The 254,583-nt window shown below is 39.7% G+C and overlaps 10 protein-coding genes across 14 annotated transcripts in view; 8 read left to right on the top strand and 2 right to left on the bottom strand.

The window, feature by feature from the left end:
• stx8 (syntaxin 8) overlaps positions 1–26,987 on the bottom strand; it is a 41,907-nt gene extending 14,920 nt beyond the window's left edge. The window contains exons 1-6 of the mRNA XM_040146637.1: positions 26,803–26,987; positions 25,875–25,974; positions 25,676–25,770; positions 25,346–25,456; positions 21,769–21,902; positions 20,425–20,517 (exon numbers count right to left, since the gene is read on the bottom strand). Coding sequence (XP_040002571.1) covers positions 20,425–20,517; positions 21,769–21,902; positions 25,346–25,456; positions 25,676–25,770; positions 25,875–25,974; positions 26,803–26,819 — 550 coding nt within the window. The 5' untranslated portion in view covers positions 26,820–26,987. The remainder of the gene's footprint in view (positions 1–20,424; positions 20,518–21,768; positions 21,903–25,345; positions 25,457–25,675; positions 25,771–25,874; positions 25,975–26,802) is intronic.
• Positions 26,988–30,155: 3,168 nt separating this feature from the next.
• Positions 30,156–34,988, top strand: LOC120800950 (TBC1 domain family member 24-like). Its single transcript, XM_040147452.1, has 11 exons — positions 30,156–30,361; positions 30,632–30,837; positions 30,972–31,233; positions 31,429–31,542; positions 32,078–32,494; positions 32,618–32,857; positions 33,080–33,235; positions 33,928–33,991; positions 34,148–34,246; positions 34,375–34,684; positions 34,813–34,988. Exons 1-11 carry the CDS (start codon positions 30,156–30,158, stop codon positions 34,986–34,988), a joined length of 2,250 nt encoding a protein of 749 aa, XP_040003386.1.
• Positions 34,989–36,248: 1,260 nt separating this feature from the next.
• LOC120800951 (zinc finger protein 501-like) lies at positions 36,249–40,549 on the top strand. The gene is made up of 3 exons (XM_040147453.1): positions 36,249–36,323; positions 37,765–37,822; positions 37,951–40,549. The coding sequence occupies exons 2-3, from the start codon at positions 37,774–37,776 to the stop codon at positions 39,069–39,071; spliced, it is 1,170 nt and encodes a 389-aa protein (XP_040003387.1). The 5' UTR covers positions 36,249–36,323; positions 37,765–37,773; the 3' UTR covers positions 39,072–40,549.
• A 403-nt stretch (positions 40,550–40,952) lies between these two features.
• On the top strand, positions 40,953–52,007 carry cfap52 (cilia and flagella associated protein 52). 2 transcript variants are annotated; one of them, XM_040146615.1, is made up of 14 exons: positions 40,953–41,144; positions 41,603–41,802; positions 42,060–42,196; positions 42,335–42,463; positions 42,728–42,827; positions 43,111–43,227; positions 43,673–43,773; positions 43,956–44,126; positions 45,363–45,511; positions 45,762–45,907; positions 46,444–46,595; positions 47,681–47,783; positions 51,113–51,224; positions 51,674–52,007. In XM_040146615.1, the coding sequence occupies exons 1-14, from the start codon at positions 41,084–41,086 to the stop codon at positions 51,847–51,849; spliced, it is 1,854 nt and encodes a 617-aa protein (XP_040002549.1). In that variant the 5' UTR covers positions 40,953–41,083; the 3' UTR covers positions 51,850–52,007. The 2 variants fall into 2 exon arrangements, with proteins under 2 accessions (XP_040002549.1, XP_040002550.1); XM_040146616.1 differs by lacking the exons at positions 51,113–51,224; positions 51,674–52,007 and adding an exon at positions 48,377–48,470.
• A 2,021-nt stretch (positions 52,008–54,028) lies between these two features.
• usp43a (ubiquitin specific peptidase 43a) lies at positions 54,029–165,758 on the top strand. 2 transcript variants are annotated; one of them, XM_040146554.1, is made up of 16 exons: positions 54,029–55,035; positions 63,260–63,421; positions 92,112–92,215; positions 108,089–108,181; positions 111,859–111,994; positions 115,107–115,251; positions 126,281–126,449; positions 129,604–129,715; positions 133,979–134,082; positions 137,167–137,244; positions 137,579–137,708; positions 144,359–144,478; positions 149,031–149,280; positions 150,421–150,579; positions 157,899–158,060; positions 158,197–165,758. In XM_040146554.1, exons 1-16 carry the CDS (start codon positions 54,421–54,423, stop codon positions 159,363–159,365), a joined length of 3,708 nt encoding a protein of 1,235 aa, XP_040002488.1. In that variant the 5' UTR covers positions 54,029–54,420; the 3' UTR covers positions 159,366–165,758. The 2 variants fall into 2 exon arrangements, with proteins under 2 accessions (XP_040002488.1, XP_040002489.1); XM_040146555.1 differs by lacking the exon at positions 63,260–63,421.
• Positions 165,759–175,054: 9,296 nt separating this feature from the next.
• mchr1a (melanin-concentrating hormone receptor 1a) lies at positions 175,055–177,103 on the bottom strand. Its single transcript, XM_040147009.1, has 2 exons — positions 177,046–177,103; positions 175,055–176,076 (listed from the first exon to the last, which is right to left on the bottom strand). The coding sequence occupies exons 1-2, from the start codon at positions 177,101–177,103 to the stop codon at positions 175,055–175,057; spliced, it is 1,080 nt and encodes a 359-aa protein (XP_040002943.1).
• Positions 177,104–207,596: 30,493 nt separating this feature from the next.
• On the top strand, positions 207,597–218,394 carry gga3a (golgi associated, gamma adaptin ear containing, ARF binding protein 3a). The gene is made up of 17 exons (XM_040147003.1): positions 207,597–207,700; positions 208,373–208,457; positions 208,649–208,724; positions 208,827–208,925; positions 209,023–209,146; positions 209,373–209,476; positions 210,555–210,635; positions 210,863–211,000; positions 211,409–211,490; positions 211,751–211,867; positions 212,992–213,204; positions 213,360–213,442; positions 213,521–213,939; positions 214,507–214,793; positions 215,957–216,126; positions 216,317–216,427; positions 216,692–218,394. Exons 1-17 carry the CDS (start codon positions 207,664–207,666, stop codon positions 216,800–216,802), a joined length of 2,337 nt encoding a protein of 778 aa, XP_040002937.1. The 5' UTR covers positions 207,597–207,663; the 3' UTR covers positions 216,803–218,394.
• Positions 218,395–218,996: 602 nt separating this feature from the next.
• On the top strand, positions 218,997–222,688 carry sumo2a (small ubiquitin like modifier 2a). The gene is made up of 4 exons (XM_040144822.1): positions 218,997–219,146; positions 220,140–220,271; positions 220,485–220,556; positions 221,407–222,688. Exons 1-4 carry the CDS (start codon positions 219,126–219,128, stop codon positions 221,470–221,472), a joined length of 291 nt encoding a protein of 96 aa, XP_040000756.1. The 5' UTR covers positions 218,997–219,125; the 3' UTR covers positions 221,473–222,688.
• Positions 222,689–222,869: 181 nt separating this feature from the next.
• jpt1a (Jupiter microtubule associated homolog 1a) lies at positions 222,870–235,737 on the top strand. The gene is made up of 5 exons (XM_040146216.1): positions 222,870–223,118; positions 225,345–225,487; positions 232,472–232,569; positions 232,895–232,922; positions 234,205–235,737. The coding sequence occupies exons 1-5, from the start codon at positions 223,063–223,065 to the stop codon at positions 234,336–234,338; spliced, it is 459 nt and encodes a 152-aa protein (XP_040002150.1). The 5' UTR covers positions 222,870–223,062; the 3' UTR covers positions 234,339–235,737.
• A 1,467-nt stretch (positions 235,738–237,204) lies between these two features.
• On the top strand, positions 237,205–245,275 carry zgc:174863 (uncharacterized protein LOC100136852 homolog). Of its 3 annotated transcripts, XM_040146799.1 has the most exons (10): positions 237,210–237,307; positions 238,575–238,983; positions 240,308–240,387; positions 240,472–240,810; positions 241,341–241,655; positions 242,685–242,804; positions 243,498–243,530; positions 244,178–244,222; positions 244,344–244,391; positions 244,534–245,275. In XM_040146799.1, the coding sequence occupies exons 3-9, from the start codon at positions 240,312–240,314 to the stop codon at positions 244,388–244,390; spliced, it is 975 nt and encodes a 324-aa protein (XP_040002733.1). In that variant the 5' UTR covers positions 237,210–237,307; positions 238,575–238,983; positions 240,308–240,311; the 3' UTR covers position 244,391; positions 244,534–245,275. The 3 variants fall into 3 exon arrangements, with proteins under 3 accessions (XP_040002732.1, XP_040002734.1, XP_040002733.1); XM_040146798.1 differs by lacking the exon at positions 238,575–238,983 and having other exon boundaries at positions 237,205–237,307; XM_040146800.1 differs by lacking the exons at positions 238,575–238,983; positions 243,498–243,530 and having other exon boundaries at positions 237,205–237,307.
• The last annotated feature ends 9,308 nt before the right edge of the window (positions 245,276–254,583 follow it).

Here is a 254,583-nt window from a genome sequence, read left to right as displayed (position 1 = left end):
TTCTGGCTGAATAACATGACCCTACTTGGAGGTGCTGACCTTTGTTCCCCCTGCTTCATATTCAGTACATTCAGTATACAATGAAGGTCATGGTCTAAAGCAGCCAGCAGGATCATGTCACCTGCCAAAAGCAGAGATGGAATCCTAAGGCTACCATACTGGACAACCTCCACATCTCAGCTTAGCCTAGAGATTCTGTTCCTGAAAATCACAAACAGAATATGTGACAAGGTGCAGCCCAACATCCACTGAGAGCATGCCTTATTTCCTACAAAGGATGTGACTACAGCTCTCACTCTGGTTATACAAGGACCAAATGACTCATAGCAATGGCCCCAGTTCTCCATACTCAGTAAACCCCAAAAGATACCCTGAGAGAAAGGGTCAAGGGTCAAGGGTCTTCAAGTCCACCCACTGACTGGTTGGGTCAACTCTAATAACCCCTCCTGTATCCTTGCAAGGTTACACAGCTGGCTAAACTGTTCCCTGAACAAGATGGAATGTGCACTACACCTCCTGAATCAGAGGTAAGACAGTTGGCTCGGGTCCTCTTAAAAATGGGTACCACCACCCCAGTCTGCAAGTCCACAGGCATTATCCTGACCTACATGCGACACTGAAGAGAAAATATACTGGCTACTAATACAATTTGTGGCTAGCTATTTGAAGAAATTACCCTCATCTTGCAAAAAACATGCTATCCTTTGGTAATGTTTAAGTTTAATAGGTCATCGTAGTCATACGCAACAGTTAAGGTCCTTTGCCAGTGAATACACAAATGCCATGAAACAATGTCATAAGTGCCGTCGTTTGTCATCTTAGTTCAAACATTATTTCAGTTACTTTTTGCCACCATATGCGAAAAGTTGATTTCAACCTTAAAGTGTGAAGTATTACAGTTTATGAACTATATAGGGGAAAATGTCGTCTGAAGACATTGATAACACCAAAATACCATGGTCATAGTAATAACATTTTCTTTTTCCTTCCAAGCTCAATGTTCTATATAGATTTTCTGACAAGTCAAAATCCCTTGCAGGAGAGCGCCTATATCAGACCTTATAATGAAGATAACGCATCTCATTGAGCAATTACTGGACTTTCTGATTCAATTTAAGAAACAACAAAACAAGCCAGATCAAAGATCATTAAAGAACTGTAAAACTGTGATACATTGTCCAGACCTACAAAGGCAAGTGGGGGACAAGGCCAATGGAAAAAACAAATTGTCAGGTGAAAGCACGGACAACAAGCAGGCCCAGATAACACTTGTGAATGTATGTTGCTCATTGGGTTTAAATGATTGTTCACTGACTAGAGAGAGGGGACAGTTGCAGAGAATGAGATACGGGAAAAAACAAATCAGAGAGAGAAATATAGTACTTGTGTGTGAGTACACGTTAAATGTTGAGGTTCAGGGATTTGGGAATTTAGGGAAGTCAGACAGCAAATATGAAGCTTGGGAAGTTTGGGAGCTGGTCTCTATTTTAATGATTAAATTCCCGCATCCCAGATCTATATCTGCCTCAAGTCTCTGATTTGCTGACTCATATTTGCAGAGGCTTTAGCAGTGGTGGTTTTGGTTCGTGTGTGTGCATGTGGTAGAGGCACTACCATAAACAGTGACACCCCACCGTGGCTCCAGGATGTGCTGTATTAACTCTGTGTGTTATTGTAGGACTCATTCCCAGAGCGGGCACAGCGCACAGAGAAAATGCTTGTTTTCTCTCACCGATTTAAATGCAATCTGACTCAGTGGGGCTAATTCTGTTGTGCTTATTCAGGACATGATTTCTCCTGAGGATATGTAGAGAGAGGAAAGTAAAGACAGTTTTTTCACTCAACCCTGCTCTTGTATCCCTTGTTGTAGTGCAAGGAAGGGCTGACCACAACTGTTACCAATTGGCCCTGGTGTGACTGACTGTGTATAGAGGGTAGTGCTCTGTTGCCAACCAAAACACACACATTTCTGGATGTAACTGGAACTTCACTTGGCACACACGGAGGCACTCAGCATGATGATACAACTCAGGGCAATTATGGTATTTATAAGAAGTTGCACAGTCTTGGAAGAGTTTCTTTCAACTTATTTCTTTTTTTTTATTATTCAGTTCTGGGCTGCTTATTGTAAACAAACTCACCCTGAGGGTCTGTGGGAAGTAAGGATTAGGGGTAGTTTCAGTCAAAACCTCAGAGTTTCACCAGTTTTTAAACTGAGTGCAAAACCCAACAAATCATTTGAGTGTCTGCCAAAAAAAAGAACTGAAATGAAGACAAAAAAGGAAATGTGCAATCTCTGCCCACGGAAGACGAGCCTCAGTAGAGAAATAATCCTAAAAATGTGTTTGGCCAATCTGACATGTTAGGAGCGAGGACACGTATACACAGCCACTTTCTTCTCCTAACAATCCTCTAGCATGACAATAAAAACGTCAGTTTATTTAGTCATAATGGGCTTTCTTTTTTTGTTTAAATATTCACACTGGTGATGGATAGTTCATGACTTGATTTCTGCTCTGGTGTCCAACACCAATAGTTCAAGAAAAGCCACTATAATTTCACCTAGGGGCCGACCAGTCCTAATGTGATACATGGTAAATCAGTGAATTAAGTAACATTTCTCTGAAATGCAATAGGAATATGATGCAAAGAACTGGCCACTGAAGCAAACAAGATGGGAAATGGGCCTGAGTGATATTACTGTTGTGGAAAACCCACAAGGCTTTCAAGGAACATATTATAAATGTATTAAAAATGTTATTTAAAACATTAACCACATTTTTTTGCCTGTCTGTATCAAATCCCCTAGAAATGGAAGAGGTAATATCCTGAGATCAGAACAGACAGGCAGCGCATATGTAAACATGGACTCCCATCATATAATTCATTGATCTGTGCTTTATGTGAGCAACGTTTAGACCTCAAGCTGTAAGTAAATTCATCTCCATGCAGCGTGTCTTAGCATCCACCCTGTTTTTGTGTTTATTTTGTACACTCATTTGCTGGTGGGGTTTGTGAGGATATCGCCATACACGCAATTGACCCTCCCAACATCTGGCTTTCTGAAGTGCCGGGCCACATATGTACAGATTAGTCTCACTGCTGGACATCACCCCCCACCCCCCCACATCCACTAAAGCATTTATGCAGATATACATTTTATTGTAAGACATGCTTTTGAAGATCTATATCCCGACAGCCGGGGATTCAAACATGGTGCTGGCACTTGAAATAGGCTCGACAGGATCATCTCATAAAAATTCAGCGCATATAATAACGTTATCTCTATTCTTTCAACCTGAAATGGTGCTCGTACGTTTTTCACCACTGCACGTTTTACATAGTAATTATGGGGTCACTGAAAAATGTAGACATTTGACAAAATTCGTTTTTCGATATTTCTTTTCTATATTCTTTTCTCTCTATAGTTGTCCATCCTATGATGCTCCAAAGTGGACAGAATAATTCAATTTAACCTTGAACAGAGGAAATCTGGGCCTTTTCAAGAGCCCTGCATGGCTAGAATACCACCTAAGGTTTTTTAAACAACATGTGCTTTAAGTCTGCAAATACTGGAAATGATACGTACTGTGCACATAAACAAAAAAACAAAAAAAAACAAACAAAAAACAAAAAAACAAGTAAGTCACACTGTCATCTTATTATATCAGATGAATAAAAACAAAACCTCATCAGCAGTTTTAGACATGTTGTCAAGACTGTTAGGCATGTGTTGACCGTAATAGGGTTTAGCAATTTTGAGCTCGGGCTGTTCAAGACAGCTGGAAACCATCAATATAATGCACACAATTTATTACAATCAAACCCATAATGTGATCCACAGATAAATTAATTCAAACCCTTGAAGAAAAAAAAAAAAAGGAGTAAAAGCAATGACGAGAACTCATACTACTTTATCCGCTTTTCAGACTGAATGCAGCTATTTCTGGGTGGGGCTGCCAAGATCACCAGCATCCCTCATCCTATATGGCCAGGCATCACTGAACAGTGACTGCAATGAACATGAATTGAAGTTACCAGTGCACGACATACAATTAATACACAAATGATCGGTTATGTCATTTTAGGATAAATGAAAACAAGGGTTTAAAAATATAAAAACTCAGTGCAAAGACCAACAGCAGTGAGGAGAAGTTTGATCATTACTAGGCTTTCTGCCATTACCCCTCTTATGGCCAGGTGCCACCGAACAATGTGTGCGTGATGAGCATGAGGGTGCCAGCAGCAGCAGCAGCAGCGGCAGTGTGAGGCAGGGACCACCCTGTCACTGGCACGGCACCTCCAAACCAGCCGCTGTTACACTTCATCACTACCATCACACTTCATTAGCAAGGACACCCAAGAGGGGGTGGCATATTGAGATGCTAGGAACTAATGAAAAAACTGAAACAGAATAGGTTTGATTGGATTAGATTCATAGGACGTGAGAATGGTCAAGTTCCTACAGGGTTCGAGCACATTTATCAGTGCATCTACTGTGCAATCTGGTAACTATGCTGTCCTTTAAATGATAACACTATACATGAATACCGATACAAAGGCTTTAAAAAAGTAACTTAAGACATTCATGTGATAAGAAAAGACAATTATTTTGGTACTTTCCTTTTATAACAGTTCATTTCATGACTGTGAGTGATTTTCTGGTTGTAAATATAAATTCTAGTTGCTTATAATACATTTTACCTTCAACAGCACTTACCTAAAACAAACCAGTAGATTTCCGGCAAATGAAAAAAAAACTGGTATACTTATACATTACCACAGTGACAATCATTGTTTTTTTTAGGGTTTGCATTTGATTGATAAACTATATAATAATTTAAGTTTGTTGTCAATTACATTTGGATTATTTTGTTTTGTAAATCAAAATTGAATAAGTTGAAATGACAAAAATAATAATATAAGCTCCTACAGTCTGTGAAGCAGGTAGTGGTGACCATTGCTTGAACATTGCAATGATCTAAAACTTGTACTGCTGTTTGTTCTTAAGCATCTACAGGCATATTTCAATAATATTACGTTAGTTTTTTAAATTAAGACCGTGCTGTAGACAGATTTTTAAAAACATAAAGAAAGAGAGAGGAATCACTACCTGAACAACTGTATTTTAATTGAAGTGATCTGAGTCTAATAACTCAACATCCCCCGTGCTGAGTGGAGCTTCCCGGCAATATGCTTGCTGGCCTGCCAACTGACTGACTGACTGAAGAGTTATGGAGGGACTTTGATCTTCGTGCCAGACCCTGTTGCACTCATAATGCACTCACACGCATGGAGACACGTATGCTCTCACGCACAGACACTGACACAAACACATATGCATACGCGCTCTGGTCTAAGAGCACCATACAGACAGACACAACCAAACTAGAGGAAGGCACACACACGCGCATGCACACACGCACGCACACGCACACGCACACACACACAGACAGACACACAGACAGACACACACACACACACACTTCCTGGATGTGGCATGCTTCCGACAAGCATTTGTGTCCCAGGCTGAAGAGGATTCATCTCCACAGTGTTAACCCACAGTGCTGTTCAAAGGGAGAACAGGAGCAGTAACAAATACAGAGCTGTATCACCCCTGATAGAGACGTTTATTGTGGAAAAGAGAGTTCAGGGACAGCTGGTATTTATCTGCTGAAGATCAGTGGGGATGCAGAACATGAAACATCACCATGTTGTTGTTCAGCCTGGAAAATTCTCAGATAAGGTGGGATCAAATCTGGACTTTAGTTTGGATCATGCACTGTGCATGAGCGTCCTTTTGAGAACTCTTTCAATATGGATCTTAAGTTCAAAGTCCTAATTAGTGGCACCTCTGATAGAGAAGTCTATTAGTGGCTTGAACACAATAAGAAGTAAACTATAGAAAGATAACAAGCAGGTCAAGCAAACCTTCTAAAGCTTACGTCAAACTAAATTCAAGTGCTATGTCTTTGAACATCATCACATTCCGCAACATGTAATGAGAAAGTATGAGTGAAGACTATCGGTGAGAATTATTCTTATACTATGAGTGAGGGCGAGAGAAATAAACTGGTGGGAAATGTGATGAAGCACATAGTTTGGTCAATCAGGGAACATGGCAATAAATACAAATCCAAGCTCTACTTGCCCTGAGATTACATTACATATGCATCCCACAATCTGTTTTGACCATAGTATCAATTATCTATATCAGTTGTGCTCAATTTTCTGTACCTAGTGCTGATTATATTTTTTCTCTTTCCAATACAAGAACCGTAATATGCTTGAATACAGTGATGCCAGTGACACATATTTGAATTACAAATGGACAGAGACAGAGGTGAGAACACTTGGCATACCAGGGTGCCACATGAGATGCAAATAATTGCTGAAAATATTAGTGCGTATGTGTTAGATTTAGGGTAATTGCGCTTTACACATGGAGGCCAGAAAACAATGTTTGCCCAATAGCACGGCTGAAACAACTTCCCATCTTGAGAGGAAACAGCCTCCAGCATAGCTTGTGGACAGCTAAGAGTGGTGCCGGGCACTAAGCAAACTGCGAAAATATGATGCAGAGACCACATGCTCCACTTTGGGCCACATGTACTGAAAAACATGGCTGGATGTACAGACACTGAGACACAGAGAGTAAAACCACATGCATACGCACAAGACCCATGAATGAATGACACACACTAACAATACAGTACGAGTCTCATATACTGTATCTATTAAGACTGTCAGTGCACTACATGCTGCAGCCTTTAAACAGCTGCATCTACAGCTGTCGTATAATTCCCAGCTCCTCCAGCTGATGAACGAAAAGGAGGAGACGCTGAATACTGGAGGTAAGAAAGAAGAAACCTCGTCCGAAGAATTGAACAAATTTACAAATCTTGTGTGAGATCCTATGACACGTTCTTCCTCCAACACAACAACACATCTATCCCGCAGACGAGAACGCACAAAGCCATGAATCAGTTCATTTGGAAGGTGTAAACACAGAGTTTCAATGAGGAACTCGTGCGCTGCCAGTGCCTCTACTGCCCACTAGTGGGTTCACTTGACGGCTGCATGAGGGAGCAGTGACAGATAGCTCTGGTTTTTGACTTATGTTTCTTCCAATATGAATTTAATTTAAAAGTCTGTGAAATAGAATGACTCGCATGTTTAACTACAGCAACAGTAACAACTTTTATTATCAATTTTCTAATCATTACAAACAGACTTTATTAGGTATAAAAATAAATCTCTTGCAGGACATCCTCACTGTGTTACTGCTGAAGAATTCATAGCATGAGTGGATATACTGCTTTGTGATTATGCCTTGTCAGTAAAGAGATTGTTAGTTTATGTAGATAACCTAGGAACACAAACAAAAAATGGCAGAATATTACAAAACCTCCCACAAAATTATATTGAAAAAAAACTATATCAGTCTCATCTCTCATCTCTGTATAATTGCAGTGTGTTTGTGAGACTGAGTGTGTGTGTGTGTGTGTGTGTGTGTGTGTGTGTGTGTGTGTGTGTGTGTGTGCGTGTGTGCGCGCATACGTGCGTGTGTTCATCCTCTTGATTCTGGACAGTGAAGATCTATGCCCACACTAAAACACTTAGAGCAGAGCCTGTCTCGAATGTGTAACAATATCAACATGGAAACAAAATGGGAGACTGGTATTAAGCCAAGAGTGAAACAGATGAGAATGATTAGATAAGAGATCAAAAGCCTTTTTTTTTTTTTTTTTTTAAGGGGCACGTGTTTGTTCAAGCAGCCCAGATCTGTGCTTATAACACATAAAACAGATGTCAACATTTTACACAATAAAAGGCCAATAAAGGGCCTCTTATTTTTTTGTGTGAGGAAAACCTAGATTTGAAAGAGTTTTTTGCCTTTGGTCTAGGGAGATTCTCATCCTTAGGTTGGTCTGTAGATGGTGTCTGATTGCACACATGCAGGGTTATCAGATAGTGGATTAAATGGATGAGGCATAAAGTATTTCCCACTTGAAAGGTGACACATTTTTACAGCATGATTAAAGACTTGTAACAATTTCCAGTGGGATAAATATGTTTAGTATTGCTTTGCTGTGTTAGTTGGGTTAGGATAAGCTTTTCTTAAAGACCCGTTTCATAACAATATATATGTTATGTCTACATTTACTTGTACAAAGATTTTAGTACAAACCCACAGTTTAAAAAATCTACATATATAAAAGTTGAGTGGACAGTAATCACAAAAGAAGCTCTTTAAAAGTGTTATATGAGATTAGCTTGTGCTAAGCACACAAACCAAAACAGTCCTTAGAAACTTTGTGGCAAATAAACAGAAAAAAAAAAAAGCATGTATGTAGGTAAACACAGACTGCACAAGCTGTTGAAGTTTTTTTGGACAATTATGACAACTGTTATTGCCTGCCTTGTCCAAAGCATTTTGTTTCCTTGATGTTGAAGACTGCTCTATAAATAATTAATATTTTCTCCTTTAAAAACCTTTTTCAAAATATTTTTTCCTTCTACCCCTATCCATTCCTGTCTTTGCAATTCAATTAAAAGTCTATAATTGAGCTCCTCACAAGTGAGTTGAGTGAATTCACTTACATCATTTCTTTTACTCTCCTTCTCAGTCTCTCAAACCTTGCTTCTCTCCCTTGTCCTCCTCCCATCTCGATCCCTCATTCACAGTAAGAAATCTTAGACTCCCCTGACTTACTGTATTTGCACAGTGCATCTGTAAGATTAGCCCACCCTGCTCTCTACCACACTACGTGTGTGTGCGTGTGTGTCAGTGTGTTTGTGTCTATGTGTGTGTGTGAGGTCCTGCACTGACATCTACCTTGAACTCCATTCCATCTCAGACTGGCCAGTGGCCTCTGAGCTCCTCATGCACATATAAATATGGTCTATGTGCCAATCACAACCAGACAACATGTGCTGGACATGTGGTGTAAGCTTTCAGTACAAACACAATGATCTCACACTCAAACAAGGCACTTACACTCTCAAATATACACACTCATCTTAGTGAACACAGACACAAACTGAGTTGTGCATGTCTGTGTGCACTAGATGAGTGCTTAGGCTAGTCTGCTAAAGAACAGATGTATATATGTGCACTTGCGCACACACAAACACATAAAAATGCCCAGCAGATGAAGGTGCAATCTTTCCCCTGTGCTTAAATGGGAACCACGTGCTGGCAGACTTAGTAAAGTAAGTCCTTCCACTCATTATTTGGGATGACCCATGCTACCCTGAGGCTGAGGGGAACGCAAGGCAGCTCTCTGCTCGTCGGTCCTTTGAACATGGCCTCCAAACTGGAGCGGTTAGCAATTAAATAAACAGAGGGGGAGATTTGTTCCCGCTGTCACTTGCGTTAGCCAAAAGGAACCTGCCGGGCCAAGCCTGAGTCAGTTTAAGGTACCGTTAAATGGCAGGGAATCCTTCGCCCAGGGCCAAAGAAACTGGCAGCTGAAATTGCAGAGGTTCCCAACCACCAATACCACCAACACATACGGCTAATGTGCTTCCCCTGGACAATCTACCCACAAAAGCTCTCCGGGGAAAAATTACAGCACAGTATCAACATCAGTTTGCCGTTAAATTGTACACATACCACATGCACTAGGCAATTCCTCCAAAAAGAAAGAAAAAAAAAAAAAAAAACAGCAGGGGCTTGGCTGTGCAAACAAAATATAGTCAAATCATAACATCCTCCTTTTGAGCAGGGAATCCAGTGAGGTAATGCTGAAATTTGACACTGTGATCTCCGTGTAACGGGCGATTGTTCATATTCTTCATTTGACTGATGTATTTCTACACACTGTCAAATAGTAATGGCCAATAGAAAAGTTTTTGTTCCTATATACCTTTTACAGTAATAACGTAGGACTTTCCAAATTATTCCTACGAGGACAGTAGCAACGGTGCAGCAGTAATACAATCAGGCAAGTTATGTAAAAGGCTGCTTTCAATGACTATAATTGTATGGAATATCAGTCATTTTAATATGGAGAAGCTGCAGAGCAGAACATTTAATATATGAAAAGATTTGGATAAAACAAAACAAAAATCTGTTGTTACACAATATTAAAGTTTATAATTATTTCTGAGGTGTACAATTATGTTTTCAACATAGTGTAAATAATAACATATGTTTCATTGTATTAAATAAGGTTCTGGCTAAAATTATGTATCACCCTGCAAAGTACTACTAAAGTACTACTACAAATGACCAGAGCATGAAGAAAATGTATGAATATTTGATGAATGTTTCTTTTTATGTTTCATGACTCCCAAACAAGTTTACTGTAATGCTGGCGAAGGTTAAGTGAGTTAGTGGTCTGCAGTACCAGACTGCACTAGCTTCTGTTGATCTATGCGTAAAACTAAATAAATGACCTGTTAAATGCCAATATAAAGCATTAAAATCACCGCCATATTAACAATACCTTGCTTGCATCTCCAATAAAAATATGATGTGCATGTTGTAAATATTTTCTACCTTGCCCAACCCAAGTATGTGGTATGCTATGCTCAAATAAGTTACTGAACCTAAGCTTTTTAGGATGACTGAAATCATGAATCTTTGGCTTCATCTAATAGCTGAAGTATGGATGGTTGCTAGATCAATATAACAGATATACAATTAGGTAATAACAGATTGTATGGCTGTGCAGAAACTGTAGTCAGACAGCACAACAAGAAAATCCGTAATGCCAGCTAAACCCCCTTTAATGTCTACAAAAATGGTATTAAAAAAAGACCGATTACTCAAAGACACAGTAATAAGACCAAACCCTTCAAAGAACACACACAGTCTATATAGTTTATGTTTCCAAGTGTTGTGTCATCCTGCTTTAAAAACAGTGGTGGGAAAGAACCGGTGATATCATACCTCCCCAGTTTTTTTTTTCTTCCTCATTAGCGTATGTGTTTTAAGGGATGATGCACAATTGATAGTTTGTGAAAAACCTTGCGACTGCCAGCATGGTGGCCGTGCGTGTTGTGGAGGGCGGATGGCGTAGGGAGTGGAAGGGAAACAACCTCGCCCAGTCTCTACACAGGCCTGTCGGTGGACATCTGGATGTGATCCGGGTCTGCAGATGAGCTGAGCAGAACTGATCACACCTCACTCTTGCATCATATTGTATACTGGCCTTCTCTAGGTGCCTGTCTCTATCATACACAGAATGTTTGTGGTAATGTGGATATGTGTATGTCTGTGCATATGAGAAAGAGATTGAAGGTAAAAGCATGAGAGAATTCAGGGTTTAAAGAGGGTCTGACCAATCACTCACCTCCGTTAGTACCTTTAAACCATAAAATGGGTTGTCACTGCAAAGCTGGAAGTAAAGTCAGCTGGCCACATTCTTTAACATTTCAGCAGACAAGTGTCATTAGTGATGACTCTTTTCCTGAACTATATAATTCTCTTTTTAGAATTATATAGTTCAGTACTTCTCTATTGAGAGGGTCAAGACGCAATAACCATTTTAAATATGGGGATAACATGGGAGTAACAATGGGAGTACATATTTTCAGACAGTCTCTCCTGGAAGGCATTCATAGCACTGCACTCACTTGTACACCCAAAAAGTGACAAATAGTTGTGTAAAGAATGAAAAAAAAAGAGAGCTTGAGAGAGAAGTTCAAACCCTGAGTCTGAGTCAGGATCTTTCCACATATCCTTCAAAAATCAAATTCAAAGCTAGCCTGTACCTGCAATTAAAAACAACGTACCCGTCTACTGCTATCATTTGTCTAATTTATTTGATGAAAAAAAGAAGTAAACAAAATAACTGCTTTCTAAATTGTTTTTAGGGGAGTGTGTTGGCACCAGACTTAGACCAGACTTAATTAAAAGATCTATCCTTAGCCATTTCAAGCTAAAATCACCCCAAAGAAACATTAGCTCCCACAAGCATGCAGAGTCAGGATCATTTGATCCAGAGAGCTGTGGGGTGTATGGTTATTAATGCACTGTAATATCGCTTACACAACAGGACAGAAATACATCCAGAAACTAGTCACCATGGCCCATGAACTTGTGATTACCCTTGTTGCATTATTCTAAAATGCAATGGCGTGAACTTCATTCCATTACAGCTCTGTATATTCTAAATATTTTCAACACAATTTACTTTAATCTGTCATCTTTTGAGCAAAGCCAGGATTTACAAAAAAAAAGGACCACTTTCAACCTCAGATCTCAAGGTGCAGTCACCTGCTCCTCTGTCAGTGTTGGACTGTGCATATTATTGGTGCCATAAAATTAATAATTCAATAAATAAGACCTGATAGATGCAAACTGCTTATGAGAATATGCTTCCTGTTTTTATAGACAGTTGGAAGAATCTTCCTTATTGCTTTGCTTTTCAATACACAGAGGCTCGGCATCAATAGTGTGGCACAGACGTTTTTAAAATGTGCCCTGTAAATTTCTGTTGTGAATTCAGCCGTGAATTCTTGCTGAGCACAGTTCACATGAGTATGGAATGGCTAACCTTGATAACATTAAACATTTGTTTTATTGTAACACTGACAAGTGATAGTGCTAAATCAGGCGAAAAAGTTGTACAGGGCATCATCATCATTCTCCTCTACCACTGCCACACCTCAGTTCTCTAGCCTACTCGGAGAATATCTGCCACTGGCTTTTTAATGTGGGGCCTTTCCTGCTAACAACTGTCACAGGCACACATTTGTTCCAGATGGATCAAAATAAATCAAAACCATGATCTGGCAAGAAAGACTGCAGCTTGTACAGCAGAGACCATGACAGAGGGAAACCTCTAAGGGTGAAAGTCTCCTACATGTTGGTATCTATTAACTGTAAAAAACTAAAAAAAAAAAAAAAACTTTAAGTAGACACTTATTGTATATGTTAGTATAGCATAAAATAAATCTGAAATCTAAATCTATAAATTAAATCCTTATATTTATCTTTGATAACCTATGTTTATACTCTTGAATGACACAGAGGTCTCGTAAATTGCTACTGTTTCCTGAGCAAGCATAATATTCAAGCTTTCCCTAAGATACTAGCAACACAGAATATCAATGATATTTTCAAAGAAAATGGAGTCCTAATTCTTATAGCATATGGGGTTACCTTAATAATCAATGCCAGGTATGACCACTTTCTCTCCAGTGACACTGAATAACATTTCTTTTAAATAAGAATTGAGTGTGTGATGGGAATCAGCCACTGGCATTGAGCCGCTCAGTCTGAAAAACCACATAAGGAAACGTTCAGAAAACCTTTTTGTGTATGGATTTTTCATGCAATCCACCACAAATGACTCCCAAAGACTTTCACATTCAGATCAGCCACTGATTATGGTGCCATTACATGACCATTAAGAAATTCTACACAAGTGAAAGTCACTAAAATCTCTTAAGAATCAATTCTGCACAGTGCCCCAACCAGGGGCATAAAAAAAAAAAAAAAAAAACTCTGTTAAAAAGGTAAAACAGGTTGCATTTCAAGACAGCAAAGGAAACCAAAGTCTATTCCATGCTTTCTGAGTGAGAAGAGGGGCATGAATCCACTGAGGGAAACTAAAGATGACAGGATTGATGAAATGTCTTCATATGTTTTTCTTTAGTGTCCCAAAATGTTAATTAAATTATTGCGCCTAAACTGGATTATGCATCACTTGGTGTTGGTCGATGTGACCCAAGTCCCTCATGTCATTGTTAGCCCCCTCTTCTCCATGACTCAATCAGTGTGACCCCAACAAGGTTTAGACAGAGATGGATGCCGGGATGGATAAATGGAGAAATAAGAAGGACTCCTTGTTGATTGTACCCTGGTTAAGATGCTTGGCAAGGGTGTTCAGCCTGGTTTCTGGTGGTGCATATTCGTTTGGCTACCTTTTGTGATTTCATCACATGGTCAATGTATTCAATGTCTTTCCGGAAAATTTATTTAAGCTTTCCAAAACAATTTTAATCTTCCTTCATCGAGTACAAATATAAAAAGTCTGTCTTTAAATATTTTGCCTGTTGTAGGTGGCTATAGTTTGTAGGAAGCATATAAAAGAATCTGGAGCCACAGTTTGGCCACTTAATCAGTTGTTCCAATTTACATGCTCATAAAATCTCTGAGAACTGAATTGGTGGTTTTATAATATTAATATCAGTTATTAGGTCTAAGGAAGTGGCCAAATATAGGCTCTGGCTTTGAAGACTATATGGAGGGAAATTAAAAAATAAAATAAAAATGTATCCTACACACCAGGACTTATGAACATGATGAAGGGACTTGAGTCTGAAAATGTTGCTCAACTTGACCACTGTCATTTGTTTGGTAAATGAAAAAGAACACTACAAAGATTAAAAGGGACAGCATCAAGTAAATGTTCATATCTATATATTTACACTTATATAACTATATTTGGAAGATTTGCTTGTGTTATATTCATAACACAGATATGTTTTGGTTTCTGAACTCTTGGTTGGACAAAATAAGCCATTGTAATATGTCATGTATTGACAGGATGAAACACAATTAATCCTTAGTTTCAGCCCTACTTGTCATAATAATGCACATAAACTAAAAGATGAAGAAATTTGGCATATGTGTCTAAGATGAGAGATTAAGGGGAAAAAAATAATTGCGGTTATTCTACATCGCATTTGAAGAGCAGCCTAACGTTGGCATTTTTCCAAAGAAGATGCGACCAAAAAATGAGACCAAAGGACATTATAATGTGGGTGTCCAACATTATCCCTCCATCATTTATAGTTCTCAGTGGTTCACCAAGTCAAACACCAGTCACCCAATCTGGTGGTCACACAAGATGATGCTCTCTCATTTCTCTGATGACAACCCTCGTGAACGTCACATCACGACTCTGGAAAACACTACTCACTACTACCAGCCTCATTTTCAAACAAACATTATATCAATCTACAACTGTAACCATACTGACTCTCTGCAGAGTGTCATCATTAGTATGGTTTATTTGCTCACCGAGCGTTTTCTAAAAGCAAGCGGAGGGCTGTGCTCTCTGGGGTAGCTGCTGATGTCACTGTGCTGCAGCAGTAAGTGCCTCTCTCCTCTCACTGCTGTTTATTTGGAAGTCATTACTGCTGCCCAACTTGGCCCCCGCTGACGCTAAATCAAATCAGTGATCTAATTATTAGCCAGAAATGAAGTCCATCATAGGAGCAAAGCCTATTCTGTGTTCTCAGCGGGTGGCTTACTAACTGAGGGAACACTTGGCAACTAACACACATTTACCTTAAGAATAATCAGGCTGGTGACAAAGTGCTTTAAAAACACTCCCATTACCACACAGGTCACAAACTGAGTCAATGCAACAGCCATGTGTTCTATTAAAGGGTGCAAAGATTACTTAAATCCCTAACTGCAAAATGGAATAATGGAAACAACACATAAAAAATGAATAAATCATTTTTACAAAGATAGGCAGAAAAATGAGTCTTAAAGTAACAGCTTTTGCTTTGTACTTTTTTGCAACAGAAGTTCCCCCTCTGGCAGTGCCAGAGCGGTAGCAAATATTTTGAATAAATTGTAAAGAAGACGATGAACAGATGATGGTGTATGTGTGTGTTACATAGAGGAATTAAAATTATACCAATGGAAAACAATGCAATAAAGTGGTCATAGATGCTTTATGCTGATACTACTTAGCAATATAAAGGCAAGTATCGTCCTCTGACAATCAACACTTTGATAAGCAATAATGTAAAATATCAGGTTGCAAATGACAAATGCAAAATTGCTTGCATGAGGCAGTAACCTTTGGTTAAAGAACTGTTACTGCATTATATTCTCATATACCAAAACGTGATAATATAGCCATTCATCCATATGTATTTTGAATTTTTTGGAATTAACATCCCAGAATTCGGGATTTATATGAAAGCATTCCCAGGAGGACAGTAGTATTTATATTTTGTTTGGTATTTACAATATATGTCTTCTTATGCCAAAAGAGCACAAGTTCACTCAATGCTATATTACGCTGGATAACAGTAAAGGAGAAGTTTGTTAAATACTAGACAAAACAACACAAGATTCAACCTGGACCAAGCCGCTACTATGTCATGCAAAAAAGAGATTCTCTTTTCCTTACCTCCAAGTCTCAGACAAAACTAGGGTGCACATGTGGTCAGACCTGTGGCAGTGCCTGAAAGAAAATATCTCTTGGATCCATCTAAAATTTGTTCCAGACCCTCATTTCAATCCAAATGAAGGTCTGTTTCTCTCCAGGCCCGGATATACACATTTTGTTGCTATAACTGTGTTCTCAGTGAAGATGGGAGCAATACCAAGCAGCCCAAAGCATTTTTTTCTTTCAAAGATTGGAAAAGAAAAGGGGTCAGGACATGGAAAGGCCATGGCTGTGATTGTTAATGTGAGAACACATCTGCTAGAGCTTTCAGAGGTCTGTTAAAATTAGGTCTGGATGTGGAGACAAATATATGGAACAAATGGCAGTGACTTGATTCATTTGAATCATTTGTGTGTGGGGAAGTCTTGAGGAGCAGATTTAGTTAAGCTAGAAACTCCTGTTTAACTTCCAACATGCAGAGAACCCATCGTTCATTCATTTCATTGGTCTAGCCTAAGTACATAACACCTGATCCTGTAGAGGCTATGAGCACACCGATACAGTTGAGTGATTTGTTGTATGTTATTGTGTCTCTATGTCTGTCGCAGTTACATGGTTTTCAATCGCACATTCTGTATATACATAAGATACACCAGCAAATGCGAGCGCAAGAGCTTTTACAGTACATGGCATATGTCACAGCAACAGTATTCCACAACCAGTCAAATCCAATTCAGAAGAAGCCCCTAAAAATCTCTAAAATCAGACAGCCTCAAACTCTTGCGACCCCTTTCAAAAGAAGCCATTTTTAAAGCTAGCCACTGTCTGTTACTCACAAGTACAAGACATGTTTCAGGCCATGATCTGAGAAATATCAACACTTATAAGATGTTGATCTTTCTCTGTGGAAAGGCAGACTACTGCCGATGCAAGTCATTTCAGTTGGTATGTGCTGGACTATTTTCAGCAACATTTAATGTGGAAATGAAAATATACTAATCTTTGGTAACATCATGTAAGAAAAATGAAAAAACCTGATGACAGCACATCATCCAACTAATTTTAACACACCAACAACCATGATTGAATTTGTCCTTTTGCCATGACTGGCAAGTAAGATGGGAAAATCTTCAGTATGCAATGGATTAATGTTATGTGCCATAAAGCAGAGACTGAAATTGAGGTAATAAGCCTGCTTACTCATTTCTACATTCTACGATGAAGAGGGGAGTAACTGAGGGCTTTGGGTTCGTCTCTAAACCTCTGAAAAGGGTCATCTTCCTTGGTGACCTCAGCCGGAATTGTTTCCCGAAAAGGAAATGACTGCAACCTCCACTGCACTTGGGTCATGAGCTAGACTTGAGCAGCCAAACTACAAAGAGCTTAAACTATTTATAGGAAAACACTGCTACAGTACAGTGATCAGGGGGAAAAGGAACCCTACAAGACGGAAAGACAGTCGGACGCCAAGGTTATACACCAACTGTCAAAAACCTCAAGGAGCCAAGCCTTTTCCCTGCTTTATTGTTTAAATCCATTTTCCCCGCCTCTCTGAAAACATTAAACTATCCTCTTACTTTTTACATTGTCAATTTTGACATTAAAAACAAGCAAGAATTAGCGCACCTACAAAGCTTTCTGAAGCAATAATCCAAGTAATTTAAGTACAAGACTAGAAAAAAAACATTCCAGTATTTAATTTTTTGACTCTGAAGAGATGAGTGTTTATGTTAATATTTTTTCAAAAATGTAAACTAACACAGAAATACTTAAAAATACTACCTCTCTTTTTGATAAAATTGAAAACACTCTTTCGTAATGGTTCAAAATTAATTTGTGATTGGCCCCTATAAGAAGGAACAGGAAACGGAAAAGCTCTTACTTTTGATAGCTGAGAGCTGATTAAAAGCTTGCTTACTTCTGTTTAGGGAAGAACCCTAAATCAGGCTTAAAGAACTTGGAGACTACACCAGTAGTCATTAGGTCAATTCTTCTGCAGAGTATATCTGCAGTTTAAGAATCTTTATCTAAACATGTGATATATCCCTATTTTCTACCTTTTTCAACACTAAGGATCCAAAATCTCTCCCATAAGTCAGCATGAGAGGGTACGGGAGAGACACAGAGAGAGACGACAGTAGGGGGAGAAAAAAAAAAAGAGAAAGAGGTTATAAAATAAAGGACTGTTCAAGAGAGGCAAAGGAGAACAGGGAGTGAGATGAGAGATGGAAGAGCAGCAAAGGTCTCACTAAGGAAAAAAAAAAGAAAAACATGGGGAGGAAAAGAAAAGCTGTGGAAGGCCAGAGACCTGTAGGCCTTGTGAATCATTGCCTAGTGTCAGAGGGCCTCATGAACCTGAAGCTCACTCGTAAATTGTGGAGAGAGATCCAGGAGAGACTGTGAGGAGCTTAGACTGGTCCGTGAAGATATTCATTGTCTACATTTTAGCTACCATCTGCATGACCCCAGGAACTGGTTACCTTGCATACTCAATGATTATCTTCTGTAAGAAACTATAGCCAGTATATACAGGTATATATTATTACAACATTATCTCATTGGTAACCATACCAATACATGCTTGGGGAAAAAAAATAGGTGGAAATGTGTGCAGACTTCTATAAATTTGCACGGTTTGGGTTTCAACATATGGAGCCGATTACAATACCAACAGGTGGCATAGATATTTCGGGCCATTACAGAAATAAAGAGTTAAGTTCCCATCAAATTTATACTTAAGAGTCATGTGGGGTCTAAACACAGGAGTAGTGACAGGCAATTGTTTCCAAGGCCAAAATCATTTGCTTTCTTGCTTACTTGCAGTGGAGCTGGTCTAATTCTCAGTTACAGCTCTCCCATCAACCATTAAGGTTAATATTATTGGAAATACTGACATCAAGCTGAAAAAACGAGAAGAAAAACACGCCTGTCCAAGCATTAGAGCAATGATCCGTCTCTAGTTCAATACGGTAACAGGAGAGCGGGCTAAAACAATCAGCTTTCCTTTCTTTCTCTTCCCTTCTCCCATTGGTGTCAACCAAAATCAGCCAAACATCTGCCATTCCTTCCCAGCAGAAGGGAAGGTTGTTTGTTTCCAAGCCAAGATCACTCGGTTATACAACCTCTGGACTTGTTTTGGTACAACTTCTCAGACAGGATATTACAGGAGAGTACAACGCCTTTTTTTCCCAACTGGAACCTCGTCGTCAGGGTAGAAACAGACAATAACTGGTGTACGAGACAAATGTAGATTGCATTACAAAGTCAATCAGACAATCCATAAAATTTCAGAACATTGTTAGCATACACATGCTAGACTCTGACAGTTCGGGAGTCTAACGAGTCTAACAATCCCACAGTTGAGATTTGGGCCTTATCACCTTGTTCCTCTTTAAGTGTTCAACTCAGTATAGTAGATTTAACTGGCCCACTAATTACTGAAGCCCTGAGCTGTGTATTCTAAGTCTTAGTTGGCTAGCCATGGAGACAGAAATATCAAGTCTAGAGTCTACCCAGTCCTCCTTAAGTGTCTGTGAGAAAGATACCAGTCCCCTATCCACAGTGTCACTCTGCCTCACCACTTCTTTATTATTGTTGTGGGCAAAATGATCAACTCCCTTCTTTTATCGACCCGCAGTTTCTTGTGTTTCTTTCCCTGCTTGTCAGAAGAGAACCTGATAGACTAATGAAAAGAAAGGAATACATGTGTACATCCTCTCTGTAAAATAAGACTCACAGGCCTTGGCCGATAACTGCTAAAATCTTCTGAGAGCAATGCATTAAAGGATCTAATTGTTCACTGGTTGACAGATGATCGTACCCAGGTCTTATGTCTCAAGTACCAACGGTATGGGCAGAAAAACAGTCTGGAATGATGGACATTCTGTGTAGCACGTCCTATCTGTGATGGAAGCTATTTATGGACTGATGAGAGGCAGTTCGCCAGAAATAACTCAAAAGCACCATTAGCCCTGAGCAGATCTGTTTCCAGAACACAAAAATCTTAAATTTTTTAATGTATTTTAGTAGCATGAAGAGAGAGGTCACTTTGCCTTATGGGATGTATGACAAAGGATCACTAGGTAGACATGGTCGTGAAATGAATGTGAGGTCACTTGCTCTGACAATGGTAGTTTGGGGGCGTGTGCGTGCTTGGTACTAACTGTGTCAGTGCTGTGGTGGTGTGAAGGAGTATCACTGTCCAGCAAGTTACATGAGGCAAGTCGTTCCATTGCAGAACAAGTATGTCTGATTGCTTTCACACTGCGGTGTGTAATGTGTCTGGAATTTTTTTGACGAATATGTACAGACGCACATGCACATTAAACTTTACCATTCTGTTCATCCAGCTCATTGCCAATCTCCTGGCCCATTATCTTCTGTCGGGTGATGACAGCTGCTAGTGCGTCCAAGCCTGCATCCTGGGCTGAGAAGAGAGGGGAAAGAAATCTGAAATATTATACATTTGAATAGGAGACAGAGAGAAAGATTATGCCATGCCAGAAAACAATACTCAAGCAAAATAGTCAACGTGACTACCAAAAGACTTATATGCACAAGAATCAATTTGTGACTTAGAAGGGGGGGGGGTACGAAAAATCACTATAAAGTTATACTGCAAACCTTTTTTTTTTTTAAAGTCAACCGTAAGAAGGGAGCAATTACAGTATACTGTACTGGTGATATAATGAGTCAACTATTTGGGAAATAGGAATGACAGACTGTTGGGGTCCAGCTCAGCTCATTGTGCCACATGTGAGTCATTCAGTACTTTACCCCACTCAGGCTAACTCCTGTTATTATAACTGTGGCAGGCCAAGGTGGAAAAGAAAAACTGTGAAGCTGAAGAGGAGAAGAAAAGAGAAGAGAAGAGAAGGCAAAGTGAAGAAAAGAAAAAAAGAAAAGAATAGAAAAGAAAAGAAAAAAGAAATGATTTGGCCTCTGTAGGTTTCCAAGTTTGACACACTCTCTACCACAGGAATTTTTTATGACCACAGGTTCAGGCGCTCATCATTACCCAACTCCACCAGAAATCCCACAGGGGACTAGAAACCTCCATGTGGTTTGGTTTCACTGTCTTAACAGGAATCTCTGATCCCAAATCGACAATAACCAGAGCCATAATGGAGACAGCAATGAAGTGTCACATGGAGTCAGGTGAACGAACGTCTGGGTGTTCAAGTCATGTCAGAGCCAGGAAACAGGAAAAAGCAGGCAATGGCGTACAATATGTCTTCCACATGATCACCTTTTATATGTTAGCATAGATCAGCATGACAAATACATTTCAGTTCATATCCTGTGTAGAATACTCTTTTATATATCACTTTTCTCTTCTCCCCATGTCCCAACTGTGTTATCTCGTTTGTGTCCTAGATAGACGAAAGGTAATGTACATTAAGAGATGTTATATATATTTATGATGGGGTTATCATACTGTATATGTTGGTGAGGTACATATTAAGGCAAATATGAGTTACAAATATTATCCCAGTGATGCAGAATAATGTTAAAACTATGGATGGTTGCTATAACCATATTTGTTAAAACAGCATACTTGAAAACATGTTTGCACGATCACACAATGGAACATACTGTCAGTAGAAGATTTTAGAAAGACAAGCGGTTTATCCGAAAATATTATCAGTCTCCCTGTTATTCAATCATGTGTCATTACCTTCAATGATTCGATGTTGCTGCTGTTTGATCTCCCCAAAGGTAAGCCCTCTGGTCTCCTCCGATTCGTTGACCAGCCAAGGGTTGGCCGCAAAGCCTCCACTTGCTCCTGCCCCTCCAGCCATCAACGTCGACCTACGAAACATCGTCATAACAAAATTTAGTTTCCAAAATGTTTCATGCAGCTCTTCAAGCTTTTTTTATTTTAAACAAGAGGACTGTCGTAAAAAATAAAAATATGTTTTAGAGACTATGAAATTACTATTCCTACCCAAAAAGCAGAGCAACCACTGTTAAAGTATCAAAGACAAATCCCCCATAAGTGCACTACAACTGAAACAGATTTCAAAAGTACTCTTGTTGTCTGTCAATCACCATTCCAGCACGCAAGTCCAAAACACTCATGTATCAGTGAGCTTTGGCTATATAAGTAAACACAGTCAATGTGCCAGGTTGGGATAGGGGTACAATACACATCTATATAACTCTTACACCAAACACATCTGAACAGAGAGTGTTCCCTTTTTCAATACTGTACTCTTTAGAACATTTTATGACAATAAAACCCTTCAGATCACCAAAAAAAAAATGTTGTTTGCTCATTTTGTCTTTTAAGTTTTTTAAATGATTGAAAAATACCAGGTTAGCTTGTGCAGTATGTAAACAGTGCATGTTAATCTGTCACAGGACTGTAGTCTGCTGGGGAGGTTTTGCTCTGACAAAGTGACAGACCAGAGAACTCTCTGCACTGTATAATGCAGTGCTAAACGCCACTGTGTGCTTTGAAAACTATTCTTCTGCTAATAGCTTAAAGCTGTGTTTCAGACCCCCCTCGTGGCTGTCTTGCGGTGATGGGTTCAGAGTCTCTGTGTGAGGCTGGATTTAACCACGTCTGCTGAGAGCAAGTCATCTGCTGGTCAATCCCATGAAAAGTGACCTGAGTCACATGTAGGGTTATCGGTTACTATTGACATAATAATAATACTACAATAAACTAAATGTGTTTGCTGTGGTTTTGATGTTTAGCTAGCATAATTCAGTCTTTCACTGGTACATTTAAACCCAATCTTTCAAATTCAAAAGTGAAAGCTTTTGAACGTCCTTCTTTTGCTTGGTTAAACCCCTTTTTATCTCGAGCAATGCATAAAACTGCTTTTATCTCACCCTAAATCATGCATCTCATAGTGCGATGACTACTTCAAGCTGCTTTTGAAGTGTTCAGTAAAGCGTTGTGAGACCATTCACAAAGCTGGCTGGCTGAGCCTGATACCATCAGAGGAGTAGGTGAAACATGGCATTCGGTGTAATCTCTCTGACACGTTTGATTATTATGACGCTGTGTGCCAGCCCTCCACTTCCTCCATGCAAGTGCCCAGTGTGTGAAGATCCAATTAACCAGTCAGTGGGGAGCACCAAACTCAGTCAGGCTCATCTCTTGGCAGCCACAAAGTACTAGACTGCCGCCATCGAGGCCTGAGTACCCGGGTCCTGACTGAGTGACTTGGACAGGCGAGATTTAACTAATTACAACTAATTCCAGCGCAATCAAACACAAAGGAAAGGTTAGTGAATAATGGAGGAAAGGTGGGTCTCAGGGGTGACGGGGTGAACTGAGCCTTCAAATCCAGGCGCCATGTCCTTCTTTTGCTTAGTCTGAAATGGAGATACTTAGAATGTATTGTTTCCAGGATAGATTAAAGTCCCCTCGGCAACCTCCATCTCTTTTCGTCTACCCAAAATGCACAATTTAAATTAAAAAAAGAAGAAGAAAAAGGAGCGGCTTAGATTATCCAAGCATGGCCAATCCACCCCCTCCCACATTTATTCCTCAGAGACCACACAGTGGGAATGGGTTCTACCCACAAATCCAAATTACCCACCACATATCACTATTAAATTTAGGTCACACTGAGCGAACTGAAAACCATATGACCACATGATTACAGTTTGCCAAGCTCATTTATTAGCAAATATCATTTGAGATTTTTTTTTTTTACAGAGCCTTTTATGTAATGGGGTGTGTGGTCTGTAAAAAGATGAAAGCCTGTGCAAAGCACCGCTAAGCAGATCAATCCCAAAACCAAAGCTTGTGAAAGATATCAGAGAAAGGCAGTCTCATATCAAGACATCAGTAAAGGTGGTCCTCTAAAATCTGCTGATCTGATGAAACTGTAATAATGGGTCTCATTCCACTGTCATTTCAGTTACTCCTAAAAAAAAAAAAAAATTAAAAACAAACAAACATCTATGGTCACGAACCAAAGTTTTTCTATAAATGTTGAGCCTCTGTAATGTAAAAACAACAAAACACTAATTCATAAAACAGATATGAGGAGCCAGAGGAAGTTAACAACATGACACCATTTCCTCTTCCTGTCCAAACAAAAATCACCGGGCTGGCACTAGGTCAAACCTTACACAAAGTAATGACTGCCTGCTGCCCAAGGTTCTTCAGAGCTGTCACATCAACATGGTATCAGATGATGAGGAGGATATCAGTGGTGGCATTCAGCTCCTTGATTAGCCCTACAAGTATTATAATAAATGCTCAGTGGAGAGTTAGAAACTGTAAACTCACTCCTACACACACACACACACACACACACACACACACACACACACACGTTTACATTCATATGAATGAATGTGTGTGCGTCGATTTCAGGAGGTGCCAAATGTGTGATCAACAGTGCAAAACGAGCAAATCTCTTAATGAAAAGAATTGGCTATGAAGTTAAGCACCTTGTCAGAATGGCAGACAGACAGACTTCCTTCCGAGTGATAGCACAGGGAGAGGTCACGGCACATGGGTCATACCAGATGTACAAAGACTTTCACAGAAAGTTAGTGACCGGTGACATATCATCAAAGCAGAGAACAGAGCCTATGACCTCTCTGGTCAAGGACATAGACAAGAGAATGAGGATTCATTATTTTTAATTGGGCAACCAGTGCTAGATTTTGTACATATTTAAAAAAAAAGATCTCAGACATGAAAATCACAAAATGAGAGGTGGCGTGTTCTGAGCACCTTGCCCCTCGAAGCACTATGCGGTGATGCTTGGTTTGGCCTTTCTGATACTGTTTAACAGTAACAGACAGAGCTGAGGGTAGACAAACATTCCAGGATTTTCTTGCACTACTTAAGCAACAAGCTGGCTATCCCAGCACTTTTTTTTTTTTTTCAAAAACAAAGTGCTTTCCATGTTGACTATTTCAGACAGCTTTGTAGTTTAAGAAATTGCCTTACATACGTATAATGAAAGTTCACAATCTACATTAATGAGCATTTGTTGGTGGTTTCTGTGGATAACTTACTGCATTCCTACCAGCTAGAGGGGGTTAAAGAAGAGGCACAAGTGAACTACTAGTATGAATTTAAGTGAAGTACTATATTGATAAATATGTTGAGATTCACATAAACCTTTAAAATTTGGATCTAATGGTTTAACTGTCAAAACATAATCCTAGTGTGATCCCACTCATAACAGCTGGGAATGCTTAGTAAGATTTTTAAATACTTTTTTCTTAAATTTTCCTCTCATTTAGGATAAAATAGTCTGCTTATATTTGAATACCTGGAAGGTTCTGGTTCTGTGATGTCTCCCTTGAAGGTGGCATTGAGCTGCTTCTCTCTGGTTAGCAGGTCATCAATGAGGTTCTGCCTCCTGTCAGCTTCCGACTGCATTCTGATGAGGCCACATTAAGGTCATGCAAAAGGTCAACATTACATTTAACACCTTTCTAATAGAAAACACTTCAGTTGTTAGGGTAGACCTTTTCAAAAACACTCTGATGCCCTCTATAGGAGCACAAATGCTACTGCAAGCAAAGGAAACCTCTATACCAAAACGTAATCTTGGTCTCATTATATCCACCACTTGGAACATTGTCAGAAGAAAGGATACATGCGCCGAGATGATGAAGCTCGCAACAAACCGTCTTTGAGTTGGTAAATATTCTGTTTCAGCTTCTGCAGGGATGCCCGTAGTGTCATGTTGATCTGGAAGACACAAGATATTCACACCAACCACTACTACTGAAACCTGACTATTTCAGGAGAAATTTCTAGGCAATGCCGCTTTAGTTGTGAATGTAACACCTTACCTTTGCAGGGTTCCCCCCTGTCCTCTGCTGCCTGTTCCGTTCATGAATGTTTTCTGCTATCTCCTGTGCCAGGCGACAAGTGGCATCATAGTTCTGTAACCTATAGTTCAATGAATGGAACCGTCATTATTGACTCATGACAAACAAGCAGACATGCATAAATGTACGTGGTTAATGTGGTAATGAAGAAAACAAAAGAAGACAGCTGACTTTTGCGTTTCCTAATTTTGCGCAACCTATGAAAATATAAGAATTGTATAAATACCTCACAGGTCAATGCAGTAAATGCAGGGTAGTCGGACTGACTAGCTCATAATGTCCAGTGTTCAATATTCAGACTGTCAGAGGGGTTTAATTATCTCGTTGGTCGTTTTTGATGCTGGAGTTTACTGTTGTTAAGCAAATATTTCATTAAGTGTCTGAAAAAGCTGAAGGAGCGCAACTGACAGCCTCAAAAGCTCTAGCTACCCTTTATTAGCATTTAATACAGTGCTAATGTATTGAATCGTAGGGTGTTGTTGTTGTTGGAGCTTTGTTTAGTTAGGTAGAGCGTCAGAGACTGAGCACAACAGTTACGTTAATCATCTGACATTTTAACACTGCCTTTTTCCTCTTTCGACTCTTCAAACGTTACCAAGTACTAACCTAAATATATAAATTCCTAGAAAATACGATTTCCCTCATCCTGGTCCATGACAGCCGTGCTAGATTCTCCAGCACATAAAAACATGATTATGTAATGGCTTGTTGAAGCCTTAAATAATTTCATTTGGCTAACATTAACGTTATAGCGAGGAGCTAGCTACCACTTTAGCTAGCAGGATACAAAAAGAGTAGCTATCAGGGTTAGTAATGTCCTTAGTAGTAGTTAATACATAAATCCATATAATTGAGCCAATGTATAGCAGCCTTTGAATGCATTACTTACCAAAGATCCTGAGACATTATGATAAATGATGACTATAAAGAGAAAATCAACTTAGTTTGAACCATCCGGCAGTAATCGGCAGCAAACTGTTGCTTGTTTGGGTGTGACGTCACTACGGAAACCTGCGAGGAACAGTTCTTCTTCCGCTTCTTTGAGGGTTTGAAGGCAGTTGTCATGCACGGTGGCATTACGACCCCTCGCAGTTTTATTCTCCTTCAGTGTCCACTCATTTTAAAGCCGTCTCTCCAGCCTAGTCGTCCTTAAAAAGCTGTATAACCATTTCCTTCCCTCGAACACTGTCTCAAAAATCTAATATACTCTTAACGTTGTCCTCCACCCGCCCTAGCTTCCGTAATTGTGTCATTATGTCCTGTTTTTAATTTATAAATTTCCTGCGTGATATAAGAATATGATCAGCTGTCTCAGCCAGTTGTCATGGATCACAAAGTTTTGTTTTCCTATGATGTAAAGTGAACTGTTAAGTTGCTGTGCCTAATTCTCAGCCTGCTTATTAGCCTATTATTCCCTCTTTCCGTGTTGTTCCCCTACTTCTTACCTACTCTGTTTTGGAGTGTTTTATCACATTTTCCCAATGCTGTTACCACTGTTGATTTACCACATTTACCATTTTTCCACACTATGCCTTTCCTCTTCATTTTTTAAATTTTAATACTATCTTCAACAATTTCTTTTTTGACTGCCTCTTTTGCCAATTTGTCTGTTCTCTAATTTCCCAGGAAACCATAAATGTGCCGGGACCTACATGAATGTGATATTTTTCCCTTGCTATTCTTGAGTTAGCAAACAAGATTTCATAAAGCAGATCCAGATGCCTTCTGGCTGCACTTGTCTTAATGCTTGCAAGGGCTGATACAGAATCACTACATTTTAATATATTGCTGGAATTAACTTGTTCAGTCCATTCTAATGCCACGAGCATAGCATACAATTCAGCAGCATACGCATTCAACTAATCAGTTGTTCTCTTGCTAAATCCGTCTTGGTAACTCGGCACGGCAGACCTTGTGTTATCTTTTTCCAGATCCTTTGATCCATCTGTAAAAATCTGATCACTGTCTTTGTATTTACAGTCTCTAAAACTACAGTAGGCTATTCACTGGTTAAATCGACTGTCTTATTACTGTGTTTAATCCTAAGTAGTTGCAGATCCACACAAGGATTTGCCCAGACTGGTTGCGCCAAACTCTTTATCATTTACTCCCATATCTTTTGCCCTTTGATCTCCTGTCCAGCCAAAACTTTGTTTTTGTGTCCTCTCCTTCTCCCAGCATGTCCGCAGCACCCTTTTTGTTGGATGACTATCTCCATTCCCTCTTAGGTTGACCCAGTAATTGGCCACCAGCTGTTCCGACCTAACCACAATAGCATTTCACCTGCTTCAACTTGGAGTGCACACACTGGGGAAGTTCTGGCAGCTCCCAAACACACTCTTAGAGCTCGAGCTTTCATAATATCCAGGTCTGCTAGCACAGATTTTGCTGCTGATCCATTTACAATACCTCCATTGTCTAATCTTGATTTTATTAAGGCTTCATAAAAATATTTCAGAGATTCAATACTTGCTCCCAAGACACCTCATGACATCTATCAGTTTTTTTTTAATTTTGTAACTACGTATTTAATATGTGCAAGCCAAGGAAAAGTTGACTCCAGGGTCGTGGTTTACAGTTTCAGAGAAATATAAAAAGGAGCATTTCATGCAAGGTTACAGATAAATTAGTATTTTATTGTTTTTATATCCTAAATTATGTAGGACATTTGCTTATGTCGATGGTTGTTTACCAAATGATATCCACAAAAGGGAGGCAAGAAAGTCCTGCATTCAAATATAAACAGCTTTCAAAGATAAAAACAGTTTAGCAATACCTGTACAACAGCATACATTCTCTAAACATGATTATGTTTGATGCTTTATGGAAGCAATTAACACACCAAACAAAATTAAACCTTTGACATACAGATAAAAAGAGGAAATCATCTCTTTAATACTTCACTTAATGAGCCTATTGTCTACCTCGCAAAAGAATACAGTCAACTTCAAGATCCAAGTCCAAAGAGTTGCAACTGATATACTATCATAGAAATGATGATGAATAATAAAAGTGTAAATCATTTCTGTGGAGACTCGAACTCAATCATTTCCTTGACAGGACAGTTCTTACTGCAAGACAGTCGAAACGAGTAATATGTTTGCTGTGGGTATTTACAACTCGATGCGGCTACATTTTCCACTCTTCAGGAAAATTCCTTTTCCTTGGATGAAGAGAGGTGGAAGACATGCTTACTTGGTTGGTATATAAGAGTGAGCACCTAAAGCGATGTCATGCAAACAGAACATTTTTCAGATTATTGGTCATTTTTGTTAAAAGCCTCTGAGCAGCATGACAGGATACACAGAAGGTAAGAATAACTTGGTAAATTTCCCATAGTCCACTGAGACTTTGTCACAATATGGGTCTCCGCAGACTGAACTGAATTTAGACGGAATGATATAGCATGTAAGTATGAATTCATATTGTCCCAGCCTCCATGGAAACTGACGTGGCGGAATGACAGCATGCATTCTTCACTCCTGGGGCTTGAGAGTTTGTTTTTCAACTCAATTACATGTGGAGCCCACATATGAGATGAGTACTTGTAGAGGTGTTATGTTTCATAACCAAACAGTGGTTGTGTTTGGATCAAAACATATATCTGTTGTGTAGAATAATAACCTGAAGAAGACTTCTTGGAATAGATTCATTTGGCATTTCGATGCTACACATGAAGTAGTTTCAGAGAAAGACCAGAACGATTACCCTCCTCTTTCTGATGATCTTATTCTAAACAATGAACGTTTTGATAGGTGTCTGTGTAAAAATAAACATTTAAATATTTAGCAATTTGTTAATTGCAATAGCAATGAACCGTCCGTTGTGGAGAGTCGATGCATGTAAGATAAAAATAACAGTTATGCACCCTGCAGTGAGTAAGGTTATTTGAAGGACACCTGGTCAAATCATTTGTTTAAAAAACTGCCTGTTTTTTGTCATGTGATCTGGAAATTTTTATTCCTTGTATTTTGGTTTTGGTTATGGTGGCATTGTGGATGCTGTCCAGAGACTGATGACTTACTTCTCAGAAAGAGACACCGTATGTTTTATGAAAGTTAAAACAGGAAAATCAGTGGAACTTTTCACTTCCAGTGACTGCAACACCACAAACAAACCATGCTTGGCTCACATGGCCACAGCCCACTGGCTTATATAAAGCCCTGATCCTCAGAATGTGCAGTTACTAACAGGGGACACATTACCTCCTAACCTGCATTTCTTTGAATAACAAGACTGGACATGATCCATGTTTCAAGAACGCCGGAGTTCTCCAATTGTGGAAATATGAATTCAATCTCAGTCCTCACATCCTCTGAACTAGACCTGGACTCTATGGTAGGAGGCACAAGCAGGCAAAGATCTCACTCCTATTACAGCCCAGAGGACAATAAGAACTATGGTGTGCAGACACACATAGACAAAACCTGTCTAAGACCTCGCTCCAGGTATGTTTTCACATTCTACTCCAAAACCTGTGCTGTTTTTGGTCGTTGTTGTTGTTGTTGTTGTTGTTGTTGTTTAAAAAAATCCAGATTTTGTTAGTGATCAGAGCAGGGAGCAACAGGCATGTTTACTTACATTTATGTGAATTTGTGTTTTAATGTTTTGGCAAGATAGCACAACAGACAGACCATGGCCAAAACAAAGAAACAAGACAGAAAAGAGGCATACCTATTACTAAATACATAATTAATACTGAATCAATTGCTCCCCAGGTCCTTTTACAGTTATGAGACATCAGAGCTTTACTCCGACCATGACGCGGGAAACTTTAACAGGTCCAGTCCACTGAGGCAGAGAGCACGCTCTCTACACCAGCAACAAGTGACCAAAAAGGAGAATAGAGAGGGGGATGGGGCTGGTGTTCGAGTCACCTCTAAGAAGTCCAAGTCTAAGCATTCTACCTCTAGAGAACTTAATGGTACTGAAATGATTTTTTTATAAAATGGCATGTAGATTTGACTCCCAAAATGAGAATATTTTTTAAAAATTGGAGTCTTTTTACACTGTTAAGGAAAATAAAAAAATAAAGGTATGTGTGCATATTTTGCTCAGGCAGTAAAGGCAGTCTCAAGTCAGTGTCCATGATGACCATCTCTGAGTCCGACAACTGGGAGATTTGCTGCAGCTCGGGGATGAAGTATGGACAGTTTGTGGACTGGGAGAAGATTGATCCCGAAGCAGCAAAAAGATATCAGCAGATCCTGCAGAGTGAGCACCAGCAGCTGAAAACCATGGGCCGCGAAGGATTCTGGGCCATGCCGCACACACTGAGGGCCAAAGCTTACTATCACATCATCCACAGCCTCAATTCCAGGTTAAGACGGTCACATTGAATATACATACACATATACATACATTCAGAGACTTAAAATGTCTTTTGTGTCATGAAAACAAGCATATATGCATTAGGGGGAACTCATATGACCTTTGCAAAATCAGTATGTAGATTTTAATTTAAATTCACCAACCCAAATGATTTGAATGTGGGTTGATGTGCTATCTGCAATAGGTCTGTCACTTCAGACAGAGATGTCTTCTATGAACTGGCCAAGAAGCTCTTTGGAGAACAGAAAATCAGCACCCACCCAGTCCCAGAGTACATGGAGGCAGGAGAAATACCCAGGTACTTTTATGGGACAATGTTGGTTAGCGTATCATAGACATGTTACTATACTACATGTATATAAAAAATTTAAAAACATGTTGTATACAGTAGCTGTTCCTTAAGAAAAAAACATTTTTTCAGTGAATGTGACAACATATTCTGTGAAATGATTCTAATAAACCCATGAACCTTAAACTAACAACATTTATTTGGTCAATTTTTACATTTGTGGCCCTGATTGCTATTAAAAAAAACATAATTCAAGATGCCACTGGTCACTGCTGAAATTTTGGTCTGAAAAGATTAGTGATGACTAAACATTATGGGATAAAAGATCCCGTGAAAAAAATGCCAGAGATATGTTTGAAGTGTATAATTGTCACTCAAGTGGTGAGATTGCCCATGGGATGCTCTTCTTTGTGTTACTCCTAATTTGTGACAGTGATCACACATTTACATGTATACTTCTACATAAAAGTCTCACCAAGTGGAGCTTTAAAAATAGAAAATGTATTATTACTGTGGATACACTTACTGCTCTTTTCTTATACAGATACTGTCTCAACGAAGCAGGCCTCAACTCTGTTAAAAAGATCCTTCTTTGCCTGAGCAATTACTTCCCAGACATGAACTTTTGCCCCATCCTGCCTGCCTTGGTCTCCCTCATCCTCCACTTCAGCCAGGATGAAGCTGAGTGTTTCCACAGTGTGTCCCGGCTTATCTGCTACAATGACCCCAACAAGCGTTACATCGACCAGACCTTCCTCACCTACCGCGCTTCCTGTATGACCTTTGGAGACCTTGCTAACAGGTGTTGCAGAGGCATCCGTAAGCTTATTGCCAGCTCTCACCAAAACCTCTTTGAGTTCTACTCTGACTGGATCATGTGGATCTTTGCCGACCTTCCGTTCACATATGCCATCAAAGTGCTGGATGTCTACCTATTGGAGGGCTACAAGGTCCTCTACAGGTTTGCTGCTGCCACATTCCTTAGATCTGAATATGTGATTTCTCATGACATAACCATTACTTCTCAAAAATTTGCCAAAAGACAAACAGTACAATTAAAAATTTTCGCAATCATTCTTTGAAGGGTGGCTTTGACTTTGCTCAGCCTCTACAAAGCATCTGTGTCGTCTCGTGTGGCAGACGTGGAGGACTTCAGAACAGATATGAAAAGGTTTGTGCAGAATGTACCTCGCCACTGCACAGCTGAGAAGCTTCTGGAGGGGGCCTTCATGATTCCAATGGCCACACGCAGGGAGCTCAACCTCCTGTTCAATGCCAATAAGGACTCTCTCATGCAAAAAGGTGTCAGCACCCACCAGAAGAGGTGGGTTAATAATACAGAAATTGATATAGAACAGCCAGTGTGTAGCATATTTGTGAGAGGAACTGATGAAATAGAAGATGAAGGATCTTTAATATAAAGAACTTTTTATGGGGAATGGCATATTTGTAAAAATATACTAGCTATGTGTAATTTTAAATGTTCAGAATTATATCATTTGTATCCCATTTACACATTTCATTGCTATTTTTAATGTTCCTAAAGGCAGTCAGTCGAGACAGTGGACTTCACCAGCTTCAGTTCCAGTGTTGTGACAGGGACTGAGATGAGAGTCGTCTGGGCCTGGATACCTGAGCGCTTTGCCCTTTTCAGTCCAATTAAGCTGTTTAGCACAGCTGAGCATGGAAGAAGTCTTGCTTCGTAAGTTACCTTTGTTCAATACTCTAATCCCGCAAAACCATCTCTGACACTAAGAGCTAATGTTACTTTACAGGCATGAATTATGACATTAAATTCATATAATGTATCAAACCCTTTATATCTTTCAATTTTGTCTGTTCATACTGTATTATTAAATGAGGCCAGGTCATTATGGATCAGTAACTTCTGAACACCAGGTCCCAGCTGAGAAAAACACTTTCCCAGGTCTAGTAGTGCAACAGGAGGAGGCAGTGTGTTTTCACTATCAACATGTTTGCTTTGAGTGTGAATGTCAAGTGACTTACAGTTCAATGGAGGCAAATGTTGTTTATGTACAAAATTATCTCAAGTTGAAACTAATAATTCCTATATGAATGTTTAGCTGATTTTTACACGGTCAAAAAAAATCCAATACTCCATATAGAAAATGAACATTTCTAAAATAAACAACAGCTTTTGAGTGAGTCCTGGCTATATACAAGTTTGACATGGAAAGATATTTTAACTGTCAAAGTTGTGATCTTGTCCTGCATTTGAACCTTCAACCTCCTCTTAACAATTTTCTCCTGAAATAACATACAGTGAAGATAGACTGTCAATGGAATATTTGTTTATGAGCTTGGTTTCGTTATGAATGACAATGCACTTTATGGGATATTAAAAACAAAACGTTTCTGTTTTCTCCCATATAGATTCTATTCTAATGTGGAGGGACACGAACCAGTGGTCTTAATGATCAAAACTGCGCATGAAGAGGTAACATACTGAATATTGGTACACATCTGATATTTTCGCTACATGTGCCTTTCCTCTTCGTTTAATTTTAGATTTGACTCTAAGATGTTGTAATGCAAATAATGATGACAATAAATTTTGTCTGGGACTGAAATATGAGTATTTCTCATTCTTCAGGTCTTTGGTGCCTTCCTGTCAACAGATATCACGGAAAGAAGAAAGCATGGCTCTGAGGGACTTACATATTTTGGAACTGGGGAATGTTTTGTTTTTACGGTGAGACATATTCCTGCAAGTCAGAGGATTTTTGTGTCAACTTCATATAGAGTATCTGCATGGTCGTTCACTGGAATGCCTCTTAAACTGCAATGAGTGTCACATAAGAAACGTGATTACTCTTTCAGCTTCGTCCCAGCATGGAGCGCTACCAGCAGGCTATGGTCAACATTATGACCAGAAGAGCTTCCCCTCAGCAGGTTAAAATCAGAAACGGTGCCTCCTCCCAGGTGTCCAATAGTGGCAGCTCCCACATCACCTCAACCACAGCCGCCGCAACTCTGACCTGTCCTGCTGGGACGCCCCAGGACCCCAGCTACCTGACCATCCCCTTCACTGCCCTATCAGAGGAACCCACAACTGCCAAAGAGCCGAAGAGACCCAAGGAACAAGAAGCCTCCATGTTTATAGCAGGCAACGACAGTCAACTCATTATAGGTATGTCACTTGACTATATAATCAGAATAACACAACAGATAGGTCTCTAATAAAAACAGCAACACCAAGTCAACAGTAATGACAGCTTGCAACGTGCATGCAGTGCTGATGTGTGTATCTTCTCTTAGGTGGTGATGGGGGGCATGCGCTCAGCCTACAGGAAGACCTAAAGGGAGGATACACAGAGCCTTGTGACACATTCAAGAGCATCCCACTCTGCAAGGGACATTTCAAGATTCAGTCCCTGGAAGTGTGGGGCATCCAGAACTGTATTTCCTTTTCTCACTATTTGCCCTCTCAGTAAAATAATGAGTGGGCAGCCTTGTAACTTTTGGATCTCAATGCTGAACCAGTTTTTCTTGATGCTTTTTCATCGGACTTGATTTTTATATGTAAATTTCAAATATTTATTTTGTGAAATGCGCATCCACGTGCATATTGTGAGTCGACTGGGTGAGATTTTACTTGCCTTGATGTCTACAGGTCAAGTCAAGTTTATTTGTATATCTCTCTATCATATTCAATTTATTACTGAACTTTACAAGCCTGCATAAACAATGGTTCTCATCTCAGGAAATCTCTCTAAAAACACAAGCCAAAAAGAAGAAAAAAACGTGTAAGGAATGAAAGCAACTCCACCAAAAAACAAAAAACAAACACACACACACACACACACACACACACACACACACACACACACACACACACACACACACACACACACACACACAAACTCAGCATCTTATCACAAAAGGAAGGATGAAACATGCCAGCTGTAAAGGCTAGCATGTTGTACAATGTGATTTGCACTGATGAATCACGGAGAATCAGTGGGAAGTTGCTGTGTGAGCAGTGAACCCCCTTGAGACTTATAAATTTGAATCAAAAGGTCACCTTTAACCATCTGGGCTGACTGTAACCTGTAACCACATTGCAGCATTAGATAAATTACAACTCTGACTGGTTTTACCTGCCATTTAGTCAGAATACCTGATTACAAGTATTCTGCCATGTAGACATAAACTGATGGAAAAACAGTACCTTCTTGAATTAATGTATATGCCTACTTCTACATGTTTTTCCCCCCATTATTTTGCAGTCTATCAGCATTTGATACAAATTTAAACACTATGCATTTTTTTATCATGTGATGACCAGTTTTCTTCTCAGTGTCTAATAACCTATGAATCTATGTGACATATGACAACATTATATTTTTACTGCATAATGGGGTCAAAAGCAAATGAGTTTCAGACTGAAAAATATTTTTACTCAACTCTCTCTTAATTAAAAATTTTGAAATAGTCAACACGTGTATTACTAATAAATTGTATGAAAACTTTTGCTGCCTTCTACTTGCTGTTGCAAGTTTTCAAAGTGTTTCCTCTTGAATAAAATAATGACATGGTACATAATGCGTACTTTCTTCTCCTCTTTTTAATACCACAGCTATGAGCAGGCATGCGCTGCATAAACAGTAAAATAAAATTGTAGTCAGTAACAACTTTCTGTCTAAAGATTTTTAACTACCGAATTTACGTAGGGTATTTGAAGGTATCATGCAGGGGAGAGAGCATCAACCCCACAGAGCTGCAGCTTGTTTAGCGAGCTGCTGCGACTAGTTATATTTACCTGTGAAGTAGGTTAAATTTGAAACGTTGCGGGGAAAAACCATGACAACCTTTGCTTTTAAGGATTTTTAGAGAGGTGGGACTCAATATTATACGCCCTGCTGAATCTTAAAACGTCTTAGTTAGCTAGCGCGACAACGTTAGCTTCAGCTAAGTTAGCCTACGTTACCTAGCTCTTTTTGTGTGCATGCGTGTCCCAGATAAACACTCGCTTGCCCTCCGTTGTAAAGCCACCTCAGCGATAAAATAGCTAACCTTAACCAGGGAGTGGTCGGGTGTTTGTCTGTCACGAGATGGGGTCATGCCGAACTCAGTTGAAAGACATGTCAGCGTAGTTGCACTGCCTATGTGCAGATGTTACATACATCGTAATTAACACGTGATCTTGTCTGAATCAGCACCGGTTATTTCGCAGTTCAAGGTGCACTCTATAACACTAGGTCGTCAAAGGGTCGCCAGTTGAAATTCATTTTCCGCGTTAAGCATTCATTCGTCGCTTCTACCCTAAAACGTTGCTGTGATCCCTCAAAAGTCAGCAGTAAAAATAGCTCAGCTAAATAGCTCTGTGGTGGATCATATTATTAGTATCTGTCTCATCAGGTGATGCTGCAATTTAAACCCCCTGCAGCGGGCCTTTATGACTGCTTAATCCTGCTTTAGAGATGACGGGTATCTGTTAAGGAAGGCCATTGGCCGGAGGAACATCCCCGCATTCTCTCATACCTGGTTTATTCTCTGGGTAGTACCTCATTTAGATATTTAACGTGGCAGACTTCACTGAACGTGAGAAATAAATAAACCAGAAGACTTGCAGGTAGGACTGGCTGATAGGATGAGGGAAGATTCGGATTGCTCTGCTGCATCTGCTCCTCTGTGGTGTCCTCATTATCCAGCACACCACATTTAAAGTTGTCAGCTAGCAGTAAGAAAGAAAAAAACATATGATACATTATAAATATTCTGAATAGCAAAGCTATGTGTGAATGATAAAAATCACTGCTTTAAACAAACAGCCGAACCTAGCCTTGCCAAACAAGCTGCAGACTAAGGGGACCTTGCTGAAATCATCTTAATCATGTTATTTCTCTCTGTTTCATCACATTGTCGTCATGTTTTTTACAACTGCACTGACAAGTCGGTCTTTCAACTGTAAAATGTCCCACTAACTATGTATCTTGGTCACAAAAAATTGTTTTTTGATGGATCTGTATCAGTATTTTTTACATTATGTGTTTATGTTGAAAAAAAAAAAAAACTCTCTGGATACATTGTTATCAGATTTTTTAAAATCCCTAATATTGACATGAGTATCAGCCTAAAAAATCTAGCATTGCTGAGGCTATATTACACATATCTGAAAAGACCAGCACAAAATCACTGCTTTACAAGGCTGATATAATTTTTCCCACTGTCTCTGTTTGTGATTGTTTTTGTGTTGTGCATAAATAGGCTGCAGTCATGGGCCCAGATACTGCATCCGTCCCTAAAACTGAATCTCAAGAGGAAAGTAAGTGTTGATGCTTCTTTGTATTTTCAGGTGTCTTTGGTCAACACTACAAATAACAAATCAGACAATTCAGTCAGTTAATTGAGTAACGTGTTCAGACGATATTCTTTGATGTGATTGTTCCTCAGGTCCTGGAGAAGTTGTTGTGAAGGTAATCTCAGAATTAGATTCAACTGATGCTTCAGCTGCCACAGAGCCAGATGACTCCAAACAGCTAGAGAGCAACACATCAGACAAGTGTTACCCTTGTTCCATCTGTGGTAAGGTATTTGACAGACCATCAAAGCTAGAGAGGCATAAACCTGTGCACACGAGGAAGCCTAAGACTCTTCATCAGTGTCAGCATTGTGATAAGAGTTTCACACAACAAGAGAAGCTAATCCGACATCAGAATTGCCACAATAGGACTAACAAGCACCCCTGTCCTGACTGTGGAAAAGTGTTCAACAGGCCTTCAAAGTTAGAGAGGCATAAGCGCACACACTCAAAGAAACCGAAGGTGCCTCATCAGTGTTCATACTGCATGAAGACGTTCAGTAAATTGAACAAACTTGTCCGCCACAAGCGAATGCACACTGGGGAGAAGCCTTTCACCTGCTCGGTCTGTGGGAAAGGATTTTCTGAGTCAGGTCACTGCAGAGCACATGAAAAGACACACGAGGAGCAGCCAGAAAAACCTCACTGCTGCCCCGACTGCGGCATGTGTTTCTTCAAGGCCTCAGAGCTCCGTCGGCACTTCCGCTCCCACACAGGAGAGAAACCTTTCAGATGCACTTTGTGTGAGAGCTGCTTCTCCCGTTCAGAGGGGCTTAAAAGACACATGAGGAGCCACACCGGGGAAAGACCGTACAAATGCCTTATCTGCGGAAAGGGATTTTATTCTCGTCAGGATTTGAATATTCATGGGTTGACCCACTCAGGAGAGAAACCGCATCTTTGCCCTGTGTGTGGTAAAGGTTTCTCGCAGCTGGGCAACATGAAAGAACATGAACAAAATGTTCATATTAAATCAGAGAAATATATTTGTAATGAATGCGGGGCAACCTTCACACGGTACAAGTCACTGACAAAACATCAGCGGACACACACAGGAGAAAGACCCTATCTGTGCCTCACCTGTGGTCGCAAGTTTTCATGGAGCCATTCTCTAAGCAGACACCGGAGGACACACATACACAGACAAATGTCTATGGACACATCAAAAGACATGCTAAGTTTGGAAGGACCCTCTGAGAATCCCAGCAGTTGAAAGGACATTTCATCTTCAAGCAATTTTCCTGGAGCGCAGTCAAGCTAAAATTTACTAATTTGTGGTGCACTGAGAACTAATTTTGAAGCTTTGTAATGATTCACCTTGATGCTCACTTTAATTGTCTGCAATATATTAGTCAGAAATTCTTAGTACAGGGCTTCCGATTAGCTTCTCCCAGTATTTTTATTGATCCAAGCCAGATGGTACATTTCTGGCATTGGTCTTTATTGAACTATATTGGCAGTTAAAATTAATTTGTGCCTAGAATATGCAGTGAATATGCCATAGATATGTTCTCTGAATTGGGTGAACACAAATCATGTGGCTGTTTTAGTACGCTGCTGTATGTGGGGCAGCTCTGTTCACATATCACTTTTATGACAGATTTGGACTTGCCTTCAGATAGTGTGGAAGAATATCTCGCACAATATCATGGGAAGAATTCCTGTTGGCTATTAACTTAAAGATCAATCACAACCAAAGTAGAGTTGCCTTGCCAAAAGACCTGAAACTCTTAGACAGAATATTGACCAAGTCTCTGCAACTGAATGATTAATGGAGATGCCAGAACATAGTCTCGACTAAATCTGAGTAAATGTCTGCTTTCCATAGTGATTAACTTATTCTGATGTATTCTTCTACCTCAACACTACCACAGAAGGCACGCAAACAAGATTTGTGCATGTTGCAGGACAGCGATTTTCTTACTTCAGTTCTTAAAACAAAATTTTGCCCTTTTTTGAATTTTGTTAGTCAGTTGCCCAGAATAAACAAACAAATGCCAAAAAAATTTTGTACTGGGATATTAAATTATTATTATTTTAATTAAACCTTTACAGAATGGTTCATCCCATGCTGAATCAGAGCAGAAATGTCCTGTTTCACTGTTCTATATGCAGGTATATTACCTCACACTACTAATGGGGAAACACCTACTGTGAGACCAGTGATTGCTGTCTGGCCAGAAGTGCAAGAGCTTCAGAGCCTAAACGGTGATAAGTGGTGTGAACTGTAGAGTGCAGCAGCAGTTTACCTCTGGTATGAATTGCGTACAATTGAAATGAGCACAAAACTTTGTCCTTTTCAGACTTCTTAAAAATGTCACTTTGATCATATATTGAGGTGTAAAGCATATATAATGTGTAGTTGATGATTTTCTGTGTGATACTATCTACATACATAGTAGCTTACTGTCAAACAGATACACCGTATTGTGCTATAGCTTGCTGCATAGTAACGAGAAACACAATGGGCCCACTACATTCTTAAATACACATTCAGGCAGTGTGTTCAGATGTATTTTCAGTTGTGCTGAATAAGACGTGAACTGAACCTTGGCCTACAAAAGTCTCTCTGGAAAGTTATTTCATAGAAAATACAGCCATCAATAAACATGATAATCATATAATAGCTATCACACGTAGAGCGATTTTTTTTTGATTGTGTATGATGTCTTTTATTGTGTCCTGAACTATTCTGCTGTACGTTGCCTACTTGTAAAAAGATAGTTTTCCCTTTAAGGTTTTTAGTTTGACTTTAGTTTTTTTTTTTTTTTTACTTTTCACGTTTCTAATGCAATGTCAGGTAACGGATTAAACCGTAGATCAGTCTCTACCAGTAGCACAGGCAGAGTAATTATGTGTCTCAGGCATGTTGTTGTTCTTTGCTTTTAAAGAAACCTCTTAGTATCGCCCTAATAGCTATTTTAACATTGCAGGCGGTATACCTATTTATCTTTAGGTGTTTATATGCATCTTGTTTTAAGCTAAGAAATTCCCGAGAGCACGTGAAGGCAGCGAGGGGCGTTTCGCCGACCAATGACAGTGGACGGTAGAACCCCAGCTGTTGCTAGGTACCGTCTGTTGGGTGTAGTTAAGGGACTACCGGGCCCGTTTGAGAAAATAACCGTAGCGTTTGTTTTCCTGGCAAAAATTACCTTTAGTGATGAAAGAAGGCCTTGTTGTTACACCCAACAGGAGATAGAGATAATAGATTTGTTTTTTTCAGCCATGGCTCTTGAAACACACGGCGTGTCTCAACTTGAACTCGAGGCTGTTATTGGATTCAACGGTAAGTTTTCCTGCAAACCCAACGGTTCTAAGTTAATAACTGTTGTTTGACAACAAATCAAACTTAAAGGAATACAGCTAGCCACACGGCATGCTAATTTGTGTTCATGAAACACGTTGGACTTTCTTTTCAGTTACTGTGTATAGTGCTTTATAGGTTTATAGTAGGTTTAGTGATATATTAAATGTCCCAGCTACGTTATTACAATGAGCATACAAGGAGGTGGTAGGATAAAGTGTTGAGACTGTTTTACTAACTATCTTAAGGTATGGAAAGGCCCTATAGTGTACTTGGTTGGATTACTTGTTAAGCTGGGAAACACTTCACATCAGGACTGCCGTCTGCTCATCCACATTTTAAAAGGAGACCATCCATCATGATCATAAACCATTTATCCTTTTCCTTTTCTGTATTAAATCATGTTAGATCTTAGGGTATGCTACACTTTGTTTCACCAGGGCATGTGTTTTCTGGCTTGAGAGTCCACCCAGACGGAGAGCACCTCATCTATCCCCTGGGATGTACAGTCATTCTGAAGAGAATAAAAGATGACAAGCAGGAGTTCCTACATGGACACACAAACAATGTATCATGTATTTCAGTGTCCAAAAGTGGATTATATATTGCCTCTGGACAGGTCAACTTCATGGGCTTTAAGGTAGCGGTAGTTAAGATACATTCTCCATTTGTAAAGTTTCTGATTATACTGTAATACACTGTTAATACACTAAATCCCCATTATTATTACCTGTTTAGTTTGTCCTCTTTTGATGTTGTGTGGTACATTAGGAAGCAGTCATTGTTTTTGGCATTAAGAATATGTGGGCTTGAATCCATTTCAAGTAAGGGATGGCAAAACAAATGTTTAGCACTCATAACATTTTGAATAAATATGTACTGAACATATTTTCCTAGGCTACAATAATTATCTGGGACTATGCACAGCGAGCAATTTATGCCCAACTGCAGCTCCACAAGGCTAAAGTAGAGGCACTGGCCTTCTCTCCCAATGACAAGTACTTGGTGTCTCTTGGGGGTCAGGATGATGGCAGGTAAATATCTAAGTTTGGTTGTTGCAGTCTGGAATAAGTTTTGCTTGAATTCAGAGGGATCAGACATTATGTTAATTCATTCAGCTGTGCATATTCTCTACTTGTTGAGTGTGTGAGGTGTTTTCTGTGTGTTTGCAGTATAGTCGTATGGAATATTGAGACCAAGCAAGCCATCTGTGGAAGCCCAGCTTCAGCACACAGTGCCGGTCACTGCCTCACTGTGCAGTACTCAAACACAGATGACAATATCTTTGTTTCTGCTGGGAGGTGAGTGAAAGGTGTTTACTGGTATTCTGTTAACCAAGTTTCAGCCTGGTGCAACTCATGAATAGAGATTTTAAATTATTTGGAGGATTTTCTCAACAAATTAAATCTTAAATCACCTGCTTACAAAATTGCAAGATATCTATTGATTGCTTTTTTCCAGGATACCTACATTCAAAATGTGTCTCTATCATCTTCCCTGTAGTTTATATGGAATTCATATTATTCTCTTAAACTATTTTAATATCATTGGACTTTTTTGGGCAGTGGAACATTGCGAGTCTGGAAGCTGGACCTTCCCAACAGGAAGATCAGGCCCACAGAGTGTCAGAGAGGAAAGCTGAAGAGGATTGTGAAATGTATAGAGGTACAATGCCAAGGGAGTGTTTCTTTCACACCACTTTGTTTGCCCATATTATTTAACTAGTTTGCCATTTTGAGGTTCATCTGAGTTTTGCAAAGGACTATTGCAGAAAGTCAGTAAAAGGAAGAGTACTAGCAAATGTGTGCTTGTAGGCACACAAGCACACCATAGAATTTAATATCACACAGTGATTCATTCATTTTGAAAAAAACAAAAACTTATAGTACACTAGATATTGTGATATTAGATAGTATTGATCAGGTTTACTTGTTTATATATTACACAGATCCAAGAGGATGATCAGTTCATTTTCTGTGGCACCACCAGTGGAGACATAATGAAAATCAACCTGAAGACAGCGCTTCTGAGTGACTGTGGTCCAGTTAAAACAAAATACAGCCTGGTAGGTCAACCTAATTGGACACGGTGAAGGTAATGTCAGCCGTTGCTCACTCGTACGCTCTCTCTTTCTCATGTCCTGCAGTGTATATATAGGGATAATTGAACTGTTTTCTTGATGGAATGCTCCTTTGAAAATTTATGCAGTGGCTCATGTCATTTTATGCATTTTATTTGATCTGCAACTGTAATTTCTCCTTTTGTGCGTATGTTCCTTTACTACTCTTATCCAGAGTCTGTTATTTATAGTGTGGGAGCTTTCAGCTTATACTTTCTGTAAGTAATTCAGAAAGCTCTTCAATATTTGACAAAACTCAACAGATATTTGTAGATAGATGGTTCAGCTTGCATCAAAAAGCGAGGGATTTGAGAAGTGATATATTCTTGTGTACATAATATCTTTATAGGACCATATCTTAAAACTCAGTTCTCATGCCTTTTCTGTGCAGGGTGTCAGTGTCCTAAGGATACTGAAGTCTGGGGACCTGCTTGTAGGCTCTGGATCTGGCACCTTCACTCTGTGTTCCAGGTCTAACTTCAAAACTCTTAAGTGAGTCCTACAACTGAATCATTTGTATATCCCCATAAAAAAATCATTTTGGTAACAATACATGGTGTGCACGATTCACAACTTTTTTTCACAATTTTTTGGACATTAGAACAAATATCCAGGGTGCCATTGTAATGTAAATGCCCATTATCTACTCCATTTGTTCTCTTTTCCCACATTAGGAAAGTCCAGCTGGAAAAGGGAGTGACCTCCATTGCTATGAGAGGAGAGGGCCAGCAGTTCTATGTTGGGACAGAGGCTGCTCAGATATACCGCTTCAGTTATGTGGACTTCAAACCTCAACTCATTTCCACCAGCCACAACAATGCTGTCAAGGATGTAGCATTTTCTTTGTAAGTCGGTGACAAAACACTTCAGAGAGAAGGAGTCAAAGAACATCAATCAGTAATGACAAATCATTTACCATCTGTTCATTTTTTTTATGGTTTGGATCTGGGAGCCACCAGAGAGAGTAAAATGGTAAATGTCCTTGTGTCAGCTTTTAAATTTGACAAAAATTGATTTGAAATTAAGAAATTAAACTCCATCGTCGTGTGAAAGAATCAAGTTGCCCTAGAAGTTGAAAAGATAAAAGTATTCATGATGCACTGTTTAAAATCAGTCTTGTTTATGCTACATTTTGGAGATCAATATTCAGTTAAATCATAAGCCTACAATGCCTATACAACTTCCAATAAACACCAAGAAACACAACATCAAACAGTATCAGGCAAGCTGCCCCTTCAAATGTGTAAAGGGCTGTTTGAGGTTGTATGGGCATGTGTTGTTTGATTCAGCATTTTCAATCTGTCATTACATTTATCCAGCAAAAACAGTGCTTTTCCAGTTTTCCCAAGTTTGACATGAGGCTAAGGTGGTACTTGCAAGCAGGCAATGGCATACCAAATGTGGTACTTACCTTGATTCTGTGTATTGGATCGCCTTAAATTTAGATTTAGACAGAGAAAAGGACCTGGTTCTATATTTCAATAACAAAAATTACAACAAGTTATTCAGCCAGTCAGCATATTGTGATGCCATTTTTGCTCCCTGGCTTTTTCTACAATGTGTCCCTCCCAATCACAAATCTGTCATCTTGTAAAGAAATTATTATACATACAAGAAAAAGAGTATCCCCTGTGTCATCTGTAGTACAACAAAACAAACAAAGCCATGGGATTGTACGAGTTGTGTGTTTTTGCAGATGGGCGTTCCTAATATTATATGTACATTGCAAGTGATAATTCCTAAACCACTAGTATGAGTAGTTGTATGTGTTTTTTCTGCAAATCGTTTAAACTCCATGTATTTCTCAAAAGGCATAACTTCAGTACCCCATTGTGCTCACTAGAGGGTGACATCTGCATGCCTCATCCACGTCACCCCCATTATAAGCTTAGAAAAAAATTGTTAGTTTCAGGTGTGTTGTACAGCGACCTGGATAATGTATTGAACCCAAACTCATAATGTCAATAATTATATGGATGCTTGGTTGCCTTTATCTCAATTAGCGTTATTTTATAAAAGGTTGTTATACCCACAGTCACTTAACTATAATTCTACATCTCTCTTTTTTTCTTTTCTGCTAGTGGGACATCAGAAATATTTGCAACCTGCTCTGAGGAGGACATCAGGTTGTGGCACATAGACAAGTCCACAGAGCTGCTGCGCATAACCGTACCGAACATGACCTGCAATTCCCTGGACTTCATGGCTGATGGACATAGCATCATCAGTGGTGGGAATCAGGAAGAAATATCTGCAGACAAAACTTTTGAAGCTTATTACTACAAGGAATATTCAGTTCTTGTTTGTTAGCGTGAGCTGTAGTTCAGCCATAATATGTTCATCGGTTGCTGTAGGGCATGAACCACCAAAATTTGTTCTTAAATTACCCACTTCTACAGAAATTGTACTATTTTAATCACTGAGTCAAATTAATCTTCTTGATAGCTGACTGTTTTTGAATTGATTTCTCTGTCTTCCAGCATGGAATGATGGTAAGATTCGTGTGTTTGCGCCAGAAAGCGGTCGGCTCATGCTCATCATTCACAATGCACACAGAATGGGTGTGACAGCCATCGCTGGCACCAGGGACTGCAAGAGGATCATCAGTGGGGGTGGAGAGGGACAGGTCAGCTGACATCACAGTGATACACCTCGAACCTATAATTGTTTAAAAAATGGTGTAACGTTCAGCGTCCTTGTTACCCAGTCTACCTATTTCAAAACTAACAATATAAAAAGACCAAACTGATCAGAGGAAAACAGATATCCTGTTTTATAATATTGTGCAGACACGTTCCTCTCACAGCTATGTCTAGACTTTTCTAAAGGAGCAGCTTAATGCAAATGGTCAGAGGATTTAATCCGTTATAATTCCATGGTACAGATGCAAGACGATACTGCACACACTGTGTCACAAATTTTAACGTGTGTTTAAGCAATATGGCCTACAGTATGACTGCAGTTTGACAGATTAAAAAAAGAAAAAAGGCATACTGTGAAAGATTTTTTTTCAATAAGTATTTATTTGTATCCATATTTATGCAGATGCATTAAAAATCAATGAAAGAAACACAAGGAAGTATTTTAATGAGCCATCATATCTGATGTAAAAAAAAAAGGATATCCTGTGAGGTTGAGTGGACTCGGGTTCATCTATTGCAGATGCGTGTGTGGGAGCTGCAGCCATGTGGCCATCGGCTGTTGGAGACCATGAAAAAGCACAAAGCCACTGTCACTTGTATCAAAATCAAGAGTGACGACAAAGAGTGTGTCACTGCCAGCTCTGATGGTGCCTGCATAATCTGGGACATAGTGTGAGTAGCCCATCTGCATACCCAAACACTTGTGTGAACTCCGGAGCACAAGGCCAGAACATAAACACACACATTTCACGCATACAGTATTTAAGCTCTTTATTCTTATACAATTAGTGAATAAAATGCTCTTATGAGGATCTCTTATTCATTTCAGGGATCGTATGAAATACCATACAACCCTGGAGAGCTAGACCTATCTCCACTAACTGAAAACTGTGATTAATTAATAAATTTTTAATTCAACCCACAACCTCTAAGTGGATGAATCATAAATTATATTTTCTGACACTCAGCTAGGTCTATTTTGCTGAGAGCAGGTGAATTTAAAGGCATGTTGTTGGACTTAAAACATCAAATAATTACATTATCCATTAGAAAAATAATGTACATAATTGCTAATGATATACATAGCTACCAGAAAGAAAATGACAGTGGAATATAGAGAGCGCTGCCTTAAGGTCTGAGTTGTAATAAAAAAGAAATGCCCATTGGTGTCTGGCTGATACAGTGGGAATAAAAAGAAATCCTGTGCATTCTTTATAAAGAAAGCTTAAAATCCTTTAATCCATCGGTTTCTTCTGTGAGGAGAATAAAACCTTTAAAAACTCTGACAGTGGTTGTATTTTTTCACTGTCTATCCTCTTCAGTGAACAAGCCTGTGGATTAAAGGGCAGCATGGGTTTCCTTTTTTTTTGCAATGATTACTAACAAGCTGATATTGATAAGAATATTAGACAGACAAGATTCTAACTGAATCTAGATTGGCACCGTGTCTATCCAGACACACGATACTTTCTGTGTCCACAGAAGAAATTTTGTGGGAGGATGTGCATGTTTTTTTTGCATGTGATTGCACAATACATTTAGCAGTTTTCATATTTTTTTCGTATTTTGTATTTTAGATTGGGTTGTGAGACTTTATTTAGTTTGAAAATGAAAAAAGTTATCAAGGTAAACTGCACTGCGCAGCTCATAGAGTGAGCACACCTCCCACACATATGGTTTTTCAAGACCATTGCTACACCTGTGAAGCGCACCCTCCTCTCTCGTTTCTTATATCTCATCTTCTTGCTCTTCTGTAGGAGATTTGTGAGTCTTCAAATGGTGATCGCCAACACACTGTTCAGGACAGTGTGCTACCACCCAGAGGAATACCAGATCATCACCAGTGCCACTGACAGAAAGGTGTGTTTTTGGACCGCCAATTTTTTCACCTTGAGATTTGTCTTGGTTGGTTTTATGCACTGGCATGTAAGAGGTGGTTAGTAAAGAATTCCCCTGGACTCATAACTCAGCAAGTCATGCCTCCAAGGATTGAAAATCTCTCTGGTTGCAAAGAGACGGACACTCAACAGTCACAATCTAGATATCTCATTATGCTATTATTGTTATTATAATCTCCACTCAGTGAGCATAAGTGAAAAGCCCGTCGCTGTGGTACGATCAGCACAGAGGAGCACAGTGAAGACTTGCACAATCCCACACACTTGCATGTCCATAGATTAAATTAGTTTGAAAAGCTTGTAATTTGTTTCCCAGCTCATGATAATTAAGCCATTGTATTGGCTGCTAGTCACTGTGGTAAAAACACTCAGCCCTTTAAGTCTGTTATTTTGTGACTAATTGTGATTAACTCAGCACCACTTATTTACATAAGGTCACAAGTTCACAGTGGCAGAATGAAATGCCTGTTAACCTTGATTGTGCACTTCATCCACACCCCTTGAACCCGGCCACACGCTAGAGCCACATTGTTGCCTCCCCCGCATGCTGAAAAGTGAGGACAAGTTGTGTTGATTAACACAGCGTCGTGGATATGTTGATTGAGCGGAGAGAGAGTGAGAAGGAGGGATTCATCGAAGGGGAGAGAGAAAAGAGATAGAGGGGAGTGCTGTGGTGTTCGTGCCTTCCTGCTGATGTGCCCATGCCACCCAAGTGCCAGCCAAATCCACCATCTGCTCATCCCAGGACACAGGCGCTCTGTCTGGGAGAACAAATAGCAATGCTCTCTTTCGCTCTCTCTCTCTGCTCTCCTCACTCCAAACCTTCATCACACCCCATCATGTCTCCGTGAGTAAATTCACAGTGAGTAAACCAACAGGGCTGAGAGAAAGAGTGAAGAGAAAGAGAAAAAGTAGAAAAGGGGAATGAAGGGTCAGGGAGAAGTTGTATTAATGAGACAGAATTTGTGAAAGATGACGATGATGGTGATGATTCATGTTTTGATGGTGCACTGAGTGGAGACAATATGGGGCTGACTTGCTCCCTATTTTTAAGGTATGTTTTTTCAGAAGGTCAAGACTTATAGGTTTTCCAGTTAATGTTTGATTTGCTAAAGAAGAATGTAGCCTTGATAGCTAACGTAGTTAAAATGTAAATTAGTACTCCTGCAGCACAGTGTGAACTACATCATTAAGGCCTTATCCATTTTCATATGGCCTAATAAATGTAGTTTCTCTAGCTGAGGCGACACAGGTCTTTCCTGGTTATAAGGTGAGCAGTACCAACAGTAGGCCTGACGGTCCAAACCTGCTCTTGCTTGCTGCATGTAATAAATTTACTTGGTGGCCCAGTGTCATGGCCGTTGGCCAGTTTCCCAGGCTGAGGTGGAGGGAACACATATGGGCCAAGACAACTCACACAGGTGGGAGTCTCTAATAAGCTGCTGAAAGTAGATGAAGGGGGGAGAGGTTGTGACTGTGGCATGGAGGAAAAGATGCAAGATGACATGGGGAAGAATAAGGAGGAGTATTATATTAAATTTTGTCATACTCCGAAATACAGAATACTGTATATAAACAGAATTTTAATTTCTAATTCACAAAGAGAAGAAATTTACTTGTATTTTTAGAAGGTACTTCTTTATTTGCTGTTTGTTGAAAACACTGTTTCATTGTTTCATGTTGGTAAACACAACACACACCTCAACCTGAAAGAATTTGCATAATCTATACAGCTGTAACTCTTACATTCTTATTTGAATTGAATAAGCAAGATTTAAAAATGATTCCACAACTTTCTATTTGCTGTTCATAATGAACCGTTTCCCCCTCTGGTGGTGGCTGTGTTTTCCTCATTTATCTCTTGCAAAGTTATTTTGTGGAAATAGTAATATCAGCAAGCCCTTCCATCTGAATAAGCCAAACTGCAGCAGAGTAGACTAGACTCAAACGGCCCCCACAGAAATGTTCCTGTGGCTTAAAAGGGCAGTTTATTACTTTGAGAATCACTCTGCAGTTCTGAAACTATAAATAACATTCTTTTTTACTGAGCCTTTTGTTCCTCTTTCATTCCAAAATAACCGACAATATTTGATACATCTGTGTGAGATTACACTTTCCCTCCTGTAATGCATTATAGGCATGGTCCTGTGCTAAGAAATGAAATCCTGTCTAAGAGGCTATTCTCGTAAACGTTGGGCTTATTCTGGGCAGTCCTGTGTAACATGGACCTTTCCTTTTACACATAACCAACCTATATATGTTGCATATGCTTTCATTTAGTTAAGTCAAATAGTAAACTAATGTATACTGTTAATTGGCATCATCACAGTTAGGCTATAGATAGATTTTTCACTAATTAGGTTTTTAAATTTGGTGTGTAATGCTTTTAACATGTGACAGACTTTTTGCAATCTGTTTAGCCTGTGTTTTACTTTAAAATGGCTTCTGGCCTATAAAACATATAGACTGAAGCAGTGATAAGGTGTTCATCAAAATCTTCTACTAGAGATGCATTCATACAAGATGCCTCAGAAGACAGATTTTAATGATCGGCTCCATCTGGCCCCTCATTTACCTTCCTTTTAAGATAGAATTAGCTTGGTCATATAAATAACAAGAAAGAACCCTTGTTGGCGTGTGCTACTGTGATTTTTCTGCTTCCTGCGCTATAAATAATTTCAGCTAACAAGTTCCTTTTTGTGAGACTTGATACTTGGGCAGGTGTTAAGCCCAAGGTATGATTGAATCTCATTTAAATCAGAAAACATTGTTTCAGTAGTGGTGTGAGGTTGATAGAAGCTAATCATAGACCTGCTCATTTCCTTACAGAATAAGAATAATAAAGCAGTAAAGGTAATAGTTTAAGGGTCCCATACAGTATATCACAGCATGTGTTTGATAATGTAAGAGAACAAAAACGTAGAGATGTTGACAGTTGCATCATCTGTATCGTTGGCCATTAGCCTGTCCAACAACTACATCAATCATCAATAGCAATTAATACTTTACTTCAAACTGCAGCAAAGAGATCCAAAGGTTACGTATCATTTATGATGCATACTTGATGATTTTTTTCTCCTTGTTGTCTTACGTTATAACTATGATTAGATTCTATGTCGCAGAACAGTGAAGAAAAGAGACTCCACAATATCAGTGTACAGCATACTTAACAAAAATATGTTTGCATCTCGCTCCCTGTTGGACACTTTCTCTTCCATAAAAAATGCCGACGATGAACGTATAACACCTGCAGTTAATTTCCAGGTTTCTGCGTGTTAACATCTTCCTCAGGTCACATACTGGGACGTGTATGACGGCTCTGCCATCAGAGAACTGGAAGGCTCGCAGTCTGGGGCCATCAATGGCATGCACATCTCACAAGATGGCAAACACTTTGTGACAGGTATGGCCCATTGCACATATGCTGCTTGTTACATTGCTCATTTTGGAGATTTTTCTATCAATATAATTCAACCAAAATAAATTAGGAATCTATTAAATTTCTTGGGTATTTGAGCATTCATTGTAAAGATAGCAATCATTTTACACTTGCCCCTGGTTTATTGCTAACGATGCTCATATTCAGATCAAATATGATTGTCTTTTTTGTAAATATACAGTCGTTTCAGATAGTGCTCTTTAGTGAAAGAACTGTATCATTAAATAGTTTGATTTTCCTTGATCTTGGCGTGCTTGTGTTATTTTTCACATTTTTTTCAACTCTCAAATATTGTTGCATGTGTTTTCATCTCATCAGAGCCTTCGTTTGCATCTCCTTGACTGACACTGCAATGCATGACCTGCTCACACTTCTCTCAGAGTATTGATACATTTTTCACCTTTTCATGCCAGGTGGAGATGACAAGCTGGTGAAGGTGTGGGACTACATGGAAGGTGTAGTAACCCACATAGGGACAGCTCAGGGTGGCAGTATCACCAGCATCAAGATCTGCTCCAACAACCGCACCTTAGTCAGCACCAGCGCGGATGGAGCCATTCTCCGGTGGAGGTTCCCTCACCCTTCTTAATGTGACACTCCTCGACTCTAGAAGCAACAGCAAGCAACTTCTAATCCAATACCACCACACTCTTACTCAAATTTATTCAAAATTCTTCCTTAATCTCTCCTCTGAGTCAGCAAACATTGTCATGAGAATTTAACAATCTTACATTAACATTGCCGAATGTGTTTAGACTCCGACCAAAGGAAATAAATCTAATTTGATTAAGCATCAATGACTACATACAATTGTTTCCTTTTCCAGCAGCGAAACGATGTCAAAGACGGAGGTGAAAAGATTAAACTTCCTGAGCAGTGTAGTCTCTTGTGTGGTAATTCCCCACAGGAGCTGAATAGGTAGGAATTCACACAGCAACACTTGACGTGAAAATAAAATTACATGTCAAGGCAAAAGAAATTATACTTCACATTAAAGAGTCTAAATAATGCTTGTTTAGACTGTTTGAGAACAGCAGAATTAATGGCATGCCACATACATTCTCAATGCAGATGAAACCAGAATATTTAAAAACAAGGCTATATTATACAGTAAATTAAATGCATACTATACTCAGATATGATTGCTTTGTCTGCTACAGTAGAGACAAGGAGGAGACCCAGGTTCTTGGCACTTAAACACATGGCTACTGTCAGCTAATCTATCAACAGCGATTCCCTGAAGGATACTGGTTAGGGAGGCAACGTACAACAGAGAGCCTCTCTGACTGTCTCTGATCTTAACCCATTCTCCTCACTATTCCTCAAAATGGCTAACCTAAATAATTAATAACCCACCCCTGCTTCCCCAGAAAAGTAAAATAACAAACCTGCTCTATAAACCAAGTCAGCAAAAAAAAAATCCCTGGATAAGTAAAATAGGGCATCTCTGTCTTTGCCCTTTTCCACCCCGCCTATGAACAGAAGACAACTACAGTACAAGTGAAAAGAAAGAAATACATATAGTCACAGTTTTACACAGAATTTCTTTATTTGTTATGATGGTTTGTCTTGTGTGTGTTTCCTAACAATGCTGGAATGAGAACATCAGGGAAATTATGGAAATGTTGGGTAGAGCTCTGACTCTCTATTTCAATAAATCAGCACATCTGGCCTACAAAATTCAATCTTTGGTACTGGTGAGCTGTGAAATTAAGCTTCAGATGATTAGAATCTGAATGTAGCACAAAAGATGCTGGATCCCTATTTAAAACCAGAAGTACACGTAACGTATCTGACCAAATGGTTCTTTAACATCCATTTTACTCACTATGTGGAGCTTGCACGGTGTAGTAGCAGCAGCATTAATGTGCGTGGTGACAGTAGCCAGGCTATTTATAGGATACATCTGTCTGTCAGTGCTGGTGTGTTATAGACAAGGTGGTACTTCAATAGTAGAATACACATTTGTAAAAAGCTTCTTTAGTAGCAAAAGGAACATACTATGCACAGCAAAACAAGGGACCCTAAAATTCCTACTCTGCGACTGTGCATGTAGAGACATGAGGGACTTGTCTTACAGGTGGCGATGGAGAAGTTTAGGGATCATGGGTCATACTGTACTAATGAGTCCATACTCTTACTATCAAGCAATATCCAACAAATGCCAGAGGTGTCTTCTTCGACACCCTCTAAAGATTTTAAGCCGGATGATGTTATGATTGGTCCTACAGGAGGCAGTTTAAGGCCACAGTGCTTGTCACCTATTGGGCTGCACTTACATAGCTTTTCAAGTCTTATGCCACACTACTGCCACATTGACCCATTCACTCTCACATACACACACATTAATACAGCGTTTTTTCTATTCAAACAGCGCTATCTATATCCACACACAGATGATACATCGGAGGCGACCTGGGGTTCCAGCCCAAGCACAATTCGACGTGCGGTCTGGGGGAGTCGGGGATCGAACCACCGACCTTCCGGTTCGTGGACCTTCCCGCTCTACCTCCTCAGCCGCCTCTATTAAAGACAACAACTTCCTTGTTCACAGAGGAGTAAACAAGACATGTAAAGTTACCATCCCACTAACAGGGAGTGACTGGTCTAAAAAGGATTTACTGCTCACTGTGTACACCTTTCTCATGCGATAAACTTATGAATTGTTATCCAGGTTAATTAAATTCCTGAGCGAGGGGCGGGCGTTAGAGAGGACCCCCCCCCCAAATAGAGACTTGTTCATTGTAGCTCCATAGACAGGACAGAAGGGAGGGAGGAGTAGTGGTAGGGAGAGCGAGCGAGACCACCGGGCGCTCGATCCTGCGCTGAGAGCCATCGATGAGGAAGTGCAATTGAACCTGCGGTGTGGAGGGAGGAAAGCTGCTCATCTCTGTGGTCCCTGGAGAGAGAGCGCCCCCCCATCCAAACGCGCAGACCGGTGAAAAGAACGTACTGGGAAAATGACCGGAATGTGAAGGGAATGAAGTCAGTAATCATGTGCCTTATTGGCACCGCATCGGTGCCACCACAGCGGTAGGGTTTGTGGAGAGAGGGAAAGAGGAGGAGGAGGAGGAGGAGGAGGAGTAGACGACAGCCAGGCAGACAGGTGCGACTCCACAGCCTGTTTCATTTTCTCTCGGTCCCAGCAAGTAACAGAGCCATGGATACCCGCAAGGAAAACAAGGTAAGGAAACAACCCATGAAACCCAAATCGGCAACGCGGAAAGACAAGAAATACAAAACCGGGAGGTTTATCAGGAGGAAATCGTTGCGATCTTTCGGGAATTTCATGGGAAGGATCCTTAAAACTTTGGGCACTTTGGCGCACTTTGGCGACGCGGAACCGCCGGACGCAGAGGACGACGACGGCGGCTTCGGGCAAAGCGCTTCGGGGGGTTTCAAAGACGACGGCTCGCAGATCGCCAGGGAGGGAACCGCGAAGAAGAGCTCCGCGGCGTCCTGCTCTCACGGCTCGGTGAAAGAGAGGCTGTCGTGGTGCTACGGCGACAAGACCCCCGGGGTGCTGGGACTGAAGAACCACGGCAACACCTGTTTCATGAACGCCGTGGTTCAGTGCCTCAGCAACACGGACCTGCTAGCCGAGTACCTCGGGCTGGAGCAGTACAAATCGGAGACGTGCCACGGGAGGGTGAACGGGGAGGTGAGAGGAGAGGCGCCGCAGACCGCCAGGGGAGAGGTGACCGAGCAGCTGGCGTCGCTGGTCCGAGCGCTGTGGACGCTGGAGTACACGCCGCAGCTGTCTGTGGAGTTCAAGGTGAGGACAGAGAGAGCGAGGGATGTTTATTTACTGGGTTGTCGCTGTCGTCGTCGTTGTTTTTTGTAGTTGTATGTGTTAATATCTACAGATTTACCGCAGTGGAGAGAGCTGTTTTGAGCAAGCTGAAGTTTCTGCTACACCATTGAGGGGGCGTGACATGATTGATAGTGTTTATGTAGTTGTAGTTTCTCCAACAAGTTTCCAATTATTTCCTCTTGGGAATATTAGCCAGTGTTGCAGTTAAATACACGTGTTTCTATAGTCAGTCTAAGTCCCAATTACTTTAATGGCTATAAATAAGAATTAAATGTTTACCTACTAATATTCAGGTAGTTGGATACAGGTAAGGCTGGATGTATATGCCCATCTGGACAAAGTAGGCCTGGGCCCCAGGCACCCAGGGGGCCTGAAACACCCAACTTAACTGTGTGTCAACTGGTTTTTGATTATCTGATTAACTGCACATTTGTCACTAAAACCACAATCCCAGGGTCGTAAGGCATTTTCAATCAAATGAGCCCAAATTACATAGTTGACGCACAGCAACCTGCAACCAGGTTGTATTCACAGCCCAGGAGAACCGGCAGGTTTCTGGGTTGCTAGCTGAACTGGTTATTTGCCTCAGCACACAGTCATTATTGGCTTTAGTGCGACATGTATGTCCTGTACCCTGCCACTACTCAGCAGCACGCCTACCATGCCGGCAGGTATAGGAGGATCTTCCGGGATTTGTAAGCAGCATTAACAACTATTACAGTCTTTATTGGCAAAACAAATATTTGAATAAACACGTCACGTGTGCACTTCATTGAATGCGGTTCAGAGGGCAGCTGTCTACCTGTGTGTCCCCTTTCCGTGGATAAAGGCACTCAGGTCGTGTTTGAGTATTTTAGTAGAGGACACAACCAATATTCATGTGAGGAAGTAATAAGAAAAACACCTCACCACTATGCCTCATGGCTTCAACATTTTAATATTGTTTGTTGAAGCAGTGGTAGTTCTATGTCTGCATGCCATGTGGTTACTAATTACATGCAGGTTGCGATTTCTCCATTTTACTCACCTGCCCCGACAGTGCAGCACTTGAGGTGGTTTGCCTGCATTCCCCGGCTGTTATGTGGACAGAGGAGGGGTCAAACATTCCTGTGTAGAGACTACATCACAGGTGCATCGTTACCTGTCAAATAATGTGTTAAATCAACAAGTGGTCACACACTGAGACACGGGAGTGTTCTTGCTGCTGTAGTCGCTCATGGCTGTTGTGAGTCAGGGCAGCAGGGCCCCCGGCCTTCCCTCTGGGCTTATTGGATGACAGTCAACCAGCAGACTTACTCAGTGGTAAACTGCTACTGTTGCATCAACACCCCGGGGGAAGTTGTAGAGGAGGCTTTGTGCGACGTGCGCACGAAAACACACACAATCACGCAGGCTCACGCTTGGGAAGACAGAGCGGGATGTCATTTATGATAGAGAAGTGTGATATTCTCGACAGTGACTGTGGATAGGGCTCTGTTCCTCGCCTACAACCACAAGTTTGTAATAAATTAATAACGCGTATGAGAGCAAGTGCAGTGCATTCCAAAGCTGTAGGGAAAGGTAGTGATTAATACAGAAGAGGGGCTTTACGTTTTTTTTAATCTAAGAAGAGGAGTCATGGTGTTATGGATCATTAATGCGGAGAACCTGCACGCATGTAAGATTTAAAGAACAGATTTCAAACTCTTGTCACGTGCAGCTTCAGTTAGGGAGTTTCTGCTTACTTTAAAAAAATAATAAAAAAGATTGTGATAGGTAAAACATGATATCACACAAGGTCTTCGAAGGTTTTCGGGTGTGGAGTTAATACTTAACTTAATACTCTTTATTTACCTCTGTTGAATTGGCTCTTGCTTACAGTTTGCACACGATGATTGATTGATTGACTGAGGCATCGTGAGTTGAAGGGGCTAGTTTTTCATACAGTGCCAAATATATGAAAAAAATACACAGAATCTCCTGATGGGCCATCATACGGATTTAATTTAAACTGTAAGCGTGGGGATAAAAAATGGTGGTTGATATCAGTCACTGTGATGGCCACCTGCTGGAAGGAAATACCCTTGAACTTGATGTCCGAATGGGCTGCCCTGTGTTTAAACAGAGCTATTCAATCTTTCCTCTATTTTGCTTTAATATCTCTCATCATAGCTGGATGCAATAAAAAAAATAAAGAAAGCACGTCCTTCACTCACCTTTTTTCGTCTCGCCCCATTGCATCAACACAGTGATTTGTGTCTGTCTGCTCATCCCAGGGTGAAGCAGGAGAGAGGATGTTTACTATAGCAAGTGCATTCAGCCTGGAAAAGGAGGATGCCCCCCTGCTGAGATGCCTCAGATGGTGTGCACTCAGAGGAAGAGAAAAAGAGAAAGAGGGAGGGAGAGACATTGCTGGAAAACAAAACATATCGCCCCTCCGGTGACCCTCACAAGACCCTCCCCCCAGTAGAATTCCTGGTGTCTCACCTGAAGGTACCAGAATGAACTCAGGCTTTTTGCAAAGACACAACAGGAATTTAAGTCGGCATTTAAATAGTGGATGCATCTTCCCTAAAAGTTTGACTTGGAGTTTTACATTGTTTGCCTTTGACAAATCAAAGTGCAGTATGTGTGTCATACTCTGCGGTGAATAAACATTCAAAACAAAGAATATGTGCTCCCAAATGCAGCTGTTCGTACAAATGGCAGTGATCAGCCCAATGGAGGTGCTGCATTTAAAGGTCAAAATATCCAACTTTACCATAACTGCCTCACTTCACATTTGATGTTGATGAAATCTAGAGGGATTAAGTGTCCTTTTATTGGTTGGCCTACAAGTTGTCTACATCAGTTTGACTTGATGACAGAGCGAGCACTTTTCCTTTTACTGCCTTATACTCTTGACCTAAAGGATTTAACAACACAGTAACTACTTTTAGAAGTTGTAGCGAGGAGCCCGGATTCATCTTTTTACGCTTGACAGGATGCAGCTCTGTGAGGCCAGAGGAGCTCAGCTGGAGAGATGAAGCCTGGTGTTTTACGCAGTCCTGTTTGTTCTGGGAGTGCAGGAAGTGTGTGACAGTGAGGCAGGGGCAGTGAGACTGATAGTTTGTTTGTCTTTTCTCGTCTCTGCTCTCCTTCAGTGACCAGTCTCATTCTCACTCTCGCTGCTGAAAATGTACACATTGTTTGTAGACAGACACACGCGCACATAGCAGTCGGGATATGTACCACCTGGACTCTCAGTATGAGGCTAGAAGATCTATTGTGCACCCTTAAGCACACAATAGATGTAATAATCAGTGTATATTATATTTGGCCGCAGACATGCAGTAGGATCTGTGTCTCAGCCGCTGAAGTGAATGTGAAGTAATAATCCTTAAAAACGCCTCATCTCACACTTCTGAAACACTAGCTAGACCACTCACGAGTACTGTAACAGAGCCACCATATGCTGTTTGGAAGCAGCATGCATTCCCTCGACTCAGTGAGCCACACTCCATTATACCTACACTGCTGTGACAAAAAGCAATAAAGAGACACAATGAGAAGTGCGTCTGTGCTGTATCTGTGTAAGAACTACAATATGAGACCATTTTCCACCAGGTTTAGTATCCCTCCCATGATTTATGTACCAAACCTGAATGACACTGTGTAGGAAGCCGTGGGAATAAATCAATCTTTACTGCTCTGGGGTGTGAGACTGCAATCACCGAATCATGGACGAGAGTCTGGCATGACTTTCCTACTTTATCTCACCGAGGGGAAGCATATTGAAATGGCATATATGTTCCTACAGCTCTTGATAGTGTGACAGATACAGCTTCCTACACTCTCAGTTGTGTACACAGTAGCGTATTTACAAATCTAAGCTGTGAATCCTCAATTTCTTAGTTTCAGTAGAGCCCAGGGAGCCTTCTATGGGCTGTAAACCATTCAGAGGCGATTATTTCCATCATCTCCCATCCCTTCTTATTTCTTACTGATCGCCTATAAATCCTGCGCTAGGGACATCTGTGGACATGCAGGCTTTGTTCGGCGTTGACGTGCGGGCACCTTTTATTGAAGGATTTCCAAGCTTCTCATAATCCTAGAGAGAAGATAGGTCTGATTCCGACATGTACCGTTTAGATTTGTCATCAAAAATACCTGCCTGTTGTCTGCTGTTGTCTGCAGGTGAATCCAGTGTGGCCTAGCAAATCACAGGAAAGACTAGGTTGAATTAGTTTAGGCTTGGAAAGATTGTAGAAGGAGGAGGCAGGGGAGGACAGGCGCTACACTGTGTGTGTGTGTGTGTGTGTGTGTGTGTGTGTGTGTGTGTGTGTGTGCGTGTGTGTGTGTGAGAGAGAGAGAGAGAAAAAGGGATAGATGAAACACAGCATGAGGGGAGAAAGAGTGGTATAAGTAGAGGCTGTAAGTGATGACTGCCCTGCGTCTGGTCTGTTCTGACAGCAGAGGTGAGCTGGCAACACCAGGCCACTGAAAAATGAAACAGAAAATGGAGCAGCCAGTAATGACAGATTTTTTTCCAGCCTCATTCCAGCCACACCTGTGATGGGAATGAATGGTGTGTGTGGAAGAGTGCGTGCAACTCCTCTTAAGGTTATTCCCTGCCATAATTTGTCACTATCCCTCTGTCTATAACTGAGGAATCCATCCAGGCCTGTTTGGCAGGCTGGACCACGATGAGGTGTGGTGGTGTAGATGGGTTTTTTAGGGAGAGAGAGGAGGGTCATTTGCTTGATGTATGTTTATAGTAAATTCCTGGCCTGCCAGCACTCTGTTCCGTCATTGTTTACAGAGTAGGAGGATGGATGTGGGGAGGATGGCACAGGGGGTGGGGGGTCATATAGGACACTAAGACAGACATCTGGGTATGGAAGCAGGGGAGTGCAGCCCTGCCTCCGCTGACCGCTGGGAGGTCATGACCCCTGCTGTGGAGACTGCGCAGGTTTATGTCTGTCTTTTGTCATTCTGTTATCTTTATCTTTAATGCTTTCTTCCTCTTTGATGCTTTCTTTGTTTGTGGAAAAGCTGTGAGTCCTTGATTCTTTTGTTTCGCTCCCTTTGCTAAGTCAGAAAATCTGCCCCCTGAATCAGACCCTGAACTCCTGTGCTCAATTGTGCCCGGGTTTGCTCGGGGCTAGACTTCTGATTGGGTCCAAAAAACCATCTAAGACCTTGATGGAGTGGAGCTCCAGTTTAATAATATAGGTGGGAGCTAGGTATCAACAGTAAATATTAAATTCAAAAACTGAATCATCTAGTGAACAATTAGGTCAACTACTGTATATCTGTGAAGATTCTGTAAAGATGCCCGCTATTCTTCTGAAATCATCTGAAATCTGCTCATTTGAAATAAAGTAGAACAGAAATAAAGTAAATAGCCTTCACAGCCGTGTTTCACATTCTCCTATTTGATGATGAATAAAGTCAATAAATGAAACAAAGGTTGCTTCAAGCCTGAGAGAATTAGGGGAAATTCTGCCTCAACCCACCACATCGGGTCTGGGCTAGGAATCAGACCTTCGGTCTACACTGATCAATAGCTCTTACAAAAAGTTCTGTGCTACCTCAAGTTGACCCTCCTGCCTGCTTTTATCCTCTCCTTGACTAGCCCTGAAGTGTTTGCTCAACAAACACTTTAGATCCAGCCAGAGCTGTGCCCAGGTCAGCTTCGAACATTGCTAGTGTTTGCAGAGGAACTCAACATTTCAACGCATTTCCTATTCTCTTCTTTGTATCTCCAGCCCTCCTCAGTCTGAAGAATTTTCTTTTATTCATTTCTCCCTTTACAAGAAACCAATTAAAAAAAGACTTGATGCTTGGGAATACAACTTTGCCAAATCTTTTTAAGTGACTTCGAGGCTGTGTGGTACATTTCACCAGAGACGCTCTGAGAGACAGAACTGTAAACAGAAATCAAAGAGATGAGCAAAACTGCCATTCTCGGCTGCGACGGTGACACACATACACATAGTCAAACAGAGAGAAAAGTGATGGGGAGACAACAGCCGAGGTGAGACCAGGGCAGAAGTCACCCCCTCCTCTTAGTGAAGTTAGAAGCTCTTGATGTCATCAGGTTTCTGTGCCCAGACTCAGCCAGGTTCTGGTAACCTTGGAAATTCTCCTTCTCTTATTTAGATGGTAGCTTTGAAAAACTGTACTGCCTCTGTTTTCTCACTTTTCACTTCTGGGCCAACCACAACTGCGCCGTCTTTCCGACAAGGAGAAGGAAAAACACTCGCAGGTCTGTTGAAACTCCGCCAGCATCCCTCCCTTACCCCACTGCTCCCTCTCTCCATCTGTCCCTCATCCCTCCATCCCCTGTCAGTGCTTCCTCATAGTGATGAAGCTCATTAGCGGGCTGTCTCCATCGGGTGGAGTGGGGAGGGGGTATATGTGTGTGTGTGTGTGTGTGTGTGTGTGTGTGTGTGTGTGTGTGTGTGTGTGTGTGTGTGTGTTGCAGGGGGGGGGGTCACCACCTTGTTTATATTTAGATACTGGGATACTGCAGGTATGATGTGGTGATTTTTAATGAGGTGTGGAGCAGAGCCTGGATCCTGTCAGTCTCACACACAGAGGGAGAGGGATGAAGAGAAGTAGAAGTAGCCACCTAGAGTAGTGTTCATTCTGTCATTAGTTTTTTCTGTCTTTTTCTCTGTCTGACTTATAAACACAACACTTCCCTCATAGTTGAATTAGACAGACTTCCTTTTCTCTAATAACACCTGTCAGGTTTAAGGATATCTTTTATATGAGTCAAGAATGTGTTTAGAGAACAATTTCTTAAGATATTTTTGGGCACCACAAATGGCCCTTACTGATACTGAGTACTGATGTGTCTAATTTTGTTTATTGATGCTGTTGTGTAAATAAAAAAAATAGCAGTCTGGGTGCATTATGGATGAAGTAATTCACTTTTTCCCAATGCTAAGTAAGAGCAACAGTTTGAACTGTCAGTTTTCTTGATATAAGTGGAGTAATGTGTCTTATTCTGATATGTTTATGCCCTGTATATTATTGAAACAAGTGAAACTACAAAGTCTTGAATCTGAATTTAATATAAATGGCTTGACAGGGCTTGACAGTTTGTTTTAGAACTGACAACGTGCAGCCAGTCATCAGTGATCAGATCTGATCAGATCAGATCTGCCAATTTGATTCGGCAAATTTGGCAGAAGAGTTGCAATATCATTTAAGATTGGTGCGATTGTGGTTCTCTGCAATTATATGATTAATTTTAGTCATGGTACTGTGCTGTAAATAAACCACAGATGTTTTGTTTCTCTCTTACTCTTTCTCTGAATAGACACGTGCACACGCACAGAGGCAAACACAACATATTTGAAAACAAGTGGAAACAAGTGGAAACAATTGGTTTAGCTTCACTAATTTGGAGAAATAAAACAGAAAAAAATAGGCCTGAAACTGTATGCATACAAGTATGCATATACCAGATAAATGAATGCATTGAGAGGGTATAATACAACAGACTGACTTCAAGATCTGTGTAGGCTCTTTTTGATCTAAAGTTCTTGTAAGACCGAAGATATTACGTGATATCTGCGAATAGAGCTGTGACGATTAGTCAATGGACAGAAAGATAACTGTTTTAATACTCAAATAATTGTTTTGGTCATTTTCCAAGAAAACAAAATGAAAATATTATTATTATTTTTCATTTTTCACTTTTTTCTATTTTATAGACCAAATGATAATTCGCTTAACCAAGGAATTAATTATTAGTCGCAGCCCTATCTGAGAATACAGTGAACATTGTTGGAATGTCTTTTGGGGATAGTCTGATTTGCTGCATGCACCTGGTGTCCACTTTGCACCCGTTCTCTGCTCAGACTTGACACTTTTCAGATATCATTAAAAGCTCTTTTTTTTTTTTTTCCAGAGTACAGTGTCCAGAGAGAATTATGAAGGATTTTTAGTACATGATCTTATCATAGCCAAATCATGTCTAACGGATGTTATTAAATGAGTCTGCATTAAGTGATGATGTGAGAGAAATGTCCCTGCTTTTTTCCATCTCTCTCCTGAATGCTCCAAGTCAAACTAACTCTAACTTACAAATGACAGATTCCCGTGCTCAACTTGATCATGACCTCATTTTGTCAGGAAGGATGTCAATACGTAATGACTTTTGAAATCACCCAAAGTGACAGATTAATTATGATGTCTCTCCTCTCTCCAGAGCATAGTGGCCAAATACGGCTCTCAGTTTCGGGGAAACTCTCAGCACGATGCCCTCGAGTTCCTCCTCTGGCTTTTGGACAGAGTTCATGAAGATGCCAGTCCAAGCCCCAACAACAACAGCAGCAGCAGCAGCAGCAGCAAGACCAAAGCGAGTGCCAAGGTGAGTCCACATCGCTGGTGTTTATTGCCTTGACCGGCTTAAATGCTAAATGTGATCAGTGATTAAGCTCAATAATTGCTTATATTGTAGGTACTGCGTACCATTTTGTAATGAAACCTGACTTGATCTTTGGGTGTAAGAGTGGTCGCCTCTTGAGTCTCGTCACGTGTTTCCTTTCCTCTCTCTCTCTATCTCACGCCCACACAGGAACACACGCAAAGCTTCCATGGATCTGTATAGTTGACCTCAATGCTAACAACAAATTTGTGCAAAGGTTTGTTTTTTTTCCTAGGCTAATTTTCTTAACAACTTCCCAAACTTTAAGTAATGTACTCACCGGAATGACAATGTATAGTAATTATAGTTTTTAACTAACCAAGATCATTTTTTTTACATTATGTTCAATTGAGGAGCCATTAACAGCATAATAACCTACTTCAAAAGTTCGAAGTACCGCCATAGCTCATTCTGTTTTCGAGTGTTTTTCATCTTAATTTTGGCAGATGGAAATATATTGATCTTTGCCTGCTAACAACAGCCAGCTCTCTACGTAAGTTGGCTGTCACCAAGTGGGCTCAGTACGACAAAAGCAGAGATTTACACTTGTGGTTCCAAACAAGTTTCTGAGGTAACCTCCTTAAATGAACTTCTGAGAGATGTGTTCAGTTGTAGCCGATAAGAACTTGGAAAGAAACCTAGAAGAATTTATATTTTTTTAAAAAGTGGTTTTAATGGTGTTGTTAAGTTTGAATAAATACAATACAGTATTTATACAACGTTATTATAGAAATATTAGTGTTTTTACAATAGATAGGCTCTATAGAATTCAAAACTTGAGCCTTTAAATTGACCTCCAACACTCTCTGCAGATTACACTCACTGCTTGAATCTTGCCGGCCAGTCTTTTCTCCAAATTCCTTTTTGTCTTTTTCTTTACTGCACAAATGATTCAGAAATCTGCTGCTCCATGTCAGCCTCCATCTGGCACATTCAGGTTGCGCGAAACCCTGTCGAACTTCCCTTAATTTTTTTGCAAGAGAGCAGATGCCATTATTATCCAACTTTAGTTGAAGAATCGTGTTGTATGAAACACCAAGGCTATTGTGTAAGGAGAGCAGTGCATCAGTTTGAGATGTGGTTGTATGATCAGCTTGGAAATTAAGCTGATATCTGAAACTCAGTATGGCAGACCTCACCCGTGGTCTGCTCCGTGGCCAACCTTCTGTGAAATGATAGCAGGAGCACAACACTATTTGGCACTCCAGCTAAGTAACCCCGAATGTCCCAGACTGGAGCTCAAAGTGGAGCTGTTTCTGTGAAGAGTAAGCATTGCAGCAATCTGAGTGCTGCTGTGGTTCCTCCACCTGCAGTTTAACTGAAACCCAGTGGGTCTTGGGCTGAAATGAACCTGTGTGTGCTGTGACTCTTGCAATGAAGAGGCAGGAAGTCGTCCCCCCCCTCTCGCTCTCTGTCTTTGTCTCTGCCTCTGATGTGGGACTTTGACCTTGCAACCTTTCACTTGGAAATTAGCCAGGACTGGATGTGATCCGGTGAGAGTGAATGAAGGGCAGACACATCACGAAGGAGTGGATGAAAATATGGCTTTGGTGGATAAATGTACTGGATAGGGCTGAAGTGCACAAAAAATACACATTAATACAACTACAGTACATTTACAGTGTTTGTGCACAACATAGTAGCACCAAAACATTTGTTTCTTTGTTGTGTGGGTGGTTAATTATTCAGATTCAAGCTGAAACTTAAAATGATATGCATCAGCAGTGGTGAGTGTGAGCAAGTTGTAAATTAAAACACTAAATTTTCTCTTGTTTCTCTATTTACTGTAGTCTCTGACTCCATACACAAAACAGCACTGCAGGTTGATGGATATTTCTACTGTTCTACTGTACTGTTTATTTTAAAATGATTCCTGGCATGTACATAACTTTACCAGCTCTTGACAGATGATCCAAAAAAGGGATTTCAGTTCACGAGTCTAGAAAACAGATATTATATAAATGCACACTTATCCATTTTCTATTTTAATGAATTTCACAATGTCTCAAATTACATTTACCTCCATCAGTGACTATTGTCTAACTGTAGTGGGGAAGGAGTTCCCCAGTATTTACGCACATTTGTGTGTTTGTGCTCACATTACGATATTATATACTGAATACGAAGACTTGCTGTGATCAGTTCCCCGTGCGCCAAACATCGTGTTTAATTACATTTGCTAAGTATCATCCTGTCTCTCTTAGTCGGCCTGGAGTTTGGCAGCAGCGCTGCTGGTTCTTCCTCCACTCTGGGCCTCACTGGGCTGTCAGCTGATGACCTCCAGTCCTATTAGTAAATGTTATGAGCTGAATTGTCACTGCGCTGCCACCCAATGCCCTGCTCCCTCTCTCTGACAGCAGCACTAATAGAGGCAGCCTTTATGCCACATAAAGAGCTTAGGGCTGTGGCTCTCATTAGGCTGCCAGTGAATCATGGTATCATAAAGCCAGCTTTCCACCGCGGCTGCTATGAGGCAGAGAAGAAGAAAATCGAGGGCTTTTTCCCTATAGGAGGGAAAATGTCTGATTTTCTGAAATGGATTGCTCGTCCCCCCTTCCCGTAAATTGATTTCATTCATGTAGCACAGTGCGCTCATGCTTATACTGCTGATGTAACATGAAAATCTTGGAACTTCAGCTTCGGAGATTACATGCTCCTCTATGGGTTTAGAAAATCGGGTGATCCCATCTGCGTATGAAACGTTTTCAAAAACAGATAAAAAGCATAAACAAACATAAACTAATACGCACAGAACGCATTTACGCACACTTAAACTGCAGTCCCATGCAGTCACTCATACAATGGGCTGAAATCAGGTAACTTTCATTTCTTAGAGACAATCTGTAACTAGCTTTACCTTTTTTATCTACACCTCATACTCTGTGATGAGTGTTTTAGACATTAAGTTAATTAACAAATCCCTGACAGTGACGCCACTTTGTCGACACTCATCTCCCTGGTAGCCATGATGTATTTGTGGTAAACTCTTAAAATCATCCCAACAATGTATTATACCCCTTTCATACGGCAGATGTTCACGTGGTCTACTCAACACATGCTTGAACCCAGTCATATGAGGCAGCTGTCACTCTGGTTGCTGCTGTTAGCACAATCTCTAGTGAGGTTCCATACACTTCAATAATAAAAAAAAACATCGAATTACACTGAATAACACTAAATAATCACTAAATAAAAGTTAAGCGTAAGTCTAACCTCTTTACCCGTACACAAGCTCCGTCCCTTTTGCTTGTGTGCTCTTTGTATTTCTTTTTCTGTCTCCTCTCTCGTTCTGTTTTCCTGTTTCTTTCAAAGCCATACGTAGTTTGACCCGTGTCCGACCCAGGTGGTGAAACTGGCGAATGGGGTATTTGACAAGAACTCCAAATATTGCAATGTTTAGCATCAGGAACCTCTTGAAAATGAGGAAAGTCACAGACTCCTCACTCTCAGCTTTTTCTTTGATAAAAGCATCAAAAAGTGTCTTAATTAGTGCCTTGCAAAAGCCCTTTTGACCATGTTGATTCACTTAGAAAATTCTGTAAATGCTGAGATGAACAAGGAGAGAAAGAAGACTGTGGATCCTTCCACAGAACCTCTGCAAATCAGATGATAATTGAAGTCTTCTGGCAGGGGGGAAGGATAGACGTAAAGTAAGATGGAGTGGTGGCTGAATTGGGGAGTAGAGGGAGAGGGAGGCAGGAAAGTGACTTTGATTGCTTTGTCTGTCACTGGAACCTGGGAAACAGGCATCTAGGATGATACAGGTAATGCTGAGCTGACTGAAACTTGACAGCGTCAACAGTGTCTCTGTCTGTTTCATAGACATTTAGTGAATGGCACCTTGGTCTGCAGTTCACCCTCATACTTCTCCTCACCCACGTACGGGACTTGTTGTTTCTTCTGCAAAGCCCTCTATTTTGTATCGACTTAACTGAGTTATAATTTTATATATGAACTGTGGTGGAACAGACACAGATGAAACAGACTAAATCCAAATAAAATTTGACATTTTCTACATCTTTACCCTGTTGAGGACACAACTGTCAAACTGTTGTTTTATCATATCAATTTTTCCTATGCTCTTTTTTTTTTTTAACATCAGAAAATCTTTCTAAACGTATCACTTCAGTTTGTTCAGTGTATCAGTGGCTTGTTTGGTTAAGATAACTTTAACGACGGCATGTATATCAAATACTGAGCTGTATTTAAGACTGTTAACAACTTATGTATGAGAACAGCTCTTTGCATTGTAGTGACTAAATTTTTTTTCCTTTCAACCTGTGCATTAACTGCCTCTGTCACATTTTTTTGACAGCCCCCTGATGTTGTGACATTTTTGCAGGCTCATTTTTTTATTCCCATCATGATTTATTCTCTGGAGATGTGTTGAAATTCTCTGAGAACAAGTGTAATGAGCGGCTCGTAGAGCAAGTGCATATTCATGTATGTGTTTCACTATTTTTCTCTGCTGAAGGCTATACACTGATTGCCAGGAAAACAAAAACATATGTTGTTTACATATGCTGTTGTTTTTCTGGTGAAGACAGATGACCATCTTTACCACAGTGAGTCATATTAGGGTTGTGAATATATTCGGAACAACTGGGCAATTATTGGATGATGTGAGGTATATGTTTATGTATATATAACTACATATATAGCTTCCCAAAGATAAAACAAATCTAATATTCTACTCCCATACCTGTTTTTTCTGCTATCGTGAGATGGGTCTACAGACAGTTATACGTTACAAGACGTGGAAACGGTGGATATTTTACAAAGACAGACCAGGTAAACCCCCCCCTCCCAGTCAGCTACTGCCACAAATAGAATATAATTCTGTGGGAAAGACTGTATAGGTTAAAACATTAGAAGAAATGTAATGCAGTCAAGTACAATCCAACACTAACTACAGCCTCCAAGAATTATCATAGAGTTGAACTTCTCTGACGCAGTTTTTATTGCAAAACTGTTGTATTGGATTGTATTAGGTTGTATTTGTGTAAATAAACAAAGTGGTAAATAGTTTATAAGTGATGTCGTACATTATGCAATATCCTGTGCATACCTTTGCAAAGAAGTAGATTTGTTACAGTGTTCCATGCAGAAGGTACCAGTAGTGTTAAAAACCTTGTTTGTGCAGCACACCTGATCTACGAGCAGTGTGACCAATCCAGCCGCTCCACCCAAAGTAAAATTACGTAAAACAAGGCTGTGAACACACACGAAGGCAGCTCAGTAATGTTAATCCTCATTCCAATGGGACCTCACTGAACTCGCTTGGTTTATCTCTCGCTTCACTGGCACCACATCAGCAGCATTCCTTGCCGGCTAACAGAAGACCACATTGATGTCATGGCTTTGTGCACAATAACATCTCAAATAATCATTCTTTTCTCACTGCCAGTGATAGACGAGCAGCGTTACAATAGCTATTTAAATATATAATAAAAACAAGCAAGCGCTGAAAAGATCAGATTAGCGTCATCTCAATTGGCTCACATGCTGCCAAAATGGCAGCTTTTGTCTTCCAGCAAGTGTTAGAAAAGAGGGAAGAATAGCTTTAGCTACAAGTGAGAGAGACTTTTTCTTCACTTTATGGTTGCAGTGCAGGACGTAGCTGCCACTGCCTATGAGCCACCTGATATTAAAGATCACAATCATACTCCGAACTGGTGCATTATATTCTCCACTTAGGCCTCAGTAGTTCTCAAAATATGAGGAAGTTTGGCTAAACTATCCTGTTGTCTCTGTTGAGAAAAGGGGCTCAAGCCAACAAACTCACACTTTGTGGCATAAATTTCCCAGTGTTCACTGAATTGAGCACATGGAGCGCAGTTACATTTTTCCTCAGGTCCGCCATGAGTGGGATTTAGGGTGAGTGCATTTAAAAAGTCATCCATCTCACCCTGTGGACAGTAGTGAGTAGGAAGATTGCCAATGCAACACCAGTGCCAAAGCATTATGTATGCATTATTCCATTTTAAATAGTGGTTGGCCTTTCTGCCCCAGGAGGGTTGACTGTGGAGGGAGTGAGAAAAAAAAAAATCCTTGCCCTGAAGCCAAATGCATGGACTTTGAAATCAAGTCAGAGGATGTAGTTAAGCGAACTAGCCCTTATATCGACAGGGACAGAAATAGTTTGATAGTTTGATAGCTCTCCGTGCAATCTGGGCTCATGTTGTAGCAATCTTCAACCTCAGAGATAGACTCAAATCAAGGGACCACACAGGAGACCAGGCAAGAGTTCAAAAATCAGAGTCTTGACTTGAAAATCAGGGGTCATACATGCAAAGTTAGTCAGCGTAGCAAACAATACAGGCAAGGAGCAGGAAAAATGCAAGAAGTCAGAAACAAGCAAGAGGTCATACATGATGTACACTCAACTAGAAATAAGGACAGCTGGAAAGCTTGACTGACTGTGGGGTGAAAGGGGGAGAGACTGGACTAGATATGCACAGAGGACTAATTGGCTGATGAGACACAGGTGACACAGAAAACTGGCTAGAAACAAAACAAAGGCCGGAAGTAAAACAACCATGAACAACCATGAACACATAATATATGTGATTTCAAAATAAAACAGGAAATAACCACAAAGAGTCCAATCAGGACGTCACACATGTTCTCCAGGGGGGGTAGAGAGCAAACATCGATGAATGACATGAATCAGCTGACAGGCACCCTGCCTTGACCCCGCCTGTCAGCTGATTCAACAGGGAGCGGTTGATGGGTCCTTGATCTGGTGTCTCCCTCATCAGTGTCGGCCATCAGGGCATCAATGCTCTGATCACATCCCTCTCCTTGATTGTTGTCAAAAAAATTGTTTTATGTAAAAACTAAAGTTTAAAACAGTCTGTCAGTCAGTCTTTTTAACAAAAACTATGACAGAATTAAGAAAAGCTTGTTGAAAGGATGTCCTTTCATGAAGAGGTGTTATGGGACAACATAAAGCAAAGAGTTTCATAAAATCACTGTAAACATTCATGCAAGTAATTGCTGTTGCAGAATGACAGTAACACTCTGTTGGAGTTCTGTTTAAAATTTCAGGTTTAAGAAGTAATCAAGTAACTTATTTTTTCCCCAGAGAATATAGTTTGGTTGAGAGAGAGTCAAGAAGTTGTTGTTAATATTTTACACATAAATTAGTGTATTTATCAGATTAACAGCTTTAAACTCAGTCAGAATTTAGAATTGCACACAAACTTTACTTCACACATACAAGAGATTAAATTATTAGTAGTATTAGTATTTGACTGATTACCAACAGACCATGTAATGCTAGGATCAGACTACACAATATTTTTATCTTTCGAGACATAGGTTATGTGAGATTAGGTGATCATAGTGCGATACATTCTTGCAATGACCAATCAGTGAGTGTGTGTGTCGGTGTGCGGCATTCAAATACTGTGGTGTGGGGGGGTTACGTTGCGCCCAGCGGTGCGTGGTTTTTGGTATAAAGCGGCAGTCACACCACGAAATGACAGTCGCTTATTCAAGCGAAACAGGTGGGGCTGGAAGCTGGCAAACTAACTGTTGCTTCACGAGCTGTCCCAGCCCGGCTAGTGCTTGTCAGTCATAATAGCTCCCGCAGCTTCTGTCTGTTTTTTCTCTACCGTTTCTGTTTACTTTCCCCTGGCATTTTGTTCACACACCGTTTTGTTCAATAAACCATTGCTCTGTTGTGGAACAGTTTATACTTGGACAACGAATGTGAAATAAAAGTGAATGGCTGCAACCCAGATAATAAGCTGTGAAAACTTCCTCTATTTTGGACTCTCCGGCTCTCTGTTCCCTAAGAGGTCAGCACTGTCCAAACAGCTTGGTATTGCGCACCAAAGTTCATCAAAGTTGAACTCTACATGGAACATTCGTGCAGACTAATTTCTCCTCCTGAAGTGGATCTTCTGATTAGATTATTTTTAAATTCCGGTGTGACAAGGCCTTAATACTTGTGCATGTATGTGCTTTCCTGCTATAGGACAATGTCATGGATCACGTCACAGAAGTTGTCAAACTAGCTGAGCAAAATTTTACCTTGCTTTTTTTGGTGAGACATTGTGAGGCTTCCCAGATGGTGGATAGAAGCAGTTCTCGCCCCCGTTGCTCACTATTATTCCCGACCCCCCATGTCTGTTGGGTCGGGTCATTATCAGGCTGATCCTGGCATAGTCTTTTATACTAAGGTTATATAGCAATGTCTTTGCCTGGATCAGAGAACGACGGATGGAGGGGAAAAGTGGCCACCAGAGAACATTTCCTGCCCCCCTGGTGAAGTTGTTCTATTGTGAAGCTTTTAGTTGCCATTTGTTTGCCCTCACCCTTCACTGCTCAGCCCCCATTCTCTTGTCGTGCTCTCAATCTCTCACAGGTTACGTCAAAGCAGTGTAACCCCTGCCACAGCTACCGCCCCTCACTCGGCCAGCAGCCTGATTTTAACTGCGAGTGACATTTCTGAGATGCCATAAATTCCTCCTGACAGAGGGAGAGTGAGGGTTCTTGAAAGAGACATCCTGGGGTTTTCTTTTTTTTTTTTTTTGTGACAAGTCTTTCTTTTGTGATGTGGTTTTTTAAGATTTTTACTGCTGCAGAAATGGGAAAAAGTATTTGAAGTAGAAAAATAAATCATCAAGCATGCTGTTGCTTTGTTGGCTTCTGTTGAGTAGTTAAGGCCTTCGCAACACCAACTCTCTTTTCAGCACTTATTACATGACTTACAAACGTGAGTAAGCAATATGATGTCAGTGTTATGAGTGTTTGTTAGAGTTTTCTATATTTTATCAGTTTGAAACAGTCTGGACAGAGTGTACGGGGTAAGTTAATTCCCCTGTGTTATCCTACCCTCTAATAACATTTACACAGGATAGGGGGGAAAGAAACTTTGACGGAAACCTCCACTTTTTAAAAATATTTCTCAACATATATTTCTGCCTTCGCTTTCTTGCCATGGCTCCATTCATAATTCACTTTCCCTGTTCAAGTGTCTTTTTCAAGCTTCTTTCCTGACGTAATGTCTCAATGACTGACATTTACTTCCTGCAACTCTTTTAGACTTCTGTGGAGATATGATGTGGATTCTTTGGTGGGGTTTGTGCTGCTGTGTGTATTGCATTTTTCTTTGCCCTATGAATGAAATTGCTCTGACAGCTCTTTAGTATTCTTATTTTTCACTTCTGAAATGACACTAGACACTGCCTATACGGTGGTGCTCGTGGAAAAGCTCCTGCTCGCTTAGAAACTTGAGACACCCTTCCACTGTTTAACCTTGATTTATGTCACCACATTTCTCTCTGTCAATTTGTCTCATCTCTTTAGAAATTCAGTGAAGCAAATTAAAAGAAAAAGACAAAGGTAAAAGATATAAAGTGACAGAGATTAAGAAGGAGGGAAAGGAGGTTGGGCTGTCTTTCAGAATGCTAGCATACATCCAGTGACAAATGCTCACACAGCATACAGGGTGAAACGCAGCTCTGTTTTTCCTGTCTTTTCACTGTATCTCACTTGAGAAACATCTGTTACAACACAGTATGGCAACAAGGGGGAGTACTTATAAAGGAGATAAAACCAGAAAAGGTTCATATTTGGGCATCTGCGGTGTTCCAAATCGGTGTTTTCTGAAGCATCAGGGATCTTCAATTGTAACCTACCAATTTCAGCTAGTAGCCTTATACAACTAGACTGCAACATGAGTTCAGTTATCACAGGATATCTAGGTCAGAAAAACCTAGATCTCTTGTTGACAACTATTAAAACTTAAACTTTTTTTTCACTTGGGGACAGTGCAACAAGCTGTAATAACAACAGTGTCGTGTTGTCGCCTCATAAGGTTCATAGGCGAACGTGCTGGCAATTGCCAAACGACTGCCTATTTAGACATTCAGCACACATAGATCAACATTAGCATTAATTTGAAGTCTTGTTCCTGTCCATCAATATTTCACTCTCCATCTAGCTCTGGTTTGGTCTCCACCAACGCCTTGAAGGAAATATCTGGTCCCTTAGCTGCCAAATTCTCAACTGTGTTCACCCGATAGTTGCTAACTTTGTCTATGTGTCGTTTGGTACTGGACAGATAGTGGACAGTGCTTTTTTCTTTTTTTTTTTTTTGTGACAAGTCTTTCTTTTGTGATTTGGTTTTTTAAGATTGTTACTGTTGCAGAAATGGGGAAAAGTATTTGAAGTAGAAAAAGAAATCATCAAGCACGCTGTTGCTTTGTTGGCTTCTGTTGAGTAGTTAAGGCCTTCGCAACACCAACTCTCTTTTCAGCACTTATTACATGACTTACAAACGTGAGTAAGCAATATGATGTCAGTGTTATGAGTGTTTGTTAGAGTTTTCTATATTTTATCAGTTTGAAACAGTCTGGACAGAGTGTACGGGGTAAGTTAATTCCCCTGTGTTATCCTACCCTCTAATAACATTTACACAGGATAGGGGGGAAAGAAACTTTGACGGAAACCTCCACTTTTTAAAAATATTTCTCAACATATATTTCTGCCTTCGCTTTCTTGCCATGGCTCCATTCATAATTCACTTTCCCTGTTCAAGTGTCTTTTTCAAGCTTCTTTCCTGACGTAATGTCTCAATGACTGACATTTACTTCCTGCAACTCTTTTAGACTTCTGTGGAGATATGATGTGGATTCTTTGGTGGGGTTTGTGCTGCTGTGTGTATTGCATTTTTCTTTGCCCTATGAATGAAATTGCTCTGACAGCTCTTTAGTATTCTTATTTTTCACTTCTGAAATGACACTAGACACTGCCTATACGGTGGTGCTCGTGGAAAAGCTCCTGCTCGCTTAGAAACTTGAGACACCCTTCCACTGTTTAACCTTGATTTATGTCACCACATTTCTCTCTGTCAATTTGTCTCATCTCTTTAGAAATTCAGTGAAGCAAATTAAAAGAAAAAGACAAAGGTAAAAGATATAAAGTGACAGAGATTAAGAAGGAGGGAAAGGAGGTTGGGCTGTCTTTCAGAATGCTAGCATACATCCAGTGACAAATGCTCACACAGCATACAGGGTGAAACGCAGCTCTGTTTTTCCTGTCTTTTCACTGTATCTCACTTGAGAAACATCTGTTACAACACAGTATGGCAACAAGGGGGAGTACTTATAAAGGAGATAAAACCAGAAAAGGTTCATATTTGGGCATCTGCGGTGTTCCAAATCGGTGTTTTCTGAAGCATCAGGGATCTTCAATTGTAACCTACCAATTTCTGCTAGTAGCCTTATACAACTAGACTGCAACATGAGTTCAGTTATCACAGGATATCTAGGTCAGAAAAACCTAGATCTCTTGTTGACAACTATTAAAACTTAAACTTTTTTTTCACTTGGGGACAGTGCAACAAGCTGTAATAACAACAGTGTCGTGTTGTCGCCTCATAAGGTTCATAGGTGAACGTGCTGGCAATTGCCAAACGACTGCCTATTTAGACATTCAGCACACATAGATCAACATTAGCATTAATTTGAAGTCTTGTTCCTGTCCATCAATATTTCACTCTCCATCTAGCTCTGGTTTGGTCTCCACCAACGCCTTGAAGGAAATATCTGGTCCCTTAGCTGCCAAATTCTCAACTGTGTTCACCCGATAGTTGCTAACTTTGTCTATGTGTCGTTTGGTACTGGACAGATAGTGGACAGTGCTTTTTTTTTTTTTTTTTTTCTGAAAACAGCTCCCTGCTGCGACTGGAAACCAGGGTGATCTTAAACTGATTTTGGTGCACAGGTTTGGAGAAGATCTTCCATAGTTTTAAACAGATTGAAAATTGGAAGTGTAGGCCAGTAACAGTGGAGTCGGGGGAGGAGTATCGATCATTTATTGTATTGCCCTCTTAAAATGACGTCTATCTTAAATTGATTAATCCATAGTCTTCCCAAGCTACATAAAATGACACAAAAATGGTCAGATATTGTTGCCAGACTATCATGACAGAGAAGTTGTTATATATAAAACGGGTAACTTATCAGGTTCAGGATCATCTCAAAATATTACAAACCTGGCTTTATAGCAACTTTAATTATATTGAAACCGCAACAAAACTGAGAAAACACATCTTTAGTATGAACATTGTTGACCACATCAACAACATTCATGCCAGTGACTGTTAAAAATCTGGATAGACCCCCCAGAAGAAATGACAGAACTCATGCATGACCTCTCTGTGCAGGGAACTAAGTAACAAAGAGGCAAGTAGAAAACAGTAGAAAACAGAGTAGCCAGAGTTTGTGAGTCAAGGGATCTGAAGTAGGTACCCCCCACCCAGTCGTGGAGCAGCCCAGCAGATGAGTGCTGTGACTGAAATGCCATGCTGCGGGATGTTATGAAAAATTAAATATGTCCTCTCAGGGGGCAAAACAGTCACACAGAGGGAGGGACAGACACAGAGGTTATCCATAAGTGGCAGCAATATTAGCCTAGCAATTGATTCATGCTCAGGAGAAGGCAGCGAGTGCATCCTACTGACCACCTCCTGTCCTCTGCACTTCCTTCATGGCCTACTGGTGTCCATTCTATGTGTGTGTGTGTGTGTGTGTGTGTGTTTGTGTGTGGTCATGTGTGACAGCAGGTGGAAGAATTTTCAGGATGAGCTTTTAAAACCCTCTCTTGCATGTTTGACAAGAGCAGACAATTTCCCTTGCCTGCTCTCTCTTTCTTGCTCTTTTCTTTAACTTGTATTTTTCCATCTTAGCTTCCCATCTTACCAAGCACTGATCCTCTTCAAGGTCAGGAATGTGTGTTTTTTTTGTTATGTTTATTAGTATTTCTAGCTCACCTGCCACTATATACACAAATAATCACACACACACAAACACATGCAGGCACTTGACCAAAATACAGTAATTCAAGGTGGGCATCACAGACACCTCCGACAACCTTGCAGGTGGACATTTACTGCAAAAGGCTTTTAATGGATCCTACTACATGAATGTAATATTCATGACATTTCTTAGGAAACATTTAATTAAATACATTAATATTTCAAAGGATGTCCTTCTTTAAATAGTTCAAGAACATCTGAAAGATAAACTTCTGCCTATACGAAAAAAGACAGAGGTACTGAGAGAAAATAAAGAGTGGAGAGGCGTTGGTAGAGATGTTCCTCTGATGAAGATCAGGGTGAATTGAGGACTATGGGAAGTTAATGGAAATTAGATTTGTACTATAAATGCTGCAGAAATGAGCTCTTACATTCTGGGCATAAAATACGAGCCTTTTCTGAAAGAGCTCTGCACTAATGTTGAATTTAATGACCTTCAAGTTGCATGATTTTATATCCTTTTTTATTAGGACTATATTTACAAGAGGTGGAAGCAAATTCTAGGTCTCCCAGTGGATTGAAAAAGTGCGTATTTGGTAGTATATCAGCAGCTTAACGGCCCTGGGGGAAAACAAATCACTCTCATTCTCCCTCACAGAAACATTCTCATTCAACACGTATTTCATGATAAAGGAAGTAAATAAAAAGAATTTCTGTGCTTCAAGTCTATACTGTGCGTAGGACGCTTGCAGTTGTGAGTGAATGTGTAGCATACGCTGTGTTGTGTAGCTACTGTAGCTAGCACCATCTCTCTTTGATTTATGATATTTGTCCAACAACTGTTTCTAGTCAGTGAATGTAAGGCACATTTCTATTAAAAATGACAAAACATAAGACGAAATGTGTAAAAATTCAATCTTTGGATTCAGGTATGATATCTCATGTGTTGTTTTTGCTGTAAGTAATGTGGAGATAAAGACACCTGGCAGCTATTAGCCACTCACATCGTCACCTCGAGTCTGACAGGCAGGCAGCAAGGATAACCAATCTGCAGCAGATCCTCAGAGAGACCTCTGTAACATTTTTCACACTCATTATAATCTGTCTTCTTTGGTGTGATCAGTGTTTGGTATCGAGAACTGGTCCTGCTGGTGCTGGAAGGGAGATGTGCTTTTTCGTTGGCCGTAATAAGGTAAACAGAGTCTGTCCTGCAGGTTCATTGTTCACTGTCACATCCACCCCACCCACCTTTACAGGCTTTTCTTCCTTCATATGGTTGTGTCTTCCTGGTGCCTTCGGGCCTGTTGAACAGGATTGGTAACTGCAATGCAATCTGACCTGTTCCTGTCACCTGTTCTCCGCTGTTCATAATTGTCCCCTTTGGCCTGAACTGAAAAGGCAATGTTTGTATCTCACTTAAGTCCAAGTCATTTAGTTTCATATTTAGTCATAAAATCTAGCAAACAATGAAAAAACATTTCCAAAGACATTTTCACTTATTTGCATTTATTTTTAAACAAACCGATTTGTATTTGAGTGAAAAACAATTATGTCAACACACGGTAAATTCTTTACAAGTTTCAGAAAATGTTGATATTTGTTCTCTCAGTGTTCTGATTAATCAGCTTGTTATTTGCAGTGTAGCCCTTTGGATTGTGGTTGACTGCGTGGGTGCATGTGCGTTTTCCCTTGGTTTTACTGCGGCTTAAGTGTTAATGTGCCAGTGTGGCAGATTGTGAAGAAGGATAAAGGGTTTAAAAAACAGACAGACCTTGTGCAGCCCAAACCAGATGCTCCTTAAACAGTAACAGCAGCATTATGTCTCATGCAAGACAAAGGAAGAAAACAGCTTCTGTGTACAATTCAGAAGGGATGTCACAATTGAAAAATTTTGGTAGTCTGTATCAATGCCATTGAAATCCCCTGATTCTCAATACCAAATTCACTACAACGGCGCACACACACATACACACACACACACACACACAGACACAGACACACACGCCCCTCCATATAGTCAGTGTGCAAGCGTATTTTATATTGACCAACATGGTCACAGACCAGTAGTTTGAAAATATTTGTTTAAAAAGTCAACGTTATATTTCGACAGACTGAATGGTGGTATTGATGGTAGCCTACTAATGTTATGAGCACCCCGCTCACATTGAGATCTGTTGCTATGTTAGCCTAAACAAGATGATGTTAACCTTTGTGAACACTGTGTGTGGACCATTGCGAAAACAGATGCCAGCTGTCGCAATTCCCAAACAATAACGTTAACATGGATATAAACATTTTCACAACATGTTGTTAATATAAAATTAACGATTGAAACCCACTCACCCTGGATTTTGTGTACAGATCCAGATGCCTGTCTTTGAGGTGCTTAGATAAGTTTGAGGTGTTTCCTGCCTCCCTTCATAATGCTCTGTGACACCATTTGCATAGTGGCAAAGATACTGTGAAGTCGCGGTAGACCTGTTGCTGCTCCCGTGCTTGCCGCACAAATTCTATGTCTTGTTGCTATTGTTACTGTGTCTGCCTTCCTTCCTCTTCTTGCCTTTGTATTTGAGGTCAGACTAGAACACTTGCAGGGTTATTATGCTGCCCTCGTCAGACCTTGAAGAATCGCGGCCTCCACCTACCTACCTACCTTCTACCTTTTGGTGGAAGAACAAGTACCGTCACGTTTTCAGAATTTTGGCATCGAATTGGCGCGTTTGTACCAATTCGATTCACAGAGTATTTTAAAGTGGTAAATTTAAAAGAAGCACCTTGGAGAGACCAGCTAAGGCTTAAATAGTGTGTGTGGGAGAGAGAGAGAGAGAGAAAAATCACTTTTCCAGCATTGTTAATTTCTTAGTTTTACCTAAGCTTAGAGCAATAAGTCAGTATTAAAGTTAATCAACTTTCAGTGTTATCATAATATGGTACTATTTGTCATTATTTTTATTTTTTACATTTTTTACAACAAGAGTGATGTACTGGCAGTATGGCTGACAGGTTTAGTGGCCTTTTGTTTAAAATTGTCTGTAAAATCAACCAAATGCAGACCTGATTGCTCCACTGAGGTGTGTTGTGAAGCATTGTGTGTGGGTTTTTTTCAGTGGATCTGAACTGGTGCCTTTTGTAACATCTCAGGGAGACTCAATGAAGACATTAACCAGTCGAACAGATGATCACATTTCACTAAGTTCTCAGAATGTCCTTTGGTATGAGATCCCTGCCTGTCTTTCTGAGAATGCCAAGCACAGATCAACAATGGTGTTTTTTTTTTTTTTTGTTAGGACGAGAGGCTCTGCCACTGGCCATCTCAGAGTTCATCTCCTATCAAAGAGAGCACAAACACCCTTACAAGACCCTTCCGCTTGAGAAGCTAATGAATTCCCTCCCCCTCATCTCAATGAGTCACGTCAATTTGTTTATTTCTCTATATCCGTATTTGCCGGGGAATAAACACTTTCGGTGTGCATATGAGACTCACAGAGTTGGACAGAGAGAGGGAGGGAAAAGAAGAGAGAGAGAGATGGTTCTGGCCTCCGCTGCCAAGCCAGATTTGGTTGTCAGCACTCTGCCAGGGGTTCTCGTCTGAGGCTGCTTATTTTCTGTTCTGCCTTTGTTTTGGCCCATCTGGCATCTCCATAGTAACAAACAGAGAGTGGCGGGTCTGGCTGCACTTGGCACAGTATCAAATGGAGTGGGTACATGCAGTGCTCTTCAGATAGGGATAGGCCTAAGATCAGAGAAAGGTACAGCGAAACTATTTGCTTTCGGTCTTGACAACTAGTGTGAATAAAAGGTGATCCTTTTGTCAAGACAAGAGCGCAGGGCGACTTGGACACAGAGCTTTTGGAGAGGGGAAGTGACAGTGGAGAAGGGGTTATGATGGCTGGAAGAGTGCAGAGGCAAGCAGTGGAGCAGAGGAAGAGAGGAGGGAAGAGGGGGGCTACACATGCCTGTGGCTTCCACCGTTATCTCCCAGACTGCCTTGTTACCGTAAGCCAGCTTTGAATAGGCCGAATTAGCGGCAGCCGTCCGGAGCTGAAAGAATAGGGGTGAGTCAGCCGGTTTACTGCATGGACAGCGTTTCTTTCATTCCTCCATTTCTCTGGACCACTGCGTGCCCCTGCTCTCTCTCTGAGTTCGTCTCTCTGTCTCTCTCTCATCCCACTCTCTTTCTGCCCACCCTCTTCTGTATGGTCTGAAAAAAAAAATACAGAGAGCCAAAGTCCTGTCTGACTTCAGGGATTGTTGCGTCTGTTTCAAGTTTGTTTTTTTTGCATTGCTCTTTTATGAGAAGTAGTAGATAATACTGGAGTTTTCTTTTCACCCTGTAAGCTAAATGAGACAGCAAAATCTTAGTCTGAGCTCTACTTTTTCAGCCTTAGCTGAACTTATGTATTATTATTCTAGTGGTAATTGCGACTTCTGTACTTTTAAGCTGCCAAATCTAAGTACGTACATCTGAGCCTGAAGAAGTACAGCTGAAGCTGAGGGATTGTGGACTAACCCTAGACCCGAGCTTGACAAGCTGAGTCTAAATGTGCGAAAATGGCCATCGCACAGGCGATAAACCCTTTTGATGTAGCGAGCAAAACAGCCCTTCCTCTGGTACCATCATCAGGCCAAACTGTTTTTATTGACCCACTACAAGTACAGAGTATTACAGTTTCACTGGGCAGCTACTGTGGCTTGTCAAGTAATTAAATGAACACTGCTGGTCGCACATATTTTCCTTAACATCCTCCTATCATGCTGCATGCCTCTCCATTATTTTTTATCCCTCTGTCTTTTACAATATTACATCCTCTGTTGTCATATTTCTTTTCTTTTGCTGCTGTCTGCTCCTCTCTGTATTTCCTTGTCTCCTTCTTCCTCCACCTCTGCTTGTTGACCTTGTTCACTCTCTGGCATGCTGCCTCTCCTCACTGTTCATCTGAGAAACGATGATAGACTTTTTTAAGACACAGCTTGATTTGTTATTAGAAGTTGTTTAATTAAAAAGTGAGCTGAAACTGTGTTGAAGAACTCTCAGGTGTAAGACACAAACATGCTCACTTCTAATAAAACGTGGCCTTTGCTGATATGTCTGCCGTTCAAATGCTCTGCTGACGGGCTCTTTCTAAAAGACAAGAGTGGATCTGGCTGTCTCCTGAAGCAGCCAACAGCTATGTCAACATTGACTCTTCCTAATTCGCACGCTCAGTGGGAGACGTCATCTCTTCCCGCAGGAGACCGAAAAACATCAAGCTGATACCAGCGACTTAAAGTGTGGGCTACTGCAGCTCCTCTAAAACGTTCCCAAGAACAAGTTACTGAGCACACACACTCGCGTACACAATAAAATTCCATAGAGAAACAAGCTGGACAAGACAGTAACTGCACACACAACTGACCAGCACAAACTTACATCCATAAAGGATCAAATGAAGGTGAGCAGATCAGGTAAAACATTTTGTACAATCCTGTCAATTAATTACACCATTGTCTAAATGTGGTTATTAAGGATGTTTATTTGACATTACCTTATGACATCATAGCTTGAGCTCAATTTATGGTACTAATCAAGTGCTGTATTAATTACACACACAACACAAAGCATCACCTATCTCTGCCCGGTGTTTTAGCATTCGTAGGGCCGACTATCTGGAAAATCCACTTTCTTTATTTGTATTAAGTTCATTTCCTCCATATTAAGTAATTGTTTCCCTTTTCTTTAGACTTCACTACATTACTCTTGCATCTTTTATAACAAGGGAGAGTTATACAGTTGATTAGTTCATTTTTTATTTAAAAAGTCTGCCTGTGTATGTTTTGGAGAAGGAAAAGTCTGTGGTTCATTCAGTGCAGTTGGAAAGTAAAATCAGTTTGCCAACAAACACAGATATGAAAAGCTACCAAATCTGCACTATCCTTATCCATTTTTAAGGCAACTGTTTCTCATCTTCTTTATCCTTGTGAATGCAATGATTTTCAGATGCCATTTCTTCCAGATGCTGGAATTTCATGCCAACACGTTAATGTACTGAATACAACAAGTAATGCCACACAGAGCAGACTGCAGCAGGTCTATTGAGTCCATGTTTCTGGCACAGTTATCGATGCTACAGTGGCTAAATGCCGGCCACACGGGGCAAATTTGCTTGTGTAGCAACAAAATTAATTTGTCACTGGTGGGTGTTTAAGTGCAATCGTCAAGCCCTGACTATTTCCTTTCTCTGAAAGAGGATGTTGTTTACTATCTAATCAGCTTCTTCATGCAGCAGACTTGAGGACAGTTTCAAATGTTGGTGAAATGGTTAAAACCAAACATCCCTCTTAAAACAAGCAGGTATTTTTTAGTTTATGGACTTATGTAATATAGGCTTGATGTTAATTAACTTTGATCCAAAAATGTTTTATCTATTAATCCGTGTAGGTGGTTTGCGTCTTGTCACACTAACTTGAAGACAAAGTTGGTTTAGAACAGACAGAAATGTGGCACCACACTGTAGGTGAGGTGCTACATCCAAGGGCTGCGCTAGGCAAGAATTGTGCTTTGCTCTTATTATCAGAGTTTCTCCAGACCTTCGTCATTTCAGCCAAGGGCATGGCTGAGTGAGATTACATGTCTTGTCACCCTGGTTGAATCTGGCACTTCAGGATTGAAAACGCATTTGAAAGAGGAATCATGGCAGCATCTCATATTCCTCCCCAAACCTATTCCAGCGGCTCCCCTGCCCTGCTGGTACTGCAATGAATGTCGTCACTCTCCCTTCGTGGTCGCAAGCCAAAGGTCATCTAATCATAGTTTTTTTTGTGCAAGAAATGGGTGCTATTATGACCCTGTCTGAATAATCATGTGGAGCTGCATGCCAGTGAGAGAGAAAGTTAAAGGGAACAGCAGCACCGAGTGTGTAGGTACATGTGAGTTAGTATGTGGTAGTGTGTGATGACTGTGTAAGCAAGCATTTTTCTGAGTGTGTAGGGATGACTCAGAGCGGGGTGATTGCAGCTAAGGTGAATGTGTTGTGTTGAGCCAGTCAGTTGATTAGAAATGTGGTTTGAGACAATAATTCAATGAGCGTCTTTCCTTAGTTGGACACCATTTATTTTTTCAAGATTACTTTTATTCTCAATAAAAGGCTCTGCCACGATAGAATTATTAAAAATGATGTGTCCTTATTGTCAATTTACAACAGTGCCTTCAGTTCACTTCAGCTCCAGTGTAGAGCTGCTGCCTTCCACATGCCAGCAGACATTGAAATTTGTTCGTGTGAAGTGTTTGAATTTTAATTAATTGATTTGATGTTTATCGTGAAACTGCTTTATTCAGTGTTTTTGCCAGCTTTAATCACCTGGTCTGTTTGTTTTGGAGAGGAGGAAACCTCTGCAGATAATTAGGCTGCCGATAAAAACCTCCTGAACAATTAACACTGAGGGAATCCTAACTGGGAGAAGCCCACTGCAATGACGGCAATGCTGGTGAAGACAACAACACCCATGATCCCATGCTACTTCACAAAATCACCAAACTCCGTCTTTTATTATTGATTAACAGAAATACACAACTTTTGTTCGTGCTCAACACTATCAAGCAGGGGAGGGGAGGTGTGTGTGTTGGATTTTGCACGTACAGTCATTTTTAAGTCCTGTCCTGTGAATTGTCTCTCGCTCTTCTATTGGTCAGAACTGATCTACCCTTGTGCACTCATTGGCTAACCTGACGTTGATTTGTTAGACCAGCTCACCCTATTTAGTAAGCCATGACGGAGTGGTGCTCCTGACCAATGGCAGAGCAGGATGCTTGCATGTGAGGAAACCATTAAACACCTTTCTGTGAATCTATTGAAAAGCTATTTTTAGCCATATTTTGGCAAAATAGAAGTGTTAAACACACTTAGCATATGGATGGACAGTGGAGAGGTGAATTATATAGTATGGTTTGAAAATTTCTGTGGTCATTTTGACACTTAGTTCCACCATGAAACCGGTCACACTGGGAATCATTCGTAATTGTACCAGATCATACAGACAAATATTGTTACATGTAGATAAGCAGTTCAACATATGCACCTTATACAGGGCCTGTAGCTGGAGCGTCCCTGGTTAGGCTTTTAAATCTAGGTTAACACCAAATAAACCAGAGGACAGATAATACATGTGTGCATGTTCATGTGTATATGCATATATCACTATGTGTATGTATTGTACATAAATACCTACTGTGTGTATTGTACAGACTAAATATACTGTACATTGACATACACTGATGAGGCAAAATATTACCAGGCTGTGGCTACGCAGCCCTATATAGGAGCAGGCTGTGATGCACTGTGCCTTGTGAAACATTCCTCCCATAGCCATCATTAACATTTTTCTGAAATTTATGCCACAGTTGCTTGTAGTAATAGCAATACCTTGACATGCGTTGTTGTTAAGAGATAGTCAACATTATATGCGTCACCTTTGAATGACCATAATGTTTTGGTTCATGTATAGGTGTAATAGTGTTTGTGTATGAGTTTAAGTATGTATACAGTGTATGAACAAATATTTGACAAGTCAATCCAATCAAAAGTTGGTCAGTGTTCACATTTTTGTTGTTCAGTTTTCACTCATGTGGTGAGAGCTTGAAGTCCTGATTGTGTTTTCAGTTCCGATGATAAGGTGATCCGTGGTTGCAAGCCTTTTACTGGAAACGATGGCTGGCTGGCTTTATGCACTTAAATATTGTTTATATGAATGAGAAGTACATTTTATCTGCTTCGAAAAATATACACAGTTTCATCAAATGACAACAGTTTGAATATGTTTGAATAGCCTTGGACAATTTCCTAACATGGGCATGAAACATAAATAGAGAATCCAAACTGACACCTAGATATTTAAATTCCCGTAATCCCCGATTTCCTTCTGATCAGTATTTATTAAATAACAATCCAACACGTTCCGCTTACTGAAAATCAAATTAATACTCTTTTGCTGTGATTCAGTGTCAAGCAGATATCCTGAAGCCACCGAACCAGCTGCTTAGTTAACAATTGTGTGGCCTAATGAGGAGTTTTCTGATCATAGTGATTTATTTCGGAGCAGAAATACACAAGCGTGTCAGTGCCATGGTTGGAATCTGAAGCCTTTTGCTTATTAGTCAGTCTGTCTACCTCCAGGCGAACCTGCCTCTCCTGGTTTGTTCATGTTTTGCAACTACCCCAACTCACCCATCCACAAACACCAAACACCCAATCCTTCCCATTGTTATAGTGATTTCAGATTCTTTTACTTGCTTTGAAACTACAAGCCCCATATATATATTCAAATATAGATCCACACTGACCGAGCCAAACTCCCACTCGCTCGCCAGCATGCCGTGGAGGAGTTCCTTAGTAACGTCTCACATGAATGCATGCCATGGGGGACCAGCAGGGCTTTGATAACAACATATGTTTTCATGTAGGGATTGGAGTGTGAAGATCTCTTGAGGCAAGCTGTGCCTTTGCCGGCAGACAAAAAGGGCATAGGGCCAAAGAGATTTACAGTGGCTGCACTGGAGAAATGTTTCACTGATCACACAGAATCGAGTCCCGAACCAAGTGGAGGGTTCTAAGGAGCAAAGAGTAGGAGAAGAAGAAAAGATCTGAGGTTTAGAAGAAAAGATCTGAGGTTACAAAGAAGAGAAGTCACAAATGTCATGTACTTCCTTGCTGATGAAGTGGGCTTTTTTGTTATGATCATGCTGTAAGGCAAGCTAATATATAACATAGGTTCACAGTGCCCACCATACTGAGTGCCAGAAAGCAGCATTGGTTTTTTTTTTAAAGGATTTAACCACATCAGGGAATATTTTTAACACTTTTGCTGACCCTTTTTTGACAGTTGCCATCACATAAAAGTATCTTGGTGGCTTTACGAAATCCTGCATGCTGTGATGTCCTGCAGTAGTACAGTAGGTAAAGACAGACAAGAAGGAAGAGAAGACAGCAGCATATGAAAGCTGTTGGTGGGAAGATGAGTATGAGACCGCTACGCAGGTTCCCAAAACACCCAGAGTAGCAATCTGCTCTTGTTTTTAGGTTAGCTGTGAGGATATAGTGCTGACCACACAGACACACAGACACACACACCACCACCACCACTACCAGCCTTGGTGCATGAAGTTTACTTATTGCCGGTAACAAGGACATTAATAGCTTTGTTAACTTTGTTTAGTGTACGAGAAAAACGCCCTATATGTTTCACTGTTGTCATATATTATTATGAACTCTGTAAAAGACTAACAAGCGGCCTTGATGTTTCTTGTGACATCAGAAGTACAGTCAGTAGATTGGAGAGCTGACTGAGGCTGACTGAAGTGCCAGCATGACTCTAATTTGACAATGCAGTGGTTTGGGCTGTGCTTCCTTGAAGTTCATGCGTGTTCCCTTCTGCCTGTGTGTGTGTGTGTGTGTGTGTGTGTGTGTGTGTGTGTGTGTGTGTGTGTGTGTGTGTGTGTGTGTGTGTGTGTGTGTGTGTGTGTGTGTGTGTGTGTGTGTGTGCGCGCGCACAGGCCCTGGTAAGCCTTTGTCATGCGTGTGCAGAAAACGCAGTGTGATACACAATACCCATGAGTCCTATTGGGTTTGCCGCTCCTGTGATACGATGATGCCGAGCTCTGCTGATGGTGGTGATATGTACCTATTTGACCTCTCAACGCTCAGAGCAGGAGTAAATAGAGAGGAAGAACAAAAGAGTTGGAGGACACAATGTTCTTTTCAAAGTGATCAGCTCTTTATGCTGAGAATGGCTTCGCTGCCAAAACTGGAAAGTAGTTCATTTTAGAGCACCACTGTAATAACAGAAATAGGCTCAGTGTAGCAAAGTTACTATAAACGCTCATCACCAATAATTCAGTTCTTTTTCTCAAAGGTATGTGTGTCGAAATCCCAGAACCCATTGCTAAAAGTCCTCCGGGCTGTTGGCGAGTACACTACATTAGATCAGTTCTTTGTCCTATAATCCACCAACACCTGGCTGTTTGAGGAAAAAAAAAAAAAAAACTGGCTCTCGACACAAAAGCATGAGAAAAATGGAACTTTCCTGACTGCAAAAAAGCAGAAGCCCCTTTCATTTGAGCACTTGAATATTTCCTTCAATCTTTTCCTCAGTAAATTGCTGTAGTTGTCTTTTTTTTTATTTTTTAAAACCTCTGTGTACCTGCTCACTGTTACTCTATCTTTTTCTGAAAGCAGGTAATCTACAGTTTAAAAACTACAGTCATTTAGAGAACAAAGCAAAATACGGCTATTTGAGCTATTTAAATAGCTATTTAAGCTGTGAAACCAGGGCCAATATGTAAATCTTAGAAATCAATTACACTGCCAGGGGCATGTAGATGCCGCCGCCGGTAATTTTGTCCCCAAGCAACAGGAGACAGTTAAATGTGGCCCAGATCTGTTAGCATTCAGAGTTTTTTGAATTACACCCAGTGTGACAATTGAACAGCTTAGGGCTTCTGAGTATCAGTATTCACTTGTTATTGCTGCGGCCGGCCCTCACATCTATTTTTGGCAGACGATAGCAAAGCTGGAACAGTGTTGTGGTATTCATTATTCCCCTGGTGCTAAATAAAGAGACACAGTACACTCAGTGCTCTTTCTCTGTCTCTCACATCGTGTGTATATGCAGTATATACTGTATGTCACCTCACCAAAAGCTATATGCGTCTTATATGTGTTAGATACAGTACACCCTGTCTTACTCTCATTCTCTCTCAGTGGAGTCATCTGTTCTTTGTTCTCACGTCTGGTTAAGAGGTTGTTGACCTGCTTATGTTGGAAGATGTCTTTTCAAGTGTGCAGTGAAAAGCCCTGCTTTTGATTTATTATGCATAGAGAATAAAGCATCAAAGCTAGTCTTTGTCCCCTACTCGTAGTCCTCTCTTTACCATACTGTAATTTCTGTTGTTAGGCGACCATTAGCACTGGGACATCTTAAAAGGTCATCATTAATGGCTTTCTTTTCTTTCCTGGTACTGTTTGCCATAAACTATATGTATGTATCAGAGGAGGGATGCAAAATGGTTGCCACAGTATGGCTGAAATGCAGAGTAAAAGAGTGGAATTCACCTTTACTTGGACAAAATAAACCATGCAACATTTTGCTTGTATTGTTTAAACAAAAGGTATCTCCAGTGTGCAGAAATATGAATTACCACACAACCTATAAAAGTGTGCCACAACATACACATTTTACATTAAGCATATCAAACGTTACAGTGGGGTTCATTGCACATTATGTATTTCATCGTTTTGGGAATCATATACTCTCTGTCAGACAGTCCATTTTATGTCCAAAACCCGTTCAGTGTGCTAATGCAAAAACCAACATCTCTGCAAATGTTGAGTTTACAGTACTTGTCATGCTGTCGTCCTTGGGGTTTCATGATAAAGAGTTGTAGGACTTACTTGAATAAGTGTATTTATTTAGAAATGGACTGAAATGTTCACATATGTGCGCATTACACATTAACATGACGCTTCGAACAGAAAAAAGCCTTTTCCTTTATTTTTAGGCTATGCTGTGACTGATAAAAAAGTTCCCTCTTCCCACATGTTGATTTGGGGGAATGATGCCAGGGTTTCCATGGTGATGCTTGTAACCTAGTCTGTCTCTGAGGGTCTTAGGATTGTTCCCCTTTGTCCTCCAGAGAAGAGAGGGAGAAAAGAGGGTGAAATCGGTCACAGCTCAGCTTGTGATATGCAAAAGAGAGATTATATACACATGTGAAATACAGACCATTGTTATTTAAAAACACATTTTCATTGTTTCTCTTGTCTGGTATGTTCACAAATCAGTTCAGAGATTCAGAGAAATCACATGATTGTCAGAGATCCAACACAGAATCACATGCAATCCATCCAAGATTGAGAAGCTCTGCATCTCAGGCATTCAAAAGAGCTTTTGGGTCAACTTCAAATAGCCCCTGCTGCACTGCTTGGCTCCCAGACGCCCATGAATCCATTTTCCAATGTCTATCACTTACACAGTCCTTCTAATCTGTCCGTTAAGAGCGCTATGCTGTCACAGTTTTGCTTTCAGGCAGAGGCACCTCCTTCCTTTTTGTTTGTTATTTCTTACCTTAATTCTGCTGTTTCCTCTAAATGCTGTCAGTTTTATCTTACGAGAGGCCATTGCCAATTGATATGCAATATTTTTAACATGCATTACTTGCATAGATGGCTGAGGTGTGAGTATGTGGAATACTGATCCAAAGCAAACAGCAGTTGTAGCTGCCTTTTCTAATCTCTGTTGTGTTGATTCTTGGTGTCCCTGTAAGACACAGCAGCACTAATTGTAAATCTTGTCTTGTGGTTTCTCCTAGTAACACAGTATTCAAAAGATAGCGGTATCACTGTTGGATTTTGTAGTGATTTAAAGGATAATCAGCTTTCATATTGTGTTTTTATCCACTTAGTAGATGCAAGTATTTAAGTGAAGATAAGGCCAAGTCCGGAAATGGGCTGAGGTGGAGTTTGAAAACAAACTGACACTCACGCTTTTTGGGCTTTGTGATTCTGCTTCATCATATATTCTGGAAAGAACCATCCTTGGAGAGGTTTTCAAAGATGCCGAAAAGCAGCTAATTGTTCAAAGTGAATGCAGCAGTGATTGGATTTTGTCTGAACAAAAGAAAAGCTTCAACAAAGTTGGATTGTCATTATTTCTGAATACACAGTGTGAGACCAGTGCAGACAAGGAGAAGGTGGAACGACCAGATCCCTGGCATCTCCCTGGACTATGACTTTGTTTGCTGGTTAATGATTAAGTCCCACACAAGGGTTTGAACCCGAATATTATGTTTTCCAATTAGCACAGTATGTGTCAAGTACTTAACGATCTCTCAGAAGTGAAATAAACAAAACAAGCTACAAAGTGTTCATTGTTCATCTCACAAAGCTTCAATATACAGAAGCAATAGGCTAATCTTTGCTCTGAAGAAGAGAGGTGCATTTCATCCAGGTAGACTGTTTTGGGTGTTATACAGGCCCGAAAGACGACCTTTTTTCACAACAGACATTTTGACTTGTCATAGCAGGAAACGCACAGGTGAAACAAATTCAGTCAAGGATGGCTGAGTTCTGTCAAGTGCCCCAGTAAGCCATGTTGTTAGCCATCGAATACAATACCAGGAACCGGCTCAGCTAAATGGAATGCAGTCCTTTTTAATGGTAGTAATTAGACCTGTTCTTGTGCTGCTATGACATGCCAAAATTTCAGCTATGAAAAGGGGTGATCCTGCAGCGCACGATTTATGGCCGATGCTGCATTTCAGTGCCAAAAGTAAGTCGTCGAATAAGTAGGAGTGAGAGAGCATGTAGTATTTCCAACGTCAGTGCCAAAAACCAGAGGTTACCTTCCATCACAGATCACTAATTAAAGTTTTTTTTTTTTTTTTTACTGCAAACAGAAGGTTTTCCTAACCTAACATTGTCATTGAACACGGACGTGAGGTTTTGTAGAATTGTTCAGTATCATCATTCTGTCTGGTGATGGGTTTTGGTGAACACCCCATCGCTATGCCTGTTACTCTGCCTACAAACATAACCATTCTTGCTGTGCAAATTTTTATACCCCTCTGGTGTGTTCTTGCTCCACTGTTGCTCCAGTTAAAAAAGGAAAGCTTGAAAAGTCCTGTAATAAGGCAGGATAGGTATAGAATGAGTTGGGTGGATGGTCCACCTCTGTGGCTACCAGTATAATATCAGAAAACAGACCATCACTCACTGTTTCCTTTCGAATATATATCAATTATAGCATATGGTGACTTTACCTAGTGTTAGCTGAGAGCTTTAATATCAACTGTATAAGATTAGGGGTGGGATTCAAAAATGTTCGATACCAGTACGATACTTTTTTTGATACCAATTTTATAAAATCCATTTTAATGAAAAGAAAATTACATCACACACTACGGGACAAATCTTTAAAAGATAAATAAAAGATAAATAAAAGTTGTTTTTTTTTCAGCTCCTTGGCATTTTTACACACTAAAAGCTGTTTCATAACATTAAAAAAATCTGAACCTATTTACCAAACTGTGGTTCACCTTAAGTTGTCTGTTCCATCTCTTTAGTTTTATGTTACAGCACTTTGGCATTTTTCCACTCAAAGCAGCTTTACAACACAAAAACTAACCCACAACTTGTAATTGTCTGTTAACATAATATCAATAAATAATAATAATAATAATCTGCAGATTACCAGACAACTGCTGTACCTCCTGAACGACTTTAATCTGTGCTGACTGTTCCACCGTTTACCATTTAAGCTTTAGTTCCCTCACAGACAGATGAAATCCCTCCGTGCTCGAACATTTTATGAATCACCATTTTTTTCAATTTTATTTAGCTCATACATTATATGCTCTTTGTTTCACTTTCACCTGTAACACAAATGGCAAATAGGTTTAAAGTTTTTTTTTTTTTCTTCTGTGCCATCATCTCTGGTTAAAGGTACCATTCACAGAGTTTTGCCCTCTTGCTCTGAAGTTCTGATTTATCTCTTCCTGTGCAGCAAAACAATAACAATCTTTTTCCAGTTATATATCTGATGCTGTATATTAATTTGAGAGGGTCAAAACAGATGAGATACCTGAACACATCTCTAAAAGAAAATCTTTTCCCACTGTAGCTTTAAAGTATTTATTAAACAACATTCAGGAAACTAGTGTCTTTTTTCAGTTCATTCTGGAGATGATGATGATGTGTATTTGTATTTTTGCCTGTATTTATGCATGTACCTGCAAATAACTTTCTTAAAAGTTGTAGTAAACACATGCCGTGTCCACTGATGTGATTATGTTTTTTCCTTTCTGTTCATCTTCCTCTGCCTCTTTGTCTGCAGGGACCCAGTCCATCGGAGGGTCCTTCCAGTCCCGTTTCAGCCAGCACACAGCAGCCTCGAGGTCGGCACAGTTTTGTCCAGGAACACTTCCAGGCTCAGTACAGGTGAGAAGGACAGACATAAACAGCATGCTCAGATATTTCTAAGGCTTTCTTTTACTTCTAGCACGGCTGATAGCTCCTCGTTTGTTGGCCTTTAAGTCCAAGACGGTCTCATTCTGATGTTTTTATTATAGCCTTTGTAACTTTTAGGAATTTCTGTCCGAAGCATATGACTCAAAGCTCTTAGTAAGAAGTGGGACAAGAACAAATTTTGGAAACTATCCTTATCAATTATGCAGTATGCAGTCTGGATTCAACTGGGCACTATATCTAATGTCCTGAAGTTGTTTTTGAACAATCAGAGGGCAATACATACCATTAAAGAGAACAGGTATTCAGCACAGGTGAGAATGTATTTTCTCTCCTGTGGATAAGAATCAGTAGCTTGAGAAAGTAGGTCAGACAGGCCTGGGAAGGATTCAGGGGATTTATCTTTAGTACTGGCTTCTGGCTCTGTTTGCCTCATTCACATTGCAAAGTCAGAGACTGGGGTTCTCAAGTTTAATAGACCCTCTAATGGAATTGACTATAGACCTTTCAGTAACCTTGTCGGCATACTTGGCTGTGTTTACTTAATGTCTCGCTTTTGCCTCTCATGTGATTCCCGAACAACGTAAACAAAATAAAAGATGGTAAATCCAGGAGAAAGAAGAAAAATGGTAGGCTTGTTTCAGTTCAGACTTTAATGTTGTGATTGGACAATCAGATGATTTGAAATGACTAACTTGGAAAAAACAGTCAGTCCCTTGTCAGTTCCTTGATTCCAGATTTTTCCTCCACACAAGGAAAATGAACAAGTAGAATATGTGAGTCTGTACTTGCAAGCCTTTGAAATAAACTCCAGCTCAGTGCATGCAATCTTTTGGTTCAGACTTTCCCACTTGCTAATGGTTCCAGTTTGGCTATAACAGCCACTAATCCTATCTATCTATTGATCTATTTGGAAAGGCTATTAAAGAGGGAGGTCAATCCATGAACTTAGAGTCTTATTGTTGTGGACTGTGGGAAGTGCAAGAGACTCTGTCTTTGTCTAGTTAGTGAAATGACTAATTGATAATTAGTCATTTGTCATTTCTGCTTACAAAGATTTGCTGGTTCCAGCTTCCTAAATGTGAAGATTTTATGCTTGTCTTTGTCATATATGACCATAACCTGTGTATCTTGGGGTTTTGGACCGTGGGCATTTTTTAATGAACATTTTCACATTTTTCTGAAATTTTATAGGCAAAATAGATTCATCAAGAAAATAATCAGCAAATAATTAAAAAAAAAAGGACAACACACGTTAGTTGTAGCCCAAGTTTTTCTACCTGGTATTTCCTGCTATAACATGACATTGACATTGACGTTACTAAATGTTAGGCACTAATTAGGTTGCTTTAAATGCAGATAAATAAAAAATAATCAAATTATTGAATTCAGAGTGAAGCTGCTGATTTGATAATTCTCCTGGGATAATTTTGAGATATTTTTCGTTCAGTGTTCTTTGTAAAAAGCTTAACCGGGATTTTTTGAACACCCTGCTATGATCAGTGTCCCATGCTTTTTGCAATGTTTAGCTAGAACTACTCTTCGTGAAATTCGAAGGGAGGTGGATGAATTGATCACTTGCTGCCAGCTGATGGCAGGTGTCTCCAACTTGTCAAATCTGATATCACGTTTCTCTGGTTGATCAGCTCTGTAGGAAATGTATGGAATTTTGGTGAACCGGTTTGAGCGCCTTTATACGCTCAGCACTTAACTCAAGTCAGTTTGTCAGAGTACACATTTGCCCTAATCACCACCCAGCTGTGTCTGAAATTAGGGCCAAATAAAGTTTCAGATAGGTTTCACTTACTTCTCTTGCTTGTTTTGAAATAAATTACCATCCCTCGCTTCAGCCAGGCGGCAAATGGGCAAAGGCTTATTTGTGTGTAAATTGAGGGGGAAAAAAATTACAGAAGGAAAGACCATGCCTGACCCCAATATATGCATCACTTTTGAACAAGTTTGAATAAGTAAATAAGCACCCATAAACAAAGTAAATCTTGTGCTAATCCAAGATGCTAATTCCAGATATAAATTACTGTACACTCGGAAAAATTGGAAAATGAATTTAGGCAAAAAATCACTGGGTGAGAAGTGATCATGTTGCTCACAGTCTGAAATACAGGGACAGAATCACAGCCACACTGGAGAGTAGACCTGTTGTGTTTGGTTCGACACAAATAGTTGACTCGCAGCAGTTTAGTGTGTGAGGCAGTCAATACAGATCTGTGACATTTGACAACTACACTGCGAGGTTAGCAGCCATTCATTCATGGGATTATCCCATTCTCTCATTGGAAGATAATGGATTGAACGCTTGGAATCGGACTGTATCCCTGCAGTATAGTCTGTTTTTCTCTCTCTTCTCCCCATTCTCTCTCGCACCATTCACAAACACACGCACAAGTGGACACACAAACACCTGAGTGTTTACGTGACATTATCAGATTAGGTGCCAGTTCATTAGCTGATTAGAGTAACAATGCTCGGGGAAATTTTCACAACACAAGTCCCTGGAAGCCCCTACTGCATCTTCAAACAGCTGTGGGTGAGTCTCTGTTAATCCAGTACACCCCTACGTGCACGCACACACACACACACACACACACACACACACACACACACACACACACACACACACACACACACACACACACACACACAAAACATCCTGTACTTTCCCTGTTCTTTTTTCCAACACACACGCACACACACCTCATTTCCCATATGACACAAATGTCCTCTCTCCTCCTTTTTTCTTTTCTTTTCATGAACAATTCAGGCTATATTTAGAGGGGCATTTCTTTGTGTTTCTATTATTTTGCTTTGAGTGCAGGTGGGGTAACGCTTTCTTCTTGCATAAGAGGCGCTGTAATTAGCTCTAGATGCCACACATACACACTCACAGACCCACACACGCCTCCAAGCACTGTTGGGTGGGTAGGGGGGTAATTAGCTATATGTCCTACACACGTGCACGTTTATACAGCCTGTGCACAAACAGAGAAACGTTTACGGTTTATTTGTACACACGCACATGATCAGTACTGAACTGGTGTAATTAGTAAACACCGCTCTCTCTCTCTGCTAAAGAGGCTAAGTGCTAGGGCGTGATCACTTCTGAGGCTGGTAGGGACACTGGAGAGGCTTCATAATGGACCAGTGATGGACCACAGGTCACCTGTAAGCTGTTTCCCATAACAATTATGGTTTCATGAAATGCATTAGAGCTTAATAGGAGGAAATGTGCAAGAAAATCAGCAGAATCCCGCTGTATAACGGCACTCACTTGAAGATGTGTGTGGTCGTAAGCTGTGTCAGCCAGTTTTCAACCTGTGACATAGGTGGTACAGTGAAACATGCTGTAGTCAAACTGTGCTGATGTATGGTAATAGCATTGCCAACAAACATGCACACATTTTCAGTACACAAAGGTTCAGCAGTGTTTTAATCGAGCGCTCCATTGATTTTGTGCTACATTCCTATATTATTGAGAGATTCCGGTGTGTTTTGCTAGTTAATGAGGCCTTGAGTCACTGGCACGTGAGGCAGGCTACAGAGATCTGGTAAGGCCACTTCTTTGTAACTCCACACCCCCAGGTTTTCTTCATTGCTCGAAATGGTTAGTTCAGCACCTTTTGTGATAGCGGGCGGCCACTGGTGTGTGAGTGTGTGTTACTGGGTGAATGAGAGGCAAAAATGGTGAAGCTCCTTAGATAAAAGCACCATGTAAATTCAGTCTATTTGACATCACTGCAGGCACTTTATCAAACTTCACACAACTCCCTCTGGATCCACAAAATGCTTTATACAACCTTTTCCACATATGCAGTAGTAGTCGTAGTACTCCCCAAGACATGTAAACAAACTTTGAAAAACAAAACCTAGTAAAATCTGTGGAGTTTCCCTTTATATTTTCTCTACCAAATGACCATCTATGAACAAACCTACTGTGACTGAAAAGTTTTTTTTGTTTTGTTATTTATTAGTGGAACTTTAACATTTAGAAGGATTTCCTAGTGTGTATCTTAAATTGATGTCCTGTAATAGTAAGTATGGAAATTACTTATTTAGGACAGGGCAGCTTTAGCAGTAACACACTTCAGAAATACAGGGAGCAATGAAATAGGACCATGCACAGGACATGTCAACCCTCATTGTGGACAGACGTCACTCCAGGCTCATCCACTGTTACATCCACTGGTTAGTGCATTTCTTCTTTGCATCACGTAAAGGCCCAACACTAAAATGAGAAATACAGTTGTAGATCCTCAAATGTTCCGAATTTATAGAAATTCATTATTATCTTCAATATAAAAAAAAAAACGGCCTAAAAACTCCACATTATGGTCTTAAAATTTGAAGAGGACATACATCATGTTTTTTTTTTCCAAGTCAAAACCAATATGTAAAAGCAGTGACAAAATACTATAGCACACACAGTAATTACTCCTTTCATTCACACCTCACCCTTAAGTAGAAGTCTGAGTCTGGAGTGCAGTGAATTGTGTGTACTACCAGTTTATTAGTCCATCTGTTTTCTCCTGGTGTTTCCATGAGTCATTACCGGTTATAACAAGCTTATCATGTAACTGCAAACCTCAAAATGCGGGACTGTGAGATGTGAGATTCACCTGAGGGGGTTTGACTAAGATGTGCATAAATATAGAGAGATGAATGGAGTGGGAGTGTGGCACTGTTAAAATCTGGATGAGATGGTTTGAAGAACAGATGTGACAGTACATGGCATTTTTTAATTTCTGTTTTCGCTTTGCTAATGCAAATTACAGTCCTCGTCAGTTTTTAATTTCAGAAAATAGTGAAAAACGAATGACATCTCCCAGATCCCAAGTCTTTAAATTGCTAACTAAATTGTTGTCTGAACAACATCCCATTTAAGATGATTAATGATCATCATATCAGTTGCTGATTGATTGTTCTGTTAATTGATTAATCGATGAATTACGTAATCTTTTTCAGCAATGGTTTTGTACATTCAGTACAAAGCAATATACATTCAGTATATATTTTCATTCAGCATCTGTGCTGCTGTACTGTGGCACATCCTCTAAATGCTGTGGTGCTATGCTTAATACTCTTTGTCCTAGTGTTAAAAAATTATATTTTGCTTTACATATTTGTCCTGCTCCTGTCTATATCCTCTTTCTTGTTACTGGTTGCTACTGCAAATGGCACATTTCACCACTAAGATCATTAAAGTTAAATCTTATCTCATCTGACAGTATATCATTACATAATATACACTATCTTTAAAATACAGAAGGTTCGGTTTCAAATAGTGCATATTCCCTGTCACTCAGAAACTTAATGAATAAATGGAGACACGCTTGTCTGGTCTTCGTTTCCTTGCTTAACAGTTCGTGTAAAACCTCTTACAGCCTTGATCTGCTGTTTTTCTTTTCTTTTTGTATGTTTGCAGTGTTGCACCAAACTATCTCAGAAATAAAATCAAACATTTTTATTCAACACTTACATTACTTTTTACCACTTTCTCACTCCAAGACCTAAATCAAGCACTAACCACTCTGTTGCATTACACATCACATACACAAATTCTCTCTAATTGAAACGACTGAGTGTTGATTTGTTTCTGAATTCTGAGGCAATACACTCCCTGGTGGCTCACTCTCATTTAATAAATAATGGACAAAGATACCCGGATGGTCGGTAATTTGTTGTCTATCCTGGGCTTCTTCAGCGTAAATGTGCTTTATATCTATTTGTATTCTCATCTCATTAGTCTGTCTCAGTCTGAGCTGGATCCAGTCTGCTGAGTCTGGAGACTTATTCCTTCATCTACCCCCCTTTTTTGCTCTTTTACTCTTCACCTCCTCTTCACTTTGTGTAATCACTGGGGAACTGCAGTCACTTTGCCTCTAAATGCAGACTAACAAAAGAGCAATGACTCCCTCGCAATCTTGCAGTGTCTAATTTTTGTTTGTTTTTTCTGGGTGCCTCTCTGTCTTTGTCTCTGGCCTTCCCTTCTCCTGCTGTCATTATCACTTGGTTGGTCTTCTCCTTCTTCTCTCTTCTTCCTTCCTGATTCTTTTTATATCTCACAGAGATGCTCCTCAGAGGCATTCGGTGGAGCTGTCTGATCTGAATAAATGTTTGCGATTAGAGCTAGGGCTGTCTTGTGGTTTGGGCTGCCGATGTGGGAGCCAGTGCGCTAGTCATTCTGTTGTGCCGTGGCGTTTAAATGAGTCTTTGTCAAAGCCTCCCTCCCTCCTCCGTCTGTCACTCTCAGTTTGTGGCATCTATTTTTAATGGCATGGGAGATGTGCGGAAAGCCCAAGCGTCTATCTCTATCTAGACAAACAAGATAGTTGCGGATGGTTTTTCCCATCACAGTAATTTTATTTAGATGTAGATTCAATGTGAAAAGATATTATACAGTTTGTCTAATACAGTGTAAATGTTGTCAGATAGAAACTCCAGTTGATTAGAATCTTTAGATTTACAGATCTATTGAATAAAGTTGACTGAAAAATACATGCAAGGGAACAAATCACATTGTTGTTTTCAGTCCCTGAAAAGCTGGGCGGAGAGCTGCAAACAATTAATATTTCACAAAGCAAAGCTCAAACCTTTTAAGAGCTACTTATGCAACAAAGAAAACTGATGTCTGTCTATGAGATGTTCCCTCATACTGTTTTTTTTATCAGATTCTTTGAAGGCTCAATACTTCATAAAAGAGTGCAAACTTCCTCTCATCTTCAAAGATGTACTGCAGGGGCTCCACTTTCCCCAAAGAAGCACCCAGGTTGGGATGTGCTGGCGTTGACCTCTCTAAGGCATCCATCTGGTCATTTCACAGCACACAGCTGAGGGGCTGCTGAAAATATGGCCAGACATTGACCTTCCTTACTTTGATTTGGACGCTTTCACCACCCACAGTGCTTTCTTCAAGCCCAGCCTCACTCACCACCCTCCCACCCGCTGGTACCACCCAGCTCCCTGTAGTCCCAGACTTTGAAGTGGGTGCTTGCCAGCTTGCAGAACATTATCAAATGGAATTATCAAACTCTTTGATCTCGTTTGATTTCCCATCACAAAAGTCATTTGCACAGAGTCATTTGCCACCTCACTTGGAGTTATATAATAGTTTACAGTTGCAGTCACCTCAGTATAGTGTGGTACATACCAGAATCTTTAAATGACTTCTGGACTGGCTGATGATTTTAATACACCAGACACCACTACAATTAAATTTGATTCAGATCCTCAAAACAAGCCGCAAGCAGTCAAGTTGGATTTGTGATTGATGCGGCGTAAGGAGAAGATTAGTATAGATAGAAGATTCTTCAGTCTAGATTTTAGATTCTTACTCAGAACTGAGTTGGCCGAAAAACATAATCTGCAACTAGTCAGTTAATCCTTAAGGTCATTTTTCAAGCGAAATTTCCAAACATTTGAGTGTCAGAGCTTCTCAAATGAGCTGCTTGTTTGTTGTTTTACATTATAGTATTAGCTTTTTCTTTCACCATATTACTCGGTCTCACACATTTGGCTTTGTTGTCCTGCTCCCTCCACTTATGTAGCTTATGTAGTTTATGTAGCTTACATAGCTCAGGTGGTTGCAATATAACTTTGTACTGATGAAATATCGTTGCATGTAGGAATGAGATAGCATAAAGGTATGGATCCATTTCATTTTTTTGTTCTTTAAATTGTGTGAACGGCAATCTGAGCACAGTCCAGACCCCACAGTCAATCCCAATCTTTCTTCCAGAACTTCCCCAGTGATGATACGAGCTCATCAGTCCTGGGTTTGCTCTCCACTCTCCTCTTTTTGTATCCTGCTGTAGCCCCTTGTAATGCAAATGTGAAAGAATAATAATAACAATAAAGGAAGGGCTTATTTCGAAGCAAGTGATATTTTTACTAAAAGACAACCTCTAATATTGTGGGAGAAAGGAAGATCAGACTTCGTTATAAAAAAGACTTCAGCTGAAATTGTTGAGTGTAGTTGCATCAGTGTGCTCGAGCTTGAGTTCAATCTGATCTGAAAGGTCCAGATGATTCTCTTACTTCTATTGTGACGCTCTTAATGAAGACAACAATTGTGATGGCATATCATGTGATGATATTATATTGCAGTTATATGATATGATGTATCATATGGTGTGATACAGTAGGGTTTAAAATAGTTTTGTTCCTCAGGAACTGGTTTGACACGGATGAGACGAGAGACAGTTTTTATGAAAGTTAGAGTTTGATTGTTTTACTGGAAGCAGTGCAGTATTGGGTTCATTGTGTGTATGCAGTGCACATAAAGTGGCTGTGCACGTGTTGACTTGCAGCTTGTGTGTTATCTTACCTTTTAATTGCTGAGAGACAAAGAAAATGCCATATTAGCCCTTCAGAGCTGATGTACTGTGGCAGACCCACCAGCTCGCCAAAGAGAAAAGAGCCCTGTGTGTGTGTGTGTGTGTGTGTGTGTGTGTGTGTGTGTGTGTGTGTGTGTGTGTGTGTGTGTGTGTGTGTGTGTGTGTGTGTGTGTGTGTGTGTGTGTGTGTGTGTGTGTGTGTGTGTTTCCTGGTGAATATAAATTGTCTGAATCATGTTAGCCTCTGGAGCTGGCCTTAGACAAGTGTTCATATTCTTAAACTTTTTCTGTCGGGGACCCAAACTGTGCAGTGTATCCTGAAGTTCAGGCCTCTGAATTCTCGGCTCATTAAAACACACTAGTACTTTCCCACCAACCCACCAGAACGTCACCTGAGACACCTAACCTTTGTGTGTGTGTAAATGCACTGTGTCCTGTAGCTTCACCCTGAATGTCAGAAATAAATGTGTGCGTGTGTGTGAGAAAGCAAGAGAGAAAGACGAGAAGAGACTATGGGAAAAGGTGGAAATGTACAGGAACTAGAAAAGTTATTAGTCATTCATTGCATGTGGCTTCTGTCAATGTTTAGAGAATCTTGTGACCAAAACTTCGTCATTAACAGCTGGCTGATAATGGCTTTGGCTATAAACTGCCAATACTGATCAATTTACATAATCATATTAATGATTTGATCCATTACTATTTATTGCTGTTTTTAATTTCTCCCACAGTACTGGCAGGAACTCTGTCTTTTCTTCCTCGAAACCTGATTCAGTCATGTAATCATGTGATTGTCTCCCCCAGAATTGCATACTAAAAAATGATGAAGCAATTAAGCCAGAGCAAGAGTGTATGAGACTGAGACTGTGAGAGATAAAGGAAGAGAGAGAGAGAGAGAGTTTGAATCTAACCACCTGCTAGTTACGTGTTTTCTTTTGTTTTCCTTTTTTTTTTTTAAAGTTTGTTCTAAAAACGCGAATGTTAAACCAAACACTGCCAATCCATTCATCTGTTCTCACCGCTGACACCTGGAGAAGTGCAGTCATGTGTGCTCAGGTATCTTCTGTTACTTATTAAACAAGTTGGTGTGAACCCATTTTTCGCCCTGTCATTTGGTCAGTTAGTTTTAACCAGGAAGGAGGAAACTTATCTGTATGAAGGTGACGCTGAGAATGTGCAAGTGCAATATTATCTCCAAATCTAGGAGGGTTAATACTTAATGAAGTGACTTGTAGAGACTTGTAGAGACTTTTTGTGTGTGTGTGTGTGTGTGTGTGTGTGTGTGTGTGTGTGTGTGTGTGTGTGTGTGTGTGTGTGTGTGTGTGTGTGTGTGTGTGTTTGTGTGAGAGAATGTGTGAGTGTGAGTCTTTGTCTATTCAAGCATGTGTTTGAGTTCATGCTTTTCTCTAAGTGTGTGTTTGTCTTCCCTCTCTGCGTCTGCTGCAGCCCATTACTTATGTTTATCACATTCAAAATGTAAATTGATTTTTCTCACTTTACACACAATACCTGCAGGTAGGATCAATGTCAAGATGTATAAAACAAATAAAAAAATGTCTTGTGTGCATGTCAGTGCTTTAGTATATTTTGTTTATTAAGGTTACTTGTATAGGGACGAGTATGTAGCATGCAACTTACCACATGATTTATGAAGTTAGTTTATAATACCTGTCTGTAGATGGGCCTGTGTGTGTGTGTGTGTGTGTGTGTGTGTGTGTGTGTGTGTGTGTGTGTGTGTGTGTCTCAACAGCCCGTTTCGCTGACTTAATTTCCCCTGACAGGATGTATTTTGTGATAGAGAGAGATGAGCGCCCTCCAACCCACAGCCAGTGACACATGACTGACTGACTGACAGGTGAACAGAAGAAAATTAACTCTCTCGCTCTCTCTCTCTCGCTCTCTCTCTCTCTCTCCGTCAGTCCCAGGAGGAGCTCTGACCTATGGAGAACTATGACATAAAATGCACTCCTGCCAGTTTGTATTTTTTGACTGCATTAAAGAACCGAAAACTAAAATTTTAAGACTTAGTCTCATCAGTCCCCCCACTTGGCAGGAGGACCAGCACCAACTCAGTCTCCTAAGCAGGCATAATATATTGAGATGCTTGTCTAGATAATAAGCATAGGCTTAGAGCTGCTACAAGTTCTTCATTTCTTTCTTTTACTACTAATGCAAGTCACCTATTTTCTTACAGCAGACATTTTGGCGTGTCAAACACAGGTCTAACTAACAACTATAAAGACTGCATTCCAGCCAGGTGTGCCAGTCCCAGGGCCCTTGTATTGAAAGGTTCACTGCCCGCCTAAATGGCACAGAGCCATCAATAACATTAGATACGATTGTGCTTTTTCTACTATGACAGGTCAAGATGTGTGCTATGGGAAAGGTGAAACAAATGATTAGAAAAAGTTAAAGGACACTAGTAACTTTAAAAAATAAAATCGAAATTGATTCTCTTTTTAAAAGAATTCAAAGTGCAGGTCATACATACATTCAAGTTGTTATCTTCTAAAGAATCATTGTATCAGATCTGTAGTATTGATAATTGATCAAAACTTCTAAATCCTGACCCTGGTAATAATGATGTGTACTGTTAACATCAATGCAGGATGGGCCTGAGGCTGGCTCATGAATGGGCAGCGATGCTTTAACACTAGAATTCTTGCCAGGTGATATAAATCTTGTTCTGCACACTTTATCACTCGTCATTTCCAAAGCGCAGAGAGAGATTCAATAAGTTGAAAAAAATGCATTCATACACTATTTTTTGACTAACTAAATCCATCAGGGAATCTGGTGCTGCTGTTTGCTGTGTGTTGTCTTTCAGTTTTGCTTTTCCTGGCTGAAAAACATGTTTCTCCTGGTGAGATCATGAAGATTTCTCAGTGATATGAGGATATGTTTTTTGGCAGCAGCAAGAGAAACTAGATGAAGGTGTCATTGTGCTGTATTCTTGACTTTCTTTTTTTAGAGACAGATTTGTGGGAATGAATGGTTAGGTAAATCCGACTGGCTTCTGGCTAGTTGAAGTCCTCAACAGTTAGCTATAGGTAAAAGAACTTAATTAAGATGAAACGGTCAACCTCAATTTCTCTGTCTCGCTTTTTTGTTGTTACAGGCCTGGGCTCAGGTGGAGAGCACAGGCCTCCATCCATCACTCAGTTCAGAGCTGTCTGCTGATACTGTTTACACCTTAAATGAGGTCAAGACTGCGGTGACTAAACAATCAGGTTTCTTTGACAAGGGTATTTTAGTTTGGTGGCAGCAGGACCAAAGCTGTGCCCAGAAAAGTAAAAAAAAAAAAAAAAAAAAAGGAACAGATGAAAAATTACAGCTATTGCCAAACTTTTGTAAGCCCCTTAACTTCCACATGGCAGTATTTCTTAAAGCTGTTAATTTATGGAATAAAAAGGTGCAACTAAATATTTTGTCACACTTGCATAGTGTTTGTTTCAGACTGTGTAAACCCTCTGCAAATTATGTAGCTTTATCTCTGTGTCCTTTCTTATATTTTTAATTGTGAATCAACTGACTGTGAATCATACACATTGTACAAAAATAGCCCATCAAATCTCACATTTGCACATATTTACACATCCATTGCTACACATGACCTCATAATTTATTTCACCAGCTCATAGTTGAATTGTTAATTAGTGTCAGTTTTAAGTGGAGCATATATACAGTGCAAAAGTCCACTGCAAAACTGCACTGAATTCTCAGCAGCATTAGACCTTTGAATGGCGGAAATACCAACACAAATATACCAGTAATATGTTGAGGTGGGAGGTAATTTTTTTTCTCTAAATTCTCTTTATAGCAAACCTTGCAAGTCTGATAAAGTCAGATCATTCCTGACAAGATAACTTGATAGATGACAAAACTTTTATATATGTCACATACCAATCTCCTATTTTGTGCTGCATACGTTGCATCATCTACATCACCTACATAATCCCCTGTATTGTGCTGCAAAGCGTCTCATTTTAGAATAACTATGTGAAAAATGCCTGATCAGGCTATGTGATCCTGCATAATGTTTAGAGATGCTGCTGGTATAGTGTTTTTTTTTAAGCTCTGAGCAGAATGCAGGGATGCTGAGCAGCTCAACTTTCTTTGTGATGAATAAGAGCAGCTGCTGCTGTGGTGTGCATATGTGTGTTTGTGGGTGTATCTGGTGTTGTTCCAGGTATCTGGTATAAAGTAAATAATGGTGGTCTTTTGGTTTGACAGCTGAATGTTGTACATACAGTACAACATCTGTCTACCGCACACACACACCAGTAGGAATTCTAGACTGGAAACACTCATCGGATCAACTGAATCGGCAACAGTGCACTGAGTGTAGCCTTATTAGCCTAAATGAAATACAAATAAACATGAAAGGTGGGTATTTGCAGCATATTAAATAATTTTTCACCTAATTATTTTATACTCAGATGATAACAACAGACTCAGAGCCAACCAGCTTGCACCTCCCCATTTTCATATGATTTCCAAAAATGGAGGTAACAACTGGTGATCCCAGCACGGTAAATAATTGATGTAGAACTTTTCTCCTTATGAAAGTTACACCGCTGATTGATTGACAAGAGCAAATCGACCCACCAGTCAACTGGGAGACTATAGCCCTATGGGTATGCACAACTGTGCGTGGGTGTGTGGGTGTGTGTGTGTGTGTGTGTGTGTGTGTGTGTGTGTGTGTGTGTGTGTGTGTGTGTGTGTGTGTGTGTGTGTGTGTGTGTGTGTGTGTGTGTGTGTAGAAACTGGCATCACTACTGGCTGCCATGGCAAGCCGTGCTTGACAGCGAGGAAATGTAGGGTTTATAAGCTGTTGTATTATTTCCAGCATTTCAAATTTAAAACTACTTTTCTACAACAATACTTAACTATTGAAGAATAACCACAGGTTAAAAATGCTACATCAGCAGTTTCAGGCTTGTCTAAAAAATGTTAAGGATAATAGATTTCCCTCTGATGGAGACAAATGGCTACCTCAGCCATGTTTGTTAAGTTGCCTCGAAGAAATTGTTTGAATAAAAAATGTAATGGTGCTTAAATATTGGCTAAAACTTCAAAATGAATACACGAAAGGCAACTCAGCCATTGAATAACATTAAATTATCTCAAATGAGATGATTATAGTTAGGTTTAAGCAAAAACAACAGGTTCTTTGAGGCTAGGTTTTGGTCATGGGTTGTGAAGATAAAAACAGAAGCATTACTCACACTAGGAAACTTCCATGCATAAATGGGAACTGAGTGTGGATTTGTAGTTGTGTTTGCTTATCCATCCCCACACTATTTCAGTGTCAGACCACTGCTTGTCTCCATGACCCAGTCCTGAGGGACTCCTGGTAGTTTTTGCAGTGAAGACATGTAGAGCACTTCCTGAAAATCTCTGAGACCAGGATACACAGACATTACTCAACTCTTTATGAACCACAGGTTAGAGCTGTACAACGCCTCAGTATGTTGTAGAGCAACAATACTGTGCCTTTGAGCCCGTGGCTCTGCTAATATTATAGGCTGCAGTCAGTTATCTTAGATTATCATTAACACTTGAAGCAAGGGGGAAACAGCTAGCCTGGCTCTGTCCAAAGGTAACAATTTAATCTTGTTTTATCTTTTTTGTTTGATCCATACAAAAACCAAAGCTTAAGGAAGTTGCTGTGTCTGGCCAAGAAATAGTCTGCATATAACACACATGATAAAAGTGCAGATATACACTTTTTATACATAGTTTTATGAATAAATTAATCACAAGAGGTAGAACATGTCAATCAGTGAGCGCTAGAGGGGTAACTAAGCTAAACTAACCAGCTCCCGGCTGTAGCTTCATACAGTATTTAACACAGACACAACACTTCTATCAGTCTTCTCATCTAACTCGTGGCAAGACAGTAAATAAGTCATATTTTCCCAAAATGACAAACTATTCTTTTACCATTGCTTTCCTCTAAATCATTAAGAGGTCACTAAGTACTATCTATCCTTTTTTTTTTTTTTTTCCCTGCAGCATAACAAGAAATGTGGACATATCGAAGTAGGTGTCACAACAGAATCTGCACACAAAGACTAACAAGAATCAGTATTTGGCCAATGTGTTGTTTATCGTAGTGGTGAAAGAAGAGGCTGTGCAAAGGAGGATTCCTCCCGACTTCCTTCTCCCATGGTTATGTGTGTGATTCTGAGTGTGTATATGTAGTGGAGAGAGTAGGATGTTAGTAAGGGGGAATATTGGGGCGAACAAAATATAAATGAATAAAGAAAAAAAAAAGCACTGGTCATTATTGCAATATTGTTGTACCCAGACCCTGATGATAGTAATAGAGTGATATATATAACAGAGATAACTATAATACGTAGTGATAATGTTGATGAACAACAACATCAGTGTAAGTAAAAATAATTTAAAAAAACACACCTACAGTATATACATCCATACACTTGTCCCTGTGCGGGATCTATTTCTATCCTCCTGTCATTACTCCACTCTGATCAGCTCTTTCCCTGTCGGCTCAAAGCCTTTGACGGGTCCTGTCTGTGTCTTCTTTTTCCCTCCGCTTTGTTTTCTAGTTTTTTGTCTATTTTACCGACCTGCTGCCAACCCTCTGTTCATTTTTAATCTGTCCTCCCACTGAGCCCTGCACTTTGTCATCTTTCTCGTCATCTCTGTCTCTTTGCTCTCCACTTTTGTTTCCTCTGCCGTTCCAACCCCCACTGTATCATCTGACCTTCATTTTAGTCTCAAGTCATCTTTGTTCCCTTTTTCCAGCTGAACCTTTTCTCTTTACCATTCTCTCTGCCTTTAAATATCCCCTCCACTTTTTATCTTTTCCCTTTCCTCTCTCCTTTTTTGTCTCTCTATAGTACTCCCTCCTTTCCTCCTTTCTAGCTCAGTATGTTCTTTAGGATGCAGCCTTTTTCATTTACTGCAATATGTCACCTGCCTAACGCAATGTTTTTTGGACAAAAATTCTGAATAGCATTTCACGTCTGTTGCTTTGCCGCCCTTTTCTGTCCAGCAGATAGAGTCCAGATGCCCTGTTTCAGTGCTTGGTATTCACCAGTCCACATGGAATATGCACACTTAACCACCATCGAGGTTTTGACTGCATGCAGCACATAAAACAGTTAATTTCCGCTGCACATTTACTCCATGCTTAAGAGGACATGTGGGTATTTGACATGTAGAGATGGCAAATTGTTCAGATGTTCTGTGATCCATCTGTCCAGCAGTGTGTATTATGTCATGTAAAGTTAAAAGTTTTCTTCTCTAATGGCCATTTATTGGAAGGATGTGAGCCCAACAAGCTGATGTGAAAATGGACCTAAATCGAGTGAAGCAGGATAAAATTTGGGAAAGGGGTTTTGTAGAGTGTAAAAATGTGCAACAATATTTCTTTCAAGACTATCAAAACCCAGAGTATAAGGTGATCTTAGGTCATACTTGGCAAAAATGATTAAAATTTCCTCTCTTTCTATGTCTCTCTTCAGGTCTTCTTTGACGTGCCCTCATTGCCTTAAGCAGAGCAACACCTTCGACCCGTTTTTATGTATCTCCCTGCCAATCCCCCTACGACAAACCAGGTGATGTATCACACATACGACAAGTGGTAGAGTTCAAAGCATATTTATTAAAGCAGCTAACTTAAACTTTTGTTGCCATTGACTAAACTTGGTTTTTAGTGACTTTTTTTTAGTGATTTAAAAAAAAAAAAAAAAAAAATTTTATGTTTTTTCTTTTGTCTCACTATGGTCTGAATATATTTGTTGAGAATATTGTACCATACTCTGGTTTATAGGGTACATCTCTTGTAGGCCCTAGTGCATACCCAAAACTGTCTATTCAAGCAAAAGCTGCTGGCAAGTTTACACTCTGGATGTATGAGGCTGCCGTCTAATATCAGTGACATAGATACGATCATCTAGACTACCCAAATGTAGCAGAAGGATGTGCCTCAAGGAATAAGTAGAAAAAGCCGTCGATCATAGCAGATGCACACTGCAAATTTGATAAATATGACTGCGTACACACACAGAAACATACTATACATGTGCACTCCAACAGCTGTTGGCCATGGTCATATCAAAGTGATAGATGATGGTCATCAAAAGTCCCTGACCAAACACTTTCTGCGTTTTCTTTTTTAACGGCACCAGAAGCTGCTTGTCAGCAAGGTTCCGCTGTGAGACAGTTCGACTTTGACATATGAAGAGAGAGACAGGGAGAGAGCCAGAGATGGAATCAGGACACACAGTAGAGACGCAAATAGAGAGAAAAAGGTCCATATGCAATGATAGCTATAAGACTCAGGTGTAGTTTAATTTAGGCATCAGCAATCAGTTACCGATTCTAATTAAAGGCCCTACACACCCATGGTACACCCACACAGGTATAAGGTACCACACAGGTATTTATCTATTTTGCCATTTGAGACCTCTTCTGAGGACCTCGTGGGTGTGCACAGGCTGTGTTTGACTTCTTCGTAAAACTCCTGTTAGCTTTGTTTCACCTGCTTGGGTTAGGGAGAATTTACACCTTTATCTTTCTTATTGTTAGCTGGTTTCCTGTGTGTACGGGCCCTCTTAAAATCATTTGAACACGGGGCATAGTGACCAAGACATACTGGGCAACAACAACATTATAGATTTTGTCCTGTGCTATTCCCTTTCTCTAACTGCCCATGTGTCCAGTCACACCATAAAACATCTAAAAAGGGGGAAAAAACGACCAAAAAAACCAAACAAATATCCGTCGAATTCCAGTCACTTCCAGTCCCATGATTTGTGTACATTCAGAGCTCAATGAATCCTCCTATCTTCAAACACGCAGACGCCTCTGCTCCTTTTCCTCTCTGCATGGCTTCCACAGTGCTAACCCCAAACTCAGTTTTGCAGCGTGAGTTCTCTGACAGTGTGTGGTCTGTCCCTGCAGTTGCCTGAGCCCAGCATAGAAGGAAATTCATTCATGTTCAGTGTGGGCTCACTGTCGGCCGCAGACTGACCAGACACACATGCACGCACACACAGCGGCCTCCTTGCCCCGTCCTGTTGCAGCAGTATCCCAGCAGAATGCCTGATAAGTCTGAGGCCCCTAGAGACACAGCGGGGTCTGGCTGCCAGCAGGGCATCAAGGCCTGAGTGCTGCAGATAATGCCAGTATATGGCAGAGAGAGGAAAGGAGGATTGCAGTATCTGAGTGTTTGCCACTGACCATCTAACTTTGTACATGTCAGTCTTACCAAAGTTCTTACTTCTAGAACAAGTAACAATTAGTACTAAAGATGCCAAGTTGGTTACTAGAACTATAGTAAATTAATTGCATGAAACCAAGTCAATACACTGACCACAGAAGGGGCTTCAAGGGTTCAGAGCAGCAGACTATAGGATTAATATCCTATATTAACACAAAGTGAACCTGAGGCCTACAGCACCCATTTTTGATGCAAGGAAAAAAAAATCGTTATTATTGCTTATTGTTTATCACGGGAATGGGATTTTCTGAAAATGCCACTTATGAATGCAAATTTGTTCACCAACCAGTTGTTGCCGGAGTTTTCAACCGGCACCTGAACACACCTTAACAGCAGGCCTTTCAAATCAGCTTACATTACCACACAATGATAACAATCATTTTTAAACACTACACATGTTCACTCTAAAGGGATTAACTGTTTCAAGCAAGTTTAAATTATCTACTACTACGTGCTGGTTCATGTTTATGGCATGAGCTGGAACAAATGGATTCCTGTAAAAGTAGGAAAACATTGCAACAAAAAATAGCATTGTTAAAATGGCTGCAGAGATGTGAAGTTTACATGATCTTTGGTAAATGCATGAGAACATGCAGAAAGGCTTTTATGGTTGTTATATCTGTAAACATGGTCCCGACTCTTAACACGTTTATTCCAAGTCCATTTTTAATTTTTTAGAGCTGAAGAATTCTGTGCACTCGTGGCGCTCTCATAAACAGCAAGCTCTCATGTACGAGAGCTTGCTGTTTAATAGAGACTATCAGGCTCTAAACCAGAAGGGGGCTGAGAGGCTGCGAAAAACCTGCCTTGTAAGATGACATCTCTATCTCCTGTTCCTCTCCAGTGTCCTCCCACACCTCTCATCGCGTTTCATTTCACATCTCGGTGGCTCATCTTGGAGCATCTAACAATGTAAACAAAACAGATACTCAGATCCTACGCCACCTGCCCTGTCAACCTCCCCACTGCTTACACATTACTCACCTAAATAATGCATGATGGGAAACAGGAAGCGGAGGTGCCAGCAATTACACCGTCTTCATCCCAAATGAGAAGGCATGACCTTACTCTGTCTCCCCGCTCTGTCTTTTCCTCCATACTGATTCACTCATCTTCTTATCAAACTCCGTCCTTAGTTACTGACCCCATCCTCTATTTATTTTATCTTCCGACATTTTCCCTCCATCATTTTACCTCCTACTTCATTTTCACCCTTGCATCCCTTACAGGAGGTGTTCACATTACTGTAGATCAGACATGTCCCAGCACATAGCAGCTTCCTGCGGGACCATCGCCTATGGACTGGTTTAATTCATGTATAGTCAAACGAGTCAACACTCGCACGCACGCACGCGCACACACACACACACACACACACACACACATGAGGGAAAAATGAAACACTACAACATGCGAAAATAGTTAAATCAATTCAGATACTAAATCAGACAGTTTATGGTCATGAAAGTAGATTTTGTACAAGAGTATTATCGGAGGAATTCTTTTTCCCAAACATATTAGATATTAAACAGCTCAACTGTGCATTTCAAACTCCGCTTGTATTGAATGTTTTGTTTTGCTGTTTAGTAGCTAAAGTACATAAAAACTCAGCTAAGTTCAATACATCTCTTAAACAAATTGAAAACATGATTTTGTTGCCCCTGGTGTGCCGGAATTCCACACGATTATCCACAATCCGCATTATTCTTTTTTTGGTTTTGCTTAGCGTGTGTGTCTCTAGACTGTTTGTACGTGATACCTGATATGTGTTTGTGTGTGTGTCTGCCTACAAATATGTAAATAACTCAGTAAGCCAGCGTGTATTTGGAATCTGTAGTAATGTAAACATGCAAAATCAGAATTGCACAACAATTTGGCACTTTGCTCTAACATGTCATCAATCTTCCTCTCTCCGTCCTCTTATCCCTCCCTACCTAACACACACACACACACACACACACACACACACACACACACACATACTCAAATACCCCCCCATTTTCACCACAGGCCGATGTGTGTGACGCTGGTGTTCAGTACGAAGGGTCAGAGGTATCTGCGGGTGGGGTTGGCTGTACCTCTCTTTGGTACCCTGTCCTGCCTGAGAGCCATGGTGGCAGAGGAGGGCAACATCTCCCCGGACCAGGTACACACACACACACACACACACACACACACACACACACACACACACACACACACACACACACACACACACACACACACACACACACACACCAAAGTTAACCCCCTACAATTTGTTTTGATGCTTGACAAATGTCAGTGACACAACCACAGTCCCCCCTCTCACATTTTCCTGAGGAGAGGAGTTATCAGGTAAAATAAACCTGTGTAGGTGGACCATAGCCGTGTATGGTTCTGTTAAGGTCATGATTATTCACCTAAATTGATGGGGACACCGTCAGCACAAAGTCCAACAGACCTTCCTTACAGTGGACATTGAGGCTTGTCAAACACAGGTGTATAACACTAATAATAGCGGCATTCATATCAGGTGGGCCATTTTCAAGAGTCTGTTATCCGTGCCTGCTGGATCACTGGTAAAGTACTGTAGTACTGAAACAACAAATCGACTAATCAGTTAGTTGATCGACAGAAAAAATAAAAAAAATTGAAGAAATGCCAAATCTTTTATGGTTCCAGCTTCTCAAAAGGGACGATTTGCTGCTTCACTCTGTTTTATATCTATTTTATAATGCAATTTAGAGACTACAACTTGGGCGCTTCCAAATTTTGATGGGCAGTTATTAGACTTTTTTTTTTTTTTGGCATTTTATAGATTGTACTATTATTAACAACAAAATAATGATAAATATTACGCATTAATCAATAAGAAAAATAATTTCCGTAGTTATAGCCCTAGCCTAGCAATTTTGGAAAGCCTCATTGAAATGGAGCCATCATTAACATTATTATTTACACTTACACTTTTTGTTCTATGAAAAGTAAATAAGTCCATTGCATATTACCCAAACCGATTATTTTGAAGTGAAAACAAAGGATAATTCACCCAAAATGCCTACTGTATTCATCCATTACTGTGGTAAATACAGTGGATTAAAGTTCAACCAGGAAGTAGTTCCACCAGACCCAGGAGTTGTTTACAACAGACTGTTTGGGTAATCATTATTTTTTACATCTACCTTCGTTTCACTTTTAAATAAGTTCTCAGCAGATCAATTAGTGAGTCAAATATTTTCAGAAATTAGGAGAATTATGGGCAACAGTGAAATCCAAGTAAAAACTGATAATCTGATTGAATTTTTTTCTCAGAATTCTGTCTATAAGGTTAAAACTTATACAGCTGAATGCATGTGCATAGTCAGCTTAAATGTCGGCAACGAGAGAGAGGGTAAAGGAAAAGGTTCCAGAGGTGTGTGTTCATCAATCTTTCTCCTGTCCTACAACAGATGGTGAATCTAAACCTGGGTCCACAGCAGCAGAGGAACAAGTCTTAAATGTCCCATGAAATGAAAAAAAAAAACCTTGTTCATGGTTAATAAGTCCATTGTTCCACTATTTATTGTTATATACCAAATAGTGTCCGGTGTCTGGGGGCAAGAGTGTTGTTCTTGAGAGATAGATGAGAGGAGGGATGGTCTTTATGTCATCTTTTTGGATATCGCTGTTTGCGACCAGTGTATCTGCCTGTCAGTTGAATTTCTTGTTTAATTGTCTTTTTAAATTAACTAATGAACCATGAATTAGTTTTTTTTTTTTTTTTGTTGTTGTTTTTTTTTTTAAGAAATGGAAGATTTTAACATTCTTGCACAACTCAAGTTCCCTGTTGAATTGTTTTGCAAAACTTGCAGAGGATTCATTTCAATTTTCCTAGTTTCGTGATGAGAAAATACATTTTGGTTAACAGTGAGAGATTTTTCTTGTTAAGCTATTGCATCTCCTACACACTAATGGTCCGCCCACACCAGTGTTTTCACTTGCTTTTCTGATTAGACATCTCAGGACTGTGTGCAGCTGTAGACACTGGACTCAATTAACATCTCCCACACTCTCATGGTATTGCACTTTGTCACTCTTATTGGTTCTGCTTTTAATAACTCAGTTAGATAGAGCTCACCCTTGATAGTAAAATTTAGTTTTACTCATTTGGCAGACGCTTTCATCCAAAGTGACTTATAAGTGAGGGACAACACTAAAGCTTCTGTACAGTAGGAAACTAGTAGGAGACATTAGCACTGAGTACTAAATCTGTTCAATAAGACAACGTGCAAGGGGATCAGGTAAAAAAAGTGCACCGAAAGTGCACAGTAAGTTCTAGTTAGGCAGGGTTGGAGAGGAGGTGCTTGTGAGCAGAGTTGGCAATGCCAGCCGAGAAGGAGTGTAAGCCACCAAAACATAAATGCAAACAAAGCACAAGAACTGATAGATAACATCAACACTTGATGATTTTGAATGAATTTCCTACAATATTGTCGGAAAGTAGTATACAGTAAGTTTGTTTTACATCCATGAAACTAATTTCTCTTTCACCAGTGAGAGTTAAAAGCTAAAGTATCACAATTTAGAAAGACTGTTGCCATGGTTGCCAGCAGTTTAATAATCTTTGCACACAATTTTGCACATTAAAGTCATTTACCAAGACACCTGGCAGCCGATCATTAATTAGTATATTCTGTGGTCATGGTGTATGACACATAAAACACAAATAATTACAAGAATTTCTCAGGTTGCACTTACGCACAAAATATTCAGCAGTGTTAATTACAAGACTCCCCTCACTTAATACAATTTTTACTTTGCACTCTCAGGGCTCTGAAGCTCTTGACTTAAACATGAAACTAGGAAACATGCGTCTCAGAGTATTTTGAAAAGAATCTTATCCTTAATATCATTCCCTTTGCAGATGTTCATGTCTTTTATCGAGATGTCTTTCTGTTGCCAAGTTGTGGTGTCTCATTTTGTGCTTGTTTGAGAAATTTATTTTAGGCTTTTGCAAGATGTTTTTTTAGGATTTAATTCTCTATTTAAAGAAGCAACTGTGAGGGTTTCTTTGAATTTCTTTGAGTTGATTACAGATGTATCCAGTTCTACTTCCTATCTGAATTTGCCTGTGTACAAAATCATTGTTGGTTTATATCTGTGAGTCATATAACTTCACAACAAACTGTCCCAGCAGGTCAACACTAGGACTCGATGTTTTGGTTTGTTTCTTTTTTTTTTTCCGTTTAATTTGTCATTTTCACTATTTCACCGTGTTTATCACTCTCCCTCTCCAGGTCATCCTGTCTGAGTTGTACTCCACGGGCTTCCAGCGTTCCTTCTCAGATGACGACGACGTGACGGCGATTGCTGATAGTGACGTGGTTTATGCCTTCCAGGCTCCTCCCCTCTATAGTCGTGGAGGCTCTGCGCCACACTCAGGTAACCAAAGCAACAAGACGTCCATCAAAAGCACTGCTGACACTGACTTCCCACACTGATTTAACATTTCTGCTCATTCCTCACTTCCAGTTTTCTCTTCGTCAGCCTCCCTCTGTCCACTTGATTAGCTTGGAATCACACTGATTTGCACTTACACTTTTAACCATTTCTACCTTTCAGCGAATGCTTATGTTTCACTTACCACAGTGTTTCTCACAGGCAGACATTTTACTTTGGTAAAGAGGAGGCCAGTGTCTGAAATGTGCTTTGTATTCCTCCATTCAATCTGTTTCTTTATGCATGATAGAACCCAAACAAATTAAATGAATTCCACGTTTGAACGCCAGCCTGTTGCATCACATCATCCAAAATAAAAGGTTTACTTGAGTAACGTCTCTCCTGGATGAGCTTGTACAATGAACTGTTTTCTCTAAAACTCTGAGAAGTCATCAGCTTTTGGCAAGAACCATTTAATTCCTGTCTCTGAAGATAACATCACAGGTCAGTGGTACAGATTACCTTTTTAAAATGTTCTCAGGCTCTTGCTCTTCCTTTCTCTCTTATTTTTTCCATGTGATAGACCGTGTCTACTGTCATGGTCTATCACAAGGAAAAAATAAGTCTCCTTACACCCATAAAACAGGGAGACAGTTAGGAAGTTGAGTCAGCCTTGCATCATCATCGCCCTTTAAAAACCATTTTCTTCCATGCGAGACACTGCTGCATGCACTATTGACATGAGAATGAGGGTAAGTCTAATGACACACAAACACTTGCTGCTTCATAAGCAAACTGGCAGCCTGACTTGTTTTTTTTTCCCTAGTCTGACTGTATAAAACAGGCAGGTAGCAGAGTTCTGTGTGGCATATTTAATGAATTATGGAATTTATGAGGAAATGCATCAGGAAGGTTACAGGTGCTTAGACAACTTGCGGGGTTAATGAGGATGTGGTCGAGCATTATACCCTTGATATAGATGGATGGCAGTCAAGCTGTGAAGTTAAACTTTGGCTAAAACAGTTCAGCTGAGGGAAAATAACTTTTTTATTTTTCATCACGAAGGCACCCTGTGGCTTAGCTCTTTTCTCATGATGCTTAGGGGGAAAACAGGACAGTAGGTCCCTCCTATCGCACAAGCAGCGCTGCTCTATCTGTAACAGTCCTGTCACTGCAAAGACCTATGTTTGAAAGGCAAACCGCCATCGCTTTAACAGATCAGTGTTCATGTGTGAAAAGGGCTTAATTGAGTCATATTACCACCGTGAGTGTGTGGTCATTAATAGCGATCTCTGTGGGTTGACAGTTAGGTTAGTTGTGTTTAGCCTTTTTTCACCAACTCCACTGCGTAATGACGCCTCTGTGAGGTTTTTTTGTTACACCTGAAGAAGAATGACATCAACAATTCACTCCTGTGCTCCAAGTGCTCATGAAAAATGAAGAAACTTCACTGTCTCAACAGGAGGCATTTCTATTGTCACTTCACACAGTGAATACATGAATGCAGTGTCACAGCGCTTAGAGAGGGAGCAGACACATACAGTACGCTTTCAGTCACACACACGCATTCTAACATAAGCATGCATGAGCAAAAACACACTTACACACACATCCACTGTCTGAGTCAAGTAGGATAATGCAGCCATTAGAATTAAACTGGAGAGTCTCATAAATACACAGCATGCACGTGTTTGTACTTCTATCTTTGTGAGGGCAATCATTGACATAATGCATTTCCTAACCCCTCACCCTAACCTTAACTATCACAACTAAATTTCTAATCCCCAAATCCTTACCCTAACCCTAGGCTAAACCTAATTCTAACCTGAACCTTGCAACAAGTCCTAACCCTCAAGCAGCCATTTTACGGTGCGTCAGAGACTGAGGACCGGCCAAAATGTCCTCACTTTCCCCAAAATGCCCTCACTCCAACGGTCTAAAACTCAAACTGGTTCTCACAATGTATAGCCATATAAGTACACACAGGTATATACACACACACATACACAGAAATGCACTGGTAATGAATCACACTTAAGTACTCACTGGCAAATGTGACTCCCATTCTTGTGAGCAGTCTGTTGAAAATGATAAATGATCCTTACCTCGCAATAACTCATAAGATCACAGCAAACCAGATTACAGGATATCATAACTTCATTCAGTGGGATTTATGTCATGTTTTATAAAGTGTAGCACAGGAATTTACACACTCATTGCTGCTGAGACTGTAGCTTGGCATTATGGAGATAAAAGGTGATGTATGGTAGTATTTTTTGGAATAATTTCTTCTTAGTAAAGAGGAAAGTGGTTTGAAACAACATATTAGACTATATCGCACAAGAAAAGTGTACATAGAGCAAAATTAAATCTTATGGTCTGACGCATAGTGGGAAAGTATAAGTTTGTTTTTATTTTTTAATCTTATTATGATTATTTATAATGACGATTTTTGTAATCTGTCATCACACCAGGTTCAAGAACTCAGAGAATAAAACACCACTGTTGGAAGCTACTTTACTATATATATTGGTTTAAAGCAACTGAAGTGTCACTATGGTTACTGAGGTAATGTAAGGGCACCATTTCTCCGGGGCTTAAGGGGGGGGCGCTCTGTCAATACAGTGTAGTCACTCTGCTCTAAGTTTAATACACATAAAGACACTCATTCTCATTTATAAACACTGTCACTCCACAAAATGACCTGCGCCCCAAGGTAACTTTGGATAGTGGGTAGTTTTCAGATTAGTTTCTGCATCTGAAATCACTTTCTCGTTTACTCATTCACTATTGTTGACATAATGCTGACTCCGTAAGTTTATTAAGAAGTGCATTCAGATTTTGGACACTTCACATCCAGCAAGTCCAGTTTGATTAAAGACCCAAGGGGAAGCATTTTACGGGGAACTTTGAGGACTTAAATATAGTGCACTAGGTAAGAAATAGGGCATGATGTCATACGCAGCTAATGTCTTTTCACACAAGCCAGATTAGTGTCTTTGTATGTCATGGGAGACCAGTGGTTTGATTTGGTTCTAATCACATTCGTCACTTGGTGCAAAGGTCTCTTCCTCAGACTATATAACCCTTCAGCCACAGCATTGTTGTCCATTATGTACAATAGTATGTTTTTCAGCCTGTAGGACCATCAATGTAGTGAAAAACAATGACTCATCTTCCTAAAGAGGTCTGAGTTTGCTTTTCATCCAAGAGATGTTTGATGTTTTTTTGTGATGTTCATGTATGAACTTCATTTTGATTAATTCCTTTTGTGTGATCAATTTTGAAATTTTTTTTTTATTTACAACGGAAGCATAATTTGTTGTGTATTTATAATTCTGATGGAAAAAAAAATGCAAATGCATGTATTCTCAGAGAGGTTAGCTCAGCATGTGGCAAAGAATGATAGGTTTCCCAGTCTGAAAGCAGGCAACGGTCACGTACTGATGTCCTTCCAGGATTGTCTTTAGCTCACTGTCAAGCTACCATAGCATGACAATCTGTCAGTCGCTTGACAACTGTACAGTGATTTTAAAACAGCAAAACTGAGTCGCATTGCACAAAACTGCTCGGAAATGCACTTCATGTACTGTCCTCTTCAGACGGGGTTGAAAATATGCTTTAGCAGCAGGAGACAAGAGGGAGAAATGAAATGACGGCAAATTACCACACAGCAAAATCTGGACATGCAGCAGCACGTACAAATGATGATTTTCCAAAGTGACATGGGGTTCATCATCACATGTGCTTGCCCACTTTACCTGCTTTTTTTCACTCTGTGATCACAAAAATGAGCACAGAGTTATTGCTGCCTTAAAGTGGAGGAGACAAAAGAGGCTGCTGCTGACACATTTCGAAACGTGTTCTCCCTGAGCAAGAGCACTTTTCAGATTTAGGGGATCGAACCCTCTGTAAGGCTATGTTCAAATGGCACTTATAGCAAAAAAAGCACAAAAATGCAGCCTCATCCATTTCAGTGCAACCACAGTGTTTGGAGAAAGACGAAGCGTCATCAGGGGAAAAAATGTTTGAAGCTATGCAATGCAAAGTCATCGAGCAGAGCACTGCATTGACCAATTTAATCAATTTTTTACCTTGCAATTGTTAAGGCAGAGAATAAAACAATTATCTATATTATCACTTTCCAGAGATGTAAAATCCTGTCCCATGTTATTAAATCACTAGGCAGTATTGTGGTGTCTAATAGGCCGTCAAACTCAAGGATTTGTATTGAATTTTTCACACTGATACCTGTAGCAACACCTATGAAAAACAAAACATGACAAGTTTTTGAAAATACACTACTCCTCTCTAACTTTTTTTCAATTATGTTTTCTGGCATAACAGACGAAATTTATAATTTTCATCCAACCATTGTTGTAGGAGTCACATATGTTGGCATTTTCTGCCTAAATTAATTCACCAGAGTACGCATCAAAAAGTTTATCTATTGCATGAATATGTCTGAAAAACCAAACATAGCAGCTGTGGCAGAAACAGTATGACATTCATATTTGGCTGTTGACAAATCAATTATCAAAATGGCCGCCACTTGCTCCTGATTCTTGGCTTGTCCTTTTCATTTCTGTCTTCCTCTCCTCCTCCACATGACTTGGCTGCAAGAAAAAAAAAAGGTAATGGGGATGGAGAGGAGGAGGAGGAGAAGGAGGAAGAGGAGGAGGTAAAACCTTCCAAAAAGATCTACCTATCATTGTTATGGACCAATGAATAATAATGACTCAGCCATTTATGGCAAAAAGCATAGAGAATTGTATCGTTAAAGTAACCTGCAGTTTATTGTGTGCAGGGAATTCTCCTGTGTGTGTCCTGCTGTGTATTTTGGTGTGTGGGAGCTGATATTCTCCGACTTTATCAGTAAACATTCTCTGGGATATTGAATTAGCGCTGCTCCCAGTTACAGTAATTAGGTTTTGCATTCACAAGAAATGGCAGCAGGAGGTCTCATGATGGAAAACTGAAATATCAATTAGGTCCAGATTGCCACAATAGCATCCTGTTTCATCCTCAACAATCCAGGCAATTTGCACATAAATAGAGCGATAAAGCTCCGTAATGCTGCACAAAGAAAAAGACTTCCTGCTGAATAGAAGCTGAGGGGAGCTTAGCATGCTAACTTTGTGTGAGGTTTATTTGGTGTTCTTGAAATTGAAAAAGTAAAGGCCAGGCTGGGACACATGTCTTATGGGAAATGGAGAGGTCAGTTAAGATTTGAACAGTGGATTGTGGGAGTCGCTTGCACAGAGGGAGGCCAACTGGGCCAAAGAGAGAGAGGGCGAGTGTGTGTCGTCTATATTGTACGTAAAAAAAAAGAAAGAGACGAAACGTGGTAGAAAAAGGGATTTCTCATAAGAGATAACAGGATCTATTAGGAGCTGACTCACACTAACAGGATCTGCATTCTGAGATCGATGCAGCAAACAAAGTCCCTCCTTCGTTCTATCCCCCCCTTCTCACTTACACACACTTACTGCATAGTGTGGCTTCGCAAACTCTCCAGGAGGTTGTTTGAGTGTTCAGGCCCTGTCACGGTCAACGGAGCTGAGGGTAAGCCACTGTGACATTTCCATCAACCCACTGAGGGCTATGTAAAGGTGGAGAGTCAGGGATTTCAGCATTACTCTGAGGGCTTTATCTGGACAGACACATCCTTCAATCAGCTACTCACAGTGGAGGTACCACTTCTGCCTGAATCCACATACACACACGCACACGCACACACACACACACACACAAACAAAAACTACTCATTTATGCGGTCAGCACAATAGAAAAATCACTTCCCGCAATCACCCACTGTCACCATTTAGTCCTGCATTTCATGTCGGAATATCAAGACATTAGCAAGGTCAGAAAAAGGATATTTTTCTTTCCCTGATGAGGTAGCAGAGTACAGGGTGGACAGGAAAACAGGAAAGAGAAGCGTGGGAGATGATATGTAACAAAGGTCTTCTGCAGGACTCAAACTGGGAATGTCTCTTTGATTTTCATTACCAGAAGTGTGGGGACCTTGTTTACTGTAAAATGTAGTGATCATGTGTTTTATTGCAGCAGAAAACATAAGTTTTGGGAGAGAGTTGGTGAGAATTTGTTTGAACTGATTTGCTTTTAAATATGAGGGTTTTTTTGTCTATGAAAATCTGTAAAAAAAAAACAAAAACCCACAAGTAATGGGCTATTATTATGTAATAGGATGCACTAATTTATGTGTGGCAACATTGTTATATACATATACTGCTGTCTGTGTGCTCATGAACTTGTACATAAATAGTCTCACACTGAGACAAAGACATCACACATGCAAATTAAACGCTTCATAATACACATACTGTGCAGTTCCATTAAAGCAGTTACAGGCTGCCTAAAGCAAACTCAGCGCAGAAAACCAAAAAGACTCCAAGAACATTCACAGGGGAACTCTTGCCCCTCCAGTAGGATTAATCGTGTTAAAATAACCTGAAGAGAATGACTGCAGAAAGAACCTTGGTATGTCTACAGTCGCTGCTCTGATCGCCACGACTGCCTCTGAAACTCGTTCTCAAGTCATCTGGGAAATAACAGCAACACTCAGCTCAGCTGCCTTGTTAAGAACAACACAAACGGTGCATAAATGCCAGTGCGAGTTTCAAACTAAAAAGCTTCCTCTGCCCACAGGCCTGTTAAAACACACTCTATAATAGATGAATTTAAGAAGTCTCCTGTTTTTATGGATGTGTTGACCTCTCTTTTATTATCTGTTCATTTATCCTCAGCTACTCATGTAATGACTGGAATCTAATGCTTTGGTCATAATACAGCATGTTTACGCTGTGGTATGGATTTAAGCATGGGATGTTGATTTAGTCCTGATTTAACCAAGTGTAAAATAACATGGGCAACTTCAATGATTTCAACTTTGTTACTCTTATGTGTTGTTTTCCCTTAATACAAGGAGGCAACAGGGGTATCGTGGCTACTGTTGACACGATATTGTGCCGCCTTACTGTATATCAAAAAAGGGATGTCAAAAAGAGAAGAGCTGGTAAGGTAAAGAAAGGTAAAAAGAAAGAAGAGATGAAGGAAGAGGGCAGCATCAGGTGTATTAAGTTCCTCCCCCGCTGCTTCCTTAATCTGTTATTTCTCTGTTGGCAGAAAGCTCAGGTGCTTCACTGTCGTCAGCGGCATTTGTGGTTTGGTGCGTGGACCTCTGATTCGTCCAGGGCTGAGCCCACGGTCCCCTGGGTATTTTTAGTCCGGTGTGTGGATTGCAGTGACAGGGGTCACTCATTTGGTCGTGAACCACTTGGGATGAGTGTCATTTCTCGGCAGCATGTGCCCAAAAATCCTCTCTGAGGTTTTTCCCTTTTTTTGTGTTTGGGCTATTTTTACAGCAGTAATGAACAAACTGTTTTGGAAAATAAGACATCAACGTTAAAAGACTGTTGCCACTGGTGTAATAGTAAAATATGATTATCTACTTAAAATAAAGCTTTTGTATGTGTGTGAGTGGATGCCTGCAGAGTAATGGAACCATCAAGAGCCCAGCTCTACTGATGCAGAAACTCATCGTCTGTAGATATAAACAGAGACACTGCCGGACTGCAGGCCTTTTTTTTAACACTGATCTTAAAGATGTTCTTGTTCAATAGCTCTAAGTCATACTGAACCACTGGTGCCTCACCATCAGTGAGCAGATAATTTCCTCGCCCTTCTCACAAGAATATAGCTGTCATTCAGTGTTGAGTGAAGAGGTCCTTCATTTGCAAGTGTTCCTAACATAGAAAAGACTCGTGCATGTGTCTCTGTGAAAGCTTACTGCAGTCCTTACTGTGTTTAGATGTAAGAATGTCCTCCCAGGCACAAAAATCTCTCCATCACCCATCCCACAAATCTGAAACATGCTCAAAAATCTTATTACTCTGATTTTTTTTTTTTTTTCTACCTTCGTTTCCTGACCACTTATGTGAAGCAGAGGGCTGAATCATCAGGGAAGGGGGCGGGTTGGGTGGGGTGGTGATCAAGGATCAATAGAGTAACAGGGAGAGAGCCGAGTACAAGATAATACAGAGGGAAGAAATGGAGAGGAGAGGAGAGGAGGAGCGCCAGAGGAGGCGTAGTGTGGTCTTCAGGGCTGAGCTGTTTAATTAATCTGGTCTTACTACCTCCACTCTCAAGAACGATTTCTGTTTCCTGTCTAACTTCTCTCTCCCCACAGCCCCCATTTCTGTATCTCTATCTCTTTCTCTCTCAGTTCATTTGCATTCACTTCAGTTCCACTGTTTATCTTTTAATTAAACACAGCAGATTATTACCAGATTCCCTCAGCAGCCATGAAATTGTCATAATAACAACAACAAATAGTTCAATATCATGCTAATTGATCACTACACTTAGAGTGTACTTCTCTTCCTCACTGTGATTGTCTCTCCTCACTACAGTCTTGCCGTCTCTTTATATTCTTTATTCACTTTCAGGATGACCTTAATTTGGAGGCACTGTTTTCTTTTCACCCCTCCTTTCTTTTTGTCTCTCCTTTCTATCTACTCTGGTCTCCTTTCTCTTTCACTCTTTCCGCTGTGTCATTCCACCCCAGTAACACCTCCCTCCGTCTGTGGCTCTCCTCTGTCCATCTCAGGGAGGGATTGAAGAGGAGGTGAGAATGAGAGTCTGGCAGGAGGTTCTCCTAGCACACGTTGGACATGTGGGCGAAATCACGCTGCTCACCATGCACGACATATTACAATTACTCACTAAAATACTGTTTCTGTTAAAATGCAACTGAATTGTTTTCACGTTATTCAATCCTGTCTCCTAGATAATCTGTTTATAGATATGTACAACTAATTTGCAACAGCTAATATGTTTTGAGAGAAATGTAATGCTGCCCCAATTGAAATTTTTTATCAACATAATGAGGAAACTTTTTTAATTTGTAATTTGTTTTCCCTAAAATATCCACTCTTCCAATACAGTACGCACCCATAGGAAGTAAAGCATTATTAATGTTTTGGTTCCGTTTTGGCACTCACAGCACTTGAGGTTAGGGAAAGGTTGCAGTCTTAGTTAAATGTTGAAAAAGTCAGTGCTGACTTGAAGCACGAGATATGAAGTGTTTACTTTATTAACATTTAAATAAACCCACATTCTTTCCCTAACCAAAGTACTTTTTTTGCCTAAATCCAATCACACACAGGACTCAGGATGCAAACCCCGGTCTCTAGTGTCAATGTCCTGCGTTTTGTACACCAACCACCCAACCTGACCACCTCATCCACCTCCCTACCTTTTCCCCTCACACTTCCTTAACTGGAAAAAATGTTATTGTCTTTTATTGAAAACCCCCAAATGAAAAAGTGAGAATTAAAGGTGACAGGGAGGACAGAGGGAGGGGTGACGGGGACAAAGAGATTGGAGATGAATTGGCCATCTAAAGGGCATGTAATATGCAGAAAATGTCACATAAAGTTGCTCCTGTCTGCTAAGAAAAAAGAACATCTCAATGTGATTAGTTAAAAGATTTTTTTCAGTTTTCTGAATTTGTTTTAACAGTCAGCACTTTTATTTTTTTATTCAGATATTATTTTTTTTAACCAAAATGTGTATTTGCTTCTTCCAAATTCCAATTATCAAGTGACCTTTTCTGTCCCCTGTGTGTTTGTGTGTGTGTGTGTGTGTGTGTGTGTGTGTGTGTGTGTGTGTGTGTGTGTGTGTGTGTGTGTGTGTGTGCGTGAGTGAATGTGAATAATATGTCTGCTTGCTTTTTTGAAGGCATTACATCTAGGCTTTACATCTATTCACGCTTGCTTTCCTGCGTGTACGTTTAGGTTTCTTTTGTGTGTGTGTGTGTGTGTGTGTGTGTGTGTGTGTGTGTGTGTGTGTGTGTGTGTGTGTGTGTGTGTGTGTGTGTGTGTGTGTGTGTGTGTGTGCGTATGTGTGTGTGTGTGCGTGCGTGCGTGCGCAATGTTGGAAGGTGGCAGTGATTAATTGCACGGTAGGGATCGAACAAGCATTGTTTAATTAAATCCTCTGATAATGTCAAAGTTTATGTTTCCTAGGCGACCAGAGGTTGGGCCTTCTGTATCCCCTTCAGCTATTACCCACTATTAATCACAACGTGTGTCTTTGTTGTGTGCAAGTGTATGTGTGGTAGCAGATGTGATTCTTTTTACAGCTCCTGAGGGTAAATAAGAATCAAAGGGCAATTCTAGTATAATGGAATTTATCTGAAAATGTTTTCAAAATAACAGTGGACGTGTCACATTAGATGCTGCTCTTTGCGTAGCAGCTTCTCATTTTGGCACCCAAAGCTGTTTTGTGATCCTGGTCTATTTCAATCCTACCTCCCAGCTTGATAAAATAAGCTTTTGAGATGAATATCACTTGTTTAGAAGAAGTGCTGGAAAAAGGTGCAACAGAAAAACACTACCTATGTAACAGTTTTTCTTCCTTTTGTTAGCTAATGCTTTTTACTTTCTTATTCTCTGCCTACACCTCCAAGTTGGAGATTACACATATTGATCCTCCTTACATGTGTGAAAACAAAGCCAGTGAACTTGGCTGCTGACTAAATAGCAACACTGAGATGCCTGGACGTGAGTTTTCTTTATAGGAAACTGAGGGATGCTTTCGTATGAGTGAGGAATCGGAACAAACTACAGGAAACAAAGGCTATATGCAAGAAATTTTAAGTCTTCTTAAAGGGTTTTAACCTTGTTTGGTTTGTTATGTTCACATTTATAAATAATTACATGTTTCTAAAGTCACTAATTTCTGTTAAAAAAGAAATGAAATTTTCAGTTGTCCCACTCCTTGTTTATTTTCCACACCACGGGTGGAAACTATATTTCTGAATGATTGTATAACTGATAGGATTTTGCAGGTAGTTGTGAGAACTTTTCTTCATAAAAACTGTTAACAACCAGGTTGACGTTGTTTTTTTGTAATGGTTGCTATTAGGAAAACAAAGTGTATGTGATTGCACCTCAGCAGTTAGGATATCTGGTTGTTTGTCAGCCTTTTCGTCTGCTCTGCTCAGGGTATCACCACAGCCTCCCCTCCTCTCCCTACACCTCCACGGCTGGATCTGATGGTCAGAGATTACCTCCGTCTGGCACCCTCTCCTCTGAATACCTGAACCAGGGCGGCTCCACAAAGGTCCTCCTCCTCATCTGTAACACAGCAGGATCTGGCCAGCAAGCTGTCAGGTGAGGTGCAGGCTGATTAATTTTTTTTTATTATTGTTGGTTTAGTTTTTGTCACATTTGACTGAAGATCACATATTCAGTTTGTTCAGCTGTTAGCGCTCCATCGTGTGAATTGTATTAGGTTTTGTAAGCACACGGTAGCAGAGCCAGTTAAATTTATTTTATGAGATTGCATTTGAGGATTTTGTCTAAAATTTGGGAGACTGTGTTTTAGAGCTTGTTCAAGTACAGCAGCAGACACATCTCTCCTACTGCTCTACTGTGTCTACAGTCTTAAATAGAATACCTTATTTATTCTTTTCCCCATCGTCCAATGCGGTCTCAGTGTCAACCTCTAACTTCTGTCTGACTTTGACCTGTATATCTATTTCACAAATTCCCCAGACTGGGCTGGTTTTATTTAGCTTGTGCAGTTTAAGCTCCCACCGAGCTTTAGCTTGAAGCTGACAGCGTAGATACCTGAGAATGAGTCGAACAATGTGCTCAAATTGGAGCACTTAACCTATGAAAGTTAGGTTTAATTGGTTGCCATATGTTAGTCTAACAATGGTGGGCGACGTCATTAATTTGCTTAATGTCTGTGGTGTATATCAATAGCACAGTTGGACCAAACAGTGGAAGCAGCCATAAACCGGCTACAGCTGGACAGAAGCTTTTTGTTTGTTGCTCAGAGATGAACTGTGTTGTTCTGTTCAGGGATAAATGTCCTACAGGGGCTGACCGCCATTGCAAATCGGAAAAGAAATGCTCTGATGACATCAAAGTCCTCCGTAAGACATTATCACTGTACACAACATCACAAATTTTAAAAGGATCCACACTTTTATAAGATAACTAATCAAGAGGCTAGTTAGAACTGAGCAGGGATTAATTGATTTAAGATCCTAGTCCAAGTAATCTATGAGAATTTTGCAGCTATTATTCTACTACACTACAAAAGATCATAGCTAAGGCAGGGCAGACGTCTTGTGGCCCAGTTGAGCTTCGAGTAATCTACAGAAGAGATAAATATTTTGTAGAGTAAGCTAAGCAAACTGAAATACTTTATATTGATGAACCGATTTAAAATCCAACAACTTGCAGGCGCAAACGTTAGATTGTTTTTAGTGTGTTTACACTAGGATTAGCCTTTGTGTAACCAGATGCTTAATATAAATTCAGGTGAAGACTGGTTGCTCCAGGTCCAATGAAGAAATAGCCCAGAATCTGCCCTTGCCAAAATTTTTCAAAGATAATCCTTAGTGATGTGAAAGTGTCTTTCAGTGGATGTGTTTAAGCGCTATCAATTTAAAATTCACTGCCTGTATAAGGTCAGTCAGTTCCTGCTGTTTTTGAACATTTCAACATAATGTTCTTCATCCCAGCAGTGCTCTGTCAGGTTTTCGATGTTCCAAGGAGTGCAGTTAATTGCTGTAGACTAAAATCACTTAATGTCCCCGAACCCATTATGAGGTAATGCGTTCTTTTGCAACAAAGGCATTATTCTTGTTGAAGTATTCATTTGACTAAGGGTAGAATGTGTCCATGGGAGTGCCCGTTTAGGACGGTAGTAGCATTCAGACAGTAATCCTCTGATATTAAGTGGGTTTATTATGTACAAAGACTAAGATTCCCAACACCATTATAAGTGCTTCTAAATTATAAGGATGGCTCGGATTTCCTTACAGGGGTCAATAAGGTCTAACAAGGAAGATAGGATTCATATTTCTCTTTAGTCATCCGGGTTCAGCCGTCATGTGCTCTTTGGGGCTTGGTGTCATAGCTCTTAACAGGACAGGAGTGAAACTCAGCAGGGTCTTCTGCTGCTGAGTACTCAGTGTTCATGCTTATACACTTGGTATAAATGGAACTAGACAACAGACATTTCTATGAAAGGCCTGATATTGTCAGGATGTGACGTTTGAGGACTCGTCTGTCCACATGCCGCAGGACTCATGCGCCGCTGTGGTAACCATTTGAGTCTCTTTAAGTAGTAATTTATACCCAAAATGAGCGGACAGTTCTTAGAGTAATGCAACACTTTTGGACCAAGCAATTTAGCTACTACGAGGACACTCAAACAAAGATTGTGGACACCTTAATAGTACACCTGCATGTGATTGTTGAACATCTCATTCAAACACTATGCTTCAACATGCTGCTACAGCACCTTGTACTTTTCGGAGAAAGCTTTCCTAATCAGCTGGCTACAGAGATTTGCTGCCATTCACCCATAGGAACATTTGTTGGATCAAAGTCAGCGTTTTTAAACTCGAGTTGGTCCCAAAGGTGCTTGATGGGGTTGAGGTCAGGGCTCTGGGCAGGCAACTCAAACCTTGTTTTGTGCACGGGGCCATTGTTATGTTGAACCAGGAAAGAGTTGGAAGCACACTATTGTTTAAAGTATCATTGTATGCTGAAGCATTAGGATGTTAAACTACATTAGTTGTAGCTAGGTGTATCTAATAAACTTGCAATTGAGTGTATGTGTGTTTTGTAAGCTTGTCTGTATATGTAAGTATGTCACTCACTCAGTCACACACTCTGTCACTCACTAAAAACCTTGGAACTCAGCTTTGTGTGTCTAAATAATCTGTGGGAGATGCTGATGCTTGACTTGTCTGTCTCTACAAACACAATTGCCTCTCCCAATAACCTCCTACACAGTGGCCTCTAATATAACCACTGCTGTGCAGTCGGGCGGAGCATGAGCCTTGAGTTGACCTAGAGACAGAGAGCCCATTATGAGGTGTAGATGACATACAGACTGGTCTCACAGCTTTATTTAGCTCCTGACCACTCATACAGTAATGTCGCTTCCAACTGTCAGTACAGTACACAAGGCGCTGACAGTGAAACCTTGATGCATTCGACACCTGACAGCTCGACAGATGTGGTGATGACACAATAAATTGCAAGGACCTTTACTGCCACGCTCTGAATTGTCAATAAGCTCAGCCCTCTTAGAAATTAAATTTATTATGTTTTGTGGTGTGGACGTTTTGCTAAGTTAACCAATCTCAAAAGAAATTGATTAATTCTTTGATTTAAAAATAACATAGCTCCATATTGATTTAACTTTTGTATAAACAGGGTTTCGATTGATAAAAAGCAGCTCAATATATGTGTAAAAGGGAATATGTCTCTTCTCCTCTCCTCTCCTCACCCCTGTCAGGTTTGGACCTCCGTTTCTTATGCGCGAGGACAGAAGCATCTCCTGGGACCAGCTGCAGCAAAGCATCCTCAGCAAGCTGTATTATCTGATGCTGAATGGATCTCAGGCTCAGGTAATGCCAGCACCCTCAAGAACCAGTACCATGATGCCCACTCTATCCTGTGTCCTGAACCCTGAAGGGGTTCCTGGACCTTCTTGACTCCAGGGTGCCGAATTAAAATAGCCGTGAGGAGAAGAGTTTTCGTTAAAAGGTCTGCTCAGTTTTCATTAATGATGGGTTTGGTGTTTAAATGAAATAGTTTCATTGTCTTTCTTCAGTTGTCTTGAGTCACACTGGAAGCCATTTTACAATTAAGACGAATATGTTTGTTTTTCATGATTGTGATGATGAATTTTTAATTACAGCCCATAGCTCCAATGAGACTACAAAATAGATTTCCTGTTTAGCATGCTGAGTGAATAATTGTTCGATTCTCTGTTGTAGAAGTTTGAGTATCTGAAGGTGGCATGTAACTATTTGTATGTTGGGCCATAGTGACTTTTGGCTCTCATTAATAAATACCTATGGTATTTTTTTTATTCCAAGCTAGCCACATTTGCTGGTTCAGTAAACTAAAACACCAGTTCCTGGACCATGTACCCTGGTCTAGAACCAGAAGTGCATTTTCTCTCAAAAGCTGCATATTTTATACAGCAGCAGAAAAATAAAGCGGTTGCACCAAATTCCAAATTCTGTGACCTGTAGTTCCTGCAGTGGAGGGTTTTTCTATTTTTAGAGCACTGGTGTCTACCGAATGTTATGCTGAAACACTCACATTATCCATTCACACCGAGAAGAGTTTAAATTTGAAAGACCGTACTATATACTGCTTTCAATCAAATTAATTCAGATTAACCATACAGGACTGGCAGAGTTCAAATGAGGACATAATTTTCACACAAAGGCCACACACACACATGCAGACAGTCCAAGCCTTTTATGGGAGAGTAATAATGGTTTTATGTGCTGAAAGCAAATTCAATTATGTCACCGCCCACTCAAACCAAACTAACACAAAATCGTCTTCTTTACTGCTGTAGAGTGAAAAAAACAAGCAGGTTTGTATGAGACTGTATTATTTAAAAACTTGTAAGATTGCCTCTCAGTCTCAGACACATCACTGCTACATTCCTAAATTAATATTTGCACCCTCCATCCTGTGAGTTTGTTTTGTGGACGGCCGGTCCACCTCCGGCTTCTCTTCCACTCCACATGTACTGCACGATCCCTGACAAGCACATCTGCACTTCAGCTTCACCTGTTTCTCTATGCACAGTTCCAGTGATCTGTACATCATATGCCCTAAACCGCAGCTCCACTCTCGAATGCACAGATATATACAAACACTCGTGCACACACACTCTGTCCCCGCTGCTGGTCTTCAAGTTGCCATGGGCAACGCCATGGTGACAGGCAATATTTGAGGTGGCCTTATCCACAGCGAGCAGCTCCTCACTTCTTAAGAAAAGAACTAAAAAAAAAAGAAAGAGAAATATCAGCCTCTTATTTACTGATGACTATCTCAGTTCACTGGTTACCTCCTCAAAGCCTGTGTGGCCAAATACAAACTCATTGAACCGTCCCTTGCCATCCTCTTCCTTTTCATCTTAATAAAAACAATTATCAGGTTCCTTTGATTGTAGATTGTACCGACATTTTTAGTTGAAAAGGCCAACCGTATCCCGCGGGTGCAGGACTTAAACTCTTGCTGATGCTTTCTTGTCTCACTTTTCTTTTTAAAAGGAAAAATTGAAAATAAATATTATCTTTAGTTTGCTGTTAAAATCAGATGGTAACTTGTGCGTTCACTGTTATCACTGTGCAATATTGATATGGGTGCTATTTATGCTCTCCATTTGTTTAACAAGCAGCAAGTGCTTGAGTACTTTTTTAATGCCAATCATTTGGGCTACACTGTCTACATTATGAGATGTTTTGGCGCCACCCAGAGGTTTGTTTAGCAAGATACAACTTTTAGATCAGGGTATTAAAAGAGGAAAACATTTTTCAAAACTCAGCTCGTCCTTCCCAGCCCTGATGTTCTGTTAAAAGAAAAATATCAAAATGAAGCATGTTAGTGTTAATGCAATGGATTGTGCACTAAGGGCTGTGGGCTCTCAAACTTCTCATGGTCACCTTTGGTCGTACCAATACGTACTGATTCCTTATAGTTTGCCCGGTTAATTTAATTACATGGAATACTATCATTTGTTTAAGTCGTGATCCCTTTAAGTCAGCGGTCTTTCCTATATTCAGCTGGGTTTGTGTAGTGCCACTAATTGGGCTTTTTCATGAAAATAAACAAAGGGAAGTCAAAATTAGAGTCAAAAAAAAAAAAAAGATGCATATAATTACATTTGGACTTGAACGCTTTGCGTATTCAGGTGCTCACCGAAAGACCTCTAGGTTTAGCTTTAGGTCCCCGAATCACCCAAATTAAGTTTCCTTTTGCACTGTGTGTGAGCCTTCTGCCTACCTGAGGACTGTTTGAATCATCCTCATCATATTTGACTGAAAAATTTTTCATGGTGGTGCAGTCTAGTGTCAGCTGTTCCGATATATTTACATCTACCCAGCAGTTTGGGCAGTTTGCCGGCGGCAGCCGTGGCTTAGATGTTAGAGAAGCGGCTTGGGACTGGAAGGTCGCTGGCTGTGGGTGGGTGGAGGGGGGGGGGCTTTCCCCTTCCTCAGTATCCACGGCTGAGGTAACTATGAGCAAGGCACCTAACCCCCCCCCACTGGGCGCTGCAGTTGCAGTTGCCCACTGGTCCTATTTTGTGTGTGTGTGGTAGCTGCAGAGGTATGTAAAGCATACTTGGCAAATAAATTCTTCTTCTTCTTCTCTTCCCAACATCCACCATCATCACTGGTTTTGACAGCTCTGAGGAAGGCTGTGGATGCTTAACTCTCCAAAGTTCATTCAAAAAATGTACCAAACTTTTGTGTGATTACTCATTAGCCCAATGTGTCTTGTCGGCTCTTCTTCATTATAGTCCAAAAGACAGATAAGGCCATCTGAATGTATGCTTGCTCAGGCCCTTAAAACCGAAGAGAGGGCTTGCGCCTTTTTCATTTGCTGCTTTAGGCTCCTATTAACCAACTAATTTATTTCTCTTTATGCTCGGCTACAGGTCCTATTCTCCAATGACGGCACACTCAGAATGAACACATTAGCAACCTGATTCTGTTCTCTGCTCTAATAACTCAGCCCTCTTGTCTTTGCTGCTGAGGCAGCAGAGGCGATATTATCCATCTCTAAATGCATTTTCTCTATTCAAGTGGTGAGGTTGCGAAAGTACCTGCCAGATATAAATGAGGGAGTTTGTATGTTTTTTTTTTTAACTGTGGGTGATGTTATGTATAGATCCTGCAGGAGGTGCTGAAAGTTTGATTCTAAATCACTTATTCGCATCCGTTCAGGGGCAATACTTGTTTGTATTTCTCTCCATTCTCAAGACATATTTTGACATTTAAAATTTTGTTGGGTCTACTTACAGGTCTAAATCAGAGCTCAAAGCTGCCAAGCCTATATTACACTAAGTAACCACAGTGACAATACTGCTGCTTTATACTGAGCTCATCTCAACTCACCTCAGCTTTAAAACTTGTAAAACAACACAGCTGATACAAAGTACTTTACATGTGTTTAAAGAATTTTATATATATAGATATATATGTATATATGTTTATGTATATATGTGTATATATGTACGTATAGATGTATATAACATATATATGTATAACATATATATATATATATATATATATATATATATATATATATATATATATATATATATATATACACGCCTATGTAATGTGGTTGGATTGTTCTTCTACATCTTAGCAGTGTAAATTTTTTTAATTTTTGTAAATAAGCGCATGGGCAATGTGATATATATACCAGCTGTGTTTTGTTTTGTTTTTTGTCTCCCATCAGAAAGTTAATGATGACATTTTATTGTTATGTTGTTGAGTGTGTGTGTGTGTTTTCAGGACACACAGACAGACAGTTATTTACACTAGTAGAATTCACTTCAGTATGTCCTCAGAGAAACCGCCCGCTGATATATATAGTAAAATAATAATATATATATATATATAATATATACAAGGCTTATTGTACCTGATACTGCACTGCTCATCATTGCCTGGTGCCCTGGCATGTTGTTTAAAAACGAATGCTCCAAACTGCATGGGTTTCTTTGATTTTTTCTTTTTAGCTCTGATAAAAACTGATAAAATTGTATTGTTTTAAGGTGGGTGGCTATGTTAAGGTGGGGTAGCAGCTCTTTAAGGACACCGCTGTGTTAATGTGTATTTCTCTCTCTGCAGAATGCTGGGCTGCTATTCAAGATCAGAGTGGTGGGAGGATCAGCAGCCTACAGTTACCTGTCCCCACAGGACAGCAGGCCACTCTACCACCCTGCAGTTGATAGGTAGGACACACACATACTGTGCTGTACCATACGACTCCGGAGACACACATATAGATAACCAACATGCAAGTACTGCACATTCTTTCTTTGGTCAGTGATCAGTAACGCATTTATGCCAATGTAGATCTACAGTCAGTCCACTCAGTCATGCATATTAGCACGCACATTCCTTAATAAAGGATGCATACACATGCTGAAACACTGATGTGCACATGTCGCACAGGGTTTTGATGTTGGAATGATAAAAAAAATACGAAGAGTACAGTGATTACATAAAGCCAATCTATAACAGTGCTTACAACAGCCATGCCAGATTGATGAAGGACTGCTAGTTAAGGCACACGTGGCAGTAAACACACAAACAAATAACTGTATAGGACAATTATAGCTGAAATTGAATTGATTACATGAATTCATATTCATAACCATGGCGGACAGCTACAGTTCCTTTCAGAATCTAGTGGAACTTAAGAGGATTACAGGGAACTGAGTATAATGATATTAATTTGACAGTGTGAAGATAAGGCCTTTATGTCCTTTGTGATAAAGAGCATCAGGGTGTTCCTATACAACTGGGGAGCTTAGTATAAACCTCTGCTGTTGTTCTACTGAGGCGCAGCGACAGTCCTGCCCTCCACAAAGGAGCAAGAAAATGAAATTGTTGTGCAGGTTAGACTAGGCGTTCAAAATGAGCATGTCTGCGTGTGTTTGTATGCGTGTGTAAGTCTGTGTCTATTCAAGAATTGTATTTGTGTTCATGCTCTTGTTTGAGTGTGTGTTTGTCTGCCTTCTCTGTGTCTGCCCCAGCCCATTACTTATATCACATTCAAAATGTAGATGTGATTTTGCTCACTTTACACACAACACCTGCAGATAGGATCAACGTCAAGATGTATTAAACAAATAAAAGTGGGCATATCAATTTATAGCTGAAGTTAGTTTGTAATGCCTGTCTGTAGATGGGCTTTTAAAATACACAAAAGTCAACAAGGAAATACAAGACACAAACATTGATAGAATGGCCAGAGATTACCTGAAAACTCAGTGGCAAGCACCAGATCATTCACTCTGTCCAAATGACAATTTACAAAAGGGCAACTGAGATGTTCCCCATAGATGTACACTGAGTTACTGAGTCAGAAACTCGGAGAGGTAACACCAGGTCACTGAGCACCTTAGGAGCCTGAAAGTTAATTCAAGCCTCAACATTTTTTTCAGCTTGTTAAAGTGTGTGTTTCTTCCAAATCACAAGAAAACACATTGTCCCATGCATGCATAGTTTTCACTAGCCATTCTGGTAGTTTGGATTTTATTTGCCAAGGTTTTCAGATATCCGCCCCCTTTTGTGCGAGCACATGGATTCATTAGAGATGAATGTCATTTGTAGCTGTCAAAGCTTTACAAAGGTCCCGGCTACTGTGGATGATCAGCAGATCTCTTTAAACTTTGAAAAACCTTTTTATGTGTTTAATTGGCCAGCTGTTATGCTTTGGCAGTAGTCTGGCCAATCAAAGCTCTCTGAGTTAGATTTCATTAAATTTCTAGGTGGCACACTGCTTACACAGTCTTTTAATTAAAGCGGTCAAATGGAAGCAGGAAAAATTAATTGTGAGATGAGAGTGAGAGTACGATAGGCCGGGATAATTGTAAATAATGACTTTTGGAATTCCGTTTTAAAAGTCAATAATTGACTCATTTTTTAAACAGAAATTAAATTCTGAATTATCTTTTTTTTACTTTGAAATGCGCAGCTTTAATGCAATTTCTAAATAATCACTAATCACTAAGAAAAACATCTACTTGTCACAGAGCAAATACACAGATTCATTCACAATCACAAACACAAACACACAGCCTTAGTTTTTTCGATACGCAGGGCCAAGTAGCCTCGTGACAACTCCTTGAATCCTTGAGTAGGCAAAATAGTGTTTTGTTTTGTTTTTTAAATGGATGCAATGATTTTTTTGGAGAGATCAGTGGAGATTAAAAGTGTATGCGTCCTGCATTCTGTATTGAGTGTGACACCACTGAAGAGAAAGTTTCTCATTCATCCTGAGGCAATTATTTTTACAGCGCTCATGTAAAACCCAATTTCATTCACAAGTGGAGAGAGAGAGAGACGAGCATTTGTAGATACGGTAGGTGGAAAATTCAGTTAATAATATATCAGAATTTAGTGTGCGTTTCTTTTCATAATAAGTTTAGGTATAATATTTCAATATTGAGGTCTAAATTGTTATTGTCATTGTTACATGTTATGTAAGCCTGACATCTAGTGGTAACGCTCAGTACATACACGTTCATGCATTGAGCATGTTCACAGTACACAGAGAACACGGAGGAGACAACACCCTGAGTTCTACTTTTGAAGATGAATGAATGAAACTACTCATAGTTGGAATCAGTTCGACCTTGCTGGAAGTCTCCAGGCTGTCTCCATCCAGAACACTGATGCTTTGCAAAATTAAAGGCAACTGAATTTTGACACGACTTCGAAACATCTGCCGCTAGTGATCCATCATGTTCCAGGAACCAGAAAAACGACAACAACAAAAAAGTCCGCCGTTAGCATTCAGCAATTGTTAAATCTACCTTGGCCATTGATCAGTGCTGCTCGGCTGTTGAATACTGATGCAGTGTTATCTCTCCTCCCGAGATCAAGGCAGTGAAGTTAAGGTCTGCAGTTCAAACACGACACCCCTCGCATGACTCAACACCAGCCACTGGCATATGAATACATGACTTGATGCCAGGTCCCACCTGTGCCCGGTGACAGTGTGTAATCCTACTGTTGCCAGGGTGTGAATATGTGTGTGTCTGTGTTAATCAATGTGAAATAGACTGAAATAAAACTATAAAGTACAAACAAACATTCAACGACTCTCTCGGTATCACTGTCCCCAGAGCAGGTCCATTATTTGTTGCGTGACAGCAACACAGATTTTAGCCTCCATTGGTTTTTTTCTGGTTTCAGGTTTTTGGAGATGGGTAATGCTTTCTACCGCCACTGAGTAAACTAAGATCATAAGATGTGTAAATAGATTTAGAATGTGACCTTACTGGTTTTCTCTTGCTGTATTATAGAGCGCTGAAGTTCTGCGGCCCTGGGGGACCTCCCCACGTGAAGCTTGTCATCGAGTGGGAGCACAAGACTAAAGAAAGGTAGGAATAGTGCACAAAAATGTATACTCCTAGTGGAGTATACATACTGTATGTAATAAACATTTAGGCAGAACACACTCACACTTTATCAACCGCTGTGGATGTCATCCTGAGTATCATCTTACTAGAACGTACACCGATTGAGTCCATGTATGTCAAACATACTCCCACTGATCGAAACACCGTAAACACAATTCTGCAGCTGGAGTGGACCAATAAACCCTGTGTGTGTGTGTGTGTGTGTGTGTGTGTGTGTGTGTGTCTGTGTGTCTGTGTGTCTGTGTGTCTGTGTGCGTGTGTGTCCGTGTGTGTCCGTGTGTCTTTTTTTCTCCAGTCTGTTTGGCACCATCCAGGAGGAGGTGGTGAAGGATGCGGAGAGTGTGAGGAACCAGCAGCAGCAACACCTTCAGCAGCATAGCTGTACCTTGGACGAGTGCTTCCAGCTGTATACCAAAGAAGAGCAGGTGAGACTGAGGGCAACACAACTGTCAAGTAAAGAACAGAAGTCTTTATTCTCACCTGGCAAATCCGAGCATCTTAGAGACTTTTTCAATCCAAAAATCAGGTGGAATTGTACATTGAAATTACAATGCAAAAGCCCACAATGCACTTTCTTCTTACTCAGTAATTGTCATGTTTGCATTGTTAGAAGTACTGCGACTTGAGTAAAAGCAAACCAAACTGCCATCAGTGTAACAGTAAAGCTGTAAACAAATGCTCTACATTTTGTAATGGGAAGAGGTCCTCGGGAGTACTCCTGTGTACTTCTGGCGTCTGACACCTTCATAGAAGTACCGTGCTAAATCAGTGGAGTAATCTTCCAAAATAAAAGCAATGATCCCCTTTGTTGTAATTCTCTAATATTAAGATTAATGTCGCAGATCTAATTTGATTGCTCCTATTAGCCGGTCCACTGTGATACCGGAATAAACTGAGAGCATGTTTTAAACCCCTACAGCTGACTTCACATGTACACTTGTTGCCATGTTTTTTGCACACAGTGTGGGATTGGTGAGTGGTGACATCCAAACTTGATACCTTGTTAGTCACCTCCACCTCCTGTAGTTCTGGGTGACAGTGACCTTTCAATCAATATACAGTGTCATAGACATGAAACTAAGTACCTCACTAGCCTTAACTTCCACACACTCTTACCAGCAGAATGCTTCAGTTCAGGTGAAAGTGTTTCCGGAGAGTGTCTGACTGATTTACTTTTGTCCTGAGTTGTCCAGCCACCTTCGAAATGCTGTACAGATTTGTATTCAGGTTTTGAATAGCACAAGGTTTGTATTTCATGGGGCTTGGGAATTTGGAGCACAGATCTCAGGTTACATTTATTAGTAACATGTGTGAACTCCTCCTGATGTATTATAAGTATTTCAAAGGAAATTACTTGTGGCGTGTTTTCAATTTTATTTTTTTCTGTAAGAATCTTAATTAAGGTTTACTTAAGATTTTTTTTAACCGAAACAGATTTATAGGAAGCACATAGGATTGTTTCTCTACTGACGAAAAAAATATTAAGTTGTTTGCAACAGAAAGCCCTGTATGTGGTGTAGATACTCTTAATCAACCACATCCGAACACACAGTGATTACAGTGATTAATCATGCCTAAACATAAACAAGTTAAAAACGACCCAGTACATATGAAAAAAGGAGACTTATAAAACAGTGAGTGGCAGGAAGTAACAAAAACCAATAATAACAAGTTATAAGAATAATGATGATATTACCCTGTTGAATAGGAGAATCACAGCCACCTTGAAGATGTGTATCGAACAGGGGAGGAAGCTGCACAACATGCGTCATAAGTTTTGTCATGGAGTTTTCCACTCCTAATAAATGTGATGAAGATTCAGAGCCTTTGTGACTGTACAACCCTGATCCCAGAAACGAACTGTAACTGACTGTAACATCATTAGTAACTGACTGAACTGAACCAGTGGAAAGGAAGTGAAGTGCAATAAGTAAGTACTGCACAGCAGGGAGAGCACAGCTGCCTAGCAAAGTCTACTCCAGATCCTGTGTGACTTTGTCAGCCAAAGGGCAGATGAGACTGCCGATCAAATCTGATGAGCAACAGCTCATCACTTCATATTAATTCCTCTCATGAAATTCTACTATTGGCACAATTTATTCTCTATTCTGTTTAATCAAAAGATCTCAGCTGTGCCTGAAGATGTGAATGTTAATGACCTGCTGATGATGCCTTAAGTTTCTCTAAAGTTTTTGGTTACTTTTTTTACTACCATTTATGCAACAGTTTGAGTGAAGAACTCTTTAGATGAAACACACAGCCTGAAGATACCTATACAGTACATATGAATGAAAGGGCACTAACTAACATAACATGGTCTGTCTATGAGCATAAGCTGAATCAGACTTCAGCAACACACAATACATGTATAGTTAGATAAAGTTATGTTAGCTTTGGCCTTTTCATGGGATTTTTTGCAAACAAAGAGATAAAATAATTAAATTAAATTCAATTTTATTTCAGAATGAGGGAGGAAAGAGAACATAGCACAGTACAGGTACCACATACAGATGTATACTAATAATGAGACTAATAATAAAACTAATAATTATAATAATAGGGTGAATAATAATACTAATAAAACTATATATAATGATAGTAATGATAAACATAATAATTTAAGCAGTGGGCTTGAGCAGGATCATGGAGGCAGTAGGTGGTTTGCAGTCACAGATCCAGACTCTGCAGCACCAGGGGTAGAAGTACCTGCAGAAAGATGAGAAAGCACAAAACTACGGGAGAGAGAAGAGGTCAAGTTACTAATGAGCATTATTGGGATATGAATGTTTACAGATGGAGAGGAGGAGGAGGAGAAAGGCACTCGGTGCATCATGGGAAGTCACCCGGCAGTCTACGTCTAAAGCAGCATAACTAGGGGCTGGTTCAAGCCGACAATGAGCCAGTCCTAACTTTAGCCCTTTATCAAAAAGGAAGTTTTTAAAACGCGGTGACGGGGTCTGTCTCCTGGGCCCAAACTGGAAGATAGTTCTACAGTAGAGGGGCCTGATAACTGAATGCTCTGCCTCCCATTCTACTTTTAGAGACTGCAGGAACCACGAGTAAGCCTGCGTTCTGGGAGCGCAATGTTCTAGTGGGCTAATAGGGTACTATGATCTCTTTAAGATATGATGGTGCCTGACCATTAAGGGCTTTGTAGGTGAGGAGGAGGATTTTTAATTCTGTTCTAGATATTATAGGGAGCCAATGCAGAGACGCCATCACAGGAGAAATATGATTTCTTTTCTTAGTTCCTATCAGTATTCGTGCTGCAGAATTCTGGATCAGCTGGAGAGTATTTAAAGATTTGTTGGGACATCCTGTTTATAAGAAGATGCAATAATCAGGCCTAGAAGTAACAAAAGCATGGACTAGTTTTTCTGCGTCTTTTTGAGAGAGGATGTGCCTGATGTTTACAATGTTACGTAGGTGAAAAAAGGCAGTCCTTGAAGCTTGTTTTATGTGGGAGTTAAAGGACATATCCGAATCAAAAAGGAGTCAGAGATTCCTAACAGAGGTGCTGGAGGCCAGGCCAATGCCATCTAGAGTAACTCTATCATTAGATAATGTCTTGCTGAGGTCTAGACAAAGTCTAGACACAACTTAGATAGCATAATACTATCACTTGAAGTAAGATGAAAAGGCTTTGTGTCAGCGATAGGCACTATGTTAGTTTAAAAAAGAAAGTATCGCATGTAATTGTTAAAATAGCAAAGGGAGCAGGGGTGTAAAGCTGTACTTCCACAGAATGACTTCATTCTGTCCCTGTTTTTGTCTCAGTCCTCAATCAGCACTGTGTAGAGAACTTAAGGTCCACACACTTATTTAGTAATATTTGAAGATTTGAAAAGAAAAGAAGCCCCAGAAAAGTAGGAGTTGATGCTATCACATACTTCTCTTGACATCCCTCCTCCACAGGGTGATTTAGATATATAAATCATGTGTCTGTGTCATATTGCCTCATTAGTTGAATAGAACATAATTATTTAACAGATGTTGGGAAGGTGTCTATTATTCAAGATCTGGAATGGCTCTTGTCTCAGCAGGAGCATCCTTGTTAAATTTTTCACCATGCTGGCCTAGCCTCAGGGCCTGGCTTCTGAACACGTCAAACAGCCCATGGCCATGGGATTTTCTACACCCACAGTGGCTCTGGGTACATCTTCTGATGTCCTTTCTCTTCATATAGAATCATAAAGGAAGCTGAGTGAAGACGGTTGTAACCTATTACTTTATATTTCCTTTATGTCCCCTATCTCCATTGTCCAAGAACCTGCAATGTGTTTTTTGGTTGCTTCCAGCCAGCAATCAAAATCTGTCCTTCCTCAGTTGTCTAAAAAACTCAAGAGACCCTACAATCCCAGTTAACAGTATTATGATAATATCTGAATGTTTTAATGATTTCTTTTTAACAACTTTGTACTGTATGTTATCATTTGTAGAAAATGTTAGTTGTGTAACTTTATGAAGAGCTTTTCTTTCCTGGGAGAGATGCAACTGTATACCGACTATGACTCCTATTGCTCTCTCAGAAGTTGCAGTGCAACATATCATTTGTACAAATCCAAACTCTAAAGCAACAAGATTCTAAAGAACAGTTTAAGACCACTAACATGATCCATCTGTGCCAACATCATCAGTAACTGTTGTCACCTTAGAAGACACTTGATTGCAAAGGATGTATCTTTTCACAAAATACATGTTCCCCTGATTTCCCCTTCCTCAAATTTTTTTTGTGCATCTCTTCTTTGTTGCAAGTCAGAGGAACTGTGAAACAAATTCAAATGAGGGGAAACAAACAGACAATCAAGGGAATTGGGATGTACCATCTCGATCTCTTCTCTTTCTCTCTCTCACACACAGACACACACACACACACACACACACACATGTGCAGAGGCATAGCAGTCACTGCTATTCATGGCACAGCAGACATCTGTATCTGAATGATTATTCATTTCAGTGATTACTGAGGTAGAGTTGCAGAATATCATCTCACTGCCTGCGGAAATTCGCAGCACTAACAGACAGGAAAGCCTACAACACCCACTCATCAACCACCTTATTAGGAACACTATACTGATACTGGGTCAGGCCTCCCTTTGTCCTCAAAACAGCCTCAATTCTTCATGGCATTGACTCCACAAGATGTTGGAAGCATTCCTCTGAGATTCTGCTCCATGTTGACATGACTGCATCACATGTCAGTTGCACATTCATGCTTCCAGTCTCCTGTTCTACCGCATCCCAAAGGTGTTGTACTGGATTCAGATCTGGTGACTGGGGAGGCCACTGAACTCATTGTCATGTTCATGAAACCAGTCTGAGACGACGTTCGCTCTGTGACATGGTGCATTATCCAGCTGGAAGTAGCCATTAGAAGCTGGTAAATTGCGACCATAAAGGGAAGCACATGGTCAGTAACAATACTGAGATAAGCTGAGGCATTCAAACCATGATTGACTGGTATTAAGGGGCCCAAAGTGTCCCCACTCCATTACACTACCACCACCACCTGCCTGGACTGTTGACACAAGGCAGGTTGGGTCCATAGATTCATGTGGCTGATGCCAAATTCTGACCCTACCATCTGCAGCCTCAGCAGTAATCTAGATTCATCAGACCAGACAATGTTATTCAACTGTCCAGTTTTGGTGAGTCTGTGCCCACTGTAGTCTCAGCTGTCTGTTCTTGGTTGACAGGAGTGGAATATGACGTGGCCTTCAGCGGTGTAGCCCGTCCACCTCAAGGTTCGACATGTTGTTCATTCTGAGATGCTTTTCTGCTCACCACAGGTTTAAAGAGTGGTTATCTGAGTTACTGTAGCCTTTCTGCCAGCTCCATCCAGTCTGGCCATTCTCCTCTGACCTCTTTCATCAACAAGGTGTTTCTGCAAAACTGCTGCTCACCGGATGTTTTTTGTTTTTCTCACCAGTCTGAACTCTAGAGACGTTTGTGCGTGAATATCCCAGTTGCAGTTTCAGAAACACTCAAACAAGCTCGTCTGGCACCAACAATCCTGCCACAGTCAAAGTCACTGAGATCCCATTTTTTCCTCATTCTGATTTTTGATGTGAACTGGGTTTGCATGATTTTATGTGTTGCACTGCTGCCAAATGGTTGGCTGTTTGGATAATTGCATGAATAAGCAGGTTTACAATTGTACACAATTAAAAAAAAAAAAAAAAAAGATGTTTCGTTGAATGAGGAACCAGCATGAGACAGGGCTATTCAATTTCATGATCTCATTTTGAATCTAATCATCTTGTACTGCAAGAAGAGAAGTACTGAGTTTTGAAAGTGGGACAATGTGCCGGTGGAGTTCTGGCCTTTAACCATAGCAACAATAAATGTGGTTTTACAATGACTGGCCAGACAGGTGTAGAATTGGATTAACCGACAATTAATAAAGACAGGATTGTGCCTTTACCTAAGGGCTTTGATCATAAATGGGATGGTTTGATTTTAATGGATTGCTTTTTGGGAAGTCACCTATTTTCCCTCAGAGCAATGTGAAGAGCAAACACTGGGCTAAAGGCATTTCTCGTGTGTCAGATCCATGCTTTGGAAGTAAAAGCAAGGGGAAAATGTCTTTGAGATAACGGTCACATATAGGGGACCCATGCATTTTATCCTCTAGATTCCTCAGTTTATAGTATTGAACCTCTAAAACTATGAAGCAAGCAGTCCGCCTTCTCAGACTTCTGCTTCTAGAACTAACTCCACTCTTGAAAAACATGTAAAAAGTCAAGTTCGCTCAGTTTCTTGTACAGCGAGTTCCATGAACCTAAAGAAGAGAGGAAGGGAAAGAAATGAGAAAACGTCTTCATTTAATCAGGCATGCTTATGCTTTCAAAAAAAATGCAGACAAGATTTGACCTCTCAGGATTTTGATCCGGGCAGGGTTAATGCAAAACAGATTCATAACATGTACTTCCATATAAATCCAGTTCGTCCGAAGTAAACATGTCACTTTACATCATGAAGTGCTCACAACTATGAACAAACATGTCATATTAACACAATTTGATTTGATTTGTATGAACATTCAATTGATCAATTCACTGACTGCTTCCAGCTTGCCCCAGATGATGCCTGGAAGTGTCCCCACTGTAAACAGCTTCAGCAGGGCATGGTGAAGATGAGCCTGTGGACTCTCCCCGACATACTGATCCTCCATCTCAAGCGCTTCCGACAGGTAGGCAACTGTAAAAAGGCTTCATGTGAAGTCTAAAAATTCTAGTTAATCTTGCATTGAGTTAGTTATCTCTTTAAGCAGCACTCATCAATATTTTTTCAATTACAAATTTATCAAGCACCCGCTGTAAAGTACCTTAACAGCATCAAACAGCAGACAAACAAAGTAAGTGACTAGCTGGTGAAGTATTTGGCAGCTAAAGAGCCACTTATTGCCTTAAGGGACTGGTGCAGACCACAGCAGCGGAGTGAATACTGGACTTAAATTCATCAGGTGGCCAAAAGCACAGCTCCAAATGAATGCTACTGTTACTCCTTGTCACACACCATGTGATGTTTTATGCATTCTGGCTGTTTACTGTGTGGCAGAACATAAATGAATGGAGCACAATATAACTGATATGAAAGAGGCTCTACACAAATTACAGTAAACTTTCTAACCACAAGCCTAGATGACTTTCCAGTCAGCTTGGCTTGAAAGATTCTTCCTCATGGCTCAGCTACAGTGGCATGAAAAAGTTTGTGCACATCTGGTCAAAATTTCTGTTGCTGTGAATAGTTAACTGAGTAGAAGATGAACTGATCTCCAAAGAGATAAAGTAAAAGATGAAAAATTCATTTCAACATTTTAAGCAAGATTGGTGTATTATTTTTGTTTTGTACAAGTTTAGAATGAAAACAAAGGAAAGGAGCACCATACAAAAGTTTGAGCAGCCCAAGAAATTTGAGCTCTCACATAACTTCTACCAGGGTCTCAGACCTTAATTAGCTTGTTAGGGCTATGGCTTGTTTACAGTTATCATTAGGAAAGGCCAGGTGATCCAAATTTCAAAGCTTTATAAATACTCTGACTCCTCAAACCTTGTCCCAACAATCAGCAGCCATGGGCTCCTCTAAGCAGCTGCCTTAAAATAGTTGATGCCTACAAAGGAGGAGTAGGCTAAAAGGTCTGAAAGATCAAGAAAACTTTCAGACAGAACTGCTCGTAGGGTTGCTAGACAAGGCAAATCAAAACTCACATTTGACTGCAGAAGACCTTCAGGAAGATTTAGCAGACTCTAGAGTGGTGGTGCTACTGTGCTGTGACATCTGCACAAATAATACCTTCATGGAGGAGTCATCAGAAGAAAACCTTTCCTGTGTCCTCACCAGAAAATTCAGCATCAGAAGTTTGCAGATTGAACATCTAAACCAGCCTGATGCATTTTGGAAGCAAGTCCTGAGGACTGATGAAGTTAAAATAGAACTTTATGGCCCCAATGAGCAAAGGTATGTTTGGAGAAAAAAGGGAGTAGAATTTCATGAAAAGAACACCTCTCCAGCTGTTAAGCACAGGGGTGGATCAATTAAGCCTCAGGCTTGTGTTGTAGCCGGTGGCACAACACACAGTGGCACAGGGAACATTTCAATTAAATATCAGCAAATTTGGGGAGCAAACATCAGAGTGTCTGTAAAAAAGCAGATGATGAAAAGAGGATGGCTTCTGCAACAGAATATTGGTCAAAATCCACAATGAACGACCTCAAGACACGCAAGCTGAAGGTTTTGCCATGGCCCTCACCGCCCCCCGACCTAAACATCATGGAAGATCTGTCGATAGATCTCAAAAGAGGCAGTGCATGCAAAACGGCCTGAGAGTCTCACAGAACTAGAAACCTTGTGCAAGGAAGGAAAGAACTGAAAGACTCTCAGCTGGTTACAAAAAGTGTTTATAAGATGTGATACTTGCCAAAGTTACTAAGTACTGACCAAGCAGGTTGCTCAAACTTTTGATTCGGGCCCTTTTCTTTTTATTTTTATTTTGAAACTTTCAAAGATGGAAATAAAAAAGTAATCTTGCTTGAAATATTAAAGAAATTTGTCATCTTTAAATTTATGACTATTGGAAATCAGGTCATCTTTTAGTCACTCAACCTTTCACAATAACAGAAATTTTGACCAGGGGTACCCAAACTTTTTCATGCAACTGTATATCCATCAGGTCAGGGCTTATCCACCCCTGGTTTTGCTTTGACTCGCCCTTCTGTGTTGTCTCAGAATAGGTAGACTGTTCCTATCAATCATTCTCCTTCAAGTTTCCCCTCCCTTACCATGTGAGCACTGAAGCCTCTATAGTCTCTCGAGGTGTAGCCTTCTCCAAAGCTGTGCCCCAATTCCAAAGAAATTTTGAGCGAGTTTTATTACAATTCATTTTTGGGTGTGATGTTAATGTACACTATTTTTTACCCAGTGTAATCCATAAAGGAATTAGAGGAGACATTCACATCTGCAAAATGTACTCAACTGGAAAGTGTGGTGAGACAGTTCCAGGAAAATATTGGGGAAATAACAATAACAATAAGTTTTATATCTTTAAAAAAAAATTTGCTTTCTCTGTAAGTTAATTGGCAGTGGCAAAGTTGCAATTAGACTGACATCCACTGGTGCACATACAATATGGGGTCAGGGTCCTAGGGATGGCAAGGTCGCTCGGTCAGTTGATTAGTCCTCCATTTGGTCCAGACTGCAATATCTCATTAACAGCTGGATGGTTACATTTTGTACACATTCATGTCCCCTCAGGATGAACTGTAATAGCTCTGGTAATCCAGTAAAATTTCATCTAGTGCCATCCTCAGGTCAAAATTTTAATTTGTCCAATACTTTGGTTTATCACTAAATACCTGCAATACCCTTGATAATGCCATCAGCATTGGCTGTACTTTGCATTTAGTGCATGATAACATACTAAACTAAAAGGGGATGTTGAATTGTCATCGTTAATATGTTTGCCAATTCCGGTTGACGTCGGCATTCATTTATTTCTGTGTGTGTGAATGAACATTATATAGGCTATTTTATAGAATAATGTGTGTAATTACATTGAGGATACTGTTTTTTTTTTTTGGACATGTGGTAAGTGTGACCGTGATGTGGAGAAAGAAAGTATTCTTGCGCACAATATGAATACATCTAATCTTTATATAATCATTATGGACTGGATATGTTGGAGCTCATAGTTGCTTAACACTCTTTTACTGTAGTTATCTGAAATTAATCTAGATTGGAAATACGCTGAGGAGATATTGGGCCATATTGTTCTTGATAACAAACTGGGAAATAAGTAGGTTAACCCTCTAAGTGCAAGTGCTGAAATGGCTCCATTACTTTGCTGTATACAGACCACATTCACACACACATACTGTATGTGTGTCTGCTCTACTTCTGTAATGAAGTCAGTTGATGTGTACTGACTTCTCTGACCTGGAGTTACTGCTGCGCCTGTGCTAATGAGCTGCTTTCCCTTCACCGCCTTTGTAAACATTCAGTAAAAGTCATGATAGCTTGGCGTCTGCTGCTTTGTCACTCCGTTTTTTTAATCTGTCTCTTTGAGTCCCCTGACTTTATGGAGATACAACTATAAATCACTGGAATGTTACTTTGACGACCTACGTATACAATAACTAAATATGATATACCCTATATCAAATTTAGTTGAATATACTGTAGCCTAAATTATACAAAGGCAACTTGACATTATGATGGTGTTTGTTTTTTTCCCCCTGGAATTACTGCCAACGAAAAGATCTGGGCACATGCGTTACGGCACAGCTCACCTTGGCTAAGTCCGGAAAAGGATACAGTCCAATTTGTATGAAGGTGTCTCATTTCACAGCTGGCACTGTCCGCAAAAGTTAATAAGTTTAAGTAGCTGACACCACTCACACACAACTTCTGCCCCTTTGCCCCTCAGAGAGGTAGGATTACACTTACCAAAAACCATTTTGCAGCCAAGGTAACTCCACCTCCACTTTCATCCGGAGCTTGATAGGCATCCCTCTGCCTCCCTTCACTGATCGTGGTCTCACAAGCATGTGGCACCATCATTTGCCCTGTGCTCATTCAGAACCCACAAGTCACTATGAGCCACTGTTTCCCTCCTTTTACCAATGTGCTTTTTCTCAGTCTTTGAATTCGAGTTCAGACAGTCACTCTGTCACGCTCCATGCCAAGGACTAGTCTTGAATAGGTAACTTAATGAGAAAACAGTGATCAGCAAGACACAGTTTCTAAGGTATGCAGAGCCTTGCATCATGATAAATCGCCAATCCCAGGAGGGGCACTGGGCCTTCAGTAGCGAAGAAGGATTTGAACAGAAGAATCCATACAGAATCGCATTGTACAGAAAACTGCTGCAGCATTCCTCTCAGTGGCATTAAACTTTCTTACATGTCTGGTCCCATCTAACTACACACAGGAGTGCAACAGAAAGTCACAAGCAGATGTTTGTGTTTTTTTTTGTTGTTTGTTTGTTGGTTTGTTTTTAATCTTTTGCTAATGTCAGAGTTATTAGTCTCTGACATGATAGTATTTAGTATTTGGTTTTTTTTTTAATGCACTTTATTTTGTTTGAATTTAATTGCAGCAACATGAATTTGATTGCCGTTTAATCAATTTAGTGTTGAATCATTTTTATGTAAGATCCACTTCTCCTTGATTTGCAAATAAGAATGAGTGATACTTCATACCTGCACCTCTATGTACTGTATATATGAATAAAAATGTTGAAACAGGTAGGCGAGCGGAGGAATAAGCTGTCAACCTTGGTGCGTTTCCCCCTGACTGGTTTGGACATGGCCCCCCACATGGTGAAGAGGAGTCAGAGTATGAGGAACCTGAACCTGGGGGCCTGGCCACCTTCCTGGAAGCAGCCGTCAGGACACCACCACCAACCTACCGACATGACCCTCCCACACGACTATCAGTACGACCTCTACGCTGTGTGCAACCATCACGGAGGGATGCATGGAGGACATTATACTGGTATGGAACTGGGTAGTGTGATACATTATTAACTACTTGATAACTCACTCACCATTACAAATTTCTTTCATTTCATACCAGTGAATACGTATCGAATACATTTTACGACTGACTATATTTTGGACAGTTGATCAGACTAGCGTTTTAACACATACCCTCAAATAATTTCAGGAGGAACATTATTGTTGTATTTGCTTATGGCTGATGTAGTGCTACAATTTAAAGCTGTAGGCATTATTAGGTTTGAATGGTCATACCAACTCATCCCTATAGCACATGCAGCAGATCCTGAACTATGTTTTTCTAACAGTGAGATTCCAGTTTCTTTTACACTTAATCATGAGCTCTTCCAATTAGCCCCAAAAAACTCAGTCATATTTGGAAAGAGAGATGGGAGCATGGAGTGACAGGATTATATTGTGATCACGCCTTAATTGTAAATTACAGCACCTTACAGGTTTTGAAAGGAAAAAGAATGTGTGGAATAAAAAAGACAATATCTCTGGTTCTGCTGCATCGGTTTTCACGCTTTGCTTTGTTTTGTTTTGTTTTTTTTAACAGTCCATTTTGAGTCTGACAATGTTATAGATGTTCAATGCCAAATCAGTGGAGTAAATAATTGAACAGCCTCAAACAGTGCAACAGTATTTCAGCAAAACCCTTATTATCAATAACACAAAGAGTCATACCTTTGTAACTGTAGTTACACTTGCCACACACAGCCAGCGAAAGAACCCCGCTGCAGTTGCCTTAATGATCCCTGGAGAAGCAACTCCTCGTGTCGGGTGGTGGTTCTTTGTTCATATGGCCTTGCTAGTTTAACAAGCAGGGAAAAATTAACTGTCAGCCACACACATTTCAGTGAAAGAAATGCAACCCAAGTTCAAAGGTATAGCTCTTCTATGTGTTTTTAGTAGTTTGTGGGCAGCTACACTGGCAATATCTGTTAGTGGAATAAATTAATTTTTGGTTTTGGCCTCCATGATAATAATAAGAAGAAGAAAAAGAAGAAGAAGAAATAGTGACAGCATCATTCTTCACGTTTTACTTGACTTAATTTGAGAATTTTCTAACCATTGCCATTAAATTACACATGTAGTGCTGTCCCTTGTTTATGCATGTTATTTTTTTTTAATGCAGCTTACTGCAGGAACTCAGTGGATGGCCTGTGGTATAGTTACGATGACAGCAGCGTCGACCTGGTGCCAGAGGAGGAAGTATGCACCAGAGGGGCTTACATCCTTTTCTACCAGAGACGCAACACCATTCCTCCATGGTCGGCCAGTAGCTCCATCCGAGGTATGCAATCAAATGACTAGCAAAGTGGAAAACATAAATAATTTAATGGATAAAAGAGCATATGATTTTATGGAAATCTCTGTTCGTATGTTCTGTTCAATTAATGCATGTAATTTAAACTCAAGCATTAAGGAGTAACTTGGGCGACTAGATGGGAGTGGCATACAGTGGTGTGCCCCCAAAAGACTGCAAACTACTTCTTCTTCTGCTGAACACACAGTTCTGATATTTTCCCCGATCCATCCAAGGGTTGCAGTTGAGAAATTTGTCAGACACAGATTCTTTTAATGATCCACCATTTTTGTTTTAACACCCACCAATCATGTGAGTCACAATGTGGATGTCATACAAACGTAATCTTCATGTTTTCGCTGGACCTGCTCAGCTGTGATATATATATTTGTAATTTGTAAATATTGTATCAGTGCAAAATATATGCACAGTAAATGCATATAATCATAAGAAGAAGAATGCTGTTGTTCAGTCCTGTGGTATTGTAAGAATGTAACAGGGCTTAAGCATGAACAATGGGATGACATATAGTTCTATAGGAGTCATTTAGAATAATTCAGTGATTTCCCTGTAGAACTGGGCCATTAATAACTCATTGAAAAACAAATAACTTGAAAACAACACATGAGGGACATTACACTACAATCTCCACAGTTCAAAGCATGCATAGCCTGTTTATAGTTATCATGTAATTATGAAATTTTATATTAAGTGTATTTATATTTCCCAGTTACAATTATTCATCCTAAAAGATAAATAAAACTTCCATCAATAAAATAAAAGTAAAGTCACTAATTAGCAAAACATCACAAAAGTCATAGGCGACGCACCAGAAAATGCTACCGGACATCTTTTTTTTTTTTTTTTTCCGCCTTTCACGGTAACATGGACCTAGGCCACCTTGTTTGTTGTATGTACAGTAATGTAAAGGATACAGGCAGTTTTGAACAGTCAGTGCTGTTTCTGGAAATCTTGCTTTACTGAGTTTTCTTCTTTGTTAGTTGCTATGATACTTGCACCTTTCGTGCCTGAGAATTCTCGCTGTAACTAATTCTCAGAATCCTTCCATAATATATTATACACGTTGAATTACTTGAAAAAAATATATCAGGTGATAAAATTTAAAATATAGATATGGCTCCCGTATCCAGTATGGAAGCTAAAATGAGACTATAGGGGGCTTATTATGCCTGTTTTCTGCTTGTAGACCAGATCACTGTGTCTCTGTTTTTTACATTTACTTTTTCAAAGCAAAACTTTCTACCAATACTCAGTGCTCTCAGATGTTAAATTGGCAGCCGCTATAGGTGCCTACTCCACAGGGAAGATGGAGTGTCTTTTTGCCCACACACATTTTTGTCATTGACCACAAAGATTGTTGGCTTCAATAAGACAAATACTCTTCCAGAAATAATTCAAACTGAAGCACTAAAACGGTGGCATACAATAAACCAATGACAACACCCAGAGGAATACATTAATCATGACACAGCAATGTCAAATACCTGCTTGAAGGCACAGTGCGGAGAGCGGAGGACCGCTCCAAAAATTAGATTAAAATGTGTGACTGTAGGGACACTATAGATGTGTTGCACTATTAAATTCTGGTATGAATCTGCTGGATTAAAACTCAGAAGCCTCATTATAATACCTTTCCGTTGACAATCACAAAGAGAGCTACAGTCTGTAGAATCTTAAACACAGCACTGATTGTGCAACAATCAACAATCAACTATCAGTCTTTGAAAATGCACGGTTCTTGTTCATAAGACTTATTTTATTTATCTGTTTCTCCCATGCTGTGCTTCAATACCCAGATTTGGTTAAGTTTGGAGGCTACACTCTTCACATCAAATATTGAAGAAGCCTGGTCTTGGCTTTGTCAGCATCAAAGACAAATTTACAACAAATTTGAAAGAAAATGTTTTTTTTTAAAAAGGAGCATCCAACTATCCATCTTGGATGGAGCCTGGAGCCTCCAGTCTGTTATATGTATACTGAGCACTGTGCATAGACCTAAAGCCATCAGAAAAATAAGTGATTTAATTACTCAACAACCAGATGTAAAGCAAACAAAAGAGTCATGTGGAGAGTATGGAATGTTTTTGCTCGATTGTATGTGTCTACATGACAGTGAAGGTCAGCAAACGTGAGGAGTGATTCAGAATGAATTATTAACTTTTTGAAGGTCTTGAACTTAGAGGCTTGAAGCTGCTCATTCCGCTACCCCGTCCTTTGCTTCTTTATGGACTATCCATGTGACTTCATTCTTAATCACTCCACAGTTTTGCTCTCCAAGACACATCACATGGTGACCTAAATGCAATGCATCCAGACCAGATCCTTCAGGCGTTCTGTCAATTACATACATGGACAGTATAGTCAATCTAAATGTTTGGTTTCCTACAGTTTTGTTTAATAATGTCCTACAACTGCTAATCTCTTTTTTTTTTTTTTTTAATTGGATTAGAATTTTTAAATCAAGAGGAATGAAAAACATGTTAACTGCCACTGGCTATGCCATATAAAGAGGGAAAAGTCATGGCCTTCTGCCATGGCTGCTCAGAGGAGGGCATGTCAATGCATGTCAATACAGATGTCTGAATGCCTCTTATCATTAAGGTATCAACCTTTATCATTATGAACTGTCCTTTTTCTGCTACATTACAATTACTTGGTCCAAATAACCAATAATGATCTTATTTAAGTGTGCTGTATGTGACTACAGTATATTAGTCAGAAAGAGCACCGTTATCAACTGCTGTCAGAAATTGTACACATTTTCCGCAGTTATTGCACTTTCCTTAGTTTAGGTTGTTTATAATGTCCACATTCGAAATGTTAAGCAGTTTAGTGTACTGAATCTGCTCCTCCCTTTTCCCTCTTAATGATGTGCCCGGCTGCAGCAGCCATCTTGTTTTGTTTTTGTAGCCATCTGTGCCCACCTTAGCGTACTGTAGCTGTGGAAAATCAATGAATGACAAGCAAAATGTGAAGTGCACTGAGCTTCTGTGAGTTTATTCTGCACAAGTCAGCCAGATCTTGAAACAAACAACCACAAGCACACCTTGGCTTAATTTTTTTTTCTCTGTATGTGTCTCCTGTACACTGTTTGTAAACAACAAAAAAAGTCAGATCCCCTTAAGATGAAACAAATCCGCTTGAGAGGCTGGAACAAACCAGAGTGAAGGTTGAGAAGAGGAAGACACTCATTTCCTCAGGAAAAGGAAAGAGTACTTAGAGTACTTAGTACATTTTATGTCCCTACATGGTAAGATTTGAAACTGAAACTACAAGTTGAAGGATCTGAAAACCAATTTTTAGAAATGACGATGGTCTACATGAATGATTATTTTCTGCCAAAGTTAGAACAGTTGTGGAGGTTTCACGTGAGAGATTGCTGTATTTGTGTTTTGGTCCTTATTTATCTCACTGTTTTCAAGTGGACAGGAAAAAGATGAGCAACATTTGAATCAAAATGTGATAGCACTTGTGTGGTTGTTTGCTTGTGTTGCCAGCACTGTCAGTCAAATTTGATCAAACCAAACCAATGCTGTCCAGCTGAGCTTTTCATTTGTTTTATGGTTTGTTTCATTGTTTTTTTAACTTTGATTATTGCTTGATTAATCATGTATATTTAATGTTTCAGAGAAATACTGAATATTTGAAATCAAGTTTTCAGGGAATTTAGGTCATGCGGCGCAGGCCCATTGAATTCTCTGTAAAATTACTGCTATATAACATACTACTTATTCATTCCCAACAGTACAATATTAAATGAAAATAAGATCTTAAATATTATGCATATTTTCCCTTTAAAACTGAACTGTCTGACATTTGGTACTGCAGACTCATGTCCATGCATGCACAATAAACTGCTTTAGGATTAAAACCTATTCAGTCATTACTGAATGTGTGACTCGCATTCTGAAATGATTTATTACCCCTCAATCAATCAATATTTTTTTCACGTAGGCAGTATTTTAGTAAAATATTTTCTTAAAAATGTCATGGATGATCAAAGGGCTGTAGCTGTTCACATCTCTAAAAATGTGTGCAAATAATATGATAACCATTTTATTAATGGGAAAAACCAGTAGTATATAGTAGTTGTTATGCAGATAAAGATTTCTGCCTGTCCTGCTATCTGCAGCTCATTGATGTATTTTAGGAAAACCTTTGGTTTCAGCAGGGATACACTGTGTTTATCATTATTTACCCATTATTCTACTATTACTTCCCTCTTTTCCTGAGGAAGTGAGTCACACATTGCCTGAATAGAAATAATAGACAATTCAAAGTTCTTCACGAGTGAAAGAACAGAACAGACATGAGGGACAGCAGTGGAAATAAAAAAAGCACTAAATAAGGTCAATAATTGACTTGTGAAAGGTTGACAATACTGCGGGCCAAGCTTTGATAGTATGGGAGAAAAAGTCCAAATAATGTCATTCTTCTGACCACCATGACCTCCAATATTCTCCCTGAGAAAAAAAAAAAAAGTGACATACTGTAATAATGCGGGTAGTTTGTAATTTCTGTCCGCACATGTAGTTATGTAGCCTGGATACTACAGCATACTACAAATACATAAATTGATGAGTTAATTAAGACTTTCCGTGAGGGGTTTTTCCTGTCCAGTACAAGACACACACAGGATGTATGTATGTTCCTCTAATCCTAAATTTCTCGCCCTTTATAAACCTCCTCCTCCATCTTCAGATACCGAGGAGAGAGATGATGCATTTAAGGGACTGGCTCATCTAAATGATGTCAACATCCATTAAGTCCAGGTTACAGGCTGGAGTTCAGAGGAGGAGAAGGCCAGGAGGCACAAATAATGAAAAAAAAGCATTGCTTTTCACATTTAATGACGCAGGACAAAACACTGGCACAAGCACTTCTTCAAGTCAGTTAATGTGACTCAGAACAGTGAGTGAGGAGCCAAGGAGTCTCCCTCTCTACTTATCCAGGACAACTGTCACACTTTCAAAAACAACAAACTATCATTGAACTAAATATAGGAGATACTGGCACACTATAATTGTTTGGCATTATAACAGAATTTTGCTGCAAAAGGTGTTGAAAGGTGTCGTTGGTTACGTGGTGGAAAATGACACTTTGCCCCAGTACATTCACACAAGTACTCTACAGTTAGGTACATAAGTACTTGGACAGTGGCACAATTTTCGTAATTTTGTGTCTGTACACTACCACAATGGATTTGAAAATAGTCCAAAAAGGTGTGATTGAAGTGTAATTTTTCAGCTTTAATTCGAGGGGTTTGACAAAAATGTCACATTGACGGTTAAGGAACTACAGCCATTTTTATACATAGTCCCTCATTTTCAGAGGCTCAAAAGTAATTGGACAAACCAACATGATTATAAATATCAGGGTTATTTTTAATACTTGTATGAAAATCGTTTACAGTCAATGACTGCCTGAAATCTGGAACCCATGGACATCACCAAATGTTGAGTTTCCTCCCTTGAAATTCATTGCCAGGCCTTCACTGCAGCCACTTTCAGTAGCTGCTTGTTTGTAGCTCTTTCTACCCGCAGCTTTGTCTTCAGGAAGTGAAAATCATGCTCAGTTGGGTTGAGGTCAGGTGACTGACTTGGCCATTGATGGCTAATCCATTCCTTTGTCTTGCGAAGTTCTTGGGTTGCTTTCGCAGTATGTTTTGGGTCATTATCCATCTGTACTGTGAAGCAACATCCTATCAGTTTTGCAGCATTTGGCTGAATCTGAGCAGATAGTAGAGCCCCATACATTTCAGAATTCATCCTGCTACTTCTATCAGCATTCACATCATCAATAAACACCAGTGACCCAGTTCAATTGGCAGCCATACATGCCTATGCCATAGCACTGCCTCCACCATGTTTGACAGATGATGTGATATGATTTGGATCATGAGCTGTTCCTAACCTTCTCCGGACTCTTCTCTTCCCATCATTCTGGCACAAGCTAATCTTGGTTTGATCTGTCTAAAGAATCTTGTTCCAGAACTGGGACGGCTTTTTTAGATGTTTTCTGGCAAAGTCTAATGTGAGCTTTCTGTTCTTGAGTATTACCAGTGGTTTGCACCTTGTGTTAAACCCTCTGTATTTACATTCATGAAGGCGTCTCTTCATTGTAGACTTTGACAATGATACGCCTACCTCTTCCAGAGTGTTCTGGACCTGACTAGATATTGTGAAGGGATTTTCTTCACCAAGGAAAGAATTCTGCGATCATCCAATTTAGTTGTCTTCTGTGGTCTTCCAGGCCTTTTGATGTACCTGAGCTCGCCAGTGCATTCCTACTTTTTAAGAATGTACCAGATAGTTGATTTGGCCAATCCTTAAGTTTCTGCCATCTGTCTGATATTGATAGTTCCCATGAACAGCTAAAATGCAAAAATTCAACACTTGGAATCAACTCTAGACCTTTTATCTGCTTAATTTGTCATGAAATTACTAGGGAACAGGCCACACTTGGTAATGGAACTGATTGTCAGTTAATTGTCCAATTACTTTTGAGCCTCTGAAAATGAGGTACTATGTATAAAAATGGCTTATTTTAAAACTGAAAGTCCACACTTCAATCATATCTTGATTCGTTCATTTCAAATCCATTGTGGTAGTGTACAGAGGCAAAATTATGAAAATTGTGACAGTCCAAATACTTGCACACCTAACTGTAAGTACAAATTTGAGGTACTTTACCAGATTACTTATATTTTATGATTCTTTATGCTTCTTCTCCACTACATAGAGGAAAATATTAAACTTTGCCTCACTACATTTATTTGACAGCTTTAAGTACTAGTAGAAAACAAAGTCTATAATAAACGTATGAACTGTAATGCATTATTTTAGGTTAAACTACCAAATAGTATATAAAGCACTTAAATGTAGTTCCACCTCAGCTAGATACAACATTAAAATGCTGCTTGCACATTAAAGCATGATTAATAATCCAATAATGTAACAGTGACAGGATCCAGTCTGCTGCATGGCTATTTTTATGTTGGATACAGTACATTTTGCAGTTATTTCAGCACATTTACTTAAGGGGTTGAATACATTTACATTGTGGTGTTATTACATTTGTTAAGTTAAGGATTTGACCCATTTCTCCACCACTGCTGCCATGCCACTGCTGCCATGCAATGGACCTGGAGTAGCTACCTCACTGTGTGTTTGTGGTTTTACAAAATTCATTTAAGTTTAGACATCAGAACTTTCAGTTTAGGATGAAGTGTTTCTTTAAGGTTTATAATCCCCCTCTCATCGCTCTCCTCTCTGTGTGTCTCACAGGCTCCACAAGTTCATCAATGTCAGACCACTGGCTAATCCGGCTGACAGTGGACAGTAAGAGAGGCAGTCTGGTGTCTCGCTCCTCCACCACCTGCCCGTCTTCCATACCCGACTCTCCAGAGTCTCCGGTCTTCCTTGACAGTGGTTGTAAAGAGGAAAGGGGTAAGGGGCCACACTCAAGATTTGCCCTCATCAGTTTAGTGGCTTATTGATTGTTTATTTCAGGATTAATCCCATGTAAAGGTCTTGAATTTGAATGTGAAAACTAAAACATTTTCCTTCTCTACATAATTGTTAGGGGGTTTTGAGAGCAGGCCATTTGTCAGGGGTCTTGAGGGGCGCAGTGTGAGCATGAGAGCCCCTAGCAAGACCAAGGACACCCTGAGCAAAGTGTTTCCCCTGCGCTGGTCCTTTGGTTCCAAGGACAGACGAAAACCAGAACCAGTGCCTCCACGGGTCCAAGATCCTGCCCCCGTGGAGCTAGTGCAGTACTTGGAATCTGGCCGGCGGCCCCGGTGCACAAAGGACCCAATAGTAACTTTGATGAGTGAACCACGCAGCACAAAGGAAGCTGCTGGACGCCGTGCTGCAGCAAATGTCCGATCTTCCAGTGTTGGGAGTATAAGTTGTGTGGGTAAAGCAGGAGATGAGCTGCCGCCAGAGTCTCCACAGGTCCCAGAGGGCCAGAGGAGGCCATCAGATAAGACAGCCAGCCTGAGACGCAGCAAGGGGAGCCAGAAAAGAGATGAGAGCACCTTGAATATCAGCAGTAGCTCTAGCAGTAACACCCTCACCAGGAGGAAGGATGCCAGGAAGCAGAACTCCTCCAAAGCTTCCAAGGATACTGAGGCAAAAAGGAGTTTCAGTGCTGGAGTTCAGCCCAGCTACAGTACACCCAGCCTTCATGATGAGACTCTGAGAAAACAAAAGGGAGACAGGGCTGATAGGGAATATTACGGTGAATATGATGGAAACTCTAAGACCAAGAAAGGAGACATGCCCAAGAGTCACGAGGGACTGCTCTCTTTCTTCAAAGGTAACTTCCTAAAGAAGGATAAGGACCCAAGGAAGTCAAAGGAGGGTGAGTCAGGGAGAGGAGGAAGTGAGGAAGGAGTTAGAAGGAACCTGTCAAGGCTGTCACTGTCTAATGGAGCAGCTGGCGGCAAAACCGGGATGGAAGTAGGCAAATCTAATGGCTCAGGCCATCTGGGTGATGAGCTGGTAAACGGGAAAGTTGGACGCACGACAGCTGACATCAAACGCTCCCAGAGTTCCTCCAACATCCCCACCAAGGCAGAGCAGAGCATGCGTAGGACAGCATCTTTGCATCGTAATGGAATGTCTACAGCCCCGGCACCATCACGTAGCCTGACAACTGACAAACCATCTTATGGCACCCTGCAGAGGACTCGTTACAGCACAACCTCACTGGGGCGCAAAAGGACAGTCCCAGAGTCAAGCTTCTGACAGAGATATCTAACACATCCACACACACACACAGGGCCTTTTACCTGATATAAAGTGAGTGACGTCCAGTCTCTGAGATCAAAGCAATAGAGCTAAATTCACAGTGATACGCCTTTTTGTTCCCAGAAAATGAGCTGGCTCAAGTGGTTTGGACCATGGAGAGACAGATCAAATGAAGAGTCTTTTAATGCTGGGATACAAAGAGTGGAATGAAATGATGTGACCTGTCCAACAAATGTCAGAGGGAGTCCATCTCTATTCTGTTTTTTATCACTTCAAACAAGTGCCTGAGAAACTAATATGCAGTTTAGACCAATGATTTTATGTCTTTTTAGCACTGGAAGCACAAAATCCCTTATACATACACGCACACACACACCCAAACACACACACACACACACACACACACACACACACACACACACACACACACACACACACACACACACACACATACACAGACACAAACGGACATACACACATAATATCTGCATTATTACTGTAATTTGAGTGTTGGAATTCATAAATCCGTTTTGAATTCTTATGGTTATTTGCTTGCAATCAAGACACACTGATTGTGTTCATTTATATGAATGTAATGTGTCCACTTGATTAACGGTGGTGCTTTGAGGCTGCAGTTTCTGATTAACATCAATTACTCATCTTTAATCCCTTCTTTAATGTTTATTTAAAGTACAGAGTGGCTTGGAACACAAAGCAATGATTTCTCCCCATGTGACCCAGACTTCAGTTGTTGTTTATTCCATTGTAAACATGCAGTGGAAAGACCAAAACATCTACCTGCAATAACTCGCTGGGTGGGAGTGGTATTCTGTAGAATCAGTGAGCTCGATCTCTTAATTATTATTTGGCCAAGACAATGAATCTTTCCCAAGACCAGTAGTGCTTTATGGCTGAGCCTGACTAATCTCCCTGTAGTGGAAAGGAATTTAAAAAATATATGTCTACCGTGAAGGGTAACATTAATGCAATATCCACCCTTAGAGAATGTTTTACACCCTTGCTATAACATTAGTTAAATATATTAAATGCATTCCATAGTTTTTTGGTTTAACCCCTTTATTTTTCTCAGTTTATGATTTCCTGTTTTCCAGACTTTATCAATTGTCAGAAAATAGTTGCATTTAGCTGTGGGGTGTATGAAGGAGGTGAATGCAATTAGCACAGCTAGAGGACACTGAGCTTTTCTCCTCTCTCAAAATGCAGGATGCAGGATGTGGATGTCGCATGCTCTTCTATAGAATCTGTATTTGGTGGAAAAATTCTGCTTTTTCCATCATTTTTTGAGCGGCTTTTTGTTAAACGTGGCAGCTCTGGAAAACTAGCTCTTGCTCTTTGATTGTGATGAATTTTCATCTGAACCTGACATTCACTGATTTTGATTTATGCAGTCAAGGTTCACTTTAGAACAGCTGGTAATACTGCAGTCTGACGCTGGCTACATATGGCCAGTTAGCAAGACATATACTCCACAAAACACCAAAATGGATCCAAAAATGTAAGCTGTTTCAGTGTTCTAGGTTGGGGTTCTTCCTTAAAATTATGAAAGATTTAAAATGCCTAAATGAAAACAAATCAAACAAAGAAATAAAGTAAAACGCAATACATATTGACATATATTTTCCTTTTTATGTGTGCATTTACTGTAAGCTAACACGAGCTAACGCTAACTAGTTCACTTACTGAGAATTGTGCCAAAAAGACCCCTCTAAATGTGTGTTTTTGCGCTTCTTGCAACACAATCTATCCCTTAAAACTGCAGACAGTCAATCAAAAATGTAACTAAATGTACAGTCGATATTAGTGTCCATGCAGCCTCCTGGCCAACAGGAAACTGTTTTAATGTGAAAGGCAGTCTACCATGGCTATCATCCACTCACATCATCGTAGCTAAGTGCAGCCCATGGTCCCACCCCAAATCTGTGATTGGACAGTTGATTCGTTGCCATCTTGGCATGCATGATGGGTGTCCATTTCAAAAAAGAAAGACCTCTCTTGCCACTCATCATGAGAACTAATGACAGTGCTTTGCATTTGGTATTGGCAGGTCTATGCTGCGCTCTGCTGGACGACACTGAAATGTAATACACCTCTTTGCATCTTTAATTCATTTTGTTGTTGCAGAAAAAAGAAAATAATAATAATTGTGTTGTTAACAAATATTTTCATTTCATTATTACACAGTAATTTTAGACATAAAAAAGGAATACAATTAACAGTGTCCATTGTATTTCGTTTAATTTCTTTGTTTGATTACTTTTAATTTAGGCGTTTTAAATCTTGCGTACACATCAGATAGGACTCTATGAATCCGGCATTATGAAGGTTCTGTCGTGCACTTTGTCTTTTCACAGCTTAAAGTATTAAGATAAAGTATTAAGATAAACATTGATGGTGTTTATGGCCTGCAGTGAGATAAAATTATACTTTTCATACGGGGGAATTGCATTATGGGAATATTTCTTACAGGGGAACATGCAGGCATTTTTGAAATTTACTTCCGTGTGCTTTTTTTTTTTTTTTTTGCTTAACTTTACCTTGTAACCTTTTTTCCAACAATAACTTGCTTCATATTCAAACCGCTTAGAGCCACTGATCACAGGGTTGGCAATTCGATTCCCGGTTGTCCATGTGCCGAAGTGTCCTTGGGCAAGACACTGAACGCTAGGTTGCCTCACTTGTCACAAGTCTGTTTCAAATTCTGATGTTTTTTTAACAGGCCAGCTGGATTTGCATTGATTTTTAGATGTTGTGTATGATATGTGTACGGAAATTTCCCATGATGCCTGCTCTGGCTCTACACATCTATGGCTCTACATTTGGTGATTTAATTTGCACTTTACACATAAAGGAATGTTCATTAGTAAGTAATGCTACTAGTCCTTAATAAGACTCAGTCACTCATTCAGTTTACTGACAGAGTTACGTGTCAAATTTTGTTCCCTTCCCGCCAACAATAAACACATGAGAATATTATGCTCGAACCGTAGTAGCCAATGACTGAAAACCTAAAATATGATACAAGTTCATTAAGATACATTAAAACATACTGTATAGTAAAAGCACTATATCAGCCTTGAAAAAGCTGTGTAAAACTGAACAGTCAACGTGTTGATGTTAATGGCGTATTAACCCTGATTGTTTATTATGGAACTTTCTGATCGAAAAGTCACAATGAATGTACACAACTTCTGTTCGTCTGTTGAATTTTGTAGCCTACAGCTGTATTAAAAGAGAAAAGCGCGCGATACTGTCCAAGCACTGTCCAACACAATTCCTATGGCCTTTTACAGTTTAGTGTATATCATTATCACTATCCTTTTTCTCAACCTTGAAATCTGAAAACCAACAATATTTAACCAGTATTTCAAGAATTTGTAAAGTATTTCAAAATGACATGAAATTGTTTTTCTTCTGAGGTCCCTTGACTCGGTGGAGCTCTGCATCAATGTGTCGACCCATAATAGAGAATGGAGTGAGCTCCTATCTTTTGTTTTGAATTTAAACAGGGAGGCAGAAGTTTATTCACATCAGCTGAATTCTGTCTGGTCATGTTGTAGCATATCTGAATCCTTTTGGTCAGTATTCACATTTGAATGAGAACGGGATGCTTTTGTATCCAGCCCAAAGACGAAGTAATAACATGCGAGTTCGATCACCAACTTTGAAAAACTCTAAACAAATGCCTCCAGTGCTTTTGTTTAAAGCTTGTCACGATGTATCACTTTGTTGTCACACTGATAATAGTAGACAAAATGTTGAAGTACTAAGCAGTATCACAGTTCACTTCAAAATAAATAAACATGCCCTTTTTATTGGGAAGCATTTTATTAAAGAGCCTGTAAGGATTAAAATCAAAAAGCAAATTGTATTATGAAAGCCAGTTTTTTTATGAAGATTATCAGTTTCACTTATGTTTCACTGTTTTATTTAAAGGTTGAGCACTGGAATTAACATTTTCTCATGTTTGTGCTTGGATACAAGCTGCTGGTGGTTATGAAGAATGACACTATAGAGCACTACAATTTCAAGGCTATGACACATGAAAGTTTTAATTTCAGAGGTGAGGGTTTGGTGTCTCACAGTGCAGCCATAATTTTTTTGCGTTAGGAGATGTCTTGGACGGATTCTGCTTTCCCTACTAAACTGCTAAATCTCTGCCTCAGTTTTCATCATCTGGTTCTGTTTCAGTTAATTGTGTTATATTTATCTCGCCAAACTCAGTGACAAAATTTCCCAAAATGTGATGAGTGCCCAGAAAAGAGATATAACACGCTAAAGTTTCAATTCTCCCAGTAAATGTTTGAATTCCCCTTTGCCTCTGTCTTCCTTCTCAGCACCCACAGTGTACAAAACCTTTCAAAAGCACCCATGCATTTTCCTAAAAAGGTGCCTCTCATCTCCACATGGATGGTATTATCGTTTAACAGTTTGAATCAATCTGCAGAGGAGGCGGATTTTTTTAATGTGTAGGTAGCTAATGTTTCTACTCTAATCACATCTCAAACCAAAAAGGTAAATAATCTTGTTGCAGGCAGTAGTCATAGCTTTGGTTAATGGCACACTGCTACACCGTAAATCAGATTTTAAAGATTTTGTTAAAAGCTCTTTTTTTCTAATGTTTTCCTTTTTCTTTCTATTTCTGAAAGAAATGTGTAAAAAATATTTTTCACATGGCAATTCAACTGCTGAAACAATGTATTGAGTAATACAGTACATCTGCACCAGCTGACTCACACAACCTTGCAAGAACACACACCACATTTATTTTTACCAACACTTTCAGTACGCTGCACTTTTTTTTAATTTATTTTTTTAGCCAGTTTCAAGTCACTAAGCAATAATAGTTGAATGTGTAACTCATTAGTGATGGTCCTTTGCACAAGTTTTAAATGAAGTGTTAATGAAACTAAATTGAAGATGAAGAAATGAAGCACAGGAGCTTTATGTTCTCCAGATAAAAACTTCACACTAAATATACCATAGAACCGCAAGGTCAGACACTTCATTTTCTCCTTGAAATGTCAAGAAGGATTGATGGTGGCTCTGTTTTGACTGCAGCTGCTATTTGGCTGTCCTCAGTTATGAGTTTACCCAACCTTATAAATAGAAGTAGTTTGGGAGTTTGCTGGAAAGTAGCATACTCAAGTAAATGCAAGCATTCATTACCTACTGTCTGGTGTTGTCCGCACTGAAAATGTGTGCAAACAAAAAAAAAAATCCTGATTAGAGCATGAAAAATCAATATTCTTAGTGTCCTGTCAGAGTGACAGAAAGATCAGAGCTATATTTGACAGGGAACAGGAAACTCACCTTGAAACTTGTGGAATGGTTTTCTTCAACATCTGTATCTGAGCGACATTTATCTTATAATAGGGCTTATAATTCTGAACAACGCACATGCTTACATACAAATTATTATAGACGCTGGTGAAAGATAACCATGTCCATCTTTTCAGTAAATTTTAGTATAATCTAGTGTATAAAACACCAGGTTGAAGTGCAGTCTCTTCCCTGTCGTTCAGCAGAAGCTGATAATCACTGATACAGGATGAATTACATTCACTTATATTTTGTTCTTTCTCGGAGGAGAGAGCAATACATTACCATGTATTAGAGAGATCAATGCTGTGTTATAATAGGGCATAGAGTTTAAATAGGGACACAAAGTCTGTATTGCATTATAAATTTGTATGTTTGTGTTTTTCTTTCCATTGCTCAATCCACGTGGCCACATTTACACCATGTTTACTCCGCCAAACTGAGCACTTCTGTGTTAACACAGTTTTTTGTGAAATGTAGGTTGAAAGTGTTTTTATACGCAAGTTTTTATACATTTTATTAAAAAAAAAATTCTATGTATATATTTGTGGATACACACAGACAGAACTGTGTGTGTGTGAGAGAGAGAAAGCAATAGAGAGAGAAAGAGAGTGAGTGAATAAATAAGGTCATTGTCATGGACACAGAACCTTTGGTGTGTACTGATTTGGGAACAAGATGCTAAGGTATCCAACTGAACTCACATGCAATGTATTCCATATTTTACATAATGGTGTAACTAGTATGCTTTCACTACAAAACAGCAGTTTCTGCCTGATTTGTCATCTGTACATGATGGTATATTGTTTATTTTTCAGTACAACAAATAAAAAGATGTTATTTATGGTTATGGCCTTCAGTCAACAGCTTGTAGATGCTTGATCAGAAATATTAATATAAGAAATACACAAAGGATAATCTTAACAATGCAATAATGTTTCATTTTCTATTTCTAAAAAGAATGAGGTGCCACTCGTTTGAAAGAGACATTATTTTGCTTTCTCATTCATATGGCAAGATCCTGCGAGGGAAAGCTAGTTTTGGTATAACTATACAGTCCCACTGTAAATAAATATAAGCTCTGCAAGTAAAAATATTCATTACGCAGCCTTGCCTCTGTCAATTTCATCTCATCACATGTTCATATATTTTGAATAAGAGCTTAATGTGCAAAGTAACCATTAAATACAGCTGTCAGTAGAGTAAAAGTTAAGCATTTGTCTGTGAAATGTAAAAAACCAAAATTATATAGGATCATAAAATACAGTTAAAGTAAAAGTACCTCAAAATTGTACAGTACATCACTGGTACTGGACACTGATAACCACAATGCAACAGAACTCAATCAGCGACTCAGGACACAGTTCAGGGTTCCACAAAAGTCAAGGTCTTCACTTGGGAAAAAGGTCAGTACACAGGCAGGAAAACAAATCCAAAACAGGCTGGGAAAAGATGAGGTCAGAACTAGGCTATGAACAAACCAAAACCAGGAACACTAACACAAGGTGAGGGCTGGACCGCTTAACGCAAGGAACGAAGACAAACTGGCACAGAGGGAAGGGAGCACAGAGACTAAATACACTGGGAGAGGGGCAGACCATCACAATGGTGGGGAACACGAGGGCAGGGAGGGTTAGCCACACCAAAATAAAACGGGAAACACTGCACAAATGACAAAAGTAAGAAAAACATGACTTCAGGAGCAGAGCGGGACATGACAGTCCTAACTTCAGCGCATTTGAAAATCGGTTTATTGTTGAAGTCATTTTTCAAGCTAGTTACAGCTTCCTACTTTTCTTCATCATATATGAAATGAAAATAAACATCTTCAGGTTTTAGACTGTAACTTAGATTGTCGTGAGTCATTTTTGTAACAAGCAACTGAAAGAAGTGCCTTAGGGCTTTGGGAAATTGCGCTGGTCATTTTTCATTATTTCCTCACATTTTATAGACAAAACTAACTCTGCTGTGCGGGGCCGAGCAGGCAGTGTGCGTGTAGTGTGTGTGGGATTTTTAGAGCTTTTCCGCTGAAAGCAGCTTTCTTCTGCAGATGAAAACAATGCTACGAGAGCGATTAGAGTCAACAAAAACAGTAAAGTTCTCGGCCAAACAGCTAAACGATGAGCTGAAACCATCGATAAAGCTCAGTAAAGCTGGGGGGAGCTACAGATTTGGGTGATAATTCACTGTAGGTTCATCAGAGTGACCCCTTTAAAATTGTCACATTGTTTTCTTATTGTCGTCTAACAGACTGTTATTGTAACGATATCATTTATAGGCATTTAACCAATAATTAAAAATAATCATCAGTTGCAGCCCAAACAATGACTGTTTGTCATTGTTTGTTAGTTTTGTATGGGGTGGCTGAGGGTTTCTATGGTTTCTATTTTTCATTAGAGTGCCATGTTCGAGTCCAGCTCTGTACTGCTGCAGTCTAGTCAGTAAGGAGGAGGGGCCGACTATAGAAGTAGATCTTCCTGCATTGATCCTTAATCGGCCCTCTTGTGAGCTGTGGTCCCACTTGACTGAGTTTGTCAACAGCCTGCAAAATTTGTATTTTGCTAATATCTAATGAACATCTTGTCCATAATGTCCCTACCATCCGCAAAAGCTTAAAAGAGCACATTCTCTTTTCCTCCTGCTGGGAGGACCAGAGGATTCGGCCAAATGATGAAGGCTAAGAGGATGTGTCTGTCAGAGATGACAGAGGGGACGAGGTCAGGGATGTGGTCTGACGGGGGATACCAGCAACGCGCGTCGAGCTTTGAGACTCCTCAGAATGTCCTGCTGTTTCTCCTCATCCTGTCCTTCTGCTTCCATCGTTGAAAGCTACCTGTGGAAGACGGCAAAGAAATATGAACACAGAGTCACCGTCTTATATTTCCAATACAGTTTCATCATCTGATAAGGCGGATGAAGCATACCATGAACTCTGTACCAGCAACATTTTGAAGAGAGGAATTGCAGCAAACTCTAATCATTGTAGTTTAACTTTTTATGTAGTTTAACTGTTTAACTGTATTAAAAAATACAGTTTTTGATGTTCATAGCAGCTTCGACAGGAAACTACAGAAACTCCGTTTGTTACAGAAAACAGAAAAGCCTCCGAGTGACTGGAGCCACAGCATTACACTACCGTGCCGATACTGAAACACAAGCCGAGGAATATTCCTGCAGCGCTGACATCCGGACGATCGTCAGTGGCCATTCGAGGAGTCGCCCGCTTCAATCCCAGAGGCGCTCCTCCGAGTCAGTCACGTGGTGCAGTGGACGCAAAAACGGGCCCTGCGCTCGCCCGGTGGTGAAGCAGCAGCGCGGGTCCACCTGAACTGCTGGAGAAGGGGGCTCAGCTGCATGACATGTCAACAGACTCGGTTAGCGCGGCTGGTTTGGGCTGGTGTGAAAGCTGTCGGCCGAACCCCGGTGCGGACCAGAAAAAAACCGAACCGAGTACCCTTGAAAAGGGGAGTCTGGTGCGGTTTGTTTGCGGTGTGAAAGCAAACGAACCAACCAAAGGATTTTCTGATAGCAGATACGTGATTTTAGCATGATGTCAAAAGCTAAGCTACTACTAAATCCATCTTCAGATTGTGAAAACAAATCAGGAAGCTTTCTTATAATTGATATTTACAAGCCATGTGTATATTAACGAAAAAAAAATAATTTGGTAACACTTGGTACTTTACACATGGTAATTTGGTAACACTTTAATCACTAGGTAACACATGGTAACACTTATGCACATCAGCATGGGTATTTTTCCCTAACTAATAAGCTAAAAAGGTTGTTCAAACTGCTGTGCTTTTATCCTACTCCCTGTAATTTTTTGCAGTTCACCGAGTCCGTTAAAACTTGTGTGCCAGCGATCCCAAGGTGTAAGCCCCGAGTCGTCACTGTGTAAGACGTCACCTTTTCCCTCCTGTCTCCAGGTGTTACTCACCATTCTTACCATGCGATCGACTGGGCAGTCCAGTGATACTCGGGCTAGTGTGGGTCCACACTAATGTGCTACGACGTGTAATGAGGCAGCGGTGAGAAACGCGTGATGCGGGGACTTAGGGAAAATATTATGGTTTGTCTGTTTAACTTGCTAATAGCTTCACAGTCATGTAAACTGCCAAAATTGACTTCCCTCTGCCCCTGCTGATGATCCGACCCCCCCCTCAGCCACTTCTCTCTGGCAGGCCACTGATGCTACTGAGCTCACCTTCTGTTGAACAACATAGGAGCGGCACTGCCTTAGATGCCATAGTCATCACTCCCCGTAGTCAGCAAACGGTGCATTGGCCATATATTTTTTTTGGTACTTTGGTATTGCTTTTAGCAATATGTTTTGCACATTTGTCTGTTTTAGTGACCGCTGTGTTTGGTCTGACATTCTTTGACAAATAACATATATGTCTGTTATGTGCCAATCTATTTAACAGTATCTATACAACAGTGGAATTCCTTGAGGGCAACACCATGGAGGCTGTTCCCATGGGTTTGATTGTGGTGAAAAATGAGGAAAGGAATTAATTCATTAAATATAGTTATTGTTAGTCATTGGTGTAATTTTCGGGACTGGGCTTATTGGGAAAACCGGTCCATATCCAATCAACTTACCTCAAACATACCTTACCTCAAACATTCAGGTGAATTACTGTTACTGGACAGCAAACAAGACAAAAGCCGGGATCAGGAACAAGGAGCCCCGCATTGTCTTACTGGGATCAGGATTTTTCCACGCTGAACAGGTACTAGAATCAGAGGTTTGGCAAATGGATCTTACAATCTTGTTATCTTCTGATAATATCGATTCATATATTAAGAAAAATTTGCTTTCAAATGCATTAAATTTTTGAATAAATATTGATTTTTCTAATGCACAAATTATTTTTTACTTTGAAATGTACAGCAGGACTGTAAATTTGTGTCAGTGTCACACACTTAATATCTTAATCAGAGGATGCCAAGCGTCTTGCCATCCAGTATCTGGTGAAAACTGAGAGAGAGGAAGAACTTTCAAAGAGGAAGGTCGAGTACAACAAGCAGTATATCACAAGTTCGGATGAAGATGAGGATGATGGTGATGGTGTCCTGTAGCTGAGGGTTGTTTTTTTTTTACGTTTTTGTTTTTTTTTAAATAATTGATTGAACCCCCTGGGGAGTTTTTATAAGTGAGCTCAAATGCTGACAGAATGAATGCATTATTCCATTACATAACCACATAGTGCTAAATACCAGTTTACAACTTAACTATTTGATTTTTGGTGAATGAAATTTTTGGAAATATTTAATGTTGTCCTGGATAATTTTAATTGTATTTTAGTCCCTCACTCAGATCGCCAATGTAAAAGTAGCTGAGTATTTTGTTTGTAACTGTTATGGCTAGAGGAAAACTGTAGTAAACTGTAGTCAGTGTCAGTGGTTATTTGTTTGACAAACGTAAATTTGACTTAAACTGAAATTAAGATTTTATTCATCTAGATCAATAAAGCTATAGGTTACTAGGGTGCTTGTAACAAACCATCAAAAAATAATGCTTTGACAATAACACACACCTAAAAGTGTACATTACAGTGTGATTTACTTATATATTACATTTCTAAATGTAATAATATACAGTTTGTTTGTGTATATATATATATATATATATATATATATATATATATTTTTTATTTTTTTTAATATATATATATTTATATAACTGTGGATATTGGTTGGTTGAGCAGGATTTTAATAAAATGTCTTGACATCTATTGGATGGATTGCCATAAAACCTTGGCACAGATAATCATGTTCCCCTTGGGATGAAGTGTAATATCTTTGATGATCCCTGCTCCATCATCAGGTCAAATATTGAATATGTACACTACTCTGGTTTATGACCAATTACCTCCAAAATAATGAAGTTCCCATTGTCCTCAGCTGTACTTATTGTTTGGTGCTAATTAAAGGATGTTAGCATGCTAATAAACTAAACTAAGAGGCTGAACATGGCTAACTAAACATAGGCATGTTAGTATTCTCATTGTGCCCATGTTGACATGCTGACATTAGCATGTAGCTTAAAGTAGTGTTGCCTAGGCCTCACAGAGCTGTTATTGAGGCTGTAGATGTAGCTTAGTCTTATTTTTTATGTAAAGAACAGATTTTAAACACACAATAAAACATGACTCAAAACAATTAAATGGGTTGAATACTCTACATTCTAAACTTCATCAAGATGCTTTTTTTTTGTAAAATTGTTTAGTGGCTGTACTTAACCCTCAGCTGTACTTTGTCAGCTAAATCTCTACTTCGGCTCAACTGTGCTTTACGCTAAATGCTAATGTTTGCAAGTTTTCATGCTAACATGCTGATCATTAGGCAATTCTCTGTAATTTGCAGGTCAATACTAGGTGTTAACATTATGTTTAGCATGTAATACAAGTATGTAATGTCCGACATGTTAGCTTGTTAATTAGTGTATGCAGTTTACACGGATGAGTATACTCTATATCATAATCGTCTCTTGGAAATTGTGGGGGATGCTCATATGGTCCTCTCCAAAACGGACATGAGCACAGAGCAGACATTACCCTGACAACCACTTAGCCTAGGCAGAAATAAATACAAACAAGCTCTCCCCTGTAATTAAGTCTAAAAGTGGTGCCATTTTTGTAGGGTAGGCCTATTTTTAATCCGTTAACTGCTGTGTGGCTTGGAAAAGCAATGCGATTACAATAGCAGATTCCATTCTAACATTACACTGTACATGGCAATGTTAATGAGTGATTCTGAATTTCAGCCACAAAATTTTGTGGAATAAATTAGGTTTTGGTTCATGAAATATCTGTAGTCATGATAAAGCAGCAGGAAGATATGCAATTTTGTCTGCAGTCTGTAATCTGAGGAATACTCCAGGGTTCTCGAGTGCAGCACAATTACACTACACACTGTGCGGATTCATCGATTAAATCTTTAGACATGACCCTGCTGGGCTCTGGCAAAATAAGGACTTCGATGCTTTTCTGCATATCACACTGGTACGCTAAACCACATAGATCATACAGTACAAATGATTAGTTCTGTAAGATTTGTAATTAACTCATACAGCCTCACGTGGCCCTCCTTACTTTGGCTCTCTCACTCTGCCTCTCTTCTTTCTTTGCTCCCTATTTATCCATTGGTGATCAAATACCTGATACTTACATATTCTGTATCCAGTACCTGTGTAGACTATGAGTATCTGAGGAGTGAAAATGCTTTACATGCGTTAAATATCAGGGATAGCAAAAACGTACATTCAGTGAAATCATGAGGCACACAAAAAACAACCACAGTACACTTATACTGACAGTTTCATACAAATTTTTCAATATTTCTTTTACAGCATTCATATTGATTTATTAAGCTTTCAATGTTCACAACAATACAGACAGAGTTGCCCACAACTTATTGTTTAATCAACAACTGTTTCATGAGACTTTTTTCTTTTTTCTTTTGCTTCATAACAAACGAGAACAACAGTTCAACACCAGAGTTTCTCATCCTTGGTGTTGGGACCCTACAGGGTGTTGTTGAATAAGCAGGTGGGGTCATGGGAGATTTCTAAGACTAACAATCAATATGTTGGATATATAGTATTTTTAAGTTCAAAAAAGTGTTAATTTATATCATCACTGCTGTGTACAATCATTTCAGAGCCTGCTCTGCCCTCTTAAAAATACAATACAAAAACAGGCAATTTTGATGACAACTTGTCAGATCTAATTGTTGGCATCAAGACAGTTTAGAGACTCAGAAAACTGGGTCGTAGGCCAGAAAAGGTTGAGAAACCCTGAGTTTCATATTCAGTGTTAAAAAATATTTTAAATTTACATGAATTACCCATCCAAAACAGATAATTTCCCCATCATAATTGTACATACTAAAATACCACATAATATCAATACAATACAAATATTAACAAAGCCTAATCAGCAAAATGGCACTCTTACAGTTTTGACATATCAGCTCATCCAGAACACAGCCCTGCATTTATAATCATGACTTTGAATTTTGGACTGAATAACACTGAAAATACTGTAACTTTAACTGCTTGACAAATAACTATTGTACTTATTCAAATGTTTCTCAAGAGGAATCATTGCAATTTATGAATCTTTGGGGGTGCAAAATACAGAAAAAATCAGTTTCATTTTCCTCTTCAATTGACTTGTAAAAATGGCTTTAACGGTCTTATTTTACACATGCTAATGGTCGTGAGTCAAATTTACAGGCATCATTCAATGTGAATAGCTCTCACAGCTCTCATGCATGAGATGATGATTTTTTTTTTTTTTTTGTGATCATAACATTGCAGATTCCTGGAGTGACTGCTTTGTAATTTGCCAAATGATGCTACTTGGACCACCAGACACTACTACACTACTCACCGTTGGTCCATGGTCTAACCTTACTCCAAAATTTCACTGAACAAGGTTTTGAGAGATCCTGATAACAGACAAACAAGCAAACAGACAAGCAGTAGCAAATGCATATAAAATATCCAAAAGCAAATGAAATAAAAGCACTGTTGCAACGGATATACAGAGTAAAGAAAACAAGATAGCACATCCTTTTTTGCACATCTGTGTGTCTTTCCTACTTGTTGCCTGGTTAAGGTGCATGCTGTTGGATTTTAACCATGCATGTATTTACATTACTTTTTTCCAAAAGAAAAAATGTTGTGACACAATTCCTCTAGACTGTGGTCCTACTGAATCTGATGCAGTCTTGTATTTAACTCTTTAGGATCCTAGACATCCTCTCCATTCTCTTATTCTGCATCCTCAATGTTCTTCAGAGGTTAGATATCACATCAGAAAATCACGGGACACAAGAACAAACAAGAAGGCATTACGATAACCTCAGTAACATCTGTGCAAATCTTTATACACAAACCCTTTAATGTTCCTAAAGCTCACAACTCATTTCACTCATCTCTTTCCATTGTCTGTACAACAATCATGTTACAGTACTGTCTGCAGGTATCTTTCTCCAATGCACAGCTGAAATCTCAGCCATAGCTGCAGGCAACTGCTTGCTACGTATATTGCATGGATGCACACAGTGATATTATATTGACTGTGTATAGTGATAGTATCACCTCGTGTACTGTGCTGTCCTGAACAGTCTACTTACATTAAATGTGATGTGTGTGTTGATTTGTGTATTTGTAGTGCAGTATTTGCTATGATTTTATTATTTTATGACATTTACTCAACTTGTCATCACCTACTAGCATATCAGCCGTGACCTATTGGTTTTTAGGTGTACTTCCTATTTTAAAACATTTTGACCTGACGATGATCCAGACTGGAAGAACATGTTCCCTGTTGAAATTAAAGAAAAAAAATAACATTTTCATGGGCTGAAAAACACACTCATGGATATTACAGCTTCAGCAATAGTGTCAAGGAGTGTTCAGAATGAAAATAAATCAGATTTTATAGAGTCAATAGAAAGGTTCCAGCGAACACGAAAAGATGTGCATTCACTCCAGTTGGTGTCAATCGAATGGGAGTAATGACAGTAATCTACAGCAGAGAAGAGATGGCCTTGAGGAATGTCTGGGGTTTACAGAGTTAATGCATGTTGTTAGCTAAGTGCAAATGTCTGTACTGTCATGTTCACTAGCTGTTTGTTGTTGAGAAACATAGGCTGCAAAATCCCCTGCAAGGGTAGCAAGATGAATTATTACTTTACATTCAGTCTTAAAACACCTTTAGTACTTAGAAACTATCCAGTCAGCTTTACTCTCTTCTTGCTGGGTGCAATTGTTTATTATTTCAATGTCTATCAGTCATTTCAAAAAGAGGAAGATCACAGGACTCTCAGATGTAAATACGTTCAACTGAACAAAACTATAGAAAAAAAAAACGTTTTTCTTGGCTACATAGGTGCAAACTCAAGTCAATTAAAAAGATTGTTTGTGATGATTTGAACTAGTACGACTGTTAGGCCTATCTGACTATACTCTGAGCTTCCCATTCATGAAAATTTGTGGTCTTTGCAGGTGTAAATCACTAAACTGAAGTGTGTTCAGGCCTGGTAAGAAAGCTGTAGCAGGCTGTGTAAAAAAAATGAAGCTGTGTGTCAATCAATGACATTGGGCTTTGTATGATGATGATGGGAAACAGCAATTTATTCAGGTCTCTGCAGAAAAATAGCACATACTGTTAGACATACTGTTTAAATAAAGTGGTCGATTGGGGTTCATGTGCAGACATTAGTGTTCACAAACAGTATATTTCTTGCGCTATTTTCCCATTTATGCTTATCAACTGCGCTGATACATGGTGATACAGTTATTTTGATTCTTAGCCACTGATTTTCATTCACTGTGGGGCCACATTGGATGGTATCATCTCCCCAGGAACTGGCTCCTGCTGAGCCCCCTCAAGTACCATTCTCACACTCACACTGCCACCATCGGTGGTGCTCGGGTTCACACGAAACTTTCTATTAGCCGGGTGTACAGCCCTGAGAAACTGCCTCTTGAAGGTCTCACTGAGGATAATGTAGAGGAATGGGTTGATGCAACTGTTAGCGTAGCCCATGCTAATGGCTATGTTGTACGCATAGGAGAAAGCGAGGCTTGGCTTCTGCACCCCTAGGTGGACCAGCTGGAGGATGTAGTAAGGAGCCCAGCAAATGAAGAAAGCCAAGCATATGGCCACTGCCATCCGCGTCACCTTCCTGGTGCGCACCCTCAAACTCCGTGGAGGCAGTGGTGCCACGCTGGTGGACATGTGTTGGAGGATCTTGAAGAACACCAGGCAGATGATAACCAAGGGTATGGCAAAGGCCAAGAAGAACTGGTAAAGTGTAAACCAGTATGTGTCAGTCACTGGGTCAGGCAGGAGGAGCGCACAGGCCACCAGGCCATCTGGAAGAGGCATCAGGCCTGCATACATCCACACAGGGATGATGGTGAGTAAGGACAGACCCCACACCAAACCAATGACCAGCGCTGCCACAGAGGGTGTGCGGACATAGTTGAAGCGGATGGGATGGACCGTAGCCAAGTACCGGTCGAGGGTCATCGCAGTGAGGATGTAAGTACTGACAATCTGGCTATTGGAGTCAAGTGCAGTGATGACCGTACACATTGTGGCTCCGAAGTGCCAGGACCCGTTGCCCAGCAACTGGTGGATGAGAAATGGCATCCCAAGAAGAAACAGGAGATCAACAATTGACACATTTAAGATGAAGATGTCCGGAACAGTTTGCTTGGCACGGCACTTGGTCTTCTTCATGATGGTGTACATGACAATACAATTCCCCATAATACCCAGAAAACAGATGATGCCAAAGATGACAGGGAGGATAGCACTGCAATGAAGGGCCCCATCTACACCTGGAGACAAGAAGAGGAGGGAGAAGCAGCTGAATATAAGGTGAAAATATTTAGTAATATCATGCTATCTTATACTATATTGCACATTGCATTTCATTGTCGCATGATAAGGAATCTTTTTCTATATGTACAGTATATAATACAGTCATCAAATCACAATTTATTAGCAAGAGCAGCAGAGTAATATCAACAATACTGGTCCGTCAGGGAATTATTACAGAGGCAGATCTATTAACAGACACTGCACAGAGCACTTGTTGCTGTTCTCCCTCTTGCTTTTAGACTGTTGACAGACTGACTGCTGAATAATTCCAATGTGAAAATTATTGATTTGTGTGCAGGCGTGCCTGTGTGTGTGTGTGTGTGTGTGTGTGTGTGTGTGTGTGTGTGCGTGTGCATGTGCGTGCGTGCGTGTGTGCGCGCGCGCGTGGCTTGGCTTTTTCAATGCAATTCAGTGCAAAGACAGATGATCATGGGGCCAAAACATTGTTCTAATGATTCATAAGATATTAGAGGGACAGATGTTAAAACAGGTTCCTATGGAATTTTAAACACAGAAGTCACAGTAATGTCTAAATAATCTTACTGAGCCCACTGAGTGACTTTTTTCATTTTTAAGACTAGAATAATGTCCCTTAATCACCAAGTAGAAATCATAGTAGCTACAGCTTTCAGCAGTGGCAAGGTTTAAATTGATATGATAAGGGTAGTCATATTCCTTTTTTTAATCATCAAACATATCAGGTTGTTAAGGGAATTCACTGCAGCAGGCTATGAAAGCTCGTATGATTAAAAACATTATGCAAGATCGTTTTGGGAGATAGAAGAAAAAAGCGAAAAAGAAACTGCATCCACTTGATCTCTTGCTATTTTAACATGCTGAATGCAGTTAGGATGCTTATAAACGCGGTGTGAAACGGCGTTGGTCTCACTGGATTAAATTACCGGTGCGCCGGTTGCTCAATTTACCTGTCGTCGTTGAATTACTGTCTCCCAGAGAAAAATTAGAGTCGCTATAGAAATCCATCGGTAAGATCCAAAGTAGGATATCCGATTTTACAAGTGTTACCAAGTGCCTGCTTTGCCAAGTGAGATGCACCTGAAGCAGCCAGCCACGGAAATTCCCTCCTACTCTTTAAGAGTGACTCCGGATAAGCTATTTTAAACGAGTTCACTCTTCTACAGCGTGAGCGTGTTGCCTCACGCTCTGAGCAGACCAGTGCGCTCTGTGCCCTCAGTCATGAGAAAGCCGCGCTCTCTCCGTGGAGTTGCGACTGCGCCGCCACTGACAGTCCAGCTGGTGGAAGCGATCCGAGCGGATCACTGAGAGCCAGCAGCCGCTTGTACTTCCCCATAGCGTTTGAGGTTCTGTGCGCAAAAGCCTCCGTGGAGACGTTTGATCCCAGATATCTAATTTTGCTGGGTGAGCCAGGGCGAGGTCGGTGGGGATTTGTGTGCTCAGGGGCTGGGCAGCATCTATTAGCAGACACGGCGATAGAAAATAGAAAAGAGAGAAAAAATAGATTAAAAATGAATCAAATTAAGAAGATGCCCCCCACTGTCCAAAGACATTTTTGGAGTGTTTGTCTTTTTACATGATGATTTGACGCGCCCCATCTCGACGGGCAGCAGCCATCGCTAGTTTGCAGGCTTATGATGCGCAGACATTGAGCAGCAAGTGGTTTCTGCTTAGCGACAAAAAGAATCCATCCACTTCCTGGCAAATTGCTGGTGGTCTGGAGCCGTTCCCGAACAGCCCCCGGGTGGTTTACTGTTTTCCGCAATGAACCACTAGATGGCCTTGCTGCCCCTCATTTGAGCTCCTCGCACGTCTCGTTCACGGAAATTGGATGTGATCACGGCATGGTGTGTGTGTCATAAATACTCGTCTGAAGAAACCCAAGGCATTTATGCAGCCATATAGTGGCTGGCTTGGCAAATCAGGGCAATTAATACGGCGACACAGTCTATTCTGTGGTGAATCGGTTGAAACGTGAGATTCGTTGGCTGAGGGTGGAGGAAACAAGATTATGCAGTGTGTGTGTGTGTGTGTGTGTGTGTGTGTGTGCAAATGTCTTTCTATGGTTGTGTGGGAAAATGTTGGATTGAAACCATCGTTGTGAGGACATTTTGGCAGGTCCTCACTCCTTCACAGGGCTGTTTGAGGGCTAAGACCTCGGTTAAGAGTTCGGTTTGGGTTAAGGTTAGGGTAAGGGGCTAGGGAATGCATTTTGTTAATGAGTGTCCTCACAACTAATGTAAGACAAGTGTGTGTGTGTGCGTAAGAAAACTAGAGAAGTAGCATTAATGGTTGTGTACACTTCAATAATATTAATGAGATCCTACATCTCAACGTGTTTTGCAGGAGGATTGCACAGGATGCGCTGCACTGTGTACTAATTTAAGCAGCTGTAGCAGGGAATGAATATTCCTAAAAACTCTACAGACTTTAAGTTCATCAGAAATCAAACTAACGCCTGGTAAGAGTTTTCTCAAAATTTAAACTGCTATGTCAGGAATGAATTTTTTATTCACCAGTAGGTGAATCCCATCGATTTTAACTACTGTACATTGCTGAACTGCAGTTACGGAAGTAATGGATACTGTGGCAATGTACATTTGAGAATAAAGCACACAGCTGTGCATTCATTTAGTGATTATGGATGAGTTGGTTTCATTGTTTTAAGGAGACCTGTCTGTGTGTGTGTGTGTGTGTGTGTGTGTGTGTGTGTGTGTGTTTGTGTATGTTTGAGGTAGTATAATCAAAATAGTTTTTACCAGTAAGCATTTGGAATTCATGATTTAAAACAGACTACAGTTGTAATGTTTGCCTAGTGATGTTAATTTTTGAATGAAATACTGGTACTGGAAATATTGTACTATATTGTATATTATCAGAGATTTTGTCGCTATTTGGTTTGTCTTTTTTCCAATCAAGACCTTATTGCGAATTGAAAGAAGTCTGCTGGGATCTTGGACAACATGGTACTGCTGCTCTTCTTCTTCTTATATTGCTGTTCTTAATTTGGGCAAGCTACTGTCCCTGTTGCTGAATCTTTTTCAAGTGGAACCAACATTCATTGGAGCGCCCTGGTAGCACATGCCACATAACTGCAACATCCGCGACTCTGTTAGGGCCTGGGGTCTTTGTTCCGTGTCATACTCAACTCTCTCTCCCCATATTTCCTGTCTGCATCTTCACTATCACCAGATGAATTAAGGCAAAAACATATTTAAAAGCAAAGAAGAAGAACACGAGGCACACTCTCAGGCTCCTCATATTCACACTTTCAGTCCTGGTGTTTATCAGTCAGAGCCAGTCCTCATCTGAGCCGAAAATAACCTAATCTCATTTTGTAATCTTTGCTAAATCACCTCAGTTTACAAGCCTTATTCACAGATGATTACCAAATATTGTGACTAGTGTGAAATGCCTTCTGCCACATTTTGATTGCTTTATGAGGCTGTAACATTATTTTGGATGGCCACACTGGAGTGACACCCAAATTGCTTCCCTTGAAACTGCCTTCTTATCTATTTCATCTGCTTCCTCGTTGCCTCTTCTCCCACACAAAGCCCACTTTGATGTTGCCATTAACACTTGCTTTCATTTGTGCTTTTCCGTCATTTAATGTGATAGAGGCTGCTGCGGATCACTGTACATCACTCCTTTGTTTGGCTTAGTGCCCTCTGACTGCAAACACGATTCCAGCTGAGCCATATGTATTAGCATCTGGTCAGGAAGTCTCAGTCCTTGCCTGATTTTGTTTATAGAGGCCACTTTCCCACTGAGTGGGTGCCTAGACTATTCAGTATAAATCATTAGGTCTCTTCCTCACACTCTTTAGAAGTGGACTTTGACTTCCTAGACTGAGTCATCTAAGACCTTTTAACCAAATTTAAAATGGCGATCTACTGTATATGGCGCTCTTGTTTTACCCATTGAGGAACATCTCATCACTATACTGGTGGACTCATATTTAGACTTAACTCCAGTGTCCTTGAACTCAACTTTGAAGGCAGAGATCTTGCTTCTAACTGAACCCCCCCCAGGCTTCTTTATTTCTTTCTTTAGGAAGATTTTTTAAAATAGTCTTATACATGTTCCTGAACCATTGTCTAGTAATTTGGCTTGTATCAGTGGCTTGTAGAATTTAATTTTAGGAGTGCAGGATTTGGATTAGTGCAACATGCCCCACTACATGCAGTATTTGTAATGCTGCAGACCCATAGGACATGCATCCATAACCTAACACTAATGTTATGACGTATGTAATGCCATCTTCACAGTCTCCCTTTCAGACCTCCTGTCAGACCTTACCAGACAATGTCAGACATGAATAACATTCTTGCCTGTAGATGTGATCTTCTCCTCATATTTTCCACCCCATATTCTATCCTCAAACCAGAGTCACAAAAAACCAAGGAAAAATTCAAAGCATTAATTGGGCGTGGAATATCACATATTTATTTTTATCAATTGATGTTTGAACACCCATTTAGGCCACTACATCACTTTTTAGGATTTGCTCCAAGATACAGTACACGGAGGAGTCCTGCCCTGTTTCCAAATGCCCCTGTCACCAGCAAATTGGAGCCCAGACCCCAAGGGGGCTGTGCCTCGGGTGTTGCCACCAAACTGGAAGGTTGGTGGTTTGATCCCTGGCTCCTCCAGTCCGCATGTCGAACTGTCCTTTGGCAAATTGCCCTGATGGCTGTGCCATCAGCATGTGTGAGTGTGCGTGTGTGTGTGTGTGTGTGTGTGTGTGTGTGTGTGTGTGTGTGTGTGTGTGTGTGTGTGTGTGTGTGTGTGTGTGTGTGTGTGTGAATGCGACATATGAATGTGTGTGTACGAAGGGGTGAATGTGGCATGTAGTGTAAAGCGCTTTGAGTGGTCGATAAGACTAAGAAAAGCGCTATTTAAGTGCTGTCCATTTTCCACATGAAAAAGCTGACAAAAAAAAGATTTAGTTTTCATCTAACATTTAAGTTTTCTTTTGCTTCTCTATTGGCAACAGAATAAAAAAACTGTGTGTGACAATGGGCAGTGTCCAATTGCACCCTAATGCACGATTAACTGTGTGATAAAGTAATATTAGGGAAAACTGTCATACACATGCTGCTCAACATAATGTACGATGTTAGTGAAGGCGGGATTTTTCCCTGCAAACTGTTTTGATAAATGTAGAAAGCAGTGGGAGCTTATTACTTCTGAGCAGTAGAGAGAAAGAGAAAAGTACTAGGAGCTTCTAATAAAGTGGAGGGAAAAAAAGCAGCTATATTGGTGTTTTCCTGTAGAAATTAAGAATGAAGAATTTAATATAGATCTCATTATTCCTGAAAAAAAATTTTCCAGAAAAAAAAAAGTTATGAATCCAAATGTCTTTGGATAGTGAACAGAACACTAAGTGTTTCAGAGTTTTCATAAGAATAATTTCTTCCATAAAAAATAGTTCTAATGACAGGCATGTCATCAGGAGCCACTGAGAGGAGACTCGGGGCAGATCCAGAACACACTAGTTTTTTTTTTTGTTTGGTCCTTTGAGTTCAGACTGCTTTGCTCCAGACTGTATTAAGGAACATAACTTTAACTGACAAAGTCAGCCCTCAGTCAGGTCTGTGACTAAGTAAATGTTGACAAGGATCTTTTATCTACTCCAGAAAACTACGTTTGTTCCAGCGTTGTCTGTAGGTACTCTTTTTATTTTAGTTGTTTTGGGATTGTTGTTTCAAATTTGAGATGATAATTTATAGTTTTGCTGCAATCTCTTTACTTTTATCCAAGCTAGCCATTACACAAACTGTCTAACAGTATTATATGCAACAGTTCATTTTCTGTTGGGCTAACTGTTGATATTCAGTATTCTGTTTCTTTGTTTTTTTTCCTTTACTCTTGTGGACTGTTTGCATTTGTGTAATAGATTAATTAGTGTGTTATACTTTCAATCGTTACAATGGAGTTAGTATATATTTTTGTGAATCCAGTTTCCTTGTTAATGCATTACTTCCCTTTTATAATACCTTTGGTCTGAGTCTTTTTTGTGGCATTTCATCTTATTTCGGATTTTTAATTGCAACCCTTAAAACTGATGAGTTTCACCCAACAGTGATGCTGGGTGCGGTGAGTGGTGGAACAGATTTGGAACTTTCCACCATAAGAGGTCAGTTAAAAAATAGTTTTCACCACGGTGTTACTTGTTAACTCTTTAACTCTTTCACAGAGGAATCACAACTTTCAACAAGTTGTCACCCTCTGCAGTGGTGAGGCTGCAATGGCACCGTTGCTATGAAACAATGGATAGCGTTTGAAAAAAAGGGGAAAAAAAGAGTCGTAATTATAACTTGGATGTTGACATGAATGCTGTTTACAAGTTGGAAACTGGTAACTATGATAACTTTGATATGACAAGAATAGAGCATGCTGGTTTTTACTCCTGTGTACATTTGTCCAAATGTGGCTCAGTAAAATCCTCATGCACAGTTGCCAGAGACATTATGTACTCCAATTTTAATCAGACCTGGAATAAAAAGAAGTTAGGAAATGTGCCCATATGTTTTATAAACATTGCTTGTTACAGGCTTGTTTGTTCAGCACTTCCATCAATAAGGAGCACACAGGGGAGGAAAACCAGATCTGTCATGAGTCTGCTGTTCTTCAGTGCCATCACTCCCTGGGATCTAGAGTAAACCATGTGGAAACTTGCCATTCGTTTGAATCAGCCATTAGAAAATTTGGAAAAGCCCGAGCACCTGAAGTGGCCGTTGTAGCTGTTGTGATTAAAGTGGGTAACTCAGATCAACTGGCAGCTACAGCTGTATTATTAGTGCATCTGGAATGTAGTTAAATACAAACACAGAGCATATGCAATGCGCAGATCGTGCGCAGAAGTGTTTAAGTGTGTCCTCAATCAAAATATTAAGTAATAGCACTGAACCCTTTCCAAACAATCTCCCGATTACACATCCAGCAGACAAGTCAGTGATTTACGGAGCAGGTGTCATACAGTTTCATTTGCTGGTGCATTGGACTGGTACAACAGCCATACATCTATGTACGTACTGGAAAACCTAGAAAAATGAACTAAAAGTGACTGACAACTATGTAGAGTTTGGTGTGAATTCCGCAGTGTGTTTGGTGTTACAAGAGATGATTTCACATTAAATGGAATCACTTGATTTAATTTTTCTATAAAAAATATTGTTAAATGTACGCATTAAGTTATCAGTAATTCAAAATAACTTCCACTTAAAGCAACACAGTTTTCTTCACGTGATTAATTAACTATTTGGAGCACACACACACACACACACACACACACACACACACACACACACACGCACACGCACACACACACACACACACACACACACAAAGTATTGAAATGAGTGCGTTTGGTAAAAATTCAAGGGTAGCTAGTGCTGCCGTGGCCATGCCCCTGAGTTTGACATTAAGATCAGATGAAGTGAGATAAGAATGACAGGAAACGTTCTCACAGTTTTTGTCCACTAACATTTTTCTACCAAACTTTCATTCACTATCAGTAGGGTATTGTGGCATTAAATAAACTAAAGTTCAAAAAATAAAGTTAAACATCACACCAATTGGGAGTCCTATTTGTGTCTTTACTCTTCATCTAATCCCAAATATGTGGATTTATCAAACCATCATTTTTCAAATTAGCTAAGTTACTCCACAGTCTTTCTGTGCACCCACTTGGTAACAGCAGACGTGCCCCCTGGGATACACTGCCTTAGGCAATATGCAGGACTTGTGCACATTTCCAGGTGAAAATAAGTAGTCAAGTGAAGAAAGAAATCCTTGAGTACCATTGCTGTAAAGCTGCTGTGCTATTCATTGAACAGGACCTTAAATGATGACAAGAGTATGATAGACATGAACTGGTCGGTGTGACTGGTAATGATGCCCTTTCTTTCCTCTCAGTTGTAGGCAGGACTCAGTAGTTCCCATTAGGTCAATGAATCTGCAGGAGTTACCGATGAAGGTTTTAGAGCCTCAAAAAAAAATGGATTAAAATGCTGATTGTGGAAAGAGATTTGGGTGTATCCGTTGATGAATGGAAATGGGATGCTAATATGCAGCAGCTCCAGAATAATGACAAAAGAGTTAAGAGTCAGGCTCATGAGTTTCAAAATTTTACATCGTTACTTCTGGAACGCTAGTAGGTTGTATTGACTCACTCTTGGTGCAAAAGATTTAGCAGCCTGCTGGAAGTCTGATGAGAAATCTGTCGATTGTGGAGGAAGATTCATTGTAAATTTATTCCAACACTTTATGATTTAGGAGATTATCTGCTTTACTGCAGTTACTGAAGGACTTGACCCAGGCGGCAATAATGATTGGACGGCAAATTATTCTCAGGAATTGGAAGATGCCTGCACAGCCTCCATCTGCTGGACTGGGCGACAGGGTTAGGAACAGTTTTTGCTTATGAAAGAATGTCATATAAGCTGTGTGACAGGTACTTGCTCACGTGGAGCATGTATATTTCTTTTATGAACGCATGAGCGAAAGGATGTGGTGGAGGCACACTGATGGTATTAATTGCTTCTGTCACAGGATTGGATTGTCTCTTTTTCTGTTTATAGAAAGGTACTCCGTATTTTGATTGACCCCTCTTGCTTCTTTGTTAAGGTGAGATGGGAATTTGGCTGTATCCTTTGTTGTTGTTTATTTATTTGTTTTTGTTTTGTTTTTCTGTTTTATGTACAATACTGGTGTTACAATTCAATATAAAATTATCCAGTCATTAGCGTGTGACCGCAAGTTAAATGTAGTAGCTGCCCCGTTTTTTGGACAATTTAACTACTGTGTGACAGGACACCGAGTTGCACTGAAAGCATAAATTCACTTTTTTCTCTTGGCTCAGGAAAAGTCGCCGTGAAGTTTGCCTTTTACAGGGGACCAGTGTGGGAGACGTAAAACGTGTAGTAGCCTACGTCAGTGTGGCTACAGCGTTGTTTATATAAGAGTAACTGATCCCGTCCTCCCCAGGTGTATTTATTTGTAAAAAGTGTTAGCAAGGTTTTTTTCTCCATGGAGGCCATAGCCAATGTCGACTTTAGCGTGGAACAAAAGTAAAGGTAAGTCTCCTCTCATTTGTTTATTGGCCGACAAGTCACTGTAAAAGTTACTGTTTTGATGGATGCTTACTGTTATTTACTTTTAGTTTAATTTTAGCATTTGTAATTTATTGTCTCTTTCTCTCCCCCTTATACAATGAAACTATAGCATATTTGTTTTAAATTGATTTTTATTATATGCTTTTGCCTGTTCTACTTTTCTTTAACTTGTTACGGTGGGATACATTTTCTATTTGAATAGTTGTATGTAGACAAAACATTTATCTAGCAATTCTGATACCTCATTTACATGAGGTATACTGTGTACATTGTTAGATATGTTAATATGGAAGATGTACTGTAAAGCAGATAAAATAGGCTTTGCTTAATAATTTTTCCAAAAGTATACATTATGTTATATAATCTTTCTCTCAGATTTGTGCATTTCAACCAGTGATCCATGAATTTACACCAGGCAGAGTTTAAAAAACTGTCTAAGCTTTGCGATGCTGCTGAGCTACCACTTGTCTGCAGAACATTTTTTGTCACGGGAGTGGGACAAGAAGTCTCCAGGATCCTCCTGCTGCCGTTCTAATCTGATTTCCCACTGAGTAAAATACCAAATACTGGGTCTATGGGTGTAAATCTGGCAGTAATCCCTCCCAGTTCCAGTACCCCTGTCTGGCAACTGTACAGGTCTGTAATTTGAGGGTCTGCCAGAACTACTCTTTCAATAGAAATCAGAGAGTCTGTTTGTTAGTGTGATCCATCTGGCCAGTTCACAACTTAATCCAGGCCGATGTGACTGTGGTCTGGGTCTGCTTTGCTATCATTAAAGCTTTTCCAGAGGCTTGTGTCTGAGACTGAGTATTTTATCTTTGTGTAAAATCTTTGCGTCACAAATCAAGTAGCTGTTCAATTACAAGTGTTGAGTACATATAGTGAGTCCATATACATCCCAACTATTGAAGCCTGCTTGGGAGAAGTGTCAGGCTACAGAGTCCCCAGATCTTTAAAATATTTATCATTACGGAGTGGTAAGTGTATGTTTTAGAGCAGAAACTGTTGGCTTTTAATAGCTTTTCCCACTGTGGCTAAGATATCGACACTCCACTCAGAGTCTTGAGTTGTGACTGTCGCCTTATTGGGATAGGTCTGTTGTAACCCACCATACAGGCCAGATTCCTAGGGTGGAGAAAGAAAGAGGATTGAGGTGAAAAGTCAGTGAATCATAAAGAGCATAGAGGAATTATTGGAGCCGTTTCAGAAATGTTGTCTGTCTTGTTCCAACTTGAATGTTCAAGCACAGAGGTTGGAGCTGTTTGGTTGTCCATCCTGGACTCATAGGTAGCTTCTGTGTGTGTGTCCTCTCAACCCAAATGATTCAGAGCAGCCGGTTTTGGCAACAGGCTGTTTTACTTTGAATGTCGTCCCTATTAATGAGTACTGATCATATTATACCTTGTCATTCACTTACTCCTCAAGCTGCAGAAAATACTTACATGTATGAAACTTAAATATCTTTCTCATTTCACGAAATAGTAAGAGTTGCCATACAGTTAAATATAAGGAAATCCTTTTGGGAGTAAATATATATACACCATTCAGCCACAACCTTAAAACCGGTAACTGGTTTTAATGTTTTGGCCGATCGGTCTATGTGTCATCATTGAATGCTTCTTCAGCTATAAATCACATCAAAAGAAGAGATGTTCCAATGAAGAATTGTAATTGGAAAAAAAACTAAATAGCTGATACATAGTTTTAGGAGTATGGCAATAGCTTTCTAACAACTTGACATTGCAGGGTCAAGCTCAAGCAACATTTTTTTTCCACTCTGCTCTAAAGCACATGCCTTTTTAGTACAAAAAGTGGTAAAATCTTCCCCCTCACAGCAGATACACAAAGTTCATGGTCAACGTAAGGCCGCAACATAGCAGAACGTGAAAAAACTGAAAAGTCCCATTTAAAGTTTTTTACATCACATTCTAGACTTTGTGCTCCATCCAACAGAATCAACAGCGCAAAACACTACGTTGGAGTTTTTTGTGTTATCATGAGAAGTATAAAATTATTTTCGGTTCGTTATGAAACTGTGGCGGCACAAATTAGACCGGCAGGCTGCCACAGTCTAGCTAATTGATGGGAACCACCGCATGTCATATTGGTTTACCTAGTGTGGCTAACATTAGCAGTGCTAGCACCAGCAGCCTACCTTCCTTGCGGGTCAAATCCACATGCCTGTGCTGAATGTAGTTACGCATTGCTTCGGGAGAGTTTTTATATGCCAGTTAATTCTGACATAGCCTACATACAACCGTATTTTCATTTTCTGTTTCAAAAAAAATGCTGGTTTTACAAGATGTCTTCTGTCTCACTTTCCACCTTGCTTGTTTACAACATCCGGGCACTATCGCGTTTTCTATTCATATTATCTTTGTTAAAAAAATAGTGAAGGAGATTGGATTAGATACAGATAACAATCCTGTACAGCTCTTCCTTCCAGGGTTGACTGTTTTTTTTATAAATGGTTAAAAACTCATGTCATAGTAGTTCATGTAGTGCTTTTATCCAAAGTTCTTTACAGTTTGCCTCTCATTCACCCAATAACACCATGGATGTATTAAGAAGACCTGGATACCATCTTCAGAGATGGTGCCCCACTCATTCCTAATGAAGGTTGGTCACTGTCAACATAGCCTACGCCAAAATAACGAAATAACCTCTGCCATGTTTCCACGGGTTTCCTCACACTTGTGCATTTTTAGGCCCGTAGAGTATCCACACTAGAGTTCTTCTGCACTCGAGGCAGTTGAGGGCATACGTATCTGCGACTTCTGCCAGCCTAGCTGGCAGACTTCCTGTTGGCTACCTGCACACTTAAATGGGATAAAACTATTTAATCATACGAGACTTTCCAAATGTTATTGTTCCAAGTGGATCAATTCTGATAATAAATATGTCATTTTGGGGGGTTTATGATGCTCAGAAGAATTTATACACCGGTTTGGGTCCCTTCATTTCCAGTTATTGTCTTTGGGCAAAAGCTTTTAGGGCCAGTATGTGTCACACGACGAATGCCAAAATTGCTTCACGCCAAATCTCTGTTGCTGGGCACTTGATTCACTCACTCACAGCAGCGAGCTATCATGCATTTTACTGGTAATTACCCACTCTTAACCCCGGAGCCACAGCTGTCACACTACCTAATACTTTAGAGATGTCCTCACACTGGTTTGAAAGGTGGCTTCACAGTTCCCTCTCTAAAACCAGCAAAGCGATGTGAGCCCATCAACTGGCTCAACCTTTTCAAAGTGCGGCAACTTGGTCGTCGAACCAAACTACCTAAACTACCAAACCGGACAGACAAGATGGTGCAACACTGTCATCCTCTTTGTTCTACGATGCTTGAAATGTATGAACTTTTACCCAAAAGAGCAGCCTTCCACATCAGAAAGTGCCCCATTGTTTTTGAAACAGTGTTTGGGTTGAAAGACAGTTTTTTCCTGTCACTGCCCTCTCAGTGGCCCTGTCTTTAAGTGCATTATCCTTTTAATCTCATCATTTCTTTAGCTGTCTTCCCTAAATGTATTGAATGATAACTCTTTAATGCATGTCTTCTACTGTGCAATTTTTAGGTTTCAAATTATGAAGGACATAGATAATTTGTTCATTTTCTCAGTGAGGATGATGATGATCATCACTCTGATCTATCTCGTCTGAAGCCATCTGCTCAAATTATCTGTGCATGTGCACAAGATGGGTTTGGCCCCTGCATATTGTGACTCTTCCTCCAGGGCACTTTCATCACTGGCATCAACTTTTTCTTTGGGTGGGTGTGTTTGGTGGCATTCCAACACCAACCCTTTGCCAGAGTGCTCTACCATCAGAGATTAATATGCAGCTGTTTTCTCACTGGGAAATCACAAAATTGCTGTCTTCTGGGATCTGGATATATATTTGGCTTTTTGTGTAAAGACTGGTTTCCTGTTTGTAAAATCTACTATATTTCTCTCTGTTTTAGGATGAAAGTTTTTTATACACACTTCATGAAAGCACCACTGAACAGTGGCGGGTTGCAATGTACAACGCAGAAGGAAATTTTTATGACACACTCAGACAGGCAGGGAAACTCAGTGTCTATCCCTCTAGCTAGATCGACTGCATATTAAACATCACAGAAACACCTTCACAGGGGAGATGCCCTGCTTTACATTCACTGGTTTAGGTTTCCCACATGATTTTAAGTGGGAAAGAAACACACCCTATCTTCAAATCAAACTAATTATATTTTGAAATTTCTTTCAATTTAATTCAGTTTTCTTATTCTGTTTGTTTCTCTATATTATTTTGTTGACAACGTTAGCATTCTTATATTACTACATCAAATGGGTTGCCCTACCCAAACTAGTGTTTATGTTTAACATATAGGCACCTAAGCAGGTGTGGTATTACCGACAGCTAATGAATATAGTATACCAAGTAGTGAAAACAAAACAGTGTGCCCTGTTTTTTTAATGGGATTAACCTTTGCTGTTAATGTGTGGTAAATAATTATGATTATGTACATGTGGACATTTTAGTTTCAGGCGAGATCTGATAGTACTAAGAGTCGACCTTCCTCTCTACTTTGAGCACCAGACAGCTTTGAAGCCAGCTGTGTTTCCAGGTCTGCAAGATACAAATGAAATACATTTAATGCACTTCTTTTATGTAATGCATAACACCAATGCTCCAGTCACACTTTTTCCCTCCTGATACTGATTCTGACACCAAAATTCAGGGTTTATAATGATACCGTGAATCGATCCTACACCTGTCTTCCTCACGATAAGTGAACTATCAAGGCATGTGCTAATTTTAACTATATTGTACTACAAGTTTGATACAGTTGCGACAGTAGTGACAAAAACTAACTATTGAACGTGGACTGGTCACATCTAGCCAAAAACATAATCCACTTGGATCAGCGTATCCCTACTTTAAGCTCCCAGGGTGAATGAAAATGCAAACAGGAAAGGTTGTGCTTGCAATGGCAGAATGGTGTTCTTCCTGCCGCTCTGTGGGACACCTCATAGTGCATTATCATATATACATACTTACATCACGGCAGCTCCTTGAGGAAAAGTAAAAAGAATGCTAAAAATCTTCACCTAGTCAGGCACCATGAACAAAACAAAAGTTATTTTTTGCATAATTGTTGACTGGTGTGACTGGTGAATGACTGGTTTGCTTACAGAAGAAAAAAAAAAAAAACCTACATTATCAGTAGTGTCCATACATCTAAACGAAAACCACCATACAACCTGAAACTGTGGATAGTGAATAGTAAGATTCATTTTTGCAACTCCTTGAATTTAACCAAATAATTGGATTTTTTTTTTGGAGTTGTATGCACGACATTGACATCTTACCACCTTATAAACTTGATATGGCTTCGCTATGGCATCAAACAGTTATTTATTTATACATGCAGAAAACACAGAACAACATTATCATTCATTTTGAGGCATGTTTCTGGCCACCTGATGAAGGTAAGCCCAACATTCACTCTCATTAACTCTGTTTTTGGTCTCCACGAACTCATGAGAGAAGTATCTGGCTCTTTAGTGCTCCAACATGTTCACCAGATAGTCACTAACTGTCTGCAGTTTGGTGCTGGCAGGTAGTGTACAGTAAATTTGTCAGAGATTTTTTATTTCTGATAACAGAAGTAGAAGTTTTTGTACCATGTGTAGCAACAGATCCACTAAATATGTTGTTAAAATTCAGTTGTAGTTCATTTTCCATTTTGCCATTGTGACCTTGACTTCTTTTTAGTTATTTATCTCACATAATTAATCTGACAAACATCAGTGGGTCCAGGCAGGGAAACAGCAGTTCTTTGGTTTTGTGTTATTTTGCACAGCATGGACATTTTGTGGAAAATTTTGTATGAGGAGCCAGCTGTGCTGGAGGAGGAATATAACTGACTTATTTAAGACAAATCCAGAGGGTGCCATAGTTCAGTCATACAGTTATGAACACCCTCTTTATATGGTTAAGAAAAGAATAACTTAAATCAGAACCAAATGAAAAAAAAAAAAACAGTATGAAAAAAGTCTTTATTTATTTATTTATGAGTTTATTTAAATCAATTTCCCAATTAATCAGCAACGTTTGCCAAATAATTAGTTTTCATGTTGCTAATAATTAACTCCAAGACATTAAAGAATTTCATAACAATTGATTCCCAAACATTAAGTGAAATGGCTTCTTGCTTCACTTGCCCATTTCAGTGTTGCAAACGTTGCTTGTCAAAGTATTATTATGGTGGTCTTAAGTTCTGAGACAGTCGTAGCTTTTGTAGTCATGGTTGCAGGAGGGGCCTTACAAACGGATTATTTCTAAAACTAAGGTGGAATGAAGCTGTATGTCAGGTTACAACCACTTCCTATTGGACAGTTTTCGGACAGTAAAAGTCCACTTTTGGGGTCACTGCATTATGTTTAAGTGTTTCCTGAAGCTCCACGACTTCCACCCCTTTAGCCATAATGACATCAGTAATTTCTGGCCACTTGATGGGCAGCAGCGTTGTTGAAATGGGTTTCTCTTCTCTTCAGTTGTGCTTCTTCCTTACGACCCATGACACTGCATGTAAGTAATATGAACTGAGCCCTGTATTAATCACCAGGTCTGGTAATTAAGTAGCTGTCTGAGACCATTTTCCCATTCAATGAATAGGAAAATGGTCTCAGACTTTTGGAACCCACTGTATATTACACACTGCTAATGCCCTGTAAATGCTTATCATCCACAAAAACAACATGTGCTACAAAATGCTATAGATGGCCTATTTTTCTTTACTTGATTGATGTGTGTATACGGGTAATGGACCTTTGTCACACCTTTTTAAAGTTATGCAATATTTTACAATCACCCTTCTAAAGAGAACATAGAAGTACCCCCCCCCCCCATTTAATTATTTTCTTCTATGTTCCATGTAGGGCCTCTGTAGTTTTACATCAGAGAGAGAGAATAAGATATCTTACTCACACTGAGTTGCTCATCATTTACAGTGAATAGACGATGAACCACTTCCAGTTTTTTCCCCATCACATTTGTTAAATAATTTAAGTCATGTTTTAGAGGAGATGACACATTCCATCTGACATCAGGCTTAATTTTACTCTCGGAAAATTAGAGAGAATATTCGTACTTTAACATGACAAACCAACTGCCAAGCACAAAGAAACTAAATTAATATTGTAACATTTACAGCTGTGTGCAATAAATTATCAAAGATAGCTTGATTCACACTACAAATTCAGCATGAATATGAACATAACCTCATGAATATTCAACTTTTTTATATCAGTTACCGGCACAGTACAAGTTCAGGGTTCTGTTCTGCTGTACTAGATGATCTGAACCACCATTGTTAAGTCTCCACTCACCTGGAGGGGGCTCTTGGCGGGAAAGCGTGTCTGCGACTTCGTTCTGCACACCCAGTAAATGCATTGCCCTGAGACTTGCAAGGCAAGGTGAGGCCAACTGAAGGAGCCTCTGAGCCTGGACTGGATTTGGCGCCCCTCTAGTGGTTCACATAATAAAGGCTGAAGTATTGTCTGAACAAACAAGGGCAATTTTCCCTTCCAAGAAAGGAAGAAAATGAGGGCCAGAGCCTCTGCTGAGGACTCCAGGTACCCGGGACTGTCCTGTGGTTCCACACAGCCCCCCATCCTGCGAGGGAGGAACCTGTTACCATTACCTCCCAGGGCACCGATAAGCCCTGTTTCTCAAGGGTTTTATAGACCAAAGGCATTGTCTGGAGACCATAACCATCTTGCTTTTGTGCTTTTGGTGTTTTAATTTTTCCTGAAGCTCCCTGACTTCCACCCCTTTAGCCCTAATGACATCAGTCATTTCTGGCCACTTGATGGGCGGCAGAGTTGTTGAATGGGTTTCTGTTATTTTCAGTTTTGCTTCTTCCTTATGACCAATGACACTATATGAAAGTGATATGAACTGAACCCTGTATTAATCACTAGGTCATGTAATTAAGTAACTGTCTGAGACCACTTTCCCATTCTCCGTCTTTTGGACCCCACTGTATATTACACACTGCTACATGTGCTCCTAAACACATTTGTCAGTTTGGACAAATCTATTTCTGGTCACAAATACGAGTGAAACATACTTTCGACCGTTGATGTTTTTCTGTTTCTGTCGTAAGACAATGGAACAAATATGAAATAGTGACTGAAACGTCCAAAAAGTCACTAGATTTGTCGCCACATGCCTTTTTTGAAAAACAAAAAACTTGCTAAAAGGGTCTGAAAAGTTGGTAAATATAGTGACAAAGGCACTAAGTTGGCAATACTGCCTGTAAACACCCCGCTGATGACATAAAAGGAAGTGTTCATGCCAATGAATTTTGAAAGGCCAATGGGGAAATTCCAACACTCAGCCAGGCAACCAATAGTGTAATTTCATCAGTCAGTCAGTCAGTCAATCATAGACATTCGCATTTGCCGGGCTGGCATCGCTGTTGCGGTCTTGCCAAAAAGTTAGGAGAGCTCTGAGAATCTTTTCAGCCCCGGAGGAGTTTGGAGTAATTTCCTGTTTGAAAAAGTTGATAAAAAGCTTTTATCTGTAAACCTAAAATTATGACCAAACCTGCATCACTCTGAGGATTTCGGGCCAATTAGGACTGTTTTCCCATGCTGAGATGCTTGATAAATACTAGCCTTGATGTGCTTTAGAAAAGGTTTCCTTTAATGACCATTACTTTTAATCTCCTGCCGTAGTGTTCTTGTCATCCAAAAGCACAACAGCACAGGAAGCTAAGGCAAGGTTATGCAGCATCCAGATATCCTGGGACAAACATTGTTTTTGTGTGTTTCACGTAGAAGTGCAGAGTGCTGACATTTGCCTCAAGGTTATGTGACTCCATTACTCATATGAAGAAATGTAGTCTCTCTGCCTGCGTCTCCTCCTGGCTTCTTGTCTTGCAAATCAGACATTTGGGTTCCAGCATGTAGTACAGAGACAGTTATTATACATGGAATCTCCTGCAGAAAAAATAATATAAATCATTTTCTGAAATACAAATAAAGTCACCAAAAATCAGCATTAAACAAGTGGAGGTTAAGCATCTGATGGTCTGTGGCTAAGATTAGGAACCTTTTCAGATTGAGGTTTCATTTCTTCATTCACTTCAAGTGGCTGTGGCTCTGTCAGATTGGTAGTGAATGAAACAATGGATTCTGCCTTTCAGTACCTGCTCATCTCAGTGAAAATTGGTAAAACTTTATTAAATTGCTGTTTGTCTCATTCTCCCTCCTGCTGTATATTTCTGTTACAATTTTCCCATCTCTCTTTTCCCCTTCCCCCTCTCCTTCATCTTTATTGCATTATCTTTTCCCTTCTTTTCTAATCTTCACTTGTGTAAACTGCATTTATGTCAGCAGTTTGAGTTCAAAAATGTGAAGGGATTTTTTTCTTTCCTGCCAAGTAGAAAACTTGCACGAATCTCTGTAAAATGTATGCTCTAAATTTGAATTTTCTAAAAGCTGTATTTTTCAGGCTGTCTGGTATTTCCTGCACAGTAATTCACAATTAAAATCCCATCAGCAACCTTTTTATATTCAGCGGTTTCAAACCAATCCACTATGGCACCCTATGAGGCAGTAGCAAATCCCTTTCTTTCTTTCCCTCTGACTAACGTTGAGTTTTCAGACATAATACAAAGGATTTAAGGAGCATCACCCTAGTATCTGTTTACCTCCCTTTTTGAAAACAAAAGCTGCATTACTATGATTGTTGTTGTAACCACTACTATGTGAAGATGAATATATGTCTATGGCAGATTTTGAGGCAGATAAAATAACTGGGCAGCATTGATCCTATTTTTTAAATTTAGGGTTACATAACCTCCTTGGCAGAGGTAGTTATTAGCCACGTCTGTCTGTTTGTGGGTTTGTTTGTTTGTCAGCAGGATTACACAAAAAGTACAGAACTGATTTGCACCTAACTTGGTAGAGGGATGGGACATGGGATCAGATCCAGATTATTTACTATGAATTAGAAGTTTTTCCTTTGAAGTTTCGTGTATGTTCTCTGACACAGGCCATGGAGGAGGTCTACACTCCACTAAGTGCATTTTGCTAATGTTTTTGCCTTATTTTCCACTGTTGACCTTGAGGTTGTATACAGCCAGGTGGTTCTGATTCCAATTTACGATATTGATTGTGAATCTTATTGAATCCTTGCTCCAATTTTGGCATATTATTAGAGCAAGAAAAGAAAACAACCGCAAGATGTTTAAAGCAAACCCACCTTTATTTTCAGCTGTTTTTAGGCTGCCATCATTTGCCTTTTTCCACATGAATGACAGGGTATTTTTGTGACTATTCATAACCATAGATGATTACTCACAAAACCAAAAACATTCCCATCAGCCTCAGTCATACAGTACTTCGTGTTTAGTGCTAGTGTGTCTTCATTACTTGAATCAAACATGGTACCACCAGCTCATTCTGTGGCATTATGACTATGATTGGGAATATAAAAAAAACTTCATTCTTACACCATCCATCCATTTTCTTAACCGGGGCTGGGTGGCAGTGGTAGCAGACCAGGCAATTTGGTCCAGATGTCCCTCTCTGCACCAAAGTCCTCCAGCTCCTCCTTTGGGACCCCAAAGCATTCCCAAACCAGTTGTGATATATAATCCCCCCACCTTGTTCTCGTCTCCTCCCAGTATGATGTGACCGGGAGGCATCCTTATCAAATGCTCGAACCACCTGCACCGGTTTCTTTCAAAGCAAAGGGGAAGCAGGTCTACTCCGAGCTCCCTCCACATGTCTGAACCCTTACGCTATCACTGAAGGTGAGTCCAGCCATCCTCGTAAAACTCGGGAGAGAAACTCATTTAGACCACTTGTATCTGTGGTCTTGATCTTTTTGTCACTACTCAGAGCTTGTGACCATAGGTGAGGGATATGACGTTGATCCGCTGGTAAATTTGACAGCTTTGCCTCCAGGCTCAGCTCCCTCTTCACTACAGCACTATGGTACAAGTCCCATATTACTGTTGATGCTGTATCTGCTCAACTGACGACTTCACGCTCCATCTTACCCTCACTTGTGAACAAGACCCTTAGATACTTGAACTCCTTCACCTTGGCACCAACTCACCTTCTTTTACCACGTTACAGCAAACGCTTCATCTTGTTAGACATGCTTCCTCCTTGCATGAAACTATCTTGCACGGTGATTGCTTTTTCATCATAGGTTTTAGCATCACTTGCCCACTGCTTTTAGCAAAACCTCAGCTTCTCTGACAGAAGGACAGTAGGCCCAAACTTTGCTTTCAGGAATCAAAAATCGGTTTTCCAAACAAATACCTGGTTCTTAAAAATCTGGAACAGGATCCAACTTATTACGTGTTCTCAATACCTAATGCTTCCTCCAGACTCCCTTCCTCCGTCTTCCTCAATCTATTTTGCTGTTGTCAGAGTGGTTCTTCTAAAATCGCTTTAAGGATTTTGAGACTGTTCTTAGCCATCATCTTCTCTTATTTCCCCTATGCCACAAAGCATTTGGAACAACATGGATAGTGAATTAACACATCTGAGAGAAAGACAATGTCAGGTAATTACATTTTGTACTAATAATCCTGAACTACTGGAGATGTTATAGTCCTTTAAATTCAAAACATTTGTATCAGAAATCCTAAAAATATTAAATTCTCTTTATGCACTAAGTCTTGGCTTACCCTAAGGCTATGCAGCACTACCATCATTTCTGTATTCATTTCAAGTGTGAAAACAGTCTTTTATGTGATTCCCAACTGCAATTGAATATCCCTAGTGTCTTGTTTTTAGCGTGACGATAGTTGCAGACACTAACAGGCATTATCTGGCTGGGAGTTTGTGGCGGGGGGGTCACCAGTTGATATAGATCTATTTTCGGAAACCATATAAGGGAGGTGCAATCTCGTCGGCTCTGAGTTTGTTGTTATCATTTCAGTATGAAATGTTTGGTTAAAATGATTTATGATGCTGCAAAAACTATCTTTTTTGTTTATTTATATTTCATTTAGGCTAATCAGGCTACCAGGTAGAGTGCACTCAGTGCGCTGTGGCCGATTTAGTTCATCTAGAGGTAACGAGCATATTTTTTCCCCCTGTCAGTTGGTTGAAGAGTATGTACGATTTCAATCAATTTTTTGGGGTTGTCTACAGCCCGAGTATTTATCTTGTTTCCTCTGTCGTTTTTTGCAGATTTGAATGAAAATTATGACAAGAGCTGGTACAAAGTAGAGCTGAATGGGAGAGACGCTTTATTCTCAAGAAGTATGTCACAGTTAAAACAGAATGGGAAGTCATGATTGAAGGAAGTAATTAATGTTTCACAGTAGTCTTGCATTAAATGATTGTTTTGATTATAGTTTAATTTGACTGTTCTTTTTTTGATTGTTTATAAAATGTCAGACAATACTGAAGTGAAAAATTCTCTTTCACACTTTCTCATGGCCCAAGGTGACACCTTCAGATTGCTTGTTGTTCAACCAAGAGTCCAAAACCCAAACTTATTCTATTTACATTGATATAAAACACTGAAAAGCAGCAAATCCCTAAATGTGAGAAGCTGGAACCAGAAAATATTTGGTATTTTTTGTGTGATAAATGACTCACAGGCTTAATTGATTATCAAAATATTTCTGCTTGATTGGTTAATTGACTAATTGACTGCATATCAGTTTTAACCATAAACATGTGAGTTGTGATGTATGCTACAAATGGTGAAATAATGCACTCTGTGGTATTTAAACTGAGCTGTTTTTGACTGGTTATAGTAGGTCCTTTGGCTGCAATGCCAATTTTTAACCTTTTACGCACAAAAGTTTGAATGTGAAGCAACGCTGCTTGACATTCACACAGTTATACTCGGCATTTTAGTAAAGCCAACCTAAGCTATATCTGTGAAGATTTTCAAACATCCTATAGGGTCTTCCAACCAGTATATGAAAGGCATAATCATCCACCCCAGAAAACAATACCAAAGTGCAAAAAAATCATACAAACTGAGACAAAATTGAGGAAGACACAAAAGATGCTCAATGAAAAAAAAAAAAGGAACTCAACTGTCTGAAGAAGAAAATAAAACGGATGGAGGAAAGCAGATCGACAGTGCTGCTTGCAAGTCGAGCCAGAAAGAGGATAGAGAACCATGTGTGAGAAACAAAAGGAGGATGGGTGATCATTTCAAATTCTTCCTGCACAGAGATGATGTCTCCACAGTAATCATTTGTAAAACTTCAGTGTATGTATGGCAGATGTGATTCCTGCAAGGACCTTATGTCCCCTGTGGTCATGGATCCTATCCCAAAAAATAACACTGTGTCACGGAGTGAATGGGTCACTATGTCGACACCTATGACAAATAACCTGCCGGATGGCACTACCACAGAGATCAAGGTAAAAACAACAAGTCTGGTCAACAAGCTTCTTGGTCTAACTAAGACAGACCTGCCGCATTTCTGTACTCACTTGTACAACATGGGACACTGTTAGGGAATTTTCTATTGGGTTACTCAGGTCAGGCATGGGCTTTGAGGTCTAAGGCGAAACAGCAGTATATCTTTCTGAAAGGCACAATGTCTTCTCTCCTGGAGACGTTGGGCAGCTGTCTGAGTTTATTTGGGGAAAACAGCCGTTCTGATAAAATCGAAGCAGTGTTGTTGTAGTAGTCAAGGTCAAAGGAGATGTCTGTTTTTGACACAACAGATTGGGGTCTGCTAGAGTCCACGGGCATAGCCAGATAACAGTGGTTCCAGACCAGGATGCGCTGACATTATACTGAAGGCTACATGCAACGTGATCGGAACTAATACGGGCAAAAACATTTCCCTGTTTACAGAATACCGAACCAAAAGACTAACTCCAAATACCAAATAATGGAGACGGCGTCTGCACATAAACCTGTATTGATAATTTCTCCATTCTCCTTGGCTAAGCTTCAATAAATATTTTCAGCATAAGACATCTTGGTCTCCTGGACACTTGTGTCACTGAGTTGACCAATAACCAGCAAAATCTCCTCAACAGACACCAGTTCACATGTATTGAAAAAACCTGAAAGAAACTTTTATGAAAATGAAGTTGTAGTTCATATCGACTACAGGGAAAACTGCACTTACAAATGGAATAAAGAAATCAAGGACATTCCCTTTGGTAGATCCCAACAGCGAGTCACACTGCACACGGGGGGTGATGTACTTCAGTGATGGACAAGCTGAATCATTTTCAACTGTATCAGGTAGCCTACGACATGATGCTGTCGCCACATGGGCACGTTTGGATCCAGTCCGGTATCATATTAGAGCCAGCAGACCCCTGACAAAAAGCATCCACTTCCTCTCAGATGGGCCAACGTCACAATACAGGAATAAGGTAGCATACTACGTAGCTTCCACAGTGCCTTTTATGAAAGGCTTTAAGACAGTAACATGAAACTTCACTGAGGCCTCCCATGGGAAAAGAGTCCCTGATGGACTAGGAGGTGCACTTAAAAACCTGTCGAATCATTTGGTGGCCTATGGCAGAGACATCCCAAATGCTGGTGCTTTTCTGGAAAATCTGTCAAAACAATCATCTGAGAGTCTTTTTGAGGATGAAACAGGAACACGTTATAAAATGCGAGGAATTGGTTGCTCCATCCCTTTAAATCAGTCCCAGTGACTATGGAGGTGCATCAAGTAATCGCCCTGCTCCTCCATGTGCACACAAAAAAAAAATCACTTATCTCCCCTTCTGCTGTTGTTCACTGTTGTGTTTTTCTTTTTGACATTTTTCCATTTGCATTATTTATTTGAGTACATTATAATTCAAGATTATGTTTTTGCAAATCAAACTAAAATCATTTCTCTACAGCTTGTTACAACAGAGCCAGGGAGGACAGCATTTAGAGAAGTCTCTTGCTTCCAGAGCTGCTTTTGTTACAACCTCCCAAAGGAGTTTGTCCTCACCCATAGAGATACAAGGGAGTCTGAAGAGACCCCCAAGGTCGGAACATGGGTCCTTGTAGACTACGACGGAGAACACATTTCAAAGACCAGTTACTATATGTTTGATGATTTTAACATATTGATAAAAAACAAAAAACAAACAGTGAATGTGGCATGTGCAAAATTTTTGGTACCCTGCCCGTCAGTACTGGCTAACACCTCCTTTGGCAGCACACATGCCCTGAAGTCAGGTTAGAGTCTATCTGTTCTTGCTTTAGTCATTTTTTCCAGCTCTACCTTGCAGACTTGTTGTAGCTCAGGAAAACTCTTAGGTCGTCTTGAATGCACTGCATTGTTCATAATTTGTGAATTGCAATGTTCATTATTGTGTAGTTATCAGTGTTTATTACCGAGACATTGTTAATCATTACAGATATGATTTTTTCATTATCACAATGTATATTATTTGATGATTTATTGAAATTACATGAATGAATTACCCTTAATGTTTAATCTCTTAATAAAGTTTGTCAGTGTGTTAAAGTGTGTTTTTTTCCATATAGTGCTTAAAAACAAAATCACAATGAAAGTTGATGTGAAAAAATTGTTTACATGTTATGGTTATGAAATAATGGTTTGCATTAAAATTATGTTAATAATACACATTTTGGGTGATACCCACTACCTTTGAGCATACTTTGCTTACCGGCTACTAAAAGTTAGTTTTGTTATTTCATAATACTAATTAAAAATGTGTTACATAACGAATTTATTTCCCCACAGTGTCTCTAAAAATGAAAATACTTAAAAAATGGATTATAATTTCAAATTGAATCGTGAAAATAAATATGTGTATGCAGCGGTCTTCGATTTTTGCTATGAGTTGTTGATGTTCATGAGAATCACCCAGAGAGAGACAAAAAGAAAAAGAGAATTTTTATTTACAACTGTGATTTGATTTGTCTGGGTCCTGCAGCCTTATTCCAGCCCTTCAGACACATTTTACAGCCATCTTTTTTTTTTTTTTTACATCAAAACTTAATTTTACTTCCAATTATGAGGAAAATGTGTGTCTAGACAGGGATACTCCTCTTCCTCACAGTTAGTTTTGAATTCACAAAAAAATAAGCTGTCCCACTATAATACGGTTATCTGGTCTGCCTAGAGCTGCTTGATCACCAGGAGCCCTCCATCTCTGCCCCTTCCTTACTATCGGAAATCAGATCTAGTTAAAAGGGCCTTGATTTCTTTCCTGTTTGAAACAGTCCATAAACAACACGTCTCCTGGAGATGCAGTTGTCTCATCTTTTGTTTTTCTCTACTGTTAGTCCATGTGTCCAGAGACTGTACAGTCTCTGCCAACATTTATAAAACGTTAAAAGATACTTTCAGTTTACCACAGCATCTCCACCATCTGCTGCTGTTTGATTATCAGCTGAGAGAGATTCAATGCCATACCTGCCAGCTCGTAAAAATAGCAATTTCAAAAACTTTTTTTATTATTGGCTATAATTTATATTTTTATGATAACAATGTATCAAATGACAATGTGAAAATGGGTAGCTCGTAGTGATAAACCCACAAAGGATTATCACTCGAATCCTCAGAACGCCCTTGGCTTTATGGAGCGTTACAGCGAGTTTCAGCTCATTTTTTAGCTGTCCGGCCCCCAACCTAACTGCACGGGTCAATCTCACTGCTCTCATAACTTCGTCTCCGACTGCGACAGGTAGCAGTTTTCAGTGAAAATGTTCGAAAAACCCACTGTACCCCACTATAGTAAGCAACTAGCCGGTTAACATAGTGGCGCATTTAACAGTCAAAGAGTCGGACATTTTCCTTGGGAGTTGGTGGACACAAAAACAATGCATTTAATGGGGATAAGTGCCTTCTAGCTGCATATTATATTGAGAACTACTGCACAGATTGTAGTCTGAAGTAGTGTGTTGTTTTCTTTGACTCACCTGCCTCATCCAAGGTGGCTACTGCGTGAAAACTGGTCAGTATCAGTCCGACAGTTTGATCACTGATGCTTTAACATTTTTTTTCAAAGCAAGCTGTCACTTTCTCCTGAGTGTGTGCAATGATAGAATATGAAAAGAGCATTTAATTTGAGCTAAGTGGGACTCAATGTCACTTATGATGCAACTTGATGAAATATATTTACGCAACTGCCATGGCTTCAATTTCACCGTCTCTCTTGTAACACAGAGTTTCAAAAGTTGCCTCCTGCATTTTAATGGTGAATACTGTAATTAACTGAGTAATGCATGTATTTTATTATATTTTATAATTTTTTGTTTTTATTATGTCCACTTGCTTTATAGTATTTTATTGTTAACTCTTGAAAATTAGATTACAGTCTCAATTGGACTTGACTGTGTGATAACAATTGAAAGCTACTAAAGTATAGCTACTAAATAGATCTTGTTTTAAAGGTTGTTTTGTGAAATGCTGTTTCGAAGGTCAAGATTGAACTTTTAATCTCAACATAAATGCACATACGTTTGCACGCACGAAGATACTGACCTCAGACACATTTACACAAGCAGCTGCAAGTGTCAGTTTTAGTAACAGTGATCTCAGTTAAGCTTAAAGGTTCATTTTCGACCTCAGGAATAGTGATGGATGGTGCATTCACACACAGTTTTATCAAAGGTAAAAAATGACTTCCCTAATTAGAAGTCATCTTGCAAATGCAGTGCTGTTTCGCGTCGACAAAAGTCTGAGACTCCCTACAGTCGCAACCTCGGGGAACTTCATTATAACATCCATTACTATGGACAGGAAATGTCATAGCTATATGAGACTTTCTGGAGGATAAAGAGGCATTTCATGCTCCTTGTTAACAGAAATTGATCCCAGTGATCCCACTTTATCTGGAGGAGATTTAAAATCATCCGTCAATCACTCAGTTAGAAAATTTGAAGATCTCAGTCATTTCATAGTGCAACTGCCTTTTACTTTGGGTTTTAACCCCAAAAGATTATGTTTCAATCAGTGCCGCAGAATTGTTATGTGACATTTAAAAAATCCTGATTATACGTGGATAACTCAGTTTTGATTTTAAAAAAATCTCTATCTCTACAGATTAATATTCAAATAGTTACTAAAAAAAGGAAAAAAAGAAAACTACTGTAACTGTTGTTTCCCGTGTATCCCTTCTCTTATGTAGAGGACGCATTTCAAGGCGCATTTTGATTTTGAGGCCAAGGAGGAACGGTGATCTTGGCTTCAAGTGTGGAGAGATCATTTAGGTCTTTGATAACTCTCATGTCAACTGGTGGAAAGGAATGTGCAACGAGTAAAAAGGCATGTTCCCCTGCGATTATAGGACGCCGGTCAAATGTAACCATACCTGGTGAAATGAAAAGGAAAACCAAAAATGTCTTAAATATTGACACCCGCTGTGCTGAGCAGAGCCGGCAGGCTGTTGTTCCTCAACCCTGCACAGATTGAGCATGAAGTAAACAGGGTAAGCTTAGATTCTTTTGAGTCAATCTATCATGCTGCTGATTGAATTTGGTAGCTTTAACAATAATTTATTTTACCAATGCATTATTATTTTGTGTTTCATCACCTTGAAAACCTGCCACAGTCAAAATCGGATGACGTGTGAAAATTTTACTGTTAGCATTTGCTCCTAGTTGTTTACATGCCTCGTTATAGCCTCAAAGAACAAACTTGTTAAAAGGCAAATCACTTCCTTTGAAAATCCCATGTGTATGAAATATATGAGATATGAGATATTTTTGAGATATCAAATGCGACCTTCAGGGAGGATTAGATCGGATCTGGCAAGTAGTTACTTGTAAGAATTTATATGCAATGTAGAGTTTGTGGCACCAGAGAAATACAATACTTGACAAAATACATGCATGTGAGTCTTAATCTTGTTGTTTGTGTGCATTGTGGGATGTGATCAGAAGGGCTTCTTAATTTCTACCAACATGCACATTTTTACCCAGCTTGAAAAGAGTAAACAAAAAAAATCAGCAAATGAGTATGTAATTACGCGTTTCCATGCGTCATGTTTCATCCTCTGGATCATTTCCATCAAAAGCAAATTGTCTCATTTAATGTCCCCAAGAGGTGGTGGGTACTGTTTAATGCAGAAATGTGGTTTCATAAAGCCATGTTAGGTCTGGAGAAAGACCGATTGGGAGGAAACAAGAGGAGGATAGTACAGTCATACATTTAACGTCATCAATTTTTTTCTCAGTCACAGTGTTGGGTCAATTAGTAATAACCTCAACGCTGGCTAATGTGTATGGACAGTTACATAAATGTTTGATCATTTAAAGCTGGAGATGTATGTAAAAGCAAAAAAACAATAAAATGTGTCTGAAAGGCCTTTTTCACAGCCTCCTCTTTTGCTTTATTTTCAAAAAACTGAACATTTGGTTCCTTGTTTTTGTGACAGGAATGTAAGCTGATGCACCATACTTCCATCCACACGTCCCCTTACAATTGACAACTGTAATGTATTTCTTTAATTGTTGCTTTATGGTGAGCCTCTGCTGGAACTGCAGTTTATGCTTTGGTAATGAGCATTGAGTCTCCAACAGTTATACTGACTGACTGACATGCATCTTAAAACTGAATTCCCTGTGAAGAACAAAAGGAACAACAAAAAAGGAAAATCACAATCAGAGATTTCCAGACAATCCATGCCATAAATCTTGCTTAAATTCATGTTCAACTGTGGCAGATCAACATTTTCCCAATTTCTGCTTATACCTAAATAACGTAGTGAAGATTCATTAAATTGCTTCCAATCTGGACTTTATGGGCCTGCTAGCATTAATCCCCACTTTTCAGTTTCTATTTGAAAAAGAACATTAGTTCACCAGCAGTTGTTTGTGCAGTGTGAATCAGCATTTGCCCAGCTGGATCCCAAACTGAGCTTCTCTGGTTGTGTCTTTGGAAAAATACATTTTTCTTCAGCCCTGTCATTTGTCTGTCTCAGTAAATGGATTGAAACTGAATAAACTCCATTAATGAGTCACTCCTCACCATAAAAAACAGACAGTTTAAATGATAAGAGTGCTGAGGACCCCTGTGAAATGTTGTGAGATGTGCGCGCACGCACGCACGCACGCACACGCACACACACATACACACACACACACACACACACACACACACACACACACACACACACACACACACACACACACACACACACACACACACACACACACACACACACACACAAGAAAATACTGCTTTATTTCACTGCTAAATGTGACAGCAAATAATAAATACATACTTTAGATCCTTTCTGAGTTGCTAGCGCCACCACATGGGCACACAGTAAAATGAGCTGTGGGATACAGATTTGAAATTGGTTCAACATTAAGAGAAGCGTCAAAGTATTGTCTGTGGGCTGCCCCCAAGAAAATGGAATCCCTGCCCTCAAATCTCAGTACTTCGTCCACAGCAACCAGTCACAGCAACCTCATTTGGCAGGGTCTAAATTATTACTAAAGGGATAACACAAACCTCTTACAAAGCTTCCACCACTTCCATCTAAAGGCAAACACGTTTATGTCTGTTCCAGGTGGCTACACTTGAAAGTGGCCTGAACTGTTGGACACACCAATGCCTTCTGTCTCCTGGATCCTACATTTAACAAACAGATGCACTAAAAATGTTCTGTCACCAAAGCCCTTATGGCGGACGTCGCTGTCATCATCGTGTGAGATAGATTTGGATTCATATGCATGTGAAATAAAGGGTAAAATGTGGGATCTGTGCCTTCTCCACACACTAGCACTAGCAGTGAAAAGCCGACCCTTTCACTGCATAAGAGGTTGTAGCAGATGAAGCCCTGAAACTCTTAACTACTGCACCCCAGTGCCACGGGAGTTGCCAGAGCTGACCCAGCAATAGCTGTACCAGTGTTGGAAATCATGATGAGCTCATGTGCTGTGGAGCCATTAGAACAACTGCCAGCGTATCTCTCCTGACCGTGATATCCCCGTCCCGCACGAATCTGTCCTGCCAGTGGGAACAGCGAACAAAGTCAAAGAGAGCCTACAGACAGATGTGTTTACATGAGACATTCATAAAAATATGAAAGATAGGAGGGGAGGACTCTGCAGCTGACAGGTGGTGTGTGAGAGGGTCAGAATGTGACGGAGGTGTGTGAGAAGAAAGATACAGCTGTGAACTGACTCAATAGAGAGCAAATTGGCCATATGAGGACTGCTCTGCACCAGGACATAGCTGGTTATGAAAACACTTGTTGTGGTGTCCCAAAGTCGTGGTGTTAATCAAAACATCCTCCATGTCATGTCTTTCTCGCCTCTTTTTACAGAGAGCCCTGAGAGGCATGTGGGAACAGGTCTTGGCAGCAAAAGTCAAGCAGTGTGCTGTGTAAATTTGGAAACAGCATCTGGATTTCATGAATGGGGGCTAGGTGAGGCACAGTGACAGCTGTGGCTGTGGTAAATCTTGGCTTGGTAGAGGTATCCCGGCGGTCACATCATTTGCCTGAAGAGCACAGAAAGTGGGATGATGCTTGGCACCAGAAAATATCTGACTTAACTCTGTCTGCCTCCTCAGCAGTTCACTCGAGGTGAGGTACAGCATGACGGGGGCTGTCCCGCAGTCCATTCCCCTATCTGTCCCATGAGCTGAGACAAGTGAAGCCACCTGTTATGCTGTTGCATTTTAATCCACGTAATATTTGAGTTGGAGCCACCACAGTTGCTGGGGACATCCTGAGGCCAAGAACTCATCTGCAAACTCAGAGGGGAGCAAAATAAAGTGAGAGAAAAGAGAGAAGAGGAAAGCAGTTGTTGATGGCAGCTTTATTTAGTGGAGGAGTTTGGTGATCTGGAGTCGACGAGGGGGGTTTGACATTGTTGCTGAAGAAGATTGCCTAAACAAGCAGCACCAGGCTTTAGTGGGTAAATGGTAAACTCATGACTCTGCTGAAGAATCATCAAGAGCCACGAGTGCCTTTAGTTTCCCAAGGTCAGGTGCTGTCTCTGTGATGAAGGGCCGCTGTGCCAGGAAACAAGGACATATAGAAACATGCCACCATACAGAGCAGGGGACCGCCTTGGCCATCCTCTAATGTTCAGTATTCAATGTTAAATGTAAATGTTAGCTTAGCTGTTTTGGTCTCCACCAACTCCTACAAAAAAATTCTGTCTGTAGCTTTTGAAAGCCAGCAAAACAGAGAATTGGTGCAGCGGCAGCAGACCGCAAAGGGGGATGTCCATCATGCATACTTGTGTGATTGTGACAGCTAAGAATGAAGGAATAAACAGAAAAGCGTAACAATACTGCAAGCACTAACATAGAATTATTATACTGTATAATAAAAAAAAAACATCGTTTGCGTCGTCACACTCCGTCAATGAAGAAAATTCAGGCTTTACAAACTCATACAAAACATGTTAATGGGCCCTAAAACATGCCATGAGCATCTCCTATTTGTCCGACAGCACGTGAAGGCAGCAGGAGTCACGCGTTGTTTGCCTCGGTGCACTGCAAATATGGCGGATGATGGAGAGTCGCTGGAGTCCTGGCTTAGTAAGTACATGCTCAAACTCCTTTTTCCACGTCGTTTGTTCACATTAGGGGTGTGCAGTTATGTGGTGTGTAACCGTAAGTGTCCAAATCATTAGGTGAACTCACATGACATGCCTGTAAATGGAAAGTATCGTGCTAATTCGTCTGTGCTGTCAGAAAGTGGCTAACACAGACAGCTGCTGGCAACTAATGGATGTCGCTAGCCAAAAAAGCAAATTTGATGTTTGGTTGTATTTGTGTCACGGACTTATAAAGACTATATTGAAATGCTTGCGAAAATGTCATTATTCTGTGCTTGTGGTGTCCCATAGTGCGCTTCAGCATTTGCTCCCTGGAGTTACATAGACACCTGGAGGCGTTAACTTAAAAACAATTTCAAACTGGGCGTGAAACAGCAACAGCAGACTGCATCAGTGACGGGTCTGGGGGCTAGAAAAGAGAGAATTTATATTCAGATATGCTGAAAACCCGTCAGGGTTGCGTGTAAGCTGGTCTCGGATGGGACAGAGCTTGATACTCGAGGGGCTGATTTAAATCTTGGTTCAAGTTCATGTATCCAGCCTTCATGACCTTTCCGTGGACAGGATAGCCCGGGCACCACATATATATCTATCGGCCAAATGTGCTATCAGGGCTGCATGTTCATGAGAAACTGTACGCTTTTCTTTTCAGACAAAGCCACTAACCCTTCCAACAGAGAGGAAGACTGGGAGTATATAATGGGGTTCTGTGACCAAATCAATAAGGAGCTAGAAGGGTATGGTCACAGGCATTCAATAAACTCAATTTCTCCCATAACGTTGAATCACACTCATCTGATGTTGCTCGTCTGTGTCCTCACTGTGGTAAAAACATGGAGCTTATTATAAAGCCTGTTATAACCAGGACTCTGTATTGCCTCTGTTTCTGAGTTTGTGTCGGATTATTTCTCTCTGTCATATTTTTCAGCCCACAAATATCTGTTAGACTGTTGGCTCACAAGATTCAGTCCCCTCAGGAATGGGAGGCAATACAAGCATTAACGGTCTGTAGTATAATAATGTCACTGTGTTTTTCATTCAGATATCCTTCAGCATAATCTTGCACATTTCGAAGATATTTATCTAAGCGTGTTTTCCTTTTGCAGGTTCTTGAGGCTTGTATGAAGAACTGTGGGCGTAGGTTTCACAGTGAAGTTGGGAAATTTAGGTTTTTAAATGAATTAATTAAGTTGGTTTCACCCAAAGTAAGCAATATATATGTTCAAACCCCTTCTAATGGGAATATGTTTACTTGAATTGATGTTTGGTGTCATTCTAAGGGGTGCATCTTTTATTTTTCAGTACCTAGGAGACAAAGTATCAGAAAAGGTGAAGTCGAAAGTGATCGAGATGCTGTACAGTTGGACTGTTTCTCTACCAGATGAAGCAAAGATCTATGAAGCATATCAGATGCTGAAGTCTCAGGGTGAGACACCAGCCACTTACAACACCTGTTGAAATATGCTGAAAGGATACAATAACACAGTAATACAATATAAATGCATAACAGTGACATCCAAAAATAATACATTGAACAGTGAGTTATGACTGTGTTGTGCTTTGAACTGTTTTAGGATAATTTTGTCACCTTGAAGTCTTGAAACTGTCATTTCCAGAATACATCAGATGCCCTGTTGTCATTTTTATTTTAGGTATTGTTTTAGTTGACCCAGAAGTCCCTCTTGATGCCACGTTAATACCGTCACCTTCCCCGCGACCCAAGAATCCTGTGTTTGAAGACGAGAAGAAGAGTAAGGTAAGAGGAATTATTTCGAGATCTGATTATGTAAACACTGCAACTCGTTCGCTCACAGCACACAACCCTCTTGTTTTGTCGCTTTTGTAGATAGATATTTTCAGTTATTTGTTTTATTGGCACAGCGTACATTGTAATCAACATTTAAGATTATATATCTCTTATACCCTACATTGCATTTTATATGTGTTTTCAGTACAATTTGTGTCTTTCAGTGTTTGGTACTTCTGTGGTCACAGTATCTTAGTGCCTGCACATTTAACCATCATATCCAGAACATCCACTGCCGATGACTAGTAAAGGAATAGTTTGACTTGTTTTGAAATAGCCTTATGCACTTTCTTGTATAAAGTTAGATGAGAAGATTGACACCACTCTCATAGATGAAATAGGCAAGAGACAGTTGAGTGCATAACTCCCCTTAAAACCCCAACCTGTCATTTTCATACTTTAATTTTTTGTATGTCCTAAAAAAAAAAAATATATATAATGTGTTAATTAGTGAGCTTTAGATGGGCTGGTAGATAAATATTGAATTGTTCGTAATATTTTTCTATATGGATGCAGCTCAATTTTAATAGAAATAAAATCTTAAAAAGAAATAATGAAACAGAAGATCTAGTCTTTCATAGCAATATATTCTTTTTTTTTCATTCTTTAATGGGAATTTTGATTACAGGACTTTCTCAGCACATACTGAAGATTAATAAGTTTTAAAGAATCAAAAGAAGGAGACCGTCTCCCTCTTTCCTTCGCTTTCTTCCCCTCCATCACTCTTGCATCACTGACTAAAGAATTTATTTGATGGCATCCCACAGAAAAAAAGGGTCATATTTGATGTGCATTTACAACACTGAAACTGGTTTTATTTATTGTTTCACTCCTCTGCCTCACTGATTACATCACATCAAAACAGTTCATGACTGCATGTTTACTTTGTGTTAACTGCAGTTGATCTATGGAGGGAGTTTGTTTTTTCAGAGTCTGGGAACTGGCATGGCTTTCCAGCTTGTGTCTGGGTGATCTGTGGGAAATTGGCTTGATAGTTTACTCACTGATGGTTCTCTCATCCCTGCAGAGATTAGCTGAGCTGCTAAAGAGCAAAAAGCCCGAAGATCTGCAAGAGGCCAACCGGCTGATCAAGAATATGGTCAAGGAGGTGTGTCAGTGGCAAAATTAAATGTTCTGATTTTTTTTGTTTGTATTTAGCTTAGGCCCAAGTTCTGGTGTCTTTTTTCTACAGACATTCAAAGCAAATTACAGCACACATTTCTTAGTTTTCACCTCAAAGCCCCCCCAGTGTTCATACTGTCAGTTACATTTAATGACTTCTAAAAACACATGCAACCCAACTTATTTATTTATTTATTTACCCCCCCCCCTCAGGACGAAGTGAGAACGCAGAAAGTGACAAAGCAAAAAAGCACACTCGAGGCAGTCAACAACAGTGTCAAACTCCTTAATGAGATGCTTGCTCACTTCAGCCCAGAAGACTCCACGGAAGGAGACAAGGAGCTCATCAGGGTTCGTTCTCCATAAGATAATGCTCAAATCACCTTTTGAAACAATGTTGCTTATTTCCATGGCATTAATTGACCTTTCTGGAAACACTGTTACAAAAGTCCAAACCTTGCCCATACAGTGTCAAAGCTTGCAGTAGTAATTTACTGCTGCTTAATTTAACTGTTCGTGAAGCAATGAAACCAGAGACCCTCATGAAGTAAAGTAATGTACTCAAACATACTCACAGAAGTGATTTATTTAAAAAAATTAACATTGGTCAATACTCTCCAGATGCATAAAATAATTCATATTTCACATCCCAGTCCTACGTGATACACTTTGTTTTTTAAATCATATGACACAGCAGCTTCTGAGTGACAGTCAAGATGTGGATATTCAGTGATTTTAAAAAAAATCTTTTTTTTCCAGGAGTTGTATGGTGATTGTGACAAGCTTAGGCAAACTGTGTTTCAGCTCGCTACTGAGACTGAGGACAATGACAGCAGCTTGGGTGAGAAATCCTGTAATTTGGCCGTACTGATTTTGATGCCGTGCTCTAACTCAATTTAAGTATAAAAAGGTTGAGTCATGATTCACAGAGGCCTTGCATTGATGAATGACCAACATCCCATCAGACCTCGACTTGACTTGACTCATAAAAAAACAATCTGCTCACAGAGATCCTAAATTTAGAAAACACGTTTGTTGTTGTTGTTGTTTCAGAATTTTATGAACTCACCTTTTTCTAATGTGTTCAAATGCACTTACCAGGAGCCATCCTGCAGGCCAGTGATGACCTCTCCCATGTCATTAATTCCTATAAGGAGATTGTGGATGGACAGACCATCAATGGAGAGACTGAGGAAGCACAACAAACAGTCAAACAAGGTAATTTTTAACTGGTAGGACTGTACAGTTGCGATGCAGAAAATGGTAATAATCGTGCCATTTGGCATTGCAGATTCTGATATATTTTCAATTCCCCTAAAAGTCGTTGTGTGGTTTATATAAGCTTCCATGTTGTGTTTATCACAATTGAAGATTATAAAATTAGCACCCATGTAACTATGATAAAAGCTCATAGGCAGAGAAACCTGGCATAGACTTATTTTTGGAAATGGGTAGCAATATGCAGAGAACATATCACCTTAATGTTACAAACAAAAATGCAATGTAATCTGCATTCTTAAGAGCATCTCCTAGAAATATACTGGTTTGAAACCAGAATGTCCAGTCAGTACAGTTTATGTGCAAAAAGGGGTCAGGGTTGTTGCTGTGTCTCAAAGTAATAAAGTCACTAGTAAAATAATAATTATTTATTTTGGAAAATGTATGGATGTTAAACATGAGAATATTTATGGACATCATAAATGCAGACCACAGTAAGAAATATCATGTCAAAACAAGCCATGGTTGATGCTATGTGATATTGCACCCAAGAAAAGGGACATCATATGTGAAAACGCAAAAGAAAACAAGCAAACAAAATAACTTTTTTCCCTCTTTTTTTCCTCAAAATGTGTGATTATCAGCAACTTGATTTCAACTCCATTATGTTTTTGCAAATTGTTCTGTATCAAGTCAGATTTGTTGAAATAAAATATCGAAATTCTGATTAGGTGAGACATCAAAGTTTCTTGCAAGAAATTGTGCAAAGATGAAACTGCCATATCTCTCGATGACAGCTAGGTCTGTGATATTGCTGAGCAACTGGGACATAGCTTCTGGCCAAAAACATTTCTGTTGAACTATTCAGAGCCAAAAAGAAAGTGTGTATCCCCTGTGCTGTATTCAGATGGTGGCAGAGGTATCAACAGCAGAGATCTCAAGGCCTTGTCAGATAAAACTGAAACTCATCTACGTGGGTAGATAGGATTTGGGCATTTATTTGAGTGAACTGAGCCTTTAAACTCTTACTTGACAGACGGATGGATACAGACAGTATTATCTGTTTGAAAATGACTACATCTTTGTTTTCCAGCTGCAAATTTTTTTTTTTCTCCATCTGAAAGGCACAGGTCGCACGAACCAGTCAGAGATTCTGATTGACCTGGTGGGTCTGGATGCCCAGAGCTCTTCTCCACCACAGCAGCAACCCCCAGCATCTTCTCTGTGTTTTCCTGCTGACCTGCTGAGTGGGTCTGCTGCAGCTGACCTTCGGTCCCCGAGCCCCAGTGCACCCTCTGCAGCTCTCTCTCTGTTGGATGAAGAGCTACTATCCTTAGGTAACGTGCAATTTAATGTAGTATGAATCCGTTTTTTTTTTTGTGGTTTTTTTTGTTTTATGACCGCATTAACTGTTGTTTGAAGATATCCTGTTTACATATGTGTATGACGTGTATGATATGACATGTTTTGACACAATTGTGTTCATTTACAGGCCTCAGTGAACCCGTTCCTGTAGTAAATAAATCAACTGCACCAATACATGCAAACCAGAGCAATCGTTTGTCATCTTTAGAGGTATTTAAATTAATTGCAATTATTTATACTTATGCGAAGTATTATCTGACAACTGTTTTTTGTTTCCTTGTTTTCCAGGATACCAGTCAGGATTTACATCTTTTTGACACTACTTCGCCTTCGGGTCCTACATTTTCTACATCTTCACTTTTTCCAGATGCCCAATCTGCAACAGTATCCCCAGTCAGCCCTACAAAGCCTTCTGCAACTGCCTCTGCCTTAAGCTTCCATGGCCCTGTCTTCTCAGCACCATCGGATTTTACAGAATCTGTCTCAACAACATCAGTCATATTTCCACAGTCCCTTAGTTCAGTATTGACCACCTTGGCCCCGACTGCTCTTCCTCAGTCATTCAGCATGGCCGTACCCACTCCCTCAGCCGCCCATGTCACTCCACAACAGATCTCCACCTCACCGAGGGCTTCCCACTCTCCCACAGCTTCTCTCAATCACAATCTACAAGACCTTACCTTGCTGGATCTGGGCAGTCCTAAAAAGTGAGTGGTACTTGTGTCATGAGGTAAATTTGGGGCGAGGAATATGGATCAGCACCAGCCTGTCCATCTGTCATACAGAATATCTTGGAGGCTGAATTCTATTAAAATAAACCCCCTTAGCCACTTAATGAGCCAGGTTCTGAGCACTGTAACTAAGCAACATCACTAAGAGCAGGTGGTAAAATGATTTGGTTAATGTTCTTATAGAATACACTCTAAAATGCATTTTAAACCATTGTAATACTTTGTATTGTCTCAGTTTAATCAAAATGCCAAGATTGTGAAAGATCATTTTAAAGTAGTACTTTTTGAAATGTCAGGTGGTTTAGATTTTGTTTTAGTATTAATGTGAAGCCAAGTGCTTTTGCATTCCACTAATAATTGCTAAACCTGACTGCACAATGTTTGTTTGGGAATTTCAGGTAGCATCTTTTCATTTCCTTCTCCCTCTGTTATCTTGTTGTTATTATAGGTTATCGATGTTTATTTCTGTCATTATATGTTTAAACATTGTGGAACCTACAATGTCTTTGACTAAGACCCTTAAAACATTTTAATTATCCACAGAACACCTGATGCGATGGACTTTGGCAGCTTGCTGGGCAAGAGTGAGGATCTGTGCGCTCCTGCTATCCTGTCTTCCAGTCTTGGTGTCTCCTCTGCCACATCCACCTCACTGCGCATAGGAGGGCTGCAAGGAGGCTCCACTCCCCCACCTGCCAAGAGTCAGGCAAATGACAGCCCTCTGTTACGTTCACTGTCCCCCATCCTCCCTCTGAGCCAGACCAGTCCAGACAGGGGAAAGGAAGTGTCCCTGGCCAATGTCTTTGTCCCTTTGGATGCCATCAAGCCAAGTGAGTTCTAGGCAATAGGCTTCATGCTTGTTTATGCATTTTAAGACTTTAAGAAGTTTTAATGCTTTTGGTGTATAGAACAATTTGGACAGAGAAAAAAAAAAGCAGAGAAGAAATAAAGTATTGGACATTCAGTGTCATTTGCCAATAATCTAATATAACAGATAAGACCTGTAGCTAATGATTGTTTTCATAATCGATTCATTTGCCGATTATTTTCTCAAGTAATCAATTAATCGTTTAGTCTATAAAATGTCAAAAAATAGTTTAAAATTCCTATTAGAATTTACCACAGACCCATGTGACGTGTTCAGATGTCTTGTTTTGTCTGACCAACAGTCTAAAATCCAAAGATATTCAGTTTACTGTGCAACAAAAAATGCATCAAATCTTCCCATTTGAGAAGCTGGTACCAGCAAATATTTGGCATTTTTGCTTAGAAAATGACTCATAATGATTATTTGATTGTCAAAAGAGTTGCATATTAATTATCTGCTGATCGATTAATCAGCCATTTGTTGTTGCTCTGTAACAGGTTATACTTTGTGCACAGATTACATAGTGTGTATAAAAGGTGGACTGCCCAGTAATTCAGTGCAATTCTACATGGCAAATGGGATTTATATCCTCAAAAGTTGGGCATGGCAGGAATTAATGGGATGATTGTAGGAATTGGCTGTACCCTGTAGGAGAAATTTCGCCTAATATCCAAACATTGAACAGAGGGAATAATTACCAAAGAGACTGAAATAACCCATAAGGGACAGTCTAGTCAGAATATAACAGTGTCCTCCTCATTTGAGACTAATTGGTGGTTGGAAATGCCAACCATTACTGCCACTTAGTGGCGACAGTGGCAAATTTACAGGAAACTGGAAAAAGACACAGGGTGGTAACCCCCAATTACGCCTCTATACCGTATAATTGTTGTGGTCTGAATGTAATTATCACAGCATATGCCAAAGGAAGGACATGCATCAAAACATGCCTTCAGTACAGATTACATTGTGAGCAATATGAGGTTGTGCATTTGTGAAAAGCATGAACTTGTAAAAAAGAACATTAGCTGACTCATATGGCTGCATACACTGAGTTCCCTGTGTGCCCCATTAATCTCAGTGGTCATCATTTTTTCCTTTTCCTCTGTTTGTCCTGTATTTTAGGTGAAGTGTGTCCTGTGACAGCGTATGACAAAAATGGTGTCCGTGTTTTGCTGCATTTTGCCACTGATTGTCCACCGGGCAGGCCTGACGTACTGGTGATAGTGGCGTCCATGCTTAACACAGCCCCACAGCCTGTCAGGAGCATTGTTCTGCAGGCTGCTGTACCCAAGGTAAAGCCTGCTGTGCATCTGTGATATCACTGTTACTGCATGGAAAGCTACACAGTGTGCATTTCTATTTAAAACTTTTAATTTAGGCAGATGTTCCACTCATGAAATTAAATAGGTGCCTGAAAATGGAATTAAGTTGGTAGCTGCTTGTATTTAATGTCCATGGATGTCTGTTCTGCTGATTTTCCAGACGATGAAAGTGAGACTGCAGCCACCCTCAGGGACAGAGCTGGCTCCTTTTAACCCAATCCTCCCCCCCGCTGCCATCACTCAGGTCATGTTGCTTGCCAATCCTCTCAAGGTAAAGCTCAACCTGGAGCTTTTGCGATGTACATATAATTATTAATGCATTAAGTAATGTGTTCATTGACAGAAAATACTTGATAAGTGTTTTTAACCATGTTGGAGAACAGAGAGTACAGCACAGTCTTACCACTTTTTAGTCTTACATGCTAACCAGTATGCTTTGAGGATACAATGATCAATGACATCGGCAATGCTCAAGATGTTGTGTATTCAAGCAAGCTGTCAGACTGATTGTGTGCATGTGTATGTTTTTTTGCAGGAGAAGGTTCGGATGAGATACAAACTGACATTCACATTGGGAGATCACCCACTCACAGAGGTGGGGGAGGTGAATGAGTTCCCGCCTGCTGACAGATGGGGTGCTCTATAGCCCCGCCTACCCCTTTAGGATGGCCAGACACTACAAGACTTCCTTAATTAGTCTGTCAGTGCAGCTCAGAAGTCAAAAGAAACGGCAGTGTTGGAAAACTTTTAGGGAAATTTTGAAGAATAGAATATAAACTTTATTGGAGCTTGAAGGAGTTTTTCTGCTTGAGATGTTCCCACCGAAGTAGCCAACGTCCCGTAGCGTACACCCCACCTAAACTTTACTATATTGCCAGAGGTAGTCAGTGTGGTGCAATAAGAAAGGGTGTGAACTGGCTGAACGGGGATGATGGTTATGTGGGAAAATATTGATAAGTTATTATTAAGTTGTTACTTTTATTATACCCTTTTGCTCTCATTTTAATGTTGATGTTTACTGCTGTCCCTCAGTCATATCAGAACTGACTGGAGAATACTTGCACTTTTGGATGCCAGACAGTCTTAATATGGAGCACAAACGCAAATTGAAGGAAATTGTGAAGCCAGGGTCACATGAACATGTGACCACATCCTGCATTTCACATGATTTGCTGCAGACAATGTAGGATAACAATGTTTTACGCTGAAGACATTGGATTAAGCAGACAAGAGCCCCTTTGTTGCTAAATAAAAGGCACTCATAGGTTGGCTCATTAGAAATCAGTTACTCTCAGTTCACTGCTTCCAGTATGGCTCACAATTACTACTGAATAGTTTGACTTGTCTTCTGAGTTCTATAATAACTCATAGGTCAGACTCTTGTTATGCTTTTTCATCTTTCAGTATTTATTGTTGCGGATGTATTATTTATATTGGTTAGGGGAGGAAGGTATCAGATCTGTTAACTTTACTGTATGATATTGCAATCGATAACTTTTTTCCTTCTGCATACTCTTCTTATGATGCACATTGTCAGTATTGCAGTAAGAAAGGCACAAATCAGTAGTGGTAATGTTTTCCAAATATTCAGACAGACATTTTATAATATGTTACATTATGTAGCAACAGTGGGGTGAACTCTGGATCGTATTTTAGTATAAAAATGTAATTCCTGCTAAAGAAAACAGCAGCCTTGTGCCAGAGGAATTAGCCCCTTTTCCTTGGCAGGTACAACATGAGCTATTAAGGGCAAGGATGAACTATATATATTAAGTGGATGTGCTTAAGGAAGTGCAGACCAGCCGATCATTAGATCCTGGACACAGAAAGGCATATTGTTTGAAGTTTATTAAATGCCATGTATAGCTATGCCCTTACTCCAGCTGTTCGACACAAGTTGTGGAATGGGTAGATTATTTTTCCCTGGGTCATTTGTAAATGTTTAGCTTGTGTGGGAGATTTCCATATCAAACAAGAAAAATGTTTCCTCAAGTAAGCCTCGAGAAAATATATAAATAGAAAAAAATTTGTTGGTGGCATTAGGTTTAATATGTGTTCATCTAAAACTGTGTTATCTTTATTTTTGGCTTTCTGGGGCTATTAGTGCTAGATAGGAGATTCTCTACATATTTCTTATAAAATTATTTATTTGTCTTAGATTGTTAAAGGAACATGTTGTTACATATTTTTTGAAAAGCTATTTCTGTGCATGGGAAAATAAAGAATGAGATGGGCCTGTTTGTATTACAGTTTTCACATATTTTTGTGTCGAAAGACCATTATCAATTCAGTGCAACATTAACAACATTATTGAGGTGTATTTGAATGCAGCTGTCAATCATAATTATAATCAGATTATTTGCTTAAGTAAAAGTAGAACCACGGTGTAAAAATATTCCAAGTAAAAGTCTATGCATTTAACAAGGAAGTATCAAAGGTAAAAGTACTCATGCAGTAGAATGATCCCTGTCATTATTATGCTACGTATTATAACACTGGATTAAGCAGGATATTAATGTTGTAGCTGGTCAAGTTAGAGCAAATTTTAATTACTTCATATACTGCCGGGTAGTTAGGCTAAGCTCATCACTGGTTGTGCGTAAAATCTGAATCTGCGGAGTAACTAGAGCTGTGACATAAATGCATTTTAGGGTAAAGTACAACGTTTCCCTTTGAAATGTTGTGGAGTAAATGAGTATAAAATGGAAATCCTCAAGTGAAGTGCAAGTACTTCAGAAAACCTCCAAGTACCTACACTGTCCAATACTTTTGGGATCAATTTACACATGCTGCATTCAAATGTAGACTCTGGAAAGACGCATGTAGTGGAACTAGCATGGCTTCGGTACAGCACAATTCAAGAGCGCCCAGTTGATCTGGCGCAGCTGTGTGCACCGCAGCCGACGCCAAGTGGCGCGCCGGACAGCGCAGCCGCAGTAGAACAGGCGCAGACAGACACAGCAGAAGCTATGGCAGACGAAAAACCGAAGGTGAGGAACTGATTTTGTACGGGGGGTTTATTTACAGGGTGTACCCAATCTGTTTGCGTTAAGTGTTGAGATGACACTGTGAGAAGCCGCCTGTGTGGCCACTTCGTTAACGGTCACATAATTACAGAGAATGCTAACCGCACTAACCCGAGCTACCGCGCTGGCAAGCTAACTGGTGAAGTTAGCATAATAAGCTAAGGCGGCTAACGTGATTGAGAACCCGAGCTGAATGAAATAAATACGGATTTCTTTCTTTCTTTTTTTTTTTTTTTTAAATGCACTTAATCCACATCTGTTTAATGTTTCTATCGGTATTAGTGACGCACATGTACCATGAAGCGATATAGTTGTTGCATGTACGGGTAACGTAAGAACCGAAGAAAGGTGAGTAACATTTAAAGACCGTAGTGTACAACAGCAACGGTACAAAATTAATTGTTTGAGCAAAACCGTTAACCCATATGAAAAAGTTATATTATGCTCATCACCAGCTCACCCCCAAATGTGTCAGGATGAGAGGGATTGTTATGTGCGAGATTTAATTTCCATCCTGGTTAGGCCGTTGGGCATTATAAATTCTAGGCCGTTGTCAATTGACTTGCTTAATGCTAATGCTAGATGCTAATGCTAACGTTGAGGTTGTAATGTTGCCTCTCCTTCTGCTCTCAGTAACCACACAGATTCTCAGGTCTGTGCACACCAGGTGCAGTCAGGCAGATGTAACGGCGGTAATAACTCAATTCACATACATTTTCACCTATGTGAACAGTGAATAACGTTAGAGTTCATTTATACTTTTGTCATAAGTCACTGAGGTACCAACTGTACATGAAGCTTAAATAGTGTCTGACCCTGACTGATAGGGTTTTGTGGTTGGGGGCACAAGCACTACACGTGCTGGCGGTCACATTTTAACAAGCTTCTTGGTTATCCTTAGATCGCTTTTTGGTTGCAACTTGACTTTCTGCACACTTTTGTTTGTCTCCCTTTCAGGAGGGAGTGAAGACGGAGAACAATGAGCACATCAACCTGAAGGTGGCAGGGCAGGATGGCTCAGTGGTGCAGTTCAAGATCAAAAGGCACACTCCTCTCAGCAAACTGATGAAAGCTTATTGTGAACGACAGGTGAGACTACTACACAGTTGTAATGCTACTCTAAAAAGGTCTTTGGTTAGGGAAAAACTTTGCAAGCTTGATAATCTCTAGCTCATCACCACACAGACTTGTTGGTTTATACAGGAATGAAAATGCTTGGCCCCTTAACCCCCTGGTCACAGGGATGCCCCATAATGTTGATTTTCAATATTTTAAACAACAATTCTCTGCCTGCGCACACAGGGGCTGTCAATGAGGCAAATACGATTTCGATTTGATGGTCAGCCCATCAATGAAACAGACACACCCTCGCAGGTAAGGTTACACCCATTTGTTCAGCGTATATTTATACATATATAATCACGAACTACTGTTGAATGAGAGAATGAATACTAACCTCGCAGTATTGCTACTTTGGACATTTTGTGTGACTAATTTTATGCATTATTGTCAGTTCTTATGATAATGGCTATTAAAGTATTTCAAGAAAGCATGCGGTTACACAACAGGATTTCCACAAGTGTATGATTAAACTTTTTTAAAATTGTGAAACCTGAACAATAATACTTCTACTTGCAAAATACATTTACATTAAAAAATGTTGGTGCATTGCAGTGGTAAACAGTGTTGATAAGTTTAATAAATGTACTGTTCAATTAGTTAACAAACTATGTAATTCTAAATAAATTATTACAGAATTATTTTACAGAAATGCCACTGAAGTATTAGCAGGTGGATGATGTCACCTGGTTAGCTATATTTAATTCTATAATAAACACTAAACTAAGCTTGAAATAAAAATTGAGCCATTTGACAGCAGCGAAACAATTGTAGGAAGACAGAGTTGCTGCATGTGTACAGTAAGTCTTTAAACACCTACCGTGGAGCTTCTCTTTCCCATCATACTTGAGTAGAGATGCTCTGTCATCAGCTTTTGTCCAGCTTTCTGACCCTGTCCATTTTTCCAACTAATTTCTTTACAAAAAGACAAACAAAAATGCCTAAATCTATTTTTACATAACTGTTGAACAACTTGTGCTCACTTACACTGTCAGCACGGAGGTGAAAAGTCAGCCCCCCCCACCCCCCCAAAAAAAGTGAACGCATTGGAATACTACTTTATTAAAAAGCACGCTCCCAACTGACATTTGAACTTTTCTTACAGCTAGAAATGGAGGATGAAGATACGATTGATGTGTTCCAACAGCAAACTGGAGGCTCTTCTCTTTAAAGACTGTTTCCTACGAACATCCCTACCTCCCCTTTTCATCCCTGAACATGTTTATGCCCAGTCTTCAAATGCTCATGACCAGTGTTGATACCATCCAGTGGAATGCTTTTTCAAAATCCTGGAAGACAGCAGCACAGTTGGTCTAGACAGATTTTATCACACTGTCATTTACATGTTAACATTTCTGAACTGCGCAGTGTAGACAACTTGCAGTGAGTCTAATGTGCTGAAGAAATTAAAAGCTTGTCATGTTTTCTTTTTTTTTTCTTTTTTTTTTTTTTTTGAAGTTTTGGAAAAAAATCCTTGGTCCTTGTTTTTGTTTTTATACTTATGTCATTGAGGTTTTGATTCAGATGGAATTTTGTTACTGTTGTCAAGTAATCCTGCATATTAAATTCACTGACATCTGTTGTTATGAAAATGTATTATTGGAATAAATTTAGGTTTTTTTTTTTTTTGGTTTTTTTTTAAACACATGTCCCTGTCATTTGTTTTGCTTTTTTATTTGAAATGTATTGCTTAAAATTGCTCTGAAAAAGGGACTTGCACAAACTTCTTAATTTTAAACCCTGATGGAATAGCTATGCAATTCATAATTCTTTGTTCAGCCGTGGACATCAGACAGGCCTTTCACAGTGTCATTGTCTGCAGATAAGAGGTTTCACCATGGTAGTTAATTCTAAACAGTGCAAGACACCATCCCTAGAACAGGCAAATCCACCATCGTGCTTGGAAGTTTCATGCACTGTTGCTATAACTTCTTGCATTTTACCTGTAGTTTGTAAATAAGAATTCCTTTAGATGAAAATGGCTCCTGCCGGTTCTTCCAGTTTAAGTGCAGTTTGATCCTCTGATAGCTTATCAGCACAAACAAGGTGGATTTTGCCTCAAACTGCTTCACTAAAGTTTTATATTTTCGATAGTATAAGTTGTAGATGATATTTTCTCTCATAAGACAATAATAGCTTGTTTAACACCAGACGAAAACTGATGGGTGACTGCTTGGTCAATGTTACATTATAGTATGTGCATGTCATGTAAATACTTTTTCCAATCACAGGCCTGATTAATGTTCCAGGATCCAAGGTGCAGTCCACTTGTGGGCAATACCTAAGGAGTGTAGAAACGCCCTTTCAACACTAGTTTTGTCTTGCACCCGCACTGCCGTGTCACACTTGAAATGACCAGAGAAAAACCGGAAAAAGCTTTTTTTTTTTTTGGCCTTCAAATTACACTCCAAATGCGCCCCTTTTGTAAAGTAACGGTGTCACAAAGAACGAACCTTAAGTGTAAATCATGTACACCTCAAATAAATAATTTAGATAAAACCTCGTTTAACGTTGATCTGAATATAAATAGCGCCGAAACGTCTCTTTGTCTCATTAGTACATGTTATTTTGAAAATTTAACCGGAAGTCAAACGTCTCCTCCTAGTGAGTTTGACTGGTCCAGTCAGACTGGAAGCAGGTTGATCGTTGAGAACCACCGGCTAGGATAGACAATGATGAGGCGGTGAAGTATTGCTTATGAAAGTGTAATTCGCGTGTAACCTGGCAGATTAATTAATATATCACGACTTCTTGTGCAAAAATGACGACGACCACGACATATCAAGGAATGGAGCCCGGTGCTAAAAGCAGTTCCAGGTAAAAGGCGTCGTTCAGACCATTCTGTTACCCGTTAGCCACCATGAAGCCATCAAGTCAAACATTTTCTGAGGTTAACCTCAAGGCTACATAGGTTATCGTAAATTTAAGAGTGCTTTGTTCTAACACTTGCCTGTAATTGTGACTTAACTTCTTCGAAATGGTTTGAAGCAAAGCACGGCACGACGATGCTAGGATAAATCTCGGTACCACACCTTCCCGTTTTTGTCCGTTAGGATGGACCATTGCCATTTTTAACGTTAGCTAGCAAGATAACACATGCACCCTCCCTTTTGTAGAGATGCTACTTAGCTAGCAAGTACACACAAGGCGGCTCGCTGCCTAGCATTAACTATGGAGGCCTTTTACATTGGCATGCGTATGTACTGTATTTCCTCTTTAGATTTTCGTGTTTATAGTCAGAAAGCGAAAAGACACATCAGCTCTGTCATTACAGTTGGGTGGGGCCCCCATGGAATTCAGATCAGTTATCCAGAAGATCGGTGATGTACAATAAAATATCCTCTAGGCTCTAGGCTGCCCCATATGGCCTCATTGAGGCGAGGGCCTGTTACAGCTGGCCACACCTGACATTAACCCGAGCTACATCTTTATTTTTCATCATAGAGATACAGTGAAAACAATCCACTGCTATTCCAGTTACATTAAAACTTGAATAAGCCATATTTAAAATTCACATTGTTCAGAGTAACGAATGAGTTTCCAGTAAGTTTTGTGGCAATTGTGGTAAATTTCATCATTGCGAGACAAAACCAACGTGAATATTACGTAAGACAAAAATACATTAGACCAATATATTTACCGCAGTGTGAAGGATCTGTGTAGTGGTGCCTTTCAAATTTTGAGAAAAATACATAATCAATTTGGATATATGACAGTGCACAACACAATAAGTATCCCAAAGGATATACACTTAGTTGCCAGATTATTAGACACACTGAAATTGCAGGCAAATACATCAGCCCTGCAATAAACCCTACTCTTATGAAGGTCATTTTGGAGGCTGTAACTAATAGTGCTGTTGAGCTGCATTGCATATCCTGAGAGGTGTTCCTAAAAGAGTTCGACTCGACTTGACAGAACTTTAGTAACACCTGTAATAATAATATACAGTGTTTCCCATTAATTTCATAGACTGGCGCCGAAATATTTTTACACTTTTCAGCATTTCCCATTAATTTTTTTTTTATTTTTTTTATTTTTTACTATTTTAAATGGGCAAATTTATTTTATTGTAGACCTGCATACAGCGCATTGATTCGGTATGCCCCTCCTTGCCTCTCTCTCACACTCTCACTCTCATACATACGCACATACACACACACAAAATACATTGATAACGGACCCGTCTGTCATAGTTGGACTGGCCATCGGGAGAAATCCCACCGCCTCTGTGGGCCAGTGGATGGTCAAAAAAATCCATAAAGTTTTTACCGTCCTTGTGTGTGTCTTTACAGGCTCTGCCTGTCATCCGGGATGCGCAAGAGAGCGTGCTGCCTATGTGTGCTGCACTGGGCTCACTGGCCAATCACAATATGTAATCAGCATGGTTGTTATTTGTTTGACACAATTTGAAGTAACCAAGCTGTATTGTTCAGTTATTTATTTGTCACAAAGTACAATTAAAATATTTGCAGTGGAGCATGTTATAGTATATGGTATTGGTTTATAATAATGATTAAAAATATCATTGTTACGGGTAATACCAAATAAAATTTCAGTTCACCAACACAGCTGAAACTCCCCAGCATGCAGTGCAGTTGGAACAACAGTAACCAACATATTAAGTCCACACAGGCACATTATAAGGAATGCTATTGTAATTCGTTAGTGATACCAAAAAAAAAACATCTCACTTCACCTTTTTACCTTGGCTGGGACCACCTTGTCTTTCCACATTACTCGAAACTGGCTGCCTAACACGGTACAAAGATACTCTACAACCACTTTTATTAGGTGCAATAGCACAAGGTAGCACATTGTTAAAGGAACCAAAATAAAATTGATTGTTGATCTTTATTGTTACGAGCATGAATTAAGAATAATTTCTAATTTATTAATTCTTTACATTCCTTGTCTGAACTAAAGCATCAATGCAAGTTGTTTTTTAATAAATATAATTTTAGAATAGAGAGAAAAAGCTCTAAAATAGTAAGCCAGTACAATCCAGCTCTCAGCAACAGTGTTGACCCTCTCTCTTTCCAGGGTTTTGCGCCCTCCTGGTGGTGGCTCCAACATTTCTCTTGGTGCAGATGAGGAGAAACCTCCTGTCCGGAAAAACAAGATGGCCTCTTCTGTTTTCGCTGAGCCGGAGGACCCCTATGCTAATCGAAGGAACAACCCACCAGGTACAATCTGACCCATCTCTAAAAATGTATTGCTTTAGTATGAAAGCGTATAACTCAGTTTCTCATACCCATCTTATTTTGACAGTTTGTCACAATATCTGTGGATGATGTAACTAAAAAAGGAAAACCAAAGCACAAATTTAGTGACGAGTAACCAGCAACAGGTTGCAGAATATTTTTTCTTGTGTTTTAAGATAAAAGTTTTTTTCTGCAGGTTTTTGTCTTGCTTCTCGACCAAACTGCTCTTCTGCACCCCAGGCTACTCAAAACTTCGGACAGCTGATTACATAAGAATAACATTTGCTGTCTCTAAAGGTTCTACTTGACATAACAGAAGGGGTTTAGCTGCCCAAATGATTAATTGATTTCTCTTTCAGCCTGTCATTAGATATTCATTGGTCCATCGAGGATAAAACAATTGCATCGGTTTAGTTTGTGTCATTTGGGGAAATCTCAAAGTCCACTGATTTTTGTTGTAACTGAAAACTCCAAAGCTGGTGTCAAGTTGGAAGTGTTTTGGGAGCTTTAACTCCATAGGCTTCCCAGAATCTCCTCAAAGACTGTAACACATTGCCATCCAACTGGGAAAGTAGCCACTTGAGGCGAGGCAAAATTTTTTCCATGTAATTTATACCTGTAGAATCATATCTTTAACATGTGTTTATGAATGCATGGTAACTGCATAACAATTACATACGTTTTGCAGTAGTCTTAGTTCTAAAAGATATGATTTAAAAAAAAAAAAAAAAAAATTAAACTTAAAAATATTTTATTATGAATGTTTTTTGAGACAGTGTGTAGTGTACAAGAGCCTAAATAAGTTAATTAACAATCTAATTGTTTTTCTCTCTTTCTAAAAAGTCCTATTTTGGTATTATCTGTCACAAACACAATAAAACCTACAGAGGATATTTAAAGAAATTCTAAGTAGTCATAGGCTGAATGCATGTTGAAGCTGTCACAAATTTTCCCTGACATTTCCTTCTTCTTCCTTTTACTTCCCACATTCAGTGAAAGGCATTATTTTCGATTTAATATAGTCAAGCCTCATTCCCCAGTTCCTGTTTTTACGATTCCCATTGATTTAGAAAAATAAGCCTTTAGTCTTGACAATATTTTGATCCTTGATTAAATGGAGTCTGAATGGCTGTTGTCTTTGAAAAGGATCAGCATTTTCTATTTTTCAGCAAGCAGTTTCCTCATTGTCACTGAGCTCTTTTCTCACTGTTTTGACCTTGAATGCAAAGCTTAGCTGTCACAGAGTCACAGTGATTGACTGCGTTGTTCTCCATCATGTGTATACATAGACAACTGTACTGGCATGGCAGTCCTGGAGAGGCTTGGTCTAACTTTAAAATGAAAGCATTCATTTATCCTGATATTTTATATTTCATAGGCAGAATTTTAAACTAATCTAGTTAATGACTGTGTTGACACCATTCCATAGCCAATGCTTGGGGAACCTTCTGTATATTAAAACTGCTATATATTGTTGGTGACAAACCTTTATTACAATGTCAACATCCAAAGAAAGTTCTTAAATCACTCCAGCATATTCCAAATCTCTGCTGCCCACTTATAGGCTCACTATGTTCAAAATAGTCATATTTTCACACACATGGGGTTTGCAGCTTTTCTTCAAACTATACCATCTACAACTGGAAGTTACATGTAGTGAAATAAGATGTACAGTATTTTCCTGTAAGATGTAATGGAGTGTAATTTAAAAATTCAAAATGGATATACTAATATAAAACAGTACTTTGAAAATAATTTTAAGAACAGTACTTTAGTACTTATTTACTTTCTATCTCTATGCTTCTCTTCCATTCACTTCACCGTCAACAACTATGACAAAGTTCTTTCACATTAGAAAGGTTTACTGACAAGTGTGCAGGACCAAAAACTTTTGAGTGAATCCTTATTGTTGTTGATCATTTGTACGCAATCAGGCCTTCACCAAGTAAGATTTATACAGACAAATGGGACTGGTGCCATGAATAAACTTAACTCACGAAAATAACAGCAGTCAGAGGGTGCGAGGAGCACATCCAGCATCCATCCAAAGTAAGGTCAATAGGCTCTTTCAGTCATAAACAGACATTACAACTGTCAAACATATATCATCTGGTTCATATCATCTGATATACCGATTCAGTATAGAGGAATGTACCTAATAGGTACATATAAAACAGAAAAATTCAGTGGTAAGGGATAAACAAAATGGGTACATATCACACAGTGGAAAATTGCCAGCACCATATTAAAAACAGGCTTCTTCTAAAAGGCAGACAAAGGAACATAAAAGGAAACATAAAAAAAATGCTTTAAAAATGTTGATGGTGTAAATTTGCCTACACACTTTCCTCTGTTTATCAATATACAGATATTTTCTGTGTGTTAAAATGTTTGGATGTGATTTTTTTGTTTTTAAAATCCAAACTATATCAAATTCAATAACCCCCCCCCCCCCCCATAAATCTACTATTACATGTATAGTCCCACTCACATGTCAATGTAGTGACAATAAGCCTGTAAATAAGGGGACTGAAAACGAAGCAAAAACAGCCTAGGATTCATAGGGGAAAAGCCTACACAGCAGGACATGGCTGCATTTTTTTTTTTTTTTTTTTTTTTAAATTAACATCACTATGAACAGTCGATGAGTTATTTTAAGAACTACATTTTGTATGAAATTGAAACTTCCGAAATTTCCACACAATAGCACAAGAACACATTAGTAGTAGGAAGTGAGTAAGAACAACTTGCTTACAAAGTTCAGACTGTATTGTCGACTGCAATTGCTGGGGTTGGTTCGCCTTGTGGGATCTTACTTTCCCCTTGTTGCCTTCCAACTTCTACAGAATGAGACACAAGGTCCCCTGTTAAAATATTTCAGGGAAACTCCACACAATCTGTGAGCACTCTTAAGAGGATGCACTTGCATCTATCTTAATCGGATAGTTTAGTGTTCTTCATGTTCACTTTGTGTTTAAAGATTGGAGCCAACTGTATAACCTTTAATCATCTGATAAACAAAAACATCACCATGTTGAAGGAGATGTTTAAATGTGAATGTTGCTTATTTTATATTTGCTATCAATTAGAGTGGCTTCCGAAAGTATTCATACCCCTTCACTTTTCACACACTTAATTGTGTTGTAGAGTTAATTTCAAATGGATAAAATTGACATTTTTCCCATTAATCTACACTCAATAACCCCTAAGCGACAAGATGTTTCAGAATTTTTTGCAGATTTATCAAAGATCAAAAACTGAAATCTCTCATTTATAAGAGTATTCAGATCTTTAATTTAGTATTTTTAAAGTAGTCCCTTCAGAAGCATCAGAGCAGCTTCAGGTCTTCTTGGGCAAGTCTCTACAAGCTTTCGACACCTGCATTTGAGCAATTTATCCCATCCCTCCTGCCAGATCCTCTCAAGCTCCATCAGAGGGGATGGATGGGAAGTGCCATCTTCAGGTCTCTCCACAGATGTTCTATGTGGTCCAAGTCTGGTCTTTGGCTGGGCCACTCAGGGACAGTCAGTGACTTGTCCCAAAGCCACTACAGCATTGTCTTGGCTGTATGCTCCACCTGATTGTTGTGCTGAGAGGTGAACTGTTGCCTGAGTCTCAGGTCACCTGAATTCTGGAGCAGGTTTTCTACAAGGATCTCTCTGTATTTGGCTGCATTCATCCCTTCCCTCAGTTCTTGACCAGTCTCCCTGTCCCTGCAGCTGAGAAGCACCCCCACAGCATGATGCTGCCACAATGCCATCATCTTTTTCCTCACTCTCTCTGAGTCATTTAAAAGCTGTTTGGCAAACTCCAAGAGGGCTATCCATATGCCTTTTACTCAAATTGGCTTCCGTTTAGCCATTCTACCATAAAGGCCTGATCGATGGAGGGCTGCTGAGATGGTCATCCTTCTGGCAGGCTCTCCCATCTCAACAGAGTACTTCTGAAGCTCTGGTATACCGCTTTTCCACCAGTACAAGGGCTGATTTGGAGCTGGTCTAATCTCGAAACAGTTCTATGCATTTCAACGGCTAAAGAAATATACTCTAGGCCAGGAAAACTGGTTCCAGAGTGGCATCAACAGAACCACTTATGTCAGGGGCTGGGGGCGGGGTTATCATGACCAACAAGACCAACCAAAACCTTATGACTGCCATTTTTTTTTTTAAAAACAGACCTAGTGTAGTGTGTAGTCTGCCCACAAAGAAGAAAAAACAGAGCTCTCAACGTGAAACCAAAGCAGCAGTGGTCCATTGAGGAGACAAACTTTTCTTCTTGCACTGTGGTCCTTGAAATTCAAAACAAACTAGAAGGGGCTTCAACAACAAAACCGGTGTTTGAACAGATACAGCACGAGCAGGTTAATAACAATGTAAAAAACTGAAGAAGGAGCAAAGGGATCAAAAGAAAGACCTTGGTCGAAATTGGCAGTGGTCGACCACGGCAGAATCCCCATTTCCATCTTCTGGACTGGGTCCTCGGTGACAGACTGGCGTGCCAAGTGACCGAGGCCCTCAAATCGGCAACGGCATGGCTAGAGGCAATGGCAGATGATTCGCTGTTAAAAAGTTCCACAGATCCTTGTAAGTTTTATTTTTCAAGTTTTTCACCTTGTTGCCAGCCAGCTATGTATTTCTTAGGTGTTTCAGGAGCTACTATGGCAGTATGGTATGGAGTTGTGCTCTCACATCAATGTAGCTTTTATAATATTACTGTTATGTTCGATGTCCGTAACATTGATGTGAGGAATTAGAAGCTATGATCGCTAGGGTAATGTTGATTGACCAACAGATACCTAGCTAAGCAATTACCATAACCTTGGTAACAATATCTAATGTTAGCATGCTACTTTCTAACATCGGCATTGGCTCACCTACTGCTATTGCTAACATTATATAAGGTGTAGTGGACAAGTTTGTTTTTGAATCACTGTTCACTTTTTGTTGTTGTTTATAGAGTGGTCTGCCATCGATGATGTTGATGCTGACGCCGAACTACCGCCACCACTGGACTGCAGTTCGCCCACACCTTCTTGCAGTGATTAAGACCCAGAGCTCTAAGCTCTGGGTCTTAATCACAGGAAAGACGGGGTAAAATTCCTTTAAAATAGGCTTAACTTGTTAAAGCTAAATACAGAGATGTAGTAGGAGTATAATATAGAATATAAAGCAAGTCAATGTAACATTAACATGATATAGTATAATATAACATAGTACACAATAATATAGTACAGGATATGAGATATGGTATAAGAGTAATGATGTAGTATACCATAGTATATAGTATAGTACAGCAATATAACATACAGTAGTATATGTCTGGCACAGACAATATTTGACCAGTATTTGGCAGGAGCAGACCCCTGATTTGTCACAGAAGACAATTATTTGCATTGGCATGACTACACAATTACGGTCTTTGTTAACTGTTGTTGTTCTTGTACACAGAAAAAAGGGAGCAAGACAATAATGTGGAGCCACTGCAATAACTGGAGAGGGCAGACAAGAGGTTCTTGTAGCACAGCAAGGACATGAATGATGCTTTGCTGCAGAAAATGGAGGCAGACACCGGTGCTTTGCCTGGACTCATGGGACACATGGTGGTGCTGATGGAGGCTCAGTCCCAGATATCCCAAAAAGCCTTTAAAAGACGATATCAACCACACCAAAGAGTTAAACGTTTTTTGTTTTACATTGCACATTTTCCTGCACTGCAATCTTACACATATTTTGTGACTTTTGTATTTTGTACGTACTATTTTTATATGGTTTCTCTAATTAAACCAATTTTTCTGACTATATATGGCTGCTTCTGCTTTAGTATGCTTAATCAACAGAGAAGCCTTATACAAGCTTTGACAGTTTAGATTACTTTGAAAACAATAACAGAACAGCTGGTGTTGCAAAACTGTGGCAGTTTTGCTTTAAGAGAAAAAAGAACACTCGTCCCCTCTGTGAAAGTACTCTGTTAAGGCAGCTCTAATGTGAGCCCCTTTCTGGGTTACCATGCTCAGGTAATGCCTGAACATGAGGCTGTATGTTTACATGCCTGTCTGGGTGCTCCTTTGCTAATGTGATGCCATGTTCCTCACAAATGTTATGAAGCACACAGTAGATCAGTGCCATTTTCTTGCTCAGCTCCAGCTTGCAGTAGTTTCTTTTTAGAAGGTACCTCATTTGTCCCTTTAATCTCTCAAAAGCCAAAGGGCATCATGACATATACAGACGTATACAGTGACATAATGACGTGGCTCTATGGTGGCTCCTTAGCCCGTGGAAAATCAAACAGGATCTTAGAAGGTTCACAAGTCGAAAGAATTACAACCAGCACTAGCACCAGCCCAGAACTAGCACTAGGTTCGTATTAGCGGAAAGGGGATATTAGATTGACCGTTGGGTTCTTGGTCAACCCCCTGTCCAAGGCGTCTTCTTTCTTTCCCTGAGTCATTTTCAGGAGCATTGGTGTGGGGCACCTATTCGTAGAGAAGGTGTAATGAAGAAAAGACAAATAATAATCCTGACCAGGGGCAGCCTTAGTACATATTATACCTGACTAATATCAACTTTATCATCATTGTGAGAATGTTCTTACACTTCTTGCTGACATTAGCATTCAGTTCAAAGCACTCCTGACAGTGAGCAGTTGATACCACTACCACCATTGTTGCTGCCTCGATGGTTTTTACTGTGGTTTTCCTGTGCAATGGGGGATTATCACCAACATTTCCGGAGCACTCCCTGTTGTTGTTCTGGCTTAACTGTTTGCTTGTTTACAACACTCTCTGATCAAATGACAAATTTTTTCTTGCTCCATTGGACTTGTAATGATGCTGTCATGATCTGACATACTGTATGTCACCATGACATTTGTCTCTGTAAAAATCTAGCGCATTTATTGGATGTTGTCTTTGCACTTCCCATGTGAAGCGTTATATGTCTGAGCCATAATGTCTCCTTGTTCTTCCAGGTGGGAAGCCCACAGGGGTGCTTTGTGGTGAGCCATCAGCCCCCCTAAGGAGAGGAGGGAACCACAACACCAACCACTCAGCAGATGCCCCTGACACAGTAAGATCATGCATCACATCATGTGTTGTGGAAAGAAATGAAGTAAAACGTGAGGTCAGAAAAACGTATAGGAAAGCAACTACATTCCTAATGATCTGATGTATGTTTTTCTCTACATCTTTCCTTAATGTCTCTCAAAGATAGCTTGTGTATAAGTAAAAACGGAACGAGACTTTACCATATGACATTTAAGTAATAACTACTTAGACTTCATCGACCAGTACATGTGTGTTTTTTCATTCAAGACTGATGACAGTACAGAATTGCCTTTTTTCTTGTGAAGGCTGTTGAAGCACTGACCCCCCTCTTCTGCTTGTGTTTTTAGGAAGGACAAAATCCTGTACGTGATCATGGTAAGCACCTTTTTTTTCTGGTACTTGTATAGCCTGTTGTATCTCCCTGTAGTCTACCTGCCGACAGATGTATGCACAGTAGTTTTTAACATAATGTGTACGACACCTGCACCTTATAGAAAAGAGAGGAGGAAAGACAAAAAAAAGGATTACATAGGGAGAACCCTCTTCCTAATAGTCCCTGAACCAGTACTCTAATATTACGAAGAACAGATTAGTGATTTGTCATAACATCACTATATAAAATACATCATACTGTACAGATGCACATGTGCACATGCAGCATATACACATACATGCATGAATACATATAAGCATACACATACTGTACATACAGTGCACATTTCCTGTACTTTGATAATGTGTCAGAAAATTGTCATTACAATACCTTCCATATTGCCCACCCAATGTTGAAGGTTTAGGTTGTTCTGATTTATGTTAGTTAATGCTCATTGATTTCCAGTTAAAGGAAAATTGGCATTCTTGTGTAGAAACAAGAATACTTCTCATTTTCTGTCATTTTGCTTTCTGTAGCTATGGTAGGTATCCAGTTTAGCTAATATCAGATCCACGAGTTTGTTGAAAACAATCTCCGGCTGACTTTTTAATGTTTCCCTTTTAAAATGGGAATCTTGTAAAAAGGTCTGAAGTCTTAAATATACATTTGATGACTACATACAGTACATGATATAGTGCTAAAAGACTGAAGGTCAAACAGTACATCCCAGGCAAAAAGTTGATGATCCATGTATGAGACATGGAAATCAAGAAACAGCATTGTTCTTTATTGCAATGTACAGCTATTTAGTCCTAGTATTATAAGTTTGTAAATAAGTACAAAAGATCAGACTGTTGTTTAATTCATAGCCCTTATTGGCTTCTTGGTTCACAAATGGTTCACTTTTCACATCACAAGAGAGAGGGCTTTTAGAATTTAGGAAAGGGCTTCTTGTTGTGTTTGGCAAATTTGCTATTAGGGTATATGGTTAATTCAGTATCATCTGTGTGGGACTAGAAGAATGTTGAAAAACAGATGCATTTAAAAAGAACAAAACAGGGGGAAAAGAACCATATTCGTTAGAGGTAGATGATATGGTTGGGGTTGCCGAAAGCCAAAACATTTTGATACTCCAACATTATTTAGACGTACATGGCAATGTGTGCCGTTATGAGAATGATTTAACTGAACCTGGCAAGCTTCCAAGAGGTGAGACGTATTCCCATGACAGAATTATGTTTCCAAATGTAAATCATAGTCACTTGTCTCCCTGCCTATGTTCAGAACACAGTGTAGCTGAGCCTGAAGCAGTTCCAGAGCAGCAGGAGGAGGCCCCTCCAGCTGAGGTGGCGGCTGCTGGACTACCATCTGGCCGCAGGAATCCCCCTGGGGGCAAGTCCAGCCTCATCCTGGGTTGAATCCCAGCCAACTCTCCCTCTTTACCTCCACTCGTCTCTGAACTCATCCTTTTTTTTTTTTTTTTTTTTTTTTTTTTTTTTCTCCAAACAAGGATCCCCAGCCCATTTGTCTGTACCACAGGAACCCTGATGTCCAACAGACACCAGTCTCCTCCACATCCCCAAGTGCATTGTTTTGATACCTCTTTTTTGGGAACCGTTTTGTACTGTTTTTATTGTTTGTTTAATTTGACAGAAGCACTTTACGTATTTCTATGTGTATGGTTCAAAGTCTGCCTTTGCCCCTGTAATGCATTAGACCTGTCAGAAAGGGTGCAAGGATCACAATTCTCATATCAACCAATGGTAAATTCTCATTCAATTTATTGCAGCAGTACAAGCTGTAGATGATTATACAAGCAGTTTCTAGAACACAAGCAAAGAAAAAAGCTGTAACTTTTGCACTGTGTTCAGTTTTGACCCATCATGCATGCACATCTGGTCTGTAATGTATGAATGTGAGAAGAAACATAACTGTGAAGATTTTTTTTTTTATAATTCAACCTGTTTGTTAGTTGTTTTTTTGTGGAATAATTGTTGTATTGTTGTTGCATGAAGTTGGAGTCTTTCTACTGATTATAATATTATTATCCACATAGGAGCCAAATAGGAGCCACATAAATTACTATCATTGTGATCTGAAGGATGCAAACATTTGTCTTCAAATGAGTGCTGTAGGTCCCATGTCAGGTAACAGAATTGGAATAAGCCTTTTTTATATTATAGTCACGAACCTTAGAATATTGTAAACCCAGTGCCGGTTTTGAGTGCCCCGTGTTTTTATAGGTCAAATTTACTCTAAATTAAAGTGTGCCTGTTTGTGTGTTAGGCTACAACATCAAACAAGGTTGGGTTTGCCCTCACTGCATCCTGCCAGTATCACCAAGATTTAGAGTTTTCCATCGCGAGTCGATGGAATGTTGTTGGTCCTGACAATTAAGTCTTTCCAGTAAACCCATCCTAGATTTGACAAGTGACCTTATGACAGCTCAGCCTTTTTTTTTCTCTGTTTCCCCCTTATACATTTGTTAATGATCATGCTCACTGGAAATATAGAACGGTCCTTTTGTAGATTTCATGTCACATTATTCAGACCAAAATTCAAACTCCTTCCTGCTTCTGTCTTGTTGAGTCGCGTGTGTGACTGCTTTGTCAGCAAGCTGTCATGCATGAAAAACCTACATTTAAGGTTCATGAAATGTCTTTCCTGTGGTGTCTATTTTTAACGTGTGTTATGATGCAAGACATGGCTGTTTGCATTCTATACCAGTTCCTGTTGCTTGATGTAAATCACTGCAGAAATTTGAATTCAAGAAATGGCACAAGTGGAAATTAACATTAAAAATCAATCTTGACCATGTGCTGTATTTGTTGTGTGTATATTCTGACTTATTGAATGATTATACTTGGCGCTGCAACAATTAGTCGATTAAAGAATGAGTAAATCAACAAAATAAATTGGCGACTATTTTGAGTATGATTCATCATTTTAGTCAATTTTTCAGTTCAACTTCTCCAATGTGAGGCTTCAATGCTTTTATTTGTTATACATGAGAGTTAACTGAATATTTTTGGCTTTTGAACTGTTGGTTGGAAATTTGAGGACATCGCCTTGGGGTTGGGAAATTTTAACAGGCACTTTTTCCACTAATTTTTGACATTTTATAGACAAAATTGTTACTCCAGAAAATAACAGATTAATCAATAATGAAAATAATCGTTAGTTGCAGACCTAATTATACTGTAACAATTAGAAACAATTAAGAAGTGTGGAAGTTTTCCCCCTCCCCTCCACTCATAACACACTGATAAGGGCTCTCTTTATGGCCAGTATAAGAAGGAAGGATTGCAGCAATCAAAAACTGCTTATATGGGCACCAGTTGTATTGTTACAAGGCAGACTTGGAAAATTTGTGATCCTATATTTTAGGTGTGTGAGAAAAATTAGAAAAAAAGAACAGGGAGAAGTGGTGAGCATTTTTTTTTAATCCTGCAGTGATAGGGTTCATACCTGCATCTCCTTGTCAAAACGTGTTATTGCAGCTCTTTACAGTTTGATGCAAAAGTGCATTACTGCAATGAATTACTAAACTGTATCACAATATTTAATGCCATGGGAATAACAAGATGCGGGAGAAAAAAAAAACTCACCTGGGCTAGATGGGTTCAGATTCTCTTCTACACGATTCGTAGTCGTCAATAATAAACTGCAATATTCAGAGTTCAGTGTGAAGTAGATTTATATTGTACTGAAACAGATTACAATAAACTGAAACCGGAACGGAGCTGTCTTGGTTGTATTGTGTTGGTTGTTGAGGCGTATGTTTACATATGTAGAGCTGTGTTTACATAGAGGCACTAGGTCGAAGGTCCGCACAGGGTTTCTCACATTTTGGAAAAGGAAGTTAATGCTTTTGACCGAAACAATGTGCTAGTGACCGTTCTTAGTAAAACTCCTCCCTAAGCTTCCTAATCAGCCCTTTGTATTCTCAAATTCTGTTTTTAATGGTAACTTAGTGAACACATAGAAGAACATATAATAAAAAAAAACAAAACAAGTAAATGATCACAATCAGTAGTGAATGAAAATAATGATTACATTCAGTAATATATGAAAAATAAATTTCCCACCAAGAGCAAAGTGGGCTTGTTTTCTCCCAAAAAACTTTCCTATCCTATTTCTGACTATTCCAGGAACGCTGGTTTGTTCGCATTCTCCACTGTCTTTAGTTTTGACTCGGCAACAAAACAGCGCTTGTCGCTTTGGCCCGCCCGTGGTTCCCAAAACGGAAGACATGCCCCACTCTTGCTCATTTCGAAAGTGAAAGTCAGACTGGACCTCCCTGGACGTCGGAGCCCTGTTGGCTAAGTGTACGGTCCCGCACAGCAGCAGACGTTTCCCTTGGCTCGCGGAGGAGCATGCACAGCGAGTGAGTTGGAAGTTACAATATTGTAATGTAACGTTAAGTCTTTGTGTAGCTAGCTAGGATGCGTTTAGCGACATACTTTGTGTTCGCCAGTTAAGCGGCGACGTGGCCGACGTTGTAGCTGCTTTAAATGAATTTCAGCAATTCCCATTTCCTGTGTTTGTTGTGTCGTGTATCTAAACAAAAATGCGGTGTTGGCATGTTAAGAGGTTTTCAAATACAGCATAAGCACCAGAGCAGTGTCTTTAGCGTAGACGTAAAAGCGATTTGTCAGCACCAGAGCTTGACCGGTCGGACTGAGAACTAACTTTCCCAACATTAAATATTGAAAGGAAAATTAAAACAAACATTGAACCTTTCTCAATGAGGAAGGAATGCAGCTTTGTCGTAAAGCAGCTGCATGTATCTCTGTGTTTCCCCACAGGGTGAATTGTCTTGCAGAGGAGACTTCTTGTACAGCAGTAGTCTGTAGTTATAAGTAAGTTTACTGTGGTTAGTGTAACAAAGGTTGCAGACACAAATGCTACAAAAAAAAAAAAACAGCATGCAACAAAACTACATCAGACACTCTTGGTGTTGATATATTTCAGACAGAGTGAAGAAAAATTACAGAAAGAATACAGTACATTTTCAGCCCTTAATTTATAATGCAGTCAGCCCAGTTCCTCATGCAAAAATATGTTGGTTTTGTTCTACCATGATATTATACACCAGGCATGCTGCTGCTGGAAGGCAGCAAAATAAAAGAGAAATTGTAAACTTGGCATGTGTTCATATGCGGGGTGTATGAAGTCTCCTGAGTTATGATGGGAAACTTTTCACAGAGTAAAAGTTGAACAGTAGTATAATGTTGACAGTGAACAACGGCTCTCTCAAGGACATTCACACTCTTATAGCTCGCGTGTGAATTTCATATTTGTCAGGTTTTAGTAATTGAGGAATTTTCCAGTCTCACCCACAAACACAAGTTGCATAGGGAAGAGGGACCCCACGCTGCCCTTTTGTGTTTGTGTTGTATTGACCCTATCAGCTGGCAAATCATAATTTGTTATCTTTTTTGACCATGTGAGTTCCCTAAATGACACCAGTTAAGGACATTACATGACGCAGTTGTGGCTGCGATTATCCTGAACTGACCAAACTCTTTGAATGTGGCAACAAGTACCATCGGTTGTATAGTTGGTTCACAGATAATGTTTGCATGTAGCCATGCAGACAAAAAAACAAAACAAAACAAAAAAAACCCAACCAAACCAAAATGTCATTGCAGGAGGGGAGACACATAGTCAGCAAGACTCAAGCCCAGGCGAACCCCATCTGAAAAGGAAGAAAAACTACAGAGAAGAAGTTGACATGACATAGGGGTCATCAGAGATATTGTTCCTCCACTCTTTGAAATGTAGAGGATACTGCTGAAAACTGCGGAAGCAACCTAACATACATTTAAACTAGTTAGAGACTGTTTCCCATTTTATGTGGCAAACAGAACAATGCGTGCCTTTTTTTGCATTAAAATTATTGTGTAGCTTCACTGTTTAAAGCAGCACCTACAATCGCCACCTTCTTAAGATAACATATAATAAGGGGATTAACATTTCAGATGAGACGCTGAGGATCTCACTATTGCTACATTCTCGAGAAATCAAAAATAATACGTTTTGATAACTTCAGTCTGAAAGGTGAGCAGTGACTTGATGAATTCTATCATGGTTCTCTGTTTTTCCCCGTTTCTTGTTCTGTGAAAAATGGCTTTTCAGAAAACATCATTTTGACAGAGATGGCTTTTTCTATTCAAGTGATCAGTATTCGGAACTAAACCACAGAGGTCAAAATGGATCATAGCTGGAAAGCTAGAACTATTTAAAGTCCTAGTTGAAACAGAAGTGGTAATGAGATCAGGTGTCTTTATGTAGGATCTTATCTACTTTTATGTATTGTATGTTTATGTATATATTTCTTTGTTAAAAGCCCCTTGAGACACAAGCATCACAAATTAGCTTAAGCTATAAAAAGCTATGATATTTGAAACTGGTTTATCAGTAAATATCCTTTTATCCTGTGAATGTTCCTATAAAAATGAACATAAATGAACACACACACATTCACACACAAAACAATGTATTCTCTGGAGACCCCACTTCTTTTTGAGCCTTAACTCAACTATGTTCATCAGAGAAAGATGCTTGTTAGAGAAAAAAGTATTTTGCAGCTTTTAAACTGACATGACTAACCTATCCAGCTTTTGCCTCTTTTCAAGAACTTGTATGCTACATGTATGTATTATTGGCTGTATCTTCATACTTGATCATTTAAAAAATGACAATAAGGTTTACCTTAGTAATGACACAGGGGTGGCAAACTTATAGTGTGAAATTAATTTTGACACTCTTTCCATGTAAAGCTTATACTCTGATAGTCTCTATTTTTGTGCAGGTGCATAGTGCCGCATAGCTCCACATACAGCCATCTGAGGGCAGTAGTGGGTTCCATCTGCCATCCCTAATTCAAGTGACGTGCACCGTAAAACCAGATCCACTGGTAACTTCATTGACCTCGCTCAACCAGGCCAAGACTGTTGCAAACACGCCTGTGCTATGCGCTTTCATAGTTTTTCCAGGGGAATTGGAAAGTTGGAGACAGATCTGTGAAAAATCATAGGTCAGTGTCCCTCTCCTTCACCACGGCGTGGCTTGGCCAACAACTGAGTCTGTCAACCTATCTAATTTCACCAGCCCCTAACATACCGGCCTCTAATACATAATAATAGATTTGTCCTAATGCCACTCCATGTGTGCCCCAGGTGGCGTGGTGTACCTGTGGCCACAAAAATACTAAAAAATGATAAAAGTGTCCTTGGTGCGCTTACACTGTGAACCCAGCTGCCTTTTGCAACCTGCGCATTGATTCACAAAAACAGATCCACGTGAGTTAAAACGTGTATGTGTGTGTTACACTTTTAACTGATCCCCACATAAAAATTGTTTATTTTAACTGTCATTTCAGGTAAATGAACATGACCTCCACTGGTATCCTCTTCCTTGTTATCACTGTCATCTATATCAGTGCAGGAAATGCAAAGAACGGTAAATTCTATCATCATCTGAGAATTTCCAGTGTGAAATGCTGCTTGATACTGATGTATTCTGTCAAAATGTTTCTTTCTACAGTTTTTGTAAATGTGTTCTGCAAGGCTGAAAACGTGGGACAGTTTGGCCAGCAGTCATTGCTGGAGTGTGAGGTCCAAACCATACAGGAGGCAGCAGATGCAAAAATCCGTGTTGTCACTTGGAAAAAACAGGGGGCTAAGAAACCCTTACTGGTTTTTCACAGAGCAGAAACTATACAACAGCCAGGCTATGAGTTTGCTGAGCCGTCCTGGAACGACAAGAACATGAACGTGTCCCTGCTCATCAACAAAACTTTGCTGTCGGATGCTGGAGTTTATATGTGCACGGTGATGACAAACAGCGGTGATGGCGAGAGCCACGCCAACCTTAAAGTCACAGGTGAGAGCCTCTGGCCATGGCTGACCCCTGAAACTTTCTGTTTGGCACAAAGAGATGATCATTTTCAGACAAGAGAATATCTTCAGAAGTAACCCCTGCAAACTCATTTCAAAGCGTAGTCATGATTGAAGATGTTTCTGTTCTGTGGACATTTCTGCATGCTAATTACACACAGAAAATGGACTTCCTGAAAGATTAAATTTTGGTATTGATAGAGTGATGATTATTTAGAGGTCCAGGGACTTTCCTGGCCAACTTGGTTGGTATTTCCCTTAAGAAGTGTCAAATGGCTCCCCTTTGCTTTCACATACCTTCAGTTTCATTGTGACAAAGAACCACATCCATAAATGCCTGCTGCTGTAGCCAGTTAGTTCTTGATTTTTCGTGCCTAACAGATTGTAGTTCATAGTGCTTGTCAAATATCACGGTAAACCAATGATATTGTAATACTTCATTGGCGTGACTTGATTCACATCATGGTGCAGTGTTCAGCTTAATGATCATGAATGCTTTCCATTTTCTCTTTGCAGCCAAATACAGTGTACCAGTTATACGCTCCATCCCTGAGAAAATTACTCAAAAAGCAGGTGCTGACCTGATGTGTCAATCTGATGGTGGCTACCCAGAAGGTCAAATTCACTGGTTTGAGGACGGCAAAACGGAGCGGATAAAAAGCTCTAAAATGGAGGTGAAACAGACACAAAGTGGTCTGTTTAACCTCTCTAGCAAGCTGACTTTGGTACAAGGATCCAATTTCTCCAAGTATACCTGCGTGGTGTTCAATGCCAGTGGAGGCAAAGAGACTGAGACCACATTTGAAGTAGAAAACGCTCCAGAAGCAGGAGGTATATGTTGTTTAGCACCACTCTTGACACCTTTTGGGCCTTTTGGCTCAATCCTGCTGCACAAAATAAAACCTCATACAGTAGCCTAATGTCAGCCACAGATGTAAGGTCATGCTTTTCCTGAAATTTGAAGCAACACAGACATCGCCACTGTTGAAAGTAACACAACATTGTTTAGGATTGCTCATCTAAGAGGAACTTGATCCACTAGCCAACTGTAGTTTATATTTTTTTTGTTGCCGCTGTTGGAGCTCATAGAAGGCTGACTTTTCCAACAGAAACCAAAAAGTGAGACAAAAAAAAATCTTAAGGTCATGAAAAAACAAATGTCACGGAGGAGCTCCATATAAATACATTCTGGAGAAAAAAGAGGTTTTGTTTACTGGTAACAATTTTCTTCCTCCACAGAACTGCAGTATGTGTTTATTATATCCATAATTACAGACATCATTTGTGCTGTAGTTTTGACACACACTTCAACGGATAGCCAGGCTGCAGCAGGAGTCTAAATCTCACCTGACATCTTGCTCAAAACTTCATAACAGTGCTCCTCACATAGAAAGAACACTATATTTGACGGTCCAAATCTGATAAGACTGGGTGATGTTGTTTGATCCAAAATTCAGTCCCACTGATAGAAAAAAACACCAACAGATTCACTTCATATTCGAACTTCGTATCTGCCATATTTGAGCTGTTACGTAAGTTCTCACAGCTGCCACATGAAGTGAAAAGTTCATTCTTATCAACTGATCAGTATCTGATCAGAAGCCTCTTGCCTGCCATACTTTCTGTTTTGTAATAATAATTACAAAACAGTGTCCAAACTGTTGTAATGTCCAAACTATGCAGACAAACTATCTGTGGTAAAAGAGAAAGTGAATATAGATTGCTAAAATAATACACTGGGAACTTCCCACCGGTACATTGCATGCCTCGTATTCACAAGTATTTATATCTTTACTGTTTTTTGTTTTGATTTGAAGTATTACAGCATTAACTCTTTGTTATTCAATTTAATGTATTCAGGGCGCGAAGGACGGAAAGGGTTGGATTCAGTCTCCAAAATAGTCGCTCCTTTGGTGGTCATTGGATCGCTGATCGTAGGATTGCTGTTGGCACTGCTGTTTTATAAAAGGCGAACTCAACGTGAGTACCTCCACGGGCCGTCATTTGGCTTTTGATCAAAATGATCCATTAAATATCTTTTGGAGTAATGACATAATACACATAAAGAAGTACAATTAAGATTTACATTATTAGTAGTTTAATGTAGGTGTCCCTACTGATTCCGAGAAAGGAACAAGACCACACATCAGCAGGCTTAAAATGCAGACTATCCCTAGACACCCTGTGCTAGCAATTCTGTACTAACATTCAATTTCTTACAACAGAAAGAAAGAAATAAAAAAATAAGCATGTGAACTGTAGCACTGAACTCTGAACTGAACTTCATTTGACTTGAAGGACAAAGAAACAATGTTGTTTAGCTGCAGTTTTAAACAGTGATAAATGATAGTGAGTAGTGTCAAATGTTGCATGGGTTCTTATGACTGGTTCACTGTAAACAATAATAGAGCCAAAAGAAAATAGACAGACAATAGGTGACGGTTGAAGGAAAATAGAGGGAAGCGGAAAAACCTGACGAGCACTTGGCAAGTGAGCAAGTTATTCAGGATGGTTTATTGTTAAGTTGGTTTAAGCAGTGGATAGACTACAAAAACACCATACATTATTGAACAGTGTTCTCAAAAATGTCTGACAAAGATTGGTGAAGTAAGCACAAGTAGATATATACAGCGAGTATGCACCCACTGTCATGCTCTTTCATTTTCTTGACAGAGGCCCGGAGGCACTCTACAAAACCCCTTATGGGTACGTCTATCTTTGGACATACTATCATTGCTGTTTTCTTCTTTTCTAATAGTGCATAAAGGTTCTACTTTTGGTTGTCTATGAATACATAAAGGTTCTATCTACTGACTTTTCTGTTTTCTAAAAATCTGAGGTTTGATTACTTATTTTAATTATCTGGCCAAAATGAATTAAGAGGGGCATCTTTGAAATCTATTGCTGGATTTTTTAAAAACATTATTTTTTAATGATGAATGTGGTTGAACATAAGAGTCAGTAGCCTTCTGGACTACATATTTTCAGACAACACATAACCAAACTCGCTTACCACAGTTTCTAATCACACTCCAAGCTTTTTCGAGCATGTGCTCCTGCCATGTCTTGACCTTGGTTCATGAATTTGGTCGGAGCACATTTAATATTGACTAACCAAGAAACTTCACTGTCCCTTCACTAACTAAGCATCAAAAAAACTCTGGGATTCCTCTGACTCAAATGTCGTCCTGGAAAACCGGGCTTGGTTACTATTCACCACTATTTGAGTCACAGCATATCTTGAATCATGTTGACTCTGCTTGAATGTCATGAACTTAATTCTTAACTTAATATGCTGATCTTTTCACACCCACCCATGTTAACCCACAGTAAAATGTATAATTTTGTTCCAGGTGACCATCAAGAGGTTGGTAGATGCGAATCAGACGTGGAGGAAGGTATGTCTAAATTACTGTATTTTGACTCACTGTGTCTAACTGATAGAACTTTATTTTATAACTGTTTTCACATGCACTCTATGAAATTTAATTCAGGCTTTGATATTATTTCTTTTTGCAGTTGGTCCTCAAGAGATGGATGAAAAGTGCCAATGCAGCCTGGTCTGAGGTAATTATATTGCTCCAAGCAAATGATTGAAATGATTAGTTTCACCTCTGTTTCATTATGTGTATATTGGCAGTAAGATAGACAATATTAAATATCTAAAGGCTCTCTCTTTTCTTTTTCTCACCTTTCTCTCTCTCTGCAGGATATACTGCATGTCACATGAATTTGCAAACTTACTAACAACATCTGATATCAATAGTTCCTTGTTTGCCAAACTCCACTCTGTCATTTCCTGTTGCAAATTACCGAGATTCGTGAGAGGAAATGTAAGATCTTTGCTTACCTGCCATAGTTGCCAGAGTATCAAGTCTACATCTAAGAGAACATTTATTTTGAATTAGTGTCAGACAGGGGGAAGCCAGGGGGTCGTTTTCAAGCTGTGGCTCACATTAAAAACTTGACAACCGCATCAAGAGCAAAGTCTTATCACTAAAAACCAACATGATAGCAATGAGTTTTAAGATGACACTGAATGTTAGTTGGTGGAGGAAAAAGGCTGATTAGATATGTTTCTATGTAGCCTATACAGTAACTGTAGCATTTTGCTGCTTGGCAGCACTGGCCTTCCTTCTCACTTCCTCTTCTCAAATCATGTCAAGAGTTATAAGGAAAACGTGGATTCATATTCTACGAATAGGGTCAGAGGGTTGTCTGTGTTTGCGTGTGTGTATGTGTTTGTGTTTTGGAAAAATTAAACTAACTTGCTGCTCAGATTTTTATTTTTATTTTTACATTCTATGTAACTCGATTATTTGGCAATGTTTTGTGAGGGTGTTAAAAGATAACACTTGTTTTTGCACAACATTTTTTCTTGTTTAAAGCAAATCTCATAAAAAGATCAAAAGTAGCAATGCATCAGTTTGTCTCGACACTTGTGCACTCTAGATATATATCTTAATGATAATAATGTAAAAAAAAAAAAAAAAAAAAAACAAAGTTACTAGTATTACTTTTTAAAAAAAAAAAATAATAAAATAAGCTTCAGCAGTTCCCCAAACAGCTGGGTATAGCCTAGCCCCAATGTACTAGGTAGATCTGCACTAGGTAGGATTGGCTCTGAAAGAAAAGAACATTCTTGTTTTTGTTTCTGTGTAAACTGTGGACATGTCATTAACTTATTTTTGTATTTTTTTTTTTTTTGGGACAGGGGGTTTCCAAATAGCCCAATTATAGCCTGCTTAAAAAAAAAAAAACTCCACTAACTAACCAAAGAAAATGAAATATTTTAAGCATGAGACTTTTTGACAGTAAAACAATCCAGTACATCATCAGCCTCACCCTTTAAGGGTCCTTGTACAGAAGTTGCTTATGGTTTTTGAGCTCTTTGGTCAGTCCAACTTTGAGTCCAGTGTAAACCCTCACTTCCTGAGAACATACAAACCCAAGCGATTTCATATCCTTTTTCTAACCACTGAGAAAGCTTGCCCCATCGATGTACTTTTACAAGTCAATAGATTTTACTGTGATGTGTACTTACTGTATGTAACATCTAGTATCAGTATGCAGCTACACTGCCAAAACAACACTTACCTTCATCCTCTAAGTCGGGTTTTTCCTTTCATTCTTCTCTTCATCTGATAGAAGGTCTCAAAGAAGTTTTTTAGGCTTTTGGGAACATGATTTTAATCTAAGATGTGCTCCGGCAGCTTTGCAAAGTTAAGACTGAATAACAAAAACACCTTATCATCGTCCTCTTAAGTATATGATCAATCTTGATAACACAGCCTGTAAGCACTGTCACTTATATACAGTTTTTTTTTTAAATATGTGAAAATTTTTAATTCTGTGTTTTTCTGAGTTCATGTTGTCAATCCAGTTTATGCATCTTGTCAAAATGAGACATATTGCTGTACTATGATTATACCTGACATTTTTGTGTTTTTATGATCAACATGCACTGCATGTAATATGATCTGTGATCTTTTATTTTGATTAAATCATATTTTATAATAAAAAAAAATAATGGTGTGTGAAAGATGTTATTTTTGCTAGTAACTCATGTAGATTAGATTTCAGTAATGGCAATACTTGTAAACGAGTACTGGTAGCACACATTGTCCAGGTGTGATAAAACAACATCACTTTTCTAGTCATTCCCCTCAGTTTCCGCTGGACACAGACATGTCAAATAATTTCCCGTGAAACGCTTGGTGTTGTGTAAAGAAACTGGTTTCCATTTTGTCTTGTCCTGGATGAGGTCAATACTGCTCTGTTATCTTTTTTTTTTTTTTTAAAGATATTGTGTGACTCATTAAGTGAGCAATGGTTAACTGCAACTTTTTATAAAGCTTTGAATCTTGATCAAGTGTCTTAATGCTATTTCTGCCATTCAGTATCAGATTGATCTTGTTTTTTTTATATCAGTAAACAAAAGATTGAACATATTTAGATATTACATCACTTTGATCAGGATTTAAAATTAATATTTCAGAATTCAGATCTTGCAAACCTTAAATAGCTTTCAATCCTGCCATCTATTGGACAAATAGCATTACAACATGTTGGCAGGCCAGAACAGCACAGTTGAACTACATGAAAATTAATTTGTAGTAGGGTAGTTTTTCTATTTAAAGAAAGGGGTTTCACACTGACTTGTATTCGTCATTTCAATGGCAGCCTCTATTAGTAGTGGCCCTGCTTAGTGGCAAAGACCAAACATGGACGTATGAACAGATCATCTAGAATTCCCAGATGTGTTCAGACTCTTGAAAAGTTTGACCATCTGCGGTTACATGAAAAGTGAGCCAACCCACTTGTTTACCAAGACTGTGTCAGAGTTCCAAGCCAAGCAAGTAAGTGAGACTATAGTTGAGGTTGTTTTACCAAGAAAAAAATGTTCTTCAGAAGTAATTAAAAGCACCTATTGAGTATAATTGTTTTCATTCTTTAAATAATCTCATGGCACCTTTACCCCTCATTTACCACATTTATTACTCTCAGATCATGAATGTCTTTTGTGCACATATGTTCTTTTTTAATGTTTTTCTGGTCACAAGCAAATGTGAAGGCTGTTATACAAATGAGTCATTGTGCAAAAATTCACAAAAGGTTACAGAACATTTGTTCAACAACACAATGCACTACACCCTCAAAACTAACTAAGGAGCTTTATCAACACGTCTGAGAGTCACAACAAAAACTAAGCAGGTTTCACAGAGATAGCGGAGTCACAGTATATACACTCTGTTGGCAGTTTATTAGATACACGTAGTTAAAGCTAATGTAGTCTAATACAACAGACCTGCAATAAATACGCCCTTGTGACAAAAAAAAACAGCACCACTAGCCATTCAAGTATTTCACTTATCAAGTGTCACCACCCAAACATTTACAGTCCAGATTCGTCATTCTCACAGGGGTTCTCTGAAACGACTCAGGATCAACAGAGTACGAGGTTTCAAAATCTGTTGTAAATGAATCATGGGAGCTGGAAGACGACATTCCAAGTTCAGTTTTTATTGTTGGGGCCTGAATTTAAAGCCAGTCTGCAGAACTAGTTTGATAAGCCCCTGCTCTGTCCAGTTAGAAGAAGGAAGGACGTTTAGATCACTTTTATAAGTAAAGAGGAGCCACAGAAGCTCTCTTGAACACTGAGAGAAATACACTCCACTTTCTGACAAAGCGCGCAGGGGTGCTTACAATAAGAGTGTCTTCACAGCTATCCTAGAGACAGACAATGAACCATTGCTTTTAGGGCTTGCTTATAAGTCTAAAAACGTAATTCTAACTAAAGACCTAAAGAAGGGAAATTCCTTCACACTGACCATCTATAGATGTTCAGAGCATCGATATTCCTGAATGTCAGTGGGGTCGGAAGTCTGGTCTCAAACGAAAGCTGAGAGAAGAGAATCCTCGTTGACACATGTTCATACATTTATCCAGTACGGGTCCCATCAGTCGTGAAAATTTCATAACTGAGATGATGAGGTTTTTAAATGTTTATCGCAGGTTTATTGTAGTGTGTTGGACTGTAAGGTATTCCTGTTATTTTGTCCCCGCCTTTATTTTGAATACTAATACTTATTTTGTCCAAGATGTAAATAATCTCTAAATTATCTTATATTAAAATGTGTGGAGCAACATGTAATAGAATTTATTTACTTATTTAAACATAGTTGAAAATTTGTCAAAGAAACCACACAATACAGATTAAATTTTACATGTGCAGTAAATGGAGGTTTACACTTTATATACAAGGGTTTTGAGATGTTATATGTATTATCCCATAATGTTCACACTGGTTAGTGTGACTTGCAATAGGCACAGAGTTTCATCTCTCAATGTTGTTGTTGCTAATAACCTCCACCAGGGGGTGATCTCACCTAATAATTCAATTCCTCATATTTGGAGCAAGACGTGTCCAAGAGACACAATAAATTGGCCAGGTGGGGTTAATGGATGGATGGGCCTTGGTGTTGACTTGTCAAAGCAGAAAAAGCACAGCTCAAACAACAAATGCAGCTGAAGCTGAAGCAGGCAAATGGAAATTCAGCCATCGTTAACTTTATCATGTACACCTGTGATTTTTCTTCTGTGACATGTCCAAATGAGCTTCCACGAAGACAGGAATGAAATTCAGGTGACGTGATGTGGAGATGAAGTAGCAGTCCTGACATCTCTTGATCTCCCACATTCCAGATATTGCAGAGTAAGAGTGGATACAAGATGACTGGAGCAACACTCACTAAGATGCATTTGTAATTTCTGTAGTTGAAAAGTCCACATAGAAACTGGCATGTGCAGTAGTAGGGACAGACTATCTGGGGGTATGTTTTTATCATTGCAATATAAAATGATTAAGTTAAAATGATTTCATATGCTGCAAATACTAGCTTTTCATGTTTATTTATATTTCATTTAGGCTAATCAGGCTACCAGGTGTACCAGAGTGCACTCAGTGCGCTGTGGCCGATTTAGTTCATCTAGAGATAATGTGCAGATTTTATAGTTTAGTTTAGTTTAGTTTAGTTTAAGTTTGGCCTAGTTCATATGACACGTTATATGTATTTTCACATCCTTAATTCATAAAGGTTCATGAGACATGCATTAGCCACAGAAATTCAACTTTTCTTTGACTTCCAATTTAATTTCTTGCCCAAGTTCTATATATGCAGTACCCTCAGATATAGAGAACAAAAGTATAAAGATTTATAGTTATAACATGTATTGTTATTATTTTTCGGTGAGGGGATTTTTATCATTTTAAACCCGTGACACATTTTTTCAGCTTCTGAGTTCTTCCATCTCTCACACATCATCAGTGTCTAAGAACCACAAAGAAATCAGTGAGACATCGTCACAGTAGAGCCAGCACTGTTTCCGGTACTACACCATGTTTACTGTATATATATATATATATATATATATATATATATATATATATATGAGAAACAAAGACAGTACGTGTTCAATGCTGCAAGATGATGGAGTTAGTTGTAGTTGAAGTCATTCTACAAAAGTACTCACAATAATAATAATATTAATGATAATAATAATGATAAATAGTGCTTTATGTAGTTGAACCACAATTAATATAATAATACAAAAAAAAAAATGGAATAAAGTATAAGCTGGACTGGTTGAGTCAACATTACTTTCCTGCTGCTGCCAGAAATAATGTCATCCAATCAGTGTTAAAATAATGAAGATGTTTATGTCTTTAGGTTTGTTATTAGACCCTATGGTCAGACAGCTTGTCTCTTTTATGACAGAGGACAATGTAGTGTGGCGAGAGTCTGGCGGAAGTGTCACCTTGGAGTGTTCCTTGGCGAAATGTAACAGCAGCACTGACAAGTTTATCGGGATATGTCTGTATCATGATACAAAGGAGCAGGAGGAAGCGGTGCTTTACTATCACTCCGTCCCAGATAATATCTCCCTGCGAAAAAGATACTCAAAGAGGGTTGAGGAAAAAAAGGGTCTCTGAAGAACCATGCCATCACCATCAGCAATCTGATTTGATGGCTATAGTTACCGGTTACTTGCAGATTAAGATTTTACATGTGAGTTTATGAAATACGATACATTTTTTAAGATATTCACCTGTACATATATATAATGTCCACCTTTCTTTTTACTTTGAGATGACCTCTCCTCTCTTCTCCTCTCCTTATGGAGATTTCAGTCTCATTTTGCAAATTGTAAGTTATTATAAAATACAGTTAAAGCTGTGTCACAAGTGCTGTCAGTGGGTGGAATTAGAGCAACATTTGCATGAAGACAGTGCATTTCATGTGGCGTCACCCATGTCTGCCTTTCCCTCATTTCACACAGCACAGTGTTCTGAATCAGAAACAGAGCCTCCAGCCCAGGTCTGCAGGAAAAGTCCACCTCTGGTGTTAATCATCGTTATCACCTGTGCCATTAACATCATGACAGCCATGATCTTCTACCTTCTGATTAGCCCAAGGGTGAGTTTAGACCTCTATACACACTTTGATTATTTTAGTAGAGACACGATGCGTCAACTAAAATAATGAAGCCTTGCCAGCTTCAGCAATAGTTCAGTAATCCTCCAGTGTCTGCAGATTTTATTTTTACTGTACATGTACACATTTACCAGTTTATCACATTGCGTTCCTCCAAAACTTTATAACTGCTGTGGACATAAGGTTTACCCCCCTGAGATCTGCACCTCACTGCTGATTGCATCTAAAACCGCTGAATGCTCTGTCTGCATCTGAAGTGCAGATGTGGATGCAACACCTTCCAACTTCTTGCAATTTATTCAATTTTTTTTATGAAGTTGTCTCAAGGTATTTATGATTTCTCTTCATCAGAAATATTAAGTTTCCTTAGATAAATCAAGGCACCTTGCTGATTTGCTGATTTCTTTTTCTCTTGGCTGCTCTTAAAACACTCAACCATTAAGGAAATAGGTTTTCATTAAGAAAGTTCTGTATAGTAGTTCACAAGTCAGTGTAAAAACATAATATGTAGATCCTTACACACAAGTCTTAAAATGACTTAATAACGACGATACAAATGTAATGTCTTTAAAATTTGACATATTAATTTAAGAGACCTTAATTGCAGCATGAAATGTTTATCTGGCCCTATTTGCTTTTATTATTTTTGTCAGAATATCTCTTCCTTGGAGAAATCCAACATAATGCTTTTACCTCCACCACTAGTATACGTACTTACCTTTATACTGACTGCACAAAACTTCTCTTATCCTTATCTGCTTTCCTTACCTGCAGAAAGAACTCCACCAATTCTTGCACCTACTGCACCTCAATGGAAAAATCATCATACTGTACCTGTGAAGTCTTGTTTAGATTTATTAAACTACATAATCATCTTCAATTGCTTTACCATTTGCTGCTAGAGTAAAACTAGTGTCACCAGTGAAACAGTTACAGAGCCAGAGCCGTAGAGTTGAAGCCTTTCAGCTGATTATAATCTGCGATGTGAGATTCCCACATTAAAAATATCTTAGAATTTTTTCTTCTGTCAACATTTGTCCAAAAAGTCAGGTTTCCATTTAGTTAAATTTGGTCTTGAAAAGGTCTAATAACATACTGAATGTAATTGTCTGATATCTGTAGACACCTTCATAGTATACAAATAATCTCTACAATGATATTTCACTACCAACAGGTGAGACAATGGACTAGCAGAAGCAGAAGAAGAGCAGAAAATGTCCCACAGGTCTCTGATTATGTGTATGAAGTTATGACCGAGAACGGCCTCCGCCCTCTCGCAGCTCCAGAGTTGTCAGCACCAAGCCCGCATTATTTTACTTAGAAAATGCAGATCACAGATTATTGGCTTGACGATTGTCTTCTTCTTGAGGGTTGGTTTACTTTTTTAACTGTTTTCACCGGATTCAAATTGATTTCAATCAGCTTACATTAGACAAAATGTAAAATATCGAATATTTGTATGCATCATGCATCAAGGGGGCTAGAGGCAGGTGGGTGAGAGATAATGTATTAATACAAATCTAACATAATCCATAAATTCATAATTTGGTTAATTGGGTGCATATATGAAAAAGGCTAAACATGGAAAAAGAATTCTGATAGTACAGGTGGTAATGATAGTGATGAGGATGATGGATATGTTGAATGAATGTTAAAGTTAATTATTGTAAAGCCAGTATCTTTGTAAGATACTGGCTTTGCTGCCTACTGCATACGACTTATGCTGTGGAATCCCGCTTCATACTGCTACTTCAAGGAGAGAAACATGTTCATCAGTAATGGGCAGGAAGTGTATGCGAATATAAACCCCAGGCTTTACAAAAACAATGACAGTCACACACAATAATATCGGTTTATAATACAGTTTATGAAGTTTAGAGGTTTAAAGGTTTGTTGAGTTGCAACATGCTTATGCTTGAATAATTTAACAGAAGAAACTGTTGATCCTTTATCTATGAAAATTGAGAGCACATGCTGTTAACATGAAGCAGTTCTCAGCTTTTGTTCTTTATACCTTCATGGTCAACCAATGACCCAAATAACATTGTGGGATTTGGTGTGACTCTGCGTGTGGGCTTTTAGAGGTATACATACTGATACAAAGTCACCGCTGAACAACACCCAACATATCTGAGCTTAAATCCTGACTATGTTTTTTACCTTATCTGGTCTAAATACCTTTTTGAGAGAACACGTGCATGAAACCACCCACCTCCCACAGCCTCTGTTTTGGTATTCTACCAGTGCATGCTTGAGCTGGCTTGTAGCCCCATTAAATTAGCCCCAGAAAATTTGTCGAAATCCCTCTTTTGGAATCACCTTGAGTGTCTTTAAGTGGTCAGATGGTCAGTGACCCTCGTCAATTTGTTTTTGTGGCTTTTCTTCTCTAACTTAAGACTTAAAATATACCATACCTACAGCACCGTAGCTAAGGATGTCATTCTTTCATTTATCTCAGAAAGAGCTTTCAAAACCATTTACACAGTGCACTGATGTTTTGTGCTTCACGTGACTGCTCATTATCTGACCAAGTAAAGATTGTTTGAACCTGATTTGCATCCTTTACTGAGTCTGCTTTTGAGTCATTTCACCTGCCACCAGTAGGCTATTACATTTTGACACTTCATGTACCCTATCAGTCCCGGCAGAAAGCTTGCACACAATCCGACTGGTCTACGTCACTGTCAGTCAACATATCAATACACGTGGTCCCCATGAGCAAAATGAGCTGTCACACTTGGTTGAACCTTTATAGAGCATGTGGCAGTAAAGAAAAAGTTGCCTGAGTTAGCTGGTTATGATGACCTCTGTGAAGTCAGAAAGGTGTGTGAAATGGTTTGATATGAGGAAAAACTGAGTAAAAGTTGCTTTGAATATTTTTTTTGTTGTTGCCCTTTATCAGTTTTTGCCTGTTATTTATGGTTTATGAGGCAGTTGTAAGCCCACACTGGTTGTCAGCTAACTAAAAAAAATTCACAGATTACTGTAATGAGCTATCATGTCTGACAACTTCAGGATTCTACTAAATGCATTTTGCAACTTTTTTTCCCACATATTCCTAAAGTCAACATGTGTATATAATCCATAATAAATCTTGAATATGACTAATCACATCAAACACATTTTCATTTTCAAAAAGTCCTTGTTATTCCGAAAAACAACATGTGCAACACATCCATATTTGAAGTTAATAAGGGTCTTTGAGAGGCACATAATTGGAAGTAGGACAAAAAAGCAGTTGCAGAATTTTTGACTGTAAATGTTTTTGCATGCTGGACTTTGCTGTTACATTAAAACTGCAGCTATAAACCATGCTTGCTCCACTCAGATAAAGGTTTACTTTGTTTGCGGATAGTCTCAGTATTTCTACTCTTTGTGTTTTTGTGTAATTTATTCTGTTCTGTGCTAAAAATACATTTCTAAAATAAGCTCTTAACATTAAAGATTTTAATCTCGAGATGTGCCCATAATACTGACACATATCCATACAGGAAATGTTCATGAGTCAGTATTGTGTATTATCATTAATATATTTGCTGCATATATATATCTATGATTTATATGAATTAACATTATATAGGCCTACCAATATATTGTATGAACAGTGTGTAAAGAATTTTGGAAATGTACAAAAATGGAAAAGAATTTTGAAATATGCATGTGTAAATGTGAGGAGCAGATATTTGTCTGCAGTAATAAAGACCTTTTTAACAACAAACACTTGTCCCGCCTTGGCAGAAAAAGCACCGGTGTTACTGGAGTGA

The sequence above is a fragment of the Xiphias gladius genome, chromosome 15 (assembly GCF_016859285.1).
Source record: "Xiphias gladius isolate SHS-SW01 ecotype Sanya breed wild chromosome 15, ASM1685928v1, whole genome shotgun sequence".
Lineage (NCBI taxonomy): Eukaryota > Metazoa > Chordata > Actinopteri > Istiophoriformes > Xiphiidae > Xiphias > Xiphias gladius.
Note: the sequence above shows the minus strand (reverse complement) of the source record. Positions and strands in the feature narration are given on the sequence as shown.

Coding starts and splice junctions, on each gene's coding strand:
- LOC120800950 (XM_040147452.1), top strand. CDS start 30,156: ATGATCCATGTTTCAAGAACGCCGGAGTTCTCCAATTGTGGAAATATG. Junction 33,236..33,927: donor CATGGAAGAAGTCTTGCTTC/GTAAGTTACCTT, acceptor TCTCCCATATAG/ATTCTATTCTAATGTGGAGG. Junction 34,247..34,374: donor GGGAATGTTTTGTTTTTACG/GTGAGACATATT, acceptor TTACTCTTTCAG/CTTCGTCCCAGCATGGAGCG.
- LOC120800951 (XM_040147453.1), top strand. CDS start 37,774: ATGGGCCCAGATACTGCATCCGTCCCTAAAACTGAATCTCAAGAGGAA. Junction 37,823..37,950: donor AACTGAATCTCAAGAGGAAA/GTAAGTGTTGAT, acceptor ATTGTTCCTCAG/GTCCTGGAGAAGTTGTTGTG.
- cfap52 (XM_040146615.1), top strand. CDS start 41,084: ATGGCTCTTGAAACACACGGCGTGTCTCAACTTGAACTCGAGGCTGTT. Junction 42,464..42,727: donor ATCTTTGTTTCTGCTGGGAG/GTGAGTGAAAGG, acceptor TTTTTTGGGCAG/TGGAACATTGCGAGTCTGGA. Junction 42,828..43,110: donor GGATTGTGAAATGTATAGAG/GTACAATGCCAA, acceptor TATATTACACAG/ATCCAAGAGGATGATCAGTT.
- usp43a (XM_040146554.1), top strand. CDS start 54,421: ATGGATACCCGCAAGGAAAACAAGGTAAGGAAACAACCCATGAAACCC. Junction 92,216..108,088: donor CACTTCCAGGCTCAGTACAG/GTGAGAAGGACA, acceptor GTCTCTCTTCAG/GTCTTCTTTGACGTGCCCTC. Junction 137,709..144,358: donor TGTATACCAAAGAAGAGCAG/GTGAGACTGAGG, acceptor GACTGCTTCCAG/CTTGCCCCAGATGATGCCTG.
- mchr1a (XM_040147009.1), bottom strand. CDS start 177,103: ATGGATTTCTATAGCGACTCTAATTTTTCTCTGGGAGACAGTAATTCA. Junction 176,077..177,045: donor CAGTAATTCAACGACGACAG/GTAAATTGAGCA, acceptor TCTTGTCTCCAG/GTGTAGATGGGGCCCTTCAT.
- gga3a (XM_040147003.1), top strand. CDS start 207,664: ATGGCGGATGATGGAGAGTCGCTGGAGTCCTGGCTTA. Junction 208,458..208,648: donor ATCAATAAGGAGCTAGAAGG/GTATGGTCACAG, acceptor CATATTTTTCAG/CCCACAAATATCTGTTAGAC. Junction 209,477..210,554: donor AAGACGAGAAGAAGAGTAAG/GTAAGAGGAATT, acceptor TCATCCCTGCAG/AGATTAGCTGAGCTGCTAAA.
- sumo2a (XM_040144822.1), top strand. CDS start 219,126: ATGGCAGACGAAAAACCGAAG. Junction 220,272..220,484: donor AAGCTTATTGTGAACGACAG/GTGAGACTACTA, acceptor CTGCGCACACAG/GGGCTGTCAATGAGGCAAAT. Junction 220,557..221,406: donor AAACAGACACACCCTCGCAG/GTAAGGTTACAC, acceptor CTTTTCTTACAG/CTAGAAATGGAGGATGAAGA.
- jpt1a (XM_040146216.1), top strand. CDS start 223,063: ATGACGACGACCACGACATATCAAGGAATGGAGCCCGGTGCTAAAAGC. Junction 223,119..225,344: donor GGTGCTAAAAGCAGTTCCAG/GTAAAAGGCGTC, acceptor CTCTCTTTCCAG/GGTTTTGCGCCCTCCTGGTG. Junction 225,488..232,471: donor TCGAAGGAACAACCCACCAG/GTACAATCTGAC, acceptor TTGTTCTTCCAG/GTGGGAAGCCCACAGGGGTG.
- zgc:174863 (XM_040146798.1), top strand. CDS start 240,312: ATGAACATGACCTCCACTGGTATCCTCTTCCTTGTTATCACTGTCATC. Junction 240,388..240,471: donor TGCAGGAAATGCAAAGAACG/GTAAATTCTATC, acceptor TTCTTTCTACAG/TTTTTGTAAATGTGTTCTGC. Junction 243,531..244,177: donor CTCTACAAAACCCCTTATGG/GTACGTCTATCT, acceptor ATTTTGTTCCAG/GTGACCATCAAGAGGTTGGT.